Consider the following 288,358-nt stretch of genomic DNA (forward strand, 5'->3'; position numbering starts at 1 on the left):
ATGTTTTGATAAAGAGAGGCATTACTTGTAGACAACTTATATAATAAATTATGTAATGGCTTATGTTACTTTGGCTATAACCAGTGTTAAGGAAAAATTATTCTGACGCTTGTTAAAGCAGCAAGGCAGACACTTTTTTTAGGACTATTGCATTAGGGGTCAAGACTATTGCGATAGTGGAGGGAGATCAGGTTCAATTCTGAATATAATCAAGACAGCTGGGGATCTATAGCCAAGGAGCAGAGTGGCAAGTTTGCTGGAGAGAAAATTACTAAGAAGAGACACCCAGAGTTGGGTGTTTCTTGTTAAACTGACTTAACACGATTCTTGCTGAAGGCAGACAAGGGTGATCAGACATCAAGGGTGGGAGGATTCTCATTAAACTGACTTAGCAGGATTCTTGCTGCAGTCAGTTAAACTGTAGCATGCTAGACTATGCAGGCCCAGAAAAGATGGAGGGCAAAGCACAAGGTCTAATTGAAAAGAAGGGTGCAGGGAGCTTGTCCAAAGTTTGGTCATGGACAGTTTTTCACCAATCAGAATATGGCACATGCAACGGCAAATCAAAATAATGTGAGGCATACCCAGAGCACTCAGATTCCCTTAGCATATGGGCCTGCCTGGCCTGCCAAACATGATGAGCATTAACTTTGACTCCCTGCTTCTTTTGTGAGTGGGCTGAGCTGCTTTTGGTGTACTACATAATGACCATAAGCGGACACCTAACCTTTGAGGAAAATAAGGCAAAGCTATCTGCAAGGAGAAAACACTAGTCATGCTGGCTGAGAATACACAGCGAGTGATCAAAGCATGACAGAAACTACCCTATTAGTACTGATTTTACTTTACTTTCTAAATGTTGGTATGTTGCATTTTCATTTTCATTTGTCTTAAGATCTATTCTGACTTCCGTTTTGACTTCTTCTTTGATCAGGTTGTTCAGAAGTATGTTGTTCAGAAGTATGTTGTTTAATTTCCACATATTTGTGACTTTTCCCATTTTTCTGTTGTTAGGGATTTCTAGTTTCATACTACTGTGGTAACAGAAGAAAAAACTCTACTTATATGAAGTGTCTGAAATAGCCAAAATTATGGAAGCAGAGAATACAATAGTGGCTCTAATGGGTTAGGGGATAAGGGAATGGGGAGTTTTCAGTGGGTGTACACAGTTATGCTAGAGGAATAAATTCTACAGATTTGCTGTACAATGTAGTGCCTATAGTTAACAATATGGCATTGTTCATTTCAAAATTTGTTATGTGGATTGATATTATATTAAGGTAGCTCCCTTTACCCGAAAAAGGGGAACACAAGAAAGGTGCTGGATTTGTTATAACATTGATTGTGTTGATGGTATCATGAGGTTTTGCATATGACCAAACTCATCATATTGTACGCATTAAATATGTGCAGCTCTTTTTATATCAATTATAACTCAATAAAGATGTTAGGAAAATAAATGAGAAATGTCTATGCAAAATCACATTGGTTTGTTTTATTCTCTTGTTACTACCTACTTTTCGCCATCTCCACTTTAGGTCCTTGTTTTGACTTACAGGTATAATTACTCAGGATAAAAGGAATAAATATGGCCCCTTTACGTCCTTTCTTAAAATTTCTTGCTTATAGGATCATTTTGCATTTTTTGCAGATATTTATGGGGTGAGAGCTTCTCATTTGTTTATAGCAGTTTTGTAAATGCCCCCAATACAATTCTAATCACATAGTACTACTAAAGTCATAGCCTGAGTAACAACAAAACATTAAGGAATATTGTACATAATATCTTAATTGTGACCTAATCACAAGATGATGATCTCGGATGCCTTGGCATTCTTCGTGTGCTGGAGGTTGAGGAGGTGAAGGGAGGTAGATAGAATTTGCATCCATCCAAGGAGACTTAGAATGCTTGCAGAATGAATGACTTGGGCAAGAGTCATGCATACATGGACCAAGTTGTGTTGGTGCAGCAGGGTGGGAGAATAGTGTTTGCCTTCATTATTACTCACATGTTCCAGGTACAGGGCTAAGCGATTTTCTTATACTGCCTTACTGAATACTAAGAGGCAGAGAAAATATTGCCTCTGTTTCTAGATAACTAGCATAAAGATGCCCCCACAGTTACACATTTGAAAAATGTTCATAACTATATTTCAGTCTGAGTCTATGTTTGGTAATTTAGAAAACTGCATTTTTAAATTTTTTGTTATTGTTTAGATAACAAAATATGGCTAAGGAAGCTGAATGGTAAGAGCCTGCTACTCTTTACCTGTGGGGTTTTTATTTTTGAAATCTGAAAGTACGATTTATTAAAGCATCCAAAACAAAAAAAGTCAGTGACAAAGTTGAACAAAGATGTGAGATACCTATACCCTGAAAACAACAGAACATTGCTGAGATGAATAAAAGAGTAAAATTCCTGGAAACAATTAGTATGACCATGAATTCAATGATGGGTTCTTTTCAATCAATGTATAAATTTAGTATTATCTTAATAAAAATTTTAGCACGCTTTTTAGTAATAATTGATAAGCTGTTTTAAAACATGTATATGGAAATAGAATGGCCTTGGAATAATCAAAACAAGTTTGAAAAAGAACAAAATTTGAGGACTCACACTATCTAATTTAAATACTTATTAACCAAGACAGTGTTAATAGTAAGAGATTATTGAGTTTAGATTTTTCACATATAAAGTATTATTTTTTTAATTATGACAACTCGAAAAGAGAGGTTTATTATTTTCATTTTGAATAATGACACTTGGAATCAGAAATAAGAGCAGGTTGCTCAAAATTATACAGCTGGTTAGTAACAGACTCTGGGCTCAATTCTCAAATACTAGTCTTCAAGTTCTAGGTCAATTGCTCTCTTCAGGCTTCCCCTCTAACCTCCCAGTCCAGTTCCCAGGTTAAGTACAGATTTTTTTTTCTGGTAAATTCTCTATGAAACAGATGAAGAAATACATGAGGAACTACTAGGGCAAATTTTCCCTCAGGTTCTCTAATGTAAACATAGCTTTTAAAAGGTTGAGACAGGATACCAGCAAATGAAGTTGAAGCATTTTCTTCTTGGCTAAGTATCATTAATCATGTGCAGACAGAAAAACTATTGTACTGTGAAAAACAGAAATTCTGCTTTAGCTTCTACTCACCAAACAAAACAAGCAGTTGCTTAGCCTATGATGATATTTCATTTTTAAAGTGAGTTAAGCCCTGTTTTACCAGCTGTAGACTCTGAGAATGAATATGGGTGTGAATGCTTCTCAATGAAAGAGGGGAAAGAACCCACAGGAAATGATAGGCTCCTTGGGAGTTTGAGAGTGCAGTTCAAATCTCCAGTGGACATTTGGGTTAAAAAAAAATTTAAAGCCAATTATAAACAAGAGAATAACAGTCTATGATAAGAAAATCCTTTGCTTGTTCTTTCTCTCTATGTATCCACAGTCAATGCTCCTGACAAGCACCTATTTATTTTAAAGATTCTCAGCAAACATATGTGGTCTATTATCCTTTTGCACAATATGGACTTTTTGGGCTCCCGAGAAATGTATGTCTATTTAAAATTAGCTTTGAAAGTTCTTTTATTAGCTTCTTGTAGAAGGCCTAGCTCATTTCCTTTTTTTTTCCATTTGATAATTACTATCCCCCGGTAACGTAGCTTCACAGGTTGATTGTAAAATCCCCTCACCATATGGGCTATTTTAAATATAAAGTGAAAATTTTGACAGTTTGAGGATTTATTAATATATAATAATTCTGAAATAATTATATTCAGCATTAATGGTTAGAAAAGTCTAACCTTTTCTGTAGCATTAAATAACAGAAATATTGGGGAAATAGGAAAACATTAGATTTAAACACAAATAATTACTACCTGTAAATTACATTCTTAATATAAAAATTGTACCTTAATTTTGGCAAAAAAAATAACATTTGTAAAATCATTAAGTTTGCAAATATCAAATGATAAACCTAATTAATAATACTACTACAAATATTAGAAGAAATTAAACAATGTTTCTGAAAACATAAAATCTCACAGAAGGCCCCATTCTTTGATTGCTTCATTATCTGTCTTAAAATAATGTCTTTTGTTGCTCTTTTCTAGGTTCAGCAGAATATGGTAATATACACTAGCTGGAATGTCTATTCCCAGTTTGCAATATTTTAAGATTACTGAGTACATTTCCTTTTCTAATATAGAGAAAAAGATTATAGCATCAAAACGCAATTTGAAATACATTGAAAGACTTGCTGACATAGGAATGTATAACATTTTAATTAGTTTGCTTGGAAGCTAGAGATTTTTAGGTAAATGAATCCTATCATTTTTAATTTAGTAAAACACTTTTTATAAAGACATGTTAGCTTACTTGAATTAAGTGACCAAGTTATTAAGGAGGATTCAATGAATATAGGGCACATTCTTCCTAAAATCATTTTTCTTTAATAGTTGCAAGTTAAAATAAAGAATAAAATATAGTGGTATTTGAAAATTCCTAGCACTTTGTAGATGTTCCATAATAGTCTCCAATAGGAGTTAACAAATAAATGGTCCATGAAATATATTGCATGGTAGTCAAATGAATAAAAAAGAATACGATTAAGCTAGTGCCTTTAAATTTTACAACAGTTTACAACTTTAAAAAAGAAAATGTTATATACATTGGATTCAATCATTTAAACAAGGAGACAGAAGAAATATTTTTTGCTTTTTATGGCCATAACAAGACCTTCAGTCAATTCTTTCTACTTCATCCAGTTAGATTCCTGCTTGTGTTGGACTCCTTACCAAGCTTGAGATGGGGCAGAGACTAGATGTAGGGGTCAAGGGGCATCAGCTCCCTGGAGCAGTATCTCAGAAAGGAATAGGACCTCCGGTTGCCTCTCTTTTTATTACCTAACATTATCTTCTTGGTACTGGTGTACACCTGAGGATTGGCATGGACATATGGGGAAGACAAGGTCTTGTAAATCTAGGCTGGTTAAAAATAAAACACTGAATGGGTCTCTAAGGAGTTTAAATTTTGCATGGAAAAGTCCTTTAAAAAGTTCTTCTTGGGTCTTAAAGCTGGTAAGAGGCTTATTTAAATTTTGAAAAGATTTACATGTATAGCAAATAAAAAGAACTTTTAAATTAAAAATTTTCTAAATTAAATGCTTAAAAAATGAGAGGGGAGGGAAGACTCTTCCCTTATTTTGAACAAAGAGAATTCAGTTTCTTTTTTTTAATTTGTATTTACCTTTACAGAGTCTATATTTAGTAGGCATAAAATTCAGTCCCTTGGGAAAATTATATTATAATTTTAAACTTTATATAGAAGAATTATTACTATGACTTTCTGTATATATAAATATTTTCTGATCAAATATGCTATAATCAAATAAGCTAATAGAAAACCATTAAATATATTACTTGAACATTTAATAAATTATAATAATTATAGCAGCCTTATATTTATGTAAGATATACATTTAGCTAAGACATATGTATTTTGTATATTACCTAGAAATATATACAGAAAACATTTTGTATAAAACAAAATATTAAGTTACATTATCTTTCTCTGAAAGAAAACCATCCATACTTCGGATTTACATGAATATTTTTAGTTACTTTTAAGTATGCATCAGGAAATCAGAACATTTAAATTGAAAATATGAATTAAGACTAACCTAGATAGACTTTCTGTAATGTCCATTCCTTTTTACTTGGAAAAAGTCAAGTTAAAGTTGCATATTTACTAGATATGTACACCAGTTTCTTAAAACTTTCAACCCATTTTTCTTTCTAACATAGCAGCAGTAACATACTGTTAATATAGCCTTAGATTTTGATGTTAATAAATATGTGGCAAACATAGCACAGGCTGTGAACTATCTTCTATTGCCGATTTACATTAATCAAGATAGGTAGTTATTTCCTGTCAAGGCTGAATTTGTTCTGATGTGTTTTAAGACGTACAGTTGGAAATGCTCTGAATTTTCGTTAGAACTATTTTGCAAATTACTGTTTCTCTGGGATCATAAATAACAATGTCCAAACTGTGACATAAACATTAAATATTTTTCCTTCTGTTTTTAAAGAACAAAACACAATTTTATATATTATACAATTGACCCATTTGAAGTATACAGTTTAATGAACTTGTAAAACTGTCTATAAACATGTAACCGCCAACAGTACAATTAAGATATAGACAAATTATACCACTCTAAAAAGCTTTCTCCTGCTTCTCTGCAGTTTATACTGCCCCCCCCCACACCCCATACCTGCTGCCAGGAAAGACTAATCTGCTTGCCCTTTTATATAATTTGATATAAATGAAATCATATGTTCTTTTATAATTTACTACTTTCAGTTAACATAATGTCTCTAAGATTAATGTAGGTTGTTCTATGTATTTTGTTTCTCTTTATATCACCATGTGGTATCCTACAGTAAGTTTAAGTCATATTTATTTTTCCCATTCACTGGTAGATGCGCATATGAGTTTCTTGAACTTTTGGGTCATTATAAATAAAGCTGCTCTAAATATCCAAATACATATCTGTGTGATGGCATATTTTCATTTCCCTTTGATAAACACCTATAAATGGAACTGCCGATTTGTATGATAAGCATATCTTTTGCTTTATATGATACATCTACACTGCTTTCAAAAGTGACTAACATTTTGGAGACCCACCAACACTGTGTGAGACTTTGATTTATACTCACCAATGTTGAGTGTTTTAACTTTAACCATTTTAGCATATATATGTGTAGTTATATCTTGTCATTTTAATTTATATTTTCCTGTAGGCTAGTAGTGTTGTGCATCCTTTTATATAACAATGAGCATTTTTTAATGTAACAATTGACCATCCTATCGTATATCTTCCTTTTTATAGTGCTTATTCACAGATTTACTGATTTTTTAAACATTTATTTTAGGTTTCGAGGCACATGTGAAGGTTTGTTAAATAGATAACTTGTGTCAAATAGGTTAGTTGTACAGATTATTTCATCACAGAGGTACTAAGCCTAGTATCCAATATTTATTTTTTCTGCTCTTTTCCTTCCTTCCACTGTCCACCCTCAAGTAGACTCCAATGTCTGTTGTTCCCTTCTTTGTGTTCATTAATTGTCATTATTTAGCTCCCACTTTTTATAAGTGAGAACATGCGGTATTTGGTTTTCTGTTTTTGTGTTAGTTTGCTGAAGATAATAGCCTCCAGCTCCATCTATGTTCCCCCAAAAGGCATGGTCTCATTCTTTTTACGGCTGCATAGTATTCCATGGTGTATGTATACCACATTTTCTTCATTTAATCTGTCATTGATGAGCATTTAGGTTGATTCCATATCTTTGCTATTGTGACTGGCATTGCAGTGAACTTCCACATGCATGTGTCTTTGTGGTAGAATGATTTCTATTCCTTTGGCTATAAACCCAGTAGTGGGATTGCTGGGTTGGAGGGTGGTTCTGCTTTTAGCTCTCTAGGGAATTACCATATTGCTTTCCACAATGGTTGAAATAATTTACTCTCCAACCAACAGTGTATGTGTTCCCTTTTCTCTGAAACCTTGCCAGCATCTGTTATTTTTTGACTTTTTAACAATAGTCATTTTGACTGGTGTGAGATGCTATCTCATTGTGTTTTTGATTTGCATTTCTCTATTTCCTAATTTTCAATTGGGTTGTCCTACTATTAATTTTGACTTATAAGAGTTCTTTCCATATTCTGAACAGTAAGCCATTGTGGGATTAGCAAAAATTTCTCTCAATTGCTTTTCTATGTCCTTAGCTATGTATTTAAAAAGCAAATATTTTTAATGTTGGTGAAGTATATTTTATCAATTTTTGTGTTTTTTATTTTGTGTATTGTTTAAAAAATCTTAGCTAAATCCAATTTTCAAAGATTTTTTCTATGTTTTTACCTTTTTTATCGATTTCTGTATACGAAAGGAAAAGTTTAGAAGGTTTATAAAAACTCATTTTTATGTTAAGCTTTTTCTATTTTAGAAATGTTTAGGGAATTATAAAATATTTTAAGAAAAATTAGCTTAGGAAAAGCAATGTGTTGATTAGACATGTTACCAATAATTCTAATGAAAAGTGACACTGTTTCTCTGTTATTTTTCTTAAAGATTTGACAATTACAAGATATATCATCTTGCTATATATATATATTGCAATTACAAGATGATGTATTATAGTATGCCTCTGCTTGGGGATTGCGTTAGTCAAAGAAAATTGATAAGAATATAATGATGTAGAAAGATTGATAATGATATAAATTACTTGAATTAATTTATAATAAAAATAACCTAAATAAGACTGTAGGGATTGATAAACACTATCTATAGATTAACTATTCTGAGCTCTTCTCCAAGAAATTTTCTATAGTGCTGTCATATTTTCTTAAAGGTTTCTTTAGAAATAAATTCTTATTTAAAGAAAATATCCATATAACTGTGTCACAACTATGATGTTATGTAAGGCAGTTGTCACTGGGGATTTACTTGGTAGAGTTTTGGCCTACATTTACTGTGATTTAGATCTTTTAAGAAATATTATCTTCAATTTTCTGTAAATGTATTTATATCTCTAAATAGATATGCCAGTGCCTCTCACAAAATAGCTTACAGGATATTTATATGCCATATTATTACATCAAAACCAATTGAAATCAGATATTTATTTTTAAAAGAGGGGCAACTGATCGCTATTAAGTTTTATAATACCTACATATTCCTTGTAATTTGAGAGGTGGTTTGGTATACAGGAAATTTAAAAATTAATTGTTTATGAATATCTAACAATAAATGATGAAGGTAAGAGAACAAGGACATGAAGAATTTTCCATTTCTCTCTGATAAATGACAAATTAATATCAATATTTATAGTGTATTTTATTTTCCAAAGATGGTCATATATATCTTCTCACATGTTATTTTAAAAATGTGACTGATACTTTTTCACTCAGCAGGTGAAATCTATTCCCTTCTCTGGAATCTGAGTTGGTGATGCAATTGCTTCTCTCCATAGAAAATAGTGGAAAGTGAATTCCATGTGAGTTAAATGCTAGGCCTTAAAAATGTCATTTCCTACCTGTTTTTTACTCTCACAGGATACATGGCTATGAAAGACATTCATCATACTGTGGGCTAGCCTGAACCAGCCACTCTGGAGAGACCACTTGTCAAGGCACAATGGATACGAACTGAATCTCAACAACCAGCATCAACCATCAAAAGATATGCAAGTAAATGACCCTTCAAAAGAGGCCCTAGTCTTTGGGTCTCACAGTTGAGGCCATAGACATAATGGAGCAGGGACAAACTATCTCTGCAATGCCCCATCTGAAATCTTGACCACAGAATCCATGAGCATTATAGATGATTGTTTCATAGAACTAAATTTTACAGTAATTGGTTTTTCACCATTCTTGACACTTCACCATAAAATTAATTTATGTGTATATATTAGTAAGCTTTGTCTCACTAAGTAGAATAAACCGTTTAGGTCCATTTTAGTCAGAAAATTCTTCTAAACTGGTCTTAGCAGTAGAGACACCAATAAGAAATAAGCTCTGTTTTCTTATATAAAAGGATTTATGGTTTAGAACCACCAAAAATTTGCCCATCTCTGAATCACATAAGCTGATAAATGGAACTATTAAAAATCTTAACCTTTGTCATATCTTGTGATGGTTCTGGTGGACACATCCTTTGTATTTCAGTTTTTTCTGATATTACCAACCTCCTCTAGTTTCGATTAGTGGAAATCAAGTGCAGTACAGTTGTACTTGATTACTTAGATCAAGATAATTCCATCTTAGAAAAAGACTCCGTCTTATATTTCATAGGGCACTTATGCCACCAAGGACTGGATGTTTTGCCTAATAAATGAAGACTGCTTCCAACCAGATAAGGACATAGCGAAGCACACTCCTCCACTATCAGTCCTCACCAGAGGACTCTGTGGCCATAAAAAGTACAGGACTTCACCATCTCAAGACAGCTGTCTTAACAGACACTGTCTTGCTGTCACTCGTGATAAGTACCCAACATCTGCCACCAAAGACTCTGTCCACATCAAACACTCTGCCTTGTAAGACTGATAGACTACCCGGGCCAGACAAAGATATTCTTTTTGTCTACATTGCTCTCCCTGGACTGGTTTGCTAACCCTTTTCCCATTCCTTTTCTCTTGATGTTAAATGTTAATTTGTCGTGGAATGTTTAATCTACTTACAACATTTATATATTGATCAACTATACTATTGTGTGTGTTTTGCAATATTGACTGACTTGTGGAGTGGCTTGAGCTCATGTATCCATAGCTCTGACTACTGAGTGAATGGGAAGTACTAAAGAGAATTGCTTCCTTGGAAACTCCATGTAGCTTGTGGCTTTTGTAATTGAAACAGCATCAACACAAGTCTGACCTTGTAGAAAGACACAAACATGCATGGACCTAGAGAATAGTCACAGTTCAGGACCCTGAAATCATGACCTTCCTGGGAGAGAATGCCTGCCTTTGGAAAGTAAATTTTCCATAACCAGAGAGAAAGAAGAAGGAAATGGGTAGTTGATACTGCTTTCTTACCTCCGTGGGTAATCTTACTTTTCTTAATGTATTTTGGGTGGGAAAGTGAAGATATGCACAAACTACTTTACCATGTATCTTGTACAAAGAGCATAGTGGAAAGAGCATAGTGGAATTTTTAAGGTAGAGATGAGTAATCTTTCTCTTTCATGTTACAGCTATGTGATTTAGGGCAACTTATTTGACATTTTGAAAGTTACTTTACATATTTGTGCAATGAGGTCAGTAGACTTATTTATAGAGGTGCTATTGAGTAATAAATGATATTGTAAATGTAAAATGTTTAGCACGATACCAAACCAGACTCATTATAAAACAGAAGAATGAAATAGTTGCAGATGATAATCTAAGATGCACTCCTTCCCTCTTCCCTTTGCATGTTTCTCTTTCCCTAGTAGGTCTTATCTAGTCTCATGTCTCCAAGAATTATCTATATGTCAAATTTATCTGCACCTCAGAATTACCAGGCAAAAATAAGAAAATATAATGGAAACAAAGATGATACAATCTTAGCTGAATAGGGAAATAGGTGAAGAGGAAAAGAAACATGGACATAAAAATTATAGGGTCTTTATCATCTGGAGAATGGGGTTTGGAAAAGCAGGTTTCTGCACGTGAAAAATATATCATTTTAAATTACGAAGCAGGAGTTTCAAAAGGCACAGTTAGTTTGTTTGGAAAAGAGAAATGTCATCTTAGGGTAGGAAAAGGAAACAAATCACTGTAAGTATAAAATTGAAGTGGAAATATTCTTTGGTAAGGGAGAATAGTGGTGGAGTGAAATGGCAGTTTGAAGCCTGGTAGATTTAATACTGGTGATCTCCTGGAAGCTGATAAACAGTTTAAACTCACAGTGCTCAGCTAAGCCTTGAAGCATTGGATGATACTCTAGTGTGGGGTTAAAGTTTCTTTCCACTTGGCTTACATGGCTGAGAACCAATATCAGTAGGCAGAAACCAGGATCTGGCCATAGAACTTTGTGAACTGGCACAGTGCATTTATGAGGTAGCATACGGAAGCAGTGTTGTAAGCCTTGTGCAGATGACTGGCCAAGTAGGGTGATCTTACTTGAGGAGAATCTATAGATTATAGTAATTTGGCACAGTAGTTTAACCTGATTATATACTTGTTTTATCAGGAGTAAAGACATTTTTTTGTATCACTTGACTTCTAGTAAAACAGATGTAATTTCTAAAGCACAACAGAGAAATATGGCAGATTGTCACATACTTTTTATTTCTTGTGATCTTAGGGTGATATAAAATTTAAAATGTAGGTAACATAAAAATGATTTTTAAGTTTTTCTTAATAAATTTTACAAACTATAGTTTCTGTGTAACTATATTTCATACTTCATTTTTCATTTCTACAATCTTTCTGACACTCCTTTTTCTGTTAATCGTTGTGTATAATAAAAGAAAAAACATTTTCCTTTTCCAGTGAATGTTGACATTTTTCTTCTTATTAAAAATCAGCTTGAAATTCTCTCATTCTAATTGTATACACAACTTGCATTCTAATTAATTTTCTTTTAGTTTTCATAGCCAAAGTTTGTGTAATTTTTCATTATTCTCAGAAAAATTTCTACTTTTTGTGTGTTTGTTTTTCCTATAGAGCAGTAACTTTTCAATTCTTGCTATACATTGGAATCTCTGGTGTGCTTAGATACCACCCACAGGTATTCTAATTTATTTAGACTTTTTAAAGCCTCATTAAGTGGTTTTAGTGGTTTTAATGTTCACAGAAGGATGAAAATAAATGAATTAGAGTATTTTCATTTTGAGAAATGCTATGGGCCCCTAAGTGGTTTTAATATGGCTGTAAGGTACAGATAGGGATGGGAATAATGATATTAGAATATTTACATTAGAATATTCAATTAGAGATTAGAAATTACCATGATTTACTACTCCTTCTTTCACTACACTTTTCATACAAACAAAAAGTCTTACACTGGGATTTATTCAGCACTATTCCAAAGTTCCACTGTATAGGTTATGAAGACACCAGCATCTGCTAATGCTTGTCTAGGGCACAGCATTTACTATATAAGCCATTTAGCAACAGCACATTAGAACTTTACATGATCTCTTTTTTTTCTGTGTTAGTTTTCCATGTATTTTGAGTGATGAATCAAGGGTGATTCTTTATGATACACTGATCATTAAATACAGGTTCTTTTCTCAATAAAAGGTAGTGGGAACAAATTGAATCTCATATGGTTGGGCACCTGGTAGGAGCCTGCTGAAAATCTTGTCTGTTTTTGTTTATATGAAGTTATTGAAATGGCCTTTGTGTATAAACAGTCACAGATGGCCACATTCATTCAGTTTTAAACACTTGCAAAGGTTGCTACAAAAATCTTAGGTACAACTTGATTTATTTCTGGATTGCTTTCATGCCACCTGCTGACTGACAACATTAATAGAGTTTTTCCTTAAAATGTGTTTCAGAATAATTAAATTTGTTTACTATCCCTAGCAAAGGTAGTGCTGGAAAGGCAAATGCTGTTTCTTTTGATGGTTTGTTTATAAAAGTTACAATGCCTGTTCTTTCATTCCAGGTTATAATTTCTGTTTGTTCAATTATTGCTTCTTTTCTCCCTTTAGTGATTATTTGCTTAGATTACTTATTTATTCAACACTTCACTATACATATAGAGCCATGGAAGGTGCTATGAAACATTTTTCTGACAGCTCAGAGACATCCAATCTGTTTTGCCAGTAGGATATTTGTAGATTCCACCTCTACTCTCCCAGACTGGCAAACTGCCAGTGGTAGATACATTTATTAAAGAAAATGGCTGCTGTGTTTATGGAAGCCTAATATGCACTGAGTTGATGTCAACATACTAACTTCTCAGTTAGTTACTGAAATATATAACTCATACCCAAAAAAGTTAATGCGAATGAAAGAGCAAACAATTTTTAATAAGATAAATCTAAAGTAGAATCCTGTCACTAGGTTTAAAATGCTGAATGACAGTTGATGAGGGATTAATTTTTCCTAAACCGAAACAGTAGAGTTGTTTTGGGGATTAGATCAGACAGCTTATTAAAGTTTTTCAGTAAGGGGCTCAAAAATCTCAGATGATGGTAATAGCATCAGTTATTATTATTGGTATTAACTATTAGAGTATAATCTACTTACCTTTGAATGTTTCTCCCTGAAATATAAATCTTGTCCTCTATCTAGGTGAGCTGAACTGATTATTTGTTTTGTTTTCTCTCTCCCTGTAGACTTAGAGTAGAGCTGTTCAACATTATAGCTACTTTATTTTCAGATTTTGACTCTGGAAGAGAGAAGGGCAAGTGTTGTTTCATATCTATTACTATTAAACATTTCAACTACATTTACACCTTTGATCCAAATCCTATCCCTCTATGGTTTCAAAATATATCCATAAATTTGCTTTTTAACTCACATACAAATTACAAAGATGACTTCTGTCCCTATTTTCCCTTTTTGAGTAAAGAGGTGCCAACAAGTTCTTAACTTTCACTGTTACTAGGACTTCTGGAAACTATAAAAACTGGAATAGATATGGCAACCACAGGAGATTGATCCTGAAAAGAATCCATAAGTAGGATAATTTTATCATGAGAATGTATACTATTAGTTTTTATCTTTCACTTAATTCATTTTAAGAAAATGCTAAATATCGAAATCTGTTTAACCACAATTCACATATCAGTTGTGCCTTGAACTAAAAATGTGTGTTTCATGAAAATGTGACTAATTTATTTACAACACAAATAATTGCATGAGTGCTTTTCCTTGAGACAACTATAAAACTTATTATATGATACAGTCTCAAATAAGATTTGTCAAGAACTGTATATGGTCTTAAATTTTTATCCTCTTCTCAAACTAAAATATTAGGATACTACAGTTGTAATGGTAATAGAACTCACATGACTCATGGATCAGAGATAGGGAATAGCTTTTTTTTACTAACAGTAACAATAGTTGCTAGAGTGTCCACATATGTACTGGCACCCCAATCTCCAATTCACACAGAGTGAAGAGATGCAGATAATACCAGCACAAGCACTGGGGTCTGTTACAGAAAAATAATCTCGAGAATAGGGAATCTGAATTTTTATAATGAGAGCTAAGTTTCCCTGACCTTTGCTTTAGTGAGAGACATTACTCTTTATAAACTACACAGTAAACAAACCTTCCCTTTTATTCAGAGGAAGACACAATCTCTTCCAAGGCTGTTTGTCAGAAAACAATTAGTGCCTTTTATGGTAATAGATGCAGAAATGTGAGATATTTGGAGAATTGTCTCTCAACAATGTTTGCTGCTAGTTTCGATACCACTCTTGGCTTCTTGTGATTTTTTCCATAATTATATAACTTGGTTAGCCTCACCGATGAATCTGATCAATGGTGGTTGGACAAAATATGTCCAGTTTGTCTTCCATAATATTTAATTAAAATTACTATCAACAGGACTCTAATAAGCAGAATAGGGCCAATGTGTATTATTGACCTCAACCACACAGGCAGGTGCCCGGACCCAGCCAACTTAGCAAGTCTTATAAACCATCAGGATGCACCTTAGAAATCCAGGTATCTTTCTCCTTAAGTTTGGATCGGCCTTTTCACTTGGAATGTGGCATTAACATAGGTACAACAAGATATATTCAGCATTGCACTGGCCCATTCTTAGCTTCCATGGAGGAAGTTTAGGACAATTCCATTATTTGTAACAACACTGGCCAGTTCAACAATATTAGAGTTGAGGCTTGCCTGAAGTTGCATCATTAATCACTCCAACTAAAGTAAGAACCAAATTTTGCAACAGCTTTTCTAATTGTTTGACTATCAACATAGGGAATGCTTTTCACATAGTGTGCATAAATAGTTGGTTATTTCTCCAGAAAATTCCTTGGGTTAGCTAAGGATAACTTCAATTTGAAGACACCTCTACAGTCATCAGAGTGCTACACATAGATCCCTGTACATCTACTGGTGATATTTTATTAAACTCTTTAAGGTCTTTTATGACAGCCCTAAAATGCAAGTTGTCATGTTTTCATGAGAAAGGTCCATTAAGACTCAGCATCCACACAAGAAGTGCAATATTTTTGGAGAACACAGTGATCCTGGAGACAAAATGTGCTTTGCAATTGTTGTGAACCCCTCACCTAAAAAAGATCCGTAACAGTTGGGGTTATGGGTTGGTAGTACGTTCAACTTGCCTCCTCATGTGTTGGTCTGCATGTAACAGACCACACTGCATATGGTGTCTTAGGCTCACCAGAGATTTCAAATAATTGAGCTCAGTCCTTATTTTTAGAGGAAGTTGTTTAGGGATGGGGTGATGGCAAGTCCAAGAGTCAGTTCAATTTAAGATTTTTATGATAGTTTTGGAGAGCTCGCCAGGGCTTTTTCCTTCTTGAAGAAGGCTCCTGGGTCTATTGTGAAAGAGATCATAAATGCTCATCTCTCCCTTTGTGCTTTCTGGTGTCTAGGTTGTTCATACCTAAAGTGCTGGAGTTTCCCACTCTCACTGCCATTAATCAGCATGTGTCATTCCAATAATTGCAACTCTACTGTCATTCTAATAATTACTTTACTGTTGTAATTGTTGGAATGACACATGATGATTAATGGCAATGATTAATTCTCATGATCCCTATTTGCACCAAAACTTTGTGGCAGGAAGGGTCAGGTGCAAGTGGAACAAGAATATTATTATAAATCTTATAGAGACCCACTATATTCCCCATGCAGACCCACCTGAGCAAAAAAAAAAAAAAAAAAAAAAAAAAAAAATCATTATGCCAAGGGATGTTCAGGAAAGAATATAGGAATTCCAAAGAGGCTTATGGAATCCCTCACTACTTGTGTCCTGATCATTACCCAGGAATGGTACAGAAAGGATAATTCTTTTCTGGGGACAAATACATTCAGTGACTAATCTCCCTTTCTAGGGAGTTTGGAGCAGGAGGGGTTAAAGGAGATATGTCATTGATGATTTAAGTCAATTTTTAGAAAGTTGTTTTGATGTTCAATAATATCAGATTACAGTGAAGGATGGACAGTATGGACAGGACATTGAAGGTACATTGAATACATTGACTATTAGTCCATTTTTGAGTGGCTTTTGCAACAAAGTATGTTGTCTATTGTCTGGAAAGCCAAACACGTAAAACAAATTAGCTTTAAGGGCCACAATAATGAAGCTGAGGTCAGTTGTCTGTACTAGAATAGCAAAAGTATAACCCCCAAATTGTCAACAAGAGTGAGACACGTCAATGGAGGTTGAAGTTCTGATGTAGTCAAACTGCTGGGAGCAAGCAGGGAGTGGGGAGAGGGCATGCCCATGCCATACAGTCTCTCTAATGTTGAGAAAAATGATGCAAATTTTGACAGGAATAACGAGTCTGACGTGCAGTGGCAGTCTCTGCATCAGAATCATAAAGTCTTCATACCATGTGCCTAGCTTTTTGATTGGTAGATGTGTTGTTACTGTCTGATATGATCACGGTTCTAGAAAGCACTAGTGGCAATCTAGTTCTCACATCAAAGAATTGCCCTTATCCTGGGCATCTACATTAGTAACTCAAATGTAGAAGCCATGATTTGTTCTACAGTCCACAGCCCAATTCAACCGGCCAGTTTTTAGTTTTCCAAGTAGCAGCCCAAAGAGCTAAGTCATTGGCAAGAGTACAAGAGGCAATAAAAATATAACAAGTTGATCAAGGAGAATATTGGTAATAGTTATGGAAATAAGCTTGATTTTTGCCTACTTACACTAATGAACATGTCAATTTTTCAGTTCTGCATTGCTACCTCTGAAGCTGAATAGCCGCAAGGGCTCAGTGGACATTTTCAGTTTCCAGGTTAGCTGAAGTATCAGAAAGCCAGGACCAGCTATATAGGGAATCCTTTATGAACTGAAGCATCAATGAGCCTGCAGTGTTGCTTTAGACAGCAGAGTGGGAATAAGATTTATTTTGGAAAGATAAATACCAATTTTTAAATCTAAAGCCAAGGTAGTGTGGAGGGCATGTCAGCTGTGTTCTTAAATGAACTATTTCTTTTTGACAAGTCAGGAACTTGGGCACTTCCAAACTTGTTGTTGAGTCTTGAGTTGACCCACCTCAAAATGGGGATATCATGTGGGAGAATCACATAGTCTTCAAGGGTGAGGTTTTAAGTTTTGATGAGTTCAGTAGAAATTTGCTTTTCAAGAGGACTCCCTGGTAGTTCTGTGAGAAAGATTATGACTACAGCACCTTCCAGAGGCTTTTTTGGGTACAACTTCCTTCCTTTCCCAGAGACTCCAACATCAAGCCATAAATCACAGAGTCTCCTAAAATAAAAAACCACTAACCTTATGCAGACCTAACAGTTTTAGCACTTCTCTATATGCAGCTCTTTCCAACTGAGTGAATTATCTCAGACACTTATAGGACACACATATTCAAGTATATAACAAATCTACTCCAACTGTATATCAAGTTGTAGAATCTACAACAACAGTATATTGAATTAGTTCATTGAATTGGCCTTACCTAAAAGGTCTTGTTAACATCCTTTACTATTGTGAAACTTATTCAAATCTAGTCATTAGAAAAAAAAGACCCTTAAGACATTAATAACAATAATATTTCAAACAATGTATATTTGTTTATACCTAGCTTTAGAAAATTATATTAGAAAATTTATTTGAAAAATACAATTGTCTGCTGGGTGTAGTGGCTCATGCCTGTAATCCCAGCACTTTGGGAGGCCGAGGTGGGTGGATCACTTGAGGTCAGGAGTTCGAGACCAACCTGGCCAACATGGTGAGACCTGTCTATACTAAAAATACAAAAATTAGCCAGGCGTGGTAGTGCATGCCTGTAATCCCAGCTACTTGGGAGGCTGAGGCAGGAGAATAACTTGAACCCGGGAGGTGGAGGTTGCAGTCAGCCGAGATCGTGCCATTGCACTCCAGACTGGGTGACAGAGTAAGATTCCATCTCAAAAAAAAAAAAAAAAAGATAATGATCACATTTTATGTAAAATATATACATTGTCTAAACATAGGCAAATCTTAAAAATAGATTTAAAAATCTAGGATACTAATATATTTTTCCAATTGCTATTTTTTTAAAAAATACACTGTCAAATATAAGGGAGCATTGAAAAAGTTAAAAGAATCTGTATACATGCTTTGCACATTTAAAAAGTATTTATAATATATTAAATCTACAAATAAATTGTTGAAATTTTATTACTTTCTTTTGGTCCCTATTTTTTCACCAGATTAGTTTTCTTTCTTACTGTTATGTGAAAAATAGTGGCTAATACACTATAAGACTAAAGGAAACTTTTGACATCTAAGTTAGAATTGTAAGGGTAGATAGGAAAAAAAGTAAAGACAATTAATTATTTTCTCAAATATAAAAGATTATATAAATTTTGTCATAGGTCTTTCTTATTCTTTGGATATTCACTTCAAACACTTCATAAGAAATTTTTATGTTACTTGGTTATTTGTTCTTTTCTTTAATCCTTATCATTTGCTACAACATGAGGTGTAAAAATAATCCTCAGGTTCTTATATTTAATATATGAGATCCTATACACAGGTTTTTAAACCCAAAAATTAAATACTGATTTATAATATGTGGTAAAATGTGAACTTATTGTTATTAAATACAAGCAAATCATTGGTAATCCTTCAGAAAAATATAATTTTAAGAAATATGATCTGACCTTACAATGTGATAACATTTATATTTTTGCAATAAAATATATTTGCAATGTAATTTAATTGTTTAGTTTAAAATTTGATTTAGAATATTTAAATATATGCTCTGAGATTAGCCAGCACTGCAATGCATAAATTAGTACAAATAACCTACCTCTATACAAAAATTATATTCAGAACAAGAGTCTATTTGAGTTCCTGTTATTCTTTGCCAAAAAAATAAAGACCCCAAACTCAACAGCTTAAAACAATTTATTATTACCTTTCATGATCCTGAGAATTGACAGCTTCAGCTAGCAGTTTTGGCCTCAAGTTTTTCGTATGGTTGCAGCAGAAGGCATTGAGGCTTCAGTCATTTAAATGCCAGCCAGGGTAGATTTTCAAGTTGTCTCACTCACCTAGACATCACTGACAGTTTATTTTTGCTAAATAACAGCTAGGAATTCAGCTGTTTTAAAGAGAATTACCTACACATGCCTTCTTCATACGGCTTGAGTTTCCATAGGTTGGCAGCTATGTTTTGAAAGGAAACACCTTAAGGAGGTAAATCTTGAGAGTGAACATTCCAAGGGGCTTGGGTAGAAACTACAAAGTTGAATAGGACCTATTCTCAGACATTCAAGAATATCACTGTTTCCATTTATACAGGCCCAGAAAATCACTAAAGATAGCCAATATCCAAGAGCAATTAATGTCCATACAATAAATAAAATTAAATAAGTAAATAAATTTATAGATTTATTAAAATATTGAATTTGATAATTTAGGTGACAGAAATTTGGCCTTTAAAATCACAACAGATAAATTAATCACACTGTAGATTCACTTTCATTCCTTTTTACATTAGTAGATAGAAATATCAGACTGTAATCTGATTATTTATTACATTATTTTAAATATATCTATCAAAAATGGCCCATAGAGATGACATGAGAGAGAATAGCAGAGCAAGAACTATCAAATATTCTATCCTCCAAAAAGAAATGTGAATGAGGATACCGGCCAAAAAAATAGTCAAAATCAACTTTTTCAGAATTCTGGAAATTAAATGCTTGCAACAATCTGTTGAGCATTTATTCAAGGAAAACAACTGAATTTTGTTAAGAACTGTGCATTTAACAGTATTTTAAATTGCTTTCTTCCCATCCTCTTCTCTACAGCTATGGGTTTGGTATGAAAACCAACAGAACCTCAAATGTAGTAAAAACTAGCAACCTAAAAACCATGGCAAGTGACAGAATGGGGTTGGACCTCCTCCAAATCCCCATTATCAAATAATATCATTATTTGACCTGTGTGGCTGTTCCTCAGGAAAACATCAGTTACAAGTCTTGTCTTTATTTTACCTCACTCAGAGACTATCCAGTAAGAGAAGCTTTTTCCCCAGGAATATTTGCTGATGACAATCAGTGACAGGTGTTTAACATCATAGCTGCCTGAGGCAGCAATAACAGTTGTGGAAAACAAACTAACAGCAACAACAACACAACAAACCTGGAAAGAAAGAACTGGAAAATGATAAGAGCAACTGAAAAGCTTAGACATAGTCTTGGGACTCCATAAATCCAATTGTAGTTGAAGGATTTTGCGTATGCCCATAATTGTGTGCACGTGCAAGAAAAAGTAGAGAAGTTCCTTACCAACCTCACCTCTGGGTGTGTAAGCAAGAAGTGAAGGTTATAGAAGTGTTGCAAACTTCCTGCCTAAACACTGGTCATGTGCCTCAACATACACACAGAAACCATAATAAAAGGATAGGAGACATACAGAAATACTTAAAAGATATAGTGGGTTCTGTTTGAGGCCACCACAATAAAGCAAATACAGCAATAAATCAAGTCACACAAATTCTCAAGCTTCTTAGTTCATAAAAAAAGTTAAGTTTACACTCTACTGCAGTTTATTAAGTGTGCAATGGTGTTATGTCTAAAAATGAACATACCTTAATTAATAAGTGATGTATTGCTGAAAAATGCTAATGATGATCTGAGCCTTCAGTGAGTTATAATTCTTTTGTTGGTGAAAGGTCTTGCTTTAATGTTTATGGCTGGTGACTAGATTAGGGTAGTAGTTGCTAACAGTTGGGGTGGCTGTGGCAATTTCTTAAAATAAGACAACATCGAAGTTTGCCATAGCCAGTGATTTTTCTTTCATAAATATTTCTCTGAAGCTTGTGATGCTGTGAGATAGCATTTTACCTACAGTAGAACTTTTGAGAGGACTGACTCCAGTCCTCTCAAAACGTACTGCTGCTGCTTTATCGACTAAGTTCATAAAATATTCAAAATCCTTTGTTGTCATTTCAACATTGTTCACAGCATCATCTCCGGAAATAAATTCTATTTCAAGAAACTGCTTTCTTTTCTCATCCATAAGAAACAACTCTTCATCTGTTGCAATTTTTCATAAGATTATAGCAATGCACTCACATATTTAGGCTCCTCTTCTTGTCTTATGTATCTTGCCATTGCCACCATATCTGTAGTTGTTTTTCCACTGAAGTCTTTAAACTTTTACATCAACCATGAAAGCTAAAATTCTTCCAAACTCCTGTTAATGTTGATATTTGGCCTCTTCACATAAATCATGAATGTTCTTAATTGCCTCTAGAATGGTGAATTCTTTCCAGAAGGTTTTCAACTTACTTTGCTCAGTCCCACCAGAGGAATCTCTGGCAGCTACAGACTTATGAAATGTGTTTATTAAATCGTAAGACTTCAAAGGCAAAATTACTCTTTGATTCAGGGGCTGCAGTGCAAATGTTGCGTTAGCAGGAATAAAAACATCATTAGTCTCCTTATACATCTCCATCAGAGCTCTTGGGTGATCAGGTACATTGTCCATAAGAAATAATATTTTGAAAACAATAATTTTTCTGAGTGTTGTCTCAACAGTGGGTTTTAAATATTAAGTAAATCGTGCTGTAAACCGATATGCTGTCATTCAGGCTTTGTTGCTCCTTTTATAGAGCACAGGCTAAGTAGATTTAGCATAATTCTTAAGAGACCTAGGATTTCCAAAATGGTAAATGAGCACTGGCTTCAACTTAAAGTCAGCAGGTGCATTATTCTCTAATAAAATAGTCAGCCTGTACTTTGGAACTTTGAAGCCAGGCATTGGCTTCTCTTCTTTAGGTATGAAAGTTCTACATGGCATCTTCTTCCAGACTGTTTTATCTATAATGAAAATCTGTTGTTTGGGAGGCCGAGGTGGGCACATCATGAGGTCAGGAGATTGAGACCATCCTGGCCAACATGGTGAAACCCCGTCTCTACTAAAATACAAAAAATTAGCTGGGTGTGGTGGTGCGCCTGTAGTCCCAGCTACTAGGTAGGCTGAGGCAGGGGAATAGGGGAATCGCTTGAATCTGGGAGGCGGAGGTTGCAGTGAGTCGAGATCCCACCACTGTACTCCAGCCTGGCAACAGAGCAAGACTCCGTCTCAAATAATAATAATAATAAATAAATAAAGAAAATGTGTTATTTAGTATAGCCACGTTCATTAATGATCTCACCTAGTGATCTCACCTGTGATCATCACTGATCACAGACCACTTAAAAAATAGAGTAGTGATTAAAAAGTTAGAAATATTGTGAAAATTAGCAAAATGCCACATAGAGACATGAAGTTAGCATATGCTTTTGGGAAAATGGCACTGATACACTTGCTTGACTCAAATTTGCTATAAACCTTTAATTTTTAAAAACACAATATCTGCAAAATGCAATAAAGTGAAGTGAAATAAAATCAGGTATGATTATATTAGTTCCAGTTTTTTAAAGATATCTTGATCCATCATTAGCTGGTTACTAAGCTAGTTGATGGAGTCTTCAGTGGCCGCAAAGGACAGAAACCACAGACATAAAAAGACAGTTGAGAAAAATTACTAACCAAAATATTGGCAAATGACAGTAATAATCATCTACAAAACCAGATTCTGGTGACATAAAGAGAATCCTATTTCCTGAGATGCCACACTATATTATTTAAAATGTCCATTTTTAACAACAAAATGTAAAACATACAAAGTAACAAGTAAGTATGGATAATACGCAGTAACAAAAACAATCAATAGAAATAGTTTCCAAAGAAGCCCAGTGGATTGATTTGCTGGACAATGATTTTATTTAGATAATAATTTTAATATTCTAAATATTTTCAAAGAAGGAAAGAAAACAATAGTATAAAACAATTAAGCTTAGTCTAAACAAGTAAAGGAAAATATGAGAAGTATGTCTGCCCAAATATAAAATATTAATAAAAAGATATAGATTATTAAAAATCTGAATGGAAAGTTTTTATTTGAAAAGTATAAAAAGAGAAATAGAGAATATTAGAGATTTTGATAGCAGATTTGAGCTGGTAGAAGAATCAATCCGTAAATTTGAAGAGAGATTAATTAAAATAATCCAGTTTATAAAGCAAACAAAATTATAGGAAATGAAGAGATCTCAGAAACCTGTGCTCACCCGCAAGTATACCAATAAACATATAACAGGAGTCCTAGGAGTGGAGATTAAGTGGTGGAAAAATTACTTGAAGAAATAATGGCTGAAAACCTTCAATATTTAATTAAAAACATTGATCTACACATCTAAGAAGCTCGGTGGACTACAAGAAAAATAAAGTCAAAGGGATCTGCAAGCAGCCATATCAAAACTGTTGAAAGCCAAAGACAGCTGGAATCTTTAAAGCAGTAAGTGGTGAGTCAACACTCCATTTACAAAAAATCTTCAATAAATTTAACAATTTATGTTTCACTGGAAATTTTAATGTTCAGAAAGCAGAGATATCTCATATTCAAAATGCTGCAAGGTGAGATTGTCAACCTGAAATTCTATCACCAGCAAAACTAACATTGAAAAAATCAAGGAGAAATTTCCAGATAAGCAAAAATTGAGAGAATTTATGGCTGGAGGACCAGGTCTACAAAAAAAAAAAAAAATACTAAAGGGAGTCTTTCTGGATGGAAGGAAAGGTCAACAGATACTAACTCAACTGCACATAAATAAATATTACCAGTAAGATTAGTAACATGTATAAATACACAAGAGGTTTTAAATATTTTGCTTTAATTTTGTCTATTATCTATTTTAAAAGACAACCACAGCAAACAGTAATGTTAAACCTGTATCAATAAGCAAACAACATAATAATGATATAATTTGTATATCAATAATAGCACAAAGTTGAGGTGAGGATAGAGCATATCTTTGTAAATTATAAAGGTGGAAAATCTAGATTATTATAAATTAATATGAAAATTATAATCCCCAAATCAACCATTTAAAACTAAATAAAATAATATACAGTAAAATAAAAAAAGATCTTTTGAAGATATATAAAAATTTATAAAAAAAGAATATCATAAAAAAGAGGTATACAAAAGTGAGACAAATAGAAAACCATTTGCTAAATTACAGAAATAACTTCAAACTTTCCAGTAATTATATTTAATATCAATCAATTAGACATCTCATTAACAAGGCACAGATTAATAGAATGGATTTAAAAATTTGATCCAAATATATGCTGTCTTCAAAATATTCACTTTACATTCAAAGACACAAGTTTGTGAAAAGTCAATGGATAAATAATATAAAATGGATGAATTCTATTGAAATAGAAATATATGTATGCACACCGTAAACAAAAGAAAACTGGAGTAAATACACCAGTGTTAGATAAGACATTAGTAAACATTAGTAAAACATTAGTAAAAAATTATAACTAGAAACAAAATAATCATTTTATAATGCTAAAAGTGTTAATACGTTAAGAACCATTAAAAATTAGTCCAGGCGCAGTGGTTCACACCTGTAATTCCAGCATTTTGAGAGGCCAATGCAGGTGGATAACCTGACATGAGGAGTTCGAGACCAGCCTGACCAACATGGCGAAACCCCGTTTCTAATAAAAAATATAAAAATTAGCTGGGCGTGGTGGCAGGTGCCTGTAATCCCAGCTACTTGGGAGGCTGAGGCAGGAGAATCGCTTGAACCCAGGCGGTGGAGGTTGCAGTGAGCCGAGATCACGCCATTACACCCCAGCCTGGGTGACAGAGTGAGACTCCATCCCCAAAAAAAAGCCTTAAAAATAAAAATACATGCATGTACCAACAGAGTTTCATAATGCATAAAACAAAAGTGAACAGAGGGCAAAAATAGATAATACAAAAATAATAGTTGAAAAATTCAATGTCCTACTTCCCATAATCATTATAACAAGTCCAAAGAGCAATAATGAAATGGAGTACTTGAACAACAGTATAAACCAGTGAGGCCTAACAGGCAACTATAGAACACTTCACCCATAATAGCAAAATATACATTCTTCTCAAGTATGCCAAAAATATTCTCCAGAAAAGAACATAAGCTAGGCCATAAACAAACCTTAATAAATATAAAAGCTTTCAAATCATGTAAAGTATGTTCTTCAACTATAGTAGAAATAAATCATTAAACAATAACAGAAACAAATTTAGAAAATTAAAAATATCAAAAAATTTTCAAAAATCCCCCCCTAAATAACTAATACTTCAAAAATAAATCACAAGATTGTTTAAGTAATATTTAGAGACAAATGAAAATGAAACACAACATGCCAGAACTTATACAAGGAAGCTTTGAACACTGTTATTAGATGTAAATATTATAATGAAAATGAGAAAAATATCATATCAACTACCAATGGTTTCACCTTAAGAAATTAAAAACAGAACAAACTAAATCTGAAGCGAGCAGAATAAAGGGAATAATACAGACTGGAATAGAAATAAATAAAATAGAATATAGAAAAGCATTAGACAAAAACAATGAACCCAAAACTTTGTTTCTTAAAAAGATGAACAAAATTGACAACCTTTAACTATATTAGGTGGGAGAAAAGTAGAGAAGAGTCAGATTACTAAAATGAAGGATGAAAGACAGAACATTACTATAGCTCTTATAGAAATAAAAAGAGTATGAATAATTTTAAGTAAAAATTAATCTCAATAAAATGAGCAAAGGGTTAAGACACAACCTACCAAAACTGAATAAAAAAGAAAGTATGAATAATTCCATATCAATGAAAGTCATTGTATTAACAATGATAACTTAAAAAATTTTCAACAGAGTAGCCCAGGACAAGATGGGTTCACTTTGAATTTTACAAATGTTCGAGGAAGAGTTAACACTGATATATTACAATCTCTTTCAGAAAGTAGAAGAGGAGGGAACACTTTCTATGAAGCCAGCATTACCCTGATCCCAAAGTCAAGAGAAGACATTACAAGAAAAGACAATACAAAAAAAAATCCATCAACAAAGTAATAAATATTGCATAAACTTTTCTTTTTTTTGAGTTGGAGTCTTGCTTTGTCACCCGGGCTGGAGTGCAATGGCGTGATCTCAGCTCCCTGCAACCTCCGCCTCCCGGGTTCAAGCAATTCTCCTGCCTCAGCCTCCCAAGTAGAGGGGATTACAGGCACCCGCCACCACACCTGGCTGATTTTTGTATTTTTAGTAGAGATGGGGTTTCACCATATTGGACAGGCTGGTCTCAAACTCCTGACCTCATGATCTGTCTGCCTTGGCCCCCCAAAGTGCTGGAATTACAGGCGTGAGCCACCACGCCCAGCAAACATTTTTTTCTATAAGAATATTTCCAACCCCCATCTGTTAGTAATTTCACTTACCTTACAATGCTTTTAATACTGCAAATATTTATTTTTCCATGCTATTATATATGTATATACACATATATATAATTTGAATTATAGAAAAATGGTAGTATTTAAAGCTGACTTTAAATCTATATAAATTTAGATATAACTATTTCTTTTAGTGATCTATTATTAATGTTTCTTCATACATCTAGTTCTAAATATCTACATATATAGATATCTAAATATCTACACTCAAAGTTTAAATAATTTTACTAAATTTGGTTATGATAGTTTGCGTTTTTGACTGAGACACAAAAAATCAAATAAAATATTGTGGTATTTATATAAAAATAATTAAACATATCCATATTTTGAAGTCAGACAGATCTGAGTTGCTTCCTGGCTTTATTTTTATTATTTTTTTGACTTTAGATGATTATTTAATCATTTTCTTACCCTTGTAACATAGGCGCAAGAATATCTACAACATAATAGTTTTAAGCAGTTAAATAAACAAAATTGAAAGGCACTTGAATGCAATGCCTGTCAAAGAGTGGGGATTAGTAAGCAATGGTAAGTACATCAGCAAAATGGTACTGCTTTGAGAACCATTTATACAATTAACTTCTGGGCTTGCTAAAAATCCAGATTTCTATGACACCTCCTCAAATTCTGATTCATATAGGGAAGGAGGAAAAGAACAAAAATTTGTATTTTGGACTTGTATCTTTGAGCTCATTTTTATGTTTATTATATCCTAATTCCTATGATTCCTAAGAACTAAAAATTATGTTTCCAGAATTATAGATAAAGTATTATTGCAATATGCTTCATTTTGCTGTTATCTGTTATCTAAAAAGTACTTTTTTTATTTTTTCTTTTGTATAGTAGCTAATATATTCACTTAAGTGATTTCATCATCAGTTCAGTCCTTAAAATGATGGTTCACAAATCCTGGAACACTTAACTTCTACTTAGCCGTACACTGCTAGCAATATAATCTTTTGAGCATCTGCATTTTTAACAAACTTCTCATTAATTCATTTTAATTTGCCATTATTCACAAATCACTACTTAGGATATTTAGGCATGATACCAACTTGAAAATATTTATAAAATATGATCACATGTACTCCCTACTGTCATAAGATATCTGTAAAAGACTCTAATAAAATTTATTCTGCACAAATTAAACAAGAGAAGTAGCAAATCTTCAAACCAAGAACAATCAAATTAAAAATTATTTTGTTGGTAAGAAATTGGTTAACACAGAACCTTGCATTGATGTGTTATGGTTGTGAGACAAAAAGGTATATTATCTGTTTAAAATTTGCATAAGAACCTTAGCAACATAACTTAGTTCTTTATAAGCAATTTCAAGGAGATCACTATGAAAATTCAATTTTAAAATGACTCTGTTAACACATTAATGAAAGGATTTCAATTTATTTTATCTAATGGGGTCAAAACACAAGTAAGATATTAGATTCTGGAGTTGTAGCAATATTTTATGATAGTCTTCTTTTTCAAAACCCTGTGTGCCAAATTAAATCTTGGAAGAAAATTGATGTACCATTAGATTCTATAATGATTGACTTGGCCACGGGCAAGCTGCTTACGGTAGATAGTTATAAATGAAAGTTGATTGCCCAGCTGTTGCTGGCACAAAAAGGGACTGTATCACTGAGCAATAGTTTCACTTCTCTACCCCAGCTTTTCTATTTTTGGCAGTTTGATGATGTTTTTGATTTTTTAAAGACATTTTTTGATAAAATTCTTAAATGTATACACATTTAAATTTAGGCACAACTGATTAAAGATAGAATACACTTCTTCAAAATGAGAAGTATAGGTTATTCAATACTTGTTATGATAATAATCTATAATATTTATGGGCAAATGATTCACTTATATGTGTAGGATCTAATAAGCAATCAGCATCATTAACAGAAATCAACATTATTTGAATTTTATTTATTTTCACAAATCAAATTATGAGTATGATATAAAATTTCCTATAATAATATTTTTGTCTTCTCAAGTAAAAACTAAACTTTAGTGGAATAGATACAGAAATTAAATGTGAAACATTACAGTATACAATGAATAAAGCAGTTTGAGGACTGTATGCATTAATGAACTTCAAAATCAATTTGATGTCATTATGGCTTAATGTTTATAAAATTATTCATTTAGTATACCTTTTACATTTAATTGCCTTGGTTAACCTGCTTTGTAACAAAATACTCTCAAACCTAGTAGTTTTAAACAATTTATTTGGTTTCAGATTTTTGTGGGTTGGCAATTTGGGTTGGCTCAGGTAGGCATTTCTTCTATGTACCTCAGCTGACTCACCGATGCTTCTGCTATCCGATGCCAATCACCTGAGAAGTGCACTGCTTTTGTTTGTTTGTTTGTTTGTTTTGTTTTTTAGAGAAGCCTCAGCTGTTTAGCCTCATCTCTGCTCCGTGATGATTCTCATCTGCCAGAAGGTTAGCAGCTTTATATGGTTCTGTGTTTCCCAAGAGCAACAGCTAACCTCTCCTAAAGCATACGCATTTTTAAGCCTCTGCTTGTGTCACATTTGCTTATTGCCTCATAGGCAAAGCAAATCACATCGATAATCTTAAAGTCACTAGGAGAAGTCATGACTGAAGGACATGAAACAAGAATGGAAAACTTTTGCAACCACTTTTCGAATCTACCACAGTCCAACCTCTGGCCACAAATTACCCACAATTTTTCCACATAAAAGATATTCTCATTGCCATCCTAGGACTTTCAAAAGTCTCATGAAATCATGGTATCAACCTTGAAGTTCAGAATTTCATGACCTTCAATTGTGTTCAAGAAGGTAGCTCCTTGAATACACCTACTCTTCATCCTCAAAGTTACAAACTAAGATATTTTCTGACTGTGACTCACCCAATATAAATGTCGAGGAGATTACCTGTAAGGGACACTCTTATTCCCATAAAAGCTGCTGCTCTTCAATGTTCTGAAATCCAACTGGGTACACTGCAAGGTTTATCTGTTCTGGGGAAAAATAATACATTTTCATTAGGCTTTTATTTTGCTCACTGGAAGGGGCTTCTCTCACCATTCTTTGAGCCTCTTGGCTCTGCCCTCTGATTTATTAACTCTTTTGCAAGACTTCCTTTATTTTTCCTAAGAAATGGTTTATAATGCTGCTAAATAGTTTTGTCAGTGTGCTTTCTGCTTGTAAACATTTGGGGGTCCGGAGACCTTCTCACAGTTTGAGTTAACTTGGACCCCTTTAGTCCAAGCTGTTGGCCCTCTTGCTACATCAACTTTTTAGTCAAGGCTGCATGTTTCAAGTTTTTGTTTTTCACAGTAGTCCTTCAGTTTTAGATATCAAAGTTTTTAAATAAATTTTCTGAAACTCTGTGCTAAACAAAACTAGCTGGTTTAAGCATGAATCCAATAAAAAATCATGGATTATCAGTTTGGGTTGGGTTCAGCTGCGTGACTCTCCTGCTCATTTCAGCCAGGCTCACTCATGTCTTTAAGTTATCCAGCTGGCTTAGATTTGGCTGGTCCGAGGTGGCCACAGCTGCTACAGCTTACCTATTCTCTGCAAGTTACATTTTCTTCCAGCAGACTATCCCAGGCTTTTTCACATGGTGATGGATGTCCCTGTCTCAGATTGGGTTTTCCAGAATTAAATTCACACATGGGTTGTAGGGTGCAAATTATTTATTTGTTGCTATCTTCTATTAAAAAAAAGAGCACAAAAAATAAAAACACATTTGGAAAGAGGGAGAAGGCAAACTTTGAAACAGTACCAACAAATCCTTGCTCCAGTCTATTAGGATCTCTAAGGTAAGTAGACTATCCAAAAGGGTTCACCTCCAGCAGCATGAATCACTGCAGCTGAGGCAGGCTCTGAAGGAGCTGATAGCTTTAGATTGTTTGCTAACTGCACTACCTGAAGTTGTACAGGAAGTCTTTCCTTGAAGACTGAGAGATGCTTCTCCAAGGTAAGCCTACATTTGCTTCTCAAATGTAGCCTATTACATTTCCTAAAGCTAGCAGCAAACAAGTCACGAGATCGAATTGGCTAATATTTCAGTGCTCTAAATGAAATCACATGGTTAAATGATACAACAACAAAGGAGGTGGGCACAAAGAAAGGATGAATTTGGGGCAATTTTTGCAAATTACTATACTGTGGTTCTATATTGTAACTTTCAGTGGCATCTTGCATTAAAAATAAACAAACAAATGCATATCACTATATTCTTATGTTGAAAATTAACTTTGTTCTCCCTTAAATATTTAAAAAGTAAAAAATAAGAAACTCAGGTGTTTAAAAACTGTGAGAGTAAACCTTAACAAATCCAGGAAACCAGCTATGTGTAACACTATTTTGATGAAGCCGAAGATTAACAGATACTTTCTCACAAAATTTAGAGCACTTTGAATAGTAGGTCCCAATGACATATATTTTAGATATCAAAATATTTTCAACTAGAGATTGCATTTTTTATTATGATGTTAAGATGATTTAGAGTTGAGTATCATCTAAATACTGTTTTCCTGATAAGGCTCACCATTTTCTATTTGGCTTCTATTTAACTTTCTCTTCCCAACCAAGAGCACTTTTAAATTCCTGACAGAAGGCTCAGAAAACAGAAGCAGCTTATACTCTGTTCTGTTTATGGCACTTTTTGAAAGACATATTCATGAGTTGGCAGAGACAGAGGCCAAGGCAGCCCAGCATAGCTGTTGATCATGTCTTAGCAAATGATGAGAGCCCTAAGGCATTAAGAATGTTCAAGCGTTAATAGTGGTTTTCCCACAAAGCAGTTCTATAAACTGGCATTTTGGCAAAGTTAGCACATCTTGCTTATTCTTTCAATAATTGCTTCTAAAACTTCATTATAAGTACAAAATATTAATCAGTTACTCACAATTAGATGTAAATGTCAGGCTTCTAACATAAATAAAATTTATTAATAGATTGCATTGATAACATTTTTATTACAATGCAAATAATAAAATTGTATACTTTGGATTCTAGCTATAAAATTATTTTAAATGGTTAATTTTGTTTTCTGAAAGTATCAACTGTTCAAATGACTGTAATTTTGCTATAGAAAATGTCCTATAAATAATATAAAGGAAAATTTAGCATTCCTAAATTTTATAGGAAAGCGATCTCAAATTTTTCACAACTTTATAATACAATGACTACAGTATTTCAGAGTGATTATTATATGAGTCTCACAGAAAATTAACTTCTTGCATGAAAGGGACCATAATGAGTCTGATTTTAAAACTGCCGTTTGAGCATCAGTCAGTGTAGGAAAACACTGCTATGGGGTTTTAGTTACATATCTTATTTCAGTTATTTAACTCAAAAGCATTGTTAGACCTAATATTCTTACAAATTGCCCCAAACATATGAACGTATGCCAACACATCATGTTTTTGTTAACTCAATTTTTTTTTTTTTTTTTTTTTTTTTACTATGACCCTGGTATACAAACCAAAGATACACTGATCGAATCATCTCCAGAGTTCATTACGGTAGCTTGGATGACAGAATCAAGTTTCAAATTAATTTCTGTTGGTTGAGATAAAGGCTGGTTCAAAAAAAAAACCAGCTATTTACAAGATGTGAGATGCATGGCTTATGATTACAAATATAAAATAGGACATTTGATATATTGAACATACTCTATGAATATTATTTTAAATATAGAATATATTATGAGATAGAAACAGAAACATTATTTTTTCTTCGTCTCTGCTGCCCACTTACATTGTTTCTGTATAGCCTTTATTTCTCTAATGCTAAATGAAATCGTAAGACATTTCTCTAGGATTCCATCCAGGTGATATGGAGGCGCCATACAGAGCCCTGCCTCTCCCACTGAATGTAACAATCATCTATGGACGGAATGAATGGGGAGGGTATTTGAGGATTTTGAAAAGTAAAGAAGCTGCTGGACAAGAGAAGGCACCAAAACTCAAAGTGCCACTAATCTGCTTATTTTTTATTTTCCTCTCTAACCACTCTAGTCCTCCACATGAACTTAGCTTAGTTGGAGACCTTGGATAGCAAAGCTTGGTACAGATAGAAAGCTCCAAGAGATGCCTTCTACTTCTGCCTAAAGCAACAGGGAACTGAATGCCTAAAGCTCAGAGTAAATGGGCAAATTTTCCTGTATTTTTAAATTTGTTATGTCTTGTACGTTTTTCTTTTCTCACATGCCTCAGACCCTAGAATTCCACTGGCAGTGGGTGAGCAGCAGAGACAGAAACAATACATTACTACAGGCTAACAGTAATTGAAACAATGAGAGATTTCTCATCAGAAGCCAAGTAGTATAAGAAGGAACCCACACAAAATATTTAAAATACTGAAAGTAAAGAATTCTCGGTGCTAAATTCTATAGACACAGTAAATATCTCTCAGAAATAAAGGTGTAATAAAGGTATTTTCAGAGAAGAAAAATTCATAAGACTAAGAGAATTCATAGTCAGCACATAGGCTATGAAATTATTGCTAGAGAATAAAGTAAATTCTTCAGACAGAAGATAAGTAATACCAGAAGGAAACCTAGTACACAAAAATATAAAGAAGGAAGGAAAAGCAACTGTAAATATTTAAGCAATATTTATTATATATGTATGTCTGACAGGATTTTCTATATAATATAGATGTAATATATAAGAAAACTATAGCATAAATTGGAAAGGGTAAAGGGAATTATATTGCAGTAAGGTTTCCACATTTAAAATGTAGAACATTAAAATATATATTCAAAATATTACATACATGTATATGTATATATACATATATATGTACAATATGGCATTTTATAAGGTCCATCAAGTTCACTTATTCAATAACAGCAATAATTATATGATGCTACACACTGGAGTAGCACTACATTTTATCAAAGAAGACAAAGTTACAGAGCTAAAATTCTAGGGGTTGATATAGTAATTAAGTAATTGATTATCTGTAAATCATTTATTTATAGTTATATTTTTCCAAGATGCCATCATACAATTTTTTGACCTAGAAATCCTCATTCAAGGAATAGAACCTATGGGTAGATTTGCAGGTATATAATAATATATGCAGGGCTATTTTTTGCACCATCCTTGACTGTATCATTGTTTCTGATAGCAAAATGATGTTGAAACAAGATGTTCATCTATAGAAGACAGAGTAAATTATTATTATATAACCATAAAACATCTTTGTAGCTGAAATAATAAGGGATGTTTTCATATTGATATGAATTGGTCACTAAGATATGCAGACATAAAAGATGTAAAGAGATATATTAAAAATCAAAGTACCTAACATTGTTAATAATATACCACCATTGGTGTTTAAGCTGGAAAAGGGAGTATATGTGTTGGCTTGAATGTGCATAAAATAGTCTCAAAACGTTCTTCAAATACTCTATGTTATAATTTGCATTTACATATAGGACTGATAATAAGGGGTACAATGACTGGAGCTAGATTTTCACAATATATTATTTTGCAAATTTTAAGTTTGGAAACATGAAGTGCATTAATACAAAAAAACACATAAATAAAAATTTAAAAATTATAATTTTGAGAAGGAGTTGCAGAGTGCCGGGTGTTCATCTCTTTTTGTTGTTGTATATTTTTCTGTTTTGTCAGTGGTGTGAAACATTGGAGAGAATATATGTCAGTGCACCCTAATGAGAGGTGAGAGAAGAACCCCCTGTCAGAGATCCTTCTAATTACATCCTCTCCCCTTACCTCATTCCAACAGACTATAGTGAAAAGCTGGTCCCTGATATTGATACAAGTGTTTATACCCTTAGGTAAAGAACAATTGTAATAAATAGGCTCAGAGGAATCTTGAGAGTAAAATATGAATCCCTTCCTAAAGATAAGTATAGTTTGAAGTCAGGTGGCATGATGCCTCCAGCTTTATTTATTTATTTATTTTTGCTTAGGATTATCTTGGCTATCTGGGCTCTTTGTTGGTTTCATATGAAATTTGAAGTAGTTATTTTTCCAATTCTGTGAAGAAAGTCAATGGTAGCTTGATGGGGATAGCATTGAATCTATAAATTACTTTGGGCAGTATGGCCATTTTCACTATATTGATTCTTCCTATCCATGAGCATGGAATTTTCTTTTTCCATTTGTTTGTATCCTCTCTTGTTTCCTTGAGCAGTAGTTTGTAGTTCTCCTTGAAGAGGCCCTTCACATCCCTTGTAAGCTGTATTCCTAGGTATTTTATACTCTTTGTAGCAATGGTGAATGGGAGTTCACTCATGGTATATAAGCACTTTTCTAATAGTGCCATAAAGCATTATTTTTATTTAAGTTATACAAATTATGAAGCAATTAAAAGCATGAGTGTGCGACCAAAATTTTCCTGATTTTTTGATTCTATGAAATATTTAAATATAAGAAAATTGTTGTGCTGTATTACCCTTGCTTTAACTCTCTTATACAGATGAATACTGGAAAGATTTGAATAATAAGCAGAAAAGAAATTGTTAATATGATAACATTATAAAATAGTTTGTGGAATCATAGTAATTATACTCTTTAAAATGCAGAGGAACTTTTCTTCTCTAGGGACAATGGGCATTGGTAGTTGAAAATAGAATTTGACATCCAAATATCCTAGGAAACTTAAAGTGATTCCAGGTACCGGTTGTACATAGTGATATTGCAATGAACATTTTAATGTTTTAAATATTTCTAATAGAATTTTCTTATAATCAATTTAATATTTACAGCATTAGGGGTGTCTGAATCTAGTTAAAAATCATATTTGGCCTTCTCATATAGCAGCAGATGCACTATTTGCATAAATAGAATGTTATATGTGAGCTTGTGTTTTTGGATGCCGCTGGATTTATAGCACTAAATAGTGTTTTAAGCAGATGGAAAAGAAAGTCTGCTGATGTAATAGATGTCAAGGTAAAAAAGCATTAATTTAGTTCTATTTAAAAATAGTAAATGTTTTTACAGTTACTCTCATATACTTTTGGATATATGAATGTATTCCTTCACTCATGGATGTATAAATCTTATATAGATAATTTGAGAAATAAATAAATGGCTTTAGTATTAATAATCCTTTCAAAACCCAGAGTGTTTTACACCTTAAATATATTAAATAATTTTATAAATCTATGTTTTTGTCTAATTCAATGTGAATAACACATTTGAACTCTTTGGTAACCACATATTAGTACTGGCTTAGGTTACAGATACCATCTTTCAACATCATAATTATATTTTAACTTAATTAATTTGAATTCATCATAACTACAGGCTTAATAACTTTTTAGAATGTATGATATTGTTATGTATATTCTTGGCATAAAAACACCTTCAGAGGAAAAGAAGTTAGAAAACAAGTTTTCTGTTTAAAATATGATACTGACCCATTTATCTTGTGAATGTTTACATCATTTAATTATAATACATCAATTAGAGACATGCACCATAGTGGAATAAGCATAGCTTTGAGTCAAGTATTCTTGAATTAAAATTTGTGCTCTATACTGATTATATGGCTAGACACAGAAAAGTGAATTAGCTCTGTTTTCTCAGAGGCATTAAAATGGATGATAAAGCTACCTCACAATCTTGTTGAAATTTTGTAATTATATATTCATGTATATATATAGCATGCATTTATATGTAGTTATATTTATACATACACATATATAATTACAAAATATATGTATAATTGCATATATACTCACAAATACATATATAATATGTATAAGTAATATAGAAATAATATCTTTTCAGGAAGATGTGCATAGATTATATGAAAACACTACATCATTTTATTTTAAAGATTTGAGCATCAACAAATTTTGGTATCTGCATAGGTCCTGGAACCAATCCCTCACTGATACTGAGATATGATTGTATTCTGGTGCATATGCTGCTTTCTGTGCCATGAGTAAAAAATTCATTTTTTTGAACAAGAATTCACATTTCTTTTACTATCATTCAAGACTGTTACATACTGACTTGTTAGCATGAGAGTACGGTAAAATCTTAGGCTTTTCATAGATGTTCATTATGCCTGAATATCTTTTTTTCCTTTATATAGCTAAATATTTTTCTATCATATGGGTAGAAAATTTGATGCAAATTTGGTTATTATGAATAAATAATATGGCATACTTAAATGCTAATCTTTCTGTGAATACATATGCTTTCATTTCTCTAGGGTAAATGCCTGGGAGTAGAATTGCTGAGACAGGGAAACAGGCAATTACAATAGTTCCTTAAGAACTGTGCTTGTTAAACACTAAAATACAGGAGGAGGTGGATCAAGGTGGCCAAGTAGAACTCTCCAGCAATTGCCTCCCCCTGCAAAAACACCAACTTAAACAACTATGAACTCAAGAAAGCACCTTTATAGGAACTAAAAGTCAGATGAGTGAACAGTATCTGGTTTTAACATCATATTAAAGAGACACTGAAAAGAGTAGCAAAGACAATCTTGAATTGCCAACCCTACTCCTTCCACCTCTCCTGGCAAGAGCCTCATGGCATGGAGATAGAATCTGTGTGCCTGAGGGAGGGGAAGCACGGTGATTGTGGGACTTTGCATTGGTACTCAGTGCTGCACTGTCACAGCAGAAAGCAACACAGGGCAGAATTCAGGCAGTGCCCATGGAGGGAGGGTTGTAGAACAGCCCTAGCAAAGGGGAATACTCCACCCCAGTGATCAGAACCTGAGTTCTGGCTAGCAACTAAGGTTCTGACCACTGGGATGGAGTATTCCTTTCTGCTTAAGTGCTCTGGCATTTTAAATAAACTTGAAAGGGAGTCTAGGCCACAAGGACTGAAATTCCTGGGCAAGTCCTGGTGTTGTGCTAGACTTGGGGCCAGGGGACATGGACATAGGGTGCCTGTGATCTAGTGAGACAGCTGGAGTGGCCAAAGGAGTACTTGCGTCCCAGCTCCCAAAAAACCCAGGCAGCACAGTTCTCAGCTCCAGGAGAGACTTTTTACTTCCACTTGAGGGGACAAGAGAGAAGAGTAAAGAGGACTTTGTCTTGCAACTTGAATACCTCCTCAGCCAGAGTAGAATAGAGCACCAGGCAGAGTTCTGAGGCTACCCACAACCCCCATTTCAGGCCCTAGTTCCTGGGCAACATTTCTTGACCCCCTCTGGTCCAGAACAGAACCCACTGCCTTTGAAAGGAAAGATCCAGTCATGGCTGGATTCACCGCCTTCTGACTAAAGGCTTCTTGAGCCTTGAATAAATATTAGTGTTAGTCTGACAGAACTCCCTGTGGTCTTTAATGAGACCCAGTGCTGTGCTGGTTTCAGGTATGACCCACCATATTTCCATCAGTGGGACTGAGGGACTGACTGAGGAAAAGAGAGGGAAGAGTATAGAAGACTTTTTCTTGCAGTCTGGGTAGCAGCTCAGCCACAGTGAGGTAGAGTGCCAAGTGTGTTTCTGGGGTCCCTGATTCCAGACCTTGGCTCATGAATGGCATTTCTGGACCTGTCCTGGGCCAGGCAGGAAGCCTACTGCCCTTAAGGGAGAGAGCCAGGCCTGGCAACTTTCACCAGAAACTGATAGAAGAGCTGTGGGGTCTTGAGCGAACATCAGGAGTAGCCAGGCAGTACTTGCTGCAGGCCTGGGCAGGTGGTAGCCCCAGAGACTCCTTATGCTTGAGAAAAGGAGAAGAGTGGGAAGAACTTCGTATTGCAGCTTAGATGCCAGCTGAGCCATAGAAGAATAAAGCAGCATGTAGATTCCTAAGGTTCTTGACTCCAGGACCTGGCTCTCAAACAGCATCTCTGGACCTTCTCTAAGCCAAGGGAGAGCTAAAGACACTGAAGGGAAGAAAAAAAGCCTGGCCAAATTCACTACCTGCTGACTGTAGAGCCCTTGTGCCTTGAGTGAACATCAGCAGTAGCAAGGAAGTGGTCACCCCAGGCCTTGGGCAAGATTGAGTGATGTGATGGCTTTGGGTCTAACCCAGCACCATCCTAGTCATGGTAGCCATAGAGTACTTATGTGACCCTCCCCAGGAACCAGGTAGCTCAGCACAAAGAGAGATTCCATTCATTAAGGGGAAAGTAAGGGAAGCAAAAGAAGAGTCTCTGCCTGCTAATACAAAGAATTCTCCTGGATCTTACCCAAGACCACCAGGGTGGTACCTCCAAGAGTCTGCAAGTCACAGCATTACTGGGCTTGGGGTATACCCTAATGCAGACATGGCTGCAGTGACCAAAAACTCAGATTACAACACCAAAGTCCCTTCAAATACCTGGAAAGCCTTCCCAAGAAGGATGGTTATAAACAAGCCCAGAATGCAAAGACTCTAATACTTATCCCTTCTATGCTGAGATACCAAAAAGCATCCACAACCATTGAGACTATCCAGAAAAACATAAATTCAATGAACTCAATAAGGTAACTGGGACCAATACTGGAGAGACAGAGATATGTGATTTTTCAGACAGATAATTCAAAGTAATTGTTTTCAGGAAGCTCAGAGAAATTCAAGATAACACAAAGAAATAATGCACAATCTTATTCGATAATGTAACAGAAAGATTGAAATAATTACAAATAATCAACCAGAAATTCTGGAGTAGAAGAATGAAATTGACATACTGAGAAATGCATCAGATTCTCTTACCAGCAGAAGAAATAATTAGTAAACATGAAGACAGGCTATTCAAAAATACAGTCAGAGGATATAAAAGATCAAAGAATTAAAAAAAGAAGGGGACATGCCTACACAATTTGGAAAATATTCACAAAAGGGTAAATTTAAAATGTATTGGCCTTAAAGAGGGGGTAACTAGGGATTGGGAATAAAGTTTATTCAAAGGGATAATAACAGAGAACTTTCCAAATCTAGAGAAAGACATCAATATTCAAATATAAGAAGGTTATAGAAAACCTAGCAGATTTAACCCAAATAAGACTATACCAGGTATTTAATAATCAAACTCCCAGTGGTCAAGAATAAATGAAGAATGCTAAAGTTAGCAAGCAAAAAGAAACAAATAGCATATAAAAGAGCCCCAATACATCTGGCAGCAGACTTCTTGGTAGAAACCTTATAGGCCACTGGGGAATGGAATGACATATTTAAAGTCCTGAAGCAAAAAGACTTTTATCCTAGAGTAGTAAGTCTGAAAATATCCTTCAAACATGATGGAAAAATAAATACATTCCCAGACAATCAAAAGCTGAGGGATTTCATCAACACCAGACATATCCTGCAAGAAATGCTAAAGGAAGTTCTTCACCTGACAGAAAAACATATTAATGGGCAATAAGAAATCATCTGAAGGTACACAGATAAGTACACAGAAAAACACAGAATATTATAATACTGTCATTTTGGTGTGTAAACTACTCATGTCTTGAGTGGAAAGACTAAAAGGAATCCATCAAAAATATTAACAAAAACAACTTTTCAGGACATACATAGGGTAATATAATATAAATGGAAACAACAAAAAGTTAAAAAGTTAAAAAGAGGGTGCATGAAGTGTCAAGTTTGCATTCGCTTTCTCTTTGCTTGTTTATTAGTTTTTGCACTCAGAGTTAAGTTGTCATCAGTTTAAAATAATGGGTTACAAGATATTATTTGCAAGCTTTATGGTTATTTCAAATTTAAAAAATCTACCACAGATACACACACCAATAAAAGCAAGAAATTAAAACCTACCACCAGAGAATATTAACTTCACAAAAGGAAAGGAAGGAAGGAGGGAGGGAGGGAGGGAGGGAAGAGAAGACCACAAAATAACCAGAAAACAAAGCAACAAAATGGTAACAGTAAGTACTTAATTATCAACAGTAATAATGAATGTAGATGAAGTAATATTCTCTAAAAAGAGAATATCTAAAAACAGAAATCTAAAAAGAGTAGGAGTAGGTACACTTATATTAGACAAAATACATTTTAAAACACCAACTATTAAAAGAGACAAAGAAGGTCATTATAGAATGGCAAAGAGGACAAGTTAGCAAGATAATATAATAATTTTAAGTATATAGGCACCCTACCTTGGACCACTTAGATATAAAAAGAAAATATTAGAACTAGAGAGAGAGAGAGAGAGAGAGAGAGAGATCCTAATACAATAACAGCTGGAGAACTCGACACCCCACTTAGACAGCATTGGACAGATTATCTAGACAGAAAATAAACAAAGGAACATCAGAAGCAATCTCTCCTATAGACCAAATGGACCTCATAGATATTTACAGATCATTTCATCTAACAAATGCTGAATACACATCTCCTAAGCACATGGATTATTCTCAGGGATAGACCATATGTTAAACCACACTATGAGTTTAAAGAAATACTAAAAAGTAAATTCATATCGAGTATTTTCTCTGACCACAATGGAATAAAACTAGAAATGAGTAACAAGAGGAACTCCAGAAACTGCATAAGCACATGAAAGTTAAACAATTTGCCCCTGAATGACCAGAGGGTCAATGAAAAAATTAAGAAGGAAATTAAATTTTTTTCTTAAAACAAATGAAATTGGAAACACAATATACCAAAACTAAAAGAATACATCAAAAGCAGAACTGAGAGAAAAGCTTAGAGCAATAAATGGCTACATAAATATGTAGAGAAAACTTCAAATACACAACCTAATAATGCATCTTAAATAACTAGAATAAAAGCAAAAACCAAACTGAAAATCAGCAGAAGAAAAGTGATAATAAAGATCAAAGCAGAAATAAGTGAAATAGAAAAAAACACATAAAAGATCAAAAATATGAAAAGTAGTTTTTGAAAAGATATGCAAAATTGCTAAACCTTCAGCCAGACTAACAAAGGAAAAAACAGAGAAGACGGAAATAAATAAAATCAGTGATGAGAAAGGACACGTTACTACTGAAAAAATAGAAATTCGAAGCATCATTAGAGACTACTATGAGCTCTATATATGTACGTATATTGGGATATATGTACTATATCCCAATACATTGGACCACCTAGAAAAAAATGGATAAATTCCTAGACACATACAACCTACCAAGATTGAACCATGAAGAAATCCAAAACCTGAACACACCAATAACAAGTAATGGGATCAAAGCTGTAATAAAAAGTTTCCCAGCGAAGAAAAGCCTGAGATTTGATGATTTCACTGCTAAATTTTACTAAACATTTAAAAAAGAATTGATAACACTCCTATTCGGACTATTCTGAAAAATAGAGGAAGAAACATTTTCAAACTCATTCTACAAGGCCAGCATTCACTTACAGCAGAACCTGAGGAAGACACACCAAAAAACGGAAAACCAAAGGCCAATACCCCGATGCAAAAATCCTCAACAAAATACTAGCAAACTGAATTCAAGAACACATTAAAAAGGTCATTCATCGTGACCAAGTTGGATTTGTCCCAGGGATGCAAGGATGATTCAATATATGCAAATCAGTCAATATGATACATATCAACTAAATGAAGTACAAAAACGATGTGATCATGTCAATTACTGAAAACACATTTGATAAACTCAGTATCTCTTAATGGAAAAAAAAAAACTAAGAAAAAACTTGGTATAGAAGAAGCACACCTCAATACAATAAAATCTTATATGACAGACCCACAAATCGTATCATACTGAATGATGAAAAACTGAAAGCTTTTCACCTAAGATCTGGAACAAGACAAGGATGCCCACTTTCACTACTGTTATTTAACATGGTACTGGAAGTCCCAACTAGGGCAATCAGACAAAAGTAAGAAATACAGGTCATCCAAATTCAAAAGGAAGAAGTCAAATTATCCTTGTTTGCACAGATTCTATGATCTTATAATAAAAACCTAAAGACTCCACAAAAATCTTAAAGCACAGAAAATTAACTACTTACGAAAAAAATTAACCAAAGAACTAAAATATCTCTACAAAAAAAACTATAAAACGCTGATGAAGAAAATTGAAGAGAACTTAAAAAATGAAAAGATATGCCATGTCCATGGATTGGAAGAATCAATATTGTTAAAATGTTCATACTACCCAAAGCAGTCTACAGATTCAATCTAGTCACTATCAAAACACATAGAAAAATACATTTTTTTCTATTTCACAGAAATAGAATGTATAGAGATAGACAGTAAATGGATGGTTATCAGAGGCTTGGAAGGGTAGTGGATGAAAGGAAGTGATGATAATTAATGGTTACAAAAATATATTCAGTTACATTGAATAAGATCTAGTATCTGATAGCACAACAGGGTGACTATAGTCAATGATAATTAAATGTATATTTAAAAATAACTAAATTATATAATTGGAATGCTTGTAATACAAAGAAATAATAAATGCTTGAGATAATGAAAACCCAACTTATTGTGATGTGATTACTGTGCATTATATGCCTGTATCAAAATATCTCATGTACCTAATAAATATGTATACCTATTATGTACACCTAAAAATTTAAAATTAATATAAAAAAGGAAATAGAGTCAGTTAATGTCTTCTGGAGAAATATGACAGACATGATGCCAAAAAAAAAAAAAAAAGGATCGACAAAGTGTGAGCAGGGGTGAATTTGTTGTTAAAAAAATGTTTAAATAAAAAGAGTTGCTCTATGAGATAAATCACATGGATAATAAAGGAGGTAAAACAGTTTTAAAAAGTTAAAGTTAATTTGCCTTTGATACACCCAAGAGAATATAAAGGTGATACAACAGGGGTGTACGAATGTAAAAGGACTTGAGAGTGAAATAAATATTGATTAATTGAATTTGGTATTAAAATTCTTCCCAGCCTACCTCCAACTACTCACAGTTTCCTTTCACAATAATAGAGTAAAAATGGCTTGAAACTTCTATTTCATTCTTATTGAATTTATCTAAAATTGTTACTAATATTTATTTGTAAACAACATGACTTTTATTTTAGAAATTTTCTATGATACTATTTGCAATCTTATGAAAGATACAATGGTATCTAGAGAAAAAGACAATTTATTACATTAAATTTTTTCATGTGATCGTAATTATTCATGATGAAGTCATGTAATAGGTATTCCAAATTATAATCTGTATTATATTATAAAGGTTGGGTTTGATATCCAAAAATATTTTGGTATTTTGGAAACACAGGCAACTCATAAAAAAAAATTTATCGTGGCTTGAGGTATTGTGAACAGTGCTGCAATAAGTAGGATTTTTTTAAAGATTTGCAAATAATCTATACACCAAACCCCCAGGACATGCCATTTACCTGTATAATAAACCTGTACATGTACCCGTGAACTTAAAATAAAAGTCAAATAATAAAAATTAATAAAAATTTCCTGTGGTACTAAAAAAAAAAAAACACTTGCAAATGATGCATGCTTATAGTAATGAATAACTTATTTACCCTAATATGATTATTATATATTATATGCCAGTATCAAAATATCTCATGTACCCCATACATAAAAATTTTAAATTATATTGATGTTAATTAAAATATGCTATTATTTTTAATTTTACATAACACATTTAATAAATTAATTGCTTTATAATCCAGGTTTCTCTGAAAAAATTACTTATTAAGTTGAATTATGAATTTTTAAAATAATAGTATAGACAGATATAATAAAAGAGAGGCTTAGTTTTTTCTAAATTTATTTATTTAGGCTCATGGTTGCAATCTATTTGCTCACTCTAATTTTTCTATCACAAGAAAATATTCAAAATTTTTAGAGATGCTTTGGAATAAAGAGAAAATAGTATTAGTTACAATTTCTATGTAGTAAAGAAAAAATAATAATAACCCCAATCCCTATGTAGTAAATTTATAATCATGGCATGGCATATATTGTATATTCACATTGAGCACAAGTTTTATTCCATGGTCAAAACACAACCAATACAAGTTGCCAGGGTGTGAGCAAAGCAAGTTGGTAAATAGCACCTATAGCTGTCTTCCTGTCTGCAAGCAGATTTTGCTTCAGTTAAGTAATAGCACTTTACATTTTACTGAAAAGCTTGTTGTTATTTAGGAGGTGTGGTCCTCAAGGATAATTCTCAAGGTTTGTAGAGCATAATTCTCAAGGACTTTTATTTAATAGGACTGGAGAGGGATCTGGACATGTATTTTATAACAACTTCACCAAACGATTTTGAAGTAAAGGATGAGAATCACTGCTCAAAGCAACCTACCTCATTTTCCTGTGTCTCTTTTCATTGTCGTTATATAAAATGGATATTATTAGTTATTGGTAGTCACTGAATATTATTCATTAACTTCTTAGGTATCTGTAGCTTAGATCTATCATTTTAAGGCTATGAAATCCTTTAGGAAATTTGAAAAGATTACAAAAGTAAAAGATTATTTTCAGAATTCTAATTTTATAATTTAAAATTTATTACTCAACTTTGAAAACAGGGAGTTATATTTTAAAAATTTCAGTTAAATCAACAATTAGTTTAGATAGGCCTTTTTTGTTATGCTAGGCAAATTTGAGGACTGGATGTGTACATAGAATCAGAAATATTTAGAAGTTTTTTAATACTTAACTTCATTACTACATAAGTTGCAAAGTGGGAAATTGTAAAGGAGATGATGGATAGGCAGATGGAGTTTGATTACATGTAATAATAAGCCATATATTCATATACACAGCAGTAGCAACTAGTCTTCGCAGAAATCAGCAGTTTAGTCATCTGTAAGTGAACCATTTTCCCAACACATACAATGCCAAATAGGGGATGATAATAGAGAAACTAGAGAAAATTTAATGTGGGAAAAATTTCAGAAAAGAATGACATGCTGCCAAAATAATTTTCTTATATTCCTACATTTATCTTTCACATTTAGAATTTGTTCTTTAAATTTATGTTTCTTTTATTTTAAAATTAGTTAAAATTACTTAAGTCATGCAATATTTATGACATAAAATATTACTATGTGAATATTATTAAGTTTTTATGTATGTCTTATGCCAGAAGATTTTGGATCAAGTATCCAAATTTTATTACTGAAGTTCTGCTATTGGCCAGGAACTTAAATGAAATGCAGATAAAAATTTATCTATTTGTAGATTTGTTCAAAAAACAAAAGTGCTTGGTTGAAGTATATATATATATATATGTATTTATATATATATATTTAAATATCTGTATAAATTTATACATGTTTATATATATAAATATATATATATATATTTTATAATAGGCACAGTATGCACAGCAGACCTAATTCTAAACACCATAGTTTGAAAAGATGAGCCCAACTAATTGTGCATCATTAGTGGCATGGAATTTGCAATCAGGAAGATTTGGGAAGAGAAGTGGAATGTTATATAAAGTATGAGGATTTGGGAAGTGAATGTGATAGTGTTTGAACTCTAAGCATCTCTGGGAATTCAGTCAGGTTTGATTCCTTGTTCTTTTTTTAAAGGAATGGAAGGACATCATATCATCATAATGCAGCTATAAATTTATGGCGCTTTTTTCTCTCACAGGTACATATACGAAAAAGTTTATTTTTCTTTTTTTAATAATCATAAAATATAAACTTCCCTAGCTCTAGAGAAAAGCATTCTTTCTTTCTCCAATCCTTTACCCACTCTTCAATGAAGGCAAATATACATAGGAGATGCAGTATAGCAAGTCCTAGAAATAGGAGAAAGCAAATAAAGCAAAAATTACTTCATTATGTTATCTTTTTCCTTCTTTTTACGGTAGTAACATATGCTTTTTTTTAAACAAAATACCCAATTTGATTTCTCTTTCTTTTTTTCTTTTCTTTTTCTTTTAATTTATTTTATTTTATTTTTTTTGAGAGGGAGTTTAGCTCTTGTTGCCCAGGCTGGGGAGCAACTGCGTTACCGCTGCTCACTGCAACCTCTGCTTCCCAGGTTCAAGAGATTCTCGTGCCTCAGCCTCCTGAGTAGCTGGGATTACAGGCGCCCACCACCACGCCCGGCTAATTTTTTGTGCTTTTAGTAGAGACGGGGTTCCACCATTTTGGCCAGGCTGGTCTCAAAATCTTGACCTCAGGTGATCCACCCGTCTCGGCCTCCCAAAGTACCGGGATTACAGGCGTGGGCCACCGCGCCCGGCCCTATTTATAATCTTTAAAGAATTTCAACTTTTATTTTAGATTCAGAGGGTACATGCGCAGATTTGTTACCTGGGTATATTGTGTGATTCTGAGGTTTGGAGTGTGATTGATCCCATTACCAAGGTACTGAACATAATACCCAACAGTTAATTTTTCAAACCTTGTCCCCCTGTTTCCCTCCTCGTTCTGCTAATAGAGACCGTAGATGACACAAACAAACGGAAAAACATTCCATGCTCATGGATTGGAAGAATCAATATACATAAAATGGCCGTACTGCCCAAAGTAGGCCCCAGTTTCTATCGTTACCATCCTTATGTCCGGAGTAACCAATGTTTACTTCCCACTTATAAGTGAGAACGGGCGGGGTATTTGGTGTTTTGTTTCTGTGTAAAGTCGCTTAGGAAATGAACTTCAGTTCTATCCATGTTGCTGCAAAGGACATGATTTTGGTCTTCTTATGTCTGTGTAGTATTCCATGGTGTATATGTACCACATTTTCTTTATCCCATCCACTGTTGATGGGCACCTAGGTTGATTCTATGTCTTTGCTATTCTGAATAGTGTTGTGATGAACATGAGAGTGCATGTGTCTTTTTGGTAGAATGATTTTTTTTTTTCCTTTAGGATATATACCCAGTAATGACTGATCGACTTACAACAGTGATATAATTCTGGAATTTTCTTCTGTTTTGCAATTTTGACTTGGAGTGCTGATCTCCCACATGTCATTATTTCAACTAGCCCTAAATGAAAGAAACAACATAATTAATAAAGTCATTCTCAAATATGGGCAATTATGTATTATCAAACACCTAAACATCTAGATTCAACTTGGCAAAAGAAAAGCAAATTTTCTTCCCCTTTCACATCGTTTATTTAGATTTTGACGGATTATTTTTAAAGAAGGTAATTTAACTGTGTTAATATATACTCTAAATGTCAATCTAAACGTATTTTTCCTCTGTATGTAATACAGTGTATTGATTATGAATTCATATCGTATTTCTGATTCATTTGTCATCATTAAAATAAAATTATTCCAGTTGCCAACAAATAAATGGGTGGATACAACACTCAATTATTTTAATGCTGCCCAAAATTGAGCCAAATATTGTGAATATGAATTAGAAAATCCTTTTATGTTTGTAGAGTGTATTTTTCAAAATATGATTAATTTAACTTTATATGAAAAAGATTATTTGAAGTTCAGAGCTTATAAACGGTTTAAAGATGTAGAATACATTTTTAATCTACCCCAAATGTGTGAGTTGATTACAATTTACAGGAGGTAATTAAATTACCACTGGGTCTGATGTTAAACTTAGCTGAAGCAAAACTATCTTAAAACAAAAGTGTATATATATATATATATAGTATATTAAAATAATTAGCTAGCTATCCAGAAATTGAACAGACCTGAATTCAGAATACTATAATAGGTAACTAGTTTTCAAAATTATAGCTCCCCCAATCTTCTTTTATATCATGCTGTTATCATGTTCAAAGAAGAGCTTATATCTGTCTATCTTTTTCCATAACTTGATATAGAAGACAGAGTTTAATGTAATCACTGAATCATGTGACTGTTGCAATCGGGAAATAACCAGTTAATATCTTCAGTATTTTAGCAACTCATTTTTTCAAAGATGAACTAAAAATATTAAATACGTATAAATTTCACAGGTATATATTTAAAATTTTTATTTTATTGCATAGATAGATAATGTGGCCAATATAGTAAGTCAGTTATAGATATAATTCTCAACTCTTTCTGGAGAGATACGGTTTATAGATTGCTTACATAGTGAGCCAACTCTCCTCTGATAGGTCTTATCAACTTAATGTCAGGGCTTACCTTTTTGTAGAGGAAGATAACCCAAGGACATCAAACGATTCCAGGGTAGGATCTCCCTCTACTGATTCCTATATGTCTTCCTAAGGAATCAGTATGATTGTCCTATTGAGCAGAGAAGTGATCTCACATTTTGATGGTGTCCACAGCAAGAAGAGAATCCTACATTCCATTCCAATCCATTGGTGTAGATCTGTGCAATGCTCTGTGCTTTATTATCTGTATCTTATCTTCTTATCTACTGGTACTATTGGTAAAAAGGCACTCACTGTATGCAAAAAAAATGTAGCATACATTAATGAAAAAGTATGAGATAATTATTTTGAATTAATGCACAAGCCTGATAAAACGTAAATTTTCTCAAGAATTTTCTGGTAGCTCTTAGTATGTTCCTAAACTGTCATGTGTTTGCATTTGCTTATGGATTGTCATACTCCCCCAAAGCTCTGATGTCATTTTAGGTTGTCCCTGGTTTGTGAAAATAGTTGAAATGTAATAGTAATGTATTAATCATAATTTTAAATCTAGGCCTGCATTTCCCCTTAGAAACAATGTTAAAAATATTAAGTTCAAAAGAAAGATAAAATATATTTATATTAGCTTTTGATAAATGTGATGGATATTTTAACTGTAGAATATTTAAATATTTTTGAATATTTTAATTATAATTAAAATATTTATAATATTTTAGAATGTTTTAAGTGTAACTTGAGTTTATTAGAACAAATCTAATATTAACAACTTATTTTTTCATAATAATAATTTCAAATAATTTTACTTAAAATTTTCAGATATGTCAATCTAGAGAGAAAAATGTTGATTAGTGATAACTCAGGGCTAAGTGAGAAAAGGGTGTGGAATAAAGTTTAGTTTCTTTTAACAGGATAGAAATATTTTAAAATTAGATTGTAAATATACTAAAAAAATTTGTATGTTTTTAAAAGGATATATGTTATGGTATATAAATTCTAAGTCAAGAAAGGTTTGTATGTTTATACAATTTTATGTTGAATTTCAAGACAGCAGTAGGATAACCTTGGGTTATTACTTCAATGCATAGTTTGCTTCTCTCTTTTTCTTATAAGACTTTGTGTGTAGTGCTTCGGATGTCTCTTGCAGCTACACATCAGTTTCCCCTTATTATACCTAAATTTTCTCCTCTGCTTGCTTTCCTTTTTGTCTTTTACTGCATTTTCTTTATTAATTATGTATGTTTCTTTTTTATGTTGATACATAAAATGCTTTAAACATATCCTTACAAACTGAAAATACTATTTTATTTTAATTTACATTATAATTATTTCTAAATAGGTTATATATTTTACCTACTGATATTCAATTACTATTTCTCTGAAATTATATTTTGATTATAATAGTGGTTAAACTCACAAATTGAAATATACTTCTTTCATTAAGAAATGTAGATATTAGTGCTGTCACTTTATGTTATCCTGAAAAATTTTAGCTCCACTACTTAGCAGTAGCATAGATTAAAGTATATTGTTTTATAATTTTACAGTTAACATTTTAAAATTAAAGTTTATAATTTTTCATATCTGCTTTTTCATTAGGTTGTTCAAATTTATATGAACTAACTTTTCTCGCCAGCAGCATGTGAACTAGATAATTCTTTTGGTAAGGCTGTACAGTGAAGTCCAAGATGTTAGCTGCTTCCTTCGTCTCTACTCACTGATGCCAGTAGTACCTCATATTTGTGGCAATTAAATGTTTCCCGACATTGCCAAATGACCCCTGGGCAGGTGAGAGATAAAAGTCACCAGAGTTGAAAATTGCTGAATAAATCAACATAGATCCCAGCAGCAGGCTCTTTTTCCACCTCTGATTGCTGCCTCCCAGACGTCTTCCAAGATGCTGTTTCTCCTACTTACCAATTACATATTTATGTTTGTAACGCCCAATTTTTTGTCTCCCATGTTTTATATTTAATGCCCATGATGGGTAGTCTATAAATGTGGTTTCAATAATATTGGGGACATTTTACATAAAATACATAGTCAGTCTAAATCAATAAGTTGATATAACTATAATGTTTTAAATGTAAAGAAATTATTTTTTTCTAATTCAGTAGAAAATGGGATTGAAATTGTAAGCGAATATTGAGCCTCCACCCTGTATCTTCTGCATTAAGCCCTGTTTAGCTGGTAATAGTCTTATTTTGCCAGTGATTCAAAATCAGCAATTAATTGTATACATTTCAGGTTGCCTAACAGAGAGGACATAATAATCATTCAGGACTTACATAACCTGATTAACTGAATAATCACCAAATATTGCTGTGGAGGTAGCTAAAATATAATAATAAAGTTCACCTATTTATAAAAATTAAAACATTGAAAATTGGCTGCAACATTAAATCGATAAACCTTTCAATGCAAAATAATTTAATTCATGTCTTATGTCCCTCAAGTGTGATACATTCCTTAATGCTGCTTTTTAAAAAAAATTTTTTTAAAAAACTTCAAAAAAATGCTGCTTTTTAAAAAAACTTTTTAAAAAATACATTCCTTTTTTCTTTTTTTTTTATTATTATACTTTAAGTTTTAGGGTACATGTGCACAATGTGCAGGTTAGTTACATACGTATACATGTGCCATGCTGGTGCGCTGCACCCACTAACTCGTCATCTAGCATTAGGTATATCTCCCAATGCTATCCCTCCCCCCTCCCCTAACCCCACAACAGTCCCCAGAGTGTGATGTTCCCCTTCCTGTGTACATGTGATCTCACTGTTCAATTCCCACCTATGAGTGAGAATATGCAGTGTTTGGTTTTTTGTTCTTGCGATAGTTTACTGAGAATGATGATTTCCAATTTCATCCATGTCCCTACAAAGGACATGAACTCATCATTTTTTATGGCTGCATAGTATTCCATGGTGTATATGTGCCACATTTTCTTAATCCAGTCTATCATTGTTGGACATTTGGGTTGGTTCCAAGTCTTTGCTATTGTGAATAATGCCACAATAAACATACGTGTGCATGTGTCTTTATAGCAGCATGATTTATAGTCCTTTGGGTATATACCCAGTAATGGGATGGCTGGGTCAAATGGTATTTCTAGTTCTAGATCCCTGAGGAATTGCCACACTGACTTCCACAATGGTTGAACTAGTTTACAGTCCCACCAACAGTGTAAAAGTGTTCCTATATCTCCACATCCTCTCCAGCACCTGTTGTTTCCTGACTTTTGAATGATTGCCATTCTAACTGGTGTGAGATGGTATCCATTGTGGTTTTGATTTGCACTTCTCTGATGGCCAGTGATGATGAGCATTTTTTCATGTGTTTTTTGGCTGCATAAATGTCTTCTTTTGAGAAGTGTCTGTTCATGTCCTTCGCCCACTTTTTGATGGGGTTTTTTGGTTTTTTCTTGTAAATTTGTTTGAGTTCATTGTAGATTCTGGATATTAGCCCTTTGTCAGATGAGTAGGTTGCAAAAATTTTCTCCCATTTTGTAGGTTGCCTGTTCACTCTGATGGTAGTTTCTTTTGCTGTGCAGAAGCTCTTTAGTTTAATTAGATCCCATCTGTCAATTTTGGCTTTTGTTGCCATTGCTTTTGGTGTTTTAGACATGAAGTCCTTGCCCATGCCTATGTCCTGAATGGTAATGCCTAGGTTTTCTTCTAGGGTTTTTATGGTTTTAGGTCTAACGTTTAAGTCTTTAATCCATCTTGAATAAATTTTTGTATAAGGTGTAAGGAAGGGATCCAGTTTCAGCTTTCTACATATGGCTAGCCAGTTTTCCCAGCATCATTTATTAAATAGGGAATCCTTTCGCCATTGCTTGTTTTTCTCAGGTTTGTCAAAGATCAGATAGTTGTAGATATGCAGCATTATTTCTGAGGGCTCTGTTCTGTTCCATTGATCTATATCTCTGTTTTGGTACCAGTACCATGCTGTTTTGGTTACTCTAGCCTTGTAGTATAGTTTGAAGTCAGGTAGTGTGATGCCTCCAGCTTTGTTCTTTTGGCTTAGGATTGACTTGGTGATGCGGGCTCTTTTTTGGTTCCATATGAACTTTAAAGTAGTTTTTCCCAATTCTGTGAAGAAAGGCATTGGTAGCTTGATGCGATGGCATTGAATCTGTAAATTACCTTGGGCAGTATGGCCATTTTCACGATATTGATTCTTCCTACCCATGAGCATGGAATGTTCTTCCATTTGTTTGTATCCTCTTTTATTTCAGTGAGCAGTGGTTTGTAGTTCTCCTTGAAGAGCTCCTTCACATCCCTTGTAAGTTGGATTCATAGGTATTTTATTCTCTTTGAAGCAATTGTGAATGGGAGTTCACTCATGATTTGGCTCTCTGTCTGTTGTTGGTGTATAAGAATGCTTGTGATTTTTGTACATTGATTTTGTATCCTGAGACTTTGCTGAAGTTGCTTATCAGCTTAAGGAGATTTTGGGCTGAGACAATGGGGTTTTCTAGATATACAATCATCTCATCTGCAAACAGGGACAATTTGACTTCCTCTTTTCCTAATTGAATACCCTTTATTTCCTTCTCCTGCCTAATTGCCCTGGCCAGAACTTCCAACACTATGTTGAATAGGAGTGGTGAGAGAGGGCATCCCTGTCTTGTGCCAGTTTTCAAAGGGAATGCTTCCAGTTTTTGCCCATTCAGTATGATATTGGCTGTGGGTTTGTCATAGATAGCTCTTATTATTTTGAAATACGTCCCATCAATACCTAATTTATTGAGAGCTTTTAGCAAGAAAGGTTGTTGAATTTTGTCAAAGGCCTTTTTTGCATCTATTGAGATAATCATGTGGTTTTTGTCTTTGGCTCTGTTTATATGCTGGATTACATTTATTGATTTGCGTATATTGAACCAGTCTTGCATCCCAGGGATGAAGCCCACTTGATCATGGTGGATAAGCTTTTTGATGTGCTGCTGGATTCGTTTTGCCAGTATTTTATTGAGGATTTTTGCATCAATGTTCATCAAGGATATTGGTCTAAAATTCTCTTTTTTGGTTGTGTCTCTGCCCGGCTTTGGTATCAGAATGAAGCTAGCCTCATAAAATGAGTTAGGGAGGATTCCCTCTTTTTCTATTGATTGGAATAGTTTCAGAAGGAATGGTACCAGTTCTTCCTTGTACCTCTGTTAGAATTCGGCTGTAAATCCATCTGGTCCTGGACTCTTTTTGGTTGGTAAGCTATTGATTATTGCCACAATTTCAGCTCCTGTTATTGGTATATTCAGAGATTCCACTTCTTCCTGGTTTAGTCTTGGGAGAGTGTATGTGTCAAGGAATTTATCCATTTCTTCTAGATTTTCTAGTTTATTTGTGTAGAGGTGTTTGTAGTATTCTCTGATGGTAGTTTGTATTTCTGTGGGATCGGTGGTGATATCCCCTTTATCATTTTTTATTGCGTCTATTTGATTCTTCTTTTTTTCTTTATTAGTCTTGCTAGCGGTCTATCAATTTTGTTGATCCTTTCAAAAAACCAGCTCCTGGATTCATTAAATTTTTGAAGGGTTTTTTGTGTCTCTATTTCCTTCATTTCTGCTCTGATTTTAGTTATTTCTTGCCTTCTGCTAGCTTTTGAATGTGTTTGCTCTTGCTTTTCTAGTTCTTTTAACTGTGATGTTAGGGTGTCAATTTTGGATCTTTCCTGCTTTCTCTTGTGGGCATTTAGTGCTATAAATTTCCCTCTACACACTGCTTTGAATGCATCCCAGAGATTCTGGTATGTTGTGTCTTTGTTCTCGTTGGTTTCAAAGAACATCTTTATTTCTGCCTTCATTTTGTTATGTACCCAGTAGTCATTCAGGAGCAGGTTGTTCAGTTTCCATGTAGTTGAGCGGTTTTGAGTGAGATTCTTAATCTTGAGTTCTAGTTTGATTGCACTGTGGTCTGAGAGATAGTTTGTTATAATTTCTGTTCTTTTACATTTGCTGAGGAGAGCTTCACTTCCAAGTATGTGGTCAATTTTGGAATAGGTGTGGTGTGGTGCTGAAAAAGATGTATATTCTGTTGATTAGGGGTGGAGAGTTCTGTAGATGTCTATTAGGTCCGCTTGGCTAAGAGCTGAGTTCAATTCCTGGGTATCCTTGTTGACTTTCTGTCTCGTTGATCTGTCTAATGTTGAAAGTGGGGTGTTAAAGTCTCCCATTATTAATGTGTGGGAGTCTAAGTCTCTTTGTAGATCACTCAGGACTTGCTTTATGAATCTGGGTGCTCCTGTATTGGGTGCATATATATTTAGGATAGTTAGCTCTTCTTGTTGAATTGATCCCTTCACCATTATGTAATGGCCTTCTTTGTCTCTTTTGATCTTTGTTGGTTTAAAGTCTGTTTTATCAGAGACTAGGATTGCAACCCCTGCCTTTTTTTGTTTTCCATTTGCTTGGTAGATCTTCCTCCATCCTTGTATTTTGAGCCTATGTGTGTCTCTGCACGTGAGATGGGTTTCCTTAATACAGCACACTGATGGGTCTTGACTCTTTATCCAATTTGCCAGTCTGTGTCTTTTAACTGGAGCATTTAGTCCATTTACATTTAAAGTTAATAGTGTTATGTGTGAATTTGATCCTGTCATTATGATGTTAGCTGGTTATTTTGCTCATTAGTTGATGCAGTTTCTTCCTAGTCTCTATGGTCTTTACATTTTGGCATGATTTTGCAGCAGCTGGTACTGGTTGTTCCTTTCCATGTTTAGCGCTTCCTTCAGGAACTCTTTTAGGGCAGGCCTGGTGGTGACAAAATCTCTCAGCATTTGCTTGTCTGTAAAGGATTTTATTTCTCCTTCACTTATGAAGCTTAAATTGGCTGGATATGAAATTCTGGGTTGAAAATTCTTTTCTTTAAGAATGTTGAATATTGGCCCCCACTCTCTTCTGGCTTGTAGGGTTTCTGCTGAGAGATCTGCTGTTAGTCTGATGGGCTTCCCTTTGAGGGTAACCTGACCTTTCTCTCTGGCTGCCCTTAACATTTTTTCCTTCATTTCAACGTTGGTGGATCTGACAATTACGTGTCTTGGAGTTGCTCTTCTCGAGGAGTATCTTTGTGGCGTTCTCTGTATTTCCTGAATCTGGACGTTGGCCTGCCTTGCTAGATTGGGGAAGTTCTCCTGGATAATATCCTGCAGAGTGTTTTCCAACTTGGTTCCATTCTCCCCATCACTTTCAGGTACACCAATCAGACATAGATTTGGTCTTTTCACATAGTCCCATATTTCTTGGAGGCTTTGCTCTTTCTTTTTATTCTTTTTTCTCTAAACTTCCCTTCTCGCTTCATTTCATTCATTTCATCTTCCATTGCTGATACCCTTTCTTCCAGTTGATCACATGGGCTCCTGAGGCTTCTGCATTCTTCACATAGTTCTCGAGCTTTGGTTTTCAGCTCCATCAGCTCCTTTAAGCACTTCTCTGTATTGGTTATTCTAGTTATACATTCTTCTAAATTTTTTTCGAAGTTTTCAACTTCTTTGCCTTTGGTTTGAATGTCCTCCCTTAGCTCAGAGTAATTTGATCGTCCGAAGCCTTCTCAGCTTGTCAAAGTCATTCTCCGTCCAGCTTTGTTCTGTTGCTGGTGAGGAGCTGCGTTCCTTTGGAGGAGGAGAGGCGCTCTGCTTTTTAGAGTTTCCAGTTTTTCTGTTCTGTTTTTTCCCCATCTTTGTGGTTTTATCTACTTTTGGTCTTTGATGATGGTGATGTACAGATGGGTTTTTGGTGTGGATGTCCTTTGTGTTTGTTAGTTTTCCTTCTAACAGACAGGACCCTCAGCTGCAGGTCTGTTGGAGTACCCTGCAGTGTGAGGTGTCAGTGTGCCCCTGCTGGGGGGTGCCTCCCAGTTAGGCTGCTCGGGGGTCAGAGGTCAGGGACCCACTTGAGGAGGCAGTCTGCCCGTTCTCAGATCTCCAGCTGCGTACTGGGAGAACCACTGCTCTCTTCAAAGCTGTCAGACAGGGACATTTAAGTCTGCAGAGGTTACTGCTGTCTTTTTGTTTGTCTGTGCCCTGCCCCCAGAGATGGAGCCTACAGATGCAGGCAGGCCTCCTTGAGCTGTGGTGGGCTCCACCCAGTTCGAGCTTCCTGGCTGCTTTGTTTACCTTAGCAAGCCTGGGCAATGGTGGGCGCCCCTCCCCCAGCCTCGCTGCCGCCTTGCAGTTTGATCTGAGACTGCTGTGCTAGCAATCAGGGAGACTCCGTGGGCGTAGGACCCTCCCAGCCATGTGCGGGATATAATCTCGTGGTGCGCCGTTTTTTAAGCCCATCGGAAAAGCGCAGTATTCAGGTGGGAGTGACCCGATTTTCCAGGTGCCGTCCGTCACCCCTTTCTTTGATTAGGAAAGGGAACTCCCTGACCCCTTGCGCTTCCCGAGTGATGCAATGCCTCACCCTGCTTCGGCTCGCTCATGGTGCACGCACCCACTGACCTGCGCCCACTGTCTGGCACTCCCTAGTGAGATGAACCCAGTACCTCAGATGGAAATGCAGAAATCACCCGTCTTCTGCGTTGCTCAGGCTGGGGGCTGTAGACCGGAGCTGTTCCTATTTGGCCATCTTGGCTCCTAAAAAAATACATTCCTTAATGCTGCTTTTTAAAAAAACTGCTGCTTTTTAAACTTGTTTTTTAAAAAACAAAAAATTTTGTTTGTTAAACTTAACTTTCTCCTAGAATTTTGAAGTTTTAATACCTATAATATTGTCTCTATTTCTGTCCATCTACTGGTAAATTGAATGACAATAAAATAAATTTAATGTTTTTATCAAATAATCTCAGCAGGAATGTTTGTTTTCTTAAGGTATGGTTTGCTGCAATCAAACAAAATGTAAGTAATATAATTTCTTTTGTCAAATTAAAATAGAAAATGATCAATATTTAGGAAATATTTAATGCACTCACATATGTAGTATGACCAAAATTAAAAGGGAGTTTTATGATTTACTGTATGGCTTCCAAATGTAGGATGCAAGTGGCCAATTCTCACAGTAGGTCATTTACTCAAAACAGTCTGAAATTATTAAACTAAAACTCCTGAAAAGACAGTTAAGTGTATTCTAAATATCACCTGCACCCACCCCACTACACACACACCAAAATAAGAAACCTTAGTTTGTGTTTAAACTTTGACATGACTCGATAAGAAATTTGTCTCAGTCATTTAAATATTCAAGTTTAATGCTTAGTGTGGGACAGGATATTATTATCCTCATCCTCCTCTGTCACTTCCTATGACTCTATCACCATCATCTGTAAGAGTTACATCATCTCTTACCTTGGGAAAAACCAAGCAAATATGTATTATGATTTGCACTTTATGCACAAGATATCGCAGAGAGATTATGCTATTATATTTTCCTCAGATAGAACATATTCATAAGAGAATGCACATAAGATTTACAAGATAAGCAAGTTTTGACCAAGCGAGGTTTCCTTGGGGCAGCAGAAGGGAGAGAGAAGAACACTTTTTTACGGCCACAATCGTTTAAGAAAAAAGAGAAAAGAAAATAAGCCAGGCAGCTGGGCGCGGTGGCTTACGCCTGTAATCCCAGCACTTTGGGAGTCTGAGGCGGGCGGATCACGAGGTCAGGAGATCGAGACCATCCTTGCTAACACGGTGAAACCCCGTCTCTACTAAAAATACAAAAAATTAGCCAGGCTTCGTGGCGGGCGCCTGTAGTCCCAGCTACTTGGGAGGCTGAGGCAGGAGAATGGTGTGAACCCGGCAGGAGGAGCTTGCAGTGAGCCGAGATCGCGCCACTGCACTCCAGCCTGGGCGACAGAGCGAGACTCCATCTCAAAAAAAAAAAAAAAAAAGAAAAGAAAAAAAAAGAAAAAGAAAACTAAATAAGCCAGGCAAATAGCTTATACGACAGTGAGAAGCATGGTTATTGAGCTCTGGCTAGCTTTAATTAGTCCCATTAGGGATGGATATGCGGGAGGGAGAGAAGGGACTCCAAATCTTCTTGCAGAATTGCCCTATACCATGGAGTCCAAAAGGAAGCATACCAGATCTTCAGAAGACCTAGGACTGGGCACTCATGTCCACTACCTTGAGAATGTCCCAGAGCATGAGTAAATTTGATTATTTTTCCTCAGGGTATTTTTCTTCAGGACAAGGGCAGCCATTTGCTACAAACACATGTTATCAGAAATTACATCTGCTTTTATCTCAGACCTAGACTTCTCAGAGAATGTGTTATCAAGGCCTTTTAGAAAGGTTCCAAGGACATTAGATAGGACATGTATTATTATCTAAGATACAAATAATATGACTGGGTCTGAATAAAATATCCACACAAAAGCTAAAGATTATCTAAAAATATAAGGCTCATTCTTTTAAAATGATTTTAAAATGTAATAATGTATCTAATTCTGGCTTGGTTGAATTTGGATATTATAACAGTGACCCACATGGTGGCCTATGGTGTGACCAGCATTGCCATGGTCCTCACTAGCTTGGAGAAACATGTTGCACAGCATACATTTGGTAACCAGAATAGAGGTCTAAAAGCATTTGTTTCATGAGACACAATCTCTCTGCCATAATTAGACTTAGCTAACTGACATCATCTGACTGCAAAGAAGTAGCCTATACATATCTCCTCTTTCCTTTCTGTCCCACAGATGAAATGTGCTTTTTATTTGCTATATCCAAGTTTAGAATAAATCCAGTAAGTGTATTGTATATGAGCAACAAAATGAAGGCCAATGGCTGGAGTGTAGCAGAGAAGAACAATGAGGCAGGTCAAACCCGATCAGGGTACGTTGTCCCTGGTAAGGAGTTGGAATGGTTTTCTACGTCTAACATGGATTCTTAGCTAAGATATGATACTTTTACTGGGCTTTTGAATATAAGCACTAAATGACTTTCTTTGGAAAAATGCAACCTAGAGGAATATCACAAGAATTGTTTTTTCAGATTCTTATGATAAAGTGCTGTCTTTAAATAGAAAATATTTTTATTATTACCATGAACTTTGTACTGAAAGTAAAACATAGCACTGAGAGAGAGGGGTTTTTCTTTGGCATTGTCAAATCAAAATAATGACTCTTGTTATAAAAAGGAGGTTGTTGTAAAACTTCAGAAAGTTGCAATTTTATAGGATTTGTATAACATTTTGAAGGTTGAAACATATTAAAAAATCATATAATGTATCATAAATCCACCAGCTAGCTGAAAATTAGTCATAATAAACTCACAATAAGGGAATTTGTTCCCTCCTTATCATGCAAACTGATAAAGCTTACATGCTTGGCTTAGGACACAAATTTTGTGCCAACAACGATTCCCTGTTACCTGTGAATAAGAATGAATCTCCTGTATAATTCAAGCAAAGACATTTGCCATATTAAAATCCAGCAGGAAATACTGACTATGTTAGGTTTCATCTACATCTATTTATACATATATTCATTTATTCTCTATGATTTTAAAAAGAATCTATTGTGTGTAATGCAGTGTATAAGATCACTGAAACAGGTAGACATAATATAGATTTGGGATAACACCACCTAGATAACATCACCTAGATATATCTAGATATATCTAGAATATATCTAGCTAACTAGCTATGTAAACTGACCTGTGACTTTCAAAGACTAAAAAATTGCTTCACTAACAATGTATGGGGTTAATCCATACTTTATTACTGGGATCTGTGATTGACACTCATCTTAAAAGATATATTCTTTCCATAGATGCATGATTCATAAGGCATCTTAAATATAGGCAGCTATATGGTTGAAAATTTGTTTACACTGGTAAATTAAAAAGTGGTGCGTATTATACCTTTCTTATGCTATGTATTAGTGTCAGAGTTACAGAATATATATCAATTAGCTGAGTTTATTAAATTCTGGTTTTAGTCCAGTTGAGGATTAGATAAAGAATGTCCATAAACAGTTTAATAAAAGAGCATGTAATAACAAGAAAACTCACAATATTTTAAGGCTCATAAAACGGAAAAATAAAAAATAAGCACTGAATATGTCTTTTTCAGGAGAAAGGAGGCTATAAAGTCATATATTTTTGTATATATAATGAACTCTTAGCTCTTTATTTTCTCAGGGCTGAATCCTTAGCAAACATGTACATTTTCTATCTATCTATTGACAAACAACGCACACACAATATATATTTATATATATATATGAAAATATATTTGCAAGTTTGCAATCCTGAGTGTCACAATCTATAAACATTACCAAACCACCACCACTCCTTATGCCACCAAAGTAAGAACACAATTAATAGAGGAAATGGAAGAAACATTTCATATATATATATAAAATCATGTGCTCCAAATTCCAGGAAGATAATTTTTACTGAGAAATTAGAAACTGAGCCTCTATTTGCAATGGCAGAAAAAAACTCATAAAGATTAAATATGTGGTTTATAGTTGTACTAAGAATCTCCTGGTATAAAACAAATACATGGTATGCATTCAACCACTATGTTTGTTACATTAGGCTAGACACTGCAGGCATAGAGCCAATTAAGAAACAGGCTTTGCCCTCAAGACACTTATAGTCTATAAAGTAGTTTTAAAACAGTGCAGTTTCCTGGAGCAGTTGTGTAACTTTCTACTTTCTTCTGAAAATAAAACCTGGCAGTTTTCAAGGGAAAGCACTCTGTTCACTAGTTTTGCATATTTCATTTGAGGGGGATTGCCATCTTCTTTCATATTTCTAGATACAGCATTCATTTTCTTAATGCAATAAATGTGTAACATACACTGAACCATGGAAATTGATTGAAAGGTAAATGTATGTGAACTAAGTTAATCTAATTTGAGTGAAGCTAAAAATATTTGATTATAGTTGAAGGTACAGATTCTATCTCCCCTTCTAGGCATGATAGTATAGGCTGGGAAATTTAAGCTTCCATGGCTATGACAATAGGATTGTATCTGTTAAGAAATCAGAAAGATGCCAGCTCTAAGAATGTAGAAGTGATAATGACCTTGGTGTTATAAAGCGAGTCCAACTTTTTGTCCCTCATAATGACATTGAGCTTCCCCAACAATATTCATTCCTTGAACAAATAAATTTTTGTTATAAGTGAACAGATTGGTTTCTTGCATGGAAGTCCAAAAATTACTGAATGATAAAATAATAAATAAAATTTTAGCAGCTTGTAGACAGCCAAGTTTAGACATGCATAAAATAGGTATATGAGTGGCCACAAAAATAGTAAAGAGTGGATCAGTGAGCAAATAGACAAATATGTGCTGATATATAATAAACCGAAAATGTAAATGGAAAGAAAACTCTGTTTAAAAGGAAATGTAGGGTGATAATTTTTAGATTTGTTTTTCTAAATATCATAACATGAAAATATAATTCAAATGGTAATGAGATTCATAAAAATTAGAATTCCTACCAATGATGCAATAACTATAAGAGGTACAAGGAATAATAGGAGATAAAAAATAAACAAGAAATATTCCATGCACAAGAAGATGTACTAAAGAATGTAAGACAAGTGTACTATGGCAAGATATTGTATTATCAGTGTTACAAGAGAAGTACGAAAATATTGTAGAAATTCAAATTTGAAAACGGGAATGTGAACAAGAGATAAGCAATATTTCAAAACTCTAACGGGAATATGTAGACATTTAACGATTATGTTTAACGAAAGTCCGTGGTACACAGAGGAGTACTGTGGAAATTTAAAAAGGTTATTTGCAGCTGTGTTTTGAGGTTACTAAGCTGAGGTGTTTATATATAGGCGACATCAGTTTTTTTTTTTTTTTTTTTTAAGCAAAGGAGGGGTATGAGGAGGACCAATCCTTAAGAAAGTTTAAATATGAGAGTTTTTAGGTGCTTGGACAAATTCTAAGATAAGATATGCTCATATGGTTATCTAAAGCAACAACTCTTGGGACATGTGTGTGTGTGTGTGTGTGTGTGTGTGTGTGTGTGTGTGTGTGTGCATGCACATGCCCATGTATATGTATTTATTTCTGAGAGCCATTACCTTTCATAAGGATGAAATTTTGCCTATGGTTAAAGTACATAAAATAAAAGATAATAGCAAAGTGGTGTTGCAGAGGAAACCAACCTTGAAGAGGTATATAGAAAAAAAAGACACTGTAAAATGAAAAATACCAAAATCTCAGAAGAAAACAGAGGATAGAGATGCTTCCAGCAGGAGATTTTGACCAACATTTTTTTTATTTTAAAAGAAGGGATAATTAATGAGTTCATATAAATGGCTATAAATATGATTCTTAACATACTAGGTAACAAACTACCTAAATAAAAACTAAAATCCCATTCCTACAACTATATAAGAAAGTGCATAAAAACTCTAGTGAGTATATAGCAAATATTACCATGAACTAAGATAATAATGGTAATTTATTCACTTATAGAATCTCCTCTGCTAGGATGTTAGGAAAATAAAACAAAAATGTTAATGGTTCTAAAATTCATCAAATCAGTGTTATACTTGATGCAAAGTATGACATGGATAAAGTATAATATTTAAAGCAAGTAGTCTGTACTCTGATTATTAGTTCAAGTGGAATGCTTGTCACTGTCCGAACAGGTTTGCTGAAGAAGCTAGTTGTGTCTCAAATAGGGAAAGAAAATTATATATATATATATATGTATATTATATATATAAAATGTATATATATATCATATATATTTTATATATATATCAAATAGGGAATATATATGTTCCTATATATGTTCTTTTTACATACATATGAGGTCTTATGACTACTTGTTGTAGATGAATGAATGAATTCTTTAAAATTAATTTTGAAAAGGAAACAAGCATTAATAATTACTTTGAACTTGAATGATTAACTACCATTCCAGAAAAATTTTGATCTGACAGTTTTAGTTAGAAAAATGTTATTCTCATAAAAGCAGGAAAATTTGTTATACCAACATATATTTCTGAATACTTCATTTAGTTTATATTATTAGAAAATGTTTCTGTAGAACTCCCCCCCAAAATTGTTATTATTTATTCTTGACCAATGAAAACTGTTAATTAGTTGAAAATATTTAATCCTTATATGTTTTTGGATACCACTGAAACAATTATTAGAACACAATTAATTTTAAGTGTTATGGTTTGTCAATATATTTACAAATCTGTAGAGTCTGATTAATTGATCTTATTTGAAACAAGTTTTTTAAATTAATGTTAGTTGTCTCATTTAAACAAGAAAATTTCTCTTACTGAATTTTCCAATGGCTTCTTTGTTAATAATCTCTGGATGACATTAACAGAACTGACCTTCAGGGAATGGCATTCAGAGAATATTAATTAGAAAAAAACTTGCTTACAATTCCATTAATATTTAGTGAATATTGATAAGATTGTATAATGGGTCATCAGATAATTTTGAAGATGAAATTAAGCAAGCATTTACAGTAAACACATTAATTATTAAAATAATACAGTAGATGAAAAAGGGAATTATTATTTAATGGTTACAGAGTTTCTGGGGTGATGAAAAAGTTTTATAAATGGAGATAATGGTTGTAGAACACTGTGAATGTATATTTACAAATGATTAAAATGGCAGAAGTTGTGTTGTACATATTTTCCACAATAAAAAATTATTTACAAAAATAATACAATAGGAACAAAGCAATGGGGGTGGGAAATGTTCTTATAATTTGAAAATTGACTGTTAGAGAACAGGAATACAATGTAGTCTTTAAGTATAAATGAACTAAAATTCACTTTGCAGTGATAAAAAACCCACCTATGAGTGAACATAGGAAACACTTCTTTGTAAGAATGCCAACCTTAGTATGTGTATGTGTAATGAGAAATATTGTGGAGGACATCTTTTGAAAATACAATAAATATTTGCCACAATTAATATAACTTCACATTATTGCTGAAAAATGTAGAGGTCTAGTTAGAACATTAAAGCCAAGTAACTTTCCAATTTAGACAAAACCATGAGTTGTCATCAATCTCTATCCACTGATATTTTTGGATGACACATAATAGCAATGGCGTATGTTATGGTTTGAATGCCTGACCCCTCCCAAACTCATGTTGGAAATGAATTGCCATTGTAAGACTGGTAAGAAGCAGCCTATGACTTAGGCAGGCCCAGGTGCACCCTGTGTGGCAGCACCACAGGGCACAAGCACTAAGCTTTGGTGGAGTCCATTTGGTGCTAATTATGCAGGTACAAAGAGTTTGTAAGCTGTAGGGCCAGGGTGGCCTCCACCTAGATTTTAAAGAGTGTATTGGACAGCCTGGGGGCCCAGGCAAAAATCTGCCACAAGGGCAGAACCACCACAGGGAATTTTCATTTTGGCAATGCTTAGTGGAGCCAAAAAGAGTGTGGCTGTTGCTGAGACCTCAGAACTCTTAGACACCAGTGTGCAGCCCCAGCCTGAGAGCTGGAGGCACAAGACTCTGACCAATGAGAACTGCTGCATAGGCTAAGCCCAGCTAAGTTGTGGTTTGCAGGAGGCCCAAGCCCTTGAGGGCCTAACTCCTAGCTCAAAATGCCCAGAAGGTGGGGTATGGAGTCAAAGGAGATTATTACGGAGCCTATGTAACAAACCTGTACGTTGTGCACATGTACCCTATAACTTAAAGTATTAAAAAAAAAAAAATTCAATGCTGTTCTCCCTATTAGATTTTGAAGATACTTGGAATCAGATACCCCTCTTTTCTTGTCTACTTCTTCCTTTTGGAATGGAAATGCCCATCTTATGCCACCATTGTATTTTGGAAGCATATAACTTGTCTAGTTTCACCGGCTCAGAGCTGACAAGAAGTTTCTCTCAGGATTAATCATGCGTTGAATCTCACTCATCTCTGATTTAGATGAGACTGGAATTTGGAGTTGATGTTAGAATGAAATAAGACTTTTTTGGATATTGGAATGGACTAAATGTATTTTGTACACGAGAAGAATGTTAGTTTTGGGGGCCAGGGACAGAATGCTATGGTTTGAATACTTGTTCCCTTCCAAACTCTTATTGAAATTTAATTGCCATTTTAGCAGCATTAAGGAGTGGTAACTTTAAGAGATGATTACACCATAAAAGTTCTGCCTTTATGAATAAATTAATGCTATTATTATGGAAGTGTGTTTCTTATAAAAGGATGAGTTCAGTCTCTTTTGTGTCTCTTTCACCATCTCTGTGCCTTCCATTATGGGATGTCTTCTGCCATGGGATGACACAGCAAGATGATCCTTGCCAAATGTTGGCATCTTTATCTTGGACTTTCCAATCTCCAGAACTATAAGAAATAAATTTCAGTTCTATCTAAATTATCTGGCGTATGGCATTCTATAAAAGCAGCACAAGACAGACTAAGATATTATACAATGTGGATAAGCAATAGCACATACATATTGAACCAAACGTATAGTTTTTCCATGATATAAAACCAATGACTTACTGATTGTATAAAAATAATACACATCTAGAGGAAATAAAATGCATTATTTTTCTGTTTCTAAAATTCTATGCTATACAAAGTGTATTTTATTTTAATAATAATTGTTTGTCTTGTTATTATGTAGATTTTTAAAGAGTTTTTGGAACACTATTTGTAGAGAACGAAGCATACACCAGTAAAATGAAACAGTGCTTTCTTCAGGGAACAATTGTTAGTCAAAATTTAGCCTCCTGGTCTTGAATTAGTATTGAATTAAACAGTGAATATAAAGATGCTGATGCTATTTTATTAACAAGATTGATAATTCACCAATTTTCGAGAAGAAAGATGAGAACTACCAGAAGTTAGAGAAATAATATACTACGTTATGCATTACATGTTGTAATGACACCGTTAATGGCAATATATTTTTGTGATTGCATGTGGCTCGCTCAACTATTGTATGTCAGTAATGTAGTCAGGATTTGAATACTCTCAACATATAACTTTGTAGCCAAAATATGATATTTTTGTGATTGAGGATAATTCCTTAAATAATGATCATGGTATTAAATTGTTCATATACTAAGAATTTAAGTATGGCTCCCAAATGCTTGATGATTTGTTTTAATCCATGAGGAAGGGAAATTGATGGTGTGTGGTGTTTATTTTAACAAACAATTCCAAATGTTTCAGTTGATACCGAAATACATTGCAGAGCCTAATTTAGGAAAATAGTACAACAATTCACTTACTACTGCCTCTCAAGATGACAAATGCAATGTTTCAACTTATGTGAGTAATAAGTTTGTTAATTTAGCTTCTAAATGTGTTGTTAAAAGTAGTCTTCAAAGAGAAATTTCTCTGTAATTTCTGGATCCATATTCATTTGCTGAAATTTAAATAAGGCCAACATTCTTATTGTTTATAGTCATAAATTAGAACATTCTAATGGAAATAATTGTCAAGAAAATAAAGGTAATGGCTGCGGAGCCTTATTTTTTTAAATATCAAAATCATATTGAATTGTCTATCTAAGGATTATAAGCAACACTATCCCTCTTACTGATATGACTTGGTAGGTTTCATTGTATTGCAGCTGATGTCAATCTTTATAAAATTAGTAGCCTATGGGCAAATGAATTCTAATTAAGTACTCTGTAGATGCCAAAAGCTAGTAAAATAATCTACGATTGTTCAAGTTCATTACCTGAAAATAGTACCATTCATATTTTATCTTTGCAAAAGGATGACTTATATTTTGGCATATAATACCTTTTAAATAAATTTACTTGCAGTGAATCTAATTGAATTGACTAGAAATCTAATAAGGTAATGAAAGAGTGGAACATTTTTCAAAAGGAGCAAATTAAAGACTACACTTCAGTGAAATAAAATATGAATTGCCATAGATGAGAGATTAGAGTCTCTAATAATGCATGCAAAAGTAAAGAAAGCCTTCAATTTGCTTTAGGCAAAGTTGCTAGATGTATTTAAGTGTCAAATTGAAGCAGAAGTGGAAAAACAAGGAATGGAATTACTTGTTGGAAACACATAAGCTCTAGAAGTTTAGATGTTTCCCAAAGGGTTATTTCTGTATACAGGAAATGTCATAGGTTAGAAGCAAACATTTTTACTTTTAAAAATGTATCCAGGCATTTAAATTACATAGTAAAGACCCTCACTGCTGGTGAGTGAGTATCATCAGCTCAATATAGATGGTTGGCAGATAATGACTTTGAAATGCTCATACCCACATTTGACCAAGGCATTAACCCAGCATATCACTTTTTCTGTCTAGTCCTTAGTTGTTCACCTAATGATGACAGACCACCAGAAGACACTGATTATTTTCTTCATTATCAGGAGGGATGCTGAATGAAACATCCAAAACTTTTATCCAACTCTGAATTGGTCATTAAGATAAATATTTTAATGGCCTACTTGAATAAAGAACGGGAATAATTTAGAAATATGTTTTTAAAAATTTTAAGTGATATATACTATCTTATAAATACAATGCTAATTAAATTGCATAAAAATAAAATATAGCAGTATAATTACTTATAACTGTAACATAAAAAACTAAAAGTTTTGTAATTTCTTAAATTTAATATTAAATTCCAAAAGAGTTCACCACAAAACAAAGTGAAACACAAAGGTGGATGAATATAATTTGTAATAATATCCATACATCTTATATTCAGTCTCATTCTCCCCACACATTCTCACAAATCAAACAAATGAATAAAAAATGTTAACAAAATAAACTCTACTAAAGCCGAGTCAGAACAAAAATTTTGCCTAAATCTATGAAGTTAGCAAACTTGGGTGTAAATCCAGGTTGTCTGACTTTAAAATCATGTTCGTCATATATGAACCTAACTCAATTTTTAGTCCAACAATATTTAAATGTTTGATATGTACTTTATATTTTAACATACTTGAGAAATGTATAACTGCACCAGGAATATCTAACTTTCCTCATATGTGTATCTTTGGATATGGCCTATTCAAAATGCTAAACCAGAAGACTGATTAATTGTCTGTAATATACAAATTTGAGGACTTACATTTATGGAATTTTAGACAACTCATAAAAAAACTGACAGAAAAAAAAGGTTAGGAATGGATAATTCATACTTACAAATATATCCAAATGGCTAGAGCGCATGTGATTAGATACTCTGATGAAAATTAAAGGGAAGTGGGATATTACTTATTCCTCATGTATATCAGGATGTTTCAAAGAAGTGTTTGTGAGGTGGAGGTAGAGATGTTTTTGTAGAAATATGTATGGCAGCACATAATTCCTACTAATTTGTCTCTTAACTATTTAATTTAGCAGATAAGTATATGAAATATACACATTATTTTATAGTTTGTACCTAGACATCATTCATTGCATGACTCTCTCTTTAAAGGCATAAATGACTGTAACCCCTGGGAGCCTTCACTTGAGAGGTAAAGCACTTCATCCTAATATACAAAGAACAGTTGAAGCCTGCCTAATATAAAGGACAGCCAAATTTTCATTCATTTAACCTATAAATACAACGGGCTTTCCCATGCAACTGTGAACTATTTGAAAGAACATATTTTTACTGTAGCTGACGTGAGAAAATAAGAAGCAAAAGAAATAAGATATTTCTGAGCTTTCTCAAAAGGAGTATTTCAGAAACTATTTACTTTTTGCTTTAAAGCTTAGTTTGGATTTAAACTTCTCAAATGAAAATCGAAACTGAGAGGAGACTAATTTTATGCTTCTTTGAAAAATGTTGCCAATGATAGTTATAACTTTTTGAAAAACGTGTAGATGCTTGAAATTGAATGGCCGTTTATTATACTCTACCTTGAAGGAGTTCAAAATTTGGGACTAAATTTCATTGTTTCAGTTTAAATTCCAGAAATCTGTTTTTAAATGATATTATCTTAATTTCACAAAAATAAATATGGATTTAGCTTGTAACCTCAAATTATTTACTGATCAATTATTGAATATCATTCATTACAGTAAAATTTTAGTCATTGTCCCACATTTGTGTTCAAGGTTACAAGGTATTCTTTTTTTATGAAACTTCAGTTATTAAAATTATCAAGTTAAATCCACTTAAACTTTTAAAGAAAATCATAACTCAAAAACTGAAACTCTTGATACTGCATTAATAACAAAATTTTAGGTGTCTGAGTTTTTATTTAATGTATTCTCATAATAGCATTTGGATACTGATATGGCTCCTAAATATTGGTCCCCCTGGAATTAAAAATATGCACTTTGGGTAAAGTTCAAATGTGCTAATGACCAAGAATATTCTATGCACTTTGGGACATGTTGCGCCATCCATTGATGCAGATTTTTCCCTACCACTTCCCTACCACATTCTAAATTTTTGAACCAATTACTTCCTGTGTCTTCAGAATTTTATTTCTCTCTCTTTGGTTCTCTTTTTAAGGTCCTCTGCCAGCTGCTCACCATCTTCCCATTTCATAAGTGTTTGTGGTCTGGTATGATTAATTGTGTCTTCTTTTCTTGAAATTACTGATGGACCTCTTCTAACATATACTTCTTTTTACAGGATTAATCATGTTCTATGTGGTGATTATTCTCTAACTTACATCTCCAGTGCACCTTGCTTTCCAGAACCCCAGACCCTAGAGCCTAAGCATATCTACACTAGAAATCCATAGGTAAAATAGGCAAATATCTAAACTGCATAAGTTTATTTGTGTGTTTTCTCAACCCTGGCCCCTTCTGTTTCTTAGTAATGTGAATTGATTCACATGCAGCCAAAGCTACTAGTGTTGGTATTACATTTGACCCCGTTTTTTTCCTCAGGCCCAATATCTAAACAATATTTACCAAGTACTGTAAATTACATATCTGTGGAGTTATTTTGATAAATACTACCACTGCTATAGTCCGTATTCTATGTCTGTACCCTTTTATTAATAGCAGAATGCAGTAGGAGAAAAGCATGAAGCCACACTAAAGAATTTTGTCTTAAATTCATGGCTACAAACATTAAATGGACCTTTTAAACTGTGCAGCATCCATAGAAGAACTTGTCAGTCCTCAAACCATACCACCCTCTTATGTGGTTATTTTATACTTTCTCCTCTCTCCTCAAACCACATCAACTGCTCCAGCTCTGTTATTACCTGATGGCTTTGCTTCCCACTTCATTAAGAATGTTGCATCCACGAAATCTTGCAGACTCTCATAACCACAACCATCCAATTACCAACATAGGCAAACACTACCTCTGCCTTTGACCTTGGATGAAATTTCCATGATGTGGTGATAAAATATCTCTTCTTGTGAATGAGACCCAATCCTTTCTTGTCTGCCTAAACATATTACTTTGAAATTTCTCTACTCTCTTGTCTACAATATCAAATTTTCACTCTCTACCCTATCACCCCATCATTTTCGTGCAAGCATGTAAGTTTCTCCTGATAATCTTCTGTCAATTACTGTCCATTTTTTTCTGGCTACACTAGATAGCAAAACTTTGTGGGTGAGTCCTTTATACTCTCTGCCTCACATTCCACTCCTCCCATGCCTTCTGAAACCCAATTTACTTCATCATTCTATAAAAACTTCTCTTTTCAAGGGCAGCAATAACCTCTATTTTGGAAAATTCAATAGTCAATTTTCAGTTCACATATTGTTTGAGCTAAAAGCAGCACTCCCTCCTCTTTGATCCATTTCTCCACGTGGCTTCACTTTGTCTAACTGTTCACTCTATCTCAGTCTCATTTATGGATTCTCCCCTTCTCCCAGCTTTTTAGTGCTTTTGTGCATATTGTTTTGAAAATATATGTATAGTTTTTTTCTAATCTGCTAATATGATAAGGCATTTCCATGTAGCATGCTGTGATGATTTATCTGTATAATTAACATGTTCAAAGTGACATAGCCATTTATTAGATGAAAACCTGTCTAAGTTAATGAAGAATTTAAAAACTAAATGTTGTCTTAGAAAAGGAATTCCTGTGACTTTCTCTCATTGCCCTAAATAACAAGCTGAACATGTAGCATTGTAATCATGGAATCTTTTGAATTCCCTCCATTTACACATCAAAGTCTTTCAACAAAATAGATAGCATGGTGAAAATGAAAACAAATTTTTTTCAGTATAGACTGGAATTTTTTCATAAATTAGAGTTTGAATACCTTGCTTTTTCTCACCAAGTTTTTCAAAGCTTCTTCAACAATAAAATAATGTTCTCAGAATGTTTTCATTGTACCCACTCCTAACGTGCTATTTCTGTATGCCACTGAACATCATTTAATGGGTATTTATATACTTTTATTTAAAAATGTATTTCTTCTTGATATTTATATTTGAAGATAAAACATAAAATTTATTCAGTTCACTAGTCTTCATGATATTATTCAGAGATATGTTCTACCCATAAAAATTTGAGGTAAATATTTCTCAATATTTCAACAAGTCACTGCTAAAATGCTGAGACGTTCTGTTTGCAATGCAATTCCTGATGCTTGTCAGACTTAATAAATCCCCATTAGTTAAGAATACAGCACTTGGTGAAATTGTTTCCATTTGCAAAAGTCTTTCAGGAAATGTAAAATATTTCAGTCATTTTGGCTATTTTCAGTTATCTCGGCTAACATTCTCTGAGAAAAGGGATTCATTAAGACATTTGACTGGATTTTCGTATTCTTTATTTGCAAGATCTAACCTATAAATCTTATACCTGCAATCTCCAGATACTTTTCATATAATGCAGAAACCTAGTACTTCCCGAGATTTTGCAGCAACTCCATAGGGCACTTTTACAGAAATCCTCTAATGAGGAGCTTCCTGGTGGTGAGTTGCTGGTGATGCAACAGACTGCACCTCACACACCTCAGAGCACCACACTCAGCAGGCAAAGCCTCTGGACCACACCTGCCCTTCCATTTCCTCCCTGCCTTTTAAAGGTGACTACTGACAGAGGAACCCTGGATATCTCTGATCTTTTAATGCTGAAGTGTCTTTTGTCTCAGTCTTTTTTTCCCTTTATTTCCTTAGTTAATCTCATCCAGTCCCATAGCTTTAATACGTGTGCTGACAAAACTCCCAAATTTATATCTCTGCCAAGATGCCTCACTAGAACTACATACTCATATCAAACTGACTACTTGACATGTCTTACAATGTGAAGTGACATCCAAATTTATCATATACAAAAGTAACCCCAAGTTTTTTCCCCAAAACTTATCCACATGCCACCGTACTGATTTGGGATTACAATTTATTTGGTATCAGCAATTTTTCAGTTGCCCAGGCAATGGGGGCCATCCTTGACTATTGTGTGTCATACCATTGTCCAATACATCAGAAATTCCTGATGTCTCTAACTTGAAAATATATGTGTTATTTAATCATTGTTAATTACCTCTGTTGTTATCACTCTGCATCTACTCTGACAGGGGTCAGTATAATAGCTTCTTAACCAGGCTTTCTGCTGCTACACCTGCCTTCTTACAGTTTTTTTCCCCCCTCAAAATAGTACTCAGTGATTCTTTTAAAGTAAATGTTTAAAAGAGTACACACTATGTTACTCCTGGGCTTAAAATTCTGCAATGAGGTCCTTTTGTACCAAGAGCAAAAGGTGAAGTCTTTGCAGGGGGCTACAAAGTCTTATCTTTCTCCTCCACTTGCTCCCCCACCACCAGGCTCCTGCTTGTTGTTCCTTGAACAATCTAGGCACGCTCACTCCCTGTGACTTTGCTCTGGCTGCTCGTTAGTTTTTTTTTGACAGTGCTTGTGGCTTTCCAACAGAATATGTAATGTATCATTTTATTATATTTATTTTCCTGTTACTGGAATGTAAGCTAAAAGAAAGCAAGGTTTTCTATGTGTTTTTCTCACTTATATGACTACCTAGAACTTCACAAAGATGTGTGGAATGATTAAATAGACTATATTATATAGTATCTGCTTATGTCTAATAATCTTTCACTTGAAAAACTATAGAATTTGCAACGATAGTGATATTTATAAAATACAAATCTGAAGATATTAGACTCTTTCTAAAAATATATTAATTATTTTCATCACCCGCCTTTAGGATAAAAATCAAATTTGAACTTGGGTTAAACAGTTCTTCAAGTCTGCTCTTGCCTCACTTCCCCAATATTATCTTTTATTATTCTCCATCACAAACTAAATAAATATACAGAATATTATTTTATTTCTTCCAGGTCACTAAGGTTTCTACTAATTCTAGGCCTTTGTACTAGCTGTTCACTTTTTCTACTACCTCTTCTGTTTTCCCTAGCGAGTTTTTCCTCATTCCTTATGTCAGAATGTGGAAGTTACCTCCAGGAAGTCCTTCCTACTCCAACAGATGAGGTGTCCTTCCTAAGTGCTCCAAGAGAGTCTTCTCTGTTGATGCAATGAATAATTGCATGTGGCATTGTGCTAATATTGTTTACTTGGCTCTCACCTCTCCTAGAACTAAGCTCTGTGAGAGCAGAGACTCCAGATACCATTATCTATGCTGTATCCCGATTGTTTAGCATAGTTACCTTAACATTTAAGGCTCTAACTAATATTCCCTGAAAAAAATAAGTAATTGCATCAATAAATAAACCATCAATGAGCACACAAGTCTGCCACCATGGGTTTCTGCATTTTAATTGTGCTCATGTAGCACACAATCAGGCAGCTTGCAGGAAAATGCCAAGGTGATAGGATTCTTACCGAGTAGACTGTAAACACACTATGACCCAGCATCTTGCTATATTTACATTAGCAGAATATTTTGTATAATTTTTGTTACTCTACATAGAATATTGATTTTGACTTGCCAACAGAATATATAATGTATCATTACATGTTTTTAATTGTATTGTTGTATCAAAGACATGCTTTTAATTAGGGGTATGTAACTCATTTAACAGAAAAGCAAAAGTTATTTCAATTGCTTTTTTGAAGTGTTATTACATCGTGTGTAAACATTAACTAAAATTTGATTACAAATTCTATTATAACTTCGATTTAATTTTTTAATAAAAATTTTAAGTATTCTTTAAAAATGTTTTTTTTTCAAATATGACTCGTTTATTTTATGGCATTTGTGTTGTGTTGCTTCAGGCAATACTGTGTGGTGAGTCCAAACATCATCGACTCTGGAGTCACATTCTCTGGATTAGAAATTGCTTCTTATCAGCCCCATGGCCTTGAACAATATGCATACAATCCTTGTGTGTTCATTCTTCATCCAAGAAATGCAAGTGATGACAGTACCTACTTCATGAAGTTGACATTAATATTGAATATATTCATACAATGTATACATAGCAAGCATGGAATGAGTGTTGACTATTATAAATGTTACTTATATTTCAATTAGATTTATAAAACATATTGGCTTTTGGTATGGAGAGTGCAAGAGTAGTGAAATATTAATGTGCATGCCTCAGGATGTTTTAAATAATCAATGATTTTAACAATGCCTTGTGAATACTTATTCTTATAACTATTCTTGGAAATACTTTAATAAAACAAGGAAATGATGTTAGAGAAAGGAAATTTAGTCATTTCCAACTGGGAATTCGTGACCGGGGCCATTTCTATACTAACTTTGAAGAAGAAATTAACCAAATTGAGATTCTCCTTAGATTCTGAAAGTGAGAACCCCCTGAGGGACAAAGCACAAATTCCTTCACTGAGAGACCAGATACCATCTCTTTATCCCTCCCTGGATGAAGACCAAGGACTGTGGCCTCTCCAGGTGGCTGAGATTTTTTATAGAAGAGTCCATGGCACCATGACCACTCTTTCAATCTCCAGAAGCCAATTTGGCCTTCTCTTAAGACTTTTCCTATCAGTTATTAAAAAAATAATAATAATACAGACCTACACCCCCACCCCGCATCCACACACATACACACACACAGGGATTGCTGGGTTCATTATTTTGACTGATTTTACTGCTTAGTATTTAAGGTGAATGGTCTCATACAGGTTAGGATAATGCTTTAAAATCTTAGAGATTGTTGAAAGGAATTAATTTTTATTCACCAGTGAATGAAAGCTATCTTTTGTACATTCATTATATGTATCTTCCTCATTTTAAAACAACATGAAGTTCTTGATGTAGTAAGCAGCTCATTTTGGCTGGGCACAGTCGTTCATGCTTGTATTCCCAACACTTCAGGAGGCACAGGAGGGTGGATCGCTTGAGCTCAGGAGTTTGAGAGCAACCTGGGCAACACGGCGAAACTGCATCGCTCCAAGAAAAATAATAATAATAATAATAATAATAATAATAAAACAATAAAAATAAAAACAGCCAGACACAATGGTGCATGCCTGTAGTCTCAAGCTATTTGGAAGGCTGTGGGAGAATCAGATCTCCTGAGCCTAGCCATTTGGGGCTGCGGTGAACTGAGATTACACCACTACTGCACTCCAGCCTGTGCAGCTAGACCTTGTTTCAAAACAAAGAAACAAACAAAAAACCCTCATTTTTACACTGAGTATCACTAAATCAATGTATATCAAGACTTATATAAAATGTGAATTTTGGATGCTATTAGATTTATTTAGTTTCAGCTATTTGATATATGAAAAATAGTTTTTAAATATTTCAACATTGATGAGGTTGAAATTGTCTTATATGTATGACAGAATAAACCCCTCATCACTGTGAATATTTACAGCAATCTTCCTTTTTCCAGCTTGCCTCATTAATTCTCCCCTGTTTGCACCCACTTTTCTTTGCAGCTCCACCTTTCCTGTCACCCTGACATACCTCTGCCTGAGGACCATTTTCCAAATCTTCCAACGAGTATACTTTGTGTTAGATAAGAGTTTGAGGTATTATAACATTGTTTTAATAAGGTAAAAGACGAAGGAAATAAAGGGACTGAATTTCAGAGTTGAAAGAAAAGGGGGGAAGGCTGAACTCCAAGTGCAAAAGCAATTATGTACTATCACATCAGTAGAAAGACAAAGGGGGAATACAGTCCTGATATTAGAATATTGAAAGAAAATATTTCTGCATTTTTGTCATTTCAGACAGGGATGCAGACAAAGACAGAAGCATAGGCAGAATTACCAAGTGTGTTGAAAATAGATGGAAGGAAAAATTAAATTTTTTTTTAATGCTGCTGCAGACAAAGGGTTAGGATCATTTTCCAGATGTTCTCAAAATACAAATAAAGGCTTAGAGCATATTTTAGGTTGTTACAGTTGGTATATTTTTTTATGTTGTACATATTTTATTTTCTTGAAATCTTGAATGCAGAGGGACTAGGTCATCTCATTATTCAGCTAATGAAGCTTTATTATTATCAGTTAGTACAGGACCCCATTCATGGGGTGTATTTATATAATTATTTTAACCACAAAATAAAATATGTGTGTTTATATACTTATTTTAACCACAACACTCACTTTTGTCACAATGCAGCCAATATATTATTTGATGTGTAACTTTGACAATCCTTATGAAATATGTACTGATGTTTTATATATGCATTTTAAGTATATGAATCATATTTTTTCTCACATGATCTGTGATAATTACTATTTCCCCCAAATCCAATGCACACTGATACTTTGTAAGATGAAAATAATAATTTAAATAAGGAAGTTATAAAAATGCATATTATGAGATATACGTATGAAAATACATTTTAGTAAACACTATAAGACAAACATAGCATAAGGAAAAAAGAAGTCTAGAACTGCAGATGTTTATTGAAAGTGAAATTATGAGTGAAGTATTAACTCCCCATATTATATCCCTGTATACATACTTTGGATAGACAGCATGTATTTCAATTTCTTATTTGTTTTCCTCACTTTTCTTATTTCTCCTATCTGTTTTCTTTGTAATTTTTTTTTATTTTTAAGATGGATTTTTTTTACTTCAGTTTCTTTGCTGAGTTTGAACCCAATTCAATGCATTTCTATTTTTGTTCATTTCTGTTTTTATGTTTTAAATTTCTTATTCTGGATGTTTATATCAGCTGAAATGTTGTATTAGTCTGTTTTCATACTGTATAAATACCTGAGACTGGGTAATTTATAAAGAAGCTTAATTTACTCACGGTTCCACACGGCTTGCGAAGCCTCAGGAAACTTACAATCATGGTGGAAGGCGAAGGGGAAGCTAGCACCTTCTTCACAAGGTGGCAGGAGAGAAAAGAGCAAAGAAGGAACTTCCAAACACTTATAAAATCATCACATCTCGTGAGAACTCACTCACTCTCCTGAGAACAGCATGGGGGACACTGCCCCTGTGATCCAATCACCTCTCTCCCTCCACATGTGGGGATTCAGGTCTCTCCCTGGACACATGGGGATTACAATTTGAGGGAGATTTGGGTGAGGACACAGCGCCAAATCATATCAAATATTACAACTTATATTTTCTGATTTCTTCTTACAGTACGCTGCTATGGAGGTTTTTTGGAGGGGTTTTTCTTTGTTCGTTTGTTTGCTTTCTCTCCCTATCCCTTTGGGGGACAAATTATGATGTTTAAGAGGATCATTTTTTTTCAGTATAGCAGAGTACAATTTTTCATTGGACAGCTTTGGTGGTAGAGAAATGGTTGGATCAGCCTAGTTTCTGAGTCTTTTACATTTCTGCGGGGTCCTTAATTTTTCCCTATTTGTGCCTTCATTTCCTTCACTGCCATTTACATGATTATTCCCCATAATCAGTGCTTCCATCCAACTGCCCCTACAGTCCAGCACACTTTTAAGCACTTTTCTTGAACACTACAAGGTCACAATTATACTAATTTCAGCAATTAGTCTTGAACTTTTTTGTTTTAGACAAAAATTTTTCTGTTCTTCTCAATTTACTCTCCAAACACCCCTCCCTTTCTTTTTGTTAACGAGTGCCATAAGCCTTCTCTTTCCCTTCTGCCTTATAGGAATAGATAGTGGGAATTACCTTGGAATTTGGAGGTCTTTTCTTCACATAGGGACAATTTGAAGTTTTTGGTATTCTCTGTCTCCTAGTGAGGTTGAAGTGATAAACTATGGATGATGTTGTTTATACTATTCCTTGATTTTAATATTTTGAGGATGGATCCACGGAGACAGTTTGATTTAAGAACGAGCTATTAACTTTTAGAAATTATTTTCAATACTATGTATGTCAATATTTAAAGATCTTATTGTGATAAGTTCACTTCTTACTTGATAAAATATGCAATATAGGCTGGATTAATGGCAACATGACTCAGAAAGGATAATATATATCTAAATTATAGATCTGTTTTATTTTAATAACACCTTTAATAGAGAAAACCAAAAAGGTATATTGATGTGAATAAAAATTAGATTTTAAAGAAATGTAAGCAAGCTCATGATTTTTATATTTATTGACTATCCAAAATGAAGTATGTGATGCCATATTTTCAAAGTTAATTGGCAATCATTAATTTGTTGCTACTTCTAAAATATATTGTCTAAAGTAATAGCTAAAGTAAAAGACAATTTAACAAAATCAAGTGATATGTAGCACACATGAGAGTTAAATTTGTACTTATATGTGCATATATCATATTGAGGCTATGTACGCAAGATGATATAACAATAGCATCAAGACCTCAGGATCTGGAACCTGACTGCCTCAGTTTGACTCATGATAGTGCCATTACTTAGTTGTGTGACTTTGGACAAGTTATCAATCTCAGTTTTAACCTCAGTTTCCTCAATCATAAAATGTGGCTAATAATAGTACCTAGATCATGGAGTTATATAGGCAATAAAAAATGGATTAATACCTTTGAATCCTTCAAAAATAACTGAACTAGACTATGCAGTGAATATATATTAGCTAGTAACTTTATATATGTACTGGCATTTGTTATACTACTGATACATTACACATGACATACATTAAAGGGATTATTTCATTATATCTATTTTAAGCATTTCATACACTATATGACATACAGTATAAAAATGCAATCTATTCATTTATGACTAAATGTTTGTACATTACTGTTTTCTACATGAGCTCTTTTCTCTTGCAATTTTAAATCTTCTTGCTTACATTGTAACCCAAGTTTCTAGGTATCACTATTTTGTGACTATAAAACTTTACAAACCTGGAGAAAAACAATAGTTCCCTTCTCCATGCTGAGTCATGTTTGATATTGTGCATCACTCAGAACTTTCTTATATCTCAGTTCTTTTGTAATGAAGCGTAAGTGTGATTTAATGTATTAGAAAATATTTCTGATATATCGAATGTCTAGTAAATAATACAAGAAAAATTATTCTGCCAAGTCAAATTGCTTCCACTATTTTGAGATTTCCCTGAATACCATGTAGTCATCAACAAACATAATTACTTCATCCCAGAATTGTTTTATGCAGCGGGAACACAGCAGTGAGCAAGAGTCTCTGCTTAACTGTCAGACATCTTCACTAACCAAGCTATCTGAAATAGAATACTTTCCCAACTATTCATGAACTTTTTATTTTGTCTCATTTTCATTTATAAATATTATAACTAACAGAAAGTATAATATATATTTAAATGTTATAAATAAACAGAGCCTACAAAGCCTGTTTTATTCAATTCTTCTCAAGGTGTAAGTTGAAAAATAACATTAAATCATTTAGAACCTACTAAAATTATAACTATATATTGTTGATTGTGATGGAAAATTACTTCATTTGGGATTAGTTATACAATATTATAGAATGAAGGGTATCTTTTAGAAAGAAAAATACTTACAGATTTAATTAAAATACTAAATTAAGATAGAAGCAAAGTTATAATCATGAAATTAAATTGAAGAGACTAAATTAGAATACACTGTAATGTATTTTTGCTTCAAATTATATACTGCATATTTGATATGTAAAGGAGCATCAGGTATCACTTCATTTATAAACTGTAAAATGTAAGGACTTAATTTTTTCAAAAACAATACTTCTTTCTATATGTAATCTACTGTCTTTAAATTTCTATTATAGTTAGTGTGCCTTTTTTAGTAGTGTTTATGTTCTACTTAAGTGTTCGTGCCCAGTGTACTAAAATGTTTTACTTATCAATTGTTCTTTTTTATCACTAGTCTATAAGATGGTTTTACAATGTGGTACTAAATTGTCAAGCATATAAGCAATTTATTTTCACAGATAATATTCTTAGATCTTAGAAGATGCAAAACATCGTTTTTTTTTAATTTTTGAAAATGCAGTTTTGAGCAAAACATGCATTTAAGATCTATGTCCTAGAAGTGTGATCCTGTTATCATTATACCTCTGGATTGAGAATGTAGAAAATAATACAGGGGAAAGACTGTTTCGTTAAGAATGAAAACTTCCATTAGTTGTATGTTTCTGGAAATAAATCAGCAAACCTATTCAGCTACAGTTTCCACACCAATAAAAAACTAATGGTGCCTTACTCCATTTTGTGCTATTATAACACAATATCTGAGACCAAATAATTTATGAAGAACATAAATTTATTTTTTTCACAGTTCTGGAGGCTGGATGTCCAAGATCTAGGCACCAGTAAGATCTGTTGTCTGGCAAAGGCTACTCTCTGCTTCCAACATTATGCCTTCTTGCTATATTTTCCGGAAGACAAGAACACTGTGTCCTCATCTGGCTTCACATAGCTTCAGACACAAGAAAATCTAATGTTGCATGAGCCCTCTTTTATGAGGGACTTAATCCTATCATGAGGGAAGGAGCTCTTATGACTCAATCACCTCTTAATACCATCACAATGGTCATTAAGTTTCAACACTAGATTTTGGAGGGGACAGAGTCAAACCATACCATGGCCACTACTGATCCTCAAGTTTTACTTTTCTTTAGTAGTACAAGAAATTAGATGAATTGTGAAATTACCTTTACTTGCTTCCTGTATGTTCTGGTATTGGAGAAAATGAGTATTTTTTGCATAATTCTCTACCATTAATACATTTAACCTATGCAAGAGAATGTCCTGTATCTGAGACCAGATGAATATGCAATTAATCATTTCCTAGAAAAAAAAATTCAGGATAGATTTAAGAATGCAATACATTTTAAAACCTTAAGATTCAAAGTGGAAATTCTGAATAGAATTTCCACAAATTTAGAATAATAATTAATTTACCATAATAAAACTCATGATAATGATAAAACTACTACAACAGTTTAAAAATTATTGATACATGGTGTGAGAGGAGGGAGAGAATCAGGAAAAATAACTAATGAGTACTAGGCTTAATATCTGAGTGATGAAATAATCGTACAGCAAACCCATATGATACAAGTTTACCTATGTAACGAACCTTCACATATACCCCTGAACTTAAAATACAAGCTAATAAACAAAAAAGTAAAACAAAACAAAACAAAAGTTTACACCTTACCATTGCTCTAAGTATTGAAATGATTATTAATCCAAAAATACTTTCTACATATTATACTGTACAATTGTAATTGAAGTGCTAGTCTCTTTCTTAAAGCAATTCTATTTCTACATCTAAATATTTCAAGCATTTTCTGAGGACAAGATTTTGTGCTGCTATTTTAGATAATGACTAATCTCAATCATCAGGCATGCAGATCACAAAGACAGTTAACTTTAATGCTAAGTATAACAAAACATATTAGTATATTTATGTATGTTTTGCAGTATTGTATACCACAGTTTATCTTTTATATAAATGATAAAAGTATATTTGAGGCTTTTAATAATGAAACTTACTTGAAGATAATACTCTTTTCTTGTGCTACAATATATGGCATTTCAAATGCTTAATATGTATTTTTTTCAAGTAGCACATTTGTATTGATTAAAATAATTCAGTTTCTAGGCTAATGTACCAGTTATAGAAGGGAGAACTTTAAATTGTAAAGTGTCAGTCATCTCATACCTTTTAGAAATGGCATGTTAAATAACATCTCTTAGTGCATTATGAGATAGCAGCTTCTAAAATGGACTGCACAAATCCCAGAAATGTAGAAATCGGATTAACATTACATGTAATGCTGAATAATATTCCTATTAAACCTTGACATCTTTTGTTTATATTCATATCGTTTACTTTTTCTAACTCGTGGTTAGTCAGAGACCCCATACCTTTTTAGACAATGCCTTTAATAATTTTTATGGAGTAAATGCAATGTGAGCCCAATTGCTGTTTGAAACTCATGACTGTTCTTATTGGATTGTACTTACATTCACAGTGCCATGTTCCAAGACTAGCTGGCTATTACACTTCCTCATTTCTGCATTGTAATAATAAAGTAATTTAAATCCGTTTATTTATTTTGTATTCATAAGTACTCAAACCTGGAAGCAGAAAAACAAAAGACATTGGAAATGTAAAATTAATAAAAATCAAACATTTTGCAATCTTTGTTATTTATCCATAATCTTAGCATTGTGGCTATTATAACTAAATTCTACCAGTAAAACTATCCCTATTTCTGAAAGTTGGTGCTAATTCAAAAACCACTTTCTAAGATTAGATTATATACACACATATTTGAAACATAATAAAAATGTTTAAATAATGAGAAGATAAAAACAAGCATTAGAGCTATTGCATATTTAAGGCAATATAGAAAGTAAGTGAAACAGAAATAACAGATGTATATCTAATATGATAAAGTCTGTGAAAACACAAAAGGACTTAAGCCCCTTTGGTTATCATATAAATACTGAAATCTGGGATAGGTTATGTAGGAAGAAAATAATTATTAAAATCTAAATAATAATTTTATATATAAAAGCCTATATCTTTATGACTGATAGACATTTATCTCTATGCAGAGAAGCAACTATTACTTTACAAATGGTTGTGTTTCAAACTCCCATTTATAAGTCACCTGTTAGTATCTCTGTAATTTTCCATTGAAATTCTTGCTTGGCTTGTTACTTGCCAGTTCTTCTCTCCGCCAAAAAAAATAAATAAATAAAAAACAAAAAAGCTTATTTAATAATTGAACAGAATTATTGTTCATTTTTAAAATAAAATTCAGAAAATCCAACGTTTCAAATGTATATTACTTTAGCACTATTAATTAAATAGTATTTGTAATTCATCTTATCCAAAATGAGAAATCTTAATGCTATTCTCCTCCTTTCATTTTCTAAACCTAAGGAGACTTCAGAAAACTTCTCAGAGCACTCAGAAGACTTCAGAAATAAACAATAATAATCTATGGATAATCAACTTTGTTATCCTGTTGATGCTCTTATTAGATATTTAAATAAATCTTTAATACATGAATATCATAATATTGTATGACATTCATGTTTTTAAATTTTAAAAAATGTTTAACTCAAAAAAATTTGAGTTTTAGGTATATACTATCATATCTAAGTGGACCATCTTCCAGAGTCAATCAAATCACATTTCCTGAGAAACACATCCCATGAGCTGCTTATGTCCTGGCATCCTTTTATTCTGTATATGCTATCATATTCATCTATTACTTAACAATGGTTAAAACTATAAACAATATAAGCCAACTGGTTTTTAAACTGAGGGATATTCATAATATTCAGAGACTACAAAACTGTTGTATAACAATGTTTAATACAATTCGTACATTTATGTTCTATTGCTACATTAACAAATTGCCTCAAGGTTGATACCTTAAACACTACAAATTGATATCCTTTTTTATTATACTATAAGTTTTAGGGTACATGTGCAGAACATGCAGGTTTGTTACATATGTCTACATGTGCCATGTTGGTGTGCTGCACCCATTAACTCGTCATTTACATTAGATATATCTCCTAATGCTATCCCTCCCCCCTCCCCCCACCCCACAACAGTCCCCAGAGTGTGATGTTCCCCTTCCTGTGTCCATGTGTTCTCATTGTTCAGTTGCCACCTATGAGTGAGGACATGCGGTGTTTGGTTTTTTGTCCTTGCGATAGTTTGCTGAGAATGATGGTTTCCAGCTTCATCCATGTCCCTACAAAGGACAGGAAGTCATCATTTTTTATGGCTGCATAGTATTCCATGGTGTATATGTGCCACATTTTCTTAATCCAGTCTATCATTGTTGGACATTTGGGTTGGTTCCAAGTCTCTCCTATCGTGACTAGTGCCTCAATAAACATATTTGTGCATATGTCTTTATAGCAGCATGTTTTATAATCCTTTGGGTATATACCCAGTAATGGGATGGCTGGGTCAAATGGTATTTCTAGTTCTAGATCCCTGAGGAATCGCCACACTGACTTCCACAATGGTTGAACTAGTTTACAGTCCCACCAACAGTGTAAAAGTGTTCCTATTTCTCCACATCGTCTCCAGCACCTGTTGTTTCCTGACTTTTCAATGATCACCATTCTAACTGGTGTGAGATGGTATCTCATTGTGGTTTTGATTTGCATTTCTCTGATGGCCAGTGATGATGAGCATTTTTTCATGTGTCTTTTGGCTGCATAAATGTCTTCTTTTGAGAAGTGTCTGTTCATATCCTTCACCCACTTGTTGATGGGGCTGTTTGTTTTTTTCTTATAAATTTGTTTGAGTTCATTGTAGATTCTGGATATTAGCCCTTTGTCAAATGAGTAGATTGCAAAAATTTTCTCCCATTCTGTAGGTTGCCTGTTCACTCTGACGGTAGTTTCTTTTGCTGTGCGGAAGCTCTTTAGTTTAATTAGATCCCATTTGTCAATTTTGGCTTTTGTTGCCACTGCTTTTGGTGTTTTAGACATGAAGTCCTTGCCCATGCCTATGTCCTGAATGGTATTGCCTAGGTTTTCTTCTAGGGTTTTTATGGTTTTAGGTCTAGCATGTAAGTCTTTAATCCATCTTGAATTAATTTTTGTATAAGGTGTAAGGAAGGGATCCAGTTTCAGCTTTCTATATATGGCTAGTCAGTTTTCCCAACACCATTTATTAAATAGGGAATCCTTTCCCCATTGCTTGTTTTTCTCAGGTTTGTCAAAGATCAGATACTTGCAGATATGTGGCATTATTTCTGAGGACTCTGTTCTGTTCCATTGGTCTATATCTCTGTTTTGGTACCAGTACCATGCTGTTTTGGTTACTGTAGCCTTGTAGTATAGTTGGAAGTCAGGTAGCATGATGCCTCCAGCTTTGTTCTTTTGGCTTAGGATTGACTTGGCAATGCAGGCTCTTTTTTGGTTCCATATGAACTTTAAAGTAGTTTTTTCCAATTCTGTGAAGAAAGTCATTTGTAGCTTGATGGGGACGGCACTGAATCTATAAATTACCTTGGGCAGTATGGCCATTTTCATGATATTGATTTTTTCCTACCCATGAGCATGGAATGTTCTTCCATTTGTTTGTATCCTCTTTTATTTCACTGAGCAGTGGTTTGTAGTTCTCCTTGCAGAGGTCCTTCACATCCCTTGTAAGTTGGATTCCTAGGTATTTTATTCTCTGTGAAGCAATTGTGAATGGGAGTTCACTCATGATTTGGCTCTCTGTTTTTCTATTATTGGTGTATAAGAATGCTTGTGATTTTTGCACATTGATTTTGTATCCTGAGACTTTGCTGAAGTAGCCTATCAGCTTAAGGAGATTTTGGGCTGAGACGATGGGGTTTTCTAGATATACAATCATGTCATCTGCAAACAGGGACAATTTGACTTCCTCTTTTCCTAATTGAATTCCCTTTATTTCCTTCTCCTGCCTGATTGCCCTGGCCAGGCAGATCTATAGATAAAGAAGTCCAACATGGGTCTCACTGTATTAAAATTAAGGTATTTCCAGGCCTGTATTTCTTTCTGGGGGAGAATCCATTTCATTGTCTCTCTCAGTTTTCTGAAGCTGCCCCTATTCCTAAACTTATGTTCCCTTGCTCCATTGTCGAAGTCAGCAATGTAGCATCTTTATGACCATTCTTTTATACTCAAATTTCCCTTGGATTGCAGCCAGGAAAAGTTTTATCCTTTTATGATTTAGGTAATTAGACTGGGTCCAATAGGAAAATTCAGAATAAATACTCCATCTCAAGGTCCTTAATCCTAATCACATCTGCCATGTAAAGCAACATATTTACAGGTTACTGGATTGGGGAGTAGACATCTTTGAAAGGCCATTTTGCTTACCACAGTTAGATTTACTCACAGTATATTAATTGATGAAAAATATTCAGCTAAAAAAAGAGTACCAGTAAGATAAAAATGGCAAATAGAATACTTGTAAAAACTAAAGGAATTTATTCATTAAAAAATGAAAGGGACTACTATGTTTTAGGTTATGTTGTTATGAAGATGACAACAGTGAATAAATAGACTCTCCCCTTATGAAGCATAATTTAGTTGAGCAGAGTGAATGTGAAACATAAATTGTATAAATGCAAACTGCGATTACAAGCAGTGAAAAGTGCTGTAAATAAATATACAGCTGCATAAGGGCATGGAGGGTGCTGTATCTCAGGAGGCCCCAGTTAAAACAAGGTACTTAGAAAAGAGCTCTACAAAAATTGAAATCGAGAGAGAAAACCAAATAAAGTCATTAGATGAACCTTGAGAAGATCTTAATAAAATTATTCTGCAAGAGATATTAAGATGTTGCTAAGATTTTAAAAGAAAGAAAAAACAGCGTGTGTTTAAGGAAGTACAAAAATAGCAGTTTGTCTGAAGCAGGGTGAGCACAGGGAAGAAGTCAATTTTGGACATGTTAAATTTGAGATGAGTATTATAAATGCAAATCAAAGTGTCAGAATTAGATATAACTGGTTTAGACTTTAAGAGAGAGTCAGGGCTAGAGTTGGAGACAGTCCCCAGCAAATGGTTGATAGTTCACACTCTGGTCTGGGACTTAGTGTGGAAGAGCCAAAACTGGATGCTCAGATGGTGGGGCCAGTAAGATAAAAGAAGAAACAGGAGAGTGTCATGTCCACGAAATCACCTAAAGTAGTGGTTCAAGAAGGGGGTGATCAGTTATATTCACATAGGTGATTAACCAAGAACTGTTTTTAAAACAGGAGATCCTAAAAATAGATATGAATACACCTTAAACATTTTAATTTAACTTAAATATTCATTTATGAGTCCATTGTTTGATGTGGTGGACAACGATTTTTTATTCCAGGGTGGATTCATTAATAGATGTAATGTATTAATGGAGAATATTTCATGATTTTTAAAAACACCTATCCTGTCATTTTTGATTGTCTTGTTCACACTTAATAATATACATGTTCAAATAATTTTTACAAAACATTTCATTTATTACAGAAACACTCATTTCCTATTTAAAGTCATGTTTCAGAAGTTTATGTGATTTTTACTTAATTATAAACTACAATCATAAATATAGCTGGCACAGAATGTGTGGAAATAAATATAACATAATACTTGGTGAAAACAAAACTGTCAGAATATTAGAATATTAAAGTGTAGAATGATAAAAACACATATTCAGCAATTTGTGATAGTTTGTTTTACATAAAGAATGGAGAGTATCAGTTTGTGAAATGAGTAGGGTAAGTGGAGGGTAAAAGAAATTCTAATCCATACCACATTTTTAATGTTAAATTAATATGACAGATATTACAGAGTGCTTTACAAACATTATGCCTGATCATCACCTAAAACTTGTGAGGTCAGTCAGGTTGTAAATAAGAAAACTGCTGAACAGACAGATTAAGTATATTGCTAAAGTCAAACAGTTAGTGATATAGCCCAGGGGTTCCCAAACTCTGGGCCAGGGGCTGGGGGCTGGTGCTGGTCCCTGGCCTGTTAGGAAATGGGCTGCACAGCAAGAAGTGAGTGGCCGGTGGCAGGGGGTTGGGGTAGGGGGCGGTTAGGAGCTTTTTCTGTATTTACAGCAACTCACCATGGCTCATATTACCACCTGAGTTCTCCCACCTGTCACATCAGCAGCAGCATTCGGTTCTTATAGGAGCCGGAACCCTATTGTGAACTGCACATGCAAGGGATCTAGTTTGCGGTTTTCTTATGAGAATCTAATGCCTGAGGATCTGCCACTGTCTCCCATCGTCTCCAAATGAGACTGTCTAGTTGCAGGAAAACAAGCTCAGGGTTCCCACTGATTCTACATTATGGTGAGTTGTATAAGTATTTCATTATATATTATAATGTAATAATAATAGAAATAAAGTGCACAATAAATGTAATGTGCTTGAATCATCTGAACACCATCCCCTACCCCAGTCCTAGGAAAAATTGTCTTCCACAAAACCAGTCCCTGGTGCCAAAAAGGTTGGGGAATGCTGATATAGCTGATACTTGAAAACAGAATGGTAGAACCCAAAAGTCCATGTTTGGGTTTTTTGCTATTAAATTTCTTCCATAAAATATAAACTGTAAACTGTGCTTTTACTTGAAATATTCTTAAAGTTATTTATAATTTTAACATCATATTTCGAATCAAGTATAAACATTGTTTAACAAATATTATTTACTAAAAGTAAATAGATAGTTCAATGTTCCATAGACAATGAAGAAGGTTTTAGCATACATATTGAGATTTTTACCTAATCTATTTCTACTGAATTATTTTCAGAGAGATGAAAATTTATAATTTACATTTATAAGCATGTAATCCAATGATTTTTCCTCCTTTTAAGCAGACTATTGTTAAGAGTAGGTTTAAGTTGACAGCAAAATTGAGCAGAAAGTACAGAGAGTTCCCAAGTACGCTTTGCCTCAACATGAATACGGCTTCCCTCACTATCAGCATCTCACACTGGAGTGCAATACCTGTTACAATTCATAAACCTAAATGTACAAATCATTATCACCCAGAGTCCATAGTTAGCATTAGGATTCATCCTTGAAGTTATACGTTGTGGATGGGTTTTGACAAATGTGTAATGACATGTGTTCCACCATGATAGTATCATACAGAATAGTTTCAGTACCTTAAAAATTCTTTGTGCTTTACCTATTCATCCTTGTCTCCCCATTTACCCATGGCATAAACTGATCTTTTTAATATCTTCATAATTTTGCCTATTCTGGAATGTCATATAATTAGAATCATATAATGTGTAGACTTTTCAGATTGGCTTCTTTCACTCAATGATAAGTATGAAAATTTCCTTTACATCTATTCCTGGCTTGATAGATCACTTATTTTCAGCACTGAATAATGTTCCCTTTGTCTGCATTTACCACAGTCTGTCCATTCATTCACATACTAAAGATGTTGGCTGATTTCATGGCTTGGAAATTATGAATGAAACTGGCATAAATATTCTGGTGCAGGTTTTTGTATGGACATGGGTTTCAACTCCTTTAGGTAAATATCAAGAAGGGTATTTGTTGGATCGTATAGTAAGAGTATGTTTACTTTGAATGAAACTGCCAAACTGTCTTCCAAAGTGACTGTTATCATTTTACATTCCACCAGCAGTGAATGAGAGTCCTTGTTCTTTCATATTCTCCCCAGAATTTGGTGTTATCAGTGCTTTAGATCTGGCTCATTCTTATAAGTATATAATATATCTTATTATTGTTTTAATTTTAATTTCTCAAATGCAATACAATACGAAGGATACTAAAGTTAAAGGGAAAAAACAGCTTCAAAAAAGGGTGTATGTGAGGCTGTAAGAATAATATATTTTCAAAATAGAATTAAAATAAATCAATAATTAAGGTAAAATTAAAACTCATGAACATAGATACATTTTTTCTTATTTTTCTTTTAAAAGAAGAAACTCAAGCCATGTCACTTTATGCAACCATGTGAGGTATCTTTACATATTTTTGCCCCTATTTTTTCTATAGCACTGTATTAGTTTCATAAGACTAAAACAACAAACTGCCACAAACCAAGTTGTTTAAGGTTGCTTAAAACAACATAGCTTTATCCTCTCATTTATTCAGAAGCATAGACATCTAAAATCAAGATGTCAGCTGGATCATCTCTCTCTGAAGGCTCTAGGGACGAATTCTTCCTTGATCTTTAAAGCTTCTGGTGATTGCCAGCATTATTTGGAGTTCCTTGATTTGCAGCTGTGTTAGTCCAATTTCTGCCTCTGTCTTTACGCAGCTGTTTTCCCTGTTTCTGTGTCCCGGTGTCTTAACATGTATTTCTTATAAGGTCCCCAGTAATTGGATTTAGAGGTCAGTCTAATCCTATATGACCCCATCTCAACTTGATTACATTTGTAAAAATCCTATTTTCAAATAAGGTCACATTCCCAGATAAGGGAGGATTAGGTCTCCTATATATGCCTTTGGAGGGCACAATTTAGCCCACACAGGCACTGTTCTCCATTAATAAAAACAAGCAAAAGTGAAAAGCCTGGAAAATCTTTTTGTCTTTAAAATGCAAGGATTTTTTTAAAGAAATCTTTAAATAATATCTCAAAGGAGAGGAAAGTCAACAATTGCAAAATAAATATACCATTGACAAAGTAGTAATTATTTCAGTGAAAAAAGAATTGTTATCAATTAAAAGGAAAAAGCATTGCTATCAAAGAAAGAGCATTGCTATCAGGTAAAATATTTAAAACTTGTTTTTAAGATTGCTGACAAGATGGCTGAATAGGAACATAGGAACAGCTCCGGTCTGCAGTTCCCAGTGAGATAGACGCAGAAGGAGGGTGATTTCTGCATTTCCAACTGATGTACCCAGTTCATGTCACTGGGACTGGTTGGACAGTGGATGCAGCCCACGGAGGGTGATCCGAAGCAGGGTGGGGCATCACCTCACCTGGGAAGTGCAAGGGGACGTGGCATATTCTGCTGTACCCAAGGGAAGCTGTGAGGGAATGAGCCTGAGGAACTCTGGCAGAGATACTGCACTTGTCCGGTGGCCTTCACAACCCACAAAAACCAGGAGATTCCCTCCTACGCCTACCACACCAGGGCCCTGGGATTCAAGCACAAAAATGGGCGGCCATTTGGGCAGACACCCAACTAGCTGCATACCCCAGTGGCACCTAGAACACAAGTGAGACAGAACCATTCACTCCCCTCGAAAGGGGGCTGAAGCCAGGGAGCCAAGTGGTCTGGCTCAGTGGGTCCCACCCTCAAGGAGCCCAGCAAACTAAGATCCACTGGCTTGAAATTCTAGCTGTCCTCACAGCAGCAGTCTGAGATCAACCTGTGACTCTCGAGCTTGGTGCGGGGAGGGGTGTCTGCCATTACTGAGGATTGAGTCAGTAGTTTTATGCTCACAGTGTGGAAAAAACCGCTGGGAAGTTCGAACTGGGCAGAGCCCACTGCAGCTCAGCAAGGCTGCGGTGGTCAGACTCCAGGATTTCTCTTCACTGGGCAGGGCATCTCTGAAAAAAAGGCAGCAGCCTCAGTCAGGGACTTATAGATAAAACCCCCATCTCTCTGGGACAGAGCACCTGGGGAAAGGCACTGCTGTGGGCGCAGCTTCAGCAGACTTAATCATTCCTGCCTGACAGCTCTGAAGACAGCAGCGGACCTCCCAGCACAGCGTTCGAGCTATGCTAAGGGTCAGACTGCCTCCTCAAGTGGGTCCCTGAATCCCATGTATCCTGACTGGAAGACACCTCCTGGTAGGGGTCAACAGACACCTCATACCAGAGAGCTCTGGCTGACATCTGGTAGATGCCCCTCTGGGACAAACTTTCCAGATGAAAGATCAGGCAGCAATCTTTGCTATTCTGCAGCCTCCGCTGGTGATACCCAGGCAAACAGGGTCAGGAGTGGACCTCCAGCAAACTCCAGCAGACCAGCAGAAGAGGGGACTGACTGTCAGAAGGAAAACTAACAAACAGAAGGAAATAGCATTTCCACTCAAAGACCCCATCTGAAGGTCACCAACATCAAAGACCAAAGGTAGATAAATCCACAAAGATGGGAAGAAAACAGTGCAAAAAGGCTGATAATTCCAAAACCCAGAACACCTCTTCTCTTCCAAAGGATCACAACTCCTCGCCAGTAAGAGAACAAAACTGGATGGAGAATGAGTTTGATGAATTGACAGAAGTAGGCTTCAGAAAATGGGTAATAACAAACTCCTGTGAGCTAAAGGAGCATGTTCTAACCCAATGCAAGGAAGCTAAGAACCTTGAAAATAGGTTAGACGAATTGCTAACTAGAATAACCAGTGTAGAGAAGAACATAAGTGACCTGATGGAGCTGGAAAACACGCACCAGAACTTCGTGAAGCATTCACAAGTTTTAATAGCTGAATCGACAGTGATTGAAGGTCAACATAATGAAATAAAGCGAGAAGACAAGATTAGAGAAAAAAGAATAAAAAGGAACAAATAAAGCCTCCAGGAAATATGGGATTATGTGAAAAGACCAAATCTATGTTTGATTAGTATACCTGAAAGTGACAAAGAGAATTGAACCAAGTTGGAAAACACTCTTCAGAATATTATCCAGGAGAACTTTTCCAACCTAGCAAGACAGGCCAACATTCAAATTCAGGAAATACAGAAAAGACCACAAAGATACCCCTCGAGAAGAGCAACCCCAAGGCACATAATCGTCAGATTCACCAAGGTTAAAATGAAGGAAAAAATATTAAGGGCAGCCAGGGAGAAAGGTTGGGTTATCCAGAAAGGGAAGCCCATCAGACTACCAGTGGATCTCTCTGCACAAACTCTACAAGCCAGAAGAGAGTGGGAGCCAATATTCAACATTCTTAAAGAAATAATTTTTAACCCAGAATTTCATATCCAGCCAAGCTAAGCTTCATAAGTGAAGGAGAAATAAAATCCTTTACAGACAAGCAAATGCTGAGAGATTTTGTCACCACCAGGCCTGCCTTACAAGAGCTCCTGAAGGAAGCATTAAACATGGAAAGGAACAACTGGTACCAGCCACTGCAAAAACATACCAAATTATAAAGAATATGGACACTATAAAGAAACTGCATCAACTAATGGGCAAAACAACCAGCTAGCATCATAATGACAAGATCAAATTCACACATAACAATATTAACCTTAAATGTAAATGGGCTAAATGCCCCAAATAAGAGACACAGACTGGCAAATTGGAAAAAGAGTCAATACCCATTAGTGTGCTGTATTCAGGAGACCCATCTCATATGCAAAGACACACATAGGCTCAAAATAAATGGATGGAGAAATATTTACCAAGCAAATGGAAAGGAAAAAAAAAAACAGGAGTTACAATCCTAACCTCTGATGAAACAGACTTTAACCAACAAAGGTCAAAAGAGACAATGAAGGGCATTACATAATGGTAAAGGGATTAATGCAGCAAGAAGATCTAACTATCCTAAATATATATGTACCTAATGCAGGAGCACACAGATCTATCTATAAAGCAAGTTCTTAGAGACCTCCAAAGAGACTTAGACTCCCATACAGTAATAGTGGGACACTTTAACACCCCACTGTCAATATTAGATCAACAAGACAGAAAATTAACAAGGATAATCAGGACTTGAACTCAGCTCTGGACCAAGCCGACCTAATAGACATCTACAGAACTCTCCACCCCAAATCAACAGAATATACATTCTTCTCAGGACCTCATCACATTTACTCTAAAATTGACCACATAATTGTAAGTAAAACACTCCTCAGCAAATGCAAAAGAATGGAAATCATAACAGTCTCTCAGACCACAGTGCAATCAAATTAGAACTCAGGATTAAGAAACACTCAAACCCACATGACTACATGGAAACTGAACAACCTTCTCCTGAATGACTACTGGGTAAATAAAAAAATGAAGGCTGAGATAAAAATGTTCTATGCAACCAGTGAGAATGAAGACACAACATACCAGAATCTCTGGGACACATACAAAGCAGTGTGTAGAGGGAAATTTATAGCACTAAATGCTCACAAGAGGAAGCGGGAAAGATCTAAAATTGACACCCTGACATCAAAATTAAAAGAACTAGAGAAGCAACAGCAAATAAATTCAAAATCTAGCAGAAAACAAGAACTAAGATCAGAACAGAACTGGAGGAGATAGAGACAAGAAAGACCCTTCAAAAATTAATGAATCCAGGAGCTTGTTTCTGAAAAGATCAACAAAATAGACTGCTAGCCAGACTAATAAAGAAGAAAAGAGAGAATAATCAAATAGATGCAACAAAAAATGATATAGGAGATATCACCATGGATCCCACAGAAATACAAATTACCATCAGAGAATACAACAAACACCTCCATGCAAATAAACTTGAAAATCTAGAAGAAATGGATAAAGTCCTGGACACATATACCCTCCCAAGTCTAAACCAGGAAGAAGGCAAATACCTGAATAAACCAATAAGAAGTTCTGAAATTGAGGCAATAATTAATAGCCTACCAACAAAAAGAAGTCCAGGACCAGATGGACTCACAGCTGAATTCTACCAGAGGTACAAAGAGGAGCTGGTATCATTTCTTCTGAAGTTATTCCAAGTAATAGAAAAAGAGAGAATCCTCCCTAACTCATTTTATGAGGCCAGCATCATCCTGATTCCAAAACCTGTCAGAGACACAACAAAAAATGAAAATTTCAGGCCAATATCCCTGATGAACATCAACGTGAAAATCCTCAATAAAATACTGGCAAACAAAATCCAAACCAAAAACATCAAAAAGCTTATCCACCATGATCAAGTTGGCTTCATCCCTGGGATGCAAGGTTGGCTCAATTTATGCAAATCAATAAGGGTAATCCATCACATAAAAAGAACCAATGAAAAAAAAAACACATGATTATCTCAATAGATGCAGCAAAGGTTTTTGACAAAATTCAACACCCCTTCATGCTAAATACTGTCAATAAACTAGATATCGATGGAATGTATCTCAAAATAATAAGAGCTATTTATGACAAACCCACAGCCAATATCATACTGAAAGGGCAAAAACTGGAAGCATTCACTTTGAAAACTGGCACAAGACAAGGATGTCCTCTCTCACCACTCCTATTCAACATAGTATTGGAATTTCTGGCCAGGGCAATCAGTCAAGAGAAAGAAATAAAGGATATTCAAATGGGAAAAGAGGAAGTCATTTTTCTCTGTTTGCAGATGACATGATTGTATATTTAGAAAACCCCATTGTCTCAGCCCAAAACCTCCTTAAGCTGATAAGCAACTTCAGCAAAGTCTCAGGATACAAAATCAATGTGTAAAAATCACAAGCATTCCTACAGAGCAATAACAGACAAACAGAGAGCCAAATCATGAGTGAACTCCCATTCACAATTGCTTCAAAGAGAATAAAATACTTAGGAATCCAACTTATAAGGGACATGAAGGACCTCTTCAAGGAGAACTACAAATCACTGCTCAAGGAAATAAGAGAGGACACAAAAAAATAGAAAAACATTCCATGCTCATGGATAGGAAGAATCAATATCGTGAAAATGGCCATAATGCTGTAAGTAATTGATAGATTGAATACTATCCCCATCAAGCTACCATTGACTTTCTTCACGGAATTGGAAAAAAACTACTTTAAACTTCCTATGGAAACAAAAAAGAGCCCACATAGCCAAGACAGTCCTGGGCAAGAAAAACAAATCTGGAGGCATCACGCAACCTAACTTCAAACTATACTACAAGGCTATAGTAACTGAAACATCAGGGTACTGGTACCAAAATAGATATATAGACCAATGGAACAGAACAGAGGCCCCCGAAATAACAACACACATCTATAACCATCTGATCTTTGACAAACCTGACACAAATAAGCAATGGGGAAAAGATTCCCTATTTATTAAATGGTGTTAGGAAAACTGGCTACCATATGCAGAAAACTGAAACTGGACCCTTTTTTACACCTTATATAAAAATTAACTCAAAATGGATTAAAGACTTAAATGTAAGACCTAGGACCATAAAAATCCTAGAAGAAAACCTTGGCAATACCATTCAGGACATAGGCATGGGCAAAAACTTCATGACTAAAACACAAAAAGCAATGGCAACAAAAGCCAAAATTGACAATGGAATCTAATTAAATGAAAGAGCTTCTGCACAGCAAAAGAAACGATCAGCAGAGTGAACAGACAACCTACAGAATGGGGGAAAACTTTTGCAATCTATCCATCTGACAAAGGGCTAATATTCAGAATCTACAAAGAACTTAAACAAATTTACAAGAAAAAAACCAACGTCCGCATCAAAAAGTGGGCAAAGGATGTGAACAGCTACTTCTCAAAAGAAGACATTTATGCAGCCAACAGACATACGAAAAAATGTTCATCATCACTGGTCGTTAGAGAAATGCAAATCAAAACCACAATGAGATACCATCTCACACCAGTTAAAATGGCAATCATTAAAAAGTCAGGAAACAACAGATGCTGGAGAGGATGTGGAGAAATAGGAATGATTTTACACTGTTGGTGGGAGTATAAATTAGCTCAACTATTGTGGAAGACAGTGTGGTGATTCCTCAAGGATCTAGAACTAGAAATTCCATTTGACCCCGCAATCCTATTACTGGGTATGTACTCAAAGAATCATAAATCATTCTACTATAAAGACACATGCACACATATGTTTATTATGGCACTATTCACAATAGCAAAGAGTTGGAACCAACCCAAATGTCCATCAATAATAGACTGGATAAAGAAAATGTGACACATACACAACATGGACTACTATGCAGCCATAAAAGAGGATGAGTTCATGTCCTTTGCAGGAATATGGATGAAGCTGGAAAACATCATTCTCAGCAAACTATCACAAGAACAGAAAACCAAACAGCACATGTTCTCACTCATAAGTGGGAGTTGAACAATGAGAACACGTGGTCATCAGGAGGGGAACATCACACACCAGAGCCTGTCGGGGATTTAGTGGGTAGGAGAAGGTTAACATTAGGAGAAATACCTAATATAGATGATAGGTTGATGGGTGCAGCGAACCACCATGCCACATGTATACCTATGTAACAAAACTGCACCTTCTGCACATGTACCCCAGAACTTAAAGTATTAAAAAAAAAAAACTTGTTTTAAAAATTATGAGTCCTGGCCAGGCGTGGTGGCTCATGTCTGTAATCCTAGCACTTTGGGAGGCCGAGGTGGGCAGATCACGAGGTCAGGAGATCGAGACCATCCTGGCTAACAGGGTGAAACCCCATCTCTACTAAAAATTCAAAAAAAAAAAATTAGCCAGGCATGGTGGCGGGCGCCTGTAGTCCCAGCTACTCGGGAGGCTGAGGCAGGAGAATGGCGTGAACCCGGGAGGCGGAGCTTGCAGTGAGCAGAGATCTCGCCACTGCACTTCAGCCTGGGCGACAGAGTGAGACTCTGTCTCAAAAAAAAAAAAAAGTTATGAGTCCTTAAAAATGTGACAAACTATAGAATAATATACGACATTCTGATATGTAAGGTACACTTCCAATAACGTATATTATTACATGCCCCATATTAGATGAGCCTTAAACTTAATTTTTAATCTCTCACCAGGATATAAAATATGGAGATTGCCATATTTCATTAGGAAAATAAATATTGTAAAATAAGAAAACCTATCAAACCAATAAAAAGAGCAAAATATGTAATGAGAAAAATCCAGTGAAACTGAATGAGCTAGAATACCACACAGAGGTAGGGATGACATTACTTGCGTAAGACTGGTTGAGAAGAGTCATTACCAGAAGATCACAAATAATATGATTCCCTGCTCACAAATTTCAAAACAAATTTAAAAAACTCAAGAATATATTATGTAGGGTTACAAATATGCATAGTAAATTTTCAATAATCAATGAATTATTAATATAAACTTGAGGATAATCTTTAATTTGACACTAAAATAAGGATGTTAGATTGAGAAGGGAAATATAACAAAATGGGTATCATTGGAAATATACTGGATTTTGTACTACAGTGGTGGTTATTATGTTATCAAATAAATATTAGGTTGGTGAAAAAGTAATTGTTTTGCACCAACCTAATAATTAGATGTAATCATTACAGTGTTAGATAAAATAATAATAATAGTGAAATATTATTAATCAGTTATGTAGTATGACAAAAGATGAATATTGTAGTTTATTCTTATCCTGAAGTCTACAAACATATTAAAAATAAATGTCAGAACAGTTTGGTGCTGGTGATGAAACAGATAGACTATCATAATTCATACAAACACATAGAGGCAGAATCATGCTTATGGGAACAATATTCTTGATATATAATATATATATACAAATTTATGGATTTTCATAATTCCATATGAAAAGAATAGATAACTTAATAGAAGAAAATTTTAGAAAAAAACTTGTTAGTTTTATGTGAGGATTGTAGCTCAAGCAAAGACATAGGTCAACAAATTAATGTCATTCAGTAAGAATATATATGTATATAGGAAAATGACATTCTAGAGGAATGTATTTATAGGCAAAACCTGTCTGTCTTGGGCAATACATGCCTGGCTCATACAATTCCATCAACAAACATTTTTATAGATGACAGATATATAGATAATATAGAAAACGAACTGTCACATAAACAGAAAATTTTCAGCAAAGAAAACTCAAAAGACTAACGAATAGGTGTGTAGACAGTCAACCCAGTTGTAATTAGAAAAATAAAAAGAAACTATAGAGTTATAATTCCATGCACATAAGATTTACGAACGTTAGGAAAATGATGAATGCATGTTTTGGAAAGGGTGTGGAGTGCATGAAAACTCATGCTGGTCGTAATGCAGGCCAATACAACTGACCTGGAAGGTAGAGCTAATGGAATATACTGTTACTATTATTATTTTGACCAAATTGCTATCTGATAGATCAATTAAGACTAAAAAATATATACTTGAATTTATTTTCCTTTTGTTTCTCTAATATTATTTAATTTTTATGTAGATCTTATTTTCTGACTCATCAATATTTTTTTCTTTGTGAAGAACTTCTTTAATATTACTTTCAAGGCATGTCTACTGGAAACAAATATTTAAACATGAAATTACAGATCTCCATATTCCACCTTTTTTATATGAAACAGATAAGCTTGGCTTTAACTTAAAGTCTTTAACAACATTTTGTTATAATATTAAGATATTATTTTAAGTCAAGTGTAAATACAATTTAACAAATATTAAAGCATGTATTAATATGTATTAACTTAGATGTAATAATCCTTAATGGATCATATCTAAATAGTGAAAAGTTCCCTATGTAATAAAGTTAGGTATTTGGATTCCATAGTGACTTCTTTTGTAATCTCTCCATATTTCCATTAAATTATTTTTAGGCAGAAGTAATTTTTTACTTTTATAAAAATGTATTCTAATGGCTCTTTTAGTTGGTACTATTTTATTAAACTGCTGTGCCATCATCATTTGAAAGCTTTTTACTGCAGACTAAAAATGAATTTATAGCAGTTAGCAAGGAGAAAAATCAATGAAGTAGAAAAAGAAATAATTTTAATCATGGGCAAACACATTTTCATTAAACAAAGTCATTACATTATAATGAATCATCTTAATTTTTCTGCATAATCTTTTCATATAGCACTGAAGATTACATAAAAATCTAGGCTATATTCTTACAGTTTTAAAAATACAAATTCATTTCAAACTCACATCAAAAAAAGTTTATTTCTTTCTAATATTGGTTACATTTATCCTGTTTCCAACTTTTCTCCTTTTTCCTTTAATTTACCGACACCCTTCTTTGTTTTTCTTATGGACTAATGCTGTAGTATTGATACTATTAAGACAATCTATGCTAATAGTTCCTTTGAGAATTTGTTTTGAATCTGCTATGCCTAGAGTTTTATTTCTTCTTATTTTTATAAAGATAATTGACATAAACTGCATGTATTTAAAGTGTAGGTCTCAATAAGTTTTGACATAATTATACACTCTGGAACCTTCAACGCAATCCAGATTATTAACATATTTTTCACTTTTAAAAGTTTTCTTGTTCTACTTTTAGTACCTCCCTTCTATGCTGGTTTACTTTCTACTTCCACAGACAAACACTAATCTGCTCTTGTCACATTACATTAGTTTTCATTTCCAAAATGTATATACAAATTTAATCATATAGTGTGTACTCTGTCTTGTCCTGCTTATTTCTATCAGCATAATAATTTTGAGACTTGTCAGTGTCATAGCGTGTATCAAGAGTTTATTCTTTTTTATTGCTGAGTCACCCATAGTTGGATAAATGTATCACGATTTGTTTATTCTTTCACTTGTTGATAAAAACATATATGCTACCAACATGTATGTTGGTAATACATATAAAGCTATTTTGAAAATTCTAACATAAGTCAGATTTATAGTTGGGAAATTCAACAAGCCCTGTGTCAATAACTGAGAGAAATGCTAGGCAAAAAACCAATAAGAATGTTGACATGAACAATTCAAGATCTGAGTAAGACAGGATCTGAACCAGACAATTAACTGACAAAATCACATTCCACGGAACTATAGGAAAATATTTTTATTATTATTTTTTGTTTAATTAAAAAGAACACATAGACAATTCACCAAGAAAAACCACAACTTGGATCATAAAACATACTTTAACAAATAACAAATAAATAAAATGATACAGTGTAATCTCTGACAACAACAAAATCAAACTAAAAATTAATAACAGAAGACAACACAAAAATAGTCTTAACCATAAACTTACAGAATAAACGTATAAATAGCTTATGTGTCCAAGAAGCTTTAAAATTATTTTAAAAAGATAGAAGTGAATGAAAAAAGCACAACATATGAAATATAGGTGATTTGGCTAAAGAAGTTATTTTAGGGAAACTTCTGCTATGATATGATTACATTGGAAAAAAGAAAAGGTCTCAAATAAAAGTGTAAGTGTTTGATCAAGAATTCAGAAAAACAGATGCAAAATTACCTAAAAGATGAGGAAGGATAGAAGTAATAAACTTAAGAGGAGAATTCAATGAAATTGAAAACAGAAAAACAGTAGAGAAAAATCAATTAAGCACAGAGCTAGTCTAAAAAAAAAGTCAAAGTCTATAAGCCACTTGCAAAACTACCAGAAAGAAAAAAAAGATATGACATCTCTATTATCAGGATTCAAAAAGCAGACATGACTACAGATCCTGCAGCCATTAAAATATATGTAAGGAAATACTATGAAGAACTTTATACTGAAAATTAGACAGTTTAGAAGAAATTAACCTCTTCTGTAAGGCAACAAAAAGTACCCAATTCAAACAAAGTGAAATAGAGATATTGAATAATCCTACAACCATCAAATAATTGAATTTGTAATTTATCAAATTATCAAGGCTGATCAACTTTGTGTTTTTTTTAATAGCATTTTACTTCATTAATTGTGCTTTCTTTTACCTCATTTTGCATCTGTTTTTCTGGATTCTTGGTCAGAACTTTATATTTTTATGCAAAAAAAACTCTTCACCCAAATATTCAAGAAAAATTAATAGCAATTTTACACAGTATCTTCCAGAATATAGGTGAGGAAATTACACATACAAATTCATTTTATAAGCACACTATTACACTTATATGAAAATCACACAAAGATAATGCTAAAAAAGAAAACTACAGAATAATATCTCACATAAACATAGACACAAATGTCTTAACAAAATATTATCAAATGCAGTTCAGCATTGTATAAAACAAATTGTACACCATGAGCAAGTGTATACAAGGCTGTTTGAACATTTAAAAATCAAATAACCTACCACATCAACATGCTACAGAAGAAAATGCGTATAACTATATGATGTGATGAATAAACATCTTTTGACGTAATGCAATATCAATTCATGATTGTTAAAAATCTAAAAAATAGAAGAGAACTTTCTCCCCTTGTTACAAGATGTTTACAAAATCTACAGTCACCGTTATACTGATTGGCACTAAAATGAATGACTTTCCCCTAAAATCAGGAAAATATCAAGCACATGTGATCTGATCGCTCTTACTCAACATAGTGCTGAAAGATCAACCATAAAAATCAATCACATTTCTATGTACTGACAGGGAATATACAGAAACCAAAATTAAAGATACAATGTCATTTACAATGACTCCAATAAAAAATAAATACTTATAGTATTAGTCCATTTTCACACTGCTATAAAGACATATGTAAGATTCAGTAATTTATAAAGAAAAGAGGTTTAATTTCCCTTCTTCACTAACCTAGGAGGTTCTCCATGAGGACCCCTCCCCTGCAGTGGTCTTTTGCCAGGACATCCAGGTGTTTCCATACATCTTCTGAAATCTAGGCAGAGGTTCCCAAACCTCAATTTTTTATTTCTGTGCACCTGCAGGTCCAATACCATGTGGAAACCACCAAGGCTTGGCATTTGCACCCTCTGAAGCAATGGCCCAAGCTGTCTCTTGGCTCCTTTCAGCCATGACTATAGCTGAAGTGGCTGAGACACAGGGCACCAAGTCCCGGGTTGCACAGAGCAGCAGGGGCCCCAGGCCAGGCCCATGAAACCATTTTTTCCCCTAGGCCTCCTGACCTGTGGTGGGAAAGGCTGTCACCCAGGGCTCTGACATGGCCTGGAGACATTTTCCCCATTGCCTTGGCAACTCACATTCAGCTACTCATTATTTATGCAAATTTCTGCAGCAGGCTTGAATTTCTCCTAGAAAATTGGTTTTTCTTTCCAATTGTCAGACTGCAAGTTTTCCAAACTTTTATGCTCTGCTTCCCTCTTAAACATCAGCTTCTCTTTCATACCATCTCTTTGTGAATGCATAAAACCAAATGCTTCCAGAATAATGCAGGTCATGTTTTAAATGCTTTGCTGCTTAGACATTTCTTCTGCCAGATACCCTAAATCATCTCTCTCATGTTCAATGTTCCACAAATCTCCAGGGAAGGAGCAAAATGCTGCCAGTCTCTGTGCTAAAGCATAGCATGAGTGACCTTAACTCCAGTTCCCAATAAATTTCTCATCTCCATCTGAGACCACCTCAGCCTGGACTTTATAGTTCACATCACTATCAGCAGTTTGGTCAAAACCATTTAAATAGCCCCTAGGAAGTTGTAAACATTCCCACATCTTCCTGTCTTCTTCCGAGTCCTCCAAACTGTTCCAACCTCTGCCTATTACCTAGTTCCAAAGTCACTTCCACATTTTCAAGTATCTTTATAGCAGTAAGAAACTCTCTGTGATACCATTTTACTGTATCTGTTCATTCTCTCATTGCTATAAAGGTACTACCAAAGATTGGGTAATTTATAAAGGAAAGAGGTTTAATTGACTAATAGTTCCACATGCCTGGGGAGGCCTCGTGAATCTCGCGATCATAGTGGAAGGGGAAGCAAGCACATCTTACTGGCAGCAGGCAAGAGAGAGCATGCAAAGCGGGAAGAGCCACTTTTAAAACCCAGATCTTGTGAGAATTCACTCGCTATCACAAGAACAGCATTGGGTGAAACTGCCCCTGTGATCCAATTACCCCCTACTAGGTCCCTCTCCTGACAAGTGGGGATTACAAATTGTGATGAGATTTGGTTAGCCACACAGAACGAAACCATATAACTTACATACTTAACAAAACATGCACAGGCCTAGTATGCTAATAACAAGATGAAAAAAGGAATCAAATAAGATATGAACAAATGGAGAGCCACTGCATGCATGAATAGTAAAGCTCAACATAGTAAATATATCAATTTTCCTAAGTTGATCTGCAGATTTAATAAAATTCCTACCAAAATATTACCAAGAATTTGTGTGGACTTAAGTCTACTCTAAAATTTATATAGAAATGTATAGGGCTTAGAAAGCTAAATCAGTCATGACAATAAAAAAATAGAGTGGAAGAAATAAATCTACCAAATAATAAGGCTTACTATATAGCTTCAATAATCAGAACTATGTGATACTGGAAAAGAAATAGACAAATAGAACAAAAAAACAAAATTGAAAAGGCTAGAAATTGATCCATACAACTACATTCCACTACTTTTGGAAAAAATATAAATAAGGAATTTAATCGAGGAAGAGTAGTCTTTTCAGCTATAGCAATTAGATATTCATAAGCAAAAAATAAATAAAAATAAAAATAAAATCTTTATCTAAATGTCATAACTTTTGATACAAAATTAGCTCAGAGTGAATGATAGAATTGAATGTAAACATAAAATTTTAACACATGTAAAAACAGAAAATCTTTGGGATCCAGTGTTATGCAAAATGTTCTTAGACTTGCCATCAAAAGGACAATAAAAATAATAAATTTCACTTTATGAAAAATGAAAATACTTTGATCTGTGAAAGTTTACATGAAAAGGCTAAAAAGACAAGATTTACACTTGAAATAATATTTCCAACACATATTTTGGACAAAAGACAAGTAGTGAAAATATGTGAAGAACTCTCAAAACTAAATTTGGGAAAAAACAAACAAACATTCCAATCATACAATAGACCAAAGACATGAACAAGCATTTCAGGGAAGAAGATATACAGATGGCAAGTTTTCCTTGGAAAGATGTTCTCTGTCAGTACTCATTAGGAAATGCCAGTGAAAGACCACAGTGAAAAACAATGTGTCTGATTATGTATTATTTTGTCTATTTCTCTGCTTATGTATGGTTATATATAATGAAAATGAATTACAGGAATGATACAAGAGATGGATAAGAGGAATTAGGATTATTTTGGCGCTAGGAGAACTAGCACTAGCTAGGAGCTGTTATAGTGCTGTTTGAAAATAATTTGGATTTGTCATAAATGTATATTACAAACTATGGCATCCACTAAAAATTTTTTAAGTAATGAAATGCTGATAAAGGAGAAAACATGGAATCCTAATAATGCTCAATTAAAGCTACAAAAGGAAGAACAAGAGTGGGAGACAATACAGAAACAAAAAATCAGAGCAACAATTAGAAAATGCCACTTAATACAATACATATTGACACCGACATATCCGTAATTCTTTTGAACATCAGTGGTTGTTGCACCAATTAAAAGACAGAGACTGTCAAAGTGGATCACGAAAAAAGACCCAATCATATGTTGCCTGCCAGAAACATATTGATTAAAAGTAGCTATTTTAATGGCATACCTGTTAAAATAATACATAGAAACCAACCAGGAGGCAGACGGGACCGGGATCCCCCAGCCCATCCCAGCTGCTCTACCAGAACATGGCCAGACTGCTTCTGTAAGTTGGTCCCTGATTGGTCCCTCCTCACTGGGTGGAACCTCTCAACCAGGGCGTCCCCATCCCTACCAGTGTTTCCTGGCTGATAGAGATTTGAAAACTTCGTGGGACAGAGTTCCTGGAGGGAGAGGTGAGCTGCTATCTTTGCTGCTTGGGTGACTTAGCCCTTCCAGCCCCCATGCATTGGAGTGCCCAAGCAAACTGAAGGCAGAAGCAGTATCCCAGCACAGCACAGCTGCTCTACGAAAGTGTGGCCAGAATGCTTGTTGTTTTTTTTTTTGAGACAGAGTCTCCCTCTGTTGCCCAGGCTGGAGTGCAGTGGCGCAATCTCGGCTCACTGCAAGCTCCACTTCTCGGGTTCCCGCCATTCTCCTGCCTCAGCCTCCCGAGTAGCTGGGACTACAGACGCCCGCCACCACGCCCAGCTGATTTTCTTTTCTTTTTTTTTTTTTTTTTTTTTTTTTTTTTTTTTTTTGTATTTTTAGTGGAGACAAGGTTTCATCATGTTAGCCAGGATGGTCTTGATCTCCTGACCTCGTGATCCGCCCGCCTTGGCCTCCGAAAGTTCTGGGATTACAGGCGTGAGCCACCACTCCTGGCCCAGAATGCTTCCTTAAGTGGGTCCCCAATCCTCTTCTTTCTGAATGGGTGAGACCTCCTATCTGGAGTCTTCAGCCACCTCTTCCAGGTGTGTTCAGGTCGACAACAGATCTGAAACTGCCTGGGACAAAGCTCCCAGAGGAAAGAGGCAGGCTGCTATCTTTGCTGCTTTGCCGCCTTTACTGGTGATACCTCCAGGTGCTGGAAAATTCAAGGTGACTAGGAACTGGAGGGGACCCCAAGAAAATCACAGCAGCCCTACAGAATATTGTCCTATTAAAGAAAAAGAAAAAAAGGTCAGCAACCTCAAGATTTAAGGTAGATAAGCCCACAAAAATTAGAAAGGATCAGTGCAAGAATGCTGAAAACCCAAAAAGCCAGAGTGCCCTCTTTCCTCCACATGACCACATCACCTCTCCAGCAAGAATTCAGAACTGAGCTGAGGCTGACGTGGCTGAAAAGACATAGAATTCAAAATATGTATAAAAGAAAACTCCACTGAGCTAAAGGAGCATGTTGTAACCCAATGCAAGGAAACTAAAAATCATGATAAAACATTGCAGGAACTGACAGACAAAATAGCCAGTGTAAAGAAGAATGTAACCAACCTGACAGAGCTGAAAAACACACTGAAAGAATTTTATAATGCAATGACAAGTATTAACAGCAGAACAGACTAAATAGATGAAACAATCTCAGAGCCTGAAGACTGTATGAAATAAGACAAGCAGACAAGAATAGAGAAGAAAGAATGAACTTGAATTAACAAAACTTATGAGAAATATGGGATTATGTAAAGAGACCAAATCTATGACTGATTGGAGTAACTGAAAGAGATGGGGATAATGGAACTAATGTGGAAAACATGTTTCACAATATCATCCACTGTAACTTCTCCAACCTAGCTAGACAGGCCAACATTCAAATTCAGAAAATGTAGAGAGCCCTGGTAAGATACTCCACAAGAACATCATCCCCAAGACACATAATCATCAGATTCTACAAGGCAGACATGAAAACAAAAAGATGTTAAGAGCAGCTAAAGAGAAAGGCCAGATCATCTACAAAGGGAAGCCCACAGACTAACTGCAGACCTCTCAATGAATATCCTACAATCGAAAAGAGATAGGAAGCCAATATTCTACATTCTTAAAAAAAAGAAATTTCAACCTGAGTTTCATGTCTGGCCAAATTAAGCTTCATATGCAAAGGAAAAATAAGATTATTTTCAGATAAGCAAATGCTGAGGGAACTCATTACCACCGGACCAACCTTACCAGAGCTCCAGAAGGAAGCATGAAATATGAAAAGAAAGAATTGTTACCAGCTACTACAAAAACACACTGAAGTACACAGTCCAATGACACTCTAAAGCAACCACATAAACAAGTCTGCACAATAACCAGCTAAAACAATGAAGGCAGGATCAAATCCACACATACTGATACTGACATTAAATGTAAATGGGCTAAATGGCCCAATGAAAAGACACAGAGTGGAAAACTGGATAAAGAACCAAGATGCATCAGTATGTGGTCCTCAAGAGACCCATCTCACGTGCAATGGCACACAAAAGTCTCAAAATAAAAGGATGAAGGAAAATATATCAAGCAAATTTAAACTACCAAAAAGCAGGGGTTAGAATCCTAGTTTCTGACAACACAGACGTTATCCCAGCAAAGATAAAAAAAAAAAAAAAAAAAAAAAAAAAGGGCATCACCTGATGGTAAAGCATTCAATTCAACAAGAAGATCTAACCATCCTAAGTAGATATGCATGCAATACAGGAGCAACCAGATTTACAAAGCAGTTTCTTATAGACCTTTAACAATAATAGTGGAGTCTTTAATATCCCACTGCCAGTGTTAGACAGATAATTGAGATAGAAAATTAACCAAGATATTCAGGACCTAAACTCAGCACTAGATCAAATGGACCTGATAGAAATCTGCAGAAGTCTCAACCTCAAAACAACAGAATATACATTCTTTTCATTGCCATATGACACTTACTCTAAAATCAATCACATAATCAAAAATAAAATACTACTAAACAAATGCAAAATAACTGAAATCATAACAGCTTCTTGAACCACAGCAAAATCCAATTCGATCTAAAGACTAAGAAATGCACTCAAAACCATACAATTACATGGAAATGGAATAACATTCTTCTGAATGACTTTTGGAAAAATAATGAAATTAAGGCAGAAATCAAGTTCCTTGAAACTAATGAGAACAGAAATACACTTGTACCAGAATCTCTAGGACACAGCTAAGGCATTGTTAAGACAGAAATTTATAGCACTAATTGCCCACATCAAAAAGTTAGAAAGATTTCAAGTTTTTTTTCTTTTCTTTTTTTTGAGACAGAGTCTCACTCTGTCACCCAAGCTTGAGTGCAATGGCACGATCTCGGCTCCCCTCCACCTCTCCACCACCTGAGTTCAAGTGATTCTCCTGCCTCAGCCTCCTGAGTAGCTGGGATTACAGGCACATGCCACCACACCCAGCTAATTTTTGTATTTTTAGTAGAGACGGGTTTTCACCATGTTGGCCAGGCTGGTCTTGACCCCTGACCTCGTGATCTGCCTGCCTCAGCCTCCCACAGTGCTTGGATTACAGGAATGACAGAGGTTGCAGTGAGCTGAGATCACCACTGCACTCCAGCCTGTGCGACAGGAGTGACACTCCATCTCAAAAAAAAAAAAAGAAAAAGACAAAAGAAAGAAAGATCTCAAGTTAACAATCTAACATTACAACTAAAAGAACTGGAGAACCAAGAGCAAACAAATCCCAAAGGTATAAAAAGACAAGAAATAATCAAAATCAGAGCTGAACTGAAGGTGATAGACACACACACACACACACACACACACACACACACACACACACACCGTTTAAAAGATCCACGGAACCAGCAGCTGGTTTTTTTTGGGGGGGGTGGGGGGTGGGAGATAGACTGCTAGCTAGACTAACAAAAAAGAGAAAGAGAGATTTAAATAAACACAATCAGAAACAATACGGAGCATATTACCACTAACCCCACGGAACTACAACCATCAGAGAATATTATAAACACCTCTATGCATATAAACTAGAAAATATAGAAGAAATAAATAAATCTCTGAACACATATACCCTCTCAATACTGAACCAGGAAAAAATTGAATCCTTGAACAAATTGATAATAAATTCTGAAATTGAGGCAGTAATAAATAGCCTACCAACCAAAATAAGTTCAAGACCAGATGGATTCACAGCTGAATTCTATTAGCTATACAAAAAAAAAAAAGAATTTATACTTTTTCTGCTGAAACTATTCCAAAAATTAAAAAGAAGGGACCCTCCCTAACTCATTTTATGAGGCCAGCATCATCCTGATATCAAAACCTGGCAGAGACACAATAGGTTTAAAGAAACACACACACACACACACACACACACACACACACACACACACTCTTAAGGCCAATATTTTTGATGAACATTGATGCAAAAATCCTGAAAGAAATACTAGCAAAATGTATCTAGCAGCACACCAAAAACCTAATTCACCATTATCAAGTAGGATTCATCCCTGGAATGCATGGTTGGTTCAACATACACAAATCAATAAATGTGACTCATCACTTAGAACTAAACAAAAAACACACAATTATCTCAACAGATGCAGAGAAGTCTTTTGATAAAATTCAATATCCTTCATGTTAAAAACTCTCAATAAACTAGGTATTGAAAGAACATACCTCAAAATAATAAGAGCTGTATATTAAAAAAACACAGCCAACATCATGCCAAAGGAGGAAAAGCTGGACGCATTCCACTTAAAAAACAGCACAAGACAAGGATGCCCTCTCTCACCACTCCTACTCCAAATTGTATTGGAAGCTCTGGCCAGGGCAATCAGGCAAGAGACAGAAATAAAGGGCATTCAAATAGGAAGATACAAAATCAAACATCCCTGTTAGCAGATAACATGATTCTATAGCAAGAAAACCCCATTGTCTCAGCCTAAAAGTTTCTTAAGCTTATAAGCAACCTCAGCAAAGTCTCAGAATGCAAAATCAATATGAAAAAATTGCTAGCATTCCTATAAAGCAACAATAGTCAAGCTGAGAGCCAAATCACAAATAAACTCCCATTCACAATTGTAACAAAAATAAAATAAAATACCTAGGAGGTAAATGATCTCTACAAGAACTATAAGCTACTGCTCAAAGAAATCAGAGATGGCACAAACAAATGGAAGAACATTCCATGCTCCTACTTAGGAATAATCCATATTGTGGAATGGTTATACTTCCCAAAGGACTGTATAGATTAATGCTATTGACATTCTTTACGGAACTAGAAAACGCTATTTTGAAATTCCTATAGAACAACAACAACAAAAAGCCCAAATAGCCAAAGCAATCATAAGCAACAAGAACAAAGCTGGAGTTTTCATGCTACCTGCCTTCAAACTATACTACCAAAAGAGCATGGTACTGGTACAAGAACAGACACATAGTCCACTGGAACAGAATAGAGAACCCAGAAATAATACCAGACACCTATAACTATCTTATCCTCAATGAACATGAGAAAAACAATTGATGGGAAAGGATTCACCATTCAATAAATTGTGCTGGTATAACTGGCTAGCCATATGCAGCAAACTGAAACTGAAAATGCAGAAGGCTAGAACTGGACCCCTTTCTTAACGCCATATACAAAAAATAACTCAAGATGGATTAAACACTTAAATGTAAAACCCAAAACTATACAAACCCTGGAAGGCAACCTAGGCAATTCCATTTAGTACACAGGAATAGGCAAAGATTTCATGACAAAGATGCCAAAAGCAATTCCAATAAAAGCAAAAATTGACAAATGGGACCTAATTAAACTAAAGAGTTTCTGCACAGCCAAAAAAAAACAAAAACAACAACAACAACAAAAAAAACAAAAAAAAAACTATCTATCTATCTATCTATCTATCTATCCACATAAACGAATAAACTGAACCTACAGAATGGGAGAAAATTTTTGCAAATTGTATTTGAGAAGGGTCTAGTATCTGGCATCTATAAGGACCTTAAACAAATTTACAAGAAAAAAAAAACGAGCCCATTAAAACGTGGGCAGAGGACATGAATAGCCACTTTTCAAAGGAAGACATACATGTGGCCAATAGTCATATGAAAAAATGCTCAACGTCACTGATTATTAGAGAAATGCAAATTAAAACCACAATGAGATATCATCTAACACCAGTCAGAATGGCTACTATTAAAAACTCAAAAAATGATAGATGCTGGCAAGGTTGTGGAGAAAAAGGAACGTTTATAAACTGTTGGTTGGATTGTAAATTAGTTCAGCCATTGTGGAAGACAGTGTTGCAATTCTTCAAAGACCTAAAGACAGAAATTCCATTTGACCCAGCAATTCCATTACTGAGTGTATACCCAAAGGAACATAAATCACTCTATTATAAAGACACGTGTAAGTGTATGTTCACTGCAGCACTGTTCACAATAGCAATGAAATGGAATCAACCTAAATGTCAATCAATCATATACTGGATAAAGAAAATGTGTTGCCTATACACCATGGAATACTATGCAGCCATATAAAAATGAGATCCTGTCCTTTGCAGGGAAATGGATAGAGTTGATGGCCATTATCCTTAGCAAACTAACACAGGAACAGAAAACCAAATACCACATGTTCTCACTTATAAGTGAGAGCTAAATGATGAGAACACATAGACACATAAAGGCAACAACACACACTGGGGCTTTTCAGAGGGTGGAGGTTGGAAACAACTGAAGCGTCCATCAATAGATGACTGGGTAAAGAAATGTGGTGCATATACACAATGAAGTACTATTAAGTCATAAAAAAGAGATCCTGTCATTTGTAACAACATGGATGGAACTGGTGGTCATTGTGTTGATTGAAATAAGCCAGACACAGAAAGACAACCATATATTCTCACTAATCTGTGGAAGCTAAAATAAATTAAAAAAAAAAAAAAACTAAGGATGGTTTTCAGTGGCTGGGATGGGTAGGTGGGGGGCAGGGGAAAGCAGGGTTGATTAATGGGTCCGAAAAGTAATTGGAAATAATCAATAAGACCACTATTTGCTAGAACAACATGTTAACTATAGTAAAAAATAATTTAACTGTTTATACAAAAATAACCAAAACAGTATCATGGATTGCTTGAAACAAAGGATAAATGCTTGAGATGATGCATACCCCATATCCTGATGTGATTATTTCACATTGCATGCCTGTATCAAAATTTCTCATGTAACACATAAGTATATATACCTACTTTATACCCACATAAGTTAAAATAAAAAATTTAAAAAAACAAATTTTATATGGGGAAGCAAAATACCCTGAATAGCCAACACAATATTTAAGATGTGTAAAGCTGGAGAATTAACACTACCAGACTTCAAGACACTAGAAAGTTACAGTGATCAAGACAGTGTGAAATCAATTGACAAAAAGAATAAACAAATATATCAGCACAATAAAATACAGAGCCCAGAAAAAAATCACATAAGTTGATTCTTGACAAAGGAGCAAAAGCAATACAACTGCAATAGGATAGTCTTTTTAACAATTTGTGCTAGAACAACTAGATGTCCACATATTAAACACATGAACCCACATACAGACCTTAAACCATTTACAAAATTAACTCAAAATGGAGCACAGACTTAATGTAAACACAACATGTTAAAACGTCTTGAATATAACATAGGAAAAAATCTCCATGACTTTGGGTTTCATGATTTTTTGGGTGTAACACCAAAGGCACAATCCATGAACACATGATTTGATAAGCTCAACTTGATTAAAATTGAAAACTTTTTCTCCATGAAAGGCAATGTCAAAAGAATAAAAAGATAAGCCACTGACTGGTAGAAAATATTTTCAGAAGACCTATTCAATAAAGAACCTCTGTTTTCTGAATTCCTTTGTCTACCCAAAATTCGTATGTTAAAATCTTAACCCTCAAGGTGATGGTAGTAGGAGTTGGGACCCTTCAGGAGGTGATTAGGTCATGAAGATGAAGTTCTCCTAAATCAGGGTAATTCCCTTGTAAAAGAGACACCAGAGAGCTCATTCATCCTTTCCACCACGTGAGAACACACACTTACAATGATTAAAATAAGGACTAGGGGAAAACACTGTATGCTGGCAAGACGATAGAGAAACTGGAGCAATTGTATAATGCAGTTAGGAGTATAAAATGGTTTAGGAAAGTAGCCTGGCAGGTGTAAATCCTTTATGACTTGAGAAAGATTATTTTGAATTTTAAACATTATCTCAGTATTAATGGTTAATAGATCATTATTATGATTATGCCTCTACGGGCCTTCAAGATCAAACATTTTTTTTCTGAATTAGTTGCATAAGATACAAATGCAACTGGCAAATGCCCTGACTTGACTAACTGGTTATTTTGACAGTGCCCTCCAGCTTTTTATGCTTTTAGTTGATTTCCTTGGCAACATGGCATCATGACTTATTTTCATCTCATGTGCCTTCCCTTTGGAAGGACATGTTGATCTGAATATTTGTCTACTTCTTTTCATCAAATCCTAATAGTCCTCTTAGATTCAAATATCACTACATGACAGAGGAACCTGTGATATTTATTAATTAAATGTATACATTCTATGAATATATGTGACATGTTAGCATTCCTTAAATAAATAAGCCATATCTTAATTAATATAAACATCTATTCAGAATTCAGTGGAGAGTTGTAACTGATGCTGTTTTCAAGCAATGTACCATCCAATCGAGTGAGTTACATTAGATAACCCCTAAACTACATTATATACAAATATACATTTATATGTAACACACACTCAACAGACCTTTTAGAAATGAGTGAAACAGATTATTAGAAATGATGGGAAAAATTGTCATTTCTTCAGAACAGAAAAAATATTGTTATTATTCATATTTTCACAGACTGGTTTGCAAACTCTTAATGATTAGCCATAAAGATAAATTTTGTGGAAGAAGGCAGGGTTTATTGGACTTCATCTGTTATCTAGCCATGTATCAGATATTTATCCATAATTTTATACTATAGCAAACATTTTATTATATGTTAATTTTACTTACTTCCATTTTAAGATTAGGACTCTATTTGTTGGCTGGATAAAATTACTTCAAAAACAGTATTGTTTATAAACTTTCAGTCCTATATAAAAGTAATTATACAAAAAAATTTCAATCATGTTATAACTATGATCTATTTATTCAGAGCTTTTAAAGCATTTTTTTATTATAACTACCCTTAGTAATTGAAATATTTCTTTATTGCAAAAGAATCATAAAAACTATTCCTGTAAAAATTACTTTAGTATTGTTATCTTTGTCAAAACAGCATATATAATTCTTATATTATGTATTTATGTAATTATAATTCATTCTGTGGCAGCCCCTAAAATCTTTCTCTGCCCAAGAGTACAGGCAGTGAAGAATTTCTGTCCTTTGTGCCTCTAAGAGTAATAAAACTTCTTTCTTATAAGCTATCTTGAAACATATTATTTGTCTAATTGAAAAACCTTAGTTTAGCTAATGAAAATGTTCTCATTAATTATCAAGAGAAACTATGTAAGCATGTTCATAAACAGAATAACAGCGCTGGTTCAGTGTTATATGATTAATAGTATGTAATAAGATGTGTAAGCAGCAATGTAAATTATGTGGTATGTAATAATTTTATACATTATAAAATGGTGTTAAACAGAGCGTACTAACATTTCTTCCCAATGATTAATTTGACAAGCTTGTCACAATTGCCCTGTCATCTGCTCACATACTGTTCATGACAGGTCTCTGACGCCAACTCATAATGCTTGGGAAAAATTAGCATTTGGCCTTTAGCAGCCAAACTCAACTAGACTTATAAATGAAAGTTACTGCTCCAGAGCTGATATTTTTTTCAAGGTTAAATAAACAAAATGTAATAAAATTAGATTGTAAGTAGAATGCGTAAGTGCATACCTGCATTGGAACCAAAACTCATAAAACAGATATATGTCAAGCATGCCTCCAGAGTTATAAAAAATACACAGAGTTTGTTGGTTTATTTATAATATATCCACTATGGAAATAATTTCATATGGTTACCTTTGTAATTTTCCATTTACAAATTACAAATCCAATTACCACTTTAAAACTTCACCACCCATTGGAAACATTGTATACTTTTCTTTAATGATATAGTCTTATAATGCTAATTTTTACTTACAATTCTAAGTTGCGAAATTTTTCTTTTATAAAAACGGGTTTGTACTCACTTTGGCAGCACATATACTAAAATTGGAATGGTACAGAGAAGATTAGCATGGGGTCTGTGCAAGGATGCCTCGCAAATTCTTGAAGTGTTCAGTAGTTTCATGAAAATGGCCATACTGCTTGAAGAAATTTATAGATTAGATGCTATTCTTCTTCATTATTTTTATCTTTTTTTCTTTATTCAACTTTCTGTGAACTTAACTTTTTAAAATTTGATGCTTTAAATTATGGTCTACTGGTCATTCTTCAACGATAAGTCAATTATCCTCTAGTTTCCACTTCAGATACAACCTGTAATTTTTATATGAAATATTCTTATCAATAATTGTAAGGTTCTAAATATTTTCAGACTTTTATCATGCTTTCTTTTTTCTTTTTTAGTTATATAATTTCCTTTCTGTATTTTTACATAGTAGATATTTAATATGTTTGTTTTTTTCATATTATTTTTGCTCAGAGAAGTTGTCAAGTACACTATTTTTATTTCGCTTTGATTGGAACTTGCTGCTTGGCCAGACATATGGGCAAATTTCACAAATGTCACATTTGACTTGGAAAAAATTGGCTTTTTTTGCATTTATGAGTGGGATGTTCTACACATAATAAGCTGCAAGATAAATGAAAAGTTTACCTCTTTTTGGTGGCTATGAATCTAGTCCTTCTATCTCTGACACTGGGGAGGGTAGGTGACTCATGGCCTCTGCCGCTATCCTTCATCCACCACTGCATTTGTGCCAAAGCCACAATTCCCCCAGGAGGCTTCCAGACAATGCCTGACCTATTCCTGTATTATGTTGACTTCCTCTACTACACAACTTTGGTTCGAGAACTGCATTGGTTTTCTAGGGCTGCTGTAACAATTACCAAAACGAGAGTGGCTTAAAACCATTGAAATTCGTTCTAATCGATATTAGATGAAGAAGTCTGAAATAAGTCACACTGGGCTGATATCAAGAAGTCATCAGAGCCGTTCTTCCTCCAGAGGCTCTAGGAAATAATCCGTCCCTCGCTTATTCTAGCTTCTGGTGACTGCAGCATTTCTTGACACTTGGGGCTGCATCACTCCAATCTCAGCCTCATTGGTCATTTGCTTTCTCCTCTTGTGTGTTTGTCTTCTCCTTTTTCTGTCTGTGTGAAATCTCCCTCCTCTCTCTCAGGAGGACACTTACTAATTTCATTATGCAAGATAATACCTTTATCTTAAAATCCCTAATTTAATCTTATATTTTACCAAACAAAATTATATTCTTAGACTCTGGTAACTAGGGCCTGATATCCTTGGGGCACTTTTTCAGCAGACCACATGGGCTCCATTTTAGCATGGACACAATCTTCTTAAAGCTACACTTCAGTATAAGCATTGACTCTCCACTCCTCCTTTCTTTATTCACTCCTTTCACAGTTAGCAGATATGCATTGCCATCTGAAGATTCCTCCAGCTTACTTCCTTTACCCTTGCTAGACATTTTCCTCTATTAATATTCTGCTGGTGGAGTATAGATTTTCTTAACCTCTACCATTGGCCAACCCAAGAACTGGCACAAAAAGCACGTTAGTGGTGTGGCCACAGTAGCAGAGATGGAGATTAGATACAGGCTGGGAGAATGGACTCCCACTTGTGAAGTTAATTGTACTTCTCAACACCTAGCCACTTAGCAACAAAGACAAATGCTGAGTAGCTAATATGGCATTATTAATTGAGTAGACAAAAAAAAAAAGCTTGTTAATAAGTTGAATTCATTGGGAATTTTCCACCTGAAAGGTTTAACATTTTATTCTCAGGAGATAGATATCTATTCTGGCTCAGGGTTTACAATTTCAGTCCACAAATGTTCACCCAACACCATTTTCCATCTGATTCTCAAATTTCTAATTCACAGGTATGGAACCTCATACAGTATAGCATCTAACCAGGGACCCACCTGACTGTGAATAAAGTGCAGGATGGTAATGATTTGCATAGTGTCTGGAATAACAGACATTCAACAATTATTTGCTAAATTAATGAATTATGTCTTTTTTATTCATGTAATGTAATGTTATTAGGAGTGTTTATTGGCATAGAAAGTTAAATATAGCTCACTTTTGTTGACTCCAGGATTTATGCCATTTAACTCCCTTTCGAAAAATGATTTTCCATTTTATAACTGAGAAAAAATGAGAACAAAGAGCTTACATTAATTCCCTAATTCAAATAGTTATTAGATGTAAGACTAGGTTTATAATACAAGTTGTTTGACTGTAAGACCTCTCCTTTTACCTAAAACTTCTTAGAGAAAACTTCATGAGCCTTTGTCAGCTAGAAATTGAGACCAAAGGGTAATATATGCAATTCGTGGTGAATTATTCCATTTAGAGATATTCTTTGAAAATTCAGCCTTCTTCACTCTGTTAGGAAAAATTTTAAATAATGGAACTGACAGTAGTGATGTTCCCAATATCATAACAAACAGAATCTTCAAGTGGAAATGAAAAAATATCATAAATAATTACAAAAGCATTGTGATTATAAGGTTTTATAACTCTGGCCCAGGTAATTGGTCTTAGGACAATATTGTCCAAAAATAAACTTGATATTGAAGAAATTACAATATAGTATAATTTCCAAACAACTAAAATTATTTCATGCAGCCTAGAACATTTTTTCATATAAAATTTCTAATTTAACAATGCATTTTTGAAAAAGGCTGAGGAAAACTAAATTGTCAAGTGACCACATTGTTTTACCTAGTATTCTATAAGGTAGCATGTACTTACTACACATTTAGATATTGTCTAAACATACCACAGTGGAGATAATGTTTCATAAATAAGCTAGACTGCCTCTTGTAGCACTATTCCTCCCCCAACAATGTTTCCCCAACTAGATTTATAATTATTTATTAGGTTGGTGCAAAAGTAATTGCAGTTTTTGCCATTAAAAGTAATGTAATAAAAATATAAATAATATAAGCAATATAAAATACAAAAATAAAATATAAATAAATATAAACAAGTAATATAAATATATAAATAAAATATAATATAAATAAAATATAGATTAATGAGTTTAAATGTTGTCTTTACCACAGAACATTTCAGAGCCTATAAAATAAGAGTATGTGTATATCTGGGTATATATACACATTTAGATATACAATTATATCTATAAATATAAGTACATAACTATAAAATTATATGACCATATGTATTATATATAGTAATAATGAATAATAAAATTTCTAAATAAATTCCATAAAATAGTATCTGTACTGGCCATTTAGAAGTCGAAAGGTCAAAATGAATTATAATTTTAAAACACTAATTTATATACTTTATGTTTTATATTTTGTAGTTTTATAATAATAAAATACTCATTTAAGCAAAATGCTTTCATTTTATAAAGGAAAAATATCTTCCCTAAACGTGTTTTATATAAAACAACTATGTGTGCTTCTTAGCCTCTTTCCTGCAGTCAATGCTCTGATCTACCAGGATGTTTGTTTAGTATTTGTATATTTAGGTTGCACTTTTTCTATCTGCAAGTATTTTTTAAAGCAATTATAGTCACAGTCCTCTTCTGTCTTCTAAGTTGTTCTTAGACGGTACTTGCTCAACAAAATATGCTTGTAGCAACCAAGCACGCGGTTTCCCAGCAAGTTCTGTAGCTCTCAGGTGGCCAGGTACCTTGCCAAGAGCAGCAGGCGACCCAAAGTTGCCCTCGCTCCAGAGAATTCTCCTAGCACCCTAGTGCAAAAATTATCTGTTATTCAGTGACTGAAGCCTCTCCTTCTCCAATGAACTCTGAATCGTAGACTTGATGGGGCCTCTTCCAAATTTATTCCACTCCATTGTACTGTTTGTCAGAGCTACAGCTAGTGGCTGTCCCCTACATTTGTAATCCTTGCATTTCTTAGTGTCCCCTACATTTGTAATCCTTGCATTTCTTAGTGTTTTCAATGTCCCTTTACATAGTCAATCTCCTTTTACTAATGAATAATCCTTACTTTTAAAATTATTTTTTCAGATTTCTGCCTGGACCATAACTAATACAAAATTGAACATAGTTGTTCAATATTGTTAAATTCTTCTCTACTTGAATTCCTAGGCAAGCATTTAAATAAAAATTTTTATCACTGAGAACATTTGCTGGCTATCATAGCAGAAATTAATTATTGACTGGGGATTATTTGAAGAACCAGTAGTTTCCTTTATCTATAAGACAAATCCTCTGTCATTGCCATGATCAGCGCACCAACAGTTTCTTGCATGTCATGTGCTATTCTATGACGTATGGTACCATCACTGACACCAGTATTTCAGATTGACTGCAAGTTTGTTTCAACTGTGTTTTAATATCAGTTAAAAACACCAAAAGAGAATTCAGGATAGATGTGAGTTGTTCATTTCCCTTGTTAAGTGGTAAGGTAGGAGATTGGGGAAAGATACTTGGAAAAAGGGAAGCATACAATCTTCTGGGCCACCTTGACACTTAGGTGCAAAACAGTTTGAGAACAATTAACAGAAGAATTTTGATAATCCTATAACAGAGTATATGTATTCTATGTGAATTCTGAGTTCTAAAAAATCTTAAAATAATCAGGGCTTATTGGAAAAATAAGGTTGAGCCAATCCACTTGAACCTGGTACAACTCAGAAATAACACACACACACACACACACACACACACACACACAAATTAGTAAGGGCAACAATAACAAAAACACTGAGAAGTTTGAGAAGTAACTCCATTAGCCAACGTAGGAAGCTCACTATGGCTATAGATTTCCTACAGGGATAGAAAAAAATGTGCCCTCCAAAATGAAAAATAAGGTAGAAATACTAGCTTGCGGACCCTGAGATAATGCAGATGTAGCTGCGCCTCTAAGCACTAGAAGAAGTATCAACAAGCTAGGAGCCTAGAACTATTCCAAGGTTAGGGATGTGCACCTTTAAGGATAATCTGTTACAGGCATTCATTTTATTATTTTTTTAAAAAAGAAAGAAAATAAGGATTCTCTCTGGGCAGTAGCCAAGCTTTCTCCTTTTCTGCTAAAGATTTTTAGTTTAATTTATGATAATCTGGCTCTCTTTACTATAGAAAATAGTTCATATTCTAACATATGTTCACTTCATTCAACATAATTTCCCCATTTTTCAATTGCTGATAAGTTAATTGATATTTTAGAAACATGGCAGAATACAATATATATGAAAGTTGAATACCTGGAAATTGAATTCCTCCAAATTCTCTGCTTAGTTAACTTTTTGACAGCTTTGCGTTATTCCTAGAGATACTCACACCTCAGTTGGAAGTCTAATGGCTTATACTATTGATTACTATATCATTTTGTATACTGTGAGGGAAGATTCATGGTAGAAATTTATGTGGAACATAAACGCAAAGCTTGATATATAAACCATACGGATAGGACAAATATGTTAACCACGTTTCCTTGTCTTTAACTAATTAAAAGATTACAGCAATAATCTTCCATGTGAACTATAATACATATGTTGTATCCCATGCATTTTATTCAGTTTTTTTAGATGAGTGAATGGAAGAGGGATGGAAGGATTTAAAGGATGAAAAATTTTACAGTTTGTTCCTTTCTGTCTTGAAAAATTTTTTTAAATCAGAATTCCCAACTCTTAGAATACCTATAAACTAAAGTGTATATAGACATAAATTTTTTAAATGAATTTGGGATATGGAAAATCATATATACATTAGTTGGAAGAGAAAACATTTGAGATATGAGTAACTTTATTAAGTTTATTTTAGTTACTTCCAAAATAATGGAAAAGGAAATCTCTTAGAAGTTGCTCTTGGAGATATTCTATGATTTTTGATAATCTGTAGAACATATCAGAATGAACTAATTATGTGTGGGATTAAAGAGTCCCACATTCATTATAAAAAGCCAATCCTTATTAAAATATCAAGACTAATAAGCTGGTTAAAATTGGCATTTAATAATAAAATGTCATCAGTCCCTACTGTAGACAGTTGTGATTCTAGGATTGCAACATATCTGGATAACTTCCTTATAAATCATTTTAATCATTGGATAATTAATTTTTAAATAAAACTTTTAGACGATTGATTAGAAGATTGATTATATCATCATTTATTTGAACTTACTCTTGAATAGACTTTGTGTTTATGAAACTTATATATGTTACATTATGAACAATTTTATTTATTGTGTATGCTGTCTCTCCAAGAGGGAAATAGAATGTATGTCTAACATTAATGGTAACCCCAGTAACAGCTTGGAAATATATTTATTATAATATTATAAGATTAACTCAGTGTCCTGAACAAGACAGAAATGTGTTGCTTGGATTCTTTCAAACATCTACCTAAAATTAAACGTACATTCCAGTCACATTAGAAAAATATCAAAAACTAAGTCAGAAAAACTTAAGAAAGTACAATTAAACATATATCACAACTGAGTGAGAAAGTGAGAACTCTCTGAGCAGCCTATATCTTCAACCTAATTTTCATTTTTATTTATATTTTTTATTTTGTGTGCTTTTTTTCTTTTTCACCTAATCATTTGAATTAAAAAGGCTACATAACAAATGAGCTATTCAACTAGAAGGCATCACAATATTCACACCAAAATACTGGTATTATTGAATGAATAGCTACTGGATATATTTATCGATTAACAATATTAAAACTTGCCAAAAAACTCCTGTTTCTCAGTTAAAGCTTTTATTTGGTAAATATGTATACAGTGATATGACCATTAATAAAATGTATGATGTAATAACAATGTATAGTTTATTTTTAAAATTGTAATCAACAAATACAGATTATATGTATTTATTGTGTACATGTTGTTTTGAAATATATACACTGTGAAATAGCAAAATCAAGCTAATCAAGATGCATTTTCTCACATACTTATTTTTGTGGTGAGACCACTTAAAATCTATTTTCTTAGCAATTTTCAAAAATACAATACGTTTTTATTAACTATAGTCACAATATTGTACAATATGTCTCCTGAATTTATTCCTCCTATAGCACTGAAATTTTTTATATTTTGGCCCACACGTCATCAGTCTCCTTCCTCTCCCCCAACTCCTAGTAACCACCATTCTACTCTCTATTTGTGTGAGTTCAACTTTTTTACACTACTCATATAAATGAGACCATGTGATATATGCCTTTCTGTGCCTGTCTCATGTCACTCAACACAGTGTCTCCCATGTTCATCCACATTGTCATAAATGACAGACCTTTTTTCTTCTTTCAGGCTGAATAGTATTCAAATATGTATATATAATACATTTCCTTTATCCATTTATTTGTTGATAGATACTTAATTTGATTACATATCTTGGCTACTATGAGTAACACGGTAATGAACATGGAAATCTAGTTAACTCCTTGACATACTGATTTCAATTTCTTTAAATATATACTCTGTAGTGGGATTGCTATATCTTTTGGCAGTCCTATTTTCAGTATTTTGAGGAAGCACCATACCATTTTCCATAATGGCTGTATTAATTTGCATTCCCACTAACAGTATGCAAGTTTTCTCTTTTCTTTGCATGGTTGCTATTAGCTATCTTTCGCCTTTTTGAGAAAAATCATTCTAACAGGTAAAGGGTGCTATCTCATTTTGGATTTAATTTGCATTTCTCTGATAATTAGTGATGTGGAGTATCTTTACGTATGCATGTTGGTCATTTGTATGTCTCATTTTGGGAAGTGTCTATCGAGGTCCTTTGCTCATTTTTAAAATCTGATTATTTGTGTTCTTGTTATTGGGTTATTTGAACTCTTTATATATATTTGGATATTAATGCCTTATCAGATGTATAGTAGGCAAATATTTTTTTCCATTCCATAGGTTGTGTCTTCACTCTGTTAATTTTTGCTTTTGTTATGCAAAGCTTCTTAATTTGATGTAATTCAATTTTTCCACTTTTGTTTTTGATGCTTGTGTTTTTGAGGTCTTATTCAAAATATACTTGCACATCCCACTTTTATGGAGTGTTTCCCTTAGGTTTTCTTCTGGTGGTTTCATAGTTTCAGGCTTTACATTTAACCATTTAATTTATTTTTATTTGATTTTCACATATGGTAAGAAATAGGGGTCTAGTTTAATTTTTATCAATGTGGATATCCAGTTTTTCCAACACCATTTGTTGAAGAAACTGTCCTCTTGCCAATATGTGCTTTGGGCACCTTTGTCAAAAGTTAGTCAGCTGTAAATGCATGGATGTATTTCTGCGTTCTCTACTCTGTCCTATTGGTCTATGTGTCTGTTTTTACACCAAATAACATGTTGTTTTATAGCTTTGTAGTATATTTTAAAATTAGGTAATGTGCTGTCTCTAGCTTTGTTCTTTTTGCTTAAGATTGCTCTCGCTATCTTTGTTTATTTTGTTTTGTTCTGTTTTACTTTTCCATATGAATTTTAAGATTCATATGCAGCTATAAAGAAGAATGAGATCATATTCTTTGCAGCAACATAGATGGAGCTGGAGGCCAAAATCCTAAGTAAATTAATGCAAGAACAGAAAACCAAATACCATATGTTCTCACTTATAAGTGGGAGTTAAACATTGAGCACACATGGATATAAATATGAGTACAATAGACACTGCAGACTCCTAGAGTGTGGAAGGAGGGAGGGCTTGGTTAAAAGACTACCTATCGGGTACTATGCTCACTAACTGGGTGACAGGATTTGTTCTCCAAACCTCAACATTATGCCATATTTCCATGTAACAAATGTACTCATTTAACCCCTGAATCTAAAATAAAAGTGAAAAAAAGCTTACATTTATACCAAAGTATTTTAAACTGATAACAACTTTCATTACAAAGAAAATAAGCACGTAAACAAAACTGAAAACCACTACATTTTAACTCCATCCTCTCACACGCATTTTGATTTTTTGACGTTTCAATTTATATCTTATTATTTGGCTTCTCTTGGGTGTATCCCACTGGAGCAGCAAATTGTTGTAGTTATTATCATTTTTAACCATTTTGTCTTTTAGTTTTTTACCTAAAGACATGAGTGGTTTATACATCACAATTCATCCACAATTCATACAGTTCATCCACTGTATTTTTCAGCTACAGGCTTTCTGTTTGATTTTTTAATTATTATGATTATACTTTAAGTTCTAGGGTACATGTGCACAACATGCAGGTTTGTTACATATGTATACATGTGCCTTGTTGGTGTGCTGCACCCATTAACTCGTCATTTACATTAGGTATATCTCCTAATGCTGTCTCTCCCCCCTACCCCCACCCCACGACAGGCACCAGTGTGTGATGTTCCCCTTCCAGTGTCCAAGTGTTCTCATTGTTCAATTCCCACCTATGAGTGAGAACATGCGGTGTTTAGTATTCTGTCCTTGAAATCGTTTGCTGAGAATGATGGTTTCCAGCTTCATCCATGTCCCTACAAAGGACATGAACCCATCATTTTTAGGGCTGCATAGTATTCCATGGTGTATACGTGCCACATTTTCTTAATCCAATTTATCGTTGATGGACATTTGGGTTGGTTCCAAGTCTTTGCTATTGTGAATAGTGCCACAATAAACATACGTGTGCATGTGTCTTTATAGCAGCTTGATTTATAATCCTTTGGGTTTATAATACCCAGTAATGGGATGGCTGGGTCAAATGGTATTTCTAGTTCTAGATCCTTGAGGAATAGCCACACTGTCTTCCACAATGGTTGAACTAGTTTATAGTCCCACCAACAGTGTTAAAATGTTCCTATTTCTCCACATCCTCTCCAGCACCTCTTGTTTCCTGACTTTTTAATGATTGCCATTCTAACTGGTGTGAGATGGTATCTCATTGTGGTTTTGATTTGCATTTTTCTGATGGCCAGTGATGATGAGCTTCTTTCATGTGTCTGTTGGCTGCATAAATGTCTTCTTTTGAGAAGTGTCTGTTCATATCCTTTGCTCACTTTTTGATGGGGTTGTTTGTTTTTTTCTTGTAAATTTGTTTGAGCTCTTTGTAGATTCTGGATATTAGACCTTTGTCAGATGAGTAGATTGCAAAAATTGTCTCCCATTCTGTAGGTTGCCTGTTCACTCTGATGGTACTTTCTTTTACTGTGCAGAAGCTCTTTAGTTTAGTTAGATCCCATTTGTCAATTTTGGCTTTATTATTTCAATCTCTGTTAAATTCTTGTGATGAATTTTTGAATGGCTTCTTTACGTTTTCTTGAAGTTTGTTAAGATTCCTAAAAAGAGCTATTATGAATTCTCTGTTTCAGACATCAGAAATATCTCTCTCTCCAGGGTTTGTCATTGGTCCCCTATTTAGTCATTTTGGTGAGATCAAATTTCCCTGAATGGTCTTAATGTTTCTGAACATACATCAGTGTCTGGTTGTTAAAGAATTAGTTATTTGGTCCAGGCTTTACAGTCTGGCCTTGTTTGTACATATCCTTCTTCAGATGACCTTCCAAAAATTCAAAGGCAACTGACTATTCAGTTCCCAAAGCCTCTAGTCACTGCAACCATTTCAGCACTAGAGTGTGCCCTAAGCCCAGGTTCACTGTGCCATTATTGCAGATTCTGAATTTCCCAGCCCTAATGGTTCTGGGGGAGACCAAGGAGAGTTTCACAGGTTCCCAGACAAAGTCCTTCTCTCATTTTTCACTTTTTTCCCTCAGTAAGAGTCTCTCTCTGTGCTGCAGTATCTGGAGTTAAGGGAGGGATAACAGACAATCCTGAGGCCACTATAGCTGATCCCATGCTGTATCATCCCTAGGGCTTATACAAAACCTGCAGCCACTATGGCCTTACTGTTACTGATATTTATTTAGGGCCCATGGTTGCTTTAGTCAGCTGGTGGTGAAGCAGGCTGGGACTCCAGTGTATCCTGCCGAAGCAGCAGATTCTCTTCCATCTTGGAGTGGGTCTAGAATCTGTCCTCCAGCGTCAGCCTGAAATCAATGTCATGGGATAGTGCCCCGTGCTGTGTTTTACTGTAGTGAGGCTGGTGCTGAGCTTCAGATAAGTGTCTGCACTCTTTTTCCTCTCCCTTCTCCAAGAAGACAGATTATCTCTCTTGCTGCACAGCCTGGTGCTGGGGTAGGGGTGGTGTAGGCAATGCAAGACTGTCTTTTCTACTCTCTTTATTGTGTATTTTCTTGTTATTATGCTTAAACCATATCCTGTGATCTCTTACTTGGTTTCTTTAGTTTTTGAGATGGTGTTTTCTTGCATAAATAGTTGTTTGAATTGATGTTCCTGAGGGAATTTTCACTAGAAGGTTTTATTCTACAATCTTGTTCTGTCTTCACCCTACCACTTTAATAACATCTTTACCCTGATTAACTTTTCTTCTTTCAGATAACACCACAACTTCTCTGCTCATGTCTTCATAAAAAGTTCTTGAAAGACTTGGCTTCATATGATGTCTTCCATGTACATTTTCCCATGCTCTTTGATCCTTTGTCTAAACAAGCTTTAACTACATGGTTTCACCAAAATTGCTCCTGTCAAGCTCATCAAAGACCAATATATAACATATGGATCATCCCCGTTCTTATTACATCCTCTTCCCCCCCTACTTCCAGCTCACCACATTTCTTCTCCTTTTGTCTTGCCTATTCAGATTCTACACTCTCAGAATTGTTATACTTGTTATATATATAATTCCAGGATTCATTCCTCTTTGTTCCTTTCTTTACTTTCTCCCTTGACGATTTCCTCAAACTTATATCTCCAAGATATGGCTTATCTCCTCACTTCTGTTTTTTTTTTTTTTAAATGATAGCAAATGGCTAGCATAGGTTCATGGAGGTACAATTAAAATATCAAAATTAACATATCTTCAACAGAAATTTATGTCACACAATCCTGACCTCAAACTCCACCTGTAATTTTTCCCTGCGTAACTAATGATAACCCCACCATTCCAGTTGCTCAGCTTTAAAACTTGGAATCATTCTTCTCTCTTTCTCTTGACACATGTATCTGAATACTCCTCATGGCTTACAATTAAATAATCTCTACTTCAACACCTCAGTTTAAGTCATAGGAATTTATTGTAGTAACCTTTTAACTGGTGCCCTGATTCTACTCTATTCTTTATACCACCCCCAGAATTATTCTTCTAAAATGCAAATCATTCAATTACTTAGCTTCAAATTCCCCAGTGGTTTTCTTTTTCTTTTTCTTTTTTTTTTTTTAACTTGTGTTTTAAGTTCAGGGGTAAAACTGCAGGTTGTTACATAGGTAATCTTGTGTCATGGGGGTTTGTTGTACAGATTATTTCATCACCCAGGTATTAAGCCTAGTACCCATTAGTTATTTTTCCTGATCCTCTTCCTCCTTTTATCATCTACCCTCTCAAAGGCCCCAGATTGTGTTGTTCCCCTCTATGTGTCCATATGTTCTCATAATTTACATCCCGCTTATAAAGAACATCTGGTATTTGATTTTCTGTCCCTGTGTTAGCTTGCTAAGGATAATTGCCTCCAGCTCCATCTATGTCCCTGCAGAGGACGTAATCTCGCTCCTTTCTATGGCTGCATAGTAGTCTATGGTGCATATGCACCACATTTGCTTCATCCATTCTATCATTGATGGACATTAAGGTTGATTCCATGTCTTTTCTACTGTGAATAGTGCTGCAAGGGAAGCCCAGTGGTTTTCTGAGCAAAAGACAAGTATAGATGGCTGAATGCTACCTAACTCTGATCTCTTTCTGACCTCATTATTACCCTCTCTCTCTCTTCTATAGCAGTACCAGACTCCTTACTGATTCTGAAAAATGCAAGGCATATCCTGTCTTGCAACTTTTGTTTTGTCTTTTGCCTCTACCTCAAATTTCTTCCCCCATATATCTATTTCTCCAACCTCTTCACCTCCTTGACATTTTTACTCAAATACCGCTTTCTCAATTATACCTACACCTTCCATCAATGTGGAAAATTGCATTTTACCTTCCCCATGACTCACGTGATACTATTTATGCTCATATATTTTTTCTCTACATTATTTATAACTTTCTAATATGTTACATTAACATGACTTTAAATTTATAATATACTACATTATTTATTATATTGTCATTATCTTCTTTCCAACTAGAATGTGTAATACAGAAATCATTTTAACTTTGTTTTACTGATAGACTCTAAGTGCATAGAAGAGTCCCTGCACATTCACAAATATTTATTGAATAAATTAATAAATAGCTGAATGTATATAGTATACAAATGTATTCATCGGTGACATTTTAAAGCATATACAATCATGTAAATAAGCAAGAATTAGATGATAAATAAATGCCCGCACTAATTAGATATTTTAATTTCTTTCTACAGAACAATTAGCCATGTTGAATACATGTGGATTACTTTTGATGAGGAAACATTTATAATATAAAAAATGAAAATAAAATTTATACTTTTAAATTTCAAATAATTTAATATCTGGATGTCAAATTAAGTTGAGTTTGGTGCCCTTGAAATTTAATAATTTATTGGTATATGAATCATAAGATCACTGTATCATTAAGAAATATTAGTTTGTGAATATTTGATATAAGAAAACTGACCTGTTAGATGTTATATTTTGGTGTGTTAGATACTTAACATAGTACAAGAAAGTACACAGTTAATTGTATTTTAATCTAATTATAAATATGCATTATTTTCTTTAATTTTATTATTAAAGTGTAAAAAGTCTTTCGTGCTGGGCGCGGTGGCTCACGCCTGTAATCCTAGCACTTTGGGAGGCCGAGGCGGGTGGATCACCAGGTCTGGAGATCAAGACCGTCTTGGCTAACATGGAGAAACCCCTTTTCTACTAAAAATACAAAAAATTAGCCAGGCATGGTGGCGGGCGCCTGTAGTCCCAGCTACTCGGGAGGCTACAGCAGGAGAATGGCGTGAACCCGGGAGGCAGAGCTTGCAGTGAGCCGAGATCGCGCCACTGCACTGCACTCCAGCCTGGGCGACAAAGTGAGACTCTGTCTCAAAAAAAAAAAAAAAAAAAAAAAAAAAAAAAAAAAAAAAAAACTTTCGTTATTGAAGAATAAAATGCACTGTAAACATTCTAGAGTTTGAGCTAGATGGTATAGATTCTAAGTCTAATTTCACCCCTAAGTGCACCAGAAAGCAGAGCAAGATGAAATATTTATTTTACTTACTTGAAATTCTTCACATGTAAAATTTGAGAGTTCAGTTATAAAACATCTTAGTTTCTTTCCAGCTTGAGAATCAATGATCTTTTTATTTTACTTTGTTTAGACATAAAAGTATATATTTTAATAATTTTGAGGTGAGGTGAAAACTACAAGCTTTACGCTATAGATCTAAGTAATATATACGTCTATATAATAATTGCCCATATGTTTCTCCTTAAACTTTTACATACATAACAGTAGGTGTGTGGAGAACAAAAGAAAAGCATAAACTTCATAATTAAAGTTGCAACAGATTTGTGAAAAAAATTCAAAAGCTTCTTCTCTTCTATGAATTATTATATCACAATTTTTGGTCAAAATTTTAGTATCAAAGGATGCTTTGATAAAAAGAAATAAAAATATATTAATTTAACTTTGATAATTGCAAAATTTTATCGTTTTCTTTCTTAAATTTTAGCAGTAGTCTTGATATATTATTTTAATAAAAATTATATTTTCTGGCTTCATACTGTTTTCCAAGTGATTGTACCAATTTACATTCTCACCAACTGTGTAAAAGCATTTCATTTTCTCTACATCCTCATCAAGATATCTCGTAATTTTAATTTTAATTTCTCTGATGTTTAGTGATTTTGACCATTTTTTTCATATGTTTTTTGGCCATTTGTATGTCTCCTTTTAAAAATGTCTATTCATGCTGTTTGGATGAATAGACATGTTACATTTTTTTGAGGTGTTTGGGTTCCGTGTATGTTATGGAACAAGACATAAGTCCTGTACCAGATGCAAAGTCTGCCTGTATATTTTCTCCCACTTTGTAGGTTATCTGTTCATTCTGTTGGTTATTTCCTTTGCCTGTGCAGAACTTTTTTAGTTTAATTAAGTTCCATTTGTCTGTTTTTCTTTTTTGTTGTTGTTGTCGTTGCCTATGCTTTTGAGTTCTTAATCATTAATTCTTTGCCTGGACCAATGTCCAGAAGTGTTTTCCTGAGGTTTTTCTTCTAGTATTTTTATAGCTTCAGATCTTATATTTAAGTCTTTAATCCAACTTAAGTTGATTTTTTTTATATGTGGTGAGAGGTAGGGGTCCAGTTTCATTCTTCTGCATATGACAATCCAATTTTTCCAGCACCATTTATTAAAAAGTGTGTCTTTTTCCCAGTATAAGTTTTTCTCAACTTTGTCAAATATCATTTGGCTATGGTTAAATGGCTTTATTTTGGGGTTTTCTATTATGTTCCTTTGGTATATGTGACTAATTTCACAACTGTATTATGCTGTTTTGGTAAATACAGCCTTGTAGAATAATTTGAGGTCAGGTAATGTAACACTTCCAGCTTTGTTCTTGTTGCTTAGGAATGTTTTGGCTATTTGAGCTCTTTTTTGGTTTCATATGGATTTTAGGACTGGTTTTCCTAATTCTGTGAAAAATGACACTAGTTTTTTGCTGGGGTTTGCATTGAATCTGTAGATTGCTTTGGACAGTATGGTCATTTTAACAATATTAATACTTCTGATCCATGAGCATATGATTTTTTCTATTGATTGTGTCATCTACAATTTTTTTCATCAGTGTTTTGTAGTTTTTCTTGTATAAATCTTTCATATTATTGTTTAAATATATTCCTATGTATTTCTTTCTTTGCAGCTATTGTACATGGGATTGCCTTTTTGATTTTGTTCTCAGCTTGGTCATTATTAATGTGTAGAAATGTTACTGATTTTTGTACATCGATTTTGTATCATGAATCTCTTCTTAAGTCATTTATCAAATCAAAAAATTTTTATAAAGTCTTTAGAGTTTTTTAGATACGAAATCATATGATTAACTGTTCTTAAAAATACTCTTATTTTGATATGTCTGCATAAGCACACAAAGAAGGGACCTATTGTATACATAGAGACTGAATTCAACTTTGTCAGGAAATACATAAGACAATCAAATTCCAAGTTGGGGAAGTATTATGTGGAATATCTATGAGAGATAAATGGTCCAATTGTATAATATTTTTACATAGATAAATAATTATAGACTACTGTTAGTGTTTAGTAAATGTGTTCTGAATTTACACAAAATACTCTCTTAGGCAAAACAATGGAAAAGAGCAGGAATTGCATTCTCCATGCCTAAAGTTTACATGATTCTTTAGGTGTTTTCTTTCTTTTTTCAATCTCTTTTATAACATATTGCCTAGGACCTGTCCATTGTAAATAATTATTAACTATTGCTTTTAAAGTGACATTGAGGTAAGCATAGGAAAAAGGGAATTTTAAGTGGGCATTTTGCAGTTTTCATTTTCATAAGCCTATATATTTTTGGAAGTTTCTAGTGTTACTTATTTGAAGATCTACCACCCAGCTCCCTGCCTCCAGTACCAGTGTCAAAAGAATTGATAGAATATATCCACTAACATTTAGAACATGTTACATATGAGAAATTAAACTAGAGAATTTTAGTCCTTATCTAATTAAATTCTCACTACAACATAAGGTAGCTATTTTTATCCCAATTTCGCAATGAAGAGTCAATGTTTTGGTTTAAATTAATTACCTAAACCTAAAAAGTCATTGAAATTTTTCTACCATATACACAGGTTCTGATAGGCACCCTACACAGGTATGTGTATGTATTCATAATAAATGTAAGAGTGCTCTACTATAGATTTTACATAGCAATTATTCAATGTTCTTAGAAATTTGATTCTAATAGATGATTAGCAAAGGCCAATTTAACTACGATTTCTTTTTTTTTAATAATTTATCTCACTTGTAATATTCTGGCCACTAGAATGTCAGTATTTTAGAGAAATCAATCCTATTAAGTATTTTTGGTGTAAACAAGCAACATATAACATCTTTAACATTGACTTTATATTACTTTTAATTTAGAAGTAAAAACTTGTTCTCCAAATAGAATGTTGTGTTTCTTATATGAAATTTTGTATTTGTGTAACTTGCTGAAACGTTAATATGGAAATGATGATGTTAAACAATACTTTTGATAACTCTCTAAGTGTAGTAGGAATCACGATTTCTGAAAAAGAAAATTAGTTATGTTGGTAAGATTATTGCATAATTTCCCACAGGATCTCTATATCAGAGTTCTTTTTATTATCACTTAGAACAAGTTGTCTACGTTCATTTTAAATTTAAAGTAATGCCAAATACAACATCATAAGGCAGCTCACAGAACAAGCAAAGACATCTGTTAATGGTACCATGAATAGTTATGAACTGTGTTACTGAAAAGCCTTTGCTAGCAAAATATTGCTTCCTAATTTATTTTACAGCAATGAAAGCCTCATTTTTCATAGTTTTGAAGTTGCATTCAAATATTCCAATAATTTCGATGCAATCACTTCTATACAGCAAATTTTATTACAGAATATAAGATGGAATTGCTAATGTTCTCTTGATTGATAGCTTCTCCATCACCAGTTTTTTTCTTACCCTTTTCTTGCTATTTTAATGTTCAAATAATATTTATGTATTTTTAATGCAATTTAGAAAGTCTTATGTGCAAATTTAATATGAATATCAAATACATAAAATTGAAACATTATAAATGTTCTCTTGTTGAGCTCTGGGGCTGTCACTTTTTTCCATATTTTTAGTAGCTGAAATAATTTTATACAAGAAAACTGAAACTTTATGAAAATATTCTTACACTTAATATTTACTTTAAAAATATATAAATAAGAGATAAATAAAAATGGCAATTTCCCTTATAGAACAGAATAATAAAAATATGTTACAATGTGTGCAACTTTACCTTTTTCAAATAGATTATTTACCACTTCCAATCACATGTTAGGGGTAGAGATTATGTTGACATATATGAATTTATTTTTATTCCTGAATCAGAAAGCGTAAAATAGAATAATTTAACCCCAAATATGTAACTCATGACTTCCTAGTCAAATATTAGTGTTTACCTAAATATTGTATTTTGAGATTCAGTAAAGTTTTGTAGAACAAATTATTGTTATTTCATCTATAAAATTGTAACGATAACAATATTATTTGACAGCACATTTAGGTATATGTGTAAATGAGTTTATTTCATTTCAAAATGCTCCTAGATATAAACAGTTAAGGTTTCATTAAAATTAAATAGAAAAGAAGCAGCAGCATTACAAGAGTGTTTCATGATAATAAGACCATGATAGAAATTATAAGTAATGATATGTTTTGTAATGTAAGAAATAACATGGCATGTTAGGAAAAAGAGGATGTAGGTTAAATGTGCAAGTCAGACAATGACATCGGCATCATCATCATCATCATATTGATGTTGTTGTTGCAAATCTAATATTATAATTTATACTTCAATAATATAACATGCCAAAAATATTTTTCAGGGCTTTAGATACAGTTATATGTCTGATTACAGAATAACTGTCAGGAAAATGCCATTGTTATCTATTGTTTACACAAGATGAAAAATATTGTGAAATCATACAACTGATATATGATGACACCAGGATTTGAACCCAACTTGACAGTTACATGAGCCTATCATTTTAATTGTTAAATATAAAGAGTTAAGTATAATAGTTTTTAAAACTTGATTCTTTTACAAGCAGACCACAAGTGGAAAGGAAAGGCTGTACATACGAAGCTGGAAAACGACTTCTTAACTAACCAGCTGATACCATGATACATCTTCAGGTAGTCATCTCAAGCTACATACGGCTCTTGACAGATGCTGTAGCTTCTTATCTACAAGAAAGTGGAGTGATGAGTGAGCCTGCCATGCCATGCTGTCTCTACTCAGTGGCTAATGAAACTGTCATGACCACATATTGGGAGCAAGTAACATGTTTTGTATTTCAGTTCCAAGATTTAATTGTATGGACAAATGGATAGTATGTCAACTTCCACAAACATTGGTTCTTTAAGGTGAGGGGGTTCCTCTTGAAAGGTAATGTATTTTTGACTATGGAGAATGCAGTCAAAACTGACAGTGGCCTCTATTTTTGCATCATTGAGCACAAGCAGTGATTGAATGACATAAAAAGCACCCTATAATTGGATATTAAACCAGCTGGGATACCAGTGTTCTAACATCACCTGGGCTCTCTACCTCTGGTCAAATGTACCTTAGAGTCACAAGCCAGTAGTTACTTCGTTAATACAGCCAGCTAAACCCACCTGAAGACAGTGTAGAAAAGAAAAGGACACAACCCACCATCTCCCTACTGCACTCTTACCCAACAGATGGAAATGGAACTATGACAGTCTTCAAATGTCCCTTGGAATAGTAATCAAACTCAAGTGTCCTTGACTCAAAACATTTGTAGATGATCACCACTGAGAACTTTTATGTTGAAGTCAGTAAATCTGCTGTGGTGCTGCTCATTTTTTTGGTTGTCATGACTACCAAAAAGTATGTATACACCAGACAACCTCTAGCAACTAAATATAGTTTCACTGACTAGTCCTTAAATTGGAGCTTTACAAAGTGCAGCTGAAGGGCATGTCTCCGCAGAAGACAATACCTACATTAGAGGAGAAGCTTTACTTCATAGATTAAGATCCCATGGCACTCTAGGGCATTACTTCCACTACTTCAGGGATCATGTATTAATAGGTCGGACCCCTTTTGAGCTCCAGGGCAATTTTCTGTGTCACTTTTATCTGATATTCCAACCTGTCAGTGACATTTGGGTAGAGTGACTCTCTAGCTCAAATCTTGTACAGCCAACTTTGTTGTAATATAGTCCTAACACTTTATTCCAAAACTGTCTCAATCTTTCTGAATATTGCAGAGCTCTCCCCCAAACATGAACATTACACAATTGTACATTCTCTTTAGATCCCATGAATATTGTATCCAAAAAGAAAATATTCAATAAGGAGCCAGGAAATGAACTCTTATACTCACGACCAACGCTGTGAAAGAGAGACGAATAGCTCGTAAAATCAGCAAATCTGATTTCATGATTACCTTTTTACTTGTTTTATATCTTGTGTATTAGAGAGATATATTATGAGTAATATTAAGAGTAATTGGTTCACAAAGTTATGGAAGATGAGAGGTCTTACAATCTGCCATCTGCAAACAGGAAACCCAAAAAAAACCTGTGACGTAATTCAGTCCAAGTCTGAAAACTTAAAAACCAGGAATGCCAATGTAAATTGCCGTCCAAGGGCAGAAGAAGATGAGATGAGATGACCCAGTACAAGCAGTGAGGTAGAAAAAAATGGATAAATTCTTCTTTTTCTCTGCCTTTGATTCTATTCAGGTCCTCAGTGAATTTGATAAAGCACATCCACAAATAGGAAAGGCATCTGCTTTACTTAGTTCACCAGTGCAAATAATACAAATAATAATCTCATCCGGAAACACCTTCGCATACACCTCCAGAAGTAATATCTAATTTGGGAAACTCTTGTCCCAGTCAAGTTGACACGTAAAATTAACCATCATATCCTGTAACTTAAAGTTATAATTTTTTAGAATTCTCCAATCATAGGCGTGCACAGGATTTTATATCCCCTTTGGGAAAATGGAAGTGAGTCTAATTTATCTTTATAGGTGGATCTGGTTTCTCATGGTTCTAGAAATATAAATATAAAGTGTTTTCCCTGGAAAGAGGACAGATATCTTGGAAGTTAGAAAAAAAAAAAACTAGAAAACCACATTTGCCATGTGTAATTTCTGGTGCCATATCTCGTCTGCAGGGTTATGAGTATGGACCAAGTTGACACCAGGGGAAGAAAATAATTGCCATATGACTCAACACATCTATGCTATGCCTTTTATGTCTGTGCTAGGTACATATGTAGACAACTGGCAGGCTCTCTGAACTAATTTTTAGAATGAGGCATGGCAGAAATTAGAAGAAAAAAGAAAGAGAGTAAGGAAAAAGGCTCTTTGCCCTAGAAAAGTTATTTTGCAAATACAGTCCTGTTGTTTGAGAGTGTCAATAATTTTGACCAAAATTATAAATTTTAAAGTGTTCTCAAGCTACTTTGATATTTAAAATAGTTTTTTAAAAAATGGTCTCTTTCCTGTCCAATCAATTTTAATATTATTCCTTTCTTACAAATCAATTATTATTATTTTTTGCTTTTCCATGGGAATTAAACAAAAGTTTAGAGTAAGCATATCTTTACGCTTGGTCAGAAGCATGGTCAGCTTATTTTCACATAAATTTCCAAGTGATAGAGGTATATTTCTACACGAACATTTAACAAGCCTTTCGAATTAATTTTGATTTCAATTTGAATACACTCATATAATTCATGCTTTGTGTTCAGAATTACGCACACCATAGTGGTCTAGCAAGGGAGGATGCTTGCTGTCTAAGGCAACATTTTTGAGGCCATTCTGCAGAGTCCTAGGAAATTAGTAGGTCCTCTTAATAAACGTCTGTGGGCAAGGAAATTTGAGAAACATGTATACCAGGTTTCTCAAATTGTACCAATCTTATCTGGTCTAACTATATTTTTTATTTACACTTCATTGATTATTTTTCTTCTTTTAAATTCAAGCCAACATTAATAAACCTGGAGATTTGAAATTATAGCCCAAATGTGTATCTTCTCTGGAAAGATCTGGCTACATTTGTTGGCATTTGTGTTTGATCATGGCTCTACTACATTAGGTCACACCCTCTAGTGCCAGCCTCCTGGCCTTCTCTGCATGCTTACTTTTGTTATCTGCCTAGTTTCAGTAAGGCTTTGATTTAATGTTGCCTGCTTCATATCCATCCCAAAGAGTTGTAATACACATTAAAGGTCTTGGCTATTTGATTTACTTTGTTTAATCCAGCATTTACGAAACAGTTTTTAGCATGTGACACAATGACTATTGGCATACCCACTAGAATTCTGTGAAACAGAACATAAGGGAGCATAGCGTCAACTGGATGGCACACAGAGTTAGCAGTAGGACCTTGAGTTCTATATGTAGACTGACAGTTGACTTTCTAGCAACATATCTAGCATTGGTAATTCAGTAAATAATTTCAATGGTGTTGCATTCGTTAATCTCCTGCTATGTAGTATCTTTTATTTTTTAATAACGTTTATTTTTTTCAAAAAAGTTGATACTGAATACATTGCCTATCAATTTATTTATTTTTTTAAGAGTCAGAGTCTCACTCTGTCACCCAGGCTGGTGTGCAGTGGTGTTATCATGATTCACTGCAGCCTCCAAATCCTTGGTTCAAGCGATTCTCCTGCCTCACCTTCCTCAGCAGCTAGGACCACAGGTGTGAACCACCATATCCAGATTATCATCTTATAATGTAGAAAAAAATTGTTAATACTTGAGAGGTAGAATGGGTTAGTGGGAAAAAAGATGTATTTAGTTAACATAAAATCTTCTTCTGCAAATATACTAAGGTCTTAGAATATACTGAATTTTGTTTTGTTTATGATGCTTTGATACAGAATTGATATCCCACTTTCTACAGTCTATCTTCAGACATTAATAAGAGAGTGGTGAAATTAGAATCGTGTATTTAAACACTAAAAAACAACTTTGAGAAGTAGCAGAACCAGTCTTTCACTGATGACTGTAAATATTGTTGGAAAAATTTTGTAAATACAAGAAACTCTGAAGGACTCTTAGTGTCTGTGTAGCTTTATTTGTATGTATAGTCATTAATAATATTTTTTCATTTAATAAAATTGATTCTTTTTATGCTTTCTGCATTTTCATATTCACAGTTCTAAACTCTTATTTTTTGTTTTCTTCAACATTTCTAACTTTTCAGAGAAGTATTTTGTCTAAATTATGTATAAAAAGTAACTGGCATTATGAAAACAACAGATATTAAGCATTGTAAAAATGTATGTTTATTCAATGAGTTGAGTGGATTGCAATTCAGTCATGATTGAGGATGATAGAAATAATTTTCCCTTTACCTATATGATATTTCAATATGTATGTACTAGAAACAGCTTGAAATTAATATTATGATTTTTTTACAACAAAAGTTTACCTGACTTAAGTATGATCAGTTTTAAATAACTGTATTGTTCAGGTGAGAATATTAACCACTTCAAATGACTGATTGTACTTAATAGTACTTATTGGAAGCAACAATAAATGTATACGTACATATACACACACACACACATACACATACCCACACACTAGCCTGTGTAATATGCATATAGACACTAGCTTGAGAGCAAAATTATCAGATACCTTTACACAAACAAGGATTATTTTATTAATACTTTCCCTAAAAATAGATAATATTTTCAAACCAAAAAATGTGTTTTTTTTTCTACTATACGTAAAAAATAATGTTTGCAGTTCACCCTAACTGATATCTAGGGAAAGCTTTTACACTTAGGCATTAAAGTTTCAAAAGTCCAAAAGCAAATGCTGACAACAGCTCTGGAAATAGAGCATAGGTCAAAGTCTGAGATCTGTTGCACTGAAATAGCTCTTAAAAGCATCCTCAGTGATCTACATGTTTCTAAAGCCAATATACACTTCATAGTTTTTTCATTCATCATGGTAGACTAAGCTCTGCTTTTGAATAATCCCTTTACTTAGAAAATACAGAATAATTATCAGCTGCTGTAAAAACAAAATTTTATTAACATATTCTTCTGAAAACGTAAAAATCCTCAGAAATCATGCAGTCTCAATTTAGTTTAAACATGCTAATAATGTCATAATCTTTAGCTTGCTGTTGAATTTTTTTTACAGTTCTGCTGATAATTTCTGAAAGCAAATCCTCTAAAATAGAACATACTTAAAATGAATTAGGTAGAGTATTAAAATAGTTCTGTAATTACTATGAAACTTATTTCAGTGTTTCATTTATGGAGTAGCTTGAAATGCTCGTTTAGTCAATTATGTATATATATTTTTAAACATGTTTTAAAAAGCCATTCCAACCTTGTTGAAATGTTTTAGAAGTGCACACACTCATACTACATCAAGTAAAATAGAATTAAGGATTTTCCTTACAATGTACATTTCATTTTGTCCAGCCTAAGACAGATCTTAAGCACACGTTAGTATCTTAAAGAAACATCAAAGAATAACTATACCCAGGGGAGAGGATAGTCTTACTACATCTGTCTTACTGAAAATGCTGACCCAGGACACATGACTTCTTTTTCAAAGATAAGAATGCTAAAATACTCAAACTCTGATAAATCTGTTTCTTGGCTTGCTATTAGAATGTGGTCAGTTCAACAGTATTTAGTAACAAGATGTAGAACATATGATCTTTCAATGTTTTGCCTTTCTGAATATTTTATTATATAGAAAAATTTGAATTATCTGATATGACTGAAGACACAATTAAGTTAATATACTGATTGGTTTAGCAATATTATTGGCAATAATTTCTCTTTATCTTTCTATTCTTTCGTATTCCTGAAATGTAGTGTAGAATTTCCAAAATATAAAGAATCAAAATAGCACTATGAATAAATAATCTTGCTTCTTTTGTACATATATATTCACTGTAACAAGTCTAATAAGTTCTATTCTTAATATAAGATAGAACTCATGTATGTGATATAAATTCAAGTAATTTGTAATTATATTGCAATTTAAATTAAATAACTTCACAATACGCACTAACAAAATATTTTATCCAATAAGGAATATTATAATAAAGTCTAAATTAGCAAATTGAAAACTGTTTAAAATTAAATATTAAAATCATATATTTTAAGTTTTAAAATGTAACAGAATGTGGAATAAGAAAGAAGTATCTGGAAAGGTTGATTATTCAAATTGAAAGTAGCTGATGACTTTTTTGCGGGGGGCACAGGACACTTAAACTCACACTTGACTAGACTTGAGGATGCTTTCTGCTTTTATTTTTAATGATAAAAATAGAAAAAAAGGAAAGACATTCAGATATATTAACATTGTGATTTGACACTTTTCTTTCTATTTCTTGAACTTTGTTCATTCTTCATCACTTAACTTCTATCTTTTCATCTCCCGTACCCAGTGCCTGTGAAAGTCCTTGAAATGTCAACTTCTTATAGTTATCACAGTGGTTATGTTCATGTAGTTATAGAAATAGCCCTGTTAGAGGGTAGGAAGCTTGCCGACTTCTGAAATTAGGCCAAAATCACACTTTCTTGAGGGAGTTTTTACTTTGATAATAATTGAATCATAATCACACCTCCCCAAAACACTAAGCACAGTGTTTTATATGCTTATGTATAGTAAAATTCTGAGGTTTTAAAGAAGCTATGGTTTGGGATTTGGGTTTACCCATAGTGTTTGTTGCAGATTTTTCTAGGAAACAGCCATCATTCTGCCATCGAATGTTTGTACTATTGTACACATAGGCTTGTTAGTAACATAAATAAAGCTGCTTATTCTAATGGTGTTCAATTTAACATATCCTCCTATTCCTGGACAAAAATTTAAGCTTCTCTAACCTCTGTAAAATCTCTATTCTGTTTCTCAGTAAGGCCTGAGTTATTAGAATTTTTTTCCTCTTTACAACAGATACTACTTCAGCAGGGGAAAAGGGAAAAGAGGGGAATTAGTTTGTTCTTGCTATTTAATAACCTGGGGAAATTCAAATGAAGAAGAACAAACATTAGACTAACTAAACACCTAATATATGATTGTGTCCTTTCTGGTCTCCTGAAGTCAAACATATTGTAAGTATTGGATAAAGCTAAATAAATTTAGATCTCAGCAATTGATTAGTCAGAAGAGCATGACATTAACTAAACTTAATGAAAGAGAAACCTTCTCCTAATTAATTGTACATTCATAGATTACAGGCCATGAACAGCTGGAACAAATGTACCTGTATCCTAACAACTTGAAAGCAAAAAATCTTTCATTTTCCTTTATATATTTTATTTTGTTAGTATTATTATTACTAGATACCATTAAGGTTATACTTTATCTAGAAGACAATTGTGATACAAATCAAGATTACTGTAGATTTTAAATTCTGAGACTACTGATTTTATTTTATCAAGGTATAATTTACATACCATAAGTCACTCTTTTAAAGTTGTTAGCAGACTCTCAAAGTTATACAATCATTACTACTACCTAATATAGAAATTTTTCATCACCCCAAAGAGAAATTCTGTTCCCATAAGCAATCACTCTACCATCTTCCCATCCCCCAGTTTCTAGAAGCTATTACTTTCTATCTACTGAAGTTTCCTGGAAAATTTTTGGATATTTGTGATTAGGTTTTGGTCTGTAGATTACAGGCTGAAGAAGTGGTCATATTTCCTTTTGTTTATCAATTTATAATTTACTCAACAGTGTTCTTATAGCTATATGACTCACTGTAACATTGAAAAATTGGGGTCCCATAGATATTTAAGATTGGATTCATCTGGATTTATAGGATTTAAAATATTTTAGCGATGGAGCTACTAAATACTTCATTTAAAAAATGAAGTAAATATGATTAGAATCTAACCTTTTCATTCCAGTTCCATGGAGAAGAACATATGTGCTCTGATTTGACCAGAGAGCTCAGGAAGGTACAACAGGGAATCTATGGGTTGTGCTAACTGAACATAATTATATTTTAACAGCACAGGACAGCCATATGCTGAGAGAACAACCAAACACATGCAGTGCAGGTTTTGATCTGGCTAAAAAGAGCTAAGAGTTATAATGAGAGAGGAGAAAGTAAGAAACTGGTCAGTCAGGCAGACAGTTAGGGTGGGTTGTTGGTGAAACTCCTTCAAATCAAGAACAGCCTGCAAATCAAACTGCAGGCCCTACATAAGAAAGAGCCCGCATCCTTAAATGGAAATGCTTACTCTATGAACCCAGATGAACAAATTCCACTCCTTTTTAGGATACATTTCTGTCTCCTTAGCACACCCTAGTCTCTTACTTTTTATCTATTTTACATATGCCTACCTTTCTGTAATTGGTTGCGGGCTGTCTTCATTTACATAGGGTGAATCATCACTTCAGCCCCTCATTGGTCCTGGGCCAAGTTCCCAAGCCAAGCCTTCAGCTCCAACTCCAACTGGTTCTTTACACTTTCATGCTCTTTCTAAGTGGTAATTTCTCCAATATGGCCTACAGACCAGTCAGCACATTCCTCCCCTTCCAGTCCATAAAAAACCCCAGACTCAGCCTCATAGCTGGCAACCCTGTTTTGGGCCCCCACTCTGCTACAGAGAGCCTTCCGCTTTTACTTATTAAACTTTCACTCCAACCTCACCCTTGGTGTCCATGCTCCTTAATTTTCTCAGTCTTGATACAAAGAACTCCATGTAATACCTCAGACAACAAGACTGCATCAACAACTGTTATTTGGGTGGATGTGTTTTATATAGAAATTTTTGCAGCAATAAAAGATTATTTTAAAAAGTTTACGGATGTGCAGATGTTTAATATTTGAAGAACTCGAAGGTGTAGACACAAAGGCAGTTCCAGTGTTGAACCATGGATCTGGATAGGATGGGAGAAAGTCAGGGGCATATTGGTAACTAGTTGTAAATATTATATTTATAATCAAAGGTGTCTCTTTAAAGTGTCTGAGTTTAGATGTAATATAAATAAGGGAAAGATAAAGTTTATAGTTAGTAGAGTTCACATTGAATGATACGTTGGATTTAAGATTTTAGAGTTGCAGTAAGTTGAGTTTAAGGGATGAACATGTTTTAGCTAAAGTGGAGTTGAGTTTAGATCCTTGAAAATTCCTTGTCAAAAAATTATTCAAATCTTTGAAATAAACAAAAAAGACTACTGAATGTTTCTTCATGACATATTGAGTTTAACTTTTTTTTTTGTCTTGGTAATTGTAGGAATCGAGGTTAACTTGGAGATTTTAGATAGCTGGAGGTATACATAAATTCTGCCCAGGGAATAGATTGTCTCAAACAATGAAGATTATTGGCCCTTTAGGACATTAATAAATTTTTTATGTAATCCAGAAATCTTAACTTTTATTGTTAGAAATGCCTATATATGCCCGACTTCCATAATGCTATTTAGAACACATTTAATATCTTACTCTTTTACTCATTAATTTATCTATAAAATAAAATATTTTGTATGTGGTTGCATTATACTTGGCTAAGAATCATTATTTCACATTCTGAAAAGTATACTTTAGCAATTTTTCAGGTTCCATCAGGATGTCCTTGTGGAAGCACCATATAAAGCTAAGTAAACTGTGCTGCCAGTTTATATCTACTAGGCTATTTAAGACCTATCATATCTTTTCTTGGTTGCTAGACTGAAACAAGCAACAATAGAACGTTAACTTTGCTGCTTATGTGGTTAATTATTTCTACTAATTTTGTGATATTTTTATTTCTGATTTCCATACAGCTGAAATGTTATTCCTCATTGGTGAAAGCAATGAATGGGAATTGATTTTGTGTTATGAATTTTGCAATTTCTGTCAGAGTTCTGTCCTTGCTTGGTTGAGAAATGACAGATAAGCTGACTTTGTAGAGATTTGTTTTAGTTCGTCATTGTGAGCTTCAATCAATTAAAAATTCTGTACACACTGGGAAGAGCAGCTCTTTAATATCCAAAGCTATATGGTTTGTGTGTGTGTGTGTGTGTGTGTGTGTTACCTTAGCTAAAGTTTACAACTGAAACTGTAGGTTCTCCAACTGTCTGTATAACCACAATTCAGAGGCGCCTTCACCTTTTATATTACCAGAGTGAAATATTTATGGATACTTTTACTAATAAATTTAAATATAAACTATCTTAAATTTGAAAAACTTTCTTCTAAGTGGAATATAACATCCCATGAATTTTAAGAACATAAAAAAACAAGCTTCTAATTATTTCAAGAGTGCTAAAAAATCATTTTTTCACAGACTTCTAACTGAGAAATATCTTGAAAATCTAAGTTCATGTATTTAAGGTGAACTTTTTTTTTTTTTTTGAGACAGAGTCTCGCTCTGTCGCCCAGGCTGGAGTGCAGTGGCATGATCTCGGTTCACTGCAAGCTCCGCCGTGAACTTTTAAACAAATCAGATTGATTTAATCATTTCGATTCAAGAATGAGAGAAAAGCTATACACAGTTGAGAAATGAAATACTGATTACTATGAATAGTTTTAAGTTTATATAGTTTGCTTCTTATTTTTCAATGCTATGAGGTGGCCAAATCTTTTCCTCATGTTATGAATGTGTTCATTGTTGCCATTTTATGTGATAAAGAGTTGTATACTGTGGTAGAAAATTGAATTATGTTATTTCATGAGCTTTGATCATCTATTAAATATTTATGTATGAAAGACAGTTCTCAATTATTGACCTCCTGTTCTATCTATCTATCTATCTATCATCTATCTATCTATCTATCCATCCATCTATCTAACTAGAGAGGGTTGCCCACTCCAGCCTGGGCAACAATGCAACCCTCTCTCTCTATCAATCCATTAATATGGACATCCTTCCATAAAATTAAACAGTTTTTAAAGATACAACCTTCTGATTGAGCCATTGGAATTCAGGAAAAAATATTTTAACTCAGTTACTTGTTATGTTACTATCATTATTTGTAGGTTAAAAAAAATCTGTTCTTGTTCAAAAATATATTTGGAAAAATCAATTATGCATTCTACAATAAAATATTTGAGAAGATTCTTATTTAATTAGGCATGAGTGATAAGAAAAATAATTGCACTTTTATAAAGAGATATTATCTAAAAATTTTTCCTAATAAACTAGCTTACAGGATCAATTTCAGAAATTACAATGAATCTCACTCACTGGGAGGCTTAAGATCATAGCAAAATTTGGAAAAACTCAAGAAGAAAGGAATTAACCAAATTTTACAGTTATGAGTGACGCAATATCATAGAGTGTATCTTGGGCTTGGTTTCTAAGACTTGGGAAAGAAGAGGAAATAATAAGTGCTTTTAGAATGCCACATGTGATTTTTTTAATGAAAAATTTCAGACAGAATTATATGGCGTAGGAGTTGCTTGATACTCTAAGACTTAAATTTGCAAAGTGAATTCAAAAAACCCATATGCATTAGCAACCATAATATACCGATGCAAATCATTAAGCCAAACGCAACACTAGCCTTTCTGGGCTCAAGAGTAATTGATGGAAATTACTTACATGATAAAGCGGAAACGGTCAGAAACACTAAACAAAACATGAAAAAAAGTAAAAGAGATTATTGATTTTTTTTCAGTGCAGTAGTGTATTTGATTTATTATTTGAGAAACAACGTTGTGGAAACAAAGGTGAATGTATAGATGTTCATTTGGTGGAGGTTCAAATAATTTTTGTTCAATAAAATAGATAATGGTAAGTTCAGATTTTAAAACCACATCTATGACTGTAGAACCTAATCTTATAACTGATAATATTATGTACAGAAACAGTACTGGAAATGATGTTATTTCTGAAGTTTTCTCTTTTAAAGTGCCAGTTCAGTAGAATTTTAAGAGTATTGTTTATATAAATTTATTTCAGTTAAATATGATACTCACTTTATGAATGCTACTTTTAAAAAGTCATTAATATGTAGATTAGATTTAGAAAATAGTATTACACATGACTATATGTTACATGTTATATATGTACATGTTGTATGTAATATTAAATATACATAAAAAATTCAATTATCTTCTTAGTTTGCGGATCAGCTAAAACATCTAAACTATCTTAAAGTGAGGTAACTTCAGAGCTATACATAAATACAAACACTTAATTTCTTTATTACAGGCCACTGTTCCCTAAATTAGTTAATTAATATTTAAAATGTAACATTAATTATATTTTAAAAAGCATGTTTTCATAAAGTTGCAACTATTCAAATTTAGAAAGGCAAGTTGTAATTTAGGTTTATAATAGCATGAATATTATCTTCTGGTTGACTTCCTTTAGCAACCTCAATAGCTAAAGTGTGGATAAAGTCTGTATGCTTTTAGAAGGGTCATTTTTCTTTCTCTGGGATTATAAATAATGTATTGGTAATGCATAATGTGTTCCAAAGAGCTAGTACTGCTATGCTTAATACTTTCTGTCAGTTATAATGATGTGAAAGGTACATTGGATAATAAACTGCTGTGCAAAGTGAATGTGAATGATTCTGTAACAAATGTATAATTACTTAATTTTTAATATGATTATGTGTATCACAAAAAGTCAAAAATAAGACATTTGGCTTGATACTTTTTTGACACCCCTATGTATACAAATGGACGTTATAAGGTCAGTTTAGATAACACCAAGGAAAATTTGCTATCTTTTGAAAGTCAAGATTCTAAAAGATTTTTAGGCTATGTGTCATGCTCAATCACTTCCTTAGGCCGGTGTCATGGACAATAAAGTAATTTACCTGGACAGTTGTAGGGAAAGAAAGGCAGATTTATTAGTAAAAAGGGGGAGATATGTTGCAAGGTAGCAATGGGCAATACAGCAAAGGCAGAAGGCTGTTTGCAGAGAGGCAGGGGCTGGAGGGGAATTTTATAAGGTCGTGCCGCTTGGACTGAATGCTTGCAGACAGGATGAGTGAGAGCAGGAGGGCTGTAAGATGTGTGCTTGTCACAGGATGCCTGGGTACTAATGAGCCATTTGCAGTTGACCCTATTTCCTTGAAACGTTCACTCCTCTCCACCCTTGTTTTTTGTTCCTGCCACCTAAGCCCATTTTTCAATTTTCTTTTACCTTCTTAGGGTCCACACATGATACTTGTGCTAGAATCATTGTGTTTGATTGCATGTATTCTTAAATGTTAAACCATTTGAATTATCTGATGGTCAGTAGTTCTAAAATCTTTCTCAGTAAAGAAATCCTGGTAGCATCTAATACTAAGCTGGAACTAATAAATTAATTTAAAAATATTAGATATAGTTACTAACATTCTAGAATCAGATTCAGACAAAAGATTAAATGCAAACACATTTTAAGATTGTTTGCATGAAACATGCTAATGCTTGCATATTTTAATGTCTAAATATTTTGAATTTAATTTTACACATTAGATTGAAGAATATTCACAACAATGTGCATATCACAGTTTTAAGCAAGACTTGTTCCGATATACAAGCACAATTTTCTTATGTGCAATTTCCTGACTCATGATTTCTTATTGTTCTATTTTCTTACAAATAATTTTGAATGTAAGAGGATCCATTAGGGATTTTAATGATTTTATTTTACATTTAATAAAAAGATTGGTAAGAATAACAATAACATTAACAATAATAATAGTTATGATCAAATAGCCATTGATATTTTTAATGTGGCAGGTAACTATACAAATTGTTTCACTTGAAGAGTTTATTATTTAATCACAGTTCCAGGCATATACTACAGTAAATGCTCCCATTTTTATAAATGAAAAACAGAGGCATACAAAAATAATGTAATTTGACAGTGTTGCCAGAAAAGGGTTAATTCAGCAGGTCTTAGTTGCTCAGTCTTCCTGCACATTCCAAGGGAAATTATGTCTTAGCTGGATCCTATGAGATAATAATCAAGCTTCTGGGATATTCCACATAATCAAAACGTTTTTGTGCATCTCAGACCTTAAAACTTGGACCAATCTGAGCAAATAAGTTTATTCTAATTGTGAGAACTTCAAATTTCTTTAAGATTGATATATAAGGCAAAAAGGAAATAGCTTAATACATTGCTTATTTACTCAATTTCTTAACTAATATTTTTGATTATGCAGTTTTGTTATTGATTTGTTTATACAAATATATCCACTTTGCCTTTTTATTAATCAGGGTTCTCCAGAGAAACAGAAACAATAAGATATATATACATATATATATATATATATATAATTGTGTAAATACACATATATATAAATATACATAAACATATGTATGTATACATATATACATGTATAAACAAATACATAAATATATGTTATTTATATATGCATATATGTGTATAAACAATAAGATATATATTTTATTGTGGACATACACATATATATAAACAAATATATATATACACACAGAGATATGAGGGAAGACTTATTATAGGAATTGGCTCATGCTATTATGGAAGCCAAGAAGTCCCAGGATAGGACATCTGCTAACTATGGTTTTCCTATTTTTCTTCTGAAAATTATCTGCACCAATGCTTTTGTTATAACCATGATTTGTGAGAAGTCATCAAAAACAGCTTAGTAAGCAAGTTTACTTTTGAAATTGCTCCAGGTTTTCCAAGTTTCTAAGGAAAATTAAAAGTCATAGAAAAAAGCCTTTATTTCTCTACTTTGAAGTTCTACTCATGCGTTTACAAAACTTGGACACATTAATATAGAGAGTACTCAATCTCTCAATAAGTGAGAATAGTTTGGCAAATACTTGCTGCAAATCCACATTTTTTTTTTCTAAGAGTCTGCAATGCATTCTGAGCAATAGGTAACTTGGTAACTCATCTGGGCTACTCACTCTTCTTATATTTCTAATTTTCAGATATTCTCTGAAACATCCTGTGCAGAGGTTCACTTTTTTCTTTTGAGTATATGCCTGCCTAAGAAGGTAACAGTTATTTTTCTCAAAACATATAGGAAGGATTCTGTTTGTTTTTCATTTAAGCTGGTAAATATCTATAAATTATAGATATTGAATTTCTTATATTTAGTCTATAAGAAAGGATTCATACCTTGAGCAACTCAGTCAAATCTAGAAAAGATGAGACCAATACCAAAGGCAGAAATGAGTGCCAGTGGTCACATACAAAGTTCAGGGAAAAATATTGTCCAGCAGTGTGTGGTAATATTATTAATTTTCCAGGAATCCTGAAAAGATAACATTTCGTTTGAACTCACATTGACTCTGGGAGATGAAACTGAGATACTGTACTAATGAGGCATACTGAAATAAACAAGAAACAACTGTACTACCTCCAATGACAAAATATGGAGACAAAGGGGAGGAAAAGAGGGTAAAAATTAAATCAGGAAAGGGGATTGAAGAGAACTCTATTTTCTATATTCTCAGTAAGCAAATTTTTCTCCATTCATACCTGGAGGTTCATCTAAGCTCTTGTGACCACTATGAACTATTTGAAAGCCTCAGAAAAAAAGAGTAGGTGTGAAATTTAAGAGGATGGAACAACAATTTTCTGCAAATATAAAAATAAAGAATTGAAGACTATCACTGTCCCATTTGACAGGTCCATGAATAATTATGTCCTATTGACTTTAATTATCTCACGACGAGAAGTAGCTCACTATTCTGCAACACAGTAACAGCTACTGCTTTTTAAAAATATTTAGTATTTTTCACACACAATGCTAAGGGCTTCACATGAATTATTTCTTTTGTTTCTTAAAATGAATCTATAAGAAAGGGGTTAATATTGTCTTTATTTCATAAATAAGCACAGTAAATCATATACAATACACACAAATTATCCTAGGTTATACAGCTAGTCAGAATTTGTAGACACTTTTTCTCAAGATTGCTTTTTTTGAATGAAAACATGTCCCCATCCATACGTGTAATTTCTGCCTATATGGTTTTATTTTGGATGTTACTTAAGAAATACTTTTTTTTATAAAGAATGTTACCATATAAATGAATGAATGAATGAATGAATAGTATAAATATTATCTAAAGTCTATTAAAAATGTTGTTTAATTTTGTTGAAGACAGGCACAATCAAAAGAAAAAACAAAACAAAACAAGAAACTGAACCCTTAAGCATTCAAAATTCAAGCCTATTTTAGAGTTTTTGACTGGATTTGCTTCCGTTTTTTAAAAGTAATTATTCTGTCTTGATGAGACTGGACTTTCGTAAACTGAGCAACATGTGATAAAACAATATTATGGTAAGTCAACTTATTTTTCTATCATGTTTTATGTTTTTTATATGTTTTTGTTAAATAAACATTGCAAATGTCCAAACAATATATCCATCTTTCATATAACTGTAATATGAAAATAATAAAATTATTTGATATGATGGTAGGAACAATGAGTATACCTACATTTATTTATCTTGTTAGATGACCAGGTGTCACACACTGGCTGGTGACTAACATTTATTGCCATAGTAAGAACAATCCTGGGTCTTCTATACCAATACAGGAATCAGACAGTCTCTTTTTCTCTCTATATATATATATCTCTCTGTTTCTCTCTCAGTCTCTTTCTCATCTTGAACATCACATATCTGTTGATACATTTTTAGGCATATTTTCTCAATATAAATTTTTGTACTTTCCTCAAATCAGAATATGTACTTCATTATGTTACACCCTTGCGTCTGATTACTTTATGTGCTAGTTTGGATAACATGTTCTTCACAGGTAATAGGATCAGTCAGGACAACTTACATTTCTGCTCTGCTTTAAGTACCCTTGTCTTTTCTAGTTTGGTTAACTGCCCAACAGCTTGCAACTACTAAACAAGCTCTAATTAACGTGAATGTTATTGTCAGAAACAGACCTTTGGGAATCTAGACTTAAATTGCTACATGAAGGTATAATTTAGTGCACTTGATGAGTAACAAGCTCTATTAGGGAACTGAAAGCCTTAGCAAAACTGGCTAAGATCTTAAAATACATTAATAGGGTTACTTTTGAATTGGATTTTTACAAATCAAACGGAGTAATACATTAATGGCTGGATAATCAGGAGGACACATAATAAAGATAATCTTAGTTTGTGATAAAAATTTAATCTTCAGCATGAATTTTCTCCTTATATTTGATCAAAGTATACTTTGATATAATTGGCAAAAGAGTTAATGGCAATTTTACCTTACAGTTTTTTTTTTTTTTACCTTGCCACTTTCTGTTCCTCTATTTTTCATTATTATTACTACTTGTTTTATAATTCCAAAACCTTGCTTTTACTCTAAAATTTAATCAATCGATTTTTCTCCACACTAATCCCTGGGAAATAAATAAGTATACTTAAATAAGAATGCTGTTACCTGTATTATAGCATTAGAATTGGAAAGCAGCCCTGGACTTTTTTGTTGAGATGAAAAAAAGCTATTCTCACTCACATGCCCAAATTAAGACAGAAGAATGGATCTCTATTATTTATATAGATTTATATGATTTTCCCATATTTATATTATAAATATGGGAAAATCATATTTAAATTGGACATGCATAGAAATTCAATGTAATCTAATCAATCAGCCGCACCTGGAAATAGAGACAAAGAGAGGTGTCCCTGAGCAATGTGAATATACTACATTAATAGGTAAGAGAAGATATAAAAACCACACCATTATATCCAGAAGACAATCGTTCCACAATAATTAATAAAAATAATGGAAAAGTATGATCTCAGAATCATCAGTATACTTGTTAGCTCCCCAGACCCTCTAATATTTCATTTTCCCCAAACACTGAACACAAAATAGAAAATCAGATTAAATATGATCAGCTTGCTTTGATATGCAGCTGACTTGTGCTCATGAGCACTTTATCTACCTCATGCTTTGTCTTTTTCTTTTAAAACCCAAATAAAATAATTATGCTAATTCTCTCCTTCTCACATTATGTGTGATTTTGTGAATCATGGGATCACATAATATTACATTATTTTTCTATAAATTATTATATTAGACTTATATCTTGAATGCTCAAAACAAATGCATCTACTAGAGGTGGTTAGCTTTCTAGTTCAAGACACTATTGCAAAGGTTGTATCAGTATTATATTTCAGAATAGCTAATTAGAGCAATGAACAGTATTTCTCAGTACTTCCATATATTTTTTACTGTGTTGATACATTATAATGTGTCTGAAAGGGAACACTATATAGAAAAAATGGCTTTCCATTTATAAAATTGGAAGGAAATGTAACAACAACAATAAAATGTTATTCTATGTAAGGAAGAATGAAATAGAATATAAGGGACATGACATGAATAGAAGCAGAAGCTCTGAGAGGCAACTCTTGTAAGTTTTCCTACAGAACTTATTAATAGGTTAACATAATTCCAAAAGTTAAATTAGATTAAACAAGTAATCTTTAATTTAAAAAATATATACAAAACTAACTCTCTTTGAATTAGCAGCAACACATGGAAAGGGATAATTTCAAGTAATTTAAAGTCGCATTAATTTGACTACTATCCTAATGAAATGTATTTAAAGACAGAAAAGACTTTCTCTTTCTCCCCCCTCATTCTCTTTCTCACTCTTTCTCTCGCCATATATGTATGTATATAATATACTTATATTTTAAATATATAAATTATGTACTTATATATTATATATATTTTAAATATTATATATTTATATATTTTAATCTATTTACTATGTTAGAATATTCTAATATATAATATACATGTCAAAATACTTTCATTACATAATTCTACTTTTAATCATATTATTGATATTGGTATTCAAAAATTAGATCTAAATTAAAGTATAAAAATAATGTTATTGGAATTTAACATTAGAACAAAGAAGAAAAAATTTAAAAATAAAATACATATGTATAAATTCTATATTTTAAATTTTAATTTGGAAATATCAGTTGTTACTCATGCTATTTTTTCTCTAAAATTCTATCTGTATGCTTAAAAGACATAGAAACAATGACCCAGTAACAAAGAACATCACTGATAACTAGCTTGTGGTCTCTAAATTTATTAAATGTAGGGTAGGAGCAAGAAAATACAAGAAAGAACTGGAACATCTTGTCACTAAGAAAGCAAATACAATTTCTAAGACTTCTGGGAGCAGAGGAATTGGGTGGAAGTGCAAGAAAAAGAAATGAGTATGGGTTTAACTATTCTGTTCTCTCCAAGTTTTACATAAGTTAAAAAAAAACTTCATAGATAATGCATCCCAATTAGTGAAGCTTGTAGCCAATAAAACATAAAAATAATAATTATTTATACAAGCTATTCAACAAACAGATCTCTACCTTTAGGAAGTAGGTTATCTTCAGGAGGAAGGCTTTTATTGTTTAGCTTGCATTTTCTGCTGCTTGTGGGTGTATATATTGTAAATGTTTTCATTATTTATGTCGGAGAAATCAATATTTTTCTGAATTTATGACAAGAGCATATATTTCCATATTGTGTGAGAGCATTACCATTGACAGCATAAGAATTTATAACATGATGATAAAATCCCATCAACTACATGCATTTTAAAATCAAATTTACCTTCTAATTCTTCAAAAATGGAAATATAATTAAATATTGTTCTTCTGAAACATAGTATAATTCACAAATATGATCATCAGTCACTTTACTGTGGACATACTGAAAGTATTAATTTTACTATAATTTATAAAATAATAGAGATTATTAACAATAAATATATATTAACCTATTCTTTGTATCACGGTATCTCCAATCTGACTACAAAATTTCTCTGATTCAGAAATGATTTTGATATTTTAAATTTTATTAAAATTACCAAAACAGTAATATCAATTTTTTGTTTTAAAATATAGATATAAAAATAGAATCTATTATACTTGTTTATTTCTGTTAGAATAACAAATATTTGCATTTGCTTTTGAATAGAATAGATTAAATTTCTTCTACTTTTTAAGGAATGAAATGTTTGAATTAGACCTTTGCATATTTTAAGCATTAAATTGTTACTAAGTGTTGTTTTCATTATCAGCTAAGATATGTTAAAAAGCAAAATTAGTTCTTTTAATATAAATATTTAAGAATTTGGGATCCCATAAGCATAATTGAATTAGTTGAGATTTTTTCTGATTAAATTAATAAATCACCCTCAGAACCAACCATTAAATACATGACTTTTTTGAGTTTCCAGAGGTCCATAATGCTTATTTTCCTTGTTATAAACATTCCATGAGATAATTTTTATTTTAAATATTTCAAAACATAATCTTGCCACATAAATTAATATTTATACATTTAATTTCAATTTCCTAAAGTATTTTTTTAACTTCACAGGATTTATTTATGACAATGATCACACATAATTCTTGCCATAGAATGTCTCAGATGTGACAGAGCCTAACTCACCATTTTTGGACACACATGAAATTCTCAGTTCTTGCAGTTGGGTTGGGGTCATGTGACTAAGTCTATGAACATCTTAAAATAGCTTGTAGGATCCTACACAGACTGCCTGTTTGGCCATCTCAGAGCTTAGAGCATCCAGTAGAGGACACTGTCATAGCTGGAAAAATCCCAGATGCCAACATCAGCACATAGAGGAAGTCTGATAGACATCAGATTGTGATATGAGCAAAAAATAAACTTTCATTTCTTGAAGCAGCTGAGATGTCATACTATTGATTATAACAACTGACAGTAAATATTCTAATATGATATACAATTTTGTTAAAATAAGTGATTTAATTTCCTGATGTCAGTAATTGTCCTGTCTTTTAAAAGAATATATTTAGAAAATAATATGAAAGGCCACAGAAAAACAATGAATTTGAAGAAAATATTGTGCAACTAGAAATTATAGATGTTTACAATAATGTTTATAACAATGTTATCTTTGATAACATTGCATCACACAATGGCTTCAAAAAGATGAAGGATTATGTACATATATAGAGACAGCATAGAAAGACAGAGAGGTAGGGGTGAATGCATGTGTGTGTGTGTGTGTGTGTCTGTGTCTGTATACACACATATGAAATGAACTGCTTTTGTGGATGGGTAGATGGGGAATCTAAATGTGAGATGCAGTTTATTGTATGACAGCAAGTACCTAGATTATATTATTTACCATAATATTTTATATAGTGACCCCCATAGTAGGTGCTTTAAAATATGTGAATAAATAAGCAAATAAAAGGAATTATGATAATCTGTCACAATACTGGTGTTTGCCTGCTATATTGAACAACAAACATTTAACCAAGTTTACTCCAGAGAAGATAAATCTTTGCAGTGTTGCTATAATTCTGCAAACCCATTTGCCTCCTAGAGCATAATGTGCTGTTCAAATAGATAGGAAACCAGTCAATGGAGCAGTCAAATCTATGCAGATGATTGTCTAAAGCATACTATTAAAGAAAACTAGAGCCTGACAGTAGTTAAAGTGTTAAGAACCAATTTTATTCAGGAAATATTGCAATGTAGGAAAAACAACCTCAGTATAGAACTGGGCTCAATTTTGAGTACAATGAAACAAGTGGGGATTTATAGCCTTGGAGATGATTGGGGCATGGGGGTCAGTAGGGGGAAAACAACTGAAAGTAGACACCAAGTAGGGGGATTCTTGTTAAACTGACAACAGAATTCTAGCTGAAGTCAAGTTGGAGTGATCAGATTATCAGGGGTGGGATTCTCTTTAAAATGATTTACTTAGATTCTTGCTGAAAACAGGCACTGCAGGCCCAGTAATGACTGGAGGAAAGGGTGAGGCCTAGTGGAGAAGAAAATGCAGAGAAGCCTGTCTGAAGTTTAGTCAAGAAGAGAGTCTTTGTCAATATGTGTTGATAAACCACACCTGACTGGTGTGTGATGGTGTAAACAGATGGAGACAAGGGAAGACAAAGAAATGTCATCTAGCCACTTAAATTTTTTTCAAATAAAAATAAGTTGGTAAGCATGCAATGACAAGAATGGTTAAACCTACCCACTTTGAGAAAATAGAAATAAAAATAATTATATGAAACAAAGCTTTTTAAGGAACAAAAAACAAACAGAAAAGCAAACAATATTCTTTCTCATTTTGATATATAAACATTTTATTTCAGAATAAACAATGTAATGCTATATAACTTAAACTCTACTAAGCTATGGGATTATTAAAGAAAATAATGCTCTATTACCCAATTTGCATATTAATTGGACATATTTATTTTATTATGTCTAATCAACAGCTTAACATCCGTCTATATTCAGTTTTGCCACTACATTTAAAATCTGAAATCTCTTTATAAAGTAGTTATTGCATAGGTATTTTATGCAGTGTATACAATGAAATCCTCTGATCTTGCAGCAATGTATTTGATTCTTGCTATTTCAGTTGGTCTTTCTCTTTAAATGTTTTCTAAAAATAAATTAATCTGCAAAAAATTCATTCTTTGATCTAAATCCCTGGCCTAACCTGTATACATCTATAGTCAAGGTCATCTCCACCTCAGCAACAAATCTATTTATATTTTCATCCTCACTTATAAATTTTTAAAATAATATTGACATCCTTGAAAATGTTCTATTTCTTATATAGGATAACTCCTTGATATTTTGCCACCTTTATTACACAGTTCAAATATTGTAAGTCAAATGAAGTTTAAGGTACATAAAAGTAAATCTGAGACTGCAGTTTTATTTTTTTCCAAAGTTTCAGGCATATGAACCTGTTTATAGCATTAAGGGTAAGAAGTATTAGACTCCTACATACTTGCATAACATAAATGAAAGGAATTATGCAGGAGATTGTTGGAAAAGGATTATTGGTAAAAGTAGGTGAAACTGTGTGCCTCTGTACTTGTTTCAATACTGTGCCCTCTCAACTGCCTGAATGACAGATAACCCTGGCTGGGCACTGTGCTTCCTGAAGCCATTGAGTGATTCAGAGTTCCCCTTTTTTAAACTTTAGTGAAGCAACAAGTAAAATGATTGCTTTATGGATTTTTTTTCACCTGCACAAAAAAAACCTATTCCAAAAAAATTAGTGCACATAACTCTGGTTTAGCTTTATCAGCGGTTTTTACACAGTTAATTAGTTATCAGGCTGTAAACTTTTAAAACAGTGTTATTTACTAGAGCTGCCATTAAACACAGTATCTGGGAATAGTTTACAGCATTGTATTTTTATCTCTTTAGAAGATAATTCCAGAACTTCTGTTACCAAAAGTAAATCTAGTATTGCACGAGCCAGAAACAAGTTTCTGAAAGGTAGAAGGGAAAGCAAAACAAACAAATGAAAAACTAGTTTTAATTACATGCAGAAAATGGACAGAGCACAACTTGGCATCTTAATGATTAATTCAGATCCCCACATACTTGCTTTAGCTGTGATAATTGGTAACATATTCAATATGGTTGGATGGTCTGATCAGTACTGCTAGTAAGAAGCTACTCAGGGAGGTCCTGTCAAGTAATTCATCAAAGGTACTTGGAGTTAGCATCTTTAATATTATCTCATTATCCACATGCTATGTGTATCAAATAAATAATACACATTTAATAGATAATCCTATAAATTACATACTGCATTCAATAAACATTTGATAAAGCATGTTTTTGTATCAATAAAAGCCTAACAGATCATTATAATTCTAGACATTAACACTATTTGTGTTTGATGTTATAATTATGTAAATTTTTATCAATTAATAATAAAATGGATTCTATTTGGAATTAGTATTTCACTATTGTATTTTCCCTTCATTCATGTATTGAAAACTTACAGTCACTACTTACTAAAAGTAGTAACTGTTCCCAGTGCTTCATATACATCATTTGGTAAAGATTTGTTTAGTTATCCAAAATGGAAAAACACATTTAAAATGGCTTAAACATCATAAAACACAAAAAGAATTTCAAGGGAGTTATTCCAGGGTTGGTGTCCATTTTGTCTTCTCTGAACATGGACTATCTGTCATGGCCTTAGGAAGTCTCCCCTCCTCCAGGTATCATATCAATATCATATCATGTCATACCAAGTCAACAAACATTGCTTGGCACATTACTACTTCCAACAAAATTGCAAAACTTCTAAAAGAGAGAAAAGAACAAATAAACATATGGTAGCCAAATAGCAATATCTGACACACATGTATTGACTTACTTAATCTTCAGGTCAACCCAGTAAATTAGGTATTCTTATTTTACAGAGGAGTTAACGGAAGCATATAGAGATCAAGTAACATAAAGTCAGAGAGATTATTACCATTTTTCTTTCACCAATTTCCTTGTATTTTCTCCTTTGTATATACATCTTTGGCTGCTTTTCATTTTATTTGATTGCCTTCTGACAAGCTTTTCTTCAAAGTTATAGGAAAGGTCTTAACATAACACCTATCCCTCCATCCATTCATTCATCCATTCATTTATGGTGAATATTATGTGTGTGAATGTCAATCAAGGCATTAAAAAATCAGCTAGATAGGAGGAATAAGTTTAAGATATCTATTGTACAGCGTAGTGACTGCAATTAATATAATAGTCTTATGGTAGATCTGCAAATGGGACTTTTGAAATACCTCATTCCAAGTTAATATGTAGAGAAGAAATAAGCTGCAAAGTCTCGAATAAGCTTTTGTAAATAAAAGTATTAAAATAACCATGAAACAATAAATTATTTTATATTAGTCATCAGGAAAATAACTATATTCTTCATCAAATGTTGGTACACGCATACCAGAATGGTTACAATGAAAAAAGATATAAAGCATTATAGTCATCAGGAAAATACTAAATTCATCATCAAATATTTGTACACACATACCAGAATGGTTATACAATGATAAAAATAAATAATATAAAGCATTAGCATGTATATATTATAGAATAACAGGACTCTAATGCATACCTGATGAGAAAACCAGTAGCATCTATAAAAGCTAAATATAGCAAACTAAGACTCGGCCATTACAGTCATAGATATCTAACCAATAGAAATTTGTATATATGTCTACCAAAAGCCCTGAGTATTTATAAGAACATTATACATGAAAGCCTCAAAATGAAAGCAATGCCAGCAGTTGAAAGGATCAATAACAATGATACATATATATGATGTGGAACACTATGGAATTTTGGATAATTATTAGTGCTATGATACACAACATCCATGATTTCATGAATGAACATAGAGTGAAACATGTAACACATGGAGTAATGCCCTGCCCAGTGTGGAGGACTCTAGAGAACCAGTCTGGCCACAGTGGCTTTGCTGCGCCCAGCCCAGACCTCCAAGCCTCCTTAGGACTGTCAAGCGAAAACTGCCTACTCAAGCCTCAGTAATGGCGGACGCAGTGCTGGCAGTGAGAATTTCAAGCCAGTGGTTCTTAGCTTGCTGGGCTCCGTGGGAGTGGGACCCAGTCAGCGAGACCACTTGGCTCCCTGGCTTCAGCCCCCTTTCCAGGGGAGTGAATGGTTCTGTCTCATTGGGGTTCCAGGCACCACTGGGGTACGAAAAAAATCCTCCTGCAGCTAGCTTGATGTCTGCCCAAACATCTGCCCAGTTTTATGCTTGAAACCCAAGGCCCTGGTGGTGTAGGCACATAAGGGAATCTCCCAATCTATAGATTGCAAAAACCGTGGAAAAAGCTTAGTAACCCAGCCAGGTAGCATAACACGAGAACTTGGTGAAACATACACAAGTATCAATAGCTGAATCTATCAAGAGGAAGAAAGGATATCAGAGATTGAAGATCAACTTACTGAAATAATGCATGAAGACAAGATTAGAGAGAAAAGAATGAAAATGAATGAACAAAGTCTCCAAGAAATATAGGACTATGTGAAAAGACCAAACCTATGATTGACTGGTGTACCTGAAAGTGACGGGGAGAAGGGAACCAAGTTGGAAAACACACTTCAGGATATTATCCAGGAAAACTTCCCCAACCTAGCAAGACAAGCCAACATTCAAATTCAGGAAATACAGAGAACACCACAAAGATACTCCTTGAGAAGAGCAACCCCATGACACCTAATTGTCAGATTCTCCAAGGTTGAAACAAAGGAAAAAATGTTAAGGGGAGCCAGAGAGAAAGGTCAGGTTACCTACAAAAGGAAGCCCATCAGATTAACAGCAGATCTCTCGGCAGAAATCCTACAAGCCAGAAGAGAGTGGTGGCCAATATTCAACATTCTTAAAGAAAAGAATTTTCAACCCAGAATTTCATGTCCAGCCAAACTAAGCTTCATAAGCGAAGGAGAAATAAAATCCTTTACAGACAAGCAAATCCTGAGGAATTTTGTCACCAGCAGGCCTGACTTACAAGAGCTCCTGAAGGAAGGAGCACTAAATATGGAAAGGAAAAAATGGTACCAGCCACTGTAAAAAGGCACCAAAATATAAAGACCAACAACTCTATGAAGAAACCACATCAACTAATATGCAAAATAACCAGCTAGCATCATGATGACAGGATCAAATTCACACATAACCATATTTACCTTAAATGTAAATGGGCCAAATGCCCCAGTTAAAAGACACAGACTGGCAATTGGATAAAGAGTTAAGACCCATAGGTGTGCTGTATTTAGGAAACCCATCTCATGTGTAAATACACACACTGGCTTAAAATAAAGGGATGGAGGAATGTTTACCAAGCAAACGGAACGAAAAAAGCAGGGGTTGCAATCCTAGTCGCTGATAAAACAGACTTTAAACTAACAAAGATTAAAAAAAAGACAAAGATGTGCTTCAGATTTATAACCATATTTTAAAATAAAACAAGCACATACATTCTCCCACAGAAGTCTTGTTTGGTTAAGTACCTTGAACAAATTTCTTCATGTGCAATTTTTGTAAGAGATAATTAAATACATATATCTAATTTGTTAATATCTAATACATGGTAAAATGTATTTGTCTTCTTCATTCTTATCTTGGCTCTCAGGGCTTTTCTCAAACTTCCTATTAATCCTTTTTCCAATATTATTTATCACCTTTCTTTGAATCACAGGTATTTTGTTCCAATTTTTTTTCTCCAGTTTCTACTGATAGTCACTTCATTATCTGAAATTCTTTTACTCTCATCTCTACAAATATAAATTTTCCGATTAATGTATGGGATATATATCCCCTTCTAAGTTGTAGTTAAATCATCTCTTTTATCAAATCAAAATATCCGTTAAGTGGATCACTTACTAGATCCTTTTATATATCCTTTCTAACACTGAGAACTGTGAATTAATCATAGTGTGTGAATTAATGAATGTATATGTGTGTTTCACACACACAAGTTAAGTCACACTCACTTAAAATAAGCCAAAGAAAAGAACCACAGGGTTGAATCAAAATATGCCTTATTTCTATTTGAGTTGAAAACATATATTTATTTTCCCTCTGTAAATCAATATGCTTATAATCTCAATGACTGACTTTTGTCAAAGTATTCATTGATTCCTTTATTTTAATCATTGCTAAAAAAAATGAATCCTAAGAAAACTGACATATTATTTTTTAGATACTAAGAAGTAAAATAGTATGCTGGATTCTCTCCTTGGTAAATTACTAAATTTTAACTTAAATATAAATATGGCTGGTCACTTTGATATTTGTATTAGTACTTATTCATTTGTGAATGAATAATTTCTGATCTACTTGATTAGAACACATCCCAAATCTTTCTCTACATCTACAGAACACCTACCTAACCCAGGTTGATCAATGTCAAAAGAAATTTAATAGGAAGAAACAACATGACTAATGTCTTTCCACATAGGAAACCTATCAGTGTAAAATGGCATTTAAAAAATTTCATCCAGACTATACACATCTCTAAATGTGTTCCTCATTTTGCATGCAATGTAAAATCTTATTAACTGCTTATCTAGATTTTCTTAGCATATGCCTGTCTTGGCAATTAACATGGAGCATTTACTCTTTGAAACAATACCAAATGGTAAGAATAGATATATTAGTCTTGATGTTTATCTAAGCAATATGCATTATGGCAAGAAAATAGTTCCATAAAAGAATAACTCTACTGAAAACATTTTAACAAGATACCTTATGTGGTACTTAATTACACTGAAGAGAAATGTAAGTATCATGTTTCATAACATTTTTTTCATAAATACATAAATACATAAAAATACATCTTTGGGTAATATTTTCAGAATCTTTCTATGCAATACTGTGTTTCTCTAGGTTGGCTAGTATTATTGATATGTTACATGTGTTTGTTTTACTTTCCTTCTTCCTTCTATATTGATTCTTCCTCAATTGAAAATTCCTAAGAAAATAAGCATATGTAGAGTATGCAGTGATATATCCTTTGAAGCAAAGGTAGTGACTTGCCAAAAATAAAAATAAAAATAACTACATCTACTTAGGATGCTTTTTCTCACTTTTTTGTCTTATATTCCCCCAGGTTCTTAACCTCACATCTTTCCTAACCCCATCCACCATCACCACATCACCCTCCATAGGATATTTTCCCTTACTAGATTGTCAAGATCTGAAAATCAGCTGTATGAACCCAAGTACATAGCAAATATTCTTAAGATTTATTTTCACATTTGCATGCCCTCCAAAAAATGAGATCCACTCAATTCTGAGTTTTTAGCAGATGTTTATTGAAGACATATGTGTAACCATATGGCTTTTGGAAAAAAAAAATTGCTAGTAGTGCACTTAATAAAATCTCTCACTGATTATAGTCTTCTGCAAAATAAACTTCCTCTTAATTACATGCTTAAATTTACTTTCTAAATAAAATCTCTGCCATTTTTTCATTCGTATAAAATGTGCTATATGCCAAATAGTTTGAAAAGTTAATGCCTGCTTTGGTTTACATAAAGCAAGCAAATGTCTGTCTTTTAAAGGTCTGAAATGCAAAAGACCATGGCTTGAAGAAAAGCCATTGACAAAACAAAAAAACAAACAAACACACAAAAGAACGTAATTATGATGTTCAAATCTAATATCTTTGGAAGTAAATTCTGTTCTGCACATATTAAGACTTATTGGAGACTTCAAATACAATGAAATGTGTGAGATGTTAAAGTACAATTAAGCTATAAGATTTAATCCATAATGTGCTTAGATTTATGTTGCTTAAAGTATTTTCTTTAAGCCACTTTTTTCTGTCTTGTCCTTTATGCAGATTTTATTAGATAAAGGATGTTATGTCAAGAGAACTCCTAAGATCTTGTTTGCATCTGTGAAATTCTGAACAATTGATAAGATAATATTTCCAGAAGACATCAATGACAATTTAGTAAGTATTAAAATAGAATTTTATTTTAAAAATGCTTGAAATAAATGTTACTGTTATTTTGCAAGGGAATTTTACTTGCTTCTTGGAACCAAAAAGAAGTTGTGTCATGCAGCCATCACTGATATGATAGCTGTCTTGCCTTTAAAAATTAAGGTAAAAGCAGGGCGTGGTGACTCATGCCTGTAATCCCAGCACTTTGAGAGGCTAAAGTGGGCGAATCACTTAAGGTCAGGAGTTGGAGACTAGCCTGGCCAACATGGTGAAACCCCATCTCTACTAAAAACACAAAATTAATTGGGTGTGGTAGTGGGTGCCTGTAATCCCAGCTACTTGGGAGGCTGAGGCAGGAGAATCTCTTGAACCTGGGAGGCAGAAGTTACAGTGAGCTGAGATCACGTCACTGCACTCCAGCCTGGGCAACAGAGCGAGACTCCGTCTCAAAAAAAAAAGATTAAAAAAAATTATGGTAAAATATAATTAACATTTAAATTACTATTTAATTAGCTGATAATGTGGACAATACTGAAGATAATAAAGATATTTTGTTTAATTAGAATATTTGTTGTCACAAGAATAGAGAAAATGAGATGTAAATGAGATAGAAATTAGATAAATAAAAAAACAAGACAGAAAAAAATGTTTCTAATAAAGACCCATGACATCGATAATACTAGATATTTGTTTGGAATACAAATGGTAAACTTCCTTTATCGTGTGTTTCACAAACTTGACAAAAAAATTAATACAGACATTTTTCTTCCAGAAGGCTTCATTTCTGGTTGCCTTTTTTCCCAATTGAAAATAGAAGTTTGTTTATTTCTAAGATTATTTAAGGCATAAAACTATTACATACTTTAGGCTGGGCACAGTGGCTCACGCTTGTAATCCCAGCACTTTGGGAAGATGAGGTGGGCGAATCATGAGGTCAGGAGATCGAGACCATCCCAGCTAACATGGTGAAACCCCGTCTCTACTAAAAATACAAAAAATTAGCCGGGTGTGGTGGCGGATGCCTGTAGTCCCAGCTACTCGGGAGGCTGAGGCAGGAGAATGGTGTGAAACTGGGAGGCGGAGCTTGCAGTAAGCCAAGATTGTGCCACTGCATTCCAGCCTGGGCGACAGAGTGAGACTCCATCACAAAAAACAAACAAACAAACAAACTATTACATACTTCATTGTGTATGATGTGATATTTTGAGATATATATATATAGTGAAATGATTAAATCAAGGTAATTAACATACTCCACATAAATTCTGGAATGATAAATGTAATCCCAAATGGAATTCCAAATAAACATAATTTTAAATAATATGTGAGTGTTGGTTTTGGTTATTGATATTATGTCAATAGAAAATGTATTATTTAATGTTTCTCTTAATTCTACTTATTGTCAATTCATTATAAATGTCTCATAGTGCGCTATAGCATTGTTGTTGTTTTTTTAACCTGACTATATTTGAATCTTTGGGTCAGTCCACAGATTAAAGTCATGATTGTGTCACCATTGAAATTTCCTTTTATTTCCTACATTTTCCGTTCTCTCTTTATTTTTTTTTCTCTATCTCTGTTTGTGGCAACAGCCTTTACACAGTACCAGCCAGGAAATCACATTTATCTTTGACTCATCTAATCCATCATAAAGTTCTACAATTTTTAGTTCCTATATATTTATCAAAATTATCTAATATTGTCAATCATAATGTTATTGTTTTAGTTAATTTTTTGCATAAATTATTACTATAGACATAATAAATCCTTGATATTGATCTGAATGTTTTTAAGAGGAAAAAGTTAATATTCAAGTGGAATGTGTTGAATTAAAATTATTAAAAATTAAGAAGGTAAATAAAATGACATTTCTTTCCCATTTTATATTTCATTTTTTTTCATGTTCCAGAATGAAAAATAATATAGGCAAATATCTTAGGTATCCTGGGCTGTGGTAACAAAATCCAATCCATTTGGGTGGCTTAAGCAACAGAAATTGATTTACTCAGTTCATAGTTTTGGATGCTGAGACTGAGTCCAAGATCAAGGTGCCAACAGACTTAATTTCTGATGTAGGCTCTCTTCTTGGCTTGCAGAAAGATGGCTTCTTCTAGCTGTGTCCTCAGATAGGAGAGAGAGAGACAGACAGAGAGGCGGGGACAGAGAAACAGAGACAGACAGAATGTGGAGAGTGAGAGAAAGAAGAGAGAGAGAGAGCAGGAGCTCTAGTGTCTCTTATTATAGGGATATCAATCCCATTATGACCCTCATGACCTCACCTAACACTAATTACTTCCAAAGGGCCTCATCTCTAAACGCCATTACATTGGGAGTTAGGGATTAAAGATATGAATTTTATGGGGTCACAAACACCCAGCCCATTTAAGTAAGGCTACATAGAACAAAATTAATAAACTGAAAAAAATACAATCTTCCAACTTTGAAAATTTAGATACTTAAGGCATGTGACTTTTTAAAATCTTATAAAGAAATACTCAAAAAGAAAATAATAAAAAGCCTTGACTTCCCAGTCAAATTATATTCACAAAAAATCATGCAATACGGTGTAACACATTAAAAGGTAATAGTACTTTTGATTTGAGCTGTCATCTTCAGAGTAGAGCTAACTTTTATTTATGTATGTATTTTTGCTAGCTTTATTAAGGTATATTTCACAAACAAAAATTGTATATATTTATAGTGTATGATGTGATATTTGGATATATGTATATATTGGGAGATGATTAAATCAAGCTAATTAACATATCCATCACATCGCATAATTACAACTTTCTGTGGTAACATTTAAGATCTTATCCCTTAAGGATTAGAGCTAATTTTCAATTTATTTTAACTAAGATAAATAGTCTAATAAAGTCCCAAGGGCCATGACTACAATAACATGGATATATTATGCTTTTACATCTTATTCTCATAAATATGCTTTAAATTCATTTCTTCAATTAATTCTCCATTTGACACTTGGAGGTTACTTTTTAAAAATCTTTGAATAAATTATTTCAAAGCCACTTATTTCTTGTAATTTTTTTGTGACCCAACTTCAAAGATAGGAAAAAAATGATGAAACAAGAAAACACACAGGCAGATATTCTATCAAACTCCAGACAAAAAGACCTCGGGTTCATTTATTCATCTAGGAGAAATCCTGGATTTCTGTCTTACTCAATTCCATTTAAGTCCTATTTATCACAGCTGAATGTCTGGTGATTCAATACTGGTGATAATGAACAGTGGACATGGCAATGTTTGTAGAGAAGAGCTCATTTTTGATAATGTGAGTAATGAGGTAACTTTAAGACATCCAGTTAGAAGTATGAATTAAGTAGTTAGTGAAAAGTATCTGGAGAGTCTAAATTCATTCTATGGCTCCAAATCGTAATTTGCATGTATATGTGTATGTGTGTAGTTTATTTTAGCATGTATATATATTTAAGTATGTATATAGGTTAAATTTATGTATATATATAGGTATACATACGTAATATATAGGTATAACATATAAAACTTAAATTAAGTATGTATACTTAATTTAAGTATGTATATAGGTTAAATTTAAACAAGGTTGAGATTTTATTGGACTACAATCCAGGGAAGCTAAAGGCTGATTGGTAAATTTCCCAAACAGATTTGTTAGAAAGGACTCAGATTACGCTGAGACATGGAGGCACCTGTGTGTTTATGGGCAAGATTCTACCAGAGAGAATAATGAAATAATATACATTTTAGCATGTATATATTTGACTGGAAGGTTTTTAAGGTAACTTGTAGAGCTAACTTCAAAAAACTGAATACAGTAACTATAAAAATATACCATTAACAAATATTTCTTATGGAAATTATTCAGTGGTTAACCTGAGTGTAGAAACAATTTTGTCTGTAACATGTTGCTGATGTTATGGAGAAAAAAACTTTATTTAGGTTTTAAAATGATATGCCAAATATCTTCATACTTCAATAGCATAGGTGAATTTATGTTATGAATGTATTCTTTTCATTGCTGAATTATTCTCTCTGGTAAAGTCTTGCCCATAAACACACAGGTGCCTCCGTGTCTCAGCATAATCTGAGTCCTTTCTAACAAACCTGTTTGGGAGATTTACCAATCAGCCTTTAGCTTCCCTGGATTGTAGTCCAATAAAATCTCAACCTTGTTTAAATTTAACTTAACTCAATCTTTTTCCCAAAATGTACTGTAAACTTTGCTTTTTGTTTAGCAAGAGGCTGCATTTCCATGTTGGGTGCTCCTTTACATGAACAAAAATTTTGAAATTAATTCATATTTTTTACCTTCAAATTTGAATAAACTGTGATTTCCTTAAACAAGTAGGAAACATTTTATTATGCATCCAAGTGGAAATGTAATTTAGGCAATTATATATGAATCTAACATATTGGTATAAAATATAAATTTATAAGACATGAAAATACTCTGGTGTTGAAAGCCAATGCAAGACTTGTGTAAAATTTAGAACTTATGAGGAAGGAGAACTGAGTCTAAAAATTAGATGTGTGAAGAAATGGTTGAGTTTTAAAAAGGTGACAGGAAGGGAGCAAATGGTAACTCACAAATAAAGGTACAAGAGCATGACAGCCTTTTACTCAGAGAAGAAAACATTTTAAAAAGTGATCTGTTGAGTTTAAGCTGCTAAAATGATTAAGCAGTTTATTTAATATGGAGACCATTGGTGACTTTGGTGTTGAAAACCAAATTGCTAGAGCAAAGGCGTGTAATCAACTGTTAACAGAAAAGGAAGCAGAGGATATACATATAGCTGTGAATAGGTTCATGGTTTTTGTAATGAGATAATTGAACAGTTTTCTTCTGATTGTTTTTGTGTGTGCATGGAAAAAGAAGCAAAGTTATCTGCTTAGAATGAGTACTGCGGAGAGGGTTTTGGAGATATTGTAGATTTGAGAAGAATAATGAAATTGTGTTATAGTCTATGGCAGGAGGAAAGTGAGTAGACTAGGGAAGTGCATGAGGTAATGATAAGGGCCCACTTGAGATTTATCATCCTAAATGGAAAGTAATCTACAATTAGCAAGGTGTTATATTTTCCTCCAGCCACCTTCATTGCTTGACTGAATCCAAAAAGAAGATGTAGAGCAGATATTGACTGGATTTAGAGGCTTTGTGTTTTTTGTTTTTCCCTGTAAAGTACACGGTGGAGGGAGCAACAAGTAAGTTGTAATCAGGTTGGTTACAGTTGATTAAATCTAACCATAATGAGGGGAGTGAAAATTGAATTGAAAAATCGAATGGGTTTATAAATTTAGGATTAAGAAGTCTAGACTAATTGGGCTAGAATAATAGACTGACATTAGGATAACATTAAGATTGAAACTAATAGTGTAAAGGTGATGTGGTTATGGCTACTGATAAAGTCTTGGGCATGACAATAGTAGCAATGGGCAGAGGTGGCTTAGAAAAAAAGATAAATGCAGAGTTACAATTCAGGAACTAAGAGTTCAGGGTTTGAGGCTGAGTGCTTCTGTATTTGCTTATATGCAATGTTTAAATTTAATTTAGATTTAAATAATCAAATATTTCTTAAAATTTTGTTTTATTTTATCTTATTTTATTTTTTTATTTTGAGACAGGGTCTCACTTTGTTGCCCAGGCTGGAGTGCAGTGGTGCGATCTCGACTCACTGCAAACTCCACCTCCGGGTTTAAGTGATTCTCCTGCTTCAGCCTCCCTAGTAGATGGGATTACAGGTACCTGCCACCATACCTGGCTAATTTTTGTATTTTTAGTAGAGACGGGTGTCAACATGTTGGCCAGCCTGGCTCAAACTCCTGCCCTCAGGTGATCCACCTGCCTCAGTCACCCAAAGTGCTGAGATTACAGGCATGAGCCACCGTGCCCGGCCAAAATTTTAGTCTGTTAACTAAACTTATCATCAATTAAAAGAAACAAAATCAAAGTTAAAAATTAGATTTATTATAATAAACTTTCTAAGGAAGCTAATTTCTTTTGACCTTTTGGCTGATCGTATATTTTGAATTTAAATAGGTATTAGTAAATTTGCATCTTGGGCAATGACTCTTTGTTTTTTGAAAATAAAATTTAACAGATTCAAAAATAAAATGGCTCATTAATTTGTAGACATTTCTGTATTTTTCACAATATTCCTAAGGTTTTATTTCTTGTTTATGTTAAAAATGAATTCCTTTTGTAAGACATAGGCAGCAAAAAATATTTAAATCATTTGTTGATGAATAATTTACATTTTTTCCACCATCCTGGAAGGTGCTGCCTTGGCAATTAATCTTGAAGACTTTATCATCCTCTGCCCATTAGCATATGATCCATGTTGTAACTAACACTAGAGGGTCCAGATGCAAAAAGTTTATAGTAAATATTGCTAACAAATGTCTACAAAATCTCTGGAATTCTCAAGGCTACTATTTCAAGCAGAAATTGATAAATGAGTAAATAAATAATGAAGAAGTTTAACTCTCCAGCTGGAAAGAAGTTAAAAGTTTGGAGGAAAAAAGATACAGTGTAATCTTTCAATATCCTAACCACTTAATATATGTTAGATTTTTAAAGATTTAGTCTGCTTTGTTGAAAACCCATCTTTATTTTGATTTAATGAAAATATTTTTAACAAACTTTTGAAAATGTACCTATAGTTTTGAGAAAGAACAGATGAATATATGAGGAGCATTGAACTAAAAAATTCATCAGCAAGAAATATTTTTCTTTACATTATTTTAGTAATTACTCTTTTAATGTGTGAAGCAAATTTTTGAATTTAGAAATGCTTTAATTCAAAACATATAAATTACAGTAACTCATTTGTATGATTCACAAATCAAGAGAGAGTTTGAAAATTGGCAGTGGAATTTAAGTATATTTCTGTTGAGAAATTTACCACTGTTTCCTCAAAGGCTTAGGATCATTTTCAACAATTTTTCTAAAACCTAATTTTGAAGTTATAATTTGATAGAATTGTATTAGAAAAATAATATATGCATTCAACAAAGGGTTATTGAACTTGTATTTATGCTACATATGCCAGGCACAGTGCCAGGATTGGAGGATACAATGTTAAATATGTTTTGCTCTCAAGGAGTTTACCTATAAGGTTAGACTCTTGTGGTTCTTAATCTATGAATCTAGGATGACAGAGTACCAGACCTTTTCAATTGTTAATGTGCCTTTTTTCTTTTCTTCAACACATGTTGGTTGCTGGAATTTAGCGCATGTATAGTTTTCAGACTGTGGCTTGGAAGCAATCTAGGTGGCTTGTTCTCTCTAGAAAAATTATACACTTCTAACAAAGGCAGAATATTCATTAAGGGTTTCTTTTTAAAAGAAAACACACACATAAAACAAAACTACAAGACAATGGTAAAGTTCACAACATTAACACAATCAGTAATGGAAAAGCCTAGTCAATGGCAGAAGAGGATAGAACCTAGGGTGGGAAATAATGACAATTTTAAATCATATATCACATCTCTTCTATTTTTGATCTCAGAATCCTGGAAATGAATACTGAGTAAGCAGTAATAGATTCAATGGCAGAGAAGCTTTATTAAAGACTTCAAACACATGAGCAGCTTGTTGAAGCTTAAGGCAGAAGGGTTTTGCCTGGCCAGCCTCATTTCCTCTTTTCTAAAACCTGTCTTCACACTCCTTCCTGTTATAAAATCCTTTGCTCTCTCTGCCAAATGTTATCATCCTCCTCAGTGTGACTGTCTCCAGTGAGGCAATCACAGCCTCTCTAGCAGACCCCACTCTTGGTTAGAGCTAACTGGTCCAGGAGTTGTTCCCTGATTCCAGTGAAGACAAGATTTACTGGAAATGCTGGGACTAAATTGAATTAGTGAATACATCTAGATGTTTAAGCTATGGTTTGTAAATCTTGGGTTGTTTGTGGGTTGTTTCTTGGACCAAAGAAATGGAAGAAGCTTTTTACAGAGAGAAGCATGAAACAAAAGTGCAGAAAAGAGCAGTCAGGCAACAATTCTGTGACTTTTTTTCATTTTTTCCTGGAGTTGGGCCACCTTTTATTGTTCAAGTATCCTTATCTGAAAGCTAATTATGGTTGTTTTCTCTTCCATTCTTTACAAAAGAATCCTAAGTAAATGTAAAGTCAAATGTCTAGGAGAGGCTGGGCACAGTGGCTCATGCTTGTAATCCTAGCACTTTGGGAGGCTGAGATGGGCGGACCATTTGAGGCCAGGCGTTCGAGACCAGTCTGGCCAACATGGTGAAACCCTATCTCCACAAAAATATGAAAAATTAGCCAGGCGTTGTAGCACATGACTGTAATCCCACCTGCTGGAGAGGCTGAGGCACAAGAATTGCTTGAACTTGGGAGGCAGAGGTTGCAGTGAGCCAAGATTGCACCACTGCACTGCAGCATGGGTAACAGAGCAATACTCCATCTAAAAACAACAACAACAACAACAACAACAACAAAAACCTAGGAGAAAGCTCTAGCACATTATAGATATTCAGTAAATCTTTGTTGAAACTGACAAAATTCCTTGAATTTCTGAAGCAACTGAAAATATATATGTAAAGTTTCAATGTATAAAAACATTTATTTTTATACAATTCAGTCCAATATTTTATATAAGAAATCATGATAAAATTGTAGAAAACATATATTAAATGTTTGGACTATTTATTATCAATTTCATTCAATCCTCATTTATTAAACATAAATAAAAGTAAGGAATCTCTAACACGGAGAAGGCACAGAGTCACAATGAATACTTCCCATTCATATAGAAGAGGATCTGGCTGACTCTCTAGTAAGAGTTCACATCTGCTTAACAGGAACAACCTGTCTAACTCACAAAAGGCCAGAAACAAATGAAAACATGATTTCTTTTCTTTTTTTTTTACTTTAATCTCAAATGTATCCCTGATACCAGTCATTTCAGCAAGGATGGCAGCAGGCCTTCCCTACCCTTTGAAAAGCAGCATGGTTGCAGGTGATCTGAACTTGGAATTATAAGCTCCTCTCATGACATCAATAATGGATATAATGTACATTGTCTGAATGATGGTTACACTAAAAGCCCAGACTTCACCGCTACATAATCTATCCATGCAACAAAACTGTATTTGCACTCCTTAAATATATGCCAAAAAAAGACAATGTAAAGCAATCTAATTCTCTAGCATTGGGCATCTTTGTCTGTGTATAAAGAATAAATATACCATATGCTATATTTTGGCTAAGATGCTTGCAACTGAGCATATACCAGTCTGCTATAAATTGTGTGTTGTCGACTGAATTGTCTCCCCCTCACTCAAATTCATATGTGGAATAGAAATATGCCTATAATCCCAGCACTAAATAGAGTTAAAGGCCCTATTTTGAAATAGAGCCTTTAGCGTGGTAATTAGAGTTAAATGGGGTCATTAGAGTGGGACCTTAATGCCACAGGGCTGATGTCCTTATAAAAAGAGAAAGTTACACAAAAGGTATCTCTCTCCCTCTCTCTCTCTCTGTCTCTTTCTCCCTATTCTCTGCAGGCTAAGAGAGGAAAGGCCATGTAAGAACACAGCAAGAAAATGGTCAAACTAGCAAGAGAGGCCTCACCAGATACCAACACTGACAGCACTTTGATCTTGGACTTCTAACCTCCAGAGCTGTGAGAAAATTAATTTCTGTTGTATAAGCAATCTAGTCTGTTGGATTTTGTTATGGCAGCAGACCAAACTACTAGAATGTGTTTTCCAAGTTGTTGAATTCAAGGGAAGTTTGGAGACACTAAAAACAGTGTGCATCCCATTAGCATAAAATGAAACTTTTTAATGTATTTTTTATTTTTAATTGATAAAAAATAATCATATACTCTTGTGGGGTACACTGTTTATTTTTAATATGTAATACCTTACAGAATGATTAAATCAAGCTAATTAACATGCCCACCACCTCACATAGTTATCATATTTTAATGGTATGAACATTTGAAACTACTGCCTTAGCAAGTTTGAAATATATATTACATTATAATTAACTGTAGTCAGTATACTGTGTAATAGATCTCAAAAACATATTCTTCCTTTCTAACTGAAATCTTGTACCCTTTGACCAACATCTCCCCATCTCCCTCCACCCCCAAGCTTATGGTAGCCAATATTCTACTGGCTAATTCGGTGAGTTCAACATTAGATTTCACATATAATAAAATCATGCATGTTTTTTGTGTCTAGCTTATTTCACTCAGCATAATGTCCCCTAAGTTCATGACCTAAGTTGTAAAAAATGATAGAAATTCATTCTTTTTTAGACTGAATAGTATTCCATTGTATGTATGAAATGAAACTTTGGCAAATAATTACAATTAGGTAACTATTCTCCAGTCCTGTGTTTGCTGTGTATTGTGTACAAAACTTCCCAGTGGATAAACATTAGGTTTGCATGAAACATAACTCTACTTATGTAGTTTAATTTCTTCAGGTGAGCATTCAGTCAAATCAATATTTTTCCCATGCACATTTGCCATTTTTGTTACTTTGGTTATTTTCTTTTTTTGTTTTGTTTTATTTTGTTTGTTTGTTTGTTTGTTTTGGTTGCCTTTTAGTTCCATAGATGATGGGTGGGGGTGAGGGTTGTAGTGTCACAGCATTTGATTGTGGGAAATCAAGTTTCTAACCTTGGAGGGGTTCTGGGCAACACTCATTTGCTGAAGTGTCATTATCATATCTGATATTGGCCATACAGCCTACACTGACTTTTAACATCGGTGCCCTTCAGCCAAAATTATGAGATTCTCTTTAGTTAAGACCTTTGGTTTTATTTAGCTAATAGCCACATCTAACCAGGTGGAAAAATCAAGATGCTTCTCCAGAACAGGTGAGATGTGGTGCGCTTGATGAGATTACACAGGTCTCTCTCCTGCTGCCACTTTGTGGGCCTCTCTTTCTACTGCTCTTTCACAATGGCAGCAAAGCTCATGTCTAACTGAAGCAAAGCTCATGTCTAATTGAAGAAAATCATTTCCTGCTACTCTGCCATTGCTCTGTTGGCTTCATCTGCAGTCGGCTAACACTTTTAAGAATTTACCTGCACACAACAATTAGGTATGTTGGGAAAATTTAGATTTTGATGTAATAGGTCTAGGCAGGGATGATGTCTTCACCAAAAACATTAAGCTACATTCTACTGAAGAAGTTATTTAAAAAAGAAGGGCCCTATATACTATGATCATTAATAAAAGCTCTTTTAGGCCAGAAACAAGGTGGTAAGACTCTGTGTTTATTATTGTATAAATTCAACGTCAGTCGTCTAATATCTTTATTTTGACTTAAAGGATTTGAATTTATGTGAGAAGCAAATTTCACACTATAATTTATAAAAAACAATTTTGAAAACAATGGTAATGTTGATATAAAGTTTATTCTTGTAGTCTTTTAATTTCATTAATTTTTCTGATATTTACTAATCCTGTACAATTTTCTGTGACCTTATAAATTCATTATCAAGTGCTGAGATCTTGGCATCTTAGTCAACAAAACATCTGGCATATGCTTGCTCCCTTCTCAACTTATCCACTTGATCTTCTCCCATAAATTTGGAGTTCATTTGCATAGTGCAATTGAATTGCTTAAAATAAAATAAATTGTCCAAATTACTTTAAAATAGAGTAACACATTATTTTAACATGTATTTAACATGTATTTTAACACATTTTAAAATACAGTTGTTATAAATTTGATGAAATATGCCTTATATTTCCCACCAAATTTAAATCAAAGAAATACCTGAATAAATGTGAATGTTATTTTTCCAAAACTATCAGTACTTACAACTATAACCTTTAAAATATTCAAAGCAGTACTTCTAAGACCATGAAAATTAAAAAGAAACAAAGGCTCTTGGTATTTGTGAAAAGGTATACATAGCATCATATAATATGAGATTATTTTTGGTTACGAACCATTCTTCTAGTAAAATTAGAAGCAAAGCTATAAATGTTTTCATGTATTAAGAGAGCAATGGAAAAGAACTTAAGAAATAAATTACCACTTGTTAAAATTATGAACCTAAAGAAGGTAAAAAAAAATTAACAGCTTCACTAATCAAGAGTAAATCTTTGTTTCAAAACATTTCACAAGGGTGAATGGTATATAACTACTGAGGTTGGACTACATATTTGAATGTATACAATTGTTAAAGGGATGATATTTCTACCAAATAATAACTGCATTACATAAAATGAAGCCCAGAACTACTCAATTTGGAGCAGTTGACCCCATTAAGACTACAGATATATATATATATATATTTTATATATATATACATATAAAATCTGCTAGCCCTTTGTTATCAACACTAGCAAAATTAGGTTTCCTGGATTTAATGTTTTGAAATTTAATTTGATCTTTATAATTTCAACTAAATAATTATAAATTATCACCATTTTCTAACTAAATTATCATAATGTATACAAGATGCAACAGTTAATTTTATGTGTCAACTTGAGTAGGTCAAAGGGTGCCCAGATATTTTATCAAATATTGTTCTAAGTGTTTCTGTGTTTTGGGATGAGATTGACAGTTGAATCAGTAGACCGAGTAAAACAGATGGCCCTCCTTAATGTAAGCAGGACTCATCTAATTAGGTGAAGGCTTGAATAGAACAAAAAGGCAGACCTTCTCCATAGTAAGAGAGAACTATTACTGTTTGACAGATTTTGGGCTGGGGCATCAGCTTCTTCCTGCCTTCCAACTCCAACTGTGGCATCAGCTCTTCTTGAATCTCAAGACTGCCAGCCTTCAAACTGAAACTATACATTGACTCTCTTGGTTCTCAGGCCTTTGGACTCAGACTGGAACTGTAACTTGGCTTTCCTGGGTCTGCAGTTGAGCTTGCCAACCCAACCTAAAGGTACTGAAACTTCCCAAGCTCCATAATTGTGTAAGCCAATTCCTCATAATAAATATCTTCCTTGCTCTCTCTCTGTATATATACACACACATTTTATCAGTTCTGTTTCTCTGGAAAGCCCTAGCTGTTACAAGAGATAATAATTGTTGAAATAGCTATTCTAATTATGTACATTATTTGCTTTCTGGAAATGATATTGATTCTTATGTGGTAAGAGTCAGTATTACAAAACAATGCAAAGTCTCCATTTATTCATGCCATTCAGGTTTCTTTGTTGGTTTTATGTTTTTCTTTTTTATTTAGATGCAGATGTTAATTTTTAAAGTTATAAAAACAAATAAAACACACATGCAAATAGGTCAATTACTATATTAAGTAAAAATATAAATATGTAAATATATATTAATTTATATGAGGTTTGAGACATGAAATATAAGTACTTCAAATATTTGTTGAAAAAAAATCAGAAAATAAAGAATGATTTTTTAGCCATTCAAAAATAGAATGTGGTATTTGCAAAAGGAAGGTGAAAACATATGCCTGTGACAACTTGGGCCCAGATCTTAAAAACCTACAAACATGATCCTGGGACCTCCCCATTCTGATGTATTCATTGTGAAAGCTCTGCCAAAGTGATATCCTAGAGATTTCATAAATGTAGAGTTGCTTTACCAACACATTGTTCTGGTATTCATTTTGTGGAGATTTCTGTCCACAAACTGGGTAACCCCAGTGAGTTCCAATCAGGATATTCTCCCCACTCTAATTCAAGACCTTTGACTTCGAAACAATGTCCAAGTTTCAACTGGCAATTTCTCTGGGGATGCTTTAGTCTTGTGCTCAAGAGTCTGTCCAAATATGAGAGTGAAGTAAATGTGTTTATCATGCTGCCAATCCTCATCATTGTTTGCTGTGAGTTTATAAGAAAATCATAAGAAAGATAATGAGAATAAATCCTATTAATCTATTCCTTTTCCAGCCTGAGAGCTTATAAATTCTGAAGGCCTCATCACAGTGGATCCTGGTAGTACTAAGTTGGCTTTGGATCACCTATCAAAACCTAATGAAAGTTGTATTTATTCTTATCTTATTTTGTCCATGAAAGTCAGATAGAGACCTCTCCTCCAAAACTTCTGTCAAACAGAAATTGCAGACTTTTCACACATGCTATTGGACATGACTGGGCATTTGGTTGGGGGCCAAGATATGAGGTATACATGCAAAGCCTTTGAACAACTTTATCCAACTCATGGTTTTTTCACTCAAAACTTAAGACTTTGCTTTTTCTAGGTTAGATCCCTGCTTCATACATATGTTCTTACTATAATGACATTTTACGTAATACTCTACATGGCAAAATTTCAACAAGTATAATTTATAATTACGAAGATTATTTTGGGTTTTGGGAAAATTTTTATATGAAAAAATGTTCATTTAGTAGATAACTTAGAACAAAAAAGGAACAAAATTAGTAACATCTTTATGTATTTTGATTGGTATAAAGAAGCTTCCAAAAAATATCAGATTCTAAAACTGCTTGCTAGCCATGTTCCATGAATTTGTGAAATTCTTAGCTGGTCTCTAAATATACAGAACTGTCTCTAAAATAGGAGCATTGAGTTGTTTAATCATCATCATCAACAACAACATCATCATCATCATCATCATCTGGAGTCAGACCTGAGTTTGACTCCTAGCCCTTCCAGTCATCAAGTCTGTAATGATGAAGTAATATCTGACACTATGTGCCAAGCTCTGTGTGATAAGCACACCACATATGTAATCTCAGGTAATCAGCTCACAAATTCTCTTTGTCAGACAGAAAAACAGAAACTTAAAAGGAAATACATTTTTCAGTTTCTAAATAACCAAGTCTTCCATATGAAGGGATTTGGAGGATTGTGTGAAACTAGAAATACATCTGACAATTTTTACAGTCATATATATGGAAAACAATGTTAAACTGTTAGACAAATTTCTTAGAAAACAAACTTCAGTGCCAGAAAGAAAATGTAAAATCAGCCACAGACAGTGAAAAAAAAAAAAAAAAAAAAAAGAAATGCAGTGTTTAGTGTTCCATCTAAAACACAGTGTGAGGATGTAGATTGGACAATTAAGTAATCATTCTCGCAACTGGCACTTTTTGATGTACACTTACTTTGTGATAATGAAGTGTGTGTGCGTGTGTGTGTGTGTGTGTGTAAAAGGAGACGGAGAGAAAGAGATAAGAGAGAAGGAGAGAGGGAAGAAAAGAATTTCAAATAGGAAGAGAGAAAAAAAACCATATTGCTCTAAAACCAAAAACTAATACACGTACATAACTCTAAACAGCATTTGAAGACAGGTACATCGTGCTGAACATGATTTAGATATTGTGTTACTGGTTTGAAAAATGAACCTCAGCACTAGATTCAAAGAAGCTGTTGTATTCTTCTGGGGTTCAGTTTTGCAGAAAATTGCTCCATAACTTAATTGCATGCTCAGAAAGCCAATTGACTTGTTTGTAAATTTATGCAACTTTTATACCTGGTAAGTCGGGTGAGTGCAGAATGGCAGGGAGGAAGAAAGTTTAATTTACTCAGAGGTATAATTCATGGTTAATAAATTGTAACAAGCATTGGTGAATAAAGAAACAGGTTCAACAAGGACAGAGGCAAAGTGGCTTCATGTTTTTCTATTTTAAATGTACTTAATTATCACAGTCCATCCTCTGAGGGCAGAAAACCATGAGACCACAACAGCCTTTGCCTCTGAATGCCAATGTAAGTAACAAATTACTACAGCTGCAACCAATCCCTCCTTTCTTATGTCAAAAACCTGGTGATCACACACACACTTTCATGTAGAGAGAATAAAGAAAATAAATAGAATATTTCTCTAATTCAGATTTTTTATATCTATAGATAACATGCAGACATCCTTATAAACTTGAATTACATATGCCCTTTTCAAAATAGATTGAATTATCTAAGAATATGGTGAATTGACAGACTCTCCGTAGTCTGCATACATAGTAAAATGGTAATTTGTCAATGTTAAAAACATTGCATGAAATGTAGAATATTCTGTAAAACACATAATAAAATAAACATTTGGGCATAGCATTTTAGGATTGTCCACATACTATGAGGTATGTTATTATTGTCTCTATTTTTTATTGTTGTTGTTGACAGGACTAAGGTTCAGAAAGTTCAAGAAACTATCAAAGGTTTCACTGTAGTGTGTACCTAAAATATAAGCACAGGTCTGCCCAAGTCCAAAGTTCCATTATCTCTTCATTCATTTGCCTGGCATGCAATAAGAAAAAAGACAGGATTCTATGTGCATAAAGCAAGATTTAGTCCCATACCTTGACTCAGCAGTTTTCAAAAGAAAGTCACCCTGGTGGAGGAAGGGATGGGAAGTACAGTGATTCAGTTTGTCTATTTAGATGTCTATCTCGGAGCAAAATCATTGAGTTCCTCAGTCATTAGGCCTTCATTTGGCACCATGGAAAATGTATTTTGTTCACTATGGTTTCTCTAAACTATTAATTGAAAAGTGTGTTAATATTAAGGACTTCACACATGTATTGTGCTCTGCTTGAAACAGTAATGAATTCTCTCCCCTCCCCGCAAAAGCAATATATTTTTAATCAAATAAAAGCATATATGTAAAATGCTACATTAAGCGCAATGTGTAATCTGGAACTTCAGATGGCTCTGTTTCAACACTTAGTTCGGAATACATGGCTTTCACTAAAAATAGTAAGATGAGGACTTCATTCAGTCTCTGTCATTTCTGTTTTATTTGCTAATGTTCATTTCTGATTTATTTGCTAACATTTAGGTCATGACCTTGAAATGATTCTGACCTTGTTTCTGTTTTATTCTCAGCTTTAATCTCTTTCAGTAAATCTCAGGTTATCACATCCAGTTCCATGGATTTAAGTAACATTAATACACTAATGAGTCTCTAACTTCTCCTTCAACTCTATACATGTAGATCCAATTGACTTCCCATCTCTACCAGGATGTCTCAAAGGCATCACAAACTTAAAATGCTCAACTTGATTCTTCTCTCTTTTATCATACTTAACATGTCCAAAATTATTTTTCTCCCTTAATCATAACTAATACCTACCATGAGCCAAACACTAGTAATAAGTACTTTTCTTGCATTAACTCCTTTTAGTCTCAGAGCAAAACTATGAGATGGGTGCTATTACAGTTCTCATTTACACATAAGCGAACTGAGGACGAGAGAGGCTAAATAGCTACCTCAAAGCAGTTAATGGTGAAGAAGGGAGGTCAACTTGGTCTGATCTAGAGTCCATGCTGACAACCAAAATGAGTGACTGAGGCAGATGTCCCAAACAATCAAAGTTTATTGAGTCATGCCTGGAAAAAAAAAGAAAAAAAAATTCACCTCTATGACTCTTTTTCCAAAAGTTTCTTAGGAGTTTTGGTACTTATACATTTTTCTTAAAAAAGGTGGGGCAGGCGGGGTAGGATTTGGGCAGCAGTAAGAGAAATGGTAACATATTTGTGAGACTTTAGTTAGTGCTTAGTAAATCTACATTTTAAATAAGATAAAATGGGAAGAATAAAAAAGGGAATAGAGGAAGCAGATGTTTCAAAGAGTTGTGAGGGAAAGATTTATCTTGTCATGCCTTTGTTCTGTACCTGGGAATATAAGCCGGTAATAGACATTATTAGTGTGAAGCCCTGTGGAAGGGCTGCTTCTGTCTGGCTCATAAGGAAGAAAGCCTAATGGTGGTTAGTGATGGAGGGGATATAATGAGGTTTGTCTCACCTCCTCTCCTGTCATGGCTAGGAACTCAGCTTCCCAGGTTTTGCTGGGGTCCCCTTGGCCAAGAGGAAGTCCTTTCAGTTAGTTGGAAGCTTATAACTTAATTTTTATTCTCAATGTCTTCAAAAATGACCCCACAATTCAATGCCTCCTGTAGTCTCATCTTCCTAAGTGCAGCAACTCTACCACCCACCCTGCACTCAGAGCAAATCATATTTTTCTATCTCCCCACATAAAATTATTCAGCAAGTCCTCTCAGCTACATTCCCAAAATGTATCTCAAACCTCGCCCTTCTAACTATACTTACTTGCCTGCATTATCATTTCATAGCTAGTGTACTGCAGTAGCTGCCTAACTGAGCTTCCTTCCATTATTTCCTGTAGTCCAGTCTCCGGATGACAGCCAGTACAATCAGGCCTATTCCTTTCATGTCAAGGACCCCTTAATGGCCCTCAACTGAAATTTGAGTAAGAGCCAAACTTCTCTCCATGTTCCTGAGATGATCTGGTTCCTACCTACCTTTCTGGGCTGACCTCACCTGAAGATTCCTCACATTTACTCTTCTCTACCCACACTGACCTTTCTTCTCTCTCTTGACCACAGCAAGCTTGTTCCATCTTAAAGTCGTTTCCCTTTGTACAGAACTCTCTTATCCCAGAATTTCGCATAATAAATTCTTCCCATCTTGCAAGTGTCAACTCAATTTCTACATCAAGGAGCCTTTCCTTAAGTACTTTCTTCAAAGCAGCGTGCCCCCATGCCCTGCCCCCAATGCACAGTACCCCTCTGTATCTCACTAACATATTTGTGTTCCTATCCCATCTGAAATTATCTAATTTTTTTCTTTTAAATTAATTGTCTTTCCCTATAACAATATAAAGTTTATAAAGACGGGGACTTCTCTGTGTTGTCCATAACCCCATAATCATCTCCTGGCAGTGTGCTTGGTACACAATATACATTCAAATAGATTTTAATAAATGAATGACACAAAATAATAAACTTCTGCTTCTCTTTCTCTCCCTATAGACAGACACATCACACATACATACACAGACACCACACACACTTTTACTCACTTTTAAATCTTTTCAAATGTTCTTTTCATTTCTTTTACCCCATTTGTGGTATAATAATAATTTAAAATAGCTTAACTTTACTGAGGAAGTATTTTTAGTGTCATGTATATAGACAACTGCCAACACATTGTAAGAAGCTTAATATATGATTCAAAAATCATCCCATGTGTGGTATCCACTTGTATTCATTCAGAACCAGCCACAAAACTATCCATAGTAATGTCATTTTCTTCACTTATGTATGTGCATATATAAGTAAAACATTTTTCCAAAATAAAATAACTTAAATATATTTTCCCCTAATAAACATAAAAGAACCAATATCTTTATATTTTTCAACCATATTGAGTCTGTCTCATTTAAGTCAATGTTGCCTTTAATGCAGCACCTCTTAACAATCAGAGCCATAAAGATGAGCTTATTAAACATGACAAGTCATTTCTAAATTTACCAATCATTAAGTCTGAGTTTGGGAAATTTAAATTACCAAAAAGTAGAAGAGGTAATTCTCTTATTTGTGGTTGAAAAAAAAATTAAAAACATTCTCATGTTGAAAGTGATTAAATAAATCAAAACATTCCTTGTATATTTCTTCAGAAGCAACCATTGGCAAAATGTTAGATTGTATCTTTAATTAAAAAAATAAAATGACACTCTGATATTTTGTAAATTTTTTTAACTCCAAAACACATTGTTTCATACTAGATACTCTTTTCTTTTTTTAGACAGAGTCTCCCTCTGTTGCCTAGGCTGGAGTGCAGTGGCAGGATCTCAGCTCACTGCAACCTCTGCCTCTCAGGTTCAAGCAATTCTCCTGCCTCAGCTTCCCAAGTAGCTGAGATTACAGGTGTGTGCCACCACACCCAGAAAATTTTCTGTATTTGTGGTAGAGATGGGATTTCACAGTGTTGGCAAGACTGATCTCAAACTCCTGGCCTCAAGTGATCTGCCTGCTTTGGCCGCCCAAAATGCTAGGATTACAATCATGATCCATCATGGTTGGCCAATACTAGATACTTTTAATATCAGTGTTTTCGTCTTGTCAGCATCAAATAGTCATTTATGAACCACTTTATATAACACAGTTGAGTAATCTGAGGAGTTAATTTATAGTTAGTAATGCTTTCACACTTCAGAGGTACTCCATAATTGAAAATAAATTTTGTATCTGTGAATGGCTTGAGAGCATTGATGTGGACTAAATAACCCTACCTGGTTTCTCTTAATCATGAGGTTGTATTGGCATTGTGTCAAGTTGTTAGTACAGAGTATTGAGAACAGAGTCTCCTGGGTGTCTGCTGAGGGCTGGAACTCTCCTCAAGGTTGGTGAATGGCCTCATGTCACTGGTGTCCAATACAGACTGGTCCTACTTAGAGGAAATGAAGACAACATTCAAGAACAGATGAGTAATGTAAGAAGATAAAGGGAAATTCTGAAAAAATAACCAAAAGTAATGCTAGAGATAAAGTGGATAGTAACAGAAATAAAGAATGCTTTTGATTAGCTCCTACATTACTTGGATTGGCTGAAAGATACTTAGGAAATACCAAACTATGTGGAGAGTAGACAGCATATTTCTACATAACACATAGGTCAAAGAGAGCATCTCGGGAGAAATTTTAAAATAGTTTTGAACTGATGAAAACACAGCTTATCAATATTTGTGGGATGCAGGGCTTAGAGGGAGATTTATAGTATTGAATGCATAATTAGAATAGAAAAAAGATCTAAAATCAATAATCTAAGTTTTTACCTTAAGAAACTAGAAAATGAAGGACAAATTCAATCCAAATAAGGCAAATAAAGGAAATATAAAACTTTAAATATTAATATTAGAGAAGAAATCAATGAAATTGAAAATAAAGAATCAATAGAGAAAAATAATACCACAAAAAGTTGGTCCTTTGAAAAGAAAAATAAAATCAATAAAATTAATGCTTCTTATCTCAACAATAAGAAAACAAAGAAACAACTCAATTAAAAAATGGGCCTATCATCAGGGCAATGTAAGCTGAAACAACAATGAGGTCACACTACACACTTATTAGAACACCCCAACTTCAGTACAGTGACATAACCAAATGTTGGCAAGGATGCGGAGCTACAAGACAGGAACTACCCTGAAGGTTGGTGAATGGCCTCATGTCACTGGTGTCCCATAGATACTGGTCCCATTTAGAAGAAATGTAGACAACATGCAAGAAGAGATGAGTAATATAAGCATTAAGTGGAAATTCTGAAAAGTAACATTCATTGCTGATGGGAATGCAAAATAGTACAGCCACTTTGGAAGACAGATTAATAATTTCTTATAAAATTAAACATACTGTAACCATAAGATTCAGAATTCTCCTTAGTATAAACTCAAAGGAGTTAAATACTTATGTCCAAACAATAACATGCACGTGGATGTTTATTACAATTTTATTCATCATTAACAAAACCTTGAAGCAAGGTGATAGATGAGTGGATAAAGAACTGTCATACTTTCAGACAGTGGAATATTACGCAGCATTTAAAATTAATACACTCCCAAGCTATGAAAAGACATTGAAGAACCTTAAATGCATATTAGTAAGTGAAAGAAACCAGTCTGAAAAAGCTAAGTACTATACGATTCCAACTGCATTACATTTTGGAAACAGAAACACCATGGGGACAGTAAAAAAGATCAGTGATTTCCAGGCTATGGAGGCAGAGGTGAGGGGAGACTGAGAGAGACTGAGAGATAAATAGGTATAGCACAGGGAGTTTTTGGGAAGTAAAACTACTCTGAATGATACTGTAATGGTGGATACATATTATTTACACTTGTCTGAACCCATAAAATGTACAACAAGAAGGACTTCTAATGTAAACTCTGGACTTTGGATGATTATGATTTTTTAGTGTAGGTTCATGAACTGTAACAAATGTACCACTGAGATGGGAAATAATGATAGTGCAGGAGTCTAGGCACAAATGGAGTCAGGAGCAATATGGCGACCTCTGTAGATTCCTCTTAATATTGCTGTGAACTTAAAACTGCTCTAAAAAATTATAAAGACTAAAAAATATACCAGATCTGATAAATGTGTTTTCCTCTCCCACATAATCCTTATTATGTACCCAGAGCAGAATATTAAATAGACCAAAATTCTTTAATTATATTGTAAAATATTTTCTCAAAGCCAGTACAATGTACTTGTTTATTATGATGACTTCTTTTCAAAATATTGCCAGGTTATTTTGATTAAAAAATTATACAACATTTCTGCAAGATTTTTTCCAGGACATTTTAAATCCAATTCAGGCAGAACAGATGAGCCATCTTCCTTATGACAGCAACTAGTCCACTAATTCTACTTTTAAAAAGCTTATTGTCAAAGCCATTCTGTTCATTTACTCTGAGTAACAAGTAGTTTGCGTTGCCAGTTGAACTCCAGCACATTTTGTTCACATAATAAAGTAATAGCTTTTATATGGATTGTTCTAGTGTCACAGACATCATACAACTCCAGGTGAGAAATAGAAAAGATTGTGATTGATTAGATCAAAGTTCAATGTTTCAATCAACTAGTAACTTCTATACACAAGTTTATTTTTGAAAAGCTGATTCTACATATTTCGGATTAAAAAAAAAAAGGCAGTTGGTTGATAAAGATGAAGAAGTTCAATGTAAAGGAAGAGGAAAGAATAGAGAGGCTAATTATCTGACTTTCAAAACAATTTCCTGTAAGTAAAAAGTAGAAAAAATGTTTTGTTTTTTTTTTTTTTCTGGGGGCAGGGGTATTGCCAACACCTTTCCACTTATGCTAAAAATCTGGAAGTAGTTATTGATTATATTACTTTACTCAACATTGCTGTGGCCAGGTTAGTTCAGAAAGACAGGAGGAACCCACCTCCAAAATATGGTTTGTATGTAGAGATGGATAATATGACATATATACACTAAGAAATTATAAAATCTTTATTACTTTCATAAGACGTCTAGGGGAGACTGGGCCAAACCTTCCAAAACAGTTTAAGAGGGCAAGAAAACCAGACTGATGTGAGGCTTTTATTGTGGTTAGGGGTAGGCTGGGGTGAGGATTTCCCTGTGCAGGCAGGAGCATGCATGTTTTGAATCTCGTTTAGGTACGAAAGGGGAGTACTTGGGCTTCCTTATCAGTTTTCCCAGATATAAGCCACAAGGAGAAGAGATGGGGGTGAAGCTTAAAAGCTGTCGGCAGTCAAACATCGAAAATAGAGTTACATGGACACAGGAAGGGGAACATCACACACCGGGGACTGTTGTGCGGTGGGGGGAGGGGGGAGGGAGAGCATTAGGAGATATACCTAATGCTAAATGACGAGTTAATGGGTGCAGCACACCAACATGGCACATGTATACATATGTAACAAACCTGCAAGTTGTGCACATGTACCCTAAAACTTAAAGTATAATCATAATAAAATAAAAAAATTAAAAAAAAGAAAATAGAGTTAGACGCTTTATTGCAAATATTATACACAGAATTGCCAACATGTTCTTCCAATGTTACCACTAATTTTTATCCCTCCTTCATACTTAATATTCCTATTTTAGTTTCAAAAAGTTATTATCTTTGTTTGAATCTCTGTAACAGGTTCCTAATGTTAAAAGAAAAACTTTAGAAAAATTAAATTTAACAGTGTTTAATTGAGGAAAGGACAATTCAAGAATCAGGCAGTCACATGAATCAGAATAGGTTCAGAGCAACTCCCTGAGGCTGCCACACAGTCAGCTAACATTTATGGACAGAAAAAGGAAGGTGATGTAAACAAAACCGAAATGACTGGGTGCAGTGCCTCATGGCTATAATCCCAGCAGTTTGGGAGGCTGAGATGAAAGGATCGCTTGAACCCTGGAGTTCAAGACCAGCATGAATAATATATCAAAACCCTGTCTCTAAAAATATATATTTTTATAAAATTAGCTGGATGAGGTGGCACATGCCTTTAGCCCAGCTACTTGGGAGGCTGAGATGGGAGGATCACCTGAGCCCAAGAGCTGGAGGCTGCAATCAGCTATGATCTCAACACTGCACTCCACCATAGGTGACAGAGCAACATAAGTTCCTTTCTTTAAAAAAAAAAAAAAAAAAAAGGAAAAAGGAAACAAGTGATGTAGAGAAACAGCTGGGTTGGTTATAGATCAGCATTTGTCCTCTTTGAACATGGATTTGAACAGTTGGTCACCTGTGATTGCCTGAAACTCCTGTTCTGTGATTGGATGATACTTGGCTGCTTGTTACAAGAGCAGGTTACATTCTGTTTACACATCCAGCAGTAAGGTTACAGTTCACTGTGTATGGAGAAACTTTTAGGCTAAACTTAAAATATTAAGGAGGCAGCTTTTGGCTAAACTTAACACTCACCCTATTAACTCTACTCTTGCTTTCAAATTCTATCACTGATGCACAGTTTCCAGAACAGAACGAGAACTCCACACAGCACTACCTTCTTCAGACATCATTTGTGCTTAAATAAAACTAAAAAGACACATTTAGCATCCAACTTATTTATTTATCTATCCATTCCCATCTATTCATCTGTAAATATATCTCCCTTTAAAGACATAAGCAGTTTAAGATTGGAATCATCTCTTACTAATTATTGCAAATTGTTAATCGCCTCTGTGCCTCGCACATGGAATGGCTATAACAAATGCTGAACACATGAATATGTGGGGCTCAGGACTATGGAAATTTCAACCAGAAGCTCCTTTTTTCACAGAACTAGTTTTCTGAGATACAATCAAATGTGTAATTTCGAATTAGATTTAATCATCAAACAATTCAGAACATAATTTTTCAGTCTTTATGCTACTTACAAAATATATTTTTAGAGAATGATGAGCAGGTGTTAAAGTATTTTACACATGTTAAATTCCTCCTAAATACGTTTTGTAGTTTTTTTACATTACACACTCTTAGGAAATTGCTTCACTTCCAGAGCCCCAAAAGCATTGTCTCCTTTGAATAAGACTGGACTCATAGTTGAGTTTGCATAAAAACTCACTAATGCACAAGTTATCTTCTCTAAAACTAGTAAATACTAGCATACGTATACAAATTTTAAAAGTTGCCAACAAAATTTTGAAATGAAAATATTGGACAGAAAATTATATCTATTCTTATTTTTCAAGCTTTTGAACCTTTAGTTCAACTGCATATATAATACTGGATTTCAAAGAAAACAAATATAACTTCTTTATTAGTTATTTTCTATTATGTTAAAGGAGAGAAACTAAAATATTGAGAGTATATGGAGTGCTTTTTTCATCATTTACACACAAATCTGGTAACCTGGAATGTATTCTTAGTTTATTTAACAAACTTATTTAACATTAACATCACAAATGTTTGGAAGATATGTAATAATTAAATAAAAAGAAAGTGCATCATTAGCAAGATGTAATTTTGCTCTCTGATTTGGTCCTATATACTCTGCCAAATTGAAAATCTGTCCAGAACAAGGATTAGGAATAAAAAATTGTTGCTTTCATTTGTGAGTAAGCAGTATGAATGTTAAAAAGAAAATGTTGGCCAGTAATTTGAATTGAAAATTAAGATAACTGTAGGTAACATTTAATTTATATTTTACTAATAATAGAATACCAGTTGTTTTGCAAGATAATACATTCAAAGTATTAAACATCTTCAAATAATTGTTTTCTTTACAGTCAACAATTTTACATGATGAGAAATACAATGTAATTTACATACAGCACTATGATCTTCATATGTGTTGTCATACAGTGTTTCACTAATTTGGAAAGTCATTTTCAATCTTCACATATGTATGTGTATAAATGTGGGGTTTAGGTGTGTGTGTGTGTATATATCTCTCTATTTAAGCTCATTTTAGAGTTCTAAAATAATATGACATAAAATAAATGGCATATTTGGTTTTCCAAAAATCTAACAGGTTAAATAACTATTATAATTAAAATACAATTGTCATTAAATCATTCACCTATATTTCATATTTAACCTTACTAGGTAAATAATATGCTTTGAAGATAATTTCCTCAAATAGATCTTTAATAAACAGCATTCATGTTGTAATTATAGTTCCACATAGAGAAGAATTTTAGAATTATGCTCCATGCTGCAATACTGCTTTGTTTTTAATAATGTATAAATTAGTACCTTATTGTCATTGGTGATCATTGCTTTTTCCTTCCCTTCAAAAATCACTGATGTCGACAGCAATAAACCTGTGGACATCGTTGTGTTCTTACCTCAGAGGGAGAAGATAGCATCTATGAAGATGCTTTATTTCCAACCAAAAATTAAGTCTCCATAAAAAATAATTCATAGAAGTCCATCATAAAACCTGATGTGTAATAAGAGCAAATAATATGTTTTTAGATATGGGTTTTTTTAAGGAAAGTACAGTATTGTGTAAAATAGTATTTTAAATGTGTTTTTTTTTTAAATTACCAGAAACAGTTAAAATTTTATGGAATATCCCTTTATGCTATAATATAGAATCTCTTTCAAGTTTCATGACTTTTGAAAATTAACAGAAGTTTCTAACAGGTAAGAAATTTGGAGCTTCTTAAGGTGAACTATATTAGAATCTTGCATTTTTCATATTAACAAATCCCTATATTATCACATATTTCTTAATCATCTTCTTTGATGGCCATGAGAATATATCTCTCAAATAATTGTAGGGAATATCATTGACTGACAGTCCCAGCTGCTGAGCTCTGAAATGCATCATTGTATTTGTAGCAGTCACAGGCTGCTGCCAGCTAATGACTAAACATGGCAGGGAAAGTAATGCTTGGTGTTTCTGAGAGATTCAGATTTCTGAAAAGAGTCCGACTCAAATTCTCTCATATGGTTTGGCTGTGTCCCCAACCAAATCTCATTTTGAGTTATAATCTGAATTGTAATCCCCAGGTGTCATGGGAGGGGCCTGGTGAAAGGTGATTGGATCATGAGGGAGTTTTCCCCCATGCTGTTCTCATGATAGTGAGTTCTCATGAGATCTGATGGTTTTACGAGTGACAGTTGCCCCCTCTTCTCTTTCCTGCTGCCATGCAAGACGTGCCTTGCTTCCCCTTTGCCTTTCCCCATGGTTGTGTTTCCAGAGGCCTCACCAGCCAGGCAGAACTGTGGGTCAATTAAACCTCTTTCCTTTATAAATTGCCCAGTCTTTGATATTTCTTTATGGAAGAGTGAAAATGGACTAAAACAGTCTTATTGAGGATTCTCAAAATCTTGATGACCTTTTCTTATGATTATACTGCAGTTCTGGGTTAAACAGGCATCACAATTTGATGGCTCTCTCATCCTTTCTTATTCCCCTTTCTCAATTGTCTCTCACTGGTCTTTCCAATAAAAAGTTCCCTAAACAATTTGATCCCATTTCGATTTCTGCTTTTCTAAGGATCGAGATCACTATACATGCTGTGAAAATTGTCAGAATAGAAATGGAGTCACTTGAGTTAAAAAACCTGACAAATAAAGCTAGGGAAGGCCATAAAGGAAGGGTTCTCATGCACAAATGCTTGAGAGCAAGAACTATCACATAAGACTGTGCCAAATTCCACAAATTTGGACAAAGGCCATCACAATCTTAAACACACTCACATTTCCATGAGGAACTCTGCCCAGCAATTGCCTGTCCATCCTCTGACCGGTGCCATCCCAACACTGATCTTTGCAGCCAAAATAATTATCTCAAACAATTATGTAATACTCCTCATTTTTTCTTTAAAAACCTTTGTCTTCCTTTGCCTCCTTAAATATGCACATAGTTACTATAGTACTCATGTCCCAATTGCAATGCCTATTCACATTGTTTGTAGAAAGCTTCCTATCTACTTATTACATTGTTGCCAGAAATGGAAGTGAAGTGAGCTCACCTCAGTTGGATTGGTGGCCCCTGGAATTGTGTGTGGTACCTACCAAGTTTTTGTGCCTTCTGCTACTGTGGATCACCTTTACTGTCCTGGTGAATCTCCTTAGATTCTTGTATCTCCTCCCTTAGTTTTCTCAATTTATTTTGGATTTTATTTGGGATCTGATTTTGTTATAAGGCCACTCAAAATGAAAGATGTGGCATCTCTTCTGGAACTATAAATGTTTTTGCGGGGGACCAAACTCTTAGCATAAAGACAAGCATCTTTCTAGTTTGAGTACTCTGGTTTTTAGAGAATTTACATTCTGTCTCTGAAGCATGACCTTTCTGGATAATTTACTTTTGTGTCTGCATGCTTGGTTTAACATTTTGTTTAATCCACATATCTGCATTAACATATTTGTGAGTACGCTGATTTTTGGTTCATTTTGGTTTGGTTATGTGCATTTGTAAATAATTTAGCTCTTCTTGTTTTCTTTGCTTGTTTCTGAACATCTTCTGAGAGCAAAAATAAACATTCCAAATGATGAATGTGAGATGGAAAATTAAAAGCCACTAGGGCAATTGCTCCAACTAAAACCCAGTTTCAAACTCCCTGACAGGATTTACTAACATAAGATTTTCTTTGCTCTTGAGAGATTAATAAGAAAAAAAAATGGGACTCTTAAACATTAAGGCATGCCAAGCTTTCTGGGACCCCAGTCAGGTACATAGCTTTTTTTCCTGTGCAGGTTTTAAAATCTGTGACCATGATGAGGATTATTAGAACTTTCCAAGCTTGTTTTTATTATATCTGAATTAGAAACTGCAGCCAACTATAGAGTTAACATGTAGGGTCTTTTAAATTCTCTGTATATCTCTGTATTGCTTTTCCTGCCTACTCTAAATATTTTGGCTTTTTTTTTTTTTGCTTTTATTAAGATAATGTACTATTGCTAATTTCAAAAGTCACTTAGAAGTCTTAGGGCATTTCAAACAAATTAAGAAAAAATGTCTTAAGGAGCTTTCAAATTATTGATTTTACAAATTATAACAACTCCATGACAACCAACAACCTGGACACCTTTGGAAAAGTAAATTTAGGTTTGTCTGAGTGATAATTGCTTAGGCTGATAGAATAGTTAACTAAAGAATTGATATTTAAAAAAAAAAGAAAGAAAAAATAATAAAGAAACAAGTAGGCTTTCAGACCAAACAGATCAAACTCCTGGTCTGAGATAAAAACTATAAGGTATTCCTGTCTGGCATAAGAATTGCTTTGCCAGCAATGCAGGGTCCAGAAAACACCAAAAATAAAAATAAAAATAAAAATAAAAACCTTTGGATACACTCTTCCTTTTAAAAATAAAAGCACTACTAAAATGCTTTCCCTACTGACATTGACTAGTCTAACAAAGCAGATGAATAAACAAAAGAAAGATTTGTTACTAAAAAAATTCAAAGGCACTTGGGGATATTTTTCCTATACACTTCAGCCAGTCCTAGCGAAAATGTAAACATTTGAAAATTTAACCTCAAATTCATTGCAAAATGAAAAAAAGGACAGAAAAGGGATAAAAGAAAATTTTTGAAAACCAAACTGCTTTACCCAAAAATTGGGATCTGCAGCTTTCATTCGATTACCTATAGGAGCAAATAAAATTTAGCCATCTGAACAGGTCTTATTTTGTCAGAAATATAATTTGGATCCAGCTGTCTTTTATAAACCAGTGAGCTTGTATTACTTTGTTTTATTGTCTCGCGACTTAAATTTTGCAGTGAAAGCTATAAGATGTTTATTTCTGTGTTTGTATATGTGTTTAGGTCTTTATATATGTATGTTTTGTTTACGTGGTATAACCTGGTGTAGTTGGCCAGAAATCCCTACAGAAATTATATTTAGATTGGCTTACATAAATGAACAGTTATATAAACTATATAGTAATTAACCAAATGCCTTTTAATTATGTGATTTAAGTAAATCTTTGAAAATAAGCTGGTTTGAAATTTGTTGATAAAATAAAGACAAAAATGTTTTCAAAATTTTCTACATACATTTTTGCCTAGGTTTACAAGTCACACAGAGTTTTATATTTGCCACTGCTTTAAATTTTAAGGTCATCAAACTATAAACCCAACCTTCGGACAAAAACTCCTTCTTTGTCTCAAATCCACTTTCATTTGATTTTTGTATATGGTGAGAGATAAGTGTTTAGTAACATAATTCTGCATATGAACCTCATTTTCCCAGGACCAGTTATTGAAGAAACCGTCTTTTCCCCAATGTATATTCTTGGCAACTTGTCAAAAATTGATTTGCTATAGATGTGTGGATTTGTTTCTGGGTTTGCTATTCTGTTCCATTGCTCCACGTATCTGTTTTTATGTCACTACTATGCTGTATTGGTTACTATATCTCTGTAGGATAATTTGAAGTCAGGTAATGTGATTCCTCCAGTTTTCTGCTTTTTGCTCATGATGGCTTTGTTTATTCTGGGTTTTTGTGGTTCCATATACATTTCATTTTATTTTATTCTATTCACATTGAGAGTGGCACTGGTAGGTTTTTAACTTTATTTCTTGCTGTTTAACTGGGATTACTTTTAAAATTTCTTTTTCAGGGTGTTCACTGATAGCATATAGAAATGCTACTACTATTTATATGTTGATTTTGTATCCTGCAACTTTACTGAATTTGTTTATCAGTAATAATACTTTTTTGGTGGAATCTTTAGGTTTTTCCAAATATAAGCCCATATCCTCTGCAAACAAGGATAATTTTATTTCTTCCTTTATAATTTGGATGCCCTGTATATCTTTCTTTTTTAATTGTTGTGGCTAGGACTTACAGCAATATGTTGAATAACAGTGGTGAAAGCAGGCATCGTTTTCTTCTTCCAGATATTAGAGAAAAGAATTTCAGTTCATCCTCATTCAGTATGATACTAGCTGCGCTTCTATCATATATGCCTTTTATTATGTTAAGGTATGCTCCTTCTGTACTCAGTTTTTTGAGGGTTTTTGTCATGAAGGGATGTTGAATTTTATCATAGGCTTTTCCAGCACCAATTGAAATGATTATATAGTTTTTGTCCTTCATTCTGTTGACATGATGTATCATACTGATTGATTTGTGTACGTGGAACCACACTTGCATGCCTGGGATAAATCCCACTTAGTCAGGATGAATATTTTTTACTGTGATCTTGAATTTAGTCTGCTAGCATTTTCTGGAGGATTTTTGCATCCATATTCATCAGAGATACTGGACTGTAGTTTTTTTTTTTAATGTGTCTTTGTCTGCTTTTGGTATCAGGACAATACTGGCCTCACAGAATGAGTTTGGAATTACTCCCTCCTCTTCTACTTTTCAAAATCGTTTGATTAGGATTGGTATTAGTTATTCTTTAAATATTTGGTAGAAGTCAGCAGTGACGCCATCAAGTTCCAGGCTTTTATTTATTGGAAAACTTTATTATAGCTTCAATCTCATTACTTGCTATTGGTTTCTTCAGATTTTGTATTTCTTCCCGTTTCAATTTTGGTAGGTTTTATGTGTCTACAAATTCACTCATTTCCTCTAGATATTTCAATTGATAGACATATAGTTTCTTATAAGAAGTCACTAGTGATCATTTGAATTTCTGCTGTATCAATTGTAATGCCTCCTATTTTTCGTCTCTAATTTTATTTATTGGACATTCTCCCTTTTTTTGTTAATTAGTCTGGATTTGTCCATTTTAACTTTTCAGAAATTCAACTTTTGGTTACATTGATATTTTGCATTGTTTTCTTCATTTCAATTTCATTTGTTTCTGCTCTGATCTTTATTATTTCTTTTTTTTTCTACTAAATTTGGTTTTGGTTTGCTCTTGCTTTTCCTGTTACTTAAGATGCATTATTAGGTTGCTTATTTGAATTTTTATTCTTTTTTGATGTAGACACTCATAGCTATAAACTTCCCTCTTAGTACTGTTTTGCTTTATCCCAGACATTTAAATATGTTGCGTTTCCATTGTCATTTGTTTTGAGAAAATTTTCAATTTCCTTCTTAATTTAATTATTAATTCACTGGTTATTCAGGAGTATATTGTTTAATTTTCATGTGATATGGTTTGGCTCTGTGTCCCCACCCAAATCTCATGTTGAATTGTAATTCCCAGTGTTGAAGGAGGGGCCTGGTGGGGGGTGATTGAATCACGTGGGCAAACTTCTCCCTTCTGTCCTTGTGATAGAGTTCTCACAAGATCTGGTTGTTTGAAAGTGTGTAACACCTTGCCCTTCTCTCTCTTACTCCTGCTCTGGCCATATGAAAACCATGCTTGCTTCCTCTTCACCCTACCCTATGATTATAAGTTTTCTGAGGACTCCCCAGAAGCAGAAGCCTGTAGAGCCCAAAGAATGATGAGCCAATTCAACTTATTTTCTTCATAAACTACCCAGTCACAGTTATGTCTGTATAGCAGTGTGAGAATGAACTAATACAGAAAATTGGTACCAGAGAAGTGAGGCATTGCTATAAAGATGCCTAAAAATGTGGAAGTGATTTTGGAGCTGGGTAATAGGCAGAGGTTGGAACAGTATGGAGAGCTCAGAAGAAGACAGGAAGATGAGGGAAAGTTTGGAACTTCCTACAGACTTGTTAAATTGTTGCAACCAAAATGCTACTAGTTATATAGACAGTAAAGTCCAGGCTGAGGAAGTTTCATATGGATATGAGAAACTTATTAGGAACTGGAGTAAAGATCACTCTTGCTGTGCTTTAGCAAAGAGACTGGTGGCATTGTGCCCCTGCTCAAGAGCTCTGTAGAACTTTGAATTTGAGACAGATGATTTAGGGTATCTGGCAGAAGAAACTTCTAAGCAGCAGAGGATTCAAGTTGTGGCCTGGCTGCTTCTAACAGTGTATGTTCATATGGGTGCACATAGAGATTATCTGAAACTGCAGCTTATATTTAAAAAAGAAGCAGGACATAAAAGTTTGGAAAATTTGGAGTCCAGCCATGTGGTAGAAAAGAAAAACCCATTTTCTGGGGAGAAATAAAATTCAGCTGGAGAAACTTGCATAGATAAAGAGGAGCCAAATTATAACATCCAAGACAATGGGAAAAGTGCCTCCAAGACATTTCAGAGATCTTCCTGGCAGCTTCTCCTATTATAGGCCTCAGAGCCTGAGAGGGAATACTGGCTTTGTGGGCCAGGCACAGGGCCCCGATATCCTGTGCAGCTTCAAAACATGGTGCCCTGTGTCCCAGCTGCTCCAGCTCCAGCTCCAGCCATGGATACAAAGACCCCAGATACATCTCAGGCCACTACGACAGATGGTGCAAGCCAGAAGCCACCAATGCTGCCACATGGTGTTAAGCCTGCAGGTATGCAGAGGGCAAGAGTTGAGGCTTGGGAGTTATATTATTCCATTCTCACATAACTATAAATAAATGCCTGAGACTGGGTAACTTATAAATTCTCATGTAACTATAAATAAATGCCTGAAACTGAGCAACTTATAAAGAAAAGAGGTTTAATTGGCTCATGGTTCTGCAAGCTGTACAAGAAACATGGCTGAGGGAGGCCTCAGGAAACTTACAATTATTGTGGGAGATTAAGTGGAAGCCAGCCCATCCTGCATGGCTTGAGCAGGAGAGAGAGAGAGAGCAAAGGGGGAAGTGCCACGGACTTTTAAACACTCAGATCTTGTGAGAATTATATCACAAGGTAGCACTAGAAGGATGGTGCTAAGCCATTAGAAACCACCCCCATGATCCAATCACCTCCCACCAGTCCCCACCTCCAACACTTGGAATCACAATTCGACATGAGATTTGGGTGGGAACGTAGAGCCAAACCATATGAGGAGCTTCCACATAGATTTCAGAGAATGCATGAAAATGCTTGGATGCCCAGGCAGAAGCCTGCTGCAGGAGCAGAGCTCTCACGGAGAACCTCTACTAGAGGAGTGCAAAGGGAAAATGTGGGGTTGGAGCTTCCATACAGAGTCCCTACTGAGGCACTGCATAGTGGAGCTGTGAGAAGAGGGCCACCATCCTCCAGACCCCAGAATGGTAGATCCACCAACAGCTTGTACTATGTACCTCAAAAAGCCAGAGGCACTCAATGGCAGCCCATGAAAGAAGCTGTGGGGACTGTATCCTGCAGAGCCACAGGGGTGGAGGTGCCCAAGGCCTTGGGATCCTACCTCTTGCATCAGCATGATCTGAATGTAAGACATGGAGTGAAAGAAGATTATACTGGAATAAGATTTAATAACTGCCCTGCTGGGTTCTGGACTTGCATGGGGCCTGTAGCCCCTTTGTTTTGGCCAATTTCTTCATTTTTGAATGGGAACATTTACCCAATACCTGTACCCTCATTGTATCATAGAAGTAACTAACTTTTTTTTTATTTTACAGGCTCATAGGCAGAAGGAACTTGCTTGTCTCAGATGAGACTTTGAACTTGGACTTCAAGTTAATACTGGAATGAATTAACGCTCTGGAGAATTGTTGGGAAGGTATGATTGTGTTTTGAAATGTGAGAGGGACATGAGACTTGGGAAGGTCTGTGGCAGAATAATATGGTTTGTCTCCATGTCCCCACTCAAATCTCATGTTGAATTGTAATTCCCAGTGTTTGAGGAGGGGCCCGGTGGGATGTGATTGAATCATGGGGGCAAACCTCCCCCTCGCTGTTCGCGTGATAGAGTTCTCATGAGATCTGGTGGTTTGAAAATGTGTAGCACCTCCCCGTTCTCTCTCTTCCTCCTGCTCTGACCATGTGAAGACCATGTCTGTTTCTTCTTCAACTTCCACCATAATTGTAAGTTTCCTGAGGCCTCCCCAGAAGCAGAAACCTGTACAGCCCACAGAACGTGAGCTGATTAAACCTCTTTTCTTTATAAATTACCCAGGCTTAGTTATGTCTTTACTGCAGTGTGGGAATGGACTAATACAGCATGCATATGAATAGTTTCCAAAATTCCTCTTGTTATTGATTTCTAGTTTTATTTCCTTGTGATCAGAGAAGATGCTTGATATCATTTCAATTTTTTGAATGTTTTAAGACTTGTTTTGTGACCTCATATATAGTCTATCCTTGACAATGATCCATGTGCTGAAGAGAAAATTATGTATTCTGCAGACATTGCAAGAAATTTTCTGTAAATATTTTTAGGGTTGTTTGTTCCATAATACAGATTAAGTCTGATGTTTGATTGTTGATTTTCTGTCTGGATGATCTGTCTAATGCTGAAAGTTGGGTGTCGAAGTCTTCAGCTATTATTGTATTCAGATCTCTCTCTCTCATTAGCTTGAATAATATTTGCTTTATATCTAGGTCCTCCAGTATTATGTGTATATATATATTTACAATTACATATCCTTTTGAGGAATCGAACCCTTTATTTTTATATAATGGCCTTCTTTGTTTCTTCTTACAGTTTTTGTTTTGAAATTTATTTCACCTGTGATAAGTATAGCTACACCTGTATTTTTTTTTTTTTTTTTGGTTTCAAGTGGCATGGGGTATCTTTTTCCATCTCTTTATTTTCAGCCAATTTGTATCTTTATAAATGTAGTATTTATTGTAGGCGACAGATCATTGCACCTTTTTAAAAATAATTCATTCAGTCAGTCACTCCGTGTCTTTCTAATGGTGAGTTTAGTCCATTTATATTCAATGTTATTATTTATAAGTGAGAACTTACTCCTGCCATTTTGGTATTTGTGTTCTGGCTGTTTTATGGTCTTGTTTTCCTTCTTTCTTTCCTTCTTGTATTCTTTTTAACGAAGGTGGTATTCTCTGGTAGAATAACTTAATTTCTCTCTTTTTAATTTTGTGTATCTATTGAATGTTTTTTTAAATTTAAGATTACCAAATACTGTCTTGCAAATACTGCCTTAGAATTCATTATTTTAAGCTCATAATGCTTTAACACTGCGTATAAAACAAACAAAAAAAAAAACAGGAAAACTAATAAAAACTCCATACTTTAATCCATCATTTTTTAACTTTTTTGTTTCTGTTTATGTCTTATTGTACCAATCTTGAGTAGTTGTTGTAGTTATTATTTTTTATTGTTTCAGCATTTAGTTTTTCTGCTTAAGTGTAGTTTACACCCCACAATGACAATGTTGTAATACTCTGTTTATTTGTGTGCTTACTACTACCAATGAATTTTGTACCTTCAGATGATTTCTTCTTGTTCATAAATGTCATTTTCTTTCATATTGGAAAAATTCCTTTTAGAATTTCTTGTAGGAATGGTCTAGAGTTGACAAAATCCCTCAACTTTTGTTTGGGAAAAGTCTTTATTTCATCTTCATACTTGAAGAATAATTTTGATGGATGTTCTGTTCTAGTGTAATTGTTTTTTTCCTTTTTCAGCACTTTAAATATGTCATGCTACTCTCTCCTGGTTCATAAGGTTTTCACTGAAAAGTCAGCAATTAGATGTACTGGAGTTCCATTGTATGTTACTTTCTTTTCTCCAGTAGCTTTTACTATCATTTCTTTATCCTTGGCCTTTGGGAGTTTGATTATTAAATTCCTTGAGGTAATCTTCTTTGGGTTAAATCTTCTTGGTATTATATAACCTTGTACTTGGATACTGATACCTTTCTCTAGGTTTGGGAAGTGCTCGTGTATTATCGTTTTGAGTAAATATTCTACCCCTATTTCTCTTCCTACTTTCTCTTTAAGGCAAGTAACTCTTAGATTTGCCTGTTTGAGGCTGTTTTCTAGATCTTATAGAAGCTTCCCACATTTTCAATTCTACATTCTCTCAAACAGTGACTGACATGACAGTTTAACAGGGCGTGACATAAAGAGCTTGACATGACAGCAGCGTGGTGAATACTTCTTGAATAAATAAATAAAGGAATATTGAAGTTCAAAAATAGGAGTTGTAACCACCAGGGTAGTCTTTATATGAACCTAGTTTCAATGAATGGACACCTTCATCAATCACATCAATGTTAAGCTATGAAGATACTTACATCAACACTGCCAAAATGGCAGTGATCACTTTGACGGGAACAATGTATCTCACATATTCACAATGTACCTGTGACTGAATTTTACACAAGAACCTAATTGTCCTATTCCAGAACTTCCTGGAACTTAGTGAGTGTGTGTATATATATATATTTTATATATACTTGTGTGTGTGTGTGTTTATATATATACACATAAGTATATATACATAAGTATATATGTGTGCATATATATAAATAAATATATATGAGTATATATAAATAAATAAATTTATATATATACTCACATATATACACACACACACATATATATACACACACTCATTTTATATATATATTCACTGTATATATATACTCACTATATATATAATTTTAGGGTAGGATCTTGTTACTATTATTTGTAAATATATATACAAATTATATATGTACATTAATTACTTATAATTATATTATATGTAACTGTATTTTAATATTCATATCTATATATTTATAAACATTCCTCCTCAAAACTTGACCAAGGAAACATTGCCACCATATTTTGTCAAGGTGTTTAACAAAAGCTAGAGTCACCAATTATTTTCTGGAATCACTAGCCGTATTATATATATATATCATAATAAAACCAAATTTATACAAAAACTACGTGCTGTAAAGTTTCGCAAAATTTTGGAAAGTATGCACAGTTCTGCAAAATCAGCAAGAGGAAGCATCCATTTATCAATGTATCCTATCTATCTGGTTCCTCCAATACCAGAAATTGCCCAGACATAAAATGTATTTATTTTATAAATAAAATCATCCTGAAGTTAGCATTCCATTGGGAAGAAAAAGAATGCCATCTAGAATATGTTAATTTGTAACTAAAGTATATTAAGTTCTTTAAAATAACTAATAACTATTTAGTCACTCTTTCATACACTTAGCTATAATGATTGAAAAATATTTGGATTTGGACTTGTCAAATACATTACCTAAAATTGCTAAAAGTAATTTAACAGTATCAGAAGCCAACACAGTATATATTTTTCTGAGAAGAAATGTGTGAATTTGTTACATTCTAATTAACTCTGCTCTAGTAGGCAAGTAGGAAGAGAGTTTGCAGGGAGTACAACCAAGAAAACTCCCACTTCAAAAACTGGGATAATTCAAGAAGTAGAGGAGGAAAGAGGCACTCTGAAACATTATGTTGGTTTCCTACATTAAATAGAATACGTTTCCATTTCAATGCACTCTGCTGATTTATATTTATACATTAGGAAGACATAAAAACATTTTATGTTATGCTTTTCAGCCAGTCAAGGAAAAATTAGCATAACAAATTGGCTGCAATCTTAGACAATTTTAGGGAAGGATCTTGTTACAAAAGATGTAAAAGGTTTTAAAAATACATGAAAGTAAAAAGAAGTTGTGCGTTTTTAAAAACATGATTTAACTAAAGGCTTTATTGTACCTAATTAGAATAGAATTAAACATTATCTCAATGCTAAATTTCTTAGAATAATTAAATATAAGAAAAGTCAGAGTTTTGTCTTTTAAAAGTTCATATATTTACAAATCAGGCATTATTAGTGTATAGTGCAAATGATTAGTCACACCCGGAATAAAGGCAAAAGAGCTTGAGATGGTTTTAAGGAATATTACATGTCAGACAAGGATCGCAGTATCCACTCCCATCAACTTAGCACAGGGTTTCACAAGTGGTAGCAGTACCAGCCCTAGTGCAGCAGCATCTCTTGTTATTTAATACCTTATTAATCTTAGCAATCAAAAGGTGGTTAACCAGGTGAAGATCCCAGAAGTAGAACTGTCACATGCAAAAACTACTACCTAGGGACTGGTTCTGGTGTTATTATGGGAAGACAGAGGCTAACAGAGTAGAAAAGCAGCACTCCAAAACATAACAGCGAACTTTCAATGTTCCGTTAAGAATAGGTTAAATGTCTGTTGTCTGATTAACCAAAAGTCAACAGTTTAATAAATATGCACAATGTAAACGAACATAGCAAGTGAAAACTTTCAGGATTGTACTTAGAAAACTACAGTCACCCAGAGACTATCTTTTCGTTGCCTAAATAAAATAATTTTAAATAGGAAAAGACAGGCTGATTAAAATGAGTGTCGGTTTCAGGACTCCCTCTTTTCAAGCTGCCAGAAACTTGTCTAGTCGAGCCGCCCCTGGAGTCCGCATTCCAAGGCTCACGGCTCGGGTTTCTGGGCGAGGAGACCAGCCCAGTCCTCCATGGAGATTACCTGGGGCTGCAGCCGTCCACGGGCTCCTCCTTCCCCCTGGTCCTCGGCCTCACCCGCTCCCCAGGGCGGCCCCGCGTCCGGGCGGCTCTCTGAGGCTACGCGGTGCCCGGTGTCCGGCGGGGACGACTAGCGGGCGACCCCTCCCATCTCGCTCCCCACATCCCCGCGGACACAGCTGGTGGCGACTCAGACCTCTCGGGCAGCGGCTGCAGGGCGAGCACAGAGGGGACTCCGATGCGAACCGAGGCCCCGGGACCCGCCAGGCCACCCGCGCCGCCGCCCCTCTCCGGGTACGCGCGGGCCCGCTCGTCCTGGGACTAACGAAGCAAAGGCGGGAGGTGCCTCCATCGCCTTCTGCCTGATCCTGGCCTTCGTGGAGACCCAGGCAGGCCAGGCAGTTCAGACAGCCGCTCCGGGTGGGGTTGGTGGCTGCAGCCAAGGACAGGCCTGGGTCACATTACCTGGGGAGAAGGCAAGGCAGGAGGGCTGCTGTTCTGGGAGCTTCAAAGCTCTGCACAGTCACATACAAAGGTGTTTACGCCCCACTCTGAGGGGGATGCGTGGGAAGAGACACATTATTAATTCGAAATGGTAATTAAAAAATAGCAAAATAGGGTGACTGTCACTTGGCCTGGTAGTAAATCACTCCAGATCACATCTCTTCATTGACTTTCGGTGCTCCCTTCCCCACCTGTCTTATGGGTTGCCTGTCCCTATCACCACAGCTGACAGACTGAGAGATCCCCAAGGAAAATGACTGAGGTGTTGCTTCTAAGTCCTCAGCACATGGTAGGCACACACCAGATGGTTCTGTTGAATGAGCAGAGGAATGTGGATGGAAAGGGCGAGCTGGGCATTTCCCCAGGCTCTAGAAGGCAAGTACAAGACCAGCTATTGAAGGAATAGTTTTGTTGTATTGTTCTCCAATCCTGGTATATAATTGGCAGTGTGGGAGGGGAGTTCAGTCTTCCTTTTCCTTTCATTTTGGTTCTATTAAGACAGAGCACAGAAGAACTAATCATCCTCTACTTTCAGCCCCTGTGCTTCAGGTAATACAGACTCCTGCCCTGACCACAGGTGATCATTGGAGTCATTGCACCTCCTAGTGATAGCTATTGTTGCACAGATAAGTATAATAAGTAGAGATAGGTGAAACCCACTAAAGACAAAAACAACCATCCCTATCAAAACAGTTTCCATTCATGTGAAATGAACAAAAATGCACATTTACAATCTGTATCTGTGTTAACTATTGAGCCTCTGTTAGCTCTCTCCTTGCCTGTTATAATACATTCTGAAATAATCTAAACCCACTTAACACCCAGCTGAATATCACAATAATCCTTATAATAAGGCCTTGTTGGTCAATCTGAATGTACAAGAAGTAACTAGTGTCATGGAGGCCCTGGTTAAACACATGGATACCGAAAGGTGATAGATAAATCCCACAGAGATACATATCACAAAAACATTGATGGGTCTGGTGGTCTGTAACATGCTAGGACATCCCTTCCAAAGGATGTATGATTACATGTTGCACCTCCCAATGTTAATAAGGAAGTGTAATATGTGATATCGCTTTATAGATTCTGGAAGTGATATATTCCATGCTTGGTAATACTGCTTTGATGTATAAACTAGGTAACACTAAAGACTACCAACTGCTTGAGAACTAGAGCAAGAAAAGATACTGCAGTACCTTTGGGCTGCAGTTCAAGCAGCCCTGATGTTTGATCATGGCAAACATCAATGTAATTAGATACCATGTGGAGTTTATGTAAACCACAGGCTCTAGATATTCATGTTAAAGTTTTTAAAATGTTCTTCAACAGTTTAAATTGTGGTAAAAAAAACAACATGTAACATAAAGTTTTACCATCTTCACCATTTTTAAGTGGACAGTTAGAAATAGTCACATTGCTGTGAAGTTGATCTCCAGATCCTTTTCACTTTGCAAATCTGAAATTCTAGACCCATTAATCAACTCCTCTTTTCTCTCTCACCCCAGCCCCTGGTAAGCACAATTCTACTTTCTTTGTCTATGAATTTTATTCCTTTAGGTACCTCATATAAGTGTAATCATACAGTATTTTTGTGTGTGTGATTGGCTTATTTCACTTAGCATAATGTTTTCAAATGTATTAGTAAGGGTTCTCCAGAGAAATAGAACCAATCAAGTTCAATTATGAAGTGTATATAGAGTGTATAAACCAATAAAATGTGTATTGGTCATACACACACACACACACACACACACACACACACACACACACACAGATTTTAGGAGGAATTGGATTGGCTTACATGATTATGGAGGCTGAAAAGTCCCACAATCTGCTGTCTGCAAACTGGAGATCCAGGAAAGCCAGTGGTATAATTTAGTCTGCGTCAAAGATCCAAAAATGAAGGCAGCCAATAATGTAAATCCCAGTCCAACTGTCAGGGGAAGAAAACAGGCCATTTCTTTATTTTTCTACTTTTTATTCTATTCAGAACCTCAATGGATTGGAAGATGCCCAATTCACATTGAGGAGGATAATCTACTTCACTGAGTCCACCTATTCAAATGCTATTCTTATCTAGAAAAACCCTCTCAGACACAATCAGAAACAATGTTTAATCTGGGCAACTCATGGACCTTTCAAGTTGACACATTAAAAACAACCATCACATAAAGATTCAACCATGTTGTAGTATTCAACAAGATTTCCTTCTTTTTAAAGGCTGAATGGTGTTCCATTGCAAATATATATATGCATATATTTCCAATGCGCATATATATATTTATTTATATACACACTACATTTTGTTTCTCCATTGATCTACCGATGGATATTTGGGGTGCTTTCACCTCTTGGTAATATGAATAGCGCTGCTTTGAACACAAGTATGAAAACATTTCTCTCAGAACCTGCTTTCAATTCTTTTGCTATACCCTGTAGTGGGATTGCTGAATCATGTAGAAGTTATATTTTAAATTTTCTGAGGAACCTCCATTGTGTTTTACATAGCAGTTGCATCATTTTACAATCACACCAACAGTGCACAAGACCTCCAATTGTTCCACATTCTCACCAACACCTGTTATATTGTTTTTGTTTTCTTGATAGTTACCATCTTAATGGATGGGAACAGATACATTTTTGTGGTTTTAATTTGCATTTTTCTGATGATGACTGATGTTGAGTATATGTTCATATATTTGTTGGCCACTTGTACACCATCCTTACGCAGTTTATTATTTAAGAACACAAATGATTCAGATGCTTTGTCTTTGCGTGAATCTCAGATTATCCTTGGTCTTGATTTGTTTGTATAAATATATGCTATGATTTTCATTAACATTCTAAAGTGCTAATAAAAATTATGGCAACTCAAATGCATTTCTTTTTTAGCTTAAGCATTTTAAAAGTTGAATATTTGCTAAATCATATTTTCATAGGTATCTAATTGAAACTCACATGAAATCTAATTGCTTCACAGTTCTTTCAACTCTCAGCTTCTCTAGAGACTGCCCCCTAGATAAAACTAGACCTCTGTGATTGCTGTTCCACTCCTTCTACTCACTGTTCTGTCTATACCAGTGGTTCTCAAATGTTGTGACGCAGTAGAATTACCAAGGGATATTTTAAATAGCCTGCTGCCAAGGTCATTTTCCACACCAATTAAATTAGAATTTCTGGGATGAAACTTAGACATCAGCATTTTTTTTTAACTTTCCTGATGATTTTAATGAGAAGCCAGGTTTGAGAATTAGTGGTCTACACTTCTCACAGGGCATAACATACCAGCTATTTCCTTAAATTTTTGATGTCCCTAAAATAAGAGAACATCAACTAGCAAATGTACTTTTCTACTTCATAGGTTATTTACTGGCCTGCATGTGTATAGATTTATTATATGTTTTGTTAGACAGTTAGTGGGTGAACACAGGCTACTGAACAGCTTAAAACTTATTATAGTCAGTATTTTTCACTGATTAAAAACATAATTTTCAATGTAAAATTTATAATTCTATTTTATCCATGGAGATAGGACTCAAAAAGAATATATAAAAGAAAGAAATGCAAACCTGTTTCAGAATTATTTAAAAATGTATCTGATAAAAATTTATAATAAAGCGGTATGGCTGATTGCTTTTGTCTTTAATATACGTTATTCTTAATTGAAGCAATCCTGTCCATATGATTGTAGCGTTTTTCTTCAGGAAATAAAAAAAAAATAATGAAAACATGAGCACTACATTGTGAAATAAAAAAAGACATTTTTATGGAGCTTGTATTTCTATAAAACATCACTCTTGAATTCAAGGTGAAAATATCGATATGTAATCAGAAGTTCTTATCTTTAAGAAGTACTTCACAAAAAGTAAAAAGAATGAAACTGACATGCTCCTTTTTGGAAATTTTCATATCATGTATACCTGCTATTTGATATTATAAGACCATAGGAACAAGGATCCAAAATGCACATACACAGTACTTAATTAAATAGTTGCAAAATGTTTTTATTTGCTGACTTTACATTAATACATTTTATTTGGAACTAATTCAAATTTTCTAATGTGAAAACTAAAATAGAAAAATTAACAAGATTATTTAATTTGCAAAATATTTAACTATTATCTCATTAACCTCTAAGAGTTTTGTTTGCACTATTATACACCTCCTTTTATGGGTGACACCCTTAGGGGCTTAGGAGATATACTGACTTGTTCAATCTGTAACTCAGTGGTGGAGAAAACCCTCAACTCCAGTCTTTTTATGTAAAATTCTTATTCCTTTTTTGATAATTCTACTGCTGGGAAGTTACTTTCATTGAGGTGAAACGGTATTATAATAACTATCTCAGATATTCTAATAATAAAATCTCTGTGATCATTTAAATTTCTAAAAACAGATAACTGTCTTCCAGTAGCACAACAAAAATTTTTGTAAGCTCTCACTTTTTTTCTTTCTGAAAAGAAACAAATATAAATAATAAATATGTTATTTGTATTTGACAAAATTTTAGAATATATTATTTTTGCTTGAAGGAGAGATAACAGGATGTTTTGCTTACAGGTGGTAAAATAAAAAGCTGGTGTACATAAAAAGCCTCAATTATGTTTTTTTCCCTTTCATTGGTGAATCATTTATTATCTCAATAAAGAAACTCTGGAACCCATTTTGAAACATTTTATTCTCTAAGATTCTATATGAGATAAGACATCTCAACAATTTGCCATTTTAAGAATAAGTCCATATTTTAAAATTAGGAAGAAGCAGTATTCTATCTTTTACTCGAGCTCCTTTCATGATGGCAAAGCAAATGCTGCCACACGTCATGCAAGAGATGTTCCTTGTAATTCTCTGCTCCAGACCAAGCATCATGTTTTGGGTCTCCAGCTACATCTTTGACCAGAATTCATTGATCAGACCTTAGCCATCTTTCTCTGAAACCAGTATCACAATAATATAGGAATAACCAGAATGAATGCTGGGTAGTGAAAAAGATGGAGTCAAGTACTCTCAGAAACAAAGGCTGATATTTCTAGTAGCTGATATCAATAATCTACAATCAAGAACTCACTGATTCCTCTGAATCAATTTACAATTAATTTAACCAATACCAGAGTATCATCATATTTATTTCATCTTACAATGAAGTGAAAAAGGCTTAAGACTTTTTTTTAGAATAAGGGATATTGGGTTCCTCTCTAAGTCCCTGTTCCTCAAATATGCCTCTGAGTTAAAAATCATTTGGAATTCATAAAATGTATATACTGGATTTCCAAACCAACCTATAATTCAGAATATTCGATAGTGATACGAGGACCTATATTTTGTCAAGTATCCAAGACAAGTTTTAAGAACTTCTATTATTTCCATTTAAGCTTTAATTTTTGTCTTAAAAACAGCTTCTGAACCTTGCATTATGGATATTTGGGGTCATATTATTTAGTTTAAGGGGTTTGTTGGATGTTTGGTAGCATTCCTGGCTTCTACCAACTATGTGCCTGTAATTCCATCCTCCAGTTGTGACAACCAAAAAATCTCCAGACATTGATAAATGTTTCTTGAGTGGAAAAAGTGCCCCGTTTGGAAGCACTATTATAAAGTATCAAGGAAAAAGTCTTTAAGGACCTAAATATTTTTTCAGTTCCACTGAATCCAATGGTTCTTATATATCTTAATGTTAGGGACAATAGTTTTTTATGCAAAGATAACCATAGACTCTATCAAAAGAAAAAAAGAAGAAGAAAAAATAAACTATATGTCTTTTAACAGTCTATTTTATTTGAAGAAATTTTCCCCTAATCCAATTTGGAAATTTAGTTGCACTATTATTTTTATCTAAAATTTAGGAAGAATTTAAAATCCCGGGATTTCCTTTTTTTCTAGCTTTAAATTTGTAGAGTAAAGCTGTTTCAATATGATATATAACATTTACAGTTATGTTATCCTTAGAAGAAAGAGTAATCAGAGATAAAGCTCACAACATCATAATAAAAGCATTGCAATCAAATCCTATTATGATTCCAGAGATGGGTTGTATTTTAGTAAGATTTCAGAAACAAGAAAGAACACTAATCATTAACTTAGAATGACCGAAGAGCCCTCAATGTTATTTTTTTAAGCAGAAAAAATAATAAAATTATTTCATGACGCATTAAAAGCAGAGATGCTGATGGATCGTCACCTCTGTGTTTAGAGATCAAGGTTCTCCACAACTTTCCATAAGAGGAGCAGATTCTTACAAAATGCCTCCGAGCATAATTTTAACTCGAGTTTAAAATTTAATATTATTTATTATCAATGAATGTGTGTGTACTTTAAACGTGCAGTAAAGATGATTAATTTCTCTGCACACATGAAGTAAACACAATTGAAAGCTGTATTTTTTTTAATTCAGAGAAAGAAAATTGGATGTAGAATAAAGTCAATAATTATTTGTGGGGCAATCTGAGGTGGTTTAACATCTGGGACACCTGAGGACGCTGGATTGCCTTCTGCACACACTGTGCCCCACATATTCAAATCTTTACACTGGTGAGATAAGTTTAAAAACTGTATCAAAAGTAGGATTAAAGGGAAGAAGTTAATGATAAAACAGGGACATATAGGAAAAGACTTTTTTTCGCAGTTTTTAAAAATATTTTAATTATACTTTAAGTTCTAGGGTATATGTGCACAACGTGCAGGTTTGTCACATAGTTATACATGTGCCATGTTGGTTTGCTGCACCCATCAACTCGTCATTTACACTAGGTATTTCTCCTAATGCTATCCCTCCCGCAGCCTCCCATCCCCCAGGAAAAGACATTTATATAGAAGTAGGAAGGAACATCAAACTCATTTTGAGCATAATTTCATTTGGGAGTAAAGAGGCCATCTCTTAAAAGCACTGGCTTTAAACTAACATTTCTTTTCCAAAATTGTTATTGTCACTATTATGACATTTTTTCACCTGTAGGAGCTGGAACAAAAATCTCAGTTTATATAAGATCCCAGCTTCAGTTCATAGCTTCTAATTCAGAGAAAACTGATCTCAATTGTTTTCTAAAATGCTTAGTTAAAATAACAAATGCTTTCAACCTGAATAGAATATATACATAGAATTTTTGAGAGTGTGCATTATCACTGCTGAACTAGAGCATAAAACAAATACTTTAAAATACTCAATTATCACAGTGAGAAAAGAAAAGATACACAGATGGGAGGATAATTTTTTAACAGAATAAGCGCTGGAAGTATGTAGACAAAAATGCTGCATATTTTTCAGAACCCATGAAAGATAAAAAAAATAGAGTTGTGGTAATTTTTCTGATTGTTCTTTTTAAGGGTGTCTATCTATGTGACCTCTTTATTGGACACACGATACTGATCAACATGTGTTTTCTACCATAGATTTTTTTTCAAAATTTTCTCAAAGTAGCTTTGACATACATCTTCAAGAAATATATTGACCCAAAAAGAGAAATACAGTAGAATAACATAAAAGAGAATTCAGTGATTCAGTAATAGACATTGAAATTATGTTTAAAATAGATTGTTAGTGACTAGAGGCAATTAATGGACAATCTGTTGATAGTGTATGGTATGAAGAGATCGTAAATGTTTCTGAGTGAATTGATCAGTTCTGTTACATTTTCTGAGTAGAAGATTAATGGAGTAAACTTAGCAAAAGACTGAAATAACTTTGTTTTATTATGTTACTTAGCCAACTGATATTCTAACATTGGAATTTTTAGTGCATTTTCTTGTTATAACTTTGCTTTTTGTAATTTACCTAGCCATTTGGAACTTGTTCCCCATAGTACGTTAGTACAGGTGAAGTCTGCATCTTTAACAAGGGAATATTTATTTTATTTATATACCTACGGCAATATTTACTTTCATTACCATAACACTGTCCAAGGTACTTCATCGTAAACATGTATGATATAGTTGAAGCAGACATACAGTAACTTAAGCATCCTTGAATATATTCTGTTTCTTACTAGGTGAAAAAGAATTTTAGTGCAATTCAAAGATCTATATTTTTTCCTCAGAGTCAGTCTTCATTGATTTTTAGCGCTTGATCCACTGAAAATGTGTTTTAACATACTGTTACTTTTTATTCACTCTCTGATCTGTGTATTTTGATTAATCATCTCAGAATCCCTGAAAGAAACTTCGGGTGGAATTTGACTGGGAACAGGGCCCAGGAGCTACATGCTTTAGGCTTTTTGTTATATTACTGATAAAATTTCTGCTAAAATTTTTCCAGTTTTAGCAGAAAACACTTTTAAGATTTTTGCAAAATGCTGACATTTTCTAATTCTTATTTTGTGTTACTTTTTGTCTGTGCATATGATTGATTTATAATAAATTTTTATTAAGTATTAAGCACTTTTGAAAAGAAAATGCATTAAAAGAGCAATAATTGTGGTGAATAGAGTGATACATTAATGAATAAAATAATTATTTGTCATTTAGCTTCATAGATGCATTGTATATTTTGGTTTAATGAACAAACTCACCTCAGTATGTCACCCAATAAAGTATTATGATTTACAACCTTACAGCTTTTTAGGCCTCCTTTTTTTTCTTGCCTTACATTTCTTCACTTTTATCTACAATACTGAATTAGCAGCAAAAGGCACCTTGATATTTGTTAAAATATTAATAGACTTTATTGTTTAGAGTAGTTTTGTGTTTACATAAAATTATGTAGATAGAACTGAAAGTTCTCTTGTACTGGCTCAGTTTCTGGCTCACAGTTTTCCCTATTATTAACATCTTGTGTAAGTACGGTTTATTTTGCTGCAACTGATGAGCAAATACAGAAAAGTTTTTATTAACTGTAGTCTATAATGAACTTTAGCATTTACTCTGTATTGTATTGTTCTGTGTGGTTTGACAAATGCATAATTTCATGTGTCTTGCATTAAGCCTTTTGATGTTTACTTTCAATTCTGTTAATGTGCTAAAAGGTCAAATAGGAAGAAATATTTCCATATTGTAAGTCATATTTTTCCCCCAAGCTTAAAAGGTTTGTAGTCCATTGTTAGAAAAATACACTTTTGGTCATATTTGCATGAAAAGAAAAATCTTTTGATAATAAACTTAAAACTAAAAATTGCATTATAAATATGCAACAATATAATTATCAGTATATTTGGTAACCACAGATTTTACTTTACAGTATTATATACCTACTTAACATAATTCTATAAAGTAAAGGTGAAGATTTTCAATAAAAATAAAAGAAACTATAGAATTGCAAGATCAATGGACTGAGCTTAACTTTTATAAGAGCTCCAATATTTTAGGTGGAAAAAGATGGAATTCAATAAACCAAAATCTGGCTAGTCAAATATTATCTTTATTTTCAATATGGAGAGCCTGTATCTGTTGAGACAATCATGTAGTTTTTGTTTTTAGTTGTTTATGTGATGAATCACATTTATTAATTTGCATATGTTGAGCCAACCTTGCCCCAGGGATAAAGCCTACCTGATTGTGGTGGATTAGCTTTTTGATATGCTGCTGGATTTGGTTTGCCAGTATTTTGTTGAGGATTTTTGCATCAATGCAAAATGAAGTTAGCTGCATCAATAGACTTTTCCTTTCACAGAAATTTTCTCTGTAGTATGTGATGCTGCTTGCTAACATTTTACACACATAAAAACTTTCTTTCAAAATTGGAGTCCATTGGCTCAAACACTGCCCATGCTTTATAAGTCACGTTCATGGAAATGCTTTGTTGTCATTTCAACAATGATCGTGGTATCTTCAACAGGAGTAGATTTCATCTTAAGAAACAACTTCCCTTGCTCCTCCATAAGAAGCAAATCCTCATACATGAAAGCTTTATTGCGGCTTTGAAGCAATTAGGTCACATCTTCAGACTTTGCTTGTAATTCTAGTTCTCTTGCTATTTTTACCACATCTACAGTGACTTCCTCCACTAAACTCTTGGACCTTTCAGAGTCATCCATGAGCATTAGAATCAACTTCCTCCAAACTGACTTCCTTTCATGAATCAGAAATGTTGCTAATGGCATCTAGAATGGTGAATCCTTTTCAGGTTTTCAATTTACTTTACCCAGTCCATCAGAGGAATCATCATCTCTGGCAGTTATAGCCTTACAAAATGTATTCACCAAATATTCAGACTTGAAAGTCAAACTTACTTCTTGATCCAAAGGATCCAGAATGGATGTTGCATTAACAGGCATGAAGACAACACTAATCTTGTATATCTCCATAAGAGCTCTTGGGTGATAAGATTCTTCGATACTGAGAAGTAGTATTTTGAAATGAATTCTTCTTTTTCCTAAACAGTATATCTCAACAGTGGGCTTAAAAATATTCAGTAAACCATTCAAAACAGATGTGTTGTCATTTAGGCTTATTGTTTCATTTGCAGAGCACAGGCAGAGTAGATTTAGCCAAACACTTAAGGGTGCTAAGATTTTTGGAATGGTAAGTAAGCACTGGCTTTAACTTAAAGGCATTAGCATTGACTCCTAACAAGAAAGATGGCCTGTTCTTGGAAGCTTTGAACACATTGACTTTTTATTTTTTGCTATGAGTTTTGGATAACATCTTCTTCCAATAAAAGACTGTTTCACCTACATTGGAAATCTGTTGTTTATTGCAGCCACCATCATTAATTATCTTAGCTAGCTCTTCCAGGTAACTTGCTGCAGCTTCTACATCAGTCCTTGCTGTTTTACCTGTGTTATGGAGGGGCTTCTTCCCTTAAACTTCATGAACTAAATTCTGCTAGTTGCAAATTTTTCTTCTTTGGCTTCTTCACCGAAATCTTCATAGAACTGATGACAATTAGAGCCTTGCTCTGAATTAGGCTTTGGCTTAAGGGAATGTTGTGGCTAGTTTGATCTTCTATCCAGACCGCTCAACTTCTCCCTGTAAGCAGTAAGGCTGATTGGCTTTTTTGTCCTTTGTGTGTTCAGTAGAGTAGCACTTTTAATTTCCTTCAAGGACTTTTGTTTTACATTCACAACTTGGCTGAACTGCTTGGTGCAAGATGCTTACCTGTCAATCTGCCTCAGCTTTCGACATGCCTTCCTCACTAAGCATAATCATGTCTAGCTTTTGATTTAGTGAGAGACATATGACTCTTTCTTTCATTTGAACACTTAGAAAAAATCGCAGGGTTATTAAGTGGGCACATTTCAATATTGTTGTGTCTCAGGGAATAGGGAGGCTCAAAGAGAAAGAGAGAGAGAGAGAGACAGCAAGAGAGAGAGAGAGATGAGGCCCATCGGTGGAGAAGTCAGATCACACACAACATTTCCTAATTTCCCTGTCTTATATGGGAACAGTTGTAATGCTTCAAAACAATTACTATAGTAACATCAAATTTTCTGATTACAGTTACCATAACATATATAATTATAATTAAAAATGTACAACATTGCAAGAATTACTAAAATGTGACACAGAGACATGAAGTAAACATGTTGGAAAAATGGCACCAATAGTCTTGCCCAACACAGGGTTGCTACAAACCTTCAATTGGTTAAAACCACACAACATTTGTAAAGTGCAATAAAGTGAAACAAAATAAATGAGATATGCCTGCATAGATTAGAATGGTTGATATGTGGGTATATATATATACACACACATATATATGTATATATACACACACACACACACACACAGAGGCACACACATATACATACTGTATCATTATAAACAAGGTAGATGTAGCCCTACAAAATATATTTACTAAATAAGACTTGAAAGTCAAGTCTTAATAATTAGTCTTATCCTCCTGGATCCATAGGTTGCAGAATGGCAGAATGCATGTTGTGCTGGCAGGCAAGAAAACAACATTAATCTTCTTGTATATTTCCATGAGAGAGCTCTTGAGTGTGTGTGTGTGTACATATATATACATATATATATATATATATATATATATATATATATATAAACCATTTGGAATATATATGCACATTATATATAAACCATTCTAAATTGTTATTATATATATGTATATGTGTGCATGTATATATATGTATATATGTGTGCATGTATATATACACATACACATACACATATACCCATTTATAATTGTTTACATATATATGTGTGTATATATATACAATATCACTGTAAACAAGGATTATATTTTACACAATATTTTGTTTCAAAGAGCTTTCTTAACATGAATGCTTAATTTTTTTTTGTAAAGTTGGCAATGTTAACATTTCTAGTTTTCCACTGACCTAAGCAATGAGTTTGATTTTTGACGCATCATGGGCAAAACTATAAAAGCAACTTGTTTTCTATGATTTAAGTTGATAAAATAACATGTTATTTCAGAAGCAATTGAAAGTGCTGTGCAGCAAAGAGTTATTTGATTGTTAGAGATCTCAGAATATTAGAGTTTATTATAAGAAAAATACTTAGGAAAGCAATTCTTTGTGGGTGGATGATTTTATGAGAAATAATTATGTTAATAGCAATTTTATGTTAGGATAATCTGAATTAAGTTTTATGTCACCCACTCTCTTCCTTCAACATTGCTGTATATATATGACTTGTTTACAGGATTTCTCACATATACTTTGTATCTAGGAATGTAGAATTTATCATCCTACTTTTTTTTAAATACAAGAAGTCTGTGTTAAAATGTGGAGCATTACTATATTAAGATAAATGCATATTTAAACAATTATTACATAATTTTATTTGTTTTCAAATTAGCTTGAAATTTAAACTTACAATATGCAAATGCAGGTAGGGTTCTAACAATATTGGTACATTAAATTGTAGCAGTGTTAATTAGCATGTTCTTTCTGGAAAGCCGCATGGCAATGTATATCATAAACTACAGCAAAGCTTATGCCCTTTGACTCACTAATTTCACTCTTGGGAATACCTGTGGAAGTATTTCAAAAGAAGAAATTTAAAAATAAAAGCTGTAAGTATAAAGAAGTCTAATGCAATAATAATTATAATAAAAAATGGAGTAAAGTTTACATAATTCTCATGAGAATAATTAGGTAGCTTTAAGAACAGTTATTTGATGGATGTTTTATGCTGTTTAAGTGCATTTATATGTAATGTTAAATGGCAAAAAGTGAAAAAAATTTTATATAAATTATAATTTCAAACATGTATGAGTCCTAATGTGAATGTACATGTCCTAGAAACACACACACACAAACACATAAGAGTTAAAAAATGGTGTCAAATTTTAAAAATTACAAGGTTTTAAAATATCTAAATGTTTTTATATGTACATTGGATTTTAGTAACTAGTAAGATCATATTTTATTTAATAGCTTATTTAAATACTTCATTAAAATATTTTTTCCTCATTTTACTCTTTTGTATCTTGTTCATTTTATATTACTATTACAGAAAATAGTAATAAACATCTACTGTTTATATAGCAGCTTAATCATTGGATTATTTTTGTGATATAAATTTACTGTAAAGGCATATGTTGGTCATTTCATTTAGCTATCTGATAAAACATTTCTATTGATTATATATCTATGTACATATACACTCACGTTTTCAAATGAGTTATCTTTTTACAATAGAAACACAATACATAATCACACAGGTAGCTTACACCTAGAGTGTTAAGCAGAGGAAAGCTATATTCTTGAATAAGCGCACCAGCTTGGCACATGTATACATATGTAACTAACCTGCGCATTGCGCACATGTACCCTAAAACTTAAAGTATAACAATAAAAAGAAAATATATACAATGAAACGAATAATATGATTAGTAGAATCATATAAATCAACACATATATAAACTTGGATATTTAAACATGTTCCATTCTTTTTACAGTATACAGTCAGAATGCTTAGAAAATTTAGGGGATTTAGTATCACCTTGGTCAAGGGATGGTATATGCAAATGTTTACATAAGCCAGGGCAGTAAAACGGATAGATACATCTCTTTAGGTTCCATTTACAATGTGTCACCCAACATCAGAAGACCAAAGAGAGGAGCAGTGACTCTACTCTTGCTGACTGCTGTGCAAAAGCAGAGTCAACATGTTCAAAAGGCAAGATATCGACCCTGTTATGTGAAGTCTCCTGATTTTTTTTAAACATTTCAAATTTGTGTAAAACAAATAACCCTGTAAGTCGAGCAAAAGTTATCCACAGATCATATTTGCTGTCAGCTAGTTTGTGAATTCCGGCTCTAGTTCTAATCCTTTTATTTTAGAAAATACATAATTCCTATAAAATAAAACAAGGAGTCTTAGACTGCAGGTGGTAAGTCATGGAACTGGAAAAAGCACAGAGGACTCATGGATCATTCTCTAGCACAACCTCTTTTTCTCTCTTACACACACACACACACACACACACACGCATTTAAAAAAAAATCATTTATTAGGCCCAATTTTTCAAAGCAATCAATTTTAATTGTTTCATGGACATAATAAAAATGTCTATTAATATTTCAGGACATTTGAAGCTACAGAAGTTAGAGACTATTTTAGTCTCTGAATATTGTCATAATTCTGGAATCTGAAAATTCTAATGTTCTCTTAAATGGAATCTGCTAAACTTTCTCATAAGGACAAAATAATCATTTGAGTATGAAGCATTCTGCCAGCATTAAAGTAAATTATTGTCTTAAAAGCAGAAATCACAGAGGAGTGAAAACTTATCCACCTTTCTATATCCTAAATGGCATTGACATTTGAGGACAGTTATTTACACGGAGGTTGTTATGTGCTGCTTAGTTTACTTATCAAATGTCTATTTTAAATAACAGAATTCCAGAATTTGATTTCTGATAGTTTACAGTTATAAAAGTAATAAATGATATACAATTTTATTTATACCCATGTCATTGGTCATAACCTCCAACTTAACTCTAAAACATTGCTTGTATTCTGACCTCCTTAAAGTCATCTTTTTCTTCATAACCCTCTTGTTAGCATTTCTAAGCATGCCAGTTAACTCAATGGAGTATTCATTGATACTACATTTCCACATGTACCAAATAATTATCATAAGAAGAATACACAGTAAAATGAACACCTTAATCTGAGTTCTCTTGACTATCCACTGAGTCTTTCTTCTCTTCCCCTGTCCAACATGGCATGAAAATAGTAGTTGGCTATGTTCAAGGGACTACACAGTTTTGGACCAATATAATCTGAATAGAACAATTTTTACATTTTCTTCACATCCAGTTAGAAATAATAAGATATTATATCCTCACACACAAATCTCATTCTCCAAGACTAAATTCAAAATAAGCCTTTACTCTAAAATGCATGTAAAGTACTCCCACCCTAAGTCACCCCTTTTCTCTATATTAATATTTGATTTTCTTGGTGTTTATATTTTCATAACCTTTTGATATTAAAAAATACATTTTTAAAACAACTGCTTATAATAGAATGTTTTATAAGAGAATGTTAAACCTGGAAATAGTCCTTATGATTTCAACCAACCCATGGCAATAAATATGGCAAGTTTCTATGTCTCTTGGCATCCCAAGTGCACCAGAATTGCTTCCTTGGAAGTGTTATTTACCCACATTATTTTTGAATTTTATAATTTTTCTTGTTTTATTAAACATATGTGATGACAAGCTCTGAATCAATGTGAACTGTATTACACACATGTGATAAACACACAAATGCTCTGGGGCTCAGTTGATGTTTTTATGGGAATGTTCTACTCTGCTTGGTTAAGTTTCTTGGTGAATAAATTTTAGATCATATTGTAACTGAGTGGAATTCAAAACAGAAAAAATACATATTTTATTAAACCTTACAGGCATTTTTAAAACACAAGACTCCACTTCTCTCACAAATTGAAATACAAGTCAAGATCTGCATGTTCTATTGATTTATGTGATATAACAACGTCCCTTAATTCCTGCTCCTAGATGCCCAATCCATATAGGTAGCCCCTTTAAACCTCTGCATTTAGGTTGAGCAATGCCTGAAGTTCTGAGATAAATCATGCACTTAGTTCATTACACAGATGTTCTTTCTGTCAGGCTGGCTCTAGCCCAAGGCAGATAATTAGATTTTTGTCTTGTCCTAAGAACTGCCATGCCCTTGAGGATTCCGGTGTTTCTGCCTCGTTCTTTAGGTTTATTGCTTACCCAAATAGTATGCTAGATGTATTATACATAGCATCTTATTTAACACAGAGGAAAGTGTTGAATTTCTTTCAGAGTAATTTGTTTTAAAATAATGGTAAAATTCTTAATTTAAAAGAGTGAATATTTGTCAAACTGTCACTTCATTTCCTTTAGTGAAGATTTTAGAACAGGTGGTGATAAAGAAATATATAGTGGATATGTGGTTGTTTGGGCTATTGCAAAGCACACTGATCTTTCTTTTACTCAGGCATACTTTCAAACTTTCTTGACATTTACATATATACATTCACATACACATACATTACAACAGTGCGTTATAAAATAGCTACTGCTATCAAGTGTGATGTACTGTGATTTTTAAATTCTATTCTAGTATATTCTTTTGAAAATTAGAAATGTACATATTGATTCTACAACTGACTAATAAGATACAATTCGCAGTTTGAAAGTGCTCTTCAAGTAAGTAGGATTTGACTTTAGGGATGGCTTAAGCTACTGGTGGTAAGGATAAATTCAAGGATTTGTCACTAGAGCATGTAACTCGGTCACATCTCAGGAGATGAAAGTAAACTTTTACTAGGTCACGAGCATAGAGACCAGAGACTTTTTATTCATTTTGAACTTAAGGGTCACACTTTCATTTCAGAAGAGATAGTGGAGATCTGTAAAAATGTTAAGTTTTAATGACTTTATTGGTGCCACTGTATCAAGCTTTGTCTGGAATCAGTCATATTTCTGGATTTTCAGGTATGTATAACAATAAATGCATTTTACATCTAAGTGACTTTTTACTTTCAACTTTTACAAATTTTTTACACATATTTTTCAAAAGTTGATTTCAGAAAATAAAATTTAAATTATACTTTATAATTTTATCAACTAGACACCATTTAATTATGGAAAATATGACTGAAAAGAGACATAATTTGTTCAAGGCTCTCAGTTAATGTGAACTATTTACACAGGTCACGAGGTGGATTCGTGCATTTTAAAATGATTGCTTGCTTCAGTAAAATATGGGTCAATACACATTGCTTTATTATAAAAAACAAGTTTCTGAGGAGAAAATTATTCTCAAATGACTCATAACTGCAAGTAATGAAAGCTGTATTTGTGAGGGCAGATGTCACACCTACTTGAAATGAAGATGGCACTTCTGCCATTTAAATGTGAACAGTCCCAGGATATTCTCTATGTGAACCTAAAGCCTATTGGAATAAATCTGGGAAAGAATTAATATTATCTGACAGATTATTTATAAATGCAGGAATAGAAGATCACCTGTGCCAGGAGAGGTATTCAAACAATTCCTGGGTCTAGTGAGGTGTCCTGTGTCACAAAGGAATTAGTGTCCATTCCATGCTAAGATAAGTTCCAAAGGAGAAAAATGAAACTCAGAGGTCTGGTGTTTGCAGACCAGTCAGAGAAATAAAAGGTTTTAAAAATTGTGAGATAAGTCTTATTTTAGAGATGACAGCATAAAATATGTATCCTGCTTACAACCCATTGTGGGATACTAGACACAGCACATTTTAGCACATACTTCTACTAAGGAGGGCATTTTCATAAACCACTAGACCTAACTGCTTATAAGAATATGTACTTATCTTTTAGAGTTTTTCTAGTAGATAAGGCAGCATGAAATAAAAAATACTTTCTGAATTCTAGTGTTGCCATTTAATGCTTTTGGGGTCATTAAAGACTCTTTATGTTGCATCTAGAAAAATGACAAAAATATCTAAAATTTTACTTATAATATTACAGGGTTTATTATGGTGATTATATGAAAATGTCATTAAAATGTTTTGTGATATGTAAAGCCTGATATGACTTTATTATTTTACTAGATTTATACAATGAAACGTCCTGTGTTTGATCATTTCTCTGGATTTATACAATGAAAAGTTGTCCTGTCTTTGATCGATTCTCTGGAACTAGCAAGAAATAAAATAAACTATCAGTTCAGAGGGATAGATATGAAGGTTAAATTCCTGAGATTACTAAACCTGAAAACATATATGTTATCTACACTGGCAACAAAGAAGTCTCCAGGGAAAATTGTGAAATGCCATTGGAAGTAAAGAGTTAATGACTATATGGAAAAGGAAAAAAATCCCAATAGATGACTATTAATCACAAATACAACTTCTACCATCAGTCACAGAATAACGTAAGTAAAAAACATAATTGCCATCCATAATTTCGACATCATTGCTTTAGTTACAAAAGGTAGTTGTAATAATTTTAATAAAATTTCCCGAAGGTAAAAGGTGAGGGCTGCAAACGGAATGATTCCAAAGCTCAAGAATGACAAATCAGTTAGGCACAGTGGTCTCTCCCCATATTCTATCAATCTAGGCATATATTCCTCCGTAATCTTGGCAGGAGTATAAAAGTTTATTTTCTGAGATATTGAGTGAGAGATGCTGCAGTTCAGGGAAAACAAAGCACAGAAAAATATAAATTATGGGGACTTGTCACAACAGGATGACTATATGAGTTTACATATTGAATAATGAGACTCTTTGCTAATGTGTCCTCCTGCTTGTACCATTTGGCCCAAAGATTGCTGTTGACAGGAATTTACTTTTTACCATAAAATTGAAGATTTTTTTTCCTGAAATAATTGAACAACTCAGGAGGAAATATATATAGTTACAGATATTTACTGGTATCTCAGCATCATGCCTGCATTCCTGGTCAAGTAAACCAGTCCAAGATTCACCAATGCACACAAAACATCCAACTTATCATTACCTCATTATTAAATTCAAATAGGCAGAAAATAATTTTCAAACACTTGAGAAACTCTCCACTATGAAATACTGTGAGAAAATCAACCAAACAAGTAAAATACAAACACAGAGAAAGTAGAGACAACGCAGAAAACAGAAAAAAACTTTAAAAGATAATATACCGATCTCTCGAGGGTAATAATGAAAGATTTCTTAGAAGTTGAAAAGAAAATAGCTAGATTAACAAAATTACCCAATTTTATGTTTGGAAGCTACATTGAAGGAACATTCTCCCAAAGAATAAGAAACAAAAGCATATTTAAACTACCAGAAAATAGTAAGAATATTAATTAGAATATTGATACAAAAAATTCAATATCAAACTGATAATTGTACCAGAAAGAAACACAGAATGAAAGGAAGAAACCTACCAATATGTAAAAACATATTTTACCATGCAAATGGTTTTATATTCCTAAATGAATCAGTATACTTCATCATATGAACAAACTTAAGCAAAAAAACCTCTCATCTCAAAAACTTCAAATAAATTATTCAACAAAATCCTGCATTCATTTCAAAAGAAAAAATTCTCTGAAATCTAGTAATAGAAAGGAAATTCCTAAACATGATAAATGTAAATCTACAACACCAATAAATGCCGTCACTCAAAATGGTGAAAAAATGAATGATTTCCCCTAAAATGAGAAACAAGTCAAAGATATCTCCTTTACACAGTTCTGTTTAACATCATTCTTTTGTTTCTAGCCAGTGCAAAAGGCAAGAAGAAGAATTAAAAGTCCTTCAAATTGAAAAGAAAAATAAAATCACATATGTCTTTATTTGTAGACCATGATTACATAGAAAACTTGTTGGAATCTACAGAAACTTAGTACAACTAGCAAGTGAGTGTTAACAGTTTGCAGGATACAAGATCAATATGTAAAATTCCTTTGAATTTATGTATAGTAGACACAAATGATCAAAAATTTAAAACATAAAATGTAGTCCCATCTAAAACAACTATAAAATGGGAAATACTACTCTGGTTTAGACATTTGTCCCCTCCAAACCTCATGTCAAAATTTAATCCCCAGTGTTGGAGGCGGGTCTTCGTGGGAGGTGTTTGGGTCATGGGGATGGATCCTTATGAACAGATTAATGTTTCCCCTCAGATGTAAGTGAGTTCCCATTCTGTTACTTCCTGTGAGAGCTAGTTATTAAAAATAGCCTGGTACCTCCCCCTCTCACTCTCTCTCTCTTGCTTTCACTGTCACCATGAGATCTCTGCACATGCTGAGTCCCATTCACCTTTCATTATAAGTAGAAGCAGCCTGAGGTCCTTGCCAGATGCACAGGCCCAAACTCAAACTTTCCAGGCATCAGGATCATAAGCCAAATAAATTTCTTTTATGAATTATCCAGCATGAGCTGTTCTTTTATAGCAACGCAAACAGACTAAGATAAAACAAAATCTGACAAATTGCCCAAGAACTGTACACTAAAAACTATAAAACATTTCTGAGAAAAACTAAAAACCTAAAGAAAGAGATATACCTTATTGAAGGGTCTGAGAACCCACTATTGTCCATTGCTATTCCTTTTAAATTGATCTATAAAATTAATGTAATTCCAATCAAAATCCTAGTTAGGCTTTTTGTAGAAATTGATAAGTTAATTACAAATTTTACAAAAAAACCCAAAATATCTAGAATAGTTAGGGAGAAACAACACTGAAAAGAAGGCCACCTTTTATTAAAATCATCCATCCTCTTTTATGGGTGGAGAGTAAGGATAGGAGGAGGTCTGTCTGAAAAAGGTCTACCTTAAACCTCTTTGAACCAAGGTTTCTCTGCTTTTCTCATTATATTCTCTCCTAAATGCCCTATACAGCAGCCTGAGTGTTGGCACCAAACCCTAGTACGGTCAGGTACTGCCTATCCTAAGGCAAAAACCAAGAAAACTAAGAGCAGCTTTCCAACTGCCTTATTATTATTGTTTTAAGAAACACGCTGCTGCAGACTGTAGTAACCCACATAGTCAAACATGCAAAAATTCAAAGAGCCATTTTAACTTAGGGTAGCCTTACAGCTTTTTAAAATTTGTTCTCTAGAATTTCTTCAGTGGCTGACCATGTGGGAGGGAGCCTGTTTAAATTCAGCATCTTGTAAGAAATTAGAACAGACATTTAAAAGATTATTTTTTTCAAAGTGATTTATAACCTTGGAAGGATGTGATTCTGAAACTGCCTGAACCACCTTTCCTGGCTGTGTCAAGGAAGCTTGTCCGCAGGATAATAGAAAAAAGAAGAGTACAGCAGAAACATTTCTAAGGCATTAAGGTATGTGGGTATGTGCACATTTGTGAGAATGAGAGAGAGAAAGAGAAATCCAGTGACCTTTTTCTGAAGCTGGATATTGTTACATTGCTATCCCCAGTGCAACCCTGGATTTCCCAATTACTGTGACAAACTTCCTACTCAATCTGAGTTAAATTTCTGGCTCTGGCAACAATAGAGTGTGGCTTAATGAGCAAGATATTTCTAGATGGGGCTAAAGTTGATATGCTTTTTGTGACACTTTTCAAAGTGTAAGTACCAAGTGACAATCGACTCTGCCTCTCTTTAGCCTGTCCAGGCCTGATATCACAATGACTGACTGAAAATTATTTGAAAGATACATGCTACGAAATTTCCAAGAACATCTGAAAGTACTGGGTTATTAATAATGTATGATTCATATTAGAAATCAGTATATATTTTGTTTCAGTTTGTTATCATGCCTATTTGATACCTATTTCTTCGGTATCAGATTTTGATTGTTATTATGTATACTATTTTAAATTGACTAAATAAAATTTTTAACATAGCATATTTTTTAGTTTCCAAAATAAAGAAATTGCATTGTAGTACACTTGACATACCAGAGACACAGTTGATTTATGAGACTTAGCATTAAACTCATCTGAAGATCTCTTTTGTTTTCTCTTACTGTATATACAAGACACTTAATTAATATCCCCTCCATCTCCCTCCCCTTACAGCTAGGATATGTGCCCAGGATTTAGTGATGACAACCATATTTGGAGACCAGAGGATGTGGAGACAACAGAGTTAACCCTGAGATTCTGACCTTTGTATTAATCAGGCACCAGGATCAATAAAGAAAAGAATTATCCCATTGAAGCTCATCTCTGAGGGATTGTCACAGCATGTAGCTGGACAAGTGTATTAGTTCATTCTCACACTGCTATACAGAAATACTTGAGACTGGGTAACTCATAAAGAAAATAAATTTAATTGACTCATAATTCTGCAGGCTGTACAGGAAGCATAGTGGCTTCTACATCTGGGGAAGCCTCAGGAAACTTACAATCATGGCAGAAGGCAAAGTGGGAGCAGCATCTTCACATGGCTAGAGCAGGAGGAGGAGAACTGCTACATACTTTAAAACCACCAGATCATGTGATAACTCACTCACTCACTATCATAAGAACAGCACAGAATGGATGATGATAAACCATTCAGGAGAACTCTCCCCTTTTGGTCCAATCACCTCCCATCAGGCCCCACCTCCAACCCTGGGGATTACAACTCAACATGAGATTTGGGTGGGGACAGAAATCCAAACCATGTCAATGAAACCGAGTGTTATTTACCCACAGGGCTGCCGTATTTTAAGGCCTACCTTGGCACAATCCCCTCCTTGAGACACCTGTGAGTTCCTGCCAAAATGTTCGCAAACTTGCTAATTCCTGCCTCTTTTTTGTGGGAGGTAAAAGTGTACTATCCATCAGTTGGTTCTGTGTCCTCCAATATCTGAGTGATAAACATTCTGGGATTTTGTGAGTTCCTGTTTCCTTGGGGAGGTAAGAGGATAAAAAGGACTTACGTGCATACCTGATGAAATGTCAGGCGATATCCTGTACCATATTAGAGGATAAAACCATGAGAAACTGGTCTGGATGATAATCTTGGCAATATGGGATTTGGGGTACTACTGTGAAGTGACATTGATTGTACTCAAAGCTTTAAGAGCTGGAGACACATACATGTGTTGTGCACGCACACACACACACACACACACACACATATGTATAGTATCCCAATGCTTGGATTATGATGGTTGCTTATTGAATGATAGCAATCAGAGTTGTTACTGTTATTATTACCATTACTGATACTACTAATACTGCTGTCACTATAGTTTTACCTTAGCCATACTCAGATTATGTTTTACGGAAATAATAATGATTAATCTATAAACTCACTAGCTAGTTCAGTCTTCCATTCCACAGAGAACTTCACCAGCATAGCGTCCTACAACATAAAACAGTATGCTTTATTTCATGACACACTTTACAAATTTTTATTAAATGACAGAATGAATTCTAAATGTTGACAAAATTGTTCTGAGGTATGCATTCCACATGGCTATGAATCCACATGATTCTGTCATTATGAATGGAAAAGAAAATGAAACAACTAATTCGAGCTAGTGTTATTTTAATTCAACTTTGGACTTGTCCATGCTTTGAATTTTAAAAGCCAGCTCTCTTGTTTTTCGACATGGTTCTTATAAATGCAACTTTGTTTGACTCTGTCATAGGCAGCATTAAGATGGAAGTTACAGATGTTCTTAGACTGCGCTTACTTAAGCATTGCCAGCCACTTGAGGGTGGCTCTTGGCAAGGGCAAAGCTGTCAAAACTCACAGGTTGTGCCCATATGCGAAGGCTTGTGCCTTTTACTACATCTCCTTTAATTTCAAACATTTTGGAACCAGTGGCTCAGAACACAATATCCTGTAGAGCTGGGCTCATACTTCAGTGAAAGGGAACAACTTTGCAGATGATCAACTTTTACAATTTCTGTTCATCGTGTGGTTGATAGAGAAACAATGAAAATAGACAGTGTATTCTTTTCTCCTGCTTTATCTTATTTTAATCCGGGGTCATGTAAAACTTGCTAAATCAGTTGGGTTTACAAGTTTTCAGGTGAAACTACTGTTGTTCCTGTACTTTTCCTGTGAAGGTTACAGAATTTTTCCACAGGCCCCACCTCTCCCTATTCTAGGCCAGTGAGCTGAGAACAATCAGAAAGATATGACCGGCTGCTGGATTTTACCCTGTGATTATGAAGATGAAGGGAAGATATGTGTCTAAGTGATGTTTTCTTACTGTAATTAGAAAGAAGTACAATTAAAATTTCTACTTACTTTAAAATAATCTCAAACAGCTCTATTTTATGCAGCTATGAGTCTCTACCTGGAAATTTATACTGTTGTTTGGCTGCTATGTAACTGACTTGAGGCAAATGGTTAAAAAATAGCACAAAGTACACAACATCAGTAAAACCTAATGAAACAAATTTTGCAAATGATAGGAGCCCTGATAATACATGAGAAAGAAGAGAAAGAATATGAGACACTATTGTATGAGAATGGCTGAAAGTATTACTATATACAACAAAAGATGGTAATAAAACATTTGTGTATAAACTTAAATATATTAGATTGGAACACACAAAAATTAGATCTTTTTAAAAAACCAATGGTTTAATATTGATTTTACAATAGTGCTGAGATGAAGGACTTTGGAATTCCAATTTTTGGAAACAGCAGCAGTTAGGTACAATCAATACATTCATGAGGTGAAGATACTGCCTAGGGGAAGCTCTCTGGCCCAGATTTGTCTCTGTCTCTGAAAATATTTTTGAAAGGTTCTTCACTTTTAAGGACCTATTTCATTAGGTTGATTCCTAATCAAAGATAATCTCCTAATCTTGTGATCCTTAATTTAATCAAATATTCAAAGTACCTTTCACCATGTAGAATAGCATTTCTGCAGATTCTACAGATTGACATGTGAACATCTTTGGGAACCTTAATTCTGACTATCATACTTAGATTTGTTTATTTTTCTTTTGGTGGGTTCTGCTAGGTAAATTAGTATAACCTTGAGTGTATGTGTGATTATTAGAGTAAGGTGTAACATATTAGCAAGTTTTATAGAATTTATCTCAGATAATTCTTAGATTTTATATATATATATATATATATATATATAGTAAGAAATATGCTCTTATGCTTGTTATATAATAACATTTTATATAATTGCACATAGATTTTAGTAATTAGTTCTTACGAATTGTTATGTTTGTATAGTATGTTATATCAATAAGTATTTATTTGTATGAAGATGTCAATTGAAAGCAGCAAGAAAGTAATATATGAGAAGCACATACCATGTGGAAGCCATACATATGATTCCATATGTATGGAAAATGCTAAGTCGAATTTTCTTTAATTTTTGCTTTCTACATTTTACAGAGAAAAGTATTAAGGCTTAGAGAAGTTTTTAAAAAAATATTGCCTGATTTCTACAGGATGGAAATGCTGAAGTCTGGATTTAAATCCAAACAAGTTGGGCTTTAAAAAAACCATATTCTTTCTAAAATACAGCACTACCACCACTGGATATCAAATGTTCTTTGGAAAATTTAAGTCACCTTTAACATTAATTCCAACAGGCTTCCAAAATAGTTATGTGAATGGATTAAGCTATAATATGATTCAGTCAGTATCTTTCATGACCACTTTATTTAGTCTATGAATGGATATATTTGCTAGGTTCTAATTTTCTGAGGTTGCAAACCAATTACCTAATTTCAGTTGCTGGAATGGTGTGGTGCATATTTGACAAATAAAAGAACAGTGCACACTTTTACATTGTGGTCTCTGAAGATCAGTTATATAATGATTTTTTCCATCTGCTGGAAAATATTACAATTATTGTCTCATCAAACACTCTGTTACACTTCAAGTAAAACTTCAAGCAAGGATTCTATGCTATTTTGGTGTATGATTTCCTTGAAAACCATTATTGATAAATATAATGATTCAGTCATAACACATATGCTTTAAATAAAAGTATAACACTAATATTCTACATTCTATGCATGTAGAAATGTTGCTGTTTGGATTATTTTTTTTCCTGGTCTAGCTAGATTAATATTTTAAAATTAGTATCTCACAATAGAATTTATGGAAAATTCTTTTTTATCTGACCATTCCCTGGACTACTTGTCTTTAGATCTAGACTATTTTGAATAGGAAAAGGAATAAAGGGCATTAGAAAACCAACAGAGGAAAGAAGAGAAAGAAAACTTAAATAGAACGAAAAATCATTATGAAATTAAATAAGGTAAAGGTAAAGATAAAGAAGGAATAAATGGAAAGAAATACGGCAAAGAAAGAGACTTTTCCAGACTCATTTTTGTAAATAATCTGTGACAGCTCACCTTGTGGAAGTGGAGTGGATGCCCAGGGCTGGAGTTGATTGGCAGCTTTGACTTTGTCTTGGGAATATCTCCCAGCAGTTGCTATTTTTACACAGCGGCTTGCTCTTAGTGGGGCCAATCAGAATTGTCTCAAAGATGATCTGGCAACGCCCAGATTCTTAGGAACTATTAAATAGGAACGCAAATAATAGTTTTTTCTGGAACTATGAAAAAAAAATAGTAGGAGGTTTAATACTATGGCTAAGGTTTAGTACTCACAATACTAAGTCAGAGTACAAGAGGCTAAGCAAACATTAAGAATAACCTCTTGGTGCTTTCTTCATTAACTACATAGGTTTTTCAATGTTTATTTTCCCCTCAACCTACTTCAGTGGCTTCTTGGCACACACACAAAAAAATGTGAGTTAAAACTTGGTGTATATAATGTACAGATCCCATGAAGTTATTCATTTTATTTTAAAACTGTTGGAAAATTATCACAGCCAAAAAGAGGCAGGCTCTGCCATAGGAATTAGGAGAAAATGAAGTGTATAAAGGAAAACCTAAGAGCTTAAAAATGAAGAGATCTGTGTATAAATCTTGGCTCAGTTTCTTACTGGCTGTGTGGCTTTGAATAAATTGAATGTGACCTTGAATAAATTACTTATTTTTCTGAGTCTGAGTTTCTTAATATAGAAAATAAAATAATAATATGTACTTATTATGATCACTATAGAATTAAGAAAGATAGCATATAAAAGTGCCTATTATAATAAATACATTGTCACTGCTAACACTAGGTGACTATTATTATAATTGATATTTTAAAAATAATGGATGAAAAGGTAACTTCCACAGTGATTGCTTGAATAGCCAAAAAATTTCACATAGTTTCATTCCTTTTGGCACAATGAAATATTCAGGTAAATTCCTTAGAAAACCCTAAATATTAACAGCCATTTTTCTAATACTGAGAAAAAATACCCTCTTTTGTCTTTTTTTGTCAACTCTGTCTCTAGCATCACATTGTCAGAGCATGAAGAAGCATTGGAACACACCATCATCCATAAATTTATCTAATAAAATGAAAATAACAAATGTTTATTAAATATGAAGTTTATGCATTAGAAGTTGAGAAACCATATAGGATTGAATGTAGACCCTGGAAACATATTATTATCACCTTCCTGTTTTCAATTAAAAACATTTTTTGTCTGTCTAAAGCTTAGTATCTTTTGATATTATGATAAAAATAAATATCTGCTTTGTTCAGCAGCAAGATTTGGACAAAAAATTCAATTAACTCTGAGAAAGCATTTTCTTTTTTGTTTTCCTAACTTAATAACAATCTTTTTCTTTCACTAGAAGTCCTTTTGTAGTGATGTACAGGCTCAATATGTTCTATAGATAACACAACATAAGATGAAAATGTGCAGAAATAAAATAAATGGTGTATGAAGATCATCTGTTGTCCGCAGGCAGTGCATTGGCAGCAATTCCGTTTGCTTTACTGCAGTCTTGACAGGCATCCTGCTCCCTGATGGCAGTGCTAACATGCTTTGGCAGTAGCTGCAAAAGCAGCTTTGGGTGATTAAATCTCAGTCTTTTTGTCAGGAAACTGTCTGTGATGTCTTTTCTGAAAACGACATTATGTCTTATTACAAACCATTTTACTTCTCCATAGACAGGCATTACCAATTAAAAGTGTTCATAAAACATGTTTCATTGTTCAGGTCCTTTACCTTTTCTATTTTAGGTGACAGTGTGGTTTACATGCTCATTAGGAAGAAGCTAAAAATATAGAAATTTTTTTTTCTGTGAACACTGAATTATTCATATGACTTGAAATCTAAATGTATATGCTTATTTTGTTTTCTTTATAAGCAAGATAATGAAATTTATTATTGCTCTTCTGGATTTAAGGGTTCTTTCAGCAATTTGAATATGTAGTATCCTTACCTTCTGGTTTGCATTGTTTCTGGTAAGTCAGCTGAAAATATTATTGGAGTTACCCTGTACATGAGTTGTTTGTCTCTCACAGCTTTCAAAATTTCCTCTTCCTCTTTTTCTTTCAACATTTTTGTCTTAATGTGTCTGGGTGTGGATCTCTTTGTATTTTTTCTTGCTTGTAGTTTATTGAATCTCTTCATGTGAGGTTGATGTTTTTATCAAATTAGTGATATTTTAAGCAATTAATTCTTAGAATACATTCTAAGAATTATTTACATATAAATTTAAAGATCTCTTTCCCCTCTTCTGGTAGTCTCATTATGTGCATGTTGATACATGCAAGAGTATCCCGTATTTCGTTGAGAGTATGTTTATTTCTTTAACTTCTATTTCAGTTCTTCTGATTGCATAATTTTTATTGATCTATCATCAAGTGTACTGATTATTTCTTCCTCCAGTTCAATTTTGACTTCAACTATTTTACATTTCAACTACTGAAATTTCATTTGATTCTTTTATATAATTTATTTCTCTCTATTGGTATTTCTATTTCATGAGACATCACCATGGAATCTTCTTTTACTTGTTAAAGCATAATTTCCTTTAGTTCATTTTTCCTGTTAAATCTGATATCTAGACCCTCTCACAGGAGATTTCTGTTGCCTGTCTTTCTGCCTGCATTTAGTCTCACTTTCTTGCTTTATTAAATGTCGTATAAAGTTTTTTTAAAATTGGAAACTCTAATATATTGCAGCATCTCTGGTCACTGGCCCAAACTGAGGAATTGCTTTTGGGTTGTTTACTCATTTATTTGCTTAGTGACTTAGTTCGAGTATTTTTCTAAGATGCAATTCTTATATATGTGAAGCCTATGATGCCATTCCTCAGGGTGCACTAACTAGGTTTGTACACAGTCCTTTGAGAGAACGGTGGTTTTATCTAAGCTTTTCTTTGATCTTTCTGTTCATTTTTTGCCTTTGTTAGCATTATACTCAGCTTTTAGGCTTCTCTAGCTGAGGTTTCTTGCACAAATGTCTGAGACAATGACCTGGGACATTAATTGATTCACAATGAGTCAATTACATTCAGCCTTTCTTCAGGGGTATTTTTTGAAGCTAGTTGTTAATGTGTGTTTTCATACCAGAAAAGTACTTTTTAAGTGTAGCTTCTCCTGATTTTCTCTGGTAAACTACTTAGACTAATGTTTAGCTTCTAGTTTTCATGGAGTGACCAGCCTCCTTTTGTTTGCCACCAAAATCTCCATTATTTTGAGAGTTCATGTAGGCTTGAACTTTCTTAGATTCCGTTACATAGTCAGGTCCAATGGGGAGATCTTGAATTCTTGGTTATTAGGGCATGGACTTTACACTGGCAGATTATCCGAGCTACTTCTATGGAGTTGGAGTCAGAGTGTTGCCTCCTTTTCTCAAAGGGAAAAACTCTATGAGTAGGGAGGTGGATGGGGGCAGTATGCTCTGCCCTTCTTTACTTCAGCCTTTTAGCTTGAAATCTCTGTTCTAAGAGCACAGGGAGGCTCCAGCTTTCTCAGCGTGTCATTCCTAGGGTAGAGCCTTCATCCCATGGATGAGGACTGGGTGGAGGAAGAGAGCCCGTGACCTCATGGTATCCCTAATCTAGAATTTAACCTCTGCAACACCAGGCTGGAGGGACATGAAATGATGATGGCCTGACCCTTTAGGTGAAATAACATAGTCCATAACTGCTACCTGGGGGAAAGGGTACCCCATTCTCTTGGCCATTATCACCCGAAATGGAGCTTGTGACACACTGTACTGAGGAGTTCAGGACGCAGGTGATGGCACAAGTGCCACAGACACTTCTTGTTCTTTTAGAAATGTAGTATATTTTATTGAATATACTCTAGGGAGAATTTTCATACACTTTTAAATTTTATTATTGTTATTTATTTATTTTCTATATGTATGAGTTTATAGGGTAAAAGTGCAATTTGTTTACATGCATAGATCTCGTAGTGGTGAAATCTGGGCTTTTAGGGTTTCCATCAACAAAATAACATGCATTTGTCCATTAAGTAATTTCTCATCATCCACTCCCAGTAACCACAATCTACCAGGTTTCCATGGATATATTCTACCATGGATATATTCTATATCCATGTGTACACATTATTTAACTCCCACTTATAAGTAAGAACATGCAAAGTTTATCTTTCTGAGTCTGACATTTTTCACTTAAGATAATGTCCTCTAATTCCTTTGTTGGTATTATACTCAGCTCTTAGGCCTCACTAGGTGAAGTTTGTTGCTCAAATGTTTGAGACAATGATCTGGGCCATAAATTGATTCATGCTGCTTAGGAAGATATTATTTTATTCTTATTACGGCTGAATAATATTCCATTGTGTTTGTATACCACATTTTAATCCAATCATCTATTGATGAACACAGGTCAATTCCATGTGTTTGCTGTTGTGAATAGTGTGGCAATAAATATCAGTGCAGGTATTTTTTAATATAATGATTTATTTTCCTTTGGATAGATAACCAGTAGTGGGACAGCTAGATCAAATGTTAGTTCTAGTTTTAGTTCCTTGAGGAAATCTCCATACTGTTTTCCATAGAGGATGTACTAGTGTACATTCCCACCAGCAGTATATGAGTTCTCTTATCTGTGCATCCTTACCAACATCTGCTGTTTTAAAACTTTTTAATAATTGCCATCCTGACTTGGGTAAGAGGATATCTCATAATTTTAATTTGCATTTCTCTGGTGATTAGTAATATTAAACATTTTTAATATATCTCTTGGCCATTTGTATGTCTTATTTTGAAAAATGTCTATTCATACCTTTGCCCACATTTTAATGAGATTATTTTGTTTTTGTTGAGTTGTTTGAGTTCTTGTATATTTTAGATAGTAGACCCTTGCTGGATACATAGTTTGCAAATATTCTCTTTCATTCTGTATGTCTTCTGTTCACTCTCTTAATTATTTCTTTTTCTGTACAGAAGCTTATTAGTTTAATTATGTCTCAGTTTTCTATTTTAGTTTTTGTTGCCTGTGTTTTTGAAATCTTAATCATAAATATTTTGCCTTGACCAATGTTCAAAAGAGTTTCCCTAGGTAAGTTTCTTCTAGTATTTTTATAGTTTAAGGTCTTATATTTAAATCTTTAATCAATCCTGAGTTGATTTTAGTATATAATGAGAGATAGAGGTCCAGCTTCATCCTGCATATGACAATGCCAGGACCATTTATTGAAAAAGGTGTCCTTTTCCCAGTGTATATTCCTGTCAACTTTGTCAAAAGTCAGTTGATTGTAAATATGTGGTTTTATTTCTGGGTTTTCTATTATCTTCCATTGATCTGTGTGTCTATTTTTGTACCAACTCCATTCTGTTTTGCTTACTATAGCCTTGCAGTACAATTTAAAGTCGGGTATTGTGATACCTCCAGAGACTTTAAGTGTTTTTGTATTTCTTCTATTTTTGTTTATAATTTTCACCAATTGTTTTTATTTTCCTGGTGAGTGAGACTTCAGGATTTCTCAAATCACCATTCCAGAATTATATGTGGTTCTTTTAAAGTAAGTTAATTCGGGAAGTTTTATGGAGTCAAATAGATAGTCACTTGAGATAAACTAAAATAAGTTACTAGTGTTTATTATGAATTACATGCACATTAACACAGACACAAACTCTCAAGAATGGCACCAAACCTAGTCAAATAATTATAGCAATTATCTTGAATATTGGTCAGGAAGAACCAAAAATCTTTAAAAATATTGGTCCCAACAAATATATATATTAAAAATCAGACACAAAAAACTCAAATAATTACCAGGTAACATAACTGCATGGCAGACAAAGGGTATTTATAGGAAAACAAAATATTCAGTACCCCGTAGGTTATACTTACAAAGTCTGAAATTCCAGTCAAAGATTACTAGACATGCATAACACTGGAAAATAATACATATAGTGAGAAGTAAAAGCAATACAATCAGTCAGTATAAACAAACCCATAATGGATAAATAAACTTGAATAAATAGACACAAGTTTAATATGTGATTATGGATGCATACTATACGCTCAAGAAGATAAGTAGAAATATGGAAGATATATAGGAGACCAAATTCAAACTTTTACAAATGAAATTTACAATGTGTGAGATTTTAAAAATATATTCTAGATAAGATAAATGTACTTGATGATAAACAAAAATTGTAGGAAAAAAGGTTAGTAAATTTTAAGACAAAAAAATAGAAACTAAAACAAAAGCAAATAAAAAATTAACATAATTAAAAGTATGTGATTGGGCTGTCAATAAACTTTAAACATTCTAATATACATGGAAAAAGCTGAGGTAGAGGGAAAATATTTGAAAAAAATAATGACAGTGTTTTTAAAAATTGTCAAATAATATAAACCCATAGATCCAAGATCCTCAAGCACTATATAGATGAGGAAAACTTCAACAATGCACTTCATAACATAATGAAATTTCTCACAACCAGTGATGAACAGAAAGTCATAAGAGGAGACAGAAAATAAGACACAATGTACTGTAGAACAAGAGTAAAAATGACAGCACAGTTTTTGTCAGAAACAATTGGAGCTAGCAGATAGTGAAAACATACCCTTACAATAGGAAAATAAAAATATAATCCCTTACTCAGCAAACTGTATTTTAATAATGAAGAAAAAATAATTACTTTTTCAGATATGCAAAAGCTGAAACACTTTTTCACCAGCAGATCTGCACTATAGAAAATAGTAAAGAAGGACTTTTACAGTGAAGGCTTATGATACTAGATACAATCATGGATTGACAAACAGAAATAAAATGCAGAAATAAAACAAAATGGCAATGACATGGGCAAATATACAAGCTGCTTTACTTACCATTAAATCTCTTTAAATATAATTGACTTTAAAGAAAAATAGCAACATATTATGGGATGTATAACAAGTAAAATTCATGAGAAACATAGCATAGAAGCAGACAGGAGAGAAAGCTATAACATTGAAAGGTTTTCATAATATACACAAAATAATAGAATATCTTTAAAATTAGAGGGGTAATAAGGTAAATATATATACTATAAAACTCTAAAGTAATCCTTACAACAAATACAAAAAATAGCTTGAAGTCAACAAAGGGGAGAAAATGAAATTATGAAAAAATTCAGTGGAAAGGAAGGTAGAATAAACATGAGATGGAACAAATAAAAACCAAAGAGCTTGATGCCTAAATAGAACCAAATCAATAATCATGTACAATGTAAATGGTATCTGAACACATCAATAAAAGTCAGAGACTTTCAGATTAGATCTCTCAGAAAAGCAAAATGCAACTCCACGTTGCCTAGAAGAAATACAGATGTGATAGGATTAAAAAAATAAAATACAAGTGAACTTCATTAGTAGGAAAAACATATCAATTTCTGGGCTCAAATTTAAGCACTAAACTGGAAATAGATTAATTTATAGAAAAAAAATGTCTGAAGTTAAAAGAACTCTCATGCAATGTTCTAAACATTCTTAATGCAGTCAAGTACAAGTCCAGCTCAGTAATTGAGAGTATGAGTTAGGTACTTGGCTTAAGAAAAGTAAAATTTAGAAATAGTCATTGAAATCAATTAAGGACAATTGGAAGGTTAAAGGATACAGAAGATTTAAGTGAGGTTAGAAGACATAGTAATTGAGTGGCATTAATCTGTGTATTTTTATTTGTCCCCAGGAAGTTTTAGATTACTCCATTGCAGGAGTGAAAATGTCAGCTAATAGTATATATTCAACATCTAAATATCTAAAAGTTTTTTATGTCTTCCTTTTTTTTCCTTATTCCAGTTTCTGTTTGTCTTCTGCCTGTCTTCCCTTCTTCGTTCCATGGTTTCTTCCTTCTTCCTTCCATAGGCATACTTCTTTTCTTTCTTCTTTTTTGATTATTTCATTTTCTTTTTCTTTCATTCTTTCTTTCTTTCTTGCCCTTTTGCATTCTCTCTTTTCCTCTCTCTTTTCTTCCATTCTTCATTCTTTTCCTTCTTTTTTGTCCCTTCCTTTTGTTCCCCGTTTTTGTTAAAATATTTACGTGGCAAATACTGTGATAAAGGCATTATGATTAACAAAAATGTAAAATTGTTGGCTATGGACTACTCTTTGGGATACGATTAAACATTTCACAAAACCAAGTGATGTAACAGACGCATTTTCGTTGAGTCCTAGAGAATTGTTACATAGCCGGGTTCATATTCTCAGAAAATATTCTAATGAAGCTATCAAATCAATTGTCTCATTATTTCCTTCATCAACCTACCTACTTGAATAAATGAAAATATTAATTTTAAGAGAAGCTCTAATCAAATAATAAGTTTATATTGAAGAATATTAATACATTATTCAAAATAGAATCTGAAATATTCAACTCCAGTTTGAGATCTTTTACTCATTTGAAAATGCAAGTACAAATTTGTGTCTTATTTATGCTCTTTTGATAAACTGTCTAATCTCATCAGATATGTGAATTCAGCTGGGTTCACTTTAATTTTGGGGTTCTGTGATTATCAGAATTATAAAATGGTCCTTCAAGATTTCCTGCACAAAAACCAAAGAATGTAAATATGATGAGATATTATGAACCTACTATGTTATGTCACACTGAAAAATAAATTTTTCAGTTGATTTTGAGTTATACTTACTCATAAATATATTCATTTTGATTTCTTTAGAATGTGGAGACTAAGAAAGCAAACCTTTGTGACTTGCCTAATAAATATCTTCTTTCTAGCTAATCAGAATTAATTAATTCAGTGCACTGCAACAGTGATGTTGCTTTGATATTTAACAGGTCATGCTGCTTGTTAGAAAAACTATTTTATTTTGAAAAATGAGAAAGGTATATTAAAAATTGCAAGGCTGTGGTCTTGTTCTATTCGCTCTGCCAGCAAGGTATTTTTCAACGTGTATTTGTCCATAGAAAAGTAAATTTAAAAATTACTTATCTCTGTTTGCATATCTGTATTGTTGATTTATATATAATATTTGTAGATATTCCTGGAAAAAACTTGCAGACATTTGATATCAGGAAGAGATTTATGGACCTGACATATCATTTTCTGTTAAGGTATTCAAATCTTCAAAATTTGTGCTTAGAGTCTCTAATTTATTAGCATAGTCTAATGATTATATCTGCAATTTTTCTTTGTTTCTTGGCAAAGTAAAAAGTAGTGCAACAATGATATTTTATAAAGAATAAAATCCTTTTGTGAAATATGTTTCTGTAGCTCATTTAAGAGAAACTGAGCCTAAAAGTAGAACAGGAATATCTTTCTTATTATGATAACTTCAGCCCACTTGCAACATCTGGAAATACATCTCTTATCCCCAAGGCAGATAAAGTACATTCTTTACAGTAAAGACAGGACTGATTGAATAGTTTAGGCAGGGCTCCTCTTACAGTTACCTGTTGGAAAGATGGGGCTATAAATAGTTTTCTTATAAAATGGCAACCTATACATAATGTCCCAGATATCATGAAAATAATTTGTAAAATTATTCAAATATGAATAATATGTCACGCTATTAAATGGATTTTACAGATGATTCATGTAGGATCTTTAAACATTTTGAGAAATAATACTTTTTAAAAATATAGAAAACATATAAACATTATATCTAGAGAAAATCATACTATGTAGATTTTCTCAAAGTAGATATTCATAAATATGCTACAGAGCCTGACTCAATATATTCTCTTAAAATAGTGTCTGCTTTATTGCACTGTAGAAAAAAAAGTTTTCTAGATGTGTTCGCTAGTAAGACAGCAACGGAGAAGTCCTCATTAACTCCCATTAACTGAAACGTATGTGAATGGAAAATGCAGTCATCAAATTTATATGTTTAAAAGCTAGGAAGATAACTTATGCTAATTAAAAAGCATAAAGAGAAATATAGTTGACCTTTGAACATTGTGGGTTTGGAGCTGCACAGGTCCATTTACATGTGGATTTTTTTTCCAATAACAATTTCACCTAGCACGCCTGCCTTCCCTTCTACTTCCTGCACCTACTCCACCTCTGTGACAAGACCAACCCCTTCTTTCCCTCTTCCTCCGCTTCTGACTGAACATAAACATGAGAAAGATGGAGACTTTTATGATGGCACACTTCCTCTTAATTAATAGTAAGTACATTCTCTCTTCCTTATGATTTTCTTAATAACATCTTTTACTCTAGCTTACTTTATTATAAGAATACAGTATATACTGTATATAACGTACAAAATATATGTCAAGTGACTGTTTATATTATAAATAAGACTTCCAGTCAACAGTAAGCTATTAGTAAAGTATTTGGAGACTCATGTTATACGCAGATTTCCAGTTGAGTGGGGATTGGCGTCTCTAACTCCAGCATTGTTCAAGGGTCAAATGTTCATATGCATGTGTGTCGCTCTATTATTTCTTTTATTAAGGTTTGTTGAGGAAATTTATGTTTTACTTTGAATGAAGCTTATACTAGTTATTCATAATTTTTTATACTAGTAATTCATAACTCCAATGTTTAAATCAAGTATTCTTATACAGATATTAAACATATTAAAGTATTATTACTTAATAGTAATGCAATTATTCAATATGTATTCTTTTTTGGGTATGAGTTTTTTTGCTTATCATTGTGAAATATAGAAAAATTTTGATGTATCAATATTTTGTTGTTTTTTAATTGTTGTAAAGCAGAATTACATTCCCACAATGGGTTTAATCATTCCCTTTAATAACTTTTTAAAAAAAGTCTTAAAATATTATTAATAAATAACCTTTGAACATCAGGGTATTTTTTAGGGGTCAGAATTGCTAATTTATTTTGGATTAAAGCCCAGTAACTAAGATACAGGGTCATAAACTCTAAGAAAATTTAGTTTAGTAGATGTCACCAAACTTTAGTTGAAAATGGTTATGTCCATGTATACTCCTACCAGATAGTCACAAGAATTTCAGCTGCTCCACAACAATGCTTGGAATTTTTATTTATTTAAAAATATTTTCAATATCTCATCCATTCAGGTTGCACTACTGTGTTTGGATTTAGATGAAATATCACACTGTGGTTATTGATATTAGGCTTCCTGAACAGTTGTCAATAAACGAAATTACACAACTTGTAAATGTGAGGAATTGTGTTCCCGATGAGGTGAACCTTTGTAGAGAAGTCTCTAATGCAGAGTAAGTCCCTAAGTCACTTAGCGCAGAGACTAACTGACACTGTTGATCTCTTCTCAGCTTATTGTGGAATGGTAGCCTCACAATAAGCTATTACATCACATTGCTTTGCATCTTTATTTACCTCACATTATTTGCACCTTGGACTTCCACCTCCCAAATAAAATACCAGATCTCTAAAACTTGCCTCAGATTCTAATATTTAGAGGACAATGACTAAGAATACTACTTTTTAAACTGCCTCCTTCATAGAAGTGGGGACTGACTAACATGTTTATGTAAGAAAACACTTGACCTATTAGCCACCATCGACTATAGGGAACTTAACACTATATGTTTCTTTATATATGTTTATTCTAGAAATATAAAATTATACTGATAAACACAAATCTAAGTCTCTAATATTTTAACACTTCTAGGAATTATTGTATTTTCAGTCATCTTTAATCTATTTTAGGGCCTAGCAATATACTTTACAAATTCTGAATAACCATTAAATATTTTTAGAAGGAATGAATTAATGAGGTTCATAATCTTGTAAGCAATCCTTTAGGACTCTTTTGTCAATATCTCTATTTATGGTTCCTCTGAGTTCAACGTCTCTTAAGAATCCTATAGTTCCTACAAAATCATATTTTGTTTTATCTGTCTTATCTATCTATCTATCTATCTATCTATCTAATTACATGTCTATCTATTTAGGTCAACATCCAAGAATTAACTGGTTGTACAGAATACTCATTCCCCAGTGGCTGGAATAAGAGAATGATGGATTGGCTCATTGAAGATAGCTTCAATTGGAAGACCACACCATGTTTGTATTACAGAAGATAAATGTATAGTTTTATTTGTCCATAACCAGAATACATGGTCTAAAAACAAAGATGTGAAAGTAGAGTAAATCTTCTCACTATTATGCCTAGTAAGCCATTTAAGAATTTTTTTTTCCCCAACTCACAACATTACTGGTTTGAGGGGAAAGATTTTACCAGGAACACAAAAATGGATCCACTGATGTTCAAGTTGCAACTTGCACTTGGCCATTTGCCATGTGTAATTCCAATGAAGCCACAGATAAAATGTGAATTAGTCTAATGGCTGACATGATTGAACTCAACTGACAAGGGAATATTGGACTATTCATGGAAATTAACTCTTGTACATTTTTCCTTTACTAGTTTTAATCTGTATCCTCCCTTTCCCATACACTGTAACCATAAGGGCAACAGGTTTTTCAGTCCTATAAGTCATTGAGCCCTCTCATCTGACAAAGCAAGGAAATATGTGTATATAATAAACCATGTATATGCACATTTCCACAAATATTTTTGTATTTGCACCTCTGTTATGCCAAATGTAAATTCATATAGTTCTTCCACTTCAATCTGTTACCATGTCAATTATTGTAAAATCCTACCCTTATGTTTATACAACCAATCTCTCAACTGAGACACACTCCCATTATCCACCATTCATTTATTTCATTGTTCAACTCCAGTATACCTTTTTAGTTGTTCCAGATTTGTTAACTTGTACAACTATGGGAAACTACTTTATCAACTAGTGTTCAGTGCTTATGTGAATGTCCTCATGCTTTAGTGTTACAGTCTCCATTCATTTCTACATTGGTTAATCTTCCACTCACACCTGCAAGGATCATGAAGGTATCTGTTTAGGATATTCACTTGATAACCTGGTGGGGTTCCTGCAGGTAATACTCATAAAAATGTGACATTATCTTCTATCTTCTCAGGATAGAACAATTTCAATTTCAACAAAGTCAATGATTTCAACAACAGTGACACATTTCTTCTTCTCTTCATTATTTACATTTTTTTCAAATTCCTAAGAAGTGTGATTTCTAAAGTACGGTTGCTGCCTAGGTTAGTTATGTTTATTAATGTATGTTCTTCCATGAAAAGCAGATAATTAAACTTTTTCTAATGTTTCACTACATATCTTAATTCAGTTTGACTCAAAAAGCTTTCAGTAACTACAGTTATATGCCATGTGTTGTTTCAGATCCTGGCAAGCAAGACATGAGCAAGATTATATCCATATTAAGATCTTAGTACTGGTTCACTGGAAGACCTAGAAGTTGGAAACTGATAGCAATTCTTTACAACAATGAAAACATCTAAACAATGACTGACCATCACCCTCTCAGTAAAGTAGATAGCATATATTTCACTTAATGAACACAGTTTGATTGCACAACTTTATGGTCTAGAGAAAGAATTTGAGATCAAAAAGAGTATTCAAAGTACCTTGGCCTTTTATGATTACAACTAACTATACATTTAACATAGCTGAAATTCAATTTTGGAGACTTGGATTTGATAGATATTCAGTATGCTTTCTCATTCAATTATACTATTTTAAAATAATATATAACTTTAAAATTTTTGTTTTTAAATGCCTGCTTAAATATATTTTATGACCTTATGACAAGTAGATATTTCCAACATTTTTTTCTTTCTATGATAAGAGCATTTACCTCCTCTCTATTTGTGAATTCAAGACACTGATTAATGACTATTTAACAAAATACAGAATGAGTAGTTGCCCAACCAAAGACTGTTTACTGATTTGCGAAATGAATGGAACTTTTTTCTTGTGAATTTAGGTAGTGAATATTTAAAGACAAAGATATTAAATAAAACTGCATACACAGACATGCACACATGGGGAAGTGTTACTCTGCAGATACAATTAATGACAAAATCTGATCTTTAGGATACTGATCTTATGGGATTGCTTATACTGTAGGTCATTTCAAGCAGGCAAAAATAAGTGAATATAATACATCTTGATAAATGAAAGAAATAACTCTCAAATATCTGACAACCAGCATCTCCTCATTTTCTTCCAAGAGTATGAGAGAAAAGGAATAATTTTGATTTTTAAGGTGAAAAATCTGTTATAACTGCTGGTGGTATTCACTGAACCTCCCTTTCTTAGGAAGCACAAGGATGTCTTGGCTCTAACTTCTTCATGAATTTACTGACATTCTCTTATGAGATAGACCAAAGACATCAGCTTAATAAATAAACTTCAGCTGAGTACATAAAAGAGCAACTCTTAATACCCACACACAAATATTTTTAAACCAAATGATTTATACATATATTCCTAGTTTTCTTTATGAAATGCTTAATCTCAAACCAAGAGTCACTATCTGGGGCCTCATAAACAGCCAGCATCTGAGCTCCTAAATGAACCAAGCTTCATAGGCCTATGGCTCCTAGGTACAATTTTTTAGTGGCATGAGTCAAAGTATAAGAAAAAAATCAAAGTCAGTTTTGAAAGGCAAAACTGATGGCACACTCTTTAATTGAATACAGCTGACAAGGCATTTGAAAGGAATTGTTCATAAATATTTAAAAGGACTCTTAGGGCCATAATTAACATCGTACTACATTAATTTGACTAATATAGTTTGTTTTCTTTCCAATTGAAGAATAATTCATTTACTGAATAAAATAGTTTCAGCTTTGCTGGCTTTAATTTTTGCAGCTTAGTAGTTTTAATTTAGCATCTTGTGTCTACCCATGGATTTGTAAATGCTGCTAATTCATCAATAGTAGGTAAATCCAATCTACATTCTAAATAAGTTAGAGCTGAAGCAGCTGATTGCCGTCATCAAGTAACTTATTAGTAATTCTTTCCATTCCTTGTTCTTTAATGGGTTGTGTAGGTTTATTCTTTATTACATTGATAAAATGAAAGCTGATAAGGAAAGTTAGAGGTGAATGGCAGTTGAGCACATGTACTGGAAATGGAAAGAACAGCAACGGTATGATTTCAGAAGTGTTGAAGATGGTATGTCAGATGAATGACACATGGTTGAAATATATGTTTACCTATCACATATTATCATATTGTAATAACAGTTGCAGAGCTATGCTGTCATTCACATTTTGTATTTTTTTTTTTTGGATTTCTGTTTCAATTTTTCTTTCTCTTTAATAGGATGGATTTAACTATTGTATTAGTCCATTCTCTTGCAACTATGAAGACATACTAAAAATTGGGTGATTTATAAAGAAAAGAGATTCAAATGACATACAGTATGCATGGCTGATGAGGCCTCAGGAAACTTAGAATCATGGTGGAAGGCACCTCTTCACAGAGCAGCAGGAGAGAGAATGAGTGCTTAGTGAAGGGAGAAGTCCCTTATAAAACCATCGGATCTCATGAGAATAATCCCCTTGACACATGGGGATTGTTACAATTCAAGGTGAGATTCAGGTAGCAACACAGAGCCAAATGATATCATTTTACTACAGGTCCCTTCCAACTCTCACGTCTTCACATTTCAAAACACAATCATGCTTTTTCAACAGTCCCCCAAAGCCTTAACTCATTCCAGAATTAACCCAAAAGTCCAACTCTAAAGTCTTACCTAAGACAAAGTAAATCTCTTCCACTCATGAGCCTGTAAAATTAAAAGCAAGTTAGGTACTTCATAAATACAATGGGGGTACAGGCATAGTGTAAATATACCCATTCCACATGGGAGAAATTGACCAAAATGAAGGGGCTACAGGCCCCATGCAAATCCAAAATTCAATAGAGCAGTCATTAAAGCTTCAAGTTCCAAAATAATCTCCTTTGACTCCATGTTTCACATCCAGGTCATTCTGATGCAAGAGGTGGGCTCCCATGGTCTTGGGCAGCTCCACCTCTGTGACTTTGCATGGTACAGCCCCCCTCACAGCAGCTTTCAAAGGCTGGCGTTGAGTGCCTGCAGCTTTACCAGGTGCAGAGTGAAAACTATAGGTGGATCTATCATTCTGGGGTCTGGAGAATGGTGGCTCTCTTCTCACACTTCAACTAGGCAGTGCTCCAGTGGGGACTCTGTGTGGGGGCTCCAACTCCACATTTCCCTTCTGCACTGCCCTAGCAGAGGTTCTCCATAAGGGCTTTGCTCCTATAGAAAACTTGTGCCTGGATATCCAGGCATTTCTATACTTTCTCTGAAATCTAGGCAGAGGTTCCCAAACCTCAATTCTTGACTTCTGTGCACCCACAGGCTCAACATCACATGGGATCCACCAAAGCTTGGGGCTTGCACCCTCTGAAGCAATGGCCCAAGATGTACCTTGGCCCCCTTTAGCCACAGCTGGAGTTGAAACATCTGGGACACAGGGCACCATGTCATGAGGCTGCACAGAGCAGGGGGAGCCTAGGCCCAACCAAGGAAACCATTTTTCCCTCCTAGGCCAACAGGTCTGTGATGTGATGGGCTGCCATGAAGGTCTCTGACATACCCTGGAGACATTTCCCCCATTTTCTTAGTGATTAACATTCTGCTCCTCATTACTTATGCAAAGTTTTCCCCAGAAAATGGGTTTTTCTTTTCTATCACATCTTCAGGCTGCAGATTTTGCCAACTTTTCCTCTTAAACACTTTGCCACTCACAAATTTCTTCCACCAGATATCCTAAATCATCACTCTGAATTTCAAAGTTCCCCAGATCCCTAGGGCAGGAGCAAAAGGCCACCAGTCTCTCTGCTAAAGCACAGCAAGGGTCACCTTTGCTCCAGTTCCCAAGAAGTTCTTCACCTCTATCTGTACGACCTCAGTCTGGACTTCATTGCCAATAGCACTATTAGCATTTTGGTCAAAACCATTTAACAAGTCTCTAGGAAGTTCCAAATTTTCCCACATTTTCCTGTCTTTTTCTGAGCCCTCCAAACTGTTCCAGCCACTGCCTCTAACTCGATTCCAAGTTGCCTCCACATTTTCAGGTATCTTTATGTCTGCTTTATAGGCCGGCCTCTTTTCCAGGATTCTTCCTTTAGGGTGGGCTGCCTGTGTGTGCAATCTCCTCCTTACCCGTGGTAAGTGAGCATGTGCAGTTCGTTTAGGAAGTTGTGTGATGCCCATCTAAGGCTTTCTTCCCTTTTCTGGTGGTGTGCCCTTGGAAAGTCATATTGCTCCATTTTGTCTCTTAATACTCATGCCCAGGAATTTGCTTCTCCCTGGTACAGGCTTTCAGTGAACACTTTAGTGCAACAGATGTGGACTATCAGGAAATGGCCTCTCCCTGGTGCTGTTTGCCAATTTATCACTTTTAGAGAGGCAATGGGATAACTGCCAAACAATCACTTGACATTTGTGGTGGGTGGATGGAAGCCCTCTCCTGCCCTGCGTATGCCTGTCTAACTACCTGTAACATATGGGGGACTATGGGGAAGGCATGATTGATTTTGAAATTTGAAAAGGAAATAAGATTTAGGAGGGGTCAGAGGCAAAATGATATAGTTTGGCTCTTTGTCCACATTCAAATCCCATCTCAAATTGTAATCCCCATATGTTGAAGGAGGGGCCTGGTGGGAGGTGATTGGAACATGTGGGCATTTTCTCCCTTTCTGTTCTTATGATAGTGAGTGAATTCTAACAAGATATGATGGTGTTAGAGTGTGGCACATTCCCCCTCACTCTCTCCTCTTCTGCCACCATGTAAGATGTGCCTTGCTTCCCCTTCCACCATGATTGTAAGTTTCCTGAGGCCTCTCCAGCCATGCAGAACCATGAATCAATTAAACGTCTTTTCTTGATAAGTTACCCAGTCTCAGATAGCTCTTTATAGCAGTGTGAAAATGAGCTAATACAGGGAGTATTTAATAATGGCTTCACTTTAGTGGTTTTAATTGGACCCCAGACTATCCATTTCTGTACACTGTGTCGATTTTTATTCTTCAGGTGAGTTTCTGCCAAGATAAACTTCCAAATCCTTTTCTTGAAGCTATAATCTGAATGCCCTCCAATAATAGAGTTGCACCTGAACAACTGGACGGTTAGGGATGCTGAGTCCTCCATACAGTCAAAATCCATGTATAACTTTTGACTTTCACAAAATGTAACAGCCAATAGCTTACTGTTGACTAGAAGCCTTGTCAATAAAACAGTCAATAAACACATATTTTGTATGTTATATGTATTATATATTGTATTCTTACAATAAAGTAAGCTAGAGAAATAAAATGTTATTAAGAAAACCATAAGGAAATATATTTGCTATACATAATTGGTAGTGGGTCATTGTATTAGTCCATTCCATGAAGAAATGGCTAAGACTGGGTAATTTATAAAGAAAAATAAGTTTAATGAACTCACTGTTCCACGTGGTTGGAGAGGCCACACAATCACGGTGGAAGGTGAAGGAGGAGCAAAGTCACGTTTTACATGGCAGCAGGCAAAAGAGCATGTGCAGGGAAACTGCCCTTATAAAACCATCAGATCTTGTGCGACTTATTCACTATCACAAGAACAGCATGGGAAAAACTCGCCCCCGTGATTCAGTTACCTACCACTGGTTCCCTCCCATGACATGTGGGGATTACAACAGCTACAATTCAAGATGAGATTTAGATAGGGACACAGCAAAACCATATCAATCATCATAAAGGTCTTTATCTTTGTTGTATTTACATTCAGAAGGCTGAGGAGAAGGGTAAGAGCAGGAGTTGGTATTGCTGTCTCGAAGTGGCAGAGGAAGAAGAAAATCCATGTTTAGGTGGACCCACAAGTTTACATCAATTTTGTACTGGGGTGAACTGTAGTTGGGTGGAGAACCAGGATAGCAATCATAGCGTTTAATTTTTAGTATTTCACTTAATTCCTTTACTGCCAGACAGTTTTTCTCCCTCACCCTCAGCTATCCTTGGCATTCCTGACCATTGATTTGCACTCACTAGTTTTTTCCAGAGGATAAATGATTCATCTCTTGTTGGTTCTTAAAGACATATTCACCTGTTTCTTTGTGTGGTGGGGTGAGGACAAATCTCGGCCTTTTAATTTTTCCTTGACTGTTACCTACATTCACCCATCACTCTACCTGCAGTCCCTCCAAATCAGAAATTTCTCCATGGGTTCCTTCTGAAGCCAAGAGATCTTATTCCATCCTTTACAGGCACTTAACCTTTAGCTTTTTTTTGTGCTTACAAGTTATTTGCTGTTTATCTCTCTGCTCCTCACATGACAAAAATACATTGACATCTTACCTTTCCCCTGCTCTTCTGCCACCTCCTTTCTACTATTCTTTTTCTTCATGCATACACACACACACACAAACACGCACACACACCCCACACATCCACCACTACTGTCGTTTTAGATCCTGAAACAAAGAAAAGTAAAATATACATGTTCAATTTTTCCAATCTCCACTTTCACCTTAGTAAATTTCCATTTTTTCCTTACTTTCCCACACAGAGATTATCAGTGGCCAAATCTAACAATCACCCCTAGTTTTCTTTTTATATGATTAAACTTATTTGCTAAATATTCATTTCTTTACTGAGACTCTTTATTCACCATATGTTTTATAACTCTATTATTTAAGCTTTCTTCAGTTTCTATTATCATGATTTTTTAAGTCTTAGCCAGTAGTCTTCCCATATCTGTGGGGGATATGCTCCAAGATTCCCAGGGGATGACTGAAACCAAAAACAATACTGAAGCCTATATACACTATGTTTTTTCCTATACATACATACTTACATAAAGTTTAATTTTAAAATAGGCACAGTAAGAGATTAACAACTATAACTAATAATAAAATAGAACAATTATAAGAAAATAATAAAAGCTTTGTCAGTGTTGTCTCTCTCTCTCTCTCTCATTCTCTCTCTCTCAAATTACCTTATCTTTCTGTACTCACCTATTGACCACAGGTAACTGCAACCATGGAAAGGGGGGCCTACTTACCCTGTTTTTCTCTGACTGCTTTTTTTTATTGACAGAGCAAAAATAAGGAGACTTTAGCATATTTTCCCAGTGTTTTTATGATATGCTTTTTTTCATAAAACTGTATGACAACTTGGCACTCCTACTCTTTATTCACAGCCCAATTCTGTAACTAAAAGAGAGGACTTGCTCTATGTGCGTTGTGCCTAGGCTTTGCCAGATAAAATATGAAGGAAAGCTACATGATAATTCTTCCTGAGATGCTCTTGTTTCTTTGATTCCAAGAAACTATCTCTACATTTAATGTTGTTGATGTAGAGAAAATTGACTATTTCAGCAAAAGCTAAGCTTGAAAATGGATGAAAGACAGAAAGCGCGCTTTCTCATTTTATCTCAGGAAATAATAATTCCAAAATGCCCAAGCTAGTAATAAAAAAAATCCAGGTTATTACAATATTACAAGGTTGGTAATGTAACTGTATATACTTTGGAAAATAATAAAAAATTTGGATTTCTCATCAACCATAAAAATTGCCTAAAATGTCATAGAAAAATACTTTTTAATATATTTGCTTTAAAATGTATTTTTGAATGCTTTGATTGTCATTGAGAGAATGAATACAAAGGGAACATAAAAGTAACCTAGATTTATCCTAGATATCCAAACAACAATAATTTGAATCAAGAGTAATCTGCAATATGACATTAATTTTTCTGATTTGTTAATTTTTGCTACTAAATTAAGATATCACATCTGAATTGAAAGTCAATTTATGTTCACAATATATGACTGTCTGATAGATAACAAATATACAATGCACTTACATTTTAACATTCCTAACCATACATGTCAAATTAATAATCATAACCTAGTACCTACAAGATAACCAGTACCCATAAGAAAGCAAATTATTTCGTAGCAAATGAATGGAATCTAAAACTCAAGGGAGTCATAAAGTTTGAATATTTTCACGTTTTGTTTACTGATATGGTTTGGCAGTGTCCTCTCTGAAATCTCATCTTTAATTGTAGCTCCCATAATTCCCATGTATTGTGGGAGGGACATGGTGGGAGATATTTGAATCATGGCTGCAGTTTCTCCCATACTGTTCTTGTGGTAGTGAATTGGTTTCATGAGATCTGATGTGAACTTGTGATAAGGAGTTTCCTCTTTTGATTGGCTCTCAATCTCTTGTCTACCACCATGTAAGATGTGCCTTTCCTTTTGCCTTCAGTTATGATTGTGAGGCCTCCCCAGCTACGTGGAACTGTGAGTCAATTAAACTTTTTCTTTATCAATTATCCAGTCTTTATTAGCAGCATGAGAATGGACTAACACATTTACCAGTTTACATTGTAGGTAATAGTGTTTAAACCTTTAAACTTATTTTATCCTAAATGATGATTATGCACATTCTCAAATGAATTGAAGGGTAATGACAACATAATAAAGCATGCATCTCAGGTACCTTTTCTGTCCACTTACATAGAAATAAGAATTGCAGCACATAGGAAAATTGTTATGGAAAATATGTGAAGAATATGTCAGGCTGTACCTTAGGTAGAGAATAAAGGAATTTTTCAGTGCTGTATTTTTACTGGACACCAAACTAATAATTTTAAAAGGTGAAACAGAGTATAAAACATATTAAATCCTTTTCATTTTATAAAATTTAATGAAAAATTATGCCTAAGTTATGATTATTTAAATAACAATGACTTTTAGTATATGAACTACATCTTAAAATTTATAGTAAATAAAAACAAGTCAGTTCAGATTTTATTATAGTTACAGAAGTAAGATAATTAACATTTAGATACATTTTATGTATGAGGCAAACATGTCCATAACATATAGAAATTGGTATGATCAGATTTTCAATTTTTTCCTTTCTTAGTGTCTAGTGGTTTTCCTTTGTGGTTATAATTAACATTTTCCTGATGATTAGTATTGTTTAATGTCTTTTTAGGTGATTACTGGACATTCATGAATTGCCTTGTTGAAAAGTTGTTTAAATTTTTTTATGGTCATTTCTATTTAATTCATTTTCTCCTTATTGAGGTATAATTGTCCTTAGTTATTTTGAATGCAAGTCTCTTGTAACACAAATGCATTGTATATTCTCTGAGTCTGCACCTGGTCTTTATATATTTACTTACATATATTTTTTGCTTATTTATTGTTGTTGGGTCTTTGGAAAAATAGAGTTTTTATTATATGTATTTATTGCTTTTCTATTTTTTGTGTCCTAGCTACAAGTATTTTTATATATGAAGATTTTTCTCCTATTTTCTTCCAGAGATTTTATATTTTGCATCAATTTTGAATAGTGTTTTCATAGGGTATTCTACCATTTCTGCCCTTTACTTTCAGCACTTTTGAAATATATTTCCATTGTTTTCTGGTTATGATTATTTATGTTGATGAATTATCTGTTGATTTTATGGTTGTTCCTGTGACTATAGTGTGCAACTTTCTACTGCCTCTTTTAAAAATTTCTCATATATTATGGTTGTAGCAGTTTTTCTACAATTGCCAATTTTCCTTTTCATTTCTATGTAATATCTCATCGGTTATTTTTCTATTGACTGATCATCTAATTCATTAATCTTTTCTTCTGCTTAATTAGCCTGTAAAATTATTCAGAGGTGCTAATTTTAATTATTTTTAAACTTGTATCTATAATTGTAATTTGATATTTTATGATTTGTAGTTCCAGCTTAAAATATTATAATTTGAGGGCCTATAATTCATAGTTCTCATCAAGTTTGTATTTAATAACTGTAATACATTGATTTTCAGTATATGTTTCTAAATTTTTTTTTCTTGTTTGGAACTCCATGTGTATTAGCCCATTTTCATATACTAAAAAGAACTAACTGTCCAAGACATGGTCATTTGTAAAGGAAAGAGGTTTAATTGACTCACAGTTCAGCATGGTTGGGGAGGCCTCAGGAAACTTGCAATCACGCCAGAAGGCAAAGGGGAAGCAAGTCACCTTCTTCACAAGGCGGCAGGAAGGAGAAGTGCAGAGCAAAGAGGGAGAAGTTCCTTATAAAACCATCAGATCTTATGAGAACTCACTCACTATCATGAGAACAGCATGGGGGAAATGGCCCCCATGATTCAATTACCTCCTGGTCTCCCTGGGCATAGGGGATTATGGAGATTATGGGGTTCAAGGTGAGATTTCGGTGGGGACACAAAGCCTAAACATATCACCATGTAATGTAATTATTTATGGCATTCTCAATGCTGTCTATGGAAAATGTTAGTGATACTTTGAGACTCCTATTGATCTTCCTCCAGAGAGCATTTAGTTTGCTAATCCCAGTTTAGAAGAGGCATGGAAGATCACCTCTAATTTAACTAGAATTTGATTAATTAGAAGCTCCTCCTTGGGTGGAGTTTTTTGGTGCTGCTTCTTCAGCTTAGAACTTTTTTCTTGCCCAATGGTTACATTCACATATTCTTTAAATTTAAATTCTAATGGTATCATCAATGTGAAGCTTCTCTTCTCTCCTAAGATAGATTTAAAAGAACATTTACCTTATTTTTTACTGAACATACTACTCTGTATTTCTGCAAATATAATGTAGTATTATATCTTTCTACTGGATTCCAAAGTTTTCAAGAATAGGTAATGTGTCATTTACTTTTTAAATCTGGAACATTTAGCAAGATTTGTGCAAGAGTGTTGGTATTTTAAATATTATATAAATGTATAATTTTTTATATATTTTAATAAATATTTTTTGCACAACTATATTATGTTTTGTACATAGGTTCCTGGGGATAGATAGATGAATAATCTCTCTTTTAAAGCTTCTAGTATTTCATGTTGTATTGTGCTGACAGAGAAATATCTCTTCCTTCACTAAGTAGTGCACCATTTGTTAAACGTTTTTAAATATAAATTACTTTTGCGCCAGAGACTAGAAAATGTTGAATTTTCTTGGGAGGGAAATGGTATCAGAAATTATTTCCCAAGGGGATAATTATATGAGCTAAACTAAAATGCTGGGTATATTAGCTATTTCGACAGAAGGGAGAAGACATTATTCAGGGAAAAAATAACACATACAAAAAGATGAAAAAATGAAAGAGCACTAGATTTTTTTGAATAACCCTATGGCTAATATGAACTTGAAAGTTAAACAGGGGCCAGATCATTAGAGCATTTCACATCTTGATAAAGAATCTCCTCTTAATTATTTTGTTAATAGGGCTGCATGGCAGGAGAAAGGCATCATCACATATGCATTTTAAAAATATAATTGTAGTTGTAATATGGAGTTGTAATACATAATTGGAGTTATAGTATGAATCATGAGAGTACAGAAAGAGCATTGTAACATTCCTGGGGTGACATTCCTGGGGTGACAAATAATGAACCTCTAAAAAAGTAGGGGGAATGGAGAAGAAAAGATAGGATTAAAATATGTTTATGATTATTTTAATGATGATATGTATTAAAGATGCTTAGGTTTTTTTAGCATTTCATTGTTACTCAATTAGGGCCACTTTCACACTGAATTTTGATCATTCTAATTGTGATCATGTTCGTTCATTCATTCAGTAATTACCTAAACCTTATTATATAGAGTTGACTACTCTTCTCATTACTGGGATTAAGTAGTGAATAAAAAAGCAACAAAATTATTTCCTGCTCCCATTGTGTTTATCTTTTGGTGGAATGTAAGGAAGTGGCTTGTTAAGGGTGGACATCTTGAAGACGAAATATACTAGGTTGTGTATAATTCTTGTTATGTCATGTTTAGGTGACACTGATGGGCATAATTTTATAATAGCTCCTGCTGTATTTTGCATTTTTATTTCTTAATTTCATAAATTTCAACAAATACTTTCTTCTTTGTTTCAGGAAATGAAAAGGTCATTCTCACAAGTAAATGGATAAGAATTAAACACCTAATTAACTTTAGACCAATTGCCAGCAGAGAATAAGCTCTTCTAGTATTGATATACTGCTAAGAGTTGGCATACTTTTTTCATTTCCCATGGTACATGTCAGAATGCCTCTCACCATGTTCAGAGCTAAATTCTGACAAGTCCGTTTATAAGAAATGACACTAGACACTGCTAGCATATAAAAGGAAATTAAATCTCATATGGAGAAAGATGCCAGTGTCATTTAAGCTAGTATTCAGCTGGAACTGTACCAGGCACTGTTGTTAAAGGTAATTTTGGATTTTTTTTAAACCACACATCTTATGGATTTCTTCTGTTCCAAATGCAAACTTTAGACTTATGCATAACAATTAGCAGTTGTCCCTTTTGATAGACCTAGAATGTAAATGATTAGAATTAATAAGGCAAAACAAAACAAAACTTTGCTAGTTGGTCAACTCTTGCTCTAAGCAACTATCAACATATTATTTCTAATGAAAATTAAAATTTAACGATGAAGAGTATGTGTGAATTTTTAGGTCTTCATTAAAATACCTACTAAAAGACATGAACCCAACTAAGCCTTTTACTCTCTTTCTTCTCTGAATAAAATTCAAACCCCACTTTTCAAAAACAAATGTTGCTTGTTACATGAAGATTTTAGATATTAATTTTGAATTTCAAACATATACCAAGAAGAGTTCTTGGAAACTACTAATTGCTTATACAGTAGTGTTATGGTGAGTATTTACTGCAAAAATGTCTCAAAATGAAAAAGCTCCTTTTATTATATTCTGCTTAATTTAGTCATACTATGCTCAGTGTAAAATGAGTTCTTACTTTCCCCAGAATCAAATTGCATATCAAAACATATTTTATAGTTTATTTTCCCTTTGTATATTACTTTGTCAAAACAATATTGATTAGTAATACAATCAGAATCTATCTCAGTTGCAACTTTCTTTCAACTAATAGTTTCTAGGTTACTTTGGGTTGGAGCAATAGTGAATCAGAGAAACAGTAACAAATATTGGCAATGCAATTTTAGTCTTCTAAAATAATGTTTAGTTATTCACAAATAAAAATAAAAACAAAAGAACAATTTTAGCATCACTAGACAGGAAATGGCATACTGTTTACAAATTAAGTGTAAATAATAATATACTTTGCAATTCTATAACATCTAAGGATTTCAAGGCTTTTTTATTGATATGATTTGCCATAATTTAGTTGTTAGAAGGAATAAAAGATAAAAAGTTTAATAATCCATTGATTGAAATGGGCAATACAGCATGTTTTAATGGAAAAAAACTGGTTGAAATGAAATGAAATGAAAAAAATTGTGTCCCCTTGGGTGGGTTTTTCTATTATGTTACATTCTGATAGCTTTCCTGTAGTTATTTTCTGTTGTGTTTCCTCATGCTATTTCACATGAATTATGAATCATAAATGAAACATTTATATGAATGTTTTACATGTTCACCTGTTGCATTAGCAGGATTTCTAGACAATCCTCAGGATCCCTGGGTTATACACTTTCAAGAAATCTGGCCATGGTGGCTCACACCTCCCAGCACTTTGGGAGGTTGACATGGGAGGACTGCATAAGCCCAGGAGTTTGAGACTAGCCTGGGAAACATGGTGAGACACCATCTCTTCAAAGAAAATAAAAATAAAAATTTACCCAGGCATGGTGGCACGTACCTGTGGTCCCAGATACTTGGGATTGTGAGGTAAGAGGATTGCTTGAGTTCAGAAGATTAATTCTGAAGTGAGCTTGATCACACCCCTTCACTCCAACCTGGACAACAGAGCAAGATGCAATCTCAAAAAGAAAAAATAAAAACAAAACCAACAAACAAACAAAAAGAAAATTCTAAAAATACCTACATGCCTTACACCAAAGTCTCCTAGTCTTCAACAGTTTTTAAGCCCTTGATAAAGTCACTTCCTTTTTATGAGATTCTACTGGAGGGGCTTGTTTCATAAACAATTACCCTGGCTACCTGAGTGATGTGAGTTCTTTGTAATTGTGACACTTCTGTTGCCCATTCCTGTCTGAAATTAAGGCTTCATATATGTTTTGAGTTAATAGGCAAATAGCTTACTCTTATCAGATGATTTTCTCATGCCCAGACCTACCTCTTATATTTGCAGCACATGGATAAAGTTGGAGGTTCACATATGCATACTTAAATATTTAAAATCACAAATAAACAAATGATCATACATAAAATGTGGTCTATACTAAGTTGAAAAATATGCTTTCATAGGAAATAAATAGCTCACAATGTAAACAATGCACTGTAATCCTCAACAACCATGTGTAGCTGTTGGAAATATTTTGTTACTTTGTGATTATCACTGGAATCATGTATTGCGGCACATAAAAAAAACAATAAAAGAGGCCATTTTCACTATCCAGAAAAAATGTTTTGTCATGCAAGAATCTCTGTCTTTAATGTGACCTAAGAAGAAGGATTTGCCATGTTAATAATTTGTCCTTCCTCTTAATAAGACACCTCCCTGCTCAAATCCTGCCACACACCAGTCCCCAGACACAGTATCTATTGGTGAAGCTGGAAGTAGCCTAAACTGCATTTTGTTTTTATATCAAAGCAGAAAAGATGAGGATAAACCCTCTCCTTCCTCTGGAATACATTAATATCTAAAGTATTTAGGGTTATTGGTTTTGCTGTGCCAGATTTGAAGGCTAGATCCTGAGGAATATCTGAAAGTTCTAAAGTCCTAGATTGTGTGTGTGTGTGTGTGTGTGTGTGACAGAGAGAGAGAGAAAAAAAAAAAGAGTTACAACTGAGATATGTTGGAAAGAGAGTTTCTGGGGTGCCAGTTGAGTTGGTCTCCCCTGTGTGAGACACCCATGGGGAGCCATGGGCGGCCTCTGAGGAGAAAAGTCTCGTTATTGCATTCATGTCTTTATGCCGGGAGAGCATAACCGCTCAGCTGCATTCCACAGGTTGCTCAGGGAGATAAAACTCCCTTAAAGCAGTGGAGTATAATCAAACATCTTGGCTCCTCCTGAAACCCACTCCCACCTGTTTCAGTCCCAATAAGTTAAAGATCTTAAGTAGTTAGACACATGCCTTTGCTCAAGGAAATTCACAGAAACCGCCACTGCTATACATCTGATTGAATGACTCACAAGTTCTCCTTCAGTGATTAATCCTTTTCCTCATCCTTTCCTCCCCCTCCCATCTGCCCTAAGAACAAAGAGCTTGTAAACCAATAAATTGGGCGGCGCCCAGAGCTCTAGGCCTTGAGCAAGCCTCCGATGATCCGGTCTCCTGGACCCGCCTTTTAAACGCTTATTCTGTCGCTTTCCAACTCCTTTGTCTTCGCCGGACTCGGGGTACCCGCTGGGTGGTGTGGGGCTGGTTTCCCCAACATCATACATTCTTCTTTTATTACTAATCAATATTATTTTGACAAGATAATATACAAGGGAAAATAAGAGAGACTGAGAACATCTAAAGCACAAGTCTCAGGTTACAGGCTCCTCTTACCTTATCATGTCACCTACATGGTTCTTTCCTTCAAATGTAGCCCTCTGCACCTCAGTATCACTCCGTGCATGGAACAAATGCCCCTTTGGGCATTGCAGCTTTTTGTTTAGGTAGGTCTTTTCTATATAATTTATTTATCCACTGGTGATAATTTCTCAAAGGCCTTATTATTCTTCCTTCCGGAACAGCCTTCTTTCAACCCTCCCAAACCCCACTCCCACCCACAGCTATCAAACAGGTATATGTTTGAACTGGTTCAGACTAACTTTATTATTTATTTATTTATTTACTTATTTATTGAGACGGAGTGTCTGTGGCCCACGCTGGAGAGAACCCACGTAATCTTGGCTCACTGCAACCTCCGTCTCCCAGGTTCAAGGGATTCGCAGATTCTCATGCCTCAGCCTCTCCGGAAGCTGGGACTGCAGGTGCATGCCACCACGCCCGGCTAATTTTTTGTATTTTTAGTAGAGATGGGGTTTCCCCGTTTTGGCCAGTCTGGTCTTAATTGCCTGGCTTCAAGTGATCCATCCGCGTCGGCCTCCCAAAGTGTTGGGATTACAAGCGTGAGCCGCGGTGTCTGACCCAGACTAACTTTAAATTGTTTTCCCGCAGACTTTCTGGATTCCATGCAAATGAAGATAGACTAGCATTTTAAGTGTTTCTGAACAACCTCAGACTTGTGAGAAGTTTCTCAGATTTTTACACCCACCCCAGCCTTCAGCAAAGGACTCTACTAAGATATATCACCTTATTCTATAAACTATAGCTAGTGCTTTTGCTCTTGAAGCCTCAGGAATTATTGCCACATATAACTTCAGCACTTTCTCTCTAAGAAAATAACAATATAATATAAAATGAGATTGTATATGGTATCTTAAATCCCCACACTAAATGTTGCCATCCATGGAATGGATGCAATGGAAGCATCCATTGACATTTAAATTTGGGGAATATGAATTTGGTTATGTTAGCATTAAATTTAACTGTACTCACTTTCACCTCAAAGTTTCTACAAAAATCACCTCAACTGGTAATGTTTCTGGAAGAAAGATGTCAAAAATTTTGGAATTTTTCTTACACCGTATACAAAATATTTTCTACCCAGAGAAAGGGAGAATGACATTAAGTGGGCTGAAATTTATTAGGGAAAGAAATAATAAGAAATACTGTTTGGTCAAGAGATTGTGTTTCTAAGATGACATGAGATACATACATCCTAGTATTAGGAAAGCATTGTTTAGCATTTGGTCTACAAAAAGTAATTACTATAAGTAAGTTTTAATCAATATTTACTATTTATCATGTCAAATAAATTTGCTGGGTCATAATCATAGTAAGCTCATATTTGCAGTAGTATTTTAATTTTTTGATACCTGCTTGCTTTATAGAAGATGTATATATAAATATACCCTATAAAGAGATATGATTAGGAAGATGAGAATAAAAATTATTAAAATATTAATTTCAAAGTTTGGGGGATAAAAATAATGGCAAATGACTCTTTTCTGCTTCTACATATCCTCTGTATTAATTGTCAGGATGCTATTAATGACTGTCATCTTAGTTTAACAATGAGCAATTAAGTATCACCTAAATCTGACAGAGCATATGGTACCAAAAGCTGTAGCGTGCACTCTAATAAATGATACAGCTTCTGTTTCCACTGAGGATAAAAATAAGTTTATGTTGAATGTTAATGGAATGTTTTCTGTTTCTTCTGTCAGATACTTCTTTCAAGTGTACAACAGATGATAGAAATGGATATTTTTCATGCTGCTTAAATTGGATCATTATCCCCTTTATTTGGATAAAAAGTAATCCAGAAAATATGATGCCAGTTGTCTTAGTCCATTTTGTGTTGCTATAACACTATACTCGAGGCTACATAATGTATAAACGTTTATTTGGCTTATGATCCTGCTGGCTGGAAAGACCAAGATTGGACAGCTGCTTCTAGCGAGGACCTTACGCTGCTTCCTCTCATGGCAGAAAGTGAAAGGAGAAGATCATATGGTGAGAGAGGAAACAAGGGATGAAAACCAGGGAAGCCAGACTCTTTTTAACAACCCTCTGTCATGGGAACTAATCCATTTCTCCAAGAGCGAGAACATATTTCAACCCCATAGGAGGGTTTTAACTTATTTATGAGGGATCCACTCCCATGACCCAAACACCTTCTACTGGGGACCACACCCAATATTGCCACATTGGGGATCAAGTTTCAATATGAGTTTTGGATGAAACAAACCATATTCAAACCATAGCAATCAACAAATCATTTTCAATTTCAAATTATACAATAATTTTGAATAATTTTAGTTAAAAATTAGCTGGTTTCTATGAATTTCACATTACTACAATCAACCTATTGTTAGTACCCTGTTTTGAAATATTGCTAATTTTTTATTTATAAAAAGATACTTCAGGCTGAACCTTGTTTGAAGATACTTTATTTAGAATGCTAATTATTCTTACCACAAAATATTTTAATTAGGATTCAAGAGATATATTTCAAATAAGAACTTGGGCAATTTTAATTTCTAAAGCTTAAAATTATTAAGCTGTATGTTTTTCATATTATTTATATTATTAATCTGCAATACAACTATAATAATTTATTTATTTATATATTTTTAAAGTCACCAAAATCATTGTTTAATGAAGTAAAATCTACTACACTGAAGTGATTGCTCTGTTGTGTCATCCAGATTCCTCTATTATTATGAGTGATGCAACTGTTAGCAGACATCTACCAAACACTCCTGGACTGGTCCTTGGACAAATAGAACCTTTTTTTTCTAAACTCACACCCGGAGAGCAAGCTTGATACTAATGATTGATCAATGCATGAGTACAAAAACCTGGCCTCTCTCTCGAATTACAGATAACCTTGTAGAAATATTTCAGAGTCATAACTCTCTGTGGGGTTGCCTGAGGTCTTTGTTGAGACTGCATTGCAGCCCAAATTCTCCCTTTGTTGAATCCTGCCTTCTCCCTTTCGTCATAGATATTAATCATAACAAACATCCATCACACTGAACTACATAAAAGAAATTGCTTTCCAAATGATATTATCTGCAACATTTACTCCATGGTGAAAAGAGATAATATATACTTTTAAATTATTGTTCATTAAAATGCAATGAAACTTTCAATTTCAGACAAGGTGGTATAACCAGAATACTGTTTATCTACCCAGAAATAAAAAATGCATACACACCAAATATATGTAGTGATTGTGCTCCCACCAAGGCCATGCGAGAAACTACTGGGTCCTCACTGTGAGAATCTTATAGGCTTCCTGAAGAAGAAGCCCAAGAAAGTTGTGTGGCTTTTTGAACACTGCGACCCTCAGGATTTTCTCTTTTGCATGAGTCCATATTTAGACTCTACCAGTTCATCAAAATTGTCATTTAAATGTTTGTGGCTCTGGTGACTTTTGCTACAGGTAACAAGATCTCAGTTGCTGCACATCTCTGGATGTGCATATCTTCCTATATACATAATTATAAGAAGGAAAATAGAATATATCAAAATATTGTTATCTCTTGTCTAGCTTGAGTGATTAAAGGTGATCTTTATTTTTCTTTTTATCCTTGGTACATTTAAAACGTTTTTTACAATATTTTTATAGTAAGTAAATTATCCTAAATTTCATTGGCTACAATGTTAGAACTGATGGAGGGAATTAAATGTTTCACCACTATTAACAAAAATCACAAGACTCTATACTTCATTTAGTGATAGATAAAAATAGTTACCAAATTGAATATTGCCTTTCTCTCAGAATCTCATTTCCTATTCCAGTCACATCATAGAATCCAATCCTGAGTTCGCTGGATGCCAAGTATGCAGTAATTTAGTCAGATCATCAAAGGAGAATTCATCAATATTTGGTCAGAATAAATGGAGTGTCAGAAATAGGGATTGAAAAGTGAAAAAGGAGCATTAAAAGCCATAAATAATGTTTTAATAAAGATATAGGAGAATAGAAGAACTAAGGAGAGTAGACATGTAAGGCTACTAAAAGAAGGATATTAAAATAAGAAAAAAGGATATCTTGTTTAGTTACAGATTTGAACAAACCAACACTAAAAAAATTATATACATATGAAAATTTAGAATTGAGGATCTCTATCTTGATTATATTAAGAAAATATTTTGTTTTTCATAATTGTGGTAGTTATATTTTAGTGATACGTGCTTACAGATAACATAATATTTGGGGCTTACTTTAAAGTAATCCAGTGGGTTGGAAGTATAGATTAAACAAGAGTGTTGGAATGTTTATAATTATACTGCCTATGTTTATGTATTTCAATAATCAGTTAAATAAAAAATGAAGGAGCAAAGAAAATACATGATTATAATAGTGAACATCTATAAAAAAGGAGAACTTTACATTAATGAGAAGACTCAGGGTGACCTTCAGGCCTGCCCTGTGCTCTTAAGCATAGACTTCATTTTCCTACTGAAAATTTTTGGACAAGTTCTCTTCTATCTGCTTTGATTGTCTCATCTCCAAAGAGTGGTTCATTCTTTGAGAACATAATGTAAAGGTATTCAGTGAGAAGAATAGTTTTGAAATGTGTAGCATGGTAACTACTATGTATATAGAACTTCATATGTATTATTAGCTATTAAAATTACTTTCTTGAATGGTGGCTAAAATAAATAATAACTGTAGCTTCATTTATTGTTTGTAAGAATCAACGGGAATATATGATTTAGATTTTATTTTTTCTACAGATTCAGTTAAGTTGATAGAGCATACTGCAGCTATTGCTACTCCCTAGATATTGAGCTAAGCTTGGGTTTAGAAACTAAAAACAAACATGACACAGTCCAGGTCTACCCACTTTAAGAACCTTAGGATCTAGGGGTGAGGGAGAAGGATAACCAGGTAGAGGGAGGAAGAGATACTTTAAAAACACAAAAAGTAATGATAAATTGTTAAAATAATACATATGGTAATTATCCTGATTTGATCATTATACAAATGTATATAGGCATTGAAACATCACATTGTACTTCATAAATATGTACAATTATGTCAATTATAAATTAAAAATTAATTAAATAGTAAGGAAACGAAGGTACAGTTTTAGTGATTTTCCCGTATTAAAGGAATTCAGTAGTGTCAAGGATAAGAATATACATTTCCTAAATCCAGATTTCCCAAATTATGGGTCTTTGCTCTTTTTTGTGTGTTACACTGTCTGCCATGCTATTTTTTCAGAAAAGCAAGTTGGAACGGGCAGAAGAAAAATCTACCCTAACAATGAATGTCTACGTATGCACATTTTTCCAAATGAATTGGATCTGTGATGTCAGGGGCTCATTTTGTTTTTGTTTCTCACTATTGATTTCATAGTTTGGACAGCCCTTGGCCATAAGTAGGTGAATAATAAATATTTCTTGGATTATTGAATAAATGAATGAACCAGATATATGTATTTTACCAGGTTTTGTTGAGATAATTCATTGTTGTATATGTTAATACACAGAAAACACCATTCCTCTGTGGTTTGATTATTTTCTTCATAATAACAATATGCATTTAAAAGTTAAATAAAATTATAATAAAAAAGTAGCATTTAGCTAGTTTGTAATAATTTGTTAAAAAAATTGAGCTATTCCAGCTCAAGGGAAAGACCTCATAATTGATGGTGCCCTCACAATCTGAACTCCGAATAAAATTTTAACTTATGTACATAAAATAGATCATTTGCTGTTTATATTTTTGAGCATTTTAATCCATTTCACAGATAAGTATTAGTACTATAGCTAGTACTTAAGTAAAAAGAAGTCACATTTATTTCTCTTAATTATAGAGATAAGATATGAAAACGATTCACAATCATTTAAATCTTTACACAGAGACACATTTTTAATTTTAGAAGCCTCAGTTTTTGTTTTTGTTTTTTTTGTTTTTTTTTTTGAGACAGAGTCTTGCTCTGTGCCCAGGCTGGGGTGCAGTGGCGAAATCTCGGCTCACTGCAAGCTCCGCCTCCCGGGTTCATGCCATTCTGCCTCAGCCTCCCGAGTAGCTGGGACTACAGGCGCCCACCACCATGCCCGGCTAATTTTTTGTATTTTTAGTAAAGACGGGGTTTCACCGTGTTAGCTGGGATGGTCTCGATCTCCTGACCTCGTGATCTGCCCGCCTCAGCCTCCCAAAGTGCTAGGATTACAGGAGTGAGCCACCACACTCTGCCAGAAGCCTCAATTTTTTACCAAGATGAGAACTGATGTTTTGAGAGGTTTCTAGAAGGTGAATTCACTTTCGTTCAGAAATTAGAGATGCAGATGATGCACAAGCAAGAATTTTAAATAATATTTTGTATTTTTACTGCAATGTATTTTAACTTATATATGTGGTTAACTCCTTTCTCATGCTCAGTTTTTTTTGTTTATTTGTTTTGCTTTTATTTACTCTGTGCCTGAATTTTCATTGAGCACTTGCTAAGGAACTGTTGTGAGCCAATATTATTCTTGCTCTCATGTATGTAGCAAGAAGCCTTAAGAAAGATTTATTAGAAAAAAAAATGACTATAGAAATACAAGGCATGATTTGTGTTTATGGTGAGAAATTGAAAAGGAAAAGATGCAGGGTATATTTCTAAGGATTCTACAACCCTATCTGATCAGGCTGATAGCTCTGACCTTCCATTTGTACAGAGTAAGAAGGTTTCTAATTGTTTGCAGATCACTTAGCAATTGATGGTGCCATTTTCCTTGGGCAGCCCATTTGCCAATCGATATTTTCTGGCAGAGTCAAAGTTTAGCAAGACATAACGAGAGTAACTGAAATGTCTCCATTAATAGAGAAATCCCACGAGCAGAAACTGTGAGACAAGAGAGTCAAGAAATTTTGTTTATTCCACAAACAAGTACTAAGTTTACTATCTATGAAACCATCAAGGATACAGGCACTTAAAGGTATTCACACTTCAATTACTAGTATTAAATATATTTCTTCACTGCCTTGCTTTTATGTAAGGATAATTATTAAATAATATATTTAAAATAAACCATTAAGTAATAGCTCTTTTAATTTGAGAAAGAAATTATGTAAACATTCAAGTAATAATGAACAATTAAATTTTATTGAAAGACGTATTTCATAAAGATAGATTTATAGGTTTTAATTTTTTTTTAAATTCTTACATTCTTAATTGCTATTTGCCATAGTACTTGCTGATTTCATCCTTTCTTTTCTACTAAAGCATGAAAATTCAAGTAGGTTGGCTATATGGGGATGATGAAAATACTTCATCCATAACACTCTTCCACTGCATTGTTTTTTCATCCATAATGCAACTCTTTATGGGTCTCTGATCTATCACAATGGCTGTCAAAATGATTGATGAAGCTGCTGCTTAAAAAATATTTAGACGCTTGGGTCGTTAGGTTTGTGGCAAAGGGCAATGGAAAGCCTTGTGAACGTGACTAAACTACATTTTTGGTGGGTCAAAAAGGCTAGTTTTTATACAAAGGAATTATTAGGTAAAGTGTTATTCAAAAGTAATTTTTAGCAGAAAACATTGTTTTAAATTGGTCTGGGACTACGTGTTGCATGATGGATCATAGCTGAATCATTTATGAAACACTGAAGGACCACATGAACAAAAGTCTCTTCAAGGATCAATGTTAAGAATCTAGGTGTTCCATTTATACTACAAAGTTAGGTTTAAATTTATGTAAACCTCAGTTACTTGTATTATGACATCTTTTTGCTTCATCTTCCTTCTTATTTTCTAGAACTTATGCATAGAGATAAGACACTGATTTCTCAAACTAATTTATCCATTGTTAGTTAACTTGTAGCAAGAAAATTAATGGGCTATGGGAGCCAGATAAAGCAAGATTCCAATCTTCATTCTACCATATACCCAACGAGTCTTTATTTGCTTATCTTTAAATGGGGCTAATGAAAATTAAATCCCATAATTACTGAGATTTCAAGGTAATAATTCATTAAATAGTTCAAACAGACTTAACAGATATTAATCTTCCTTTCACTATAAATTTAACTCAAAATATAATGAATTTGAAGAAAATTACAAATGATATGTTGTAGAACTTGTTTAGAAGAAACAAAAGCAAATTTTCAAAAGGTGGAGTTTGGCAAAATAATTTTGAAAACAATAGCTATTCTATAAATTGACACTAATCATGATTCATTGCCCCCCAAAATAAATAAGAATAGAAAACATAATTAATCAAAGAAATAAGCAAAAACCTAATTCAAACAAAGAAAAAGCATTTTTTGAAAAGATTCCTAACATGAAAATGAGAAAATAAATAATTTACAAACACAATCAATTGAACACTTAGATCAATTACAAAAAATTGCTAATTTAGAAATTAAAGAATCATATTGATATTGCACAAAAATGAACACAATTGACATTTTCCAGCTTCTGCCCTTTGTGCTTTTCTTTTGATTCACATAGAATGCTTATGTTATTATTATGTACACATCAGAACATAAGCTGCAGGAGGGCGGGCAGTTTTGTCTGTTTACAAATGTACCTCATGTACCTAAAACAATGCCTGATATGTAGTAGAGTCTCAGAAAATATTTTTTAACATTTTTAAGCAAGAAGCGAAGCTCTCATCACACACACAAAAATGATAAATATTAGAGGGAATGGATATACAAAATACCATGAACTGATTTTTTATGCATTGTATCCATGTACCAAAACATCACACTGTACTCCATAGTATGTACAATTATCATATGTCAAGTAATTAAAAATAAAATTTAAAAGAAATAAGTAAAGAAAAGAATAAGTGAAAGAAAAATGAATACATAAATGAATGGACAAACAGGATACTTTCCCACAATAACCTGCCCTTTTCACTCTGTTAAAAATTAAATAGGTGTCAACTGTACAGAAGTGGATGTTATTATTAACCCTCTTTCACAGGGGAGAGAACTGGGCACTAAACCTTCATAAAAGGAAATCACATCTCTTGGCCGGGCGTGGTGGCTCACGCCTGTAATCCCAGCACTTTGGGAGGCCGAGGTGGGTGGATCACCAGGTCAGGAGATCAACACCGTCCTGGCTAACAGGGTGAAACCCCGTCTCTACTAAAAATACAAAAAAAAAAAAAAAATAGGTGTGGTGGCGGGCGCCTGTAGTCCCAGCTACTCAGGAGGCTGAGGCAAGAGAATGGTGTGAACCTGGGAGGCGGAGCTTGCAGTGAGCTGAGATAGCGCCACTGCACTTCAGCCTGGGCGGCAGAGTGAGACACTGTCTCAAAAAAAAAAAAAAAAAAAAAGGAAAAGAAAAAAAAGAAAAAAGAAATAACATCTCTGTTAAAGGGTAAAGACAAAACAGAAATCCACTCCATAAGACTCAGGTGGTCTTGCTTTATTCTATTGTGTCCCAACTACTGGATAAATTCTAGACTTATTGATCATATTTTATTGCTATTTCAATTATTGTTATTTTCAGCTTTAATATCTATATATAAGTTTCCTCTTTGATTCCCTGGATTATATTTAACATTTTCTTTATAACTCTTTAATTTGAACATTTATTTATTTTTACTCTTTTGTGACTAATATTGGAAACCAGAAACCCAAAAAGACAACTTTTGTGGAAACTGATTTTTATATAATGTATTCAGTCATTGCCATTATGTCAGTAGTCAAAAATTTCAGTTTTCCTTTGTTATACTGATTTCTTAGACTAATATTTAATTTCTAGAGGGGCTAGACATTTTTAAAACTTTAGCTGTTGATTTTGCAATTATATTTCTGCATGAATTATACTTAGATACATTTGTGTTTTATATAAACATAAATCACTTTATGTTTCAAGGATATATGAAATAAACATGTATTCTCTTTTCTTTCCTATGATATAAATATCTAGGACTCTATAATGACAAGATGTGATAATTCAATGTGCTCATTAAGATAACTATTGATCTTCTTTTATCTTTTCTTACAGTTTGTGATTTGCTTTTGTTTTCTTTTTCAGGTGTTTGGTATATGTATTTGCTATTTTATCCTCTATTATTTGAATTTTTATTGTTAGATTTTAAATTTTTAGTTTATTTATTAAAAATAACAAGAAATAAATATAATTCTACATACATCTATTGTAAGCTGAGATGAGCTCCCTTTTAATTATTCCCTTAATTCCACTCATTTCCAAATTTTGTACATACAATGTAAGGGTTTAGATTCACATTTTTAATCTTGGTAATTTTTTCATGTAATAGCTATGCATTTCTACTAAGGTTCCTAACCACTTAAATATATTTACTTAGCTCTAATTATGCTTTACTTTTTTCCTTCCACATTGTCAACCTTTGCGTCATAACTTTCCTGTGTATCACTTTCAAATTTCAATATTTTATTGGAATAAATATATATAATTTCACCTTCCCATATTTTAGAATATATACTTAAAACTTTAGTATTCTTTTATAGTAAAACAGAATAATTCTACACATAATTTGTAACAAATCAGGTTTCTAACTCTAATAGTTGAGGCTATAGGGTGTTAATATTAAAAAAAATTCACTTTTTGTAAAATGTTCCAGTAATAGGCATGTTTAGCTATATTATTTAGCTATATTATCGTGCCAGCAGGGAGTCCTAAATTGCTTACAGAAGATTAAAGTCAAGGAGGTCACAGAAATGGGTCTTGACAACTAAAATGTTTTCTAGTAGACTTGATATATTCTGAAATTGTTTATAAGACCGATTTGTGCCTTAGGCACTGTGATTTTACAGAAAATAAGGTCAATACATAACTCAAAAAGTAACTTAACCGATTTAGTTTCCTGTCTTTCTGCCCTTGTTATTCATTAAACTATTTAAGCAACAATATATTTTTTTACTCCCTACTCAACTTCCCCATTTGATCAGTTTGAGGGCTATTTTGTTATTGTGGATGAAAACCAATAACTGGGGTAATTCACAGGGGCAGGGCTATGGAAAGTATATTGAACTTTCTTTAGAATTTGATTTTTCTGTTTACTATGCCTGTGAAATTGACCAATACGATATTTTTCAGAACTTCAGTTTTCTTTTTTCTTTTTTTTTTTTTTTTTTTTGAGACGGAGTCTCGCTGTGTCTCCCAGGTTGGAGTGCAGTGGCGCGATCTCGGCTCACTGCAAGCTCCGCCTCCCAGGTTCATGCCATTCTCCTGCCTCAGCCTCCCAAGTAGCTGGGACTACAGGCGCCCGCCAACACGCCTGGCTAATTTTTTGTATTTTTAGTAGAAACGGGGTTTCACCGTGTTAGCCAAGATGGTCTTGATCTCCTGACCTCGTGATCCGCCCGTCTCGGCCTCCCAAAGTGCTAGGATTACAGGCGTGAGCCACCGCGCCCGGCAGAACTTCAGTTTTCTTATCTGCATGGAAAAATTAACAAAAACATCAAAGACAACTTGTATATACAAGGAAAACATGTATTACATAAACTCTAAAATGCTATTCAAATAGGAAGTATTATTTAACACACAGTGAAGTATCATACAGGTTGTCAAGCCCAGACACCTAGAAATCTTCATTTTCAGTCAGCGTCCACATTAGCCTATGCAAAAGTCCTCATTCATATCCACGTCTCTCATCCCACGATTGATCTCAAACCACACACCACTTCTTTATCTCTCTCTTCATCTCTTTCTGTCTCTATCTCTATCTTTCTCTATCTCTATCATCTCACTCCACTGTCCCTGCCTTAGTCCAGGACCACAACTAGTAGAAAAGCCTCTAAACAGGTTTCTGGCTTCCACTTATAACACTAAAATATGCTCCACACAAAAGTCAGAACAATCTTTTGAAATGTAGATCAGGTCATTCCATTACCTCATTTAATGCTGCAATAAAATTCAAATGCCTGACTGTGCTTTTTATTGCTCTTTGAGATCTTACATTGCCCCAGCCTTGCAACTGCTTAGAGGTGCTCTCTTGGGTTCCAGCCACACCTGCTTCCTTGGCATATAGCACAATTCCCAATAGAGAGTAGGCATCTGATATACATATTTCAATGGAATAACTGAAGTAACATCTCATACATTGAAAGAAAGAACTCAAATTAGAACTCAAATTAGAAAAGTAGACCATGGGCAACAAAATGAACGTTCTCTAATTCTAGCAGCTATCTTTTATACACATATACACATACACCTTTTGCCACTGTCTGTGGTTTTTTTGTCTGCATCAGCGTGAATACTAAATGTTATTTATTAAAAATTATTCCTTTTTTGAAGCTGACTTCTCCATTGTCTTTGTTCTCCTTAGTTTTCCTTAAGTATGTTTTCTTCTTTGATATCTCCATAAATATTTGTAATGACATTGAATTAATATAAACTATTTTGCATAAATATGATGCATTATATACCTTGCCTCCAAAATATTAATACTTTTTTCATGTTAATTTCATTAACTTTTATTTTATTTCCCGTGCGTGTGTGTGTGTGTGTGTGTGTGTTTAGATAAATATAAAGTTGTGGGAAACAAAAATTAATTTATATGAGGAAATTCAATTAGAATTAAAGAGCACTTTATTTCAATTTGCATACCATAAATGGTAATGAGTTATATGAATATATTTAAATTTATATATATATAAATATATCATGGTAATTGTTTCATGTCTATTTCCTTTGCTAATGTGTGAAATAAACTTACCCATTTATTGTAGGTTTATAAAGATATAAACACTCCGCATTAAATATCTTGTTGTAAACAGATGTTTCTCAAAATTTTAACTATTTTGCTTCTATAAAGAAACTCTCCCATACATAACGCAAATTAGTTTTCTAGGTTAGAATTTTTAAAAATACGCTTTCACATATTTTTCACCAAAGTATTGTAAACAAGAGGAAACTGGCAAGGTGGTTAATTATAATCTTACTCCATATAAAAGTATTATTTCAAAGTAATATAATATATTAGTGTCTAGGTCCATATGGCTTTTCATAAAAATGAAGTGCCCAAGGCAAAATACGCTCCAAAGGAAGATACTATTTGCACATAAATGCGTGACAATTCTCATCAATGAAAAATGTATGAATTTAGCAAAAATTAAAATGCATCTTGAAAAGTGCCTTTTCTATGGCTCTCTGTAAAGTCAGAGTGAGTTTGACCACATTTTAGAGACTACGGGTAGAAAATAGTGCTGGCATTTGGTATCCATGTTCTCAAATCTCTATGATGTTTATTTGATAAATGGGGAAATAAAAGGAGCAATTTCTGAAAATATTATATTTTATTTATGATCTAAGGTTGAACATATTTTAATCATTAAATTGAAATAAATAGGTAAGTTTGTGAGGATGCAATTATTTCTATTAAAAGTGCTCTAATGAAGTGTACTAAGACTGAAAGATAAAAATTAAAGAGGGATAATATATCAAAAAATACAGGTAGATAAGATCACAAAGGCTGGCCCTGAGTAAAGAAATAGATGGTGTGTGTTTTCTCCTACTCATTTCAATTAAGTAGTCAGTATTTAGTTCTACGTTGAATTTTGAGTCGATGGAATCTATTATTTCAGAGATAGGGTGTATTTATTTACTCAAAAGATTAGAGTTTAGATGTTTAAGAAGGTAAAAAAATCACAAATATGAAAACTTAATACAGTAATCAGCAACTGTTCACATGATATTTAATGTTTAAGTTTTTATAATCATACTCTGTTAATAAACAAAGTATTTGTTTGTTTATAATCATACTTTGTTCAAGTATTTACATCAGATACTACTATCATGGAATATCCATCATCTTTTCATCTAATTATTTTATCCTTTTTGCTTCAGTCAATTCTTTCCATAGTTGCACAATTATCAGTTCTTTTTTATTTCCATAATTCCTTCTAGATTTTTAATGGGAATTATCTATAAAAAAAAGATATGTTTCTCATTATGGCTGAAATATAATTGACACAAGAAAGATAGAATAAAATTAGACAAAGAGTACTTTTTCCTCTTCTTTTTGTTTTTTTTTTCGACACATGATCTTGCTCTACTGTCCAGGTTGGAGTGTAGTGGGGCAATAATAGCTTACTGCAGCCTCAAACTCCTGCTACCATGCTATGCTAATTAAAAAAAAAAATTGTAGAGATGGTAGAGTCTTCATATGTTGCCCATGGCTGGTCTCAAACCCCTGGGCATAAGCAATCTTGTTGCCTTGGCTGGCCTCCCTAAGTTCTAGGATTACAGGCCTGAACCACTCTGACTGTCCTACTTTTTCCTCTTAACTGGCCAATTTATAGAATAAAGAATTCATGCTCTAGTGAAATAGCTTAAAATGACCTGTTGCTGTTGTTGTGGCTTCCTCTTTTTCTGTGATTATCATTGTAGGCACACATATTTTTATATATGCAATTTATTTGTATTCATTACATTCACCATTATTTGGTACTTAACTGGCTCACCTTCAGCACTAGACACCCCTTTCTTCCTTTAACACGATTCCATGAATCTTTGATACCTTCATTGCTTTTGGGCACAGCAGAGTCCCAAGCTTCTCTTGCGTATTTTTCTGCCTCAGACCTAGAATAGTATTTAGACATGACAATTCAAGCATTAGGTCTGTCCTGTCCATTGATACTAGGTTGCAATTTCATCTAAATTCAATGGACAAAGCCAAAAAACTGTATTTTATATATATATATATATATATATATATATATATATATATATATATATAAAATATAAGGTGTCCTTTCCAATTTATATAAAATGATAGAATTTAAATGTCTGATTATACAATTACAGAAATTATGTCACGCTGCATATTTTGTTTGATTAAAGATTAAATATTTGTATAATTCTATGAAATATATGTTTACCTTTAAAATAATGTCATTATACCTTCACTAAGTTTCATTGCAAGTATTTATCTTCATACTACATTTTTCTAAAAATATGCAATCGAAATTCAGTGTCTAAGATTACTTGTTTATCTCCATTTGTTTTCAAATTTTAGGGATTAAATTTTCCCTTTTAATTTTTATTTTACATTTTAAGTGTCTGTAAATTTTCAAGGCAAAATTATATGATAAGATATATTTTAAAACCTGTGTAGGTACGTAGAAATCTTTTCACTCCTTTTTTTCTAGTTGCATAATATGTCATTAAGTGGCTATGTCATAGTTTCTTCACAGTCCTCTACAAGTGGATTTTTCATTTCCTTGAAATCTTTTGCTATGACAAATAAGCTTTCATGAAAAAACAGGCATAGACATTTTATATTTTTCTAGTGCATAAGTGGAATTGATTTGAAACGTAGAATATCTATTCAGATTACCTTCTGTAGCATTTATTCCCAAATGAATTTCTGTCAGCAATTTAGAACAGTGTGCAGTCATCCAAAGCCATTCAAAGAGTAAACATATTGTTATTTTTCTGTACTGTTTCCAAGCTGGTGAGATATGGAATCTTGACATCATTTAAATTTTCAATAAAGTTCAGCATATCATTATAGGGTATTTTCATTTCTTGTTTGTGTATTGTTAATTTATATATTTTGCCAACTTTTCTATCCATTTGTTGGTCTTTATCCTCTTTTAGAAACTGTTTGCCCATTGGCAATATTAGCCTTTGTCTGTGATATAAGTTGAAAGTATCTTCCTTTCAGTCAATTATTTTTATTTTACTTTTATTATGGTTTTTTTTGAAATGTGAGTTTTGTGGTGGTCAAATTAATAGGTCCTTTATTTCATAGCTTTTGGGCTTTTTCACCCAAAGGAAATATTTTTCTAAAAATACGCAATCAAAATTCAGTGTCTAAGATTACTTGTTTATCTCCATTTGTTTTCAAATTTTAGTGATTAGATTTTCCCTTTTAATTTTTATTTTACATTTTAAGTTCCCGCTCCTGGGTTATAAAAAAATTCACTGATATTTTCATTTCTTTTAAGCACGATTAAGTATGATTTTATTATTTTTATATTTAGTCTACTGGAGCCTATTAGAGTGTAGCATGTGAATTTATACTCAAAAGTATATTTTTCCAAATGATGGTCAGTTATTACAATATAATTAATTACAAAGTTCATACTGTTTCTTAAATTTTTACACGTTACATCAATATCTTCATTTTTAAAACACTGTTTCATAAATGTGTCTATCTGTGTATATGTTAGTACACACTCCTTTAAGTATAAAGCTTTATAAACTATTTTTAATTTCTTATAGGGCAAAACTCCTTTCTCTCATTACTCTTCCTTTTTGGAGGTGTCCTGGCTATTTTTAACTGATTGTTTTGTTATTAACTTTCTTGTCTCAGAAAAAAAAATGATAAAGGTATTTTTACTGGGCTCATACTATATTATAATTAACTTAGAGGTTACTGATACTTCTACATTGCTATATAGGACACATCCTTTTTTATCCAACCTCTCCAATGAAGTTATACCTTACATTTACTATGCATTTATTTTCATTTGTTGCATTGTGCATTCCATCTGATACCCTGGTTGATTTTATTTTTTATTTTACATCCATAAAGTCCAGAGTTACATAGGTTTTGACAAATGCATATAATGATGAATCAACCATCCCGGTTCTATTCTTAACAGTTATATCACCTTAAAAATTCCCCTAGGTATCTTCTTTGTAATCAACCACTCTCTCTTCACAGCAATTCTGGGAACTACCGGTATGCCTTCTGTCCCTGTAGTTTTGCCTTTTACAGAGTGTCATACGAATGAAGTCCTACAACATACAGCTATTTGGGTCTGACTTCACTTAATTGGCAAAATGTATTTTAACAATCATTCATATTGTTGCATGAATCAGTAGCTAATCCCTTTTTATTGTTAATGCTATTTCATTGTATGACTGTACTACAATTTACATATTCACCTGTTAAAAGTTATCTTGGGACTGCACACAGTGGCTCACACTTGTAATCCCAGTGTTTTGGGAGACTGAGGAAGGTGGGTTGCTTGAGGCCAGGAGTTTGAGGCCAAGAGTTTGAGACCAGCCAGAGCAATATAGTGAGATCCTGTCTTTAAAAAATAATAATAATAATCTGGACATGGTGACACACACCTGTTGTCCCTCCTACTTTGGAGGTTGAGGCAGGAGGATCTCTTGAGCACAGGAGTTCGAGGCTACCGTGCACCACTATCACATCATTGCCTTTCAGATATTTTTTTTTCCTTTTTCTTTTCTTTTTTTTTTTTTTGAGATGGAGTCTTGCTCTGTCACCTATAGGCTGGAGTGCAGTGGCATGATCTTGGCTCACTGCAACCTCCACCTCCTAGGTTCAAGCAGTTCTACTGCCTCAGTCTCCCAAGTAGCTGGACTACAGGCGCCTGCCACCAAACCTGGCTAATTTTTTTGTATTTTTAGTAGAGATGGGGTTTCACTGTGTTAGCCAGGATGGTCTCAATCTCCTGACCTCATGATCCACCTGCCTTGGCCTCCCAAAGTGCTGGCATTACAGGCGTGAACCACTGTGCCCAGCCCTGCCTTTCAGATAATTTTAATAAGCTGCTATAGACCAAGTGTGAGTTAGAGAGTGAATTTCTTATATGTCCCAGACTCAAGTCTTTTCTAGCCAACATTTCCTCCAGGGACTCTACAAGATTCTCAAAGAGGATAGAGGACAAACTCCAGAGAAAGCATTCCCCATGGTATTGGCTAGGAGAAAGGATTAGTAAACATTATCAAAGTCTACACAGACATGCCCTCCACTCACCCACCTTGTCTTCACCGTAAAGCAGTAGACTTGACTTGCTTCAGCAGGTGGCACTTATAAAATTCTGTTGATGCTGGAGAGTGGGAAAAGAGGCCTCCACCAAAATTCTGCCCAGAGGCAATAGCCCCTCACTCCATTTCTTCTTTTAAGAAATTAATATGCCATGGTAGAGATATCAAAACTGTAGACTAAAGACCCTGATGGAAGCCTGCTGCGGCAAAGGATTGCAACAAGATCTAATGAAACAGACGCTCTATACCTGAAGGTGGGGTAAAAACAAATGTGAAAGTTTCACATTACCTACTCCTTCTCCACCCACCACCACCAAAGTAACAAGTCTCTAGAAAAAAATAATACTAATAGGAATGCAGCTGGAGACAGACCCTCTCTAGGAGCAGCACTAGGGAAAACACAAAGCCAAGTCTGAAGGTGAAAACAAGGTATCACAAGAAGAGAGAACTTTGAAAACTTCATTGCCCATAGCAAATACAAACTCCAGCTCTGGTAAATATAGCTAAAACAACCTTGAAAATCAGTTCAACTTGTTACTTGATTAACAAAAATTTTCATATTTAAGGTTTAGTAGATGGAAAGGTCTACTTGCCCCAAAGCATAAGAGATAATTACTTGGCTATCTATTGTCATACTGGACATAGATCCAGCTTTAAACAAATAATTATGAAACACACCAACAAAAAAGATAGTCTCCAGATTAAAAGCTATCAATAGAACCAGACTCTGATATGCCACAATTGTTAAAACTATGAGGCAGAGAATTTAAAATAATCATCATAAATATGTTGACAACTCTTGTTTAAAGGATGGACAACATGCAAGATAGATATTTCATAAACCAGGCACAGAAAAACAAACACTACTTGTTCCCACTTATATATAGAATCTAAAACAATTGAACTCAAGAAGAGTGGTGGTTACCAGAGACTGGAGAGTTGATGGAATAAAAAGATCATGGTAAAGAGTACAAAGCCTTAGTTAGACAGGATAAATAGTTTTTTTAGGGAGGCGTCTATTGCACAATGTGGAGAATGTAGTTAACAGTAGTATAGTCTGCCTTTCAAAATCGCTGAGAGAAAATTTCAAATATTCTCACAACAGAAAATGGTAAAAATTTGAGATGAATGATATGCTAATTAGCTAGATTCCATTATTCCATATTGTATTGATGTCATAGCATCACTTTGTACCCCATAAATATATGCTATTATAATTTGTCAATTTATAAAAAACTTAATAAAAATAAAATACAATTGAAGTAAGAAAAAGATATTTCAGCATAGTGATAGGAAACTATAACAAAACAATAAATAAAAATTGTACTCAAAAGCACAGTAACAGAAATGAAGTATATGTTTCTTATGAACCATTTATTCTTAAAAAATTTAAGTCATTCTCATGTATCTTCTTTGTAAGTCTATGCAAATAATTTTGAATTATCACTAGTAGAGAATACTGAACGTAACAGCTTAAGATTGTCTAGCGAATTTTACTCTGGAAAGTACAATATATTAGAATATATTTTGAAGCAAAAAAAATAGTATATTCTAACGTTAATATTAAGTTGGCTTTTAAGCATAATAAGTAATTTCTCATAACCATTTATAGATTGTACCTAACCAATATTTGATTGATGAAAATTAGATCTCTTCCTTGCCCCAAATCTAAAACTTTAATAGAAATAATTCACATTATAATTTTTTTCTTCTTTACTTAGTGAGTAGCAAATAAATTAATCCAATATACCAGGTGAATATGTCAACCCAAGTAATAAGGATAATGTTCCTAGTCATGTGTCTATTAAAATGGGCATGTAATTTGAGTTTATCAAAAAAATTATTTTAATGGCAGATATAAATCAAATAAATAGCGGTCAAATGATATATATTTTGCTTGCATTTTTATTAACTGACATAATTATTTTAACTTCGAAGAAGATTCACATTTTAAAATGTTGTTAACAGTGTTAATGACATCTGTTTTGTTTGAGACAGTCTTGCTCTGTCACACAGGCTGGAGTGCAGTGGCAAGATCCTGGTTCACTGTAGCCTCAGCCTCCCAGGCTCAAGTGATCCCCCTACTTCAGCCTCCTGAGTAGCTGGGACTATAGGTATGTGCAAGCACACCCCACTAAATTTTTATTTTTATTTTTTGCAGAGACAGAGTTTCACTATGTTGCCCAGGCTGGTCTCAAAATCCTGAGCTCAAGCAATTCTCCTGCCTTGGCCTCCCCAAGTACTGAGATTACAGGTATGAGCCAGCACACCTGGCTTAATGATCACTTCTTTATTGTATAAGGCTTCAACATTGTCTCAATATCTCAATAGGAAGAAGGGTTTCAATTATGTTATTTAAAGAGTCTTGTGTCTCTCAAAATTACTATTTTAAGATTTTTAATGACCATGTCAGAGAAAATAAAGAAAAAAAAGTAATAAAATATTACTTTTTTTTTTTTTAAAGAAAAGAGGGCAAGGAGCTAAATGTTAGTTTTTACATTTCTGGGGATTTGAGGTCTCTGCAATAATCTGTCTACTTGAAGCACTGCTTCTGAAGATGCACTCTATGTGTGACCGTTTCGGTCCAATGGAGCGTGTCCTCTCGTAATGAAGATGTGCTGTGTGGCTATGTGTGCAAATCACACACGAGGTCTCCTTGTGACTCATTCACCTGCAAGTCTGCCCCTCATGACAGACTCTCTTCCGGTCTCTGCCTGACACTGCCTTCCAGAGACATGCCCGGCGTTATCTTCCCTTTCATTGTGGTCTGTGAAGGACTTTGATTTAATCCTCTTAACCTTTACAGAACAGGGAGCCTTCACTAGTGAAATGTCTTCCACACATTACTAGACATACACGAATGTTGACCTTCTTTCTCTTCTTTCTGGTTAACCTGACCTCTGGTAACAGCTCATTGTCTGAAGCAGGCAACAATATTTGTGCACTTCTTTCAAAAACTTTACACTTTGAATGCAATGTATCCTAATTATACTTGTAAGGGTGTTTGTTATGAAAAAGATCAGTAATTGTGAACAAGTTTGTTTCTTGATTTTTCTCTAGAAACATACTCTGAATTTGTTGATACTGGGAGATGTGCCACAGTCATAAATAACAGTTTTTAGATAACAGGAGTTAGTATTTTTTTCACACAGACAAAACTATTATACATGATAAAAATATGCAGAAGACTCATGAATTAGTAATTTATTTTAAAAAATAATTTACCATTCCTCACATTGTGTCTCATCTCTCTAAAAATCTAAAATGTAATTGCCAAAATAATGTAACACTGTACATCCCTTCATATAAGCCATGACACTTGTTAGCTATGCAGCATTTTCCAAGAGACCTGCATCCCATTTTTATAACTAATCTAATAAAAAATGTATTTTTGTTGTGCATGGCATTTCTACAGGGAGATATTTATATTTTAGATTTTTCTCATTGATGACATAGGAATTTATTAAGATGTTTTCATGCAAAAACTTTGAAAACATGTGCCTTTCACAATCATAAAATTATCCTTTTTTTTTTTTTTTTTTTTTTTGACAGACAGTGTTACTCTGTCACCCAGGCTGAAGTACAGTGGCACGATCTTGGCTCACTGCAAACTCCGCCTCCCAGGTTCAAGCAATTCTCCTGCCTCAGCCTCCTGTGTAGCTGGGATTATAGGATGAGCCACCATGCCCAGCTAATTTTTGTTTTTTTAGTAGAGATGGGGTTTCACCATGTTGGTCAAGCTGGTCTGACCTCAAGTGATCTCAACCTCCACCTCCCAGGTTCAAGCAATTCTCCTGCCTCAGCCTCCCAAAGTGCTGGAATTATAGGCGTGCACCACCACACACGGCCAAGATTATTCTTATCTTAACTTCTTTTCTTTTGAATGTCTATTCTCACACTGCTAATAAAGACATACCTGAGACTGAGTAATTTTTAAAGGAAAGAGGTTTAATTGACTTACAGTTCCACATCGCTGGGGAGGCCTCACAATCATGGCTGAAAGAAAATGAGGAGCAAAGTCACATCTTACATGGCAGCATGCAAGAGAACGTGTGCAGGGGAACTCCCCTGTATAAAACCATCAGATCTTGTGAGACTTATTCACTATCATGAGAACAGCATGAGAAAGACCTGCCCCCATGATTCAATTACCTCCTACTGGGTCCCTCCCATGACACGTGGGAATTATGGGAGTTACAATTCAAGATGAGATTTTGGTGGGGACACAGCCAAACCATATCAGTCATAGTCAGTGATATAAAGTGATCTTAATGTAAATCTTAAGATGCCCATTTTCTTTGATCTGGTCCTTGTTCTTCAGTAATTATTAAGTCCCTATATGAAAATCATATTACTGACGTCTTACTAGTCAGAATAGATTAACTTCTCATTGTAATGATTTTTTCAAGTCATTATTTTTTAATATATGAAATTGTGAAGTGTTATGAAATTTCCATGGGTGCATGCAAACAACATTAAACGTGCTTAGAACAGTTCATGACCCTAAGCACTATTTAAATGTTAGTTATCAATACATTCTTTTCTAAATATATAGAGAATAAAACCTATTATGTGTCAAATGATAAAAATAAGTGTTTGGAAAGAATATGCAGTTTTAATCATTATTTTAAAGTAAGTTAAAATTATGTCGTGCTAGTAATGCCACAATATTTAATGCATTATCTTAAAATGCATTTTTCAAAGGTATGCTGTATGTGTGTTTTAAATGTGTTCCTTTTTTTATACCTTTTATTTGAAATATCTTAAATGAATTCACTTCATTACTATTATTACTATCCCATTCTGTAGGTCAGAAATTGAACTACTGTGAGTGAAAAATGTGCCCACAGTCATAAAGCTATAAGTAGCAGAACAGTATGTGAGTCCAAGCAATAAATCCAGAGTCCCTGTTCTTAACCAAACTGCCATCCTGCTCTTTCAAAGATTTATACATCTCTCATTTCATTCATTTACTGACTTGGCCATTCATTTATTCATTTACTCTACATATAGCTAGATACTACGTATAGCTATATTCTAGGTGTTAGGAATCAGTGGCCAAAACAAATGAAATATACTGTCAAGAAGCAGTTTTTTAATTTTTAAAATATGAATGGAGAGCAAAAGTTATGTACTTACAAATGAATACATAAATTACATTTTATATGTCTTTCATATTTGTCTGACTGCCAAAAGTTATTTCCTCCTAAATAAATTACTATCTATAATTGCTCATAATGCCTCTACACCCCATACACCAATCAATGGGCCTTTAGTTGTAACATGTTTATGCACAGAAAATTTACAGAAAACTTTAAAATTGCAAATCTTGAAAAGGAAACAAAGATTCTTCAAATGAAATAATATTTGAGTAACTAGCCTATTTCTAAGTTATAGGGGAAATTACTTGCAAGAAGCTTATGAAGCAAACCCCATAACCCTATCTTGTACCAAACTAGTGTATATTATTTTATTTCTAACATGAATATCTTGCACTAAATTTAAATATTGCTTTTCCTTTCCCGCTGCTATGTGAAGACAAAAATAATTTCTTGTATTTGAATTTTAAATTAAAGTTTATATTCGATAATCTATTTTGCAGGCTAAATAAATTTTACCTTATTTTATCACATAGATTTTGTTTCCCTACACTTAAAGAGACTTTACACAAACTTATTAGTTGAACATTTTTTGAAATATAATTTCAATATTCCAAGACCTTTCCATGAAAGTCAATTTTAGTTTATTTTTATAAGTAGCTGACCTGATGTGTTGAAGCATCTGTTTTGTTATTTTCTACTATCAGAGAGACAACATTGAAAGTGTTAAGGTCTTAGTTGCAGCCCTATTATTTGGCAAAATGATTAAAAACAACCTTTGTTTACATACATTAATCAGTGGGCCTTTAATGGTACCTTGTTTGTATATATAAATTTCACAGAAAATTAAAAAATGGCAAACCTTGCAAGGAAAACAAAGGTTCTTTAAAGATATATAAAGATATAATTTGCTTTAGGAACAAGAAATAGTTATATGGCATTTATTTATTTATGTGCATTATAACCAAATGTTTCATTTCAAAAAAAAAATGTAAAGCTAACAGGAATAAAGTTATCTTTTAAAAAAGAATATGAGGCCAGGCATAGTGGCTCACATCTGTAACCCCAAGGATTTCCTAGGTACGCCCAGGCAGACGGATCACTTGAGGTCAGGAGTTCAAGACCAGCCTAGACAACATAGTGAAACTCTGCCTCTACTAAAATACAAAAATTAGTGAGGCACTGTGGCACATGCCTATGGTCCCAGTTTCTTGGAAGGCTGAGGCAGGAGGATCCCTTGAACCTGGGAAGCGAACATTGCATTGAGCTGAGATTACACCACTGCACTCCAGCCTGAGTGTGAGACTCTGTCTCAAAAAAAAAAAAAAAAAAAAAAAAAAAAAGGAATCTAATGGGTGATATTTTTGTTAACCTACTAGAAACAATGAAACGTGAGGAGATCCTCACTGTTTCCCAGCATGTATGCTTATGAAGCATTAGAAATGCTTTAAAAGGGAATCAGGGGCTTGAAGGATGGGCCTCTCTTACAATTCTTAAAAAGAACTCAGTGTCTTGCAGCTGTAACTACGTGAATTGCTTAAATTCAAATGAATGGATGAATTCTCAACTAAAAGTCACTGTTAATAGTTGTATTGTTAAGGCTGTGAACTGATGGGTGATAGTATAAAATAGCTTTGGGATTCTAGACAAACTGGCATCAGTAATAAGGAAAACACAAGTTTGTCTAGTCTTATAAACACTATTGATTTTTTTTCAAAATTAAAAAAATACAAACTGCTAAGTTCCTGCTATTGTTCTTCAATAGAAAAAAAAAACATAGCATCTACCAGTGATAACAATGACGTCCATTTTACTATTAATCATAGATTAGAAATAATGAAAAACCTAAAGCTATGAAAATCTTACTAGTGTAAAAGTTTTACCACACATTTTTCAATATCCTCTACTTGTGAGCAAATAGTGAGGACTAGTTAGTTAATTTCAAACGTATATGCTACAATAAATAGTCATTTGTTTGTTAACATTAATTAACACATACAGGGCCACAGTGGAAAATATGTTAAAATACGAGAAGCTTTAGATAGAAAGAGTGGTTAGCAAAAATGAAGGAGGGCATTTTAAAAAGAGAAATAATTATTTTTTAGAAATATGTTTTTTTGGTCTTTTTTATTTTATTATATATATCAGCTTGATGTATATATACACATATATATACATATACACACGTATATACACACATATATATCAGCAATATATATCAACTATATATATGTGTATATGTATATGTATATATGTATATGTGTATATATATATACGTGTGTGTGTGTATATATATATGTAAGTATATATATCAGCTTGTTACTGATTGGTTGGAGTGTCATCATGAGGGTGTGGGAGGAAATGGTCCTCCTGAGTACTGCATCGCTTCTGGGTGAGGCCACGGGAGGCATCTGTCAGTGGGTCTAGATGGAGCCGTTGGAGTTAGACATACAAAAATAATGCAAGAAGATATCTCAAAAGCCCAATCTGCAATAGTGATGCTATCAGCAGGACCTCCTGAATAACGGCTACCAACTGTTTATGTCTAAACCATTGCAAAATTCAGGCTCCTCTCCTTTCCCATGGCCTGGTGGTCTCTCATTAGCTTTGCAAAGGGGGTTGAATTTGAGGGAAGGCCTATTATCATTTAAACTATAAACTAAATGTCTCTCAAAGCTCACTTGGCAGCTTGAAGGCTAAAAGCAAGAGGAAGGTGGGCTAGATCAGATCTCCCTTACTTCCATAATTTTTTCACTGATACAATTTTTGCAAAGACAGTTTCAGCTATACATATGTGCATTAATGCTTTCATTTTTTCAAATCTGAAATAAAATTCCTGGATGCCTCACTCTACTCTATGTGAGCAATGTACTTAAAATCTTCCTCTGAAAAGAAAAACACAAAAACACTAAAAAAAGTACATTTTCCATTTTTGTGATCTAAATTCAGTTTCTATTAAAAGGTAAATATCTCCTTGGGTTAACATTTAAAATAAAATTGTTAGGAAAAAAAAATCCAAAGAAGTACACTCAGAAATAACAAAGATGACATTATAACTGATCCCACAGAAACACAAAACGTCCTCAGAGAATACAAAAAACAACTCTGTTCACTCAAATTAGAAAATATAGATGAAAGGGATAAATTCCTGGAAACACATAATATTCAAAGATTGAATCAGAAAGAGATTGAAACCTTGAATAAATCAATATTAAGCTCTGAAATTGAATCAGTAAATGAAAAAAACCTACCAACCAGACAAAAACCCTAGACCAGATGGATTCACATCCAAATTCTACCAGACGTACAAGGAAAAATTAGTACCAATCCTACTGATAGGGTTCCAAAAACTGGAGGAAGAGGGCTCCTCTGTAACTCATTCTGTGAAGTCAGCATCAGCTTAATACAAAAATTTGGCAGAGACACAATGAAAAAAGAAAATTTCAGGCCAATATCTCTGATAAACGTAGATGGAAGAATCAATGAAACGCTAGCAAACCAAATCAAGCAACACATCAAAAAGTTAATGCACCACAATCAACTAGGCTTTATTCTTGGGATACAAGTCTGGTTCAACATGCATAATTCAATAAATGTGATTACCACATAAACAGAAGTAAAAACAAAAACCACGTAATCATCTCAGTAGACACGAAAAAAGCTTTTGATAAAATCCAACATACCTTAATGATAAAAACCCTCAAGAGACTAGGCATTGAAGGAACATACCTCAAAATAATAAGGACCATCTATGACAGACCCACAGCCAACATTATACTGAATAGGCAAAAGCTGGAAGCATTCCCCTTGAGAACCAGAACAAGACAAAGATGCCCACTCTCACCACTCCTATTTAACATAGTACTGAAATTCTCAGCCAGATCAATCAGGAAAGAGGAAGAAATAAAAGGCACCCAAATAGAGAAAGAAGAGGTCAAACTATCTCTCTTTACTGATGATATGATTCTCTCTACCTAGAGAACTCTGAATATTCTGCCAAGAGGTTCCTAGAAATGAGAAACAATTCTACTCATGTTTCAAGATGTAAACGTCAATGAAAAAAGCCTGTAACACTTCTATACACCAAAAAGGTCCAAGATAGGATTTAAATCAAGAACACAATCCCATTTACAATAGCCATAAAGAAAGCAAAATGCCTATGAATATAGCCAGCTAAGGAGGTGAAAGACGTCTACAAGGAGAACTACAAAACACTGCTGAAAGAAATCAGAGATGATACAAATAAATGGAAAAACATTTCATGCTCATGGATTGGAAAAATAAATATCATTAAAATCAACATACTGCCCAAAACAATTTATACTTTCAGTGCTATTCCTATCAAACTACAAATGTCATTTTTCACAAAATTAAAAAAAAACACAATTCCAATATTCATACAGAACCAAAGAAGAACCTTAATACCCAAAGCAATCATAAGCACAAAGAGAAAAGCCAAAGGCATCACATTACCTGACTTCAAACAATACTATAAGGCTACAGCAACCAAAACAGCATGGTACTGGTACAAAGCAGACACATAGACCAAAGGAACAGAATAGAAAATTCATGAATAAAATTGCACAAATACAACCATTGCAATTCGACAAGGCTAACAAAAATAAACAATGGGAAAGGTATTTCCCATTCAATAAATGGTACTGGGATAACTGGCTTGCCATCTGCAGAAGAATAAAACTGGACCCTTACATTTCACCATGTACAAAAATTAACTCCAGATGGATTAAAGATTTGAATGTAAGACCCCAAACCATGAAAATCTTTGAAGAAATCCTAGAAAATATCCTTATCGACTTTGGTCTGTGCAAATAATTTTTGGCTAAGTACCCAAAATCAATTGCAAGGAAATAAAAATTAACAAGTGAGACCTAATCAAACTAAGGGGCTTCACAGCAAAAGAAACTATCAACTGAATAAACAAACAATCCACAGAAAGGAAGAAAGTATTTGCAAACCATGCAGCCAACAAAGGTCTAATATCCAAAATCTATGAGAAACTTAATGAAATCAACAAGCAAAAACAACCCCATTAGAAAATGAGCAAAGAACATGAACAGATGGTTCTCAAAAGAAGACATGCAAGTGGCCCCCAAACATATTAAAAAATGCTTATTATCTATAGTCATTGGAAAAATGAAAATCAAAACCACTAAGAGATAGCATCTCACACCAGTCAGAATAGCTATTATTAAAAAGCCAACAACAACAACAAAAGAACAGGAATGCTTTTACGTTGTTGGTGGGAATGTAAATTAGTTCAACTGCTGTGGAAAGAAGTTTAGAAGTTTATCAAAAAACTTTAAACAGAGTTACCATTCAACCCAGCAATCCCATTACTGAGTATATATCTACCAAAATAGATCATTATACCAAAGAGGCTTGCACTTATATATTCATCACCATGGTATTCACAATAGCAAAGATGTGGGATCAGCCTAGGTCCCTATCAATGGTGGATTAGATAAAGAAAATGTAGTACATGTTCACCACAGAATACTATATAGAAATTAAAAAAGAATAAAATCATTGTCCTTCGCAGCAACATGGATGGAGCTGGAGGTCTTAATCCTAAGCAAATTAATGCAGGAACAGAAAACAAAATATGGCATGTTTTCACTTAAAAGTGGAAGCTCAACAGTGGATACCGCAGACTGCTAGATGGAAAAGGGAAGGAGGGAGGCATGGGTTGAAAAACTACATAGGGTACTACACTCACTACCTAGGTACAATATTTCCATGTAACAAACCTGAATGTGTACCCCCTGTATCTAAAGAAAAGTTTAAATTTAAAAAGATTTAAAAATTTATGCTTGTTGATCATTAAATTATTGACATTCGAACATTTAAACTGCAGTCACTTTCTTTTTCTTTTTTTCTTCTTTTTTTTTTTTTAGATGGAGTTTCACTCTGTGGCCCAGGCTGGAGTGCAGTAGCGAGATATCGGCTCACTGCATCCTCCACCTCCTGGGTTTAACTAATTCTCTGCCTTAGCCTCCCGAGTAGCTGGGATTACAGGCACCCACCACCATGCCCAGCTAATTTTTTTTTTTTTTTTGTATTTTTAGTAGAGACGGGGTTTCACCATCTTGGCCAGGCTGATCTTGAACTCCTGACCTTGTGATCCACCTGCCTCAGCCTCCCAAAGTGCTGGGATTACAGGCATGAGCCACCGTGCCCGACCACTGCAGTCATTTTCTAAGCCTAAAGAATTATACTCTTGATTCACTTTGCATAGTAATATCTTAATCCGAGGAAAATGTTAAAAATAAATATTAATTTTATAGAATAAATATAGAAGCAGAATCTTATAGAGTTTCAAATTGTAAACTTAGATTTGCAACAATTTTGGTAATTCATAACATTCTTACCACATAAAGATGGACTTCTTCTTGTGCCATCAAATATCACGTTGGACGTCAACTAGTAGGTGGAATCCTGCCTTCCTTTCTTTTTCCTATGAGACAGTTTAGAACATAGCTTGGATGTCCTTCTTTAGTTAGATGTCTCCTTTGAGGGTCATTGCCCTCTACATTATCTTCTATCATTGGTTCAAAAGTAATGCTTTATTATAAGTTGCAAAATCCCTGTTTTTCTTCTTAAGACATATTATGGACAATTATTGATTGACCCATTCTTAAAAAAATGTGGAATTCAATTCCTATTATAATAGTAATATGCATGTTGATGAAATTTTCTTTCTCAGTAATAGAAACCTCTTGTCACACACACTAAACTTGATGAATTGGATTAGGTGAGGCATCTCCTCTTCTCTGTGTTTATACATCTTCTCATTAAGTGCCCAGGAAACAATGGTATGATTGTTATCTCTCTCAGAATCTCACATTTGTGCTAATGATTCCCTTGGACTCTGTAGAATTTATACTACAGGAGAAAGAACACTGGACTGCCAATCAAAATACTTAGATTGCTCTCTTGTCTTTGACTCCTCTGGTCAGAGACAAGAGGCGGTTAATATTTCCCCACTAAATCTGGTTAATGTTTCTCAATTAAATAAAGAAATACCTAAATAATTTGTGCCTAAAAGTCTGTGTCCATGAAATCTTAATGTGTGATTAATCTTATTAGGTCATAATCTTATTAAGTCTTAATCTTATTAAGTTATATATATGATGTCATTTATCTCAGAAAGGCAAGGCAAGGCATTTCTGAGATGGATGACATGTATCTATGACTTAATAGGAGTGACTCACTTTTCCAAAACATTCCAAGTCATCTTGAGGAATAATGGAAAAGAAGCCCATTACACTTGTACAGATTTCCTGTTAACTGCTAAACTGACAAAGAAAGATTTGACCTGACCATAAAGATTCCGGGGGCAAAGTAATACTCAGCTTCAAAGATGGCAAATATTTTGGTAAGCTTAACAGCTGAAAAATCATTTGACTCAGAAGACGCTATTGTACTTATTTCCATTGCTTTAATCTCTCCTTAATTTCTCTCTTAATCTCATAGTTGTATTTTTTAATCCAAAAATATAAACTCCTGAAAAATATTACTGATTGAATAGTTGGTAAATTCCCATTTATTGCAGGGATAAAGTAAAATATGTGCTATTTTTAGTTTCCTTGGCTTGCCTTTATTGAAAAGGTTTGAAGATACTAAACTTTGAGTCATGATTGTGTGTAAATTAGACTCATCATTGTGGGAGTGCTAGAGAAATGCATCCAGCCAGCATGACTTATCTGGATGCTGTTTTTATCAATCTGGAGAGAAGTAATAAAGCTCAGAACAAAGGCATAGGCAATGAATGGGCAAGAAATATATGGATGTTTGAACATCTAAGACAGCAGAATGATCAAATTAGGAAATTAGTAGTTATGTGAAGAAAGAAAGAAAACATTTAGAATGATTTGCAGATTTCAGGCTTGGAATACTGGTTGAATGAGAATGGCTATATCTGGGATATAATAGAAAAATATTTAGGAAGGGAGAGAATTATGTATTAGTGGACAGATTTACTAGTGTCTAAGTGATATTATTGTATGATATGCATTAATATGGTTACATATATAACTATATATACACCGTGGGTAGCCAGAATTGCATTGTGATTAAGAGTACTGACTCTGGGACAAATCTACCTGGGCTGCATCCCAGTGATACATCTGACTAATTTGAAGAGAACCTTGGACAAATTTCTTGCCCTCCTGTTTCATTTTCCTCAAAAATAAAAGGATACAAAGATGTTATATA

The 288,358-nt window shown here is 33.9% G+C and overlaps 1 long non-coding RNA gene and 2 pseudogenes across 5 annotated transcripts, besides 2 other annotated features; 2 read left to right on the forward strand and 1 right to left on the reverse strand.

Moving 5' to 3' along the window:
* Positions 1–27,347: 27,347 nt before the first annotated feature.
* LOC107986306 (uncharacterized) lies at positions 27,348–229,097 on the reverse strand. Of its 5 annotated transcripts, none has more exons than XR_001741798.2 (13): positions 229,058–229,097; positions 226,028–226,076; positions 204,719–204,850; positions 183,527–183,681; positions 180,703–180,822; positions 134,452–134,556; positions 83,600–83,658; positions 82,947–83,060; positions 81,626–81,761; positions 48,912–49,176; positions 47,713–47,799; positions 30,552–30,694; positions 27,348–29,999 (listed from the first exon to the last, which is right to left on the reverse strand). It is a non-coding gene; the product is annotated as an uncharacterized LOC107986306 (long non-coding RNA). The 5 variants fall into 5 exon arrangements; XR_001741796.2 differs by having other exon boundaries at positions 30,552–30,697; XR_001741797.2 differs by lacking the exon at positions 226,028–226,076 and having other exon boundaries at positions 30,552–30,697.
* Positions 56,550–57,170: an enhancer, noted in NCBI's record as "NANOG-H3K27ac-H3K4me1 hESC enhancer chr4:117701308-117701928 (GRCh37/hg19 assembly coordinates)". NCBI's record gives its function as "activates a minimal SCP1, AML or CMV promoter by ChIP-STARR-seq in naive and primed H9 embryonic stem cells {active_cell/tissue: H9 hESC(naive and primed)}" and the evidence as "EXISTENCE:reporter gene assay evidence [ECO:0000049][PMID:30033119]".
* RNU6-119P (RNA, U6 small nuclear 119, pseudogene) lies at positions 115,677–115,783 on the forward strand (annotated as a pseudogene).
* Positions 134,494–135,367, forward strand: HAVCR1P2 (hepatitis A virus cellular receptor 1 pseudogene 2; annotated as a pseudogene).
* Positions 256,386–257,585: an enhancer, noted in NCBI's record as "P300/CBP strongly-dependent group 1 enhancer chr4:117901144-117902343 (GRCh37/hg19 assembly coordinates)". NCBI's record gives its function as "activates an origin of replication core promoter dependent on BRD2, BRD4, P300/CBP, MED14 and CDK7 cofactors, with strong dependence on P300/CBP, by STARR-seq in HCT116 cells {active_cell/tissue: HCT116}" and the evidence as "EXISTENCE:reporter gene assay evidence [ECO:0000049][PMID:35650434]".

Source organism: Homo sapiens, chromosome 4 (assembly GCF_000001405.40).
Source record: "Homo sapiens chromosome 4, GRCh38.p14 Primary Assembly".
NCBI lineage: Eukaryota > Metazoa > Chordata > Mammalia > Primates > Hominidae > Homo > Homo sapiens.